This window comes from Chaetodon auriga, chromosome 19 (assembly GCF_051107435.1).
Source record: "Chaetodon auriga isolate fChaAug3 chromosome 19, fChaAug3.hap1, whole genome shotgun sequence".
Classification (NCBI taxonomy): Eukaryota; Metazoa; Chordata; class Actinopteri; order Chaetodontiformes; family Chaetodontidae; genus Chaetodon; species Chaetodon auriga.
Window position 1 is genome coordinate 14,119,246 of NC_135092.1, and position 281,093 is coordinate 14,400,338.

The 281,093-nt window shown below is 43.0% G+C and overlaps 21 protein-coding genes across 45 annotated transcripts; 6 read left to right on the forward strand and 15 right to left on the reverse strand.

Annotated features, from left to right (window-relative positions):
• Nucleotides 1-3,750: 3,750 nt before the first annotated feature.
• Nucleotides 3,751-13,558, reverse strand: LOC143337983 (uncharacterized). Of its 2 annotated transcripts, none has more exons than XM_076758045.1 (16): nt 13,230-13,558; nt 10,748-11,418; nt 10,341-10,422; nt 9,805-10,147; nt 8,627-9,667; nt 7,244-7,324; nt 7,015-7,127; nt 6,862-6,920; nt 6,659-6,748; nt 6,524-6,567; nt 6,271-6,443; nt 5,560-5,630; nt 5,287-5,432; nt 5,055-5,199; nt 4,773-4,919; nt 3,751-4,685 (listed from the first exon to the last, which is right to left on the reverse strand). In XM_076758045.1, exons 2-16 carry the CDS (start codon nt 11,270-11,272, stop codon nt 4,398-4,400), a joined length of 3,348 nt encoding a protein of 1,115 aa, XP_076614160.1. In that variant the 5' UTR covers nt 11,273-11,418; nt 13,230-13,558; the 3' UTR covers nt 3,751-4,397. The 2 variants fall into 2 exon arrangements, with proteins under 2 accessions (XP_076614160.1, XP_076614159.1); XM_076758044.1 differs by lacking the exon at nt 13,230-13,558 and adding an exon at nt 11,831-11,965.
• A 1,399-nt stretch (nt 13,559-14,957) lies between these two features.
• LOC143337984 (uncharacterized) lies at nt 14,958-18,785 on the forward strand. The gene is made up of 2 exons (XM_076758046.1): nt 14,958-15,262; nt 15,992-18,785. Exons 1-2 carry the CDS (start codon nt 15,064-15,066, stop codon nt 17,602-17,604), a joined length of 1,812 nt encoding a protein of 603 aa, XP_076614161.1. The 5' UTR covers nt 14,958-15,063; the 3' UTR covers nt 17,605-18,785.
• Nucleotides 18,786-20,203: 1,418 nt separating this feature from the next.
• On the reverse strand, nt 20,204-21,082 carry hcar2 (hydroxycarboxylic acid receptor 2-). Its single transcript, XM_076758735.1, has one exon. The coding sequence runs from the start codon at nt 21,080-21,082 to the stop codon at nt 20,204-20,206; it is 879 nt and encodes a 292-aa protein (XP_076614850.1).
• A 3,856-nt stretch (nt 21,083-24,938) lies between these two features.
• Nucleotides 24,939-35,864, reverse strand: sapcd2 (suppressor APC domain containing 2). 2 transcript variants are annotated; one of them, XM_076758544.1, is made up of 6 exons: nt 34,854-35,864; nt 31,788-31,921; nt 28,555-28,701; nt 27,392-27,493; nt 26,616-26,732; nt 24,939-26,507 (listed from the first exon to the last, which is right to left on the reverse strand). In XM_076758544.1, the coding sequence occupies exons 1-6, from the start codon at nt 35,626-35,628 to the stop codon at nt 26,379-26,381; spliced, it is 1,404 nt and encodes a 467-aa protein (XP_076614659.1). In that variant the 5' UTR covers nt 35,629-35,864; the 3' UTR covers nt 24,939-26,378. The 2 variants fall into 2 exon arrangements, with proteins under 2 accessions (XP_076614659.1, XP_076614658.1); XM_076758543.1 differs by having other exon boundaries at nt 26,616-26,735; nt 34,854-35,696.
• Nucleotides 35,865-38,219: 2,355 nt separating this feature from the next.
• On the reverse strand, nt 38,220-41,553 carry tmem141 (transmembrane protein 141). The gene is made up of 5 exons (XM_076757320.1): nt 41,381-41,553; nt 41,148-41,214; nt 40,261-40,344; nt 40,053-40,163; nt 38,220-39,868 (listed from the first exon to the last, which is right to left on the reverse strand). The coding sequence occupies exons 1-5, from the start codon at nt 41,432-41,434 to the stop codon at nt 39,807-39,809; spliced, it is 378 nt and encodes a 125-aa protein (XP_076613435.1). The 5' UTR covers nt 41,435-41,553; the 3' UTR covers nt 38,220-39,806.
• Nucleotides 41,554-43,555: 2,002 nt separating this feature from the next.
• zmynd19 (zinc finger, MYND-type containing 19) lies at nt 43,556-50,378 on the reverse strand. The gene is made up of 6 exons (XM_076758849.1): nt 50,021-50,378; nt 48,207-48,266; nt 48,012-48,118; nt 47,120-47,260; nt 46,321-46,501; nt 43,556-46,117 (listed from the first exon to the last, which is right to left on the reverse strand). Exons 1-6 carry the CDS (start codon nt 50,069-50,071, stop codon nt 45,974-45,976), a joined length of 684 nt encoding a protein of 227 aa, XP_076614964.1. The 5' UTR covers nt 50,072-50,378; the 3' UTR covers nt 43,556-45,973.
• A 3,932-nt stretch (nt 50,379-54,310) lies between these two features.
• bspry (B-box and SPRY domain containing) lies at nt 54,311-59,620 on the forward strand. The gene is made up of 6 exons (XM_076758607.1): nt 54,311-54,702; nt 55,173-55,271; nt 57,127-57,357; nt 57,498-57,523; nt 57,631-57,755; nt 58,990-59,620. The coding sequence occupies exons 1-6, from the start codon at nt 54,334-54,336 to the stop codon at nt 59,526-59,528; spliced, it is 1,389 nt and encodes a 462-aa protein (XP_076614722.1). The 5' UTR covers nt 54,311-54,333; the 3' UTR covers nt 59,529-59,620.
• Nucleotides 59,621-62,149: 2,529 nt separating this feature from the next.
• coq4 (coenzyme Q4 homolog (S. cerevisiae)) lies at nt 62,150-75,657 on the reverse strand. Of its 4 annotated transcripts, none has more exons than XM_076757687.1 (7): nt 75,570-75,657; nt 65,587-65,733; nt 64,533-64,629; nt 64,338-64,440; nt 64,042-64,171; nt 63,549-63,642; nt 62,150-62,707 (listed from the first exon to the last, which is right to left on the reverse strand). In XM_076757687.1, exons 3-7 carry the CDS (start codon nt 64,625-64,627, stop codon nt 62,524-62,526), a joined length of 606 nt encoding a protein of 201 aa, XP_076613802.1. In that variant the 5' UTR covers nt 64,628-64,629; nt 65,587-65,733; nt 75,570-75,657; the 3' UTR covers nt 62,150-62,523. The 4 variants fall into 4 exon arrangements, with proteins under 4 accessions (XP_076613802.1, XP_076613800.1, XP_076613799.1 ...); XM_076757685.1 differs by lacking the exon at nt 75,570-75,657 and adding an exon at nt 67,630-67,752; XM_076757684.1 differs by lacking the exon at nt 75,570-75,657 and adding an exon at nt 67,630-67,752 and having other exon boundaries at nt 65,587-65,736.
• On the forward strand, nt 67,835-80,527 carry traf2b (Tnf receptor-associated factor 2b). 3 transcript variants are annotated; one of them, XM_076757681.1, is made up of 11 exons: nt 67,835-67,973; nt 72,737-72,939; nt 73,893-73,971; nt 74,201-74,299; nt 76,434-76,595; nt 76,693-76,767; nt 77,180-77,254; nt 78,040-78,264; nt 78,358-78,661; nt 78,916-79,064; nt 79,160-80,527. In XM_076757681.1, exons 2-11 carry the CDS (start codon nt 72,764-72,766, stop codon nt 79,376-79,378), a joined length of 1,563 nt encoding a protein of 520 aa, XP_076613796.1. In that variant the 5' UTR covers nt 67,835-67,973; nt 72,737-72,763; the 3' UTR covers nt 79,379-80,527. The 3 variants fall into 3 exon arrangements, with proteins under 3 accessions (XP_076613796.1, XP_076613797.1, XP_076613798.1); XM_076757682.1 differs by lacking the exon at nt 67,835-67,973 and adding an exon at nt 68,375-68,399; XM_076757683.1 differs by lacking the exon at nt 67,835-67,973 and having other exon boundaries at nt 68,756-72,939.
• Nucleotides 80,528-83,173: 2,646 nt separating this feature from the next.
• fbxw5 (F-box and WD repeat domain containing 5) lies at nt 83,174-92,046 on the reverse strand. Its single transcript, XM_076757680.1, has 10 exons — nt 91,966-92,046; nt 90,121-90,316; nt 89,866-90,023; nt 88,250-88,433; nt 87,533-87,681; nt 87,101-87,427; nt 86,819-87,002; nt 86,560-86,707; nt 86,208-86,420; nt 83,174-85,554 (listed from the first exon to the last, which is right to left on the reverse strand). Exons 2-10 carry the CDS (start codon nt 90,305-90,307, stop codon nt 85,269-85,271), a joined length of 1,836 nt encoding a protein of 611 aa, XP_076613795.1. The 5' UTR covers nt 90,308-90,316; nt 91,966-92,046; the 3' UTR covers nt 83,174-85,268.
• Nucleotides 92,047-94,673: 2,627 nt separating this feature from the next.
• Nucleotides 94,674-98,714, reverse strand: prdm12a (PR domain containing 12a). The gene is made up of 5 exons (XM_076758727.1): nt 98,321-98,714; nt 96,652-96,842; nt 96,308-96,463; nt 95,906-96,020; nt 94,674-95,748 (listed from the first exon to the last, which is right to left on the reverse strand). Exons 1-5 carry the CDS (start codon nt 98,535-98,537, stop codon nt 95,318-95,320), a joined length of 1,110 nt encoding a protein of 369 aa, XP_076614842.1. The 5' UTR covers nt 98,538-98,714; the 3' UTR covers nt 94,674-95,317.
• Nucleotides 98,715-103,099: 4,385 nt separating this feature from the next.
• On the reverse strand, nt 103,100-124,896 carry fubp3 (far upstream element (FUSE) binding protein 3). Of its 2 annotated transcripts, XM_076758317.1 has the most exons (19): nt 124,780-124,896; nt 119,808-119,919; nt 116,939-116,972; nt 116,018-116,067; nt 115,793-115,864; nt 114,599-114,656; nt 114,206-114,368; nt 113,025-113,123; nt 112,698-112,802; nt 112,477-112,579; nt 111,539-111,639; nt 111,128-111,257; nt 107,179-107,339; nt 106,821-106,894; nt 106,584-106,660; nt 106,099-106,155; nt 105,790-105,840; nt 105,554-105,681; nt 103,100-104,790 (listed from the first exon to the last, which is right to left on the reverse strand). In XM_076758317.1, exons 1-19 carry the CDS (start codon nt 124,873-124,875, stop codon nt 104,782-104,784), a joined length of 1,680 nt encoding a protein of 559 aa, XP_076614432.1. In that variant the 5' UTR covers nt 124,876-124,896; the 3' UTR covers nt 103,100-104,781. The 2 variants fall into 2 exon arrangements, with proteins under 2 accessions (XP_076614432.1, XP_076614433.1); XM_076758318.1 differs by lacking the exon at nt 106,099-106,155 and having other exon boundaries at nt 103,334-104,790; nt 124,780-124,892.
• A 10,954-nt stretch (nt 124,897-135,850) lies between these two features.
• ass1 (argininosuccinate synthase 1) lies at nt 135,851-160,182 on the reverse strand. Its single transcript, XM_076758079.1, has 15 exons — nt 160,058-160,182; nt 158,543-158,677; nt 157,410-157,478; nt 156,736-156,924; nt 154,474-154,530; nt 154,290-154,364; nt 153,483-153,553; nt 153,351-153,381; nt 148,330-148,420; nt 144,810-144,894; nt 143,963-144,027; nt 141,045-141,176; nt 139,023-139,179; nt 136,397-136,462; nt 135,851-136,262 (listed from the first exon to the last, which is right to left on the reverse strand). The coding sequence occupies exons 2-15, from the start codon at nt 158,642-158,644 to the stop codon at nt 136,214-136,216; spliced, it is 1,239 nt and encodes a 412-aa protein (XP_076614194.1). The 5' UTR covers nt 158,645-158,677; nt 160,058-160,182; the 3' UTR covers nt 135,851-136,213.
• Nucleotides 160,183-161,915: 1,733 nt separating this feature from the next.
• Nucleotides 161,916-168,946, reverse strand: surf4 (surfeit 4). The gene is made up of 6 exons (XM_076758824.1): nt 168,571-168,946; nt 165,877-166,063; nt 165,369-165,445; nt 165,235-165,278; nt 164,421-164,607; nt 161,916-163,294 (listed from the first exon to the last, which is right to left on the reverse strand). The coding sequence occupies exons 1-6, from the start codon at nt 168,616-168,618 to the stop codon at nt 163,028-163,030; spliced, it is 810 nt and encodes a 269-aa protein (XP_076614939.1). The 5' UTR covers nt 168,619-168,946; the 3' UTR covers nt 161,916-163,027.
• Nucleotides 168,947-169,567: 621 nt separating this feature from the next.
• On the reverse strand, nt 169,568-173,495 carry surf2 (surfeit 2). Of its 2 annotated transcripts, none has more exons than XM_076758212.1 (6): nt 173,321-173,495; nt 172,932-173,083; nt 172,650-172,753; nt 171,771-171,956; nt 171,444-171,577; nt 169,568-171,302 (listed from the first exon to the last, which is right to left on the reverse strand). In XM_076758212.1, exons 1-6 carry the CDS (start codon nt 173,381-173,383, stop codon nt 171,213-171,215), a joined length of 729 nt encoding a protein of 242 aa, XP_076614327.1. In that variant the 5' UTR covers nt 173,384-173,495; the 3' UTR covers nt 169,568-171,212. The 2 variants fall into 2 exon arrangements, with proteins under 2 accessions (XP_076614327.1, XP_076614326.1); XM_076758211.1 differs by having other exon boundaries at nt 173,313-173,495.
• A 618-nt stretch (nt 173,496-174,113) lies between these two features.
• Nucleotides 174,114-175,841, forward strand: bbln (bublin coiled coil protein). The gene is made up of 2 exons (XM_076758280.1): nt 174,114-174,485; nt 175,020-175,841. The coding sequence occupies exons 1-2, from the start codon at nt 174,407-174,409 to the stop codon at nt 175,286-175,288; spliced, it is 348 nt and encodes a 115-aa protein (XP_076614395.1). The 5' UTR covers nt 174,114-174,406; the 3' UTR covers nt 175,289-175,841.
• A 166-nt stretch (nt 175,842-176,007) lies between these two features.
• On the reverse strand, nt 176,008-184,064 carry ciz1a (cdkn1a interacting zinc finger protein 1a). Of its 2 annotated transcripts, none has more exons than XM_076758278.1 (16): nt 183,924-184,064; nt 183,190-183,437; nt 181,841-181,968; nt 181,517-181,731; nt 180,961-181,078; nt 180,703-180,790; nt 180,421-180,524; nt 180,234-180,313; nt 179,846-180,046; nt 179,586-179,716; nt 179,350-179,443; nt 179,087-179,200; nt 178,857-179,006; nt 178,583-178,661; nt 178,351-178,472; nt 176,008-178,221 (listed from the first exon to the last, which is right to left on the reverse strand). In XM_076758278.1, exons 2-16 carry the CDS (start codon nt 183,354-183,356, stop codon nt 177,685-177,687), a joined length of 2,328 nt encoding a protein of 775 aa, XP_076614393.1. In that variant the 5' UTR covers nt 183,357-183,437; nt 183,924-184,064; the 3' UTR covers nt 176,008-177,684. The 2 variants fall into 2 exon arrangements, with proteins under 2 accessions (XP_076614393.1, XP_076614394.1); XM_076758279.1 differs by having other exon boundaries at nt 178,857-179,000; nt 183,924-184,045.
• Nucleotides 184,065-184,891: 827 nt separating this feature from the next.
• Nucleotides 184,892-234,555, forward strand: dnm1a (dynamin 1a). Of its 11 annotated transcripts, none has more exons than XM_076758652.1 (23): nt 184,892-185,327; nt 194,139-194,212; nt 195,666-195,815; nt 196,003-196,206; nt 196,519-196,617; nt 197,634-197,794; nt 197,876-198,018; nt 198,100-198,235; nt 200,383-200,450; nt 204,217-204,355; nt 207,320-207,406; nt 207,870-207,940; nt 208,061-208,112; nt 209,024-209,035; nt 211,131-211,244; nt 227,886-227,995; nt 228,213-228,324; nt 228,605-228,619; nt 229,047-229,217; nt 229,307-229,548; nt 229,736-229,939; nt 230,869-230,905; nt 232,011-234,555. In XM_076758652.1, exons 1-22 carry the CDS (start codon nt 185,167-185,169, stop codon nt 230,888-230,890), a joined length of 2,547 nt encoding a protein of 848 aa, XP_076614767.1. In that variant the 5' UTR covers nt 184,892-185,166; the 3' UTR covers nt 230,891-230,905; nt 232,011-234,555. The 11 variants fall into 11 exon arrangements, with proteins under 11 accessions (XP_076614767.1, XP_076614765.1, XP_076614769.1 ...); XM_076758651.1 differs by lacking the exon at nt 204,217-204,355 and adding an exon at nt 201,934-202,072 and having other exon boundaries at nt 184,899-185,327; XM_076758644.1 differs by lacking the exons at nt 204,217-204,355; nt 230,869-230,905 and adding exons at nt 201,934-202,072; nt 210,772-210,801 and having other exon boundaries at nt 184,900-185,327.
• A 3,694-nt stretch (nt 234,556-238,249) lies between these two features.
• golga2 (golgin A2) lies at nt 238,250-254,706 on the reverse strand. Of its 5 annotated transcripts, XM_076757855.1 has the most exons (28): nt 254,648-254,706; nt 253,124-253,279; nt 250,926-250,994; nt 249,766-249,918; nt 249,384-249,430; nt 248,992-249,055; nt 248,217-248,276; nt 247,000-247,080; nt 246,427-246,465; nt 246,267-246,329; nt 245,765-245,858; nt 245,560-245,666; nt 245,276-245,334; nt 244,929-245,070; nt 244,616-244,705; nt 244,159-244,266; nt 243,937-244,024; nt 243,234-243,376; nt 242,800-243,018; nt 242,380-242,493; nt 241,872-242,096; nt 241,507-241,606; nt 240,892-240,983; nt 240,547-240,784; nt 240,171-240,332; nt 239,939-240,045; nt 239,610-239,802; nt 238,250-238,935 (listed from the first exon to the last, which is right to left on the reverse strand). In XM_076757855.1, exons 1-28 carry the CDS (start codon nt 254,693-254,695, stop codon nt 238,673-238,675), a joined length of 3,324 nt encoding a protein of 1,107 aa, XP_076613970.1. In that variant the 5' UTR covers nt 254,696-254,706; the 3' UTR covers nt 238,250-238,672. The 5 variants fall into 5 exon arrangements, with proteins under 5 accessions (XP_076613970.1, XP_076613971.1, XP_076613973.1 ...); XM_076757856.1 differs by lacking the exon at nt 250,926-250,994; XM_076757858.1 differs by lacking the exon at nt 249,766-249,918.
• A 2,359-nt stretch (nt 254,707-257,065) lies between these two features.
• On the forward strand, nt 257,066-260,957 carry hspa5 (heat shock protein 5). Its single transcript, XM_076758065.1, has 9 exons — nt 257,066-257,207; nt 257,797-257,949; nt 258,079-258,310; nt 258,421-258,558; nt 258,647-258,759; nt 258,850-259,240; nt 259,350-259,587; nt 259,673-259,840; nt 259,942-260,957. The coding sequence occupies exons 2-9, from the start codon at nt 257,831-257,833 to the stop codon at nt 260,508-260,510; spliced, it is 1,968 nt and encodes a 655-aa protein (XP_076614180.1). The 5' UTR covers nt 257,066-257,207; nt 257,797-257,830; the 3' UTR covers nt 260,511-260,957.
• Nucleotides 260,881-264,254, reverse strand: rabepk (Rab9 effector protein with kelch motifs). The gene is made up of 8 exons (XM_076758066.1): nt 264,074-264,254; nt 263,580-263,646; nt 263,342-263,496; nt 263,051-263,206; nt 262,681-262,845; nt 261,804-261,953; nt 261,515-261,664; nt 260,881-261,415 (listed from the first exon to the last, which is right to left on the reverse strand). The coding sequence occupies exons 2-8, from the start codon at nt 263,630-263,632 to the stop codon at nt 261,189-261,191; spliced, it is 1,056 nt and encodes a 351-aa protein (XP_076614181.1). The 5' UTR covers nt 263,633-263,646; nt 264,074-264,254; the 3' UTR covers nt 260,881-261,188.
• Between the last annotated feature and the right edge of the window lie 16,839 nt (nt 264,255-281,093).

Here is a 281,093-nt window from a genome sequence, read left to right on the forward strand (position 1 = left end):
CAAAGTATCTTGCCCATTAGTATCTTGAGCAAGATACTGAACAACCCCAGGGTATGAATGTTTGTGTGAATGTCTGAATGCTGACTTGTGTTGTGAAGCTCTTTGAGTGGTCAGGAAGACTAGAAAAGCGCCACATAAATGAAGTCCATTCATCCTCAGGGGGTCATGAATATCTTCTCAACACAAGGTCCAATTTTCCAGCTTTCAGCCACATCTCATGACCTGCTGAAAATCTTGGAAAGCCACCAGATGTGGCTGAAAGCATCTGTAATAACTGGCTCCAAGGTAAAATGAGCCTCTCAGCTAAGCAACCCATAGCTGTCAAGACATTTCACAAACGCCAACCTGATGGTGGTACCAGAGGTAAAGTCAGTAGGATCCATCCTCTGGGAACCACGAACGACCAAACAAAATTCAGTGTCAATCAGACCAGTCAATGTTGAGATGAATTGGGTGAATTGAATGTCTGTACAAAACTTCATGTTGATCCATCAAACAGATGTTTCAGTCAGGACCAAAGCGGCAGACCGACCATCGGACTGACATTTTGGCCAGAAAAAAGGCCTCAGAACACCTGAGCGGACTTCAAATGGCAACGCCTTCCTCAAATTTCAAGAAGCTACCTAATCCCCTCCACCTTTAACCATAATGCACCTGGAACAAATGTGCCAGTCAAACAGAGCAAAGTGGTCAAACAGAGGGTGTCCCTGTGTGGGAGCAGGCGGAGGGAGGAAACACAGGTGCCCTGTGTCCGACCAGCCTATAAAACAACACACAGGCCCTGCAGGCAGGAAGCTCCTATTGACTGGAAGACATCAAGAAAAACGCACCCTTCAAAGCACACACACATTCAACACTACACACACACACACACACACACACACACCAAGGTGGATAAAATCTGCCAGGTATCAGGTACTGCCCCGAGGGAGAGGGCTGACCTGTGGAGGCCGGGGGAGTCAAACACACAGCTGACAAACAGGTCATTCAGCATCACACACACACATCTCCGTAATGCTGTTTTATCCTTGAGTTGCACCGTAGATTAAAGATCGTCAACCACAGAGGCAGCAGATGCAAAGACTGATCAGCAGTTTAGCTAAAACTGAGCTGGAAGATGAAGTGAGATAAGATGGAGGCGATCAGCTCACAAACATTCCTGCTCCGCTCGACACGACACACTGACCCACGGAGCGCCGACTTTCAGATCATGTTTGTCCTCGCATCTTAAAAGCCACCGAGTGTGTGCCCGAGGAGTGTTTTCAGAGTGTGTGTGGAAGAGGAGGGGGGCAAAGAGAGGTCATGCGTTGAAATGCCCTTAAGCAAGGCACTTGCTTTAACTCTCTCAATGAGAGAGCTGCTTTGCTGCAAAAAGCCAGGCTTTGTAAAAGGCTCGGCTGTGACGAAATCTGAGGAGTGATTCATGTTCGGACTGGGTCTGATTGGCAAATAAAATGAAAATGTCTGGCCACGAGACAAGCAACTCTAATGAGCGCAGTCTGTGGGGGGAAAAAGGCAGTGAAGAGGTTTTTCTTTCTTTCAAATCAAGCTGCAGCAATGAAAGAATATCACTTCCCACTGAAAATTACACTCATACAGAAACCAGATATACTGAATGTGTTTTGCAGTCAGCGCTGTAAAGTACAGGAGATCATGTCTGGTGCAAATGGACACTGGATAAGAGACGGTTATTACTTAATGTCTCAGCAAAAGAGGCGAATGGAGCCGGAGAGGAAAAACAAAAACCCCTGAAAGGACCACAGACAGACTTCGAGGGCCCTGGATGGTGAAAGCCGAGTCACAACGGCGGCACTCAAGAGGGAAGGAGCAGAGGAGGGGGAGGACACCAAGAGGGAGACAAAAAAAAAAAAGAAAGAAAGAAAAGAAAAGAAGTGTTTTTCCAACAGCCAGAGTGGGAAAAATCAAGTGTTAATGCGGGTAAGAGATAAAAAGTAACAAGTAGAGCGTGCGAGGCGTCAGCAGCAGATGGAGAATGTGCGTCAGGAGGAGCATTGAGGGCAGGAAAAAAATCCCAGGGATGAATGTGAGTGTTTACAGTACAGTTTATGTTTGTTGGCAGTGTTCGCAGGTGTTTGTGGCTCATATTTACTGAGCATTTCAGAGCCGCTGTGTGTTGAGCAATGTTCAAAGCGACACTGTGTGTGTGTGTGAGAGAGAGAGAGGAGAAAAAAAAAAGAGTGACCTTACGTGTTGGGGTCTTTTTTTTGCAGCCCATGCTGGCCAAGCCCCTAATGATCACAACTTGAGCTCTTGCCTTTTTAATTACCCACCCAGGCCTGACTGAGTCGCACAAAGCTCGAGAATGGAGTGGCGCAGATGGAACAAAAACAGGCCAACTCCTTGGGAAGGATGCCCTCTGATCCCAGCAGCTAAAGCAGCCCCTGCTGCTCCAGCCGGTCATTATTGTTGTTGGAGAGGAGGAGAGAGATGGCACTCCAAAACAAGGCCACCACCGCGGCTGAAGTCATGGTCCACAGGCCATGTGAGAAGAGCTTTTTGGTGGAGAGCTCCTGTGCGACGCCAGCGCACAAACCAGCACCTTTAGCACAGATTAAACATTTCAATTTGATCTGGAAAACAAGAGCCGCTAATGGCTGCCTCTCGCTGTAGCATTTCGTCACAGGCCCGAGAGCATGTAGGTTAGCCGGGATGGCGTCGCCTTTCAGCGCCATGGGCGTCCCGCCCCTCTCAAGGTGCTGGGATGGCCCCGGGGCCCCTGTCACTCATGTGGCCCATCAGTCAGCCTCATCTGCAGAATCTGACTTTATCTTAATGAGGTGTTGTTATTCCTGTGAATGAATGGAGACGGCTTCCATTCACGAGACAAGAAGCTGAGCATTATGACGTTAATTAAGCGCCACAGACGATGAGTCAGAGGCTCCTGAGGGTCACCTGACGTGAGGAGGGAAAGGTCTTTAAGAAATCCACAAGAACGACCAAACGTCCACTTGATCCAAATCCCAAATGTGTCAGTGTGTCGCTGTCTGTAGTGTCACATCACATTTGTGTGTGAGGAATGTGTGTGTTTTTGTGTGTGTTAGGGGTCGGGGGGGGGGACCGCCTCAGGTCGACTGCTGCTCAACATATCAGGCTGAAAGAGAACAAAATGTGGCCCGTGCCACCGAGAGCGATCACAAACACACACACACACATGAACACACACAGGTCTGCTCCACCTTAGATTTCTGTAGTTGATTGGTGATGTCAGGAGATTAATTCCTCATTTAGCTGAGCTGTATTTCAGAGAAGTGGCTGTAAAGTAATCCCGTCATTTGAACGCAGTGTTACAGAACACTGGATCTTCAGGTCGATAGTTAATCTATCAGTTTGATCAGTCTGCAACAGTCACTGTGGAGCTGTGATTAATGTTTTAAAAGCTTTCTTCAGTGGGAAACACTGAAAGTCATATACAAAAAAAGATAGATTTTAGATTAGGATGTTTATTTTCTCATCAAGCTTCAAGAAAAAAACACACTAACCTATTTGCTGTGTTGGATTGTTAATAATTAAGGAGATTTTTTGTTTTTTGGGGGGGAAATGTGACAATAACAAATTAAAAGAATGAACAAAAGACATTAAGGAAAAGTTGAAGATGTTGATGAAAAAAATGTTTAAATGTTCTTTCTTCTTTGTTGAATTATTAAGCTTCTGTAAACGTGAGCATTTTCTCCATATACAACAACTAAAACCAAAAGTGACAGCATCCATAAATAGAGACTCACTCTGAATGATAATCAGAAGCAACATTTTATTTTTCCCCAAAGAGAAAAACAGTACATAACATTTTAGACAAGAAAATCCTTCATTTGGAAAAAAAAAAATGTAACGGTGACACAAACTTCATGAATACTCACAGAAAACAAATCAACGGTTTACACACAATGTTAAAAACAATAAAAGTGCAATTAAAATTCTTCAAAAAATAAGTTTTAAAGTACCTGAAGGCCACCCTGTCCCCCTCCAGTCACTCTGAGATGTGCTGTGCTGCAGCACCCTCTAGTGGTTGACAGTTTAAAGGCACATTTCTGCCCAAAGTGAAATACATGACAGCATCGTTTCACTGACTTTGTGCTTCTTTTGGTACTATTACAGACCAAAGTTAACACTCAAAACTAAATAAATTAGGTCCAGACATTTTGAGTCACTCAACAAATGATTCAGGCGCCCCCCCCCCACCCCACCCTCTGAGGGTTAGGGAGTCCCTGAGGTTTACTTTTGTAAAAGTGCAAAAGATAAAACTGCAGAAAAACTGTAAAACAAAACAATAACTTGAGGCTGAGGCAGATTCCAGATATGTGCTTCCACAAACTAAAAGACTGAAGGTCCGTCACAAATGTATAATTTTAAAAGGGCGTTAACTGGTCGTATTATCTCTGTCAGGCCTCTTTATTCCATCGCGGAATGATGGTCTTGCGATAAGTCCGCCTCTCTGAGATGTTGCGTTTGACTTTGATCACCGTCGGAGGAGGCATCTCCAGCTCCAGAGAGGGGCTGGAGTGGGACTTTTTCAGCCCGTCTTCCTCCTCCTCCCCCCCACCAGCAGAGTCTGCACACATGCCTTTATCAAACAGGTTCAGGTTTGCGACGCTGAACTCGCCGTCGCCCGTCTTCTTCACCTTCTTCCAGGCCTCCAGCACCTGGATGTAGATCTCATATCGGTTCATCTGTGGTATTGGAATAAGAGACACAGATCACTTATGGCTCTTTTTACAATCGTGTACACACACATTCACTCACAACACTCTGGTCACCTCGTACTGCAGGTACTCTGCTCTGACGCGGTGCTCCTCCAGCTCTTTGGCTTTGGCTTTCTTGCCCTCTGGTAGGTTTTGCTGCAGGTACGACAGGTCCGCCTTGAAGGACTCCAGCATTCCTGAATGAGACTGCAGCTGACGCTCCTGCACAGGGAGCCAGACAGAGGAACAGATTTCATGCAAACATAAAGAAATACTGAAAAAGGCATTCATACATAAAAATGACTTGTGCTAATGAGGAAATGAATGTCAATAAGAAAGAGGCGTGGGAGTGTGTACCAGAGTGTGAGCAGACTGCGAGGCGGGGAGGATCGGCCTGAAGAACCTCCTCTGGGAGCCGACGGCGGCGGGGAACGGAGGCGAGGAGTGAAGGGCCGAAACCAGGTTGATGCGGCTGATCCATGAATTCATCTCCACTTTGGATCTGAGAGGAAAACAAAGCTCTGACACTGACTGCTGGACACGCACACACATAAACACACATAAACACACCGGCTGTGCTGTGACTCACGAGGCCTGAAAAAGGAAAACCCTCCAGTCGGCCGTCTGCAGACGGAAGACGTGTGGCTTCTTGGTGTAGTCGGCTGCCTGCTCGGCCAGAGAGTGATGCACACTCACCACCTCCTCGTTCGTCGGCTGATCCCTCCTGTAATCATCCTGACACACACACACACACACAGAGGGGAAATTACAGAAACATATCTATAATATTGTAATAAAAGACACTACATGTTGTTACACACTGCAGGCAAACACAGTTAATAATGACATTGAGTGCTCGTACCTTCTGTAAGTAAAGGACCATTCCCCTCAGCACTCCATTAAACGTCTTCCAGCTTCTCTTCCCCCAAGGAGCTGCAACCGAAACATTCAGCAGGTACAAGATTAGAGAGAGAGAGACATCTCAAAGGCCTTCATCATACAAACGAGAACGTAACAGCCATTAAATGATCAAAACGCAGAGTTCAATGCAGGCATTAATTAAATAAAACAAATATAAAAATCCAGCAATAATTATACAAAACATATCAAATATCAGTGTAAAACTATGTTCAAACAAAATGAAAAACATTTAGATGAGACATTAAATCTCACTTCATCACTGCCAAGAGGTCAGAGCTTTGTGATAAAAGGCCAAAAGCCGATGAAATATCTTTAAAACCCCAATATAATCTTACTTAGAAAAACAAAGTGTTTGCCTTTATAATGAAAACTCATGAGTGTTTCAGAATGACACATCCTTGATATTTTCTGTTGCCAGCTGCCCTTATTTTCACAGCTCTGTTGTGACACAAATCTTACTTTTCAGACAGCAAAGCAAAGCCAAACATCAGAAATCCTCACTTCACAGTCACGTTATGTTGCCCCTGACACAGGAGCTGACGTGGGTGTTGTTTTTTTAATGTCAAATTAACTAAATCACAGACTGAGCCTTTAAGTCCAGGCTCACCTCAAAAGCAAAATAAACCAGGCAATAAGTCGGTGTCTCACTCACTGCGTTTGCCGTCAATGTCGGCGAGGAGCTTCCTCTGGAGGAACCCCTCTTTGACCACGGAGGCCTTTTTGTCGTGAGGAACGTCCTGGAAGGGGTTGGCCTTGGAACGCAGCGGCGCGTCATCGGCGGCGTCTTCGTCCACCAACACGGAGCTCTTCAGTTCCTCCTCATCGCTGTAACATGCAAAGACTGTCAGATTACGTGTGTGAAGAACGTGCTCATGTTTTCTGAGTGTTTTTATCCATCCACTTACACGGCCCACTCCAGAGGCTCATTCTTTATGGAGTTGTAAAGACTCTGAAATGAAGATGGAGAGGAAAAGGTTGAAACGTTTTCAGAAACAAGGATTTGACTTTGCTCTCTCTCAAAAAAAAAAAAGTAGTATTACTTTTAAGAGATCCTTGCTGAAGTTTTCTTCTTCATTCATCCCATCCAGGTTGGACACAAACTTAGAAGAGGACATGGATTTCCCCACATTCTGTTAACACACACAAAACATACCACCGTGTCTGAAATGCCTCAGAGATGGTGTGGTTGCACGGTGTCGCATCATGTCAAAACAAAACTTTCACAGTCGTGAATGTTTCCCACCTGTCCGTGCAAGTCGGTGTTGAGAAGCATCAAAGCACATGTGAGAGCCAACACGGGCCCTGAGGGTATGAAAAAAGACGGAGAATGACACATGTCTTGTCACACGTGAGAAGAGAAGCGGAAAAGATGGAGTGAAGCGTGACGGAGGCTCACCTGAAGAGGAGAAGGCGTTGGGGTTGCACTCGTGGAAGCGGCAGGCGAAATGCTGCAGCACGCGCTCTCTCTCCTGGGTCTCTCCTATCAGCAGCACCACTTTCAAGAAAGACCTGAGCGAGAGCAGCCGAAAGGAAAATAAAAAAAGATTACGAGGCGTTTTACGAGCGCTGAGTGAAAGATGATGTCGGTGCGTGCGAGATCCAAGCTCCGCCTCGGGAAGGCTCACCTCAGGGAATGATCCAGAGTTTGCCCGGTGAAGTCAAAGAATTTCAGGTATTCCTCCCCGACAGCACGACTGAAGTCATGACTAAACAGAAACACAACACATAGATGAAGTCAGCATTTTGATTTGAATAATGGGACAATATTTGGGGGTCTGATTACTGGTGCTTTAATTTGGCATTTAATCTAAACTGGAGGCAAAGAAGGATAACATGGTCTGGATTTAAAAAAACAAGCATGTAGATGAGCTCAGGGTTCACGTCACTCAACTCAAACTGTCAAAAGAGTCGAGAAAATTGTATTGATTGAAATTAATGTGACCAGGAAATGACTTTATCTCAGCATTATGAAATCAATAACCACATGATACGACACTTCCCATAACACAACTTAACAGCATCTTTCATTACACTCTCCACATCTGCTAAATGTCCTTTAAGCTCTCCGCCCCCAGTTTGTAACACAGACTTTCTGTTATTAACTGGTTGCCAAGATACCCCTGATGACATCACCAGGGTTATTTTCCAAGACTTCTGAAAGCTCCTCTGAAGCCACAGAAGACGTTTACACAACTGTTTTCGCCAGCTGAGCAGCCCTAACTGTGACAAGTAATCTGATGTTAATCTGTCGAGTGCCCCTTTAATGTTACGAGGCAGAGGACAGAATAAATGCGAAGGAGTTTATGTGGAATGCATGACACGGTCGTCTGTGGGCTTCACTCGGTCTTTGAGGGGGTGGATGGGCTGTTGATTTACAGGAATGACTTGTGGTCTGATGTGATTCTATTAAAAGGCAAAATGTTTTGTCAAAGCGTTGATTAAAGACATACAGCTCATCAAACAAGAGTGTGGCACTCAATCACACGCCACATCTCTTTCATTCCCACGCCCAAGATCCTCAGTTGAGAACTGGTTCTTCCTCTGATTACTGAGGTTCACACTCAGGAGGAAAACAGATTGTGTGAGCGGTGACATTTGTGGACAGGCTGTTTCATTTTGATGTGTTTAAGTTTGCAAAATTTGCTTCAAAAGCCTGGAGAAGAAGTCATGGTGTGCTATCTCCACCTTAAGTACAAAATAGTAAATGTTTCCATCAAATATTCGTTGTAGACAATGAAGGTCTGAAGTTTGAATGTATGGTATCTTGTAAGTTGTATGAATGACGCACTAATAAAAATGCCATTCATCCATTGATGCTATAGAAATGCACAGTATCCATAACCACCTCTATGACTGCATCTTTTCCAGTGATGCCATGCTGATAAACCTTGTGCTGCTGCAGCTCCACTGACCGGCTGTGGGTTAAGCTGCAGTGCTAGAAACACCATCACTCTTCAGTGATAAAGAAAGGAGGATAAAAATCATAATAATATATAATACGTTCTTACTCTTTGTCTAAGTGCTTCACCACGTCCACACGCTGGATCTCATCCAACTTATACAGCCGCTCAGCGAGGCGGCGGGCCAGCTCTCTGTCCACCTCGCCTCCGTTCATAAGAGGCACTGCCGTCTCGGGGGGTTTGGGTTGTTCTCCGTTGGCTACGACAGTCTGCACAGATCCATCCTCACCGCCTCCGACTTCTTCAGCCTGGTGTGACGTCTCGGTCTGTTCGTCCACCTGACTGAACTCGGCCTCTGCTGTCTGCTGCTTGACCTCAGTCTCAGCAGACACCTGCTCTGTTATTTCCGACTCATTTGTCTCCTCTAGTCCTGCGAGCTGCTCAGAGAGCGCGGGCAGCGACGAGTCGGCCGTTTGCTCATTCTGCTCTGATGGCTCCGTCTGTTCTTGCTGCTCAGTCGCTCCGGGGTCTTCAGCTTCGACACAAACTGTCTGCTCTGACGGAGTAGATCCCTCTTGCAGGTCGGCTTTTTCAGGATGGGTTGACTCTTCTGTCAATTCCATCTGCGGTGAGGGCTCCAGATGTTGTGGCTGCTCTAACTGGTCTTCAGAGTGTCGTTCCTCTGCTTGATGCAACACCTCTGCTTGGATCTGCTCTGGCTCTTCGATCATCTCAAGCTGCTCAGACTCAGCGTGTTCGGGCTGCGGTGACAGCTCCTGCGAAGTTGTTTGGTCACAATCTTGATCCTGTAAAGAACTCGTCTCCTCCTGTGTATCAGTCAGCTCCAGTACCTCTTGTGAGTCCTCTATCCTCTCTGCATTATCTGCCTCCTGTATCAATGGTTCTTCATCATTGTGTGCAGCCTCTGACTGTTCAGGGTCCACGCTCTGATCGACATCTTTGCACATTTCTGGCTCTTCAGTTTGTCCTGTGGGATCTTCATGTAGCCGTTCTAGTATTTCTGAGTCCTCTTGGCTCGCTAAGTCTCGGCTTTCCTCCAAAAGCTCTGACTGTTGCAGATCAATTAGCTTATCTGGGTTTTCGGCTGTTCCAGTATCGTCACTTTGTAGTGGCTCTGCTGGAGCCTCACTGCAAAGTGTGAACAAAATACACAATGTAGTCAGTGTTAAAGTAGCACATAATACTGGGACATGATTCAAATAATGAATCCACTGTTAATACACACTTCCTGTTCCCCTTTCTTAAGTTAAGTCCATGATACTCACACATCAGCCAGACAACTGAGAGTTTTATCCTCTTCACTTTCTTCAGCAGGACAGGACACATCTGTCACACTCTGCTCCTCTTCTACCTCGCCTCCCTCCTCGGTCTCTTCCTCAGTCTGAACACCATTTGTCGAAGTGTGCTCTTCCTCTGACTCGCCCTGTCCAGTCAGCAGAACACTGGGCTCCTCCTGTTCCTCTTCTAGTTTTAAATCAACAAAACTGTCCGCCCCATCCTCTGAGCCATCAATCTCGTCAAGAATATCGATTATGTCCACAGTTTCAACAGGATCTGAGGTTGCTGAGTGTGTCTCCTCTTCTTCTGAGTCTGTCCTTAGCGGGATGTCTGGAAGATTTTTTAGAAGACAGTGAACACCAGTTTTTGTTAAACCAGAGTGCATTTCTAATAAAAAATGAGCGAGCCACAAGCATTACAGAAACTAAGAATCATTCATTTGTGTTCTCAAACTGAGTAATAAATAGGGAAAAAAATCATCATTTCACACCTAATTAAAAGTGTTTCTCAGAGTAACACGTACCGTTATTACTGTCTAACAGCTCATGAGTTGAATCTTCCTTTTCCTGTGCTGTTGGCTCTTGCACATCTGCATCATCACATGGCTGGAAATTGCAACACAGGCCATCATGAATGTGAGTTGTGCGAGAGAGATTGTGATTGACGGTGGGTTTGTGTCGAGGCACTCTGAGCCTCAGTGAACCAACATCATGTCCACGCCATTCCTCCCACCTCTGCTCAGCCTACTACAATAACCCACACATGTCTCTGAAGAGATAAGGACTGAGGTAGTGAGGAAAGTCAAGCCAACGCTCAGTGAAGGAAGGGTTAAGGACACAGGAAACTGTATCTACGCACAGAAGACGCACAGAAAAACTCAAAACTCAAAATAACAGCAGCCTGACATCACATCTCACATACAGTACGTACCTCAGAGTCGCTTCCTGTCCTCTCTAGATTTGAGTTCAGAAGTCCAGACTCAAACCCAGCATCTTCCTCTCTGACCTCCTCTTTGAAAAGCTCTGCATTAACATCTTGAGATTGGTGACGGGGAGTGGTGTCGAGGCTCATGACGCCACCCGAGTCCAGCTCATTGGCCACGCTGCTGTCAATCATGAGTGAAGACGTCTCTGGGGTGGGATCAGGCATGTCCCACTGCACTGTGGCAAAGGAAATCGGGGGACTGATACAGGTCATGGGGCGCAACGGCCATATTATTTGCTCCCACTGCTCTGCCTCCTCTGGAGTTTCTTGTCCTGTCTTTGAGAGACTCAGCTGATCTGTCCCATGTGTCTCATTTATTTGTACCTCTGTCTCGCCCCACACAATGGCCTGCTGCTCTCCGTCGATGTGCTGGTGGTCTATAGAGGTCCACGAGTCCTGCTGAGGCACCTGAAGGACTGAGTCTGCGATGTCTGGGACAGAGGAGCACACGTTTTCCTCCTCCATTAGCATGTATCTCAGTGAACGATGAGGTTTCTGTAAATGATGCCTTGCTACAAAATGTCCTCCACTGCAGCATGAATGATGATCATTTTGTGAGATCCCATAAATGTCACATCCTGAAGCATGTTACAACCTCCAGTGGTGCCATTCAAGATCTGTGACGAGAGAAGGAAAGAAAAAAAATCCATTAATGCTCAAAAATTGTTTGCCACTCGCCTATCTGTGCCTGACATCGTGTAACAACAAACGCAAAATTGTTCTGTTAAACTGACTCTTCATGCACTATTTGAATACAAACTTCATAAATACATTTTGAGGAACCTCCAGGAGGAGCATCTGATTAGCTGATAGACAAAAAATGTATTCATGAGACTCGTCTATCTTTGGCTGTAGTGTGATGATGATGTCTTCACAGTGGCTCTAGATTTTTTTCTATTCATCTGAGAAACAGCCCTTTTGTAACTGCTGAGGAAAGCATTATAAATTACACACAACACTGCAAGCAAAAACAAAACTGACTAACTGACATAAAGTCACTAACAGCCCACAAAAATACTCCACACTCACCACTTGTGAGTAAACATAATCCATCTTGAAGATCTTTGTCTGCTTTTTTAAGTCGTGCTGCTCCTTTGCCAATTATTTTTTTACTGCTTGGCGTGGCACTGCAGATGTGCAGTGCAATAGACTTTTTGTGAAATGTCACAAAAGCATGTTTCTACTTCCTGACCACAGACAGAGAAAGTCAGCCTAGCAAGTGAGCGAGGGAGAAAGAGAGACAGAGGTGTACGGTGCGGATTAAGAGAGAGGCAGAGGGTGGGGTTAACTCTGTTGAGCAGTCTGCGTCCTGTGCTTATCATTTTATCACCACGCTGCACTGTGACTCTGGGTGAAGGATAAAACCATGAAAGAGTCAAAACTCAAACTGTTCTCAACACAAACCAAGGGCATTTCTCAGCAACACCGAGGCCAGCGACAAAACATCTATATTAGGACAAGCAGTCATATCACGCCTCATATCTTATTTTTTTCGGCCAACTTTTTCCTCACCTTCATTTATTTCTTCCTCTCTGTACTTTTTCTGTCTATACTTCTCTGTCTATCTTCATATTCTATTCACATCATGCAACCAACATCCGGGACAGACCTTGACCACACTTCCTGTGTGGGTGCTCACTTCTCAGTTCCTGTCAGGGTGCAACAAGTGCTACAGTACATGTATGAATGCTGACAAAGATTGACAAAGAGATTCATCTGAATCATACTGTTTGAATGGAAAAATACGGAGCTACTAAATCCTTTTTCAATAAAAAAAAGCAGCATTGTCTCTTTATGTTCATAAGTGAGAATCTTATTTGAACCCTTCTAATATTACACAGTACTGATCAAAATCTCTGGCTGCTGTTTGATAAGATACTGAGTGTTCCACATGATAACACAGTTAATCCTCTGTGTGTGTTATCTTTGGCAGCACTGTTGATGATAAAGAAGGTAGAAGCAATGCTCAGTTGACAGAGAGAGACACACTCTCGTCCTCATCAAAGAAAAAACAAAAGTGTATCAGGATACTGTCTGTCAAATGTAGTATTACTCAAAGAAACAGCAGTCTGCCCTGAGTGGAGAGGATACCAGGAGGAGTTGCTTACAGTGCAGGGAAAGTATATACAGCACATCACAGCCTTGACAGAACGCTAAAGGAGAAGTACAAATATAAAACAAAAACCTACCAGAGAGGATAAAATAAAAACAGGAACACAGCCACACTGGGACTGGGTACAATGAAAGTTGTGAAACTATTTATAGATGTGGGCAATAATAGGATTTATGTAAAAAGGATAACCAATGCCTAGTCATTCATTACCACCAGTGAACATGGCTCAGACACAAATTTGAACATTTTGAAACATCAAAGAATCCAAAAAAATCCTACTGGGAGGAATCATTTCAACTGTGCAGCATGACTTACCCCCTCCAGGCTCGTGAAAGCAGCATCATATGATCAGCCGGCTTGTGAGGTTTTAAGTCAAGTCTTGTGGGAGGGAAAGACACGCCACTGTGTTGCACTGGGTTTTTAGCGCCGTGCCTTCGCAGACATATTCACTCGCACACACATGCACACAAGCATACAAATTACCCTCTGTTGATTAGGTCTGAACCTGCTGCACACAACAAATAAGCCTCACACTCGCTCTCTTTAAGTCGAGCAGGGTTTTAGTCTGTGGCGTCGCATAAAGATGCACGCAAGTCACAAGTCCTAGTCCGGACCAGGTCCTCCTCCTTCTTCTCCTTGCTTCCTATCCATTTTGGATCAGGATCAGACTCCCACAAGCCTCCGTCCTGTTCTTCTACCAGCAGATACGGCTGGGGGGGAAAAAAAGGGAAGAATTTGTAGCAAAGATAGAAGGGGAAAGCTGCTGAGTGACAACAAAGAGGAAGAAAACGCACATTGTGATTGGCAGATGACTCAAGAGCTCAGAGACACCTGAGAGGCCTCAACCCACGCCTACTGGCCTAAAGGCATGCAAGCAAACACATACTAGGTCAGACGAGGGAGTGGCTCAGCGTAGCTCCTGCAACTGACTTCAGGAATGATGTGGTAAAACCAGAAGGCATCCAGATTCAATATGCACAAGTTATTAGCGGCACTGGAATTAGCTGTGTCTCTTTCTATTGGTTGGCTTGGCAGCTGGCTGTGGGCAGAAAAGCCTGTTCAACACATACAAGAGAGGCTTTTATAGTGCCTTACCTGTAATGACATAAGCTACTTCTTTTAATGCACCTTGTCCTACTTTTTTAAAATTTCATTGCTTTCATAGTTCCCCGAGTAGCACGTTTGCATTTATTTAGATGATGTAACCAATTTAAAACATATATATAGTTTTATATAGTTTTGGCATTAATGGTCGTCTTTGCATAATGATTAGGAATCAACATTAACATGATTGGCATCAGCTACAAAATCAATATTCGGCGTATTAACTTAGTAATGTCATTAAGCATGAGTACCATCAACATTTTTAGCTAGTAATAGTTGTAAAGTTAGTTAGCATTTTCATTATAATTATTAGCACTAACTTTGTTGCAGTTAGCAAGGTTAGCTAAGTTATAGCACACTAACCACATTAGCTACAAGATGAAGTTTAGCTAGTCTAACTATATTTAACCTAGTTAGTAATATTATGTAACGTTCTTCTTCCTTATCAACGCTTTCTTATATATAAATATTGTTTGCATTATAAACATAAGCACTCTTAGCTGTACTCTCGAAGTAACGTAGGTAGCGTAAACATCTGAAGCAGTGTAATTAGCATGATTAGCATTAAGATTACCGTTGGTATTCAAATATTAGCATTACCTAGCATTTATGTGAGCATCCTTCCAGCTGTAGTGAGTTAGTTGTTAGCTAGTGGCCGTAGTAGCTGATTTGGTAGTACTGGCACTAGTAGTACTATTAGTAATGACCTAGAGGTACTGCTATAGTTTTGTAGTTCTTGTTATTTAAACACCATTTATCACCGTGGCAATTTATGTAACGTTTAGCAGTATCACAGTGTAACGTCTCCTCGGGGCCCTGCCAATGCAACTGTTCCACTCCACACCGGCAGGGGCGCTACAGACCTGTGAGCCGTTACCAAAACAAAACCAGCTTCTCCTAGCCGTCACTTTCATGCGACTATCTCTGCTTTGTTTGTTCCGCACACGGCAGCAGAGCCGCACACACCCACTTTTTCCCCCAGATACTTTCAATCGTGTACAAACCATCTGGTGAGTTGTATACAGGCGCGGCCGCTCGGTCTAACATGGCCAAGTCGAGTGATCTAAAGATCTTCCTGGAGTCCTCTCTGAATGAGATCTTTAAAGCGACAGTGAGCGACATCCTGGACTCAGTGGACCGGACCCTGTCCGAGTACCAGGGCACAATACAGAGGATAGAGTCCGAAAACGAGGGCCTGAAGCGGCTTCTTTTTGCACAGAAGAGCAAAGAATCTGCTGCCAGAGGTATGGTTGTCTACACCTGGTCGATCATGGAAGGTGTTGGTGTTTGTCGCGGCAGCGGACAGTGTAGCTTCATGCAGCAGCTCATCTTTTGTTCAAGCCTCACAAGCATTGTCAGCAAATTGTGTGACGTGTGTGTGTTTACCGAGACAAATAAATGGCAGGATGAGGAGCAGATGAGGACAAGCAGACAACAGGGCTCTGCAAACATATGAGGAGTGACGTGGCCGTACACTGTAGAGTAAAAGTGATAATACTGCCACAATATCCTGCACACTAATGATGGTGCCACAACAAAGGCAATTCTACAATACGCAGTAAATCATTAAACTGTGTGCCTGATGTTGTAATGATGAGGGAATCAGTAACACTTTGTTTTTATAACATGCATTCAGTATGTTTATTTCAGCCTTGAGAACACACATATCAGGTTTTGTGACAATGAAAACTCAGCAGGGTACCTTTAAGCATCCTCTGGTGATCATACAGTATCAATTATCATACAACCCTGCAGCCCCCTTCATCTCTGCGTTTGTCCTGTTGATCCCAAGTGTCCAAAAAATCAGTTAATGCAGCTTTAAGTTATAATGCACTAACACGTGAGTGGAGTCATTCATTTCCCCCCCAGTTTTATACCATGACTGTCAGCTAATTGAACATTTTAGCTGTAATGTGAGTGTGACTCACAGTCTGCACAAAGTTGATCATTATTTTGGCCTTGGATCTTGACAGATATTCATGAAGAAGATGCCTCTGCAGAGCTCTCGACTTCAGAATGGAGCAGCCGTCCCATCACCTCCACCCAGGCCACGTTCAAGATGTCCATATGTAGCAGTGACAAGAAGAGCATCAGGAGGAAGCATAAAGACAAGATGAGGGAGAGCGTAGCCTCTGCCTCCTTTTTACTGCAGACTGATCGTATGGTAGAACGTCCATGTGTGAACACATCAGAGGTAGCCGTCTCCACCCAAAACTTGATATCTGTAAAAGCAGAGCCCGACCTGGATGAAAGCGGTGCTATTGACCTCTCGCAGCCTTCATCCCTCCTCAATCTGACAATGAGGCCGATAAAAAACGAGAGCACGGAGGACAGTTTTGACAGTCATGACGCGTATGCACCTCTGCCGCCATCTGCAGGCCTCGAACAAGACTCCAGAGGCAGCGACAGTGAAGTTAAAGTCACCATTGTTTCTGACACTTACATGCACGATGGACAGTTCATTAAAACAGAGGAGGAGGAGCAGAATGGGGTGTTGCAGTATGGCGATGAGTTGAAGCATGCGTTGAGATATTACCCTGAATCAGAAATAGATCCTGAGGGCGCTAGTCGACAGGTAGAAGTCCTGACGCATGAGGAAATCAATTCACCAGCTGTCCCAGCCGATGAGTTTTTGGAGATTCACGACAACTTTTTGCGCTGTCCCATCTGTCCCAAAACATTTAGTCGAGCGACCTCGCTCAACGTCCACATCAAGACTCACAGTGGCGAGAAGGCGCACAGCTGCAGCTACTGCGGTAAACGCTTCGGCCGGGCCGATCTCCTCAAATCCCACAAGCGCACGCACACGGGAGAAAGACCCTATTGCTGCAACATCTGCAGTAAAACGTACGCCCATCCCAGTCAGCTCAGGATACACAAACGTGTCCACACTGGAGAGAAGCCTTATTCCTGCTCACACTGTGCGAAGCGCTTTAACGAGCACAACCAGCTCAAAGTTCACTTGCGGACTCACACCGGGGAGAGGCCTTACAGCTGCCAGGAGTGCGGCAAAACATTCAGCAACGCAGGCAACCTGCGGATACACGAGAGGATCCACACTGGTGAGAAGCCATACTGCTGCGCTCAGTGTGGGAAGAGGTTTAACGGCTTGGGCGACCTCAAGACACATTACAGGATTCACACTGGAGAGAGGCCCTACAGCTGTGAGCTGTGCAAGAAGACCTTCAGCCAGGCGGGCCACCTCACCATACACATGCGGATGCACACGGGAGAAAGACCGTACAGCTGCAATGAGTGCGGCAAGAAGTTCACGGTGGCCAGCAGCCTCAAGCTGCACCAGAGGACTCACACGGGGGAGAAGGAGTACAGCTGCTCGTACTGCAGCAAGAGCTTCAGCAGGTCTGGTCACCTGAAGAGACACGAACTGGTCCACACCAAAGAGAAGGTCTTTCTCTGCAGCCAGTGTGGAAAGACCTACACTGACCAGTCGTCCCTTAAAAAGCATCTGAAGATGCACGCAGCCAAGGAGCAGAAGGCTCAGGGCGAGGGATGCACCAACGAGGCTGAAACAAACGCAGCCCGACCGGCAGCTGCTGAGACACTTTCAGACACTGAGAGAAATTAGGACCAAGTTATAGGAGATGAGTAATATCAAAGCTGAGAATGAGTGCTGTGTGTGATTTTACACAATAATCTTGAAGCAAGATCCACTTACTATCTCTGTTAGTGCATTGAAACGCATCTCACAGCCTGTATCGGCAGAGTATTACAGAGTGTTGTGCAGATTTTTAGCGTCCGATAAGCCTTCAAGTGCTTTAATGTGCTACTCAAGCTGGACTTGCTGTTATCGGACCCTAGGATCGTGTGCTGTGGTTGAAAGCGCCAGAAAAGGCTTCGAAGTGGACCTTGAGTTCAGATTATTGTGTTTGACTACCGTTCCCAAGGTCGAAATCAAAGTTTCACACTCAAAACGTATGTGATGTTTGTGGTACGGTGCAATACGCTGTTGTCTAATCTTTGCTGTGATTTTAGTAGGTCCAAATATTTAGCAAAATCATATGATCGATTACTTTGTTTTCATCGATAAGCCCTAATATTCCCCTTGTGGTCTACAGACAGAAAGCGGGACCTTAAAAGAACAGCTGTTCTTTTAAACATGCTGTGTGTTACCACAGAGTCAGTGGTATGAAAGTCAAATTTCCCCAAAGGAGTCAGTAGAAAATAACAATATAATTGTTTAGAGTTAAGATGCTTCTACACACATTTATGCACCTCGTTGTAGCCGGAGGGTTAGAAATATGTGCTGATCCAGTGATTTACGGTCAAGGTCATTAATATATTGCTGTATATAGCTTTAACTATACAGTCAGCAGCCGGATCCATTTTACTGACAAGAATGTATTTATGTAATGATGTTACTGAAAATGATGTTACAGCAGATATTCAGTTATCGATCGTCCAGCTTTGAATAATAAATTCTGATAATCGTTACGTAAACCATGCTAATCTCAAAGAATGTCGAGCTTCTAGAGGATGTGTTTTAGGTTGTTCACTGTTCTAGGAAACGCGTCTCTTTTCATGAAGTATGTACAACTGACACACGCTGGAGTAAAATGTCATGTTTATGATGACAGGGCTGATGTTTGTTGTGGCAACTGGTTGATATACCTGCACAGCAATGTATATGAAACTTGAGTGTTTGCTACTAGGAACTTATTGTGACTTACTTTTGTGTGGTTTGTGTCTAAATTAAAGAGTTAACCGAAAGATCTTGTATGTCTTATTTTCATTTTATAGGTATATTTGAAATTTAAAAAAAAAAAAGACAAAGAGTACAACTTTAAGTGCGTTTTTTTGCATATTTAGTGCAACCAGAAAAGCAAATCCAACACTTATATAAAACCCCAATTCCCAAGAAAAAGTTGAGATGCTGGGTAAAATTTAAATAAAAACCAAATGCGAACATTTACAAATGTGCTTTGTTTACCGACAGCGGTTTAGCAAAGTGTTCCTGAGCTCATTCAGTAATCTCCTTCATACAATCATGTGCTCACAAAGTGGTGAACCTCACTCTATGCTTACTTGTGAAAGACTGATCCAGGATGCCTCTTTTATGCCCAGTCATGATACTGTCAGCTGTTACCAATCAACCTGATTACCTGTGGAATGATCCAAACAGGTGTCTCTGGAGCATTCATCTGTCTTTTGTTCCTCCTGTGTCAATTTGTTTGAAACATGTTGCTGCAACAAAGTCAGAATAAGCAGATATTTACAAAAATCAATGAAGCTGAGGAGGTAAAAGATAATTGAGCATTTGTCAAAAAGGATTAGGAAGTTATGACATTGTGTTTTACACAGTATCCAAACTTTTTTTTGGAAGTTTTTGTGCATGGTGCAGTGGTTCCCAGGATTTATTTATTTATTTATAAGACCAGTCGGCCTGATTGAGAGTGGAAGTGCTTGAGGATTGGATTCCAAGGACTCCTGCTGAAAGGCACTTTAAAAGGTCAGTTCATGCAAAATATCAAAAGAGCATTTTCTTCCATACCTCTGGTGGTGTCTAACAGGCCGTGCAGATAGATTTGGTTTTACATGCCCTACTTCTGAGATTTCCTCAGTTCAATGGAGGTGAATGGAATTTCATACATGGAGTTCAACACATTGAAAAATGACAGTCAACAAATGAATCATTGTGACTGTTCCCTCATTAGAAAGAGGTTTGGTGAGGTCAGTGGATTACTTCAAGTAACTACGACAATATTTGTGGAAAGACACGATCCCAGTTTTAAAATGCTTTAAGATACAAAATTCCATTCATCTCCATTTATATTCAGGTGGGAGAGCTTTGGTGTCTCTTGGGGCTGCAGCAGTTCTTTTCATTAGAAAAGAAAAAAAGAAAAATCCACATTACAGTTTCCGCAGTCTTTACAACAGTCCAAAACCAGCAGCAATATCACAAAGGTTAAAAAAAATGAATATTCTCTATATATATTCTGGGAGCAGCTCTTATTTTGGCTTTTTATCCAAAGAGATGACCTAAACGATGAACCATTGCTGATTCATTTTCATGGGTCAAATAATGATTCACTGACAAATCGTTTCATCTCGTGTCTCTGAGCTCACTGGATCGAGCAGCAACATAATTTACTCTCCCATGTTTCACAACAACAGCACATCTATATGAAAACCTTTGCAACACATAAATTGGATTCCGCCATGCAGCCTCAGCCGCTGCTCTGGCAGCAGTTGAAGCTGCATGGCGGCTTCTCCTTGGACAGATAGAGCATAGGCTGAATGCTGCTGCTGAAGTCCATCAGGCCAAACGCCACATAGTGAATGTAGCAGCGAAACACGTCCGGAGAGAAGTAGTGCTGGAAGGGGAACAGCGCGACCGGTGGGAAGTAGTTGAACACGATGATGGCCAGGATGATGAGGACCATCTTGAAGGCTCTCTTCTTCACGGGATGCATCTCGTCTTTGCCGGGGCCCGACTGCCTCAGCGCCCACAGGATCACGATGTTGCAGAACACCATGAAGGCGAACGCGGCGAGGATCATCGCCGTGAAGACCTTCTCGAAGTTGACAATGTTGCCCACGCATTTAGCAGCAGCGTAGGCCAGAGTGATCAGCCAGACGACGAGGGCCAGGACGGCTCGGTGCTGACGGTCCTTGAGCTTGGTGAAGGTGATGGGGTGGACCACGGCCATGTAGCGGTCCAGGCAGATGCAGGAGAGGAAGAGAGGCGAGGAGTCTTTCATGCCGTAGAAGAAGCGCAGGACGTACCAGGTGCTGCTGGTGGTGAGGAAGACTATGTTGGCCAGCTCAAGGGGCGGGATGAGACAGAAGAGTACGTCCAAAACTGCCAGATGAAGGATGAAGATGTCTGAGGTGGAGGAGTCACCCTTGTTCTTACGGATGAGCCACAGCACCATGAGGTTAGCCGGGATGCCCAGGAACATGTTGATGAACTGCAGGCCCAGGTACCAAATGAGGACAGCAGGCATGTCTTTGCAGCGCTCATACACCGTCTGCTCGCCGCCGGTGTGGTTGAGGGGTCGATGAGAGATGAAGAGCACAGAGGAGTTTGAGTATAAAACCTCCATGACGGCTCAGAGAGGGAGGTCGTCGAAGGACATCAGAGGAACAAAGATCTGTCGGATAAACGCAACAGACAGGTTCAGTGGTTAGAGACAACAGACAGCATATTCAAAATGGCCAAAAGGGACACTGAAAGGTGTCACTTAGCTATGAGATGAAGATTAGTAAAGACAATGCACATAATGGCCACCAGGGCCGTCCAGCATTTCCTGTTCAGCGTTTGTATTTTACTTAAACAACTTGTCTGTGGTTTACAACTACAAAACTGGGACAGCAGGAAACATATAAACTCCTGTGAGGGAGAAGGAAGTAAGGTTAACCAGAGCATGAATGAGCTTTAACATTTGAATACAACAGAAGTTATTCGACTGGTAACAGAGAATACAAATATATGAACAGGATTAGATCAATCTGAGGGGTCACAAGATGATTAGAAGAAAGACTCAAATGTTGTTTTTTTTTTTTTTTTATATGAAATACTGTATAAAGTCATTGAATATGTCACATATACTCTCTTGTTAAGGAAGTTCTGCATCGCAAATACTCTGAACTCTGGATCTTTTTTTGATTCACTGCGGTTATACAGTGGAAATTTGACTACCAGCGGTGGACTGGAAGGGAACTGTGACTTGCTAAACTCAGTCTTATCAGATATCACACTTTAATTTTAATGTAAGTTTACTTCCTCTAAATATCTTCTGTAAAAAGAAAAATAATTATAATAATGTTGCATGTTGCAAACCACAGTCACGCAATAAAACATCTGAGGGGTGCTCACCTGTAAAAAATAATTAAGAAAAAAACCTTTTTAACAGCTGATGCACTGAATCAAAACGAGACAACAGTCACACTGTGGTATTCACCTGCATTTCAGTCTGTCAGCAGCTTTATTTTCTGTCAGTTGTGATACAACCCCGATTCCAAAAAAGCTTGGAGGCTGAGTAAAACCTTAAATAAATAAAAACAGAATGCAATCATCTGCAAATAAACTGTTTACAGACAACAGTTTCACAAAGTGTTCCTGAGCCCACGCAGTAATATCCTTCATACAAAGCAGTGAACCTCACTTGTGAATTCCAGGATGCCCTGTTTCATACCCAATCATGACACTATCACCTGTTACCAATCAACCTGATTACCTCTGGAATATTCCAAACAGGTGTTTTTGGAGCATTCATCAGCCTTCTGAGTTCCCAGAAGTTGATCGGATAAAACACTAAATATATTGTCTTTGCACTGCTTTCAAGTGGGTGTGTGTCAAGAAGGATCTGTTTTAATTTTTTTAAACAGCAACACAACATTTGCAACATCGGGCTCGCTCACCACCACCTGAAAAACAAGCTAGCACACACCACACATTCCAATATTTTGAGATACATAATGATCAAGTGGTTGGAAAGATAAAGCGGTCTCATGCATATGCAAAATTTACTTTTTTTTCTATGCTGCTTTGTATGGTAAGCGAAGCCACTTACCTTTAACCGACAGTCGACTAATGAGCTGATCCCCTCTGCCTTCAACTGTCTCTGCATCACTGTCACACTGAAGTCCTCAGCCCATCACACATTCACTGACGTGTTACCCACACAGAGATATGGCAGTATGTTGAATGCGGCTTTATTAGAGGGCAGAATTGTTTGCATGTGCTCTTACATCTTTCCACCATATCAACAAGCAGCTCATTCCACTATCTCTGTATCTAAGGGTGGCATGTAAATGTGCAACCAGGTCATCGCCTTCAGAAGATAGTATCTAATAAAGTCATGAGTGGCAGAAGATTGCCACAGTGAAGGACACGGCTGCACGGCTGAAGAACTCTCCCAAGACACAAGACATGTGCATACGCCTTGAAGTGTTTCTATTTGAATTCAGAGGTCAGGAGTTACAGTTTTATGTCAAAATGACACTCACCTGCTCACCAGGACACCGCAGCGCCTTCCTAAAATGACTGGTCCCCGCTCTCCACCTAATCCTTGTGACTCCTGTGCACATCTGTCCCAGTGTGAGCAAATGCTGGAATGGAAATGAATGGAATGAATGAAAAACATCTTTTGGAAGATGACCCAACACTTCAGGGATCCTGCTCCAGCCCGACCATCCAATCACAGCGTTGAGACGAGGGCGCGGAAGCTGACGATCTCCCTCTGGATGCCACAGTGTCTTGTTTGGCCCCCTGTACATCCATCACACCTTTAAAATGAACAAATTAAATCATTATAAAACAAGGATGAGGGCGAATGACATGAAAGAGTGTGAAAGTGAGCACTGATTTATGAAACAGGCTTGTGTGTGTGTGTGTGTGTGTGTGTGTGTGTGTGTGTGTGGAGGACGTGTTGTGGCAAGCCATCATCCATTCACACCGATTGGCAATGATGCAACAAACCAATGGTGCCTGACGGAAAAAATCGTCAGTAAACAACTGATGCAACAGTCCAGAAAATCACCTCTGATTCAATTCAGTGTAAGGATGTGTAATGTGTTACGTGAGGCTGACGTGGTTCGAGGTGTGATGTCCGTCAGCGGGAGTCAGCTCGCACCAGCATTCACATTCTTTGTATCTACAGAGAGTGTCGTTTTTGAAGGTTATTGAATGACCTGTCCGGTGACCTTTGACCTTTTACTCCTATCTTATTGCATGTTAAACAGTGCTAACGTAGTCAACATATTATACTCTATAAACATGTTGAAATAAAAGGATGTTGACTGTTTTACCCTCCGTCCCGTCCTCATGACTGTTCTGCAGGGGATGTTTTATTTGCGGTGTTACAGCTGTTTGAACAGCTCGGTGAAACTTGACCCTGGTTTGTTTGCCTTCCTCTGTCTGTCTCTGAACTGCGTTGGTGTCAGGTTCACGGAAATGTGTCTCCCTCCAGTAAGGTAGATGATTCTCACAGCTTCGCTAAAGTCTGCATCAGAGCAGAAACAATGCGGCTTTTGTGCACAAAGGCCCATTTCAGAGCTCAATGGAGCTTCGTGAAGTTGTAATTTCACATCACTGAATGCATTAAATGAGCAAGATATTTGCAGATTAGTGTTTGCATAATGCGTATATTTAACAGATATTTATTCTTTTCATTATGGAGAACCTTTGTTAGCTCATATTCCTGCAAAAAGCACCAGCACCATGCGACTGGAGGCTTCCACATCACTCTTTACATTGCATATTGGGCTGCAGTTGACAAAATCATCTCATACGTGCACATCTCACACTCAGATTTAGGAAGAAACTTTCAGCAGATACAAAGTGAAAACAGCCTTCTAGTGTCAAACTCTCCTCATTAAAAACAAAGCTGAGCTAATCACATCTGAGGGTGAAGTGCAAATGTGGTGCATGAATTACATCAGATCATCCTCACTATCTAGGGACGCTGCTTAATTTATGACAGGGAATCATAACAGCACTGAGCAGGACAGACAGACCGTCCTGAAAATCCACCGACCCTTTCAGGAAAGGTCTTCTCTTTGAAACAGCTCTTTAAGTGAAATCCAAAGAGACATACTGTATTTAATGAAAGTGCGCATCAAAATGTGCAGGCAGAGGAGAAGTAAGACCACTGAGAGCTATGAGCTGCTCAGTTAAAGTTATGATCGACCTAAATTTTAAGAACGGAGAGATTTTTTGATTAAAACTGATGCATCATCTACCAAAAAAACTATAAAATACCCTGAAAAGGCTGTTCTATTTCAGTTAGAATACATTTTTTACACCCTTTTAAAATCTTAAAATGTACAAATTGAAAAATATAAGAAATAATTTGTCAGGTTTTATGGACTGATTTAGTTTAAAGGGATTAAAATCCCCCTTTTTTCTACTTAAATACAAGCCTTTAGATCATAGGAGAAAAACAGAGTCAGCGTTCGTTCGTTTGGTCGTATTTATTATTTTACACTTTATCTGAAGTTCGAGTACTCTCGATAGAAAGCAGAAGGAAAAGAGTTTCACTCACATAATGCAGTCGGAGCAGCAAGAAACAATACAATCAAACGAGTGGGAAACAGACATCAACAGTATGTTAAGTGCGGTCATCCCAGCAGTACCATACAGATCCATTATAAAACTACAAGGTTTTTTTTTTCTACCACCATCCACTCACTAAATGTGTCTCCTGTAAACTCGTGGATGGCTGTTTTTACAGTTTTAGTCTAGAGCCAACCTGGTAAAGACACTTACGAGGACAAAATGGGCTTTTCTTTACATCTGTGCTAACGTTTAATCTCCAAACTGAAATCTCTTCACAAGATAAATACTTTTGGCTGAAAAGACGAAGAATCCGCTGTAGAAGACATACAGGGGACGTCGCACCGGATCGCCAAAGTGATTTTTATTTGTTTGTTTGTTTCTGACGTGACATCAGAACGTCTCCCAACCCAGGAGCTCGAGCTCCGACACATTCGCCGTCTACCATGTTTTATCCTCCTCAGCTCTCTCCTACGTGCAAACTTCCAAACGTCTCTCACGCGTCTCAGCCTTCGCATCTCGATGGCTTGCGGGCTGTCCTCCATCTTTTTTTTTTTTTTCAACCTTAAAAAAAAAATCTTAAAACTCATGTAAGTTTTAACATTAAACATGCTACTACAATATAAAAACTGCTCTTTTCAGTACGTTCTGCCTCTCAGTCTTTGATATTTAACACTTTAAAACCCCAAAAGCCAAATATCAGGTAAACATTATTCGTTGACATTAAAATAAAGGAAATACTGAAAAACATGGGCAAAGTGTATCTTATCGTCATTTCGATCAAACTTAAAAGATCTAAACAAGAATGTAATTGATAGGTCACAGCAAGCAGATGCAGCTGATGATTTGATTTCATGTAAGAATATGGCGTTTTATTCCAACGGAAGGCCCCCCCGTACTGTCCTTTTTGGACCACTTAGTTGAAGTTTTTCCGTTGCCTGTGCAGTCTTTGGGGAGTGGGAGTGGGGATCTTGTAGGTGCTGTAATCCTGGAGTGATGGGATCTCATGAGACCTGACTGGTTCCTTCAAAGTGTTCCAGTCTTTGGAGCGTTCATGCAGGAAACGTGAAAGGCAGCAAGTTAACGAGTCTTTGAGCTCAGGGGTCGAGTCATTCGGGTCAGGTATTCCTCGGAGTGTTCACGTCTAGGTAGTGCACGAGGTTGGGGTGGAGTGGTCACATGCTGCTGCAGTCGTGTCATGGCTAAAAGGTGCGTCACTGCTACAGGTGAGGGTAAACAACAGTCAGCTTCAGGCTTAGAAATGTTTCGCTCCAGAGCAGCGCTGCGAGGATTGCGAGCAGAAACATGGCGATGGTATGGTGTCGGGTGGAGTGTAACTGCTGTCAGATGAAGGTGGAATCCATGGTGCTGGTGTCCTGCACGCTGCGGGCTCGAGCCTCAAAAAGCTGCTTTATCAAGGCTGACTTCTCCTGTTCCAGCTGGGCGATGCGCTCGCTCTTCTCTGTCACCTCCTTTGTGAAGAAGAAGAAAAATAAACGAGGTGAGTGACAGCCTTATACCCTTAACAACAGCACCGACTGCTAACTATTAGAGGCTTGTATCTGCAGTTTGTGTCAAACCTGTGTGAGAAGTCGGTTCTGGTCCTTCAGTCTCTGGATGGCTTGTGGAGGAGCTGGACCTGGAGGCTGGGGGTTAGTTGGGAGCGCTGCTGTCTGAACAGCGCTGGAAGGAAAAGACTGCTGGGAGACAAAGAGGCACCAGGGTTAAAGAGTTATCCAGTCAAGCTTTGTCATGAAGTGTCATATTTACATGTCTAATATACCAAAATTCATATATTCTGAAATCTAATTTGGGTTTCAAAAAAAAAAAAAAAAAAAAGCAAGAGTCAACAGCCATGTTAGCAGCTCTGAGGTCATACTTTGGCACAGCAGTCGTTTGAGCTAAATGCTAACATCAGAAAATTACAACTATGCGATTGACCAGCTGACTCTGCCCTCCCCAGAGTCACAGGACGGCCTAGAAATCATCAGTATAATCTAATCCTCCCGAATTAGAAAATTCTGAAAAGGCCATCTGATAAAACTGGGAGTCATGAGAATCACTTAACATCAAGACAATCACAGGATGCTGATGTGTATTTTAGGTGGCATTCGTGTGATGTCATATTTCTAAATGTGATGATGGCTTTTCTCACAGTATGTGTCAGAGCCTCGTGTGGAGCAGAAACTGATCCAGTCCAGTCACACTCTCAGATTTCGATGAGGGTGGAGTCATTCGCTGGCTCAATACTAGTCATTCATTTATATTTAGACTGCCTTTGTTTATTGCTAGAGAATGTGTTACTAGAAGCACATGAAAATGCAAATAGTCAGTGTAAAGGCACTGACACACTCACCATCCCAGTGCAGGAAATCAGGTCATTAAGGCAGCGGTTGACTTCTTGGAGTTTGGGTATTAGAACATTCATGCGACTCTGATTAGCTTCTGTGAAGAAATCCTGAGAGGAGAGAACGCAGCAGACGATTAGCACGAAGTCCAAGAAAATAGCAAAGGGTCTCAAAAATGTCACAAAGGGGGTCAACTTAAAACAGTGAATAAAGAGGTATTTGAGGCAAAAGTTAATATAGGCTTATTTTTTATCTCTTTGTTTTCCATCTATCAAACGGGCCAGTTCAAGTCTTTTCAGTCTCTCCATCTAAAACAAGTCATAATACTAATGAAAACTCAAGACTTAACATACTCTTCTGCAACCGCCAGTTAATAATGGAAGCAAAACCCAGACAGTTTACTGAGCGTACTGTGTCTCATCCTCCACCACAGGGTATTTTCCCTTATTTGACTGCTGGACGTGAATAAAAAAGTGAAAAAAAATGAGGCCATAAATTCTATTCTGAGCCACTGGCACCAAAATCTGATTGTAGATCTGCTGGATTTATTTCAGCTGATGCCGATAACGACTAATTACTGCTTCTCAAGGCTGATTTCATGTGTTTGTATTTTAAAAAGAAGTTCACATGAAAGGCTGAGATGTTGTGAGCAAAGATGGATGCAGATTAAAATCATGCTGTTGTAAAAAACCACCACACCGGGGACGACATGCTTGGCTCTCTGACCTAAACTGCCTGGCTCTGCACAGGTGCAGCAGTTTGACATCAGGAGCGCAACACCAGGGTGCTGTGCTGCTTCTTCTTCTCTGTGTGCAACATTAAAGAAGCATACCGCCACCTGTTGTATGGAAGTGTGTACATGCTGTGGTTGCTGAGTCAATAAAAGCTATTTGACTTTGTATTATCGGCTCTATTTATTGACTATAATATAATACATAATCTAAACTTCCCATCATCAGCTGATATTTATTGTACATCTCCAGTTTCTCCCCCAACAGATATTGCATTATTTATCATTTATGTTCAAATCGTTTTTGTTTGTTTGATTTGGAAATCTATAAATCTGTATTATATATGTGTATATTTTCACCAAAATACAGCAGATCGCACATCCAACACTTCCACTTAACACTGTGCTCTCTGACATTTTCAGCCCAGTGTCTGAACTGACCGTGCAGTGGGAGCTCTGGCCGACCTGCCGCTGTCTCTCGGTGACATTGTGGATCTGGCCCTGGTACCAGTCTCGGGCCCTCTCCACCACTTCCAGGCCCGCCAGCAGCGAGTCCTTCTCCTGCTCCAGCTCTTTCATTTGCTTCAGCTGCGAGAGTTGAAAGTCATAAAAGGAGGGTGTGTTATCGGAGGGTGAAAAGGGGGGACAGGAAAGGGGTGAAATTGTGGATGAGGAAAATGTGATTAAGAACAGACAAAAATCCCCCCCAACCCCTCCCCCAAACTGAAGTCACTTTCTGCACAGATCTCACATAAAGATCCCATGGAAGGCAAATGCCATCACTAAGAGAGCTTGTCGATCGCTGCCAAGATTAAATCTAATGATTGATTTTGGGCCGCCGGCAGCCTCCGCGGTAGACAAACTCCCATCTTTTCACATGGGCATCTGCAGCAAACTCTTTTGTGCTGGCGGAGACAATGGCGCCATACCAATTGTGGCGGACCCTCTCCCGTCCTGAACAATGTTTAGAGGAGCAATCAGCCCAGCGCCATGGCAACTGCGCAGCAACCTAAGAATGGGGTAAACAGCAGACCCACTTCAGCTATGGCCGCCCCAGTGTGTGCGTGAAAGAGAAAGAGGGAGAGATGTGTGTGTGTGTGTGTGTTTGTGTGTGTGTGTGTGTGTGCACCCCAGCAAGGCTGCATTGAGTTGTGCTGACCAGGCTGTCCATGCGGCACACAGCCACAGTCCAGGCCTCACTGCTGGCATTCAGCCACCTGGTGTGTCATCTTTCTATCCACCCATTGCTCCATCCCTCCATCCCCGAGCTCAGTACATTCCACTGATCATCGCTCATCAGCGCTGTTTAGAACACGGCCACAGCTCATACACGGGGAGACGTGTTTGAGACAGGGAGCCGACAGAGGTTTTGAGAGTCTAAAATCGAACCATGTTTCGCATATTTGTGCTGCCTGAGGGGAGAGGACACAAGGGAACAGAGGGGGGGGGGTTTAGGGGACGAGAAGGGGGTCGGAGGGTCCGTGTCTAGAATGAAGCATGACCCAGTGTCAGGCTGCGTGAATGAGTGCGAGTCCACAGGCAGGAAAACCCTCCGTTTACAAAGAAAGAAAAGGGAGCAAAGAGGAGGAAACACACACAGAGAAGGAGCAGAGCAGAACATGGCTTCATAGAAATGTCTGTGCATGAATGTTTGTGTGCTGATGAATGAGCATCAACAACAGCAAGAACAACACACTTACAAAAACATGACACCCGTTGGACAAACTGTTTAGCTAAAAACACAAAGAACAACACGACGGCCTTTCAAAGTGCATCTACAAAGCAGCGTCACACAGCGTGCTCTGAACCTCTACAGCACAACACACGACTGAAAGTCCCTGAAACAAGGATCGACAGCTATTTGCATCCATGAATCTGGCACTTTTCTGAGTCCAAGGTGATGTCTTGTTTTATCCAACCAGCAATGTAAAACCCAAAGACACTTAATTTAGCTTTATATTAAAGCAAGAAAAAGAGCAAGTCCACACATTCGAAAGAGCTAGAACCAGCGAATGTTTGGCTTTCTGCTTGTTCGATGACTTCAAATGTCAGTCAACTTATCACCTCCCTTCAGCCCAATCCAGAACCTGCAGCCCTACAATACCACAGCAGGTCAGAGCTAACAAAGAGCCAAAGTCCTAACAAGAAGAAAAGATTTATTTTCTCTGACTGATAGATGTGAATGTTAGGATGTTAGAAAACACCGAAAAATGCTCGTCAAGTTCTACAAATGTCTCGATTTGTCTAACAGGTCATAACCTGAAGACATTCAACCTACAATGACATAAAACAGAAAAAAGTTGTAAATCCTCATGTTTCATAAAGTGCTGCCAGCAAATAATTGTCATTTTGGCTCGATGAACAACTTGATATATTGTTGTCGTTAAGTTCTGGCAGTCTACTCAATGATTAATAGAGTCTCAAACTCTGAAGGCCGACAGTACCAAAGATGGTTAGAGCCAACAAACAAGCCCCAGAGTCCATAAAACTTGCACAAATTAATACTTTTTACCATCCTAACAGACACACTGAACATCCAGCTGCTGAACTTTACTTCTGTTCGTCTCAACTGTCACAAATATCAAAACAACCTGATGCACACTGATTAAAAAAAAACATCTCAAAGACAAACTTTGATTTCCTTCATCCTCCACAACCACCTCTCCCTTTCCTTCTCTCCCTCTCGTCCTACTCACCCAGAGGAAAAAGTGCAGGGCCTTGCTGCTGTAGAGACTACTGCTGAGGGGGATGAAGACGGTAGTGTAGGCAGCCCACACAGCCGTCCAGGCTGGGCCGGGCCGGCCGAACGTGTCCTCTACTTCTACCAGGCCCCTGGGCCCGACCCGGCTCACTACCATCAGGGCAGCAGTGGGCCAAGTCGGCCTGGGTGGGAGGGCCACGGGGAAGGGGGAGGAGGAGAGGGGCAGGGAGGGAGGGAGAAGGAGGGGAGTCGGTCAGTCAGCCTCTCCAGACACAGGAGGCCGAGGGGGAAAAGAGACGGAGACGGCGACACAAACAGGGAGAGAAAGAGGGAGAGGAGGCGAGCTAGAGAGAGTGAGAAATGGTGAGGCAGGGGGAGAGACGGAGAGTGAAGGGAGGCATGAGCTCCGGACTGGAGGGTGGGAGGGGCAGAGCGAGGGGCAGGCAGCAGGCAGAGGGATGGGAGGGGAATGCGGGGGCCAATAGAAAGTAAAATGGAGAAGAGCCTCTACTAAAAAACCTTTTGGGTTTGTTTTTTTTAATTTTCTGGAACTGGTTTATTCCAACAGACACATGATGTTAACTAGAGTCAACTAGAGATGTTTAGGTTTATTAAGTTTGCAGAGTTTGGTCCTTGGGAGACCAGAGGCTCTCAAAGCCTGAGGTGATATTTTAAAAGAAATGTCTAGAAACAGACAGAAGGGTGTGTTGCAGGTAAATGAATGGAAACCAGGTGGGTCCACAGCAGAACCATGCATCACTAACACTGACCCTTAACCTGGTTTGTTGATAAACCAGTTATGAATGGAAACTGTTTCACCACTGCCATTCAGAAAAGTCTGTCACTGGAACCCAGGAGTGGCACCTTTGGAAAAACCTCTAAGACACTGTGTAGAGACTGTGTGTGTGTGTGTGTGTGTGTGTGTGTGTGTGTGTGTGTGTGTGTGTGCGTGTGTGTGTGTGCGTGCACCAACCATTCCATAATCCACACCGTTGGATATGGTATGCCGCCTCTGCTCGTCCCGACTCCGCCCATGTCGCCTGGAGCCACCAGTGAATCCTGTCGCTGATTCGCTCTGAGATCTTGGTAAACCTGATTTCCCAACACCTATACAAATGTCAAACAGACAGACTGAATCAGTTCCAAGACAACACTGTAGTCTGGAATGCACTCTGTGCTTACTGCAGTTCTACTGGTTGCAGTATGAGTAAAAAATATACAGATTTGAAAATATTTAATAACGAAGAAGCAGAAGTGGTAAAGAAAGTCTTTTTACAGTAGGCGTGCATCACATGTCACACGTGGATCACATAGTCAGAGGGAAACACTAAAAGAAGTCAAATTGCATTATCTTAAAAAGGGTGTGTACCAAATTTGCATTCAAGGTATTTAGTCCAGGTGACTCTGCAATTCTTCTGGCTTAACAACATCACAGATTTACGGCACATGTGCAAAGTCAATCGGCAACAGTGATGCCGCATCTTCAGAGAAAAAGATTAAAATCTAAAAATAAGACATTGCATTGGACTCTTGCTAATTTCAAGTCACGCATTCTGAATCACTACCTGATCTAGAACTCTAGATCTCTTTAGTGCGCGAAACACATCCACATCTGTAGACAGACCAAAGCAACTACAGACCAGACATTAAATTTGATCCTGTAACACACTGGGGTTTCCAGTGGACACCACAGGAGGGAGCTGTACTCTGCAAATGTGTCTGCTGTCAACAAGGCAGATGACTTTCATTACACAGTGAACAGTGAACTCAACACAGACTGATAATAAATGCAGCAAAAAGATTTAGATTTAAAATAAGCTTCATTAAATGCCGATTGTTTAATGTGTAAATGATCTCAGTCCCTTGCTTGACTGACTGAGGTTGAGTTCAGTGGAGCAGAGAGAAATATGCGAAGCATCTGAGCTAAGAGACACTGCAGAGATAACAGCTCAGCCTCCTGGAATGACTTTGAGAAACTAAAGCCAGTCTTTGTACAATCGCTCTCGAGATTTTCAATACTGGGGTGAGATGGATGCACTGTGAATAAAAGTGTAATAAGCAAAGTGTGATCCCATGACAAACGAGCAAACCCCAATCTGCCAAAGATCATGTGATATGATGGGAAGCTCCAAAGCAGCTCCTACCTGAGGGTGAAACTGTTTAGTCAGCTGCTGACTCCAAGCTGTAGATAAACTCAACTGTAACACGGTCTTCCAAACACAACATATAAAGATGTCTCAGTCTGTGCTCTGCTGCTCTGTGTGCACAGTCTGGTATGTTTTCACCGTGTCCTCAGGGTTTCCTATCACAGCCGAAAGACGTGCAGGTCTGATGAAGTGGAGCCTCCACATCTCCAAATTGAGTGTGTTCATTTGGCAAAGCATCTCTGTGGTATTTTTCTGTGTTATCTCCCTCATGTCAGCAGAGGGATTGTATCATCATCAGATTTTTAAGTGCACACCACTGCTGTTTTCCCAAAACCAAGAAAAAGTGACAGAGAGCGAGAAAGGTCTGACTTAGTGGTGATCTCCAGGGTGTTGGGGAGGATTTCACCACTGCCGTGATTCAGTGAGCCCTCGCCTGTCTGCTGTAATCTGGCCTAATCCAGCAGGGTTTGGCTGCATGTGAGAGATTACAGCGCGGTCATTTGGTGGTCTGTCTGTCTACATTATATGCCCAAAAGTATACAGACACCCAAACAAAGTAAGATGACACACTATTATGTAAGTGTGATTTTTGGATGCATCATCTCAGTGCACAAAAGTTGAACCTTTGGCCATGTAATCGGCCCATGTATCCGTCTATCTGAACAAAATCTATGTACAAAGTGCAAGTGGTATATGCGATGAAAGCCCTGAGGGCTCGATAGAGAGAGTGTCACTCTTATAGCTCCAGACAGGCCTGGCTGTACAGAGATCAGCAAACTCGGACAGACCGAGCGGAATGTGTGTGTGTGTGTGTGTGTGTGTGTGTGTGTGAGAGCGAAAGAGAGGGCATGCAAAAAAAAGTCTTGTATGATTGTGACAGGAAGAAGAACGAGAGTGAGGCTGGATGAGAGCGAGAGCCTGTACATACAGTATGAACAAGATAATGAGCAGGCAAACTGGGAATTTCTCAGCAGCAGCTCCTGCAACCTACATCCAGCTCACCAGGGGAGAGAAACTGAACAACTGAACACGCATAAAACTGACCATCACCCATTCTCCAGTCAGAGGGGCCGTGGCTGTGCTCCCACCACGAGGCAAACCCTAAAGATAGACAAATTTCTGCAGGAATTTCTGACACAACCTCTGACCTGACCCGGGGTTAACAACAGCAATTATTCAGCAAGGCACCCTCCATTGCAGCAGTGGCCCTTAAACAGGGCCTGTTTAAGCTGTGACATAAAACTGATACCTGAGAAGTGCTTTGTCAAAGCCCAACAATGACTGTTGTTGACCCCCACTCAGATTCAGGCAAAGGCTCCACTTTTAAAGTCACCATCTCTACCTCTGTAAGCTCCCTCTGGACGACGAATACTGACATGCAAGCCCTCTCCACTTGTGTGTATGACATGGATCACTGCATTCAATTAAATTAGAATATGAGATCAAAGCTGGCAACAGCGCAGTGGACATATCAGCTCAGTTATGCATGCAATCAAAAGGCTTGCAGTCTCAAGTGCTCTGTGGTCTGGTAGGTAATCAGGGACGCAGCAGCTCTACCTCAAAATCCTCTTCATGCACATTCTTCTTCTTTGTCAGACAGTAGTGCTAAAATGCTAATAATCAATTAATCAATATCCCAAATGATCTGACAATTATTTCTCTCACTGAAGAGGTGCAGATTGTATGCTTCTTGCTTTAACTGTTGATTGAAAATGAGACCAGAGCTAATAATAAGCTGTGTGTGTTTGTATCAGTGTGTCTCTGTTTAATCTGGATTTTGACAGACAGGGTTTTAATTTATTAGTCCTCCATGGACTCACTGAACTGTCCCCAAACACACAGACATAATTCACAGCTGTTTATTTACATGTGGCTTTCATGGCACCACTTACTTTGTCCGTGGAGCTGTGGTGACTCCAGAGCGAGCGACTCAATGGACCTGACCCGGCTCTGCTGGGGCTGTGTCGGTTTGGTGGCATGGCCCGGCTCGGCCCGGTAACACCCGCCCCCCGGAGAGACGGAGCTCCGCTCCAAACTCCGCCCGGACCTGTCGAAGCCCGCGCTGTACGGAGCCGGTCCAGACACGGGGTACCCGGTCCCCTCCTCCTGCCGGGCCCGGCTCTGCAGGGAGGACGAGCGGTGCTGCTGGGTGTTGGTCACGTTGCTCGGCCCCAGCGGACGCACCTTGTTCTCCACCCGTGTCCCAACGCTGCATGTGGACAGCCCGGCGGGTTTCTGGGGCTGCTTAGGTGCCTGTTGAGGGTGCACGGCAGCCTGGGCCCTGAAGTGGGAGTTGTTCTCCGGGTTGAGCATGGAGTACCGCAGCCCCGCGACGAACCGCTCAAACGTGAGGCAGCCATGCGGTGGAGTGACCCTCCTGAGGCAGCACAGCACCCCGCCCGGCAGGTCCCGGGTATCAGCGCCCTGCCAGCGGCTCTCGATCTCCGAGATGTGAACATAGCCCCGTCCACCGTCATCCAAAATGTCAAACAGGGTCCTCAGGCTGTGCAGGAAAGCTTTGGGCAGGCCATCTGTTGAATACTCCGTCTCTTTAGGCTGCATCTTGGCAGTTTTGCCTTGAAACACCTCTTTTCTCGGTCCAACTCTGCCGTGAATGGCCGACGTCCCGTTCAGTTTGCAGCCCTGGTCAGTCGCTATCAAAGCCATGAATGTGCTGATAATCTCCACTGACTAATCAATCAAACACACACCAACATAAGTTGGCTAACTTTACATGAACCCGTAGGTGAACATACAGAATAACACAATTAATTCCAGCTTAGTGAAAAGCAAAAAACAATATTTCTAAGTATTTTTAGCTCGAAACATTACCGATAGTTTACCGTTCCGAGCGTCCACCTTCCCACCGAAACTCCTCTGCGCTGTGATCCATACTTTCCTTTTTCTGCCGAGGACCGCCCTTCAAACGGCTGTGCGCGAGCGTCCCGGGACCAGCCATTGGCCGCGGTGTGCACGAGCTCGGCGCCCATTGGTGCAGGCGTGAGGTAGGCTCCAGTTTGAGTTGTGCTTTTGTTATTACTAATGCTGAGACGTTATTCATAAAGCCTGGATATTGTCCCGCTGCACATAATCAGAAAAAGCTGCGTAAACTATCACTTTACAGCCCCCCACACAGTCAGAATGGGGAACAGAATCCTTTTGTTTCCACATCATCAAATCTTAAACCTTTTACTCCATGATTAAGTTGCAATGTAATTGAAATATGCAGTTTTAATAAGTAAAAATTCACTAATTTATGTTGTTTATATGTCTCAATGTGTACTATATGCCTGAATAAAACTGTATCATTGGCATTCTCTGGCAAAAAAAACAAAAAAAACAAAACAAAAAACAATAAATGTAGAAATCTGTTTAAGAGTTAATGTGCTATGTGGTACTGGATTATAAAAGTGTTGGTATTATTGTGTCCACTTCCTGTATTGCATATGATTGGTTCATTGCAACTATATTAAATATGCTGAGTCTCCTATCCAGTTGCCATTTTTATGGACTGAACAAAGTGTTAACTGTGTTTCTTCCTCCCTCAAAAGACCTTTTCATGATGCATCAGCTTTGATATTACATAATATGATGTATATCAAGGTTTTCTCTCAGTCAGGCTGAAAGCTGCATCGCCGCACACAACTTGAATCCAACTTTCACAGAGTCAACCATTTCTGGCACTTCAGGGACACTTCTTCTGTTTCTCCGTCTTTGGCGATGAGTCAGAGAATTTCTCAGTCCCTGCAGAGACCCATGGTTATCTCTTACCTGCCCAGACTTGACTTCTTGCCCTGCATGAAAGCTTAAGCAGTGATTAATGCTGAAGATACTGTCACGCTGTCACAAAGGATTTACTGAGTACCTGATGAATGCAGCTATTTTTCCTGTCAGACCAGATATTGACTCACACATTCCCCCTATTATGTTCATCAAATGCACTGTACATTTTTTTATGGGAAGAGAGGTCACACAATCAATAAATCCCCTCACAGCAAACATCTGTGACAGTCAATCACACACCAGTTGTTCTTGTTAACACATTAATTTGCAGGGATTGATTATGGCTCCAGGCTAGAGAGAAGGGCCAACCATGTGAGTTCAGATGCCAAATGTTAGCGTTTCAGAGCAGAGATTTGTATCAAAAGTGGTTTGTTTTTAGGTTAAAAAGCTGTGAATTGCTTTTCATTTGAGGCTTTTGTGAACCTGCATTTCTGGCTCGACTGTTATATAACTAAGGAAAGGCAGAAAGTGAAAGACAGAGGAGAAAGAGACACACTCTCACACACTCACACACACTGTCCAGTTGCAGCTCAGCTCGGTGTGGTCACTCGACTCACAGGGTCAGACAAATGAGCACTCACTCCTGCTCTGCTCATCTCTGTTTTCTCATGTTGTCACGCACATGTACCGCTGCCACTGCTGCACAAACTGGCCAAATACTTCCACACACACACACACACACACACACACACACACTTTAGGCTTTATAAACCATGCCAGTGGCTGCCAAGCGTGCCAAAAGGTCAGTCCATACCGCTGTTTGTTTTAGTTATTGGACGTGTACTGATCCTCAGCTCCACTGGCCAGTCAGGCCTCTCATGTAACACACTTACACACACGCACTCGTTTCCCTCATTATCTCCTGTTTGCTCTCTGTTTCTCTAAGTCTTTTCCTTCAGCAGCATCAGTGTGCATGTGACAAAGGATTTGAGAGCTTACTCGATTCGCGAAGCCTTTTTTTTTTTTTTTAAGATGGAGGGAGACACAGGAGGAGAATTCAAAACCGTCAAATCTTGGAGGTGTTAAATCAGATTTGAATTACAGTGGGAGGACGAGAGCGAGAGGAGGCAAGAGTGGGGGTGGATTCAGATTAAACCAAAGCCAAAATCTTCCCTTGTTCAGAGTGCCTTTACTGTGAGGATTTCCAATTCAGACGCTTTTCTCTTGCAAACACCATGAAGATATTTCCCTCTGCATCTTTGTGAGCTTGTGTTTTCAGATTGCAGAATTGGTGGACCTTCTTTGGCTTGCTCTCCACGGATCAAGGGCCTGGACTTTGATCGCTTCGTTCTCTCAAGGTGTTAAAGCAGGTTTGAAAGACTCCATTGTTTCACTGACCTGCACTGCATGGTGCAGAATTAATGTCACTAACACCTTATTGTACAGACTAGTTCAGCTATGCAAATAAAGTGGAGTTGCAGCGTGATTTAAAGCAGAATGTTTCCTCTTGTGGACATGCTGACCAACACAAAATGATTCGCTCATTTCATTTATTACAAATTTTAAAATGAAACATCTCATTTACATGCATTTCTCACATTGCCACTTCGTGTGTGTGTATGTGAGTGTGTGTGTATACTATTCTACCTCATGGTGGCCTTCTGTTGCTTGTTTTGTGATTTGGCTGCTTTTAGAGTGTAATTTCCCCTCCATCCATCCCTCTTCTATCTTTTATTAATGTTGTGTGTTTATTTGATTAGTCAAAACTAATGTAGCCATGGAAGGCATCTAATGTATTATCGTAAAGGTCATGCACTGTATACGTCCTTTTCAAGTAGTGACAACCCTAATTTAACCCAGTGCATCTTGCCCACATATGATTAGAATTTTGAGATTATTTCAGCATTTATGCTGGACACCTGCAGCTGCACAGTACCGCTTCTCTTTCTTGGTAAATTGTCCTCTTAGCGAGTTTATTCAAACTCGATAGGAATGAGAGATTGGATTGTTTGCTTTTTAATATTTACTTTTGAATAATAAAAAACAGGGTGGGTTCCCTCATGTCTTAAACCTTCATAAACAAACAAACCAATAAAAATCATTGAAAGGCTATTAGCTGGATTGAGGTAGACATACAATTCCCCACTGAGAACAGAGTTCATATAGAAACACGTCACTTTAAGTTCTCGCTAATTCTCTTTTCCTCTCAGTTCTTATGTTCGCTGTAATCCAGTGACAATTTCTTTCCAAAAACCACTCAAAAAACTGCAATGACTACATTTCCTCTCGTGCCTTTTCGTCTTCCTAACTGACTCCTCATGCTGTCATTAGAAATTAGCACGAAACCTCATGGAATTTATGTTTTTAGCACAGATGCCAAATTGATATAAATCCAAACTGGATTAATATTTAGTCATCCTGAGACATGGCAGGGTTCATTACAGCATCACTGAGCTGAAGACGGATGAATGAACATGCAGTGGCTTAAAGCAGCAACAGTAAATGATTTCATGTGGATTACACTGCTGCCCTGGGCACTTTATTAAACAGCTGAAAATGTTTATTTATTTAAAAGGATGAATTATTCTGCCATGATTTGCTCTCTGCAGTCTAAGACATACATGATTAAAATGATCAATGTGTAGTTTAGACCATACGCTTAAAAACGGGTCATGCACTGGTTTGGTTGGGCCACCAGTGACTACAGCATACAGCCGCAAATCCCAATGAGGTACACAGTGACAACTAGTGTCGGGTTTTGGCAATGCAGTGTTAATTCTGTTGCATGTCAAACAAACGCATCCAAATAATAATATTGAAGCACAAGCTTTACATCGGATTCCAAAAAAAATCCAAACTAATTCCTGACCTCTGATTCAGGAAACTATTCTGTTTATCCACACAGTAATGCTGTTATGAAATTCAGAAGCTTCATGAACTCTGAAAGTGGAAAAAATTACATTTCATTCATGTGATGTTTTGCAGAAATGAAGGGAGGAAAAAAACACACTAGGATGCAGTTAAATACAGCACACACTGTCACACAGCCAATATCCATCAGGGCACATTTTCTGAAAAGGTGTGGATTTATACAGTAGATATACAGGTTTACAACTATGTGTTTATTCCATAACGTCGCCATATTTTGTCTTCTCAGGTCCTTTTGATTCCTCTGGTTTAGACACTGAAAGACAAACACAGACCCAGTTAAACATACAGCATAAAAGTCTGCAAACTGTCTTCATTTGGTTCATCACGAAGAACCGAGCTGCCAAAGATATATCTGTCCTCTCCTATTTCAATGTGATCTAACATGACGGTTGGTACCACACAAACATGTCCACATTTCAGGCAGTCGCTGGGCTCACCCTGTGGTGGCAATCTCTCCGGGACCTTTCCTGTTTCCAGCAACAACCAAAGGTCTGAGCACTTCTGTGTTTCCCAGCGAGTCACTGCATAACTTCCTACAGATGATGCCACTGAGAGAGAAGAGGGAGGCGGGGTTAGAAACGCAGTGGTGAGAGAGGTAAGCTGAGAGAAAGGTGAAAGTCTTGAAGTCCATGTTTCATTTCTCACCTACTGAAATGAGTATGTTCCACTGAAGAGGGTAAGGGAGCTTCCTCTGGAGAGCCTTCTGAATGGCAAAAAGCCCAGCCACACCTGGAAAAGCAACACAGGACACATGTCAGTGGCACACATGTAACAGCCATCATTTTTTTGACCAATCAGGGAGGAGGAAAAACCCGCTTTTCACATGGAGGATCCAACTGCGATCAAAACATTGTCCGCTGTGGTTTGGAGTCAGTCTACAGGCTTTACTCTTTTTATCTGCGCTGAATCTCACTATCCTTGCACCCGGATGAGACGTGTGTGTACACTTCTTATTGGGGGGACACAATTATTTAGAATTTATGCACAAGTTGCAGCTTTCAGGAAAAAAAATGCAATGAAAAGGAGGATCACAACAGTGAGACCCACCACAGATCACTGTCAAGTTTATCAGACTTCTTTGCTATAGGATTCAAACAGAACCCTCATTTTCAGCTGGCAGTCTCATATAAAAACGCTTTGAAAATAATACATATCAAATCTTATTCTCATAAAACTATTATGATTATACAACTGCAACTCCTCTGTGTTGATTTCAGTGTGCACCTTGTGAAGACAGCCTGCTTCACTGACACCATTCAATGAATACAGCTCCCCCCTGGGATATACGTACGTCCAAATAATGTATTGTCTATAGTTTTATGGGTCTTCTTACAGAGTTTAACAGTAGAATGCTTTTTTTCACGTTCATCTACTGAAAATGGTAGGTTCAGGGACTGTCTGAGAAATGTGTAAAAACAGAAAACAATACAATATAATGTGTTGTTTAAGAATCAGATAATTCAGTGATGATTAGACAATAAAAAATGACAATACACTGTATTTACTAGTGTGGGAATTTGCACATCACTTACCAAGTATAAAGCTTCCAGTCCCTTTCATGAAGGCGTGAGACTGACAGGCAGCGTAACTACCTAAACCCTGAAAGTGAGAAAAACACACTATTAAAACATTTCTATGCAATTCATCTCCCAGGACATTACAAAGGATTCAATATGTGCAGCAGCGAGTTCATTTGACTGTCAGTGTCCTCCAGAAACCAACAGACTGCAGAGATGAGGAAGAAAAGGTAGAAATAAAAACCCACCGGGTGTTTGGCAGCCAGCGCATCGTCCACTCTGGTGAGACCGAGATTGACCATTTTGTTGACTGTTATGAGGCTGGAGGTCAAAGTCTTAGATGAAAAATAACATTAGCTCATGCTGACAGTGTATACATAACTCTACTGTGAGAACTTCCGTGCTGGAAACCAAGAAATACAGAAAAAGAGCGGAACAGCGGTTTGTATTTTAAAAAGACGGCGACACCTAATGGACAGGAGGTGGTACTGCAGATTCCAGCGGATTAAAAATTCAGTTAGGGAGTTAAAAAACTAAAAAATCTAATGAAAAAGCATTATATATTATGGAAAAATGTTCTCTCATAGATTGCTTTCTTCAGTAATTTGTAGAAGTAAATTTAAATTCATTCACAAGGAGAATTGCAAAATTGAGAAAACTGTAGAAATTAAGTTCATGTTGCGGAAATATGTTTTTCTTTTGTGTTACTCAGTCAGTAACCCTCAACTTTCATTAAATCTTCAGACCTTCAGAGTACACAAAGTATCACAAGTCTGAAACTCCTTCATCCAGCCATGAAAAATAAAGCTGTACACACCAAAACTACCCTTTATCTGTCACTACTGATCATTATTTGGTACCTTTTGGTAATAATCTGCTCATCCTTTTTGACACATACTCGATTGAAAACAGTACAAAGACAATATATTTAACGTTTGACCTCATCAATTTAATTGATTTTTGTAAATATATGCTTATTCTGAGTTTGTTTTGTGTGAAAAACACCTGTTTGGAACATTCCACAGGTAAACAGTACAAAGGATATCACTACATGGTCTTGGGAATACTTTGTAAAACCGCTGTCAGTAAACACAGCATTCTGTTTTTATCTACATTTTACACAGCGTCCCAACTTTTTTGGAATCAGGGTTGTATTATCTTGCTCATCTTTGGCCACTTATGGATGTTTATTTCTTGGTTACTATACTTGCAAATAAACACCTTCAGCACAGTTAAGTCCAGGGCCCAGTAAACAGAACACATGAAATTTGGTGCTTCAATAAAGTCATCATGGTATCCTGTCTTTGTGTGCTACATACCAGGCGTAACCTCAGGCCTGCCACGACAGCACAGCCTGCTGATCTCTAATCTGTGACCCCTGTGCTGAACTTTGACACCGCAGTAACCACAGTGAGGTGTAGGGTTCTGCAGAAAGACTGGAGCCATGCAGGAAGGAGCAGAAGAAGAGGCAGATGGAGAGGATCCAACTACCGCTGAGACAAAACAGACAAGACAGCAGAGCAGCTGAACATCTGGTATTTGTTACACAGGACAAAGAAGAAAGAATAGATACAGATACACATGATGAAGCCACAGAGTTAAAGAAAGGCTGAGTGTGTTTTAAAATGACACAAGTGACATTGCACACACACACACACCCACACCTACACACAATTTAGAGTCCATGCAGGAAGGTCCAGCCTTCTCTGGACTTTGTTATATTCCCCCGTCTTTCAGTCCAAACCTCATCTATGCAAAGAAACAACTGTTTAGGGACATAAAACCTAAAACTCTTTGGCTACAGCTAAGGATTATTTTAATTAGCTGTTTATCTCATGATAACATCTCTCACGTCACTGATAAAATACCAGACAGCTTAAAAAAGATGCACCAACGAAATCCAGATACTCGATTCACAGCTGCATAAAACAGAGATTCTTCCAATTTGAGAGGTTTGAACCAGAAAAATTTATGTACTCATCACTTCAGTAACGGGCCTAATATTTATGGGTAATTTTCTGACTTGTTGGACAAATCTTTAAAATATTCTAACTATAACATGTGGAAAGTCCAAGGATGGGCTTTTTAGCTTTTACGTTAACATTTAATTAATGCTTTATAACTCACTATAATGCTGTTGTTAACATATATGAGTTGGTGAATGTTTGTTAAGTCATAATTGTTGATGCTTCACAATAATAAACCCTTATAGTGTCTTTACAGCTGCTTACATTTACCTTACAGTTATAAACAACAAGTTATAAACTGGGGTGAAAGTGTTAATGTGCACCAGCTACAATGGCTTCCACTCCCCCATTCACACACAAAAGCATCCTTGAATTAAATCCAAAATAGTCAGAATCGCTCCCACATTCATCACTATCATTCACACTTCAGCAGCGCCACAAGCCAACTCCAGCAAATGAGGTTCATTTTATTTATTATCATTTTACATTGGAAAAGCAACTGTCAGTTATCCCCAACTGTACTTCCATTCACATATTGTAGCTCTTTATTTCTAGGTGATTAATGTTTATATTCTTACAAAACAAAAAAGATTTCAGACACAATCTGTACACTCCAAATCCAAATCACACCCCCTCCCCTCCAACCCATCGACAACAAGTACGCTAACATGGGAGCCAAATTTTAGTGCAGTGTTGAGAACCTGTTTCACGCACACATACAAAATAAACAATCAACAAGTCGCATGTACGTCTGTGAATTACATGCTTACTAAGTGTCTGGCCTCCTCACCTAAGACACAACAGGACACAATAAGCAGGTGTGCATTGTAGGTAATACAAGGAAGGCAGGCGATTGAGGATAAAGTTGACACAGAACAACTTCACTCGGACTGTTGTGTCTTAGAAAACGAAAGCAAGAAATGGTTTCGGTTCATAAAACCACTCTCTATCATAAAATTTACCAAAGGTGTGTAAAGGGGAGGGGCTTCAAGATTCAAGTTTAACACTCCCAGACATCTCTCACATGGAAGATTCTAGTGACAATGGTGGTGTGCAGTGTTTTCATGGAAAATCTGGGAAGAGCAACACCGAGGATGACTCACTCATTCGGGATCGGGAAAGGAGGAAAACAAAAATAAAAATCAAGTACTGGGGTTGAAGTGTTCAGTCCCCTTCCCTGCCCACGAGGATGTGACATCAAAGGTCCCATACTGTCCGCTTTTCACGACGTTCGCCTTCAAATATCACCAGGACAAAAACATGTTTCACAATCAAACGTTTTAAATAAATATAGCTCCATTGATAGAATTTCTTCAAAAAAATAACCCTTAGAGCAAACTCTCACGCAAGAAACTGAGCGCTACCCCGCCCCTCCCCGAGCCCAACGCACACACATACCATAACCCTGCAGATGCAAAAATACAGTTGAATAGACAGGTGTCTGTTAAAACCCAGCAAAACGACAACTGACTGGAGGGATTTAAAGCAGTTGATACAGGAGTGCCAAACTACAGGTCATAGCAGACTTTGGTCGAGATCATTTCTTACATTTTGTTTCCTTGTGATCGTCAGAAAGCTTTGACAGATGCTTTGTGTCTCCAGAACGTGAAATAATCGTTTTGTGATCACAGGAAAAGTAGTTTCTTTATTCCATGATCAGTGCAACAAGCTTTTTTTTTTTTTCAGTGGGGTGCTGAAAAAAAAAAAACCTGTCAGAGTACCAATAATACCAGGGACCGGCTTTTGAGACGGTAACTGGAGAATCTGAAAAGGCTGATGCTTGAAAATATAACCAGTTACTTCAGGTGATTAAAACCGTGTACCTTGTCTGAAACAACTTAACAAGAACTGATCAAACTGATAGAAAAAAAGAAACAAAATAATAATGCATGGGTGAAGAGAAGCCCTAGAAAAAAAAATTAAAGCCTTTATTTGGCAGCTACTTTATTAAAGAACAGTGAAAATATTTTTAACCCACCAATTTCCGATTATGAAATTTAAAACTGTGTAATATGGCCCCTTTAGGAAGAGAACGATACATTAACCCTGCCCATGTCAATGTCCTTCAGTACATATTGGCAGCACATAAACATACATACACAAGCATACACACACACATACACACTCCCACACTCAATACTGGTAGTGTGATTCAATCAGTGAAATCTGATGTGTGTGGTGGTTGGCTGCGTGGGGGGGGGGGGGGGGGGGTAAAACAGACAGGGAGGCGGCTAAGGTGTCGATGACCATGAAGACAGCAGCCATGTGCACCAGAGAGGTCAGAAAAGGGAGCGATACAGTGAAAAGGTCCATGTCCCATTGTACCAGCTGAGCGACGGGTACTGCAGCCCCTGGGTCCCCCGTTTGCACAGACGTCACCACACCCAGCGGCTGGGTGGAGGAACAGAAGTGGATGACGACAACATGTCCGTATTGTGGTCCAAAGAAGCTTGTCCAGTTCATCAACAAGACGACTTTCTCCCCCCCTCACATACAAAACCATAGCAGCAGGTAGAGCTCGAGGGTCTCCCTCCTCGAGAAAAATAAAGAAAAAAAAAAAAAAACTAAACAAAACAAAAACAAAAAAACAATACCTTTCCCCATCATCCACATGAAAAGCAAGCTATGGAGAATCACCAGTTCTGGGAAGTGGCAGATGTCTTTTTGCTTTATTCTCCGTCCCCTCCTCCATCTTCTCACCCCCCGAATCCATCAAACAATCAAGCAACCAACATTGTCCTCTGTCGTTAGTCTCTTGTCAGCAATTTGCCCTTCTTGCACTTCATCCCCGCTCCCCTCCCGCAAGTCTAACCCTGTCCCCCCGCCCCCTGCCCTGTTCTCCCTCCTCCTCTCCCAGGCGAGGATGAGGGCAGATCATCGTTCGGGCTCCGACTCCAGGGCCAGCACTCGCTTGCGCTCGCGACACTGCTTCTTGTGGGCGGGCCAGTCCCTCTGCTGGCACTGGGAGCCACAGTAGCGCGCCACCTGGCAGCGGCCGCAGATGTTGAACTCTCGGAGCTGTGGACAGACAAGGAACGAGATCAGCTTTGGCTCAACACCTGTTGGGCTAACGCTTTGGTAGTGTGATCACAGGTGACAGGGGGAAAAGACTTACAGTTTACATCCCCTGCTAATAAAACCAATGAAAGAACTGATTTCACTACACATTGAACTGACTAAAACCATCCAAATTTCACAGGAATGGCAATTACAGTACATACCCTCCTCTCAATGAGTGAACAAGGAGGATAATGACACTCATAGTAGGTGCAGGAGCACTCCTCTTCCTCCACCAGCTCCCCGTTAGCGTTGTAATAGCGTGTGCGGCTCAGCTCCAGATACTGCTCCTCCACAGGGTCAGCCGGTACCTGCTGGATGGCCAGCCAGTACAGAGACTGCTCTCTGGACAAGGAGGAGAATATACAAAGAAATATTAGACATGTGTCACATGTTTGACAATAAATATTTAACTATAAGCTGGAAGAAACACTGCATATTGGACTTTTACACAAGTCATAAAACACAATGATCCAAACTTTCGTTTCTCTTAACCAACACCATTCACATCACTCTGCTCATGTATTTTAAAGTGATGCTAGATTTGTCAGTTCTTAATGTTTATCCATTACTCTGTTAACAGGTCAGCTAAGCAAGAATACAAAATGACATTTTTTTTTTAAATAGCCACTAAATGTAAGCAGAGCCTATTGTGATGCTAACGCAATGCTAATTTTGCGTGATCGACTGTCAAAAAACCTCAGTGCGTTTGTTTCAAAATGTCAGGGCATGGGAAAAAAAAACACATCTCTTTCTAAGCAAATGCTCATCTCTCTCATGGTCTTTCTGAAAAAATGAAAAAAAAAAAAAAAAAAGTCTTAGTTGTCAGGCCCAGGCTAAGCTCAATGACTCAGACTGGTCTTGCCTACAGACAAACCATCCGACTCGTGCAGTAGTCTTATGTTCCTACAGAGCTACAGAATCACAGTTTAGCCTTTAGCGCTAGCACAGCTGTGCTCCCACCTCTGCTTGCTGGAAATCTCCTCTGGCTTGGGGCTCCAGCCCACTGGCACCAGCCGCAGGTTGTCTAGTCGGTTGTCTACTGTCACAGAGTTGATGTGGATGACTTGAAAACTGGGGGCAATGCCTCCTCTGTGCTTCTCCCTGGATCAAGACATATATTCAGATCGTAGGTCAGTTATTACAAAACAGCCCATTAAGATGAGGGTATTAGTCACTGATGGAGATGTGCAAGCCAGACTGCGAGGCCTGCAAGGTGGCTACTCCCTGTGTGTCAGTCTCATGGTGAAGGAGCATGAATTCTAAAGGTCACAAGCAGAGCTTTTTGACTTTCTCTGGCTAAAAAAGGTATTTGCTCACAACAATTGTCACAAATACCGTGTAGATAGAGGTACATGGACTAATTTACATACTGATGAACATGTGATACCAAACCACCAAATGACAGATCAACAACGCGGAACTGCTGACATAAAACTTGTGAGATACACAGTACTCAACTGACCTAACAGAGCTCCTCAACATACCAAACTCATATGAAGCTTTACTGATACCAGCAGGAAAAATGGTTTTTGGATGGCAGGACACAAGCCTGCGCTGGTAATGACACAATTTCTTTTCACAAGATAAAGACGTACTTTGAGAGATGTATATGCTGCATCCGTAGGTTCTCTGTTTCACTGACTACTGCAAAGTGGCCTGTACAACATTTATCAAGCATCTTTGACTATTCTTTTCCCAGACCACGCAAACATCCAGATGTCTAGTTCAGATTCTGAACTCTGATTATGATCAGAGGAGGTAAGATGCTCGTCAACACGAAGTCTTGACCACAGAAGCTCCAACAGAAGTTCAGTGTTTATTCCACACTTGATATGATGAACAAACTACTTACCAGAGCAGCTCATGTAACGGCCGTCCTGCCCAGCGGCCTTTACCGATGTCAAAAGCGTAGGCAAAGATCTTCGCTCCATTGCCATCCGCATCTACCTCCATGCGTGCCTGGAAATGCATAATGTAACTGTTCAGAAAAGTGGTAAATGTCATACTTGTCATAAACACGACTTGCAGTTGAGTTGTAGATGTTTACCTCAAACGCATAGTTTTCCACAAGCGGTATGTCCTGCTCATCGATCAGTGTGTATTTTGTCTGGAATGAGAGAATGTTTGTCACGTTAACACCGAAAACTGTAACAACCACAACAACTCTTACAGGAGCAGCTACAGTTTCATGGCCATGGCCTTTCGCAAAACAGCAACTCATTGAAAACACTTTAGGAGGAATCCAAAGGGGAAACAGCCAGTGTGACAGCAGGATCCTTTAAGGTCAAAACTGATCATGCCATCTTCAAGCATTCACAAACAACTGTTGGTGTAGACATTAAATACAAACAGAATATCATTACAGTTCAATTATTGATCAAAGTAGAGCCACCAGCTATCCAGATCTTTGAGTTAAGCTGTCAGGGAGCCTGGCAATTTACTAGCCACATCCCTGCTGAAAAGTTAACCAGGTTCAAATGTGGCGTTAGCGAATATATTTGTTCGAAGTTTAACAAGTTTGTGCAGACTTGAAAAGTCAAACAACGCTACTCATTAAAAGTGACATGTTCGCAGAGGCCACAACAGCCACATATGAGAAGCTGTTGGGGGTTATGTTCCAGCTCCTATTTGGGAAGCTGCCTGCCTGCACGTGTGCACGTGACAGCGTCAACACAGACATAAAAGGAGGGAATGTCTCTTTCTAGGCATCACAAATATCCACACTATCACACTCGTTGTTTCATCCAAAATGTATTGTGACACTGACCGCATGTGGGCTCGAGACGCGACATGTATATGTATATGTATATAAAAAGGAGCAACAGAGACTCGTGCTAGCCAGCTAAGAGCTACCTGAGCTCACGGTGAGTGATGGGACTTACAAATGCACGTGACAAGATACCAACACAGTGGCTCCACGCGACACTGAGCATGGGACAACACAGCACGGGTGGTGCTGTTCACATACCAAAAGGTCGAAACATGCAATGTGACACTTCGTCTCGACTGCCAGACTATTGTGTGGATATTAACAAGCATGACATCATGTAAATCAGTTTAATGACTGCTGACGGGAGCCCAGGAGCACCGGCTCTCACCAGGCGGGCAGCTGATTAGTCACAGCTCAAACAAAACGGTATGCACCGCGTCTCCTGAGTGTCAGTGTCTTGTGAGACGAGCAGCCCCTTCTCAACCAGCATTCAGCCATAGTTGAACGCCACATCTAGACATACTTATGTAACTTAAGCCAGAAAACGACGCAAGTTTGAAGGCACAGCTGTTGAGTTAGTGTGCTGTCCTGCCGGTGCTTTGTCACGTTGCACAAAAGAAGCAGTTGATGGAGCATGGCAATGGCTTCCTCATTAGCCGACACTTCACCATGTAATCCAAAAAACATAGCTAGCGTGGCACTGCTAACTGTACCGCCGATCAGTAAAATCACATGACCCACCGTCAAAAAAGAAAAACATCTGTCTTCGCATTCCCTACACTACCTGACACCGGTAACAACTAAATACAGACCACAGTGTTTACCTTTGTGGCACTATTCCACCGTTTAATATTAGCCAACGGCTAACGTAACCCGCTACATGCTAGTTAGCGTTAGCTTCATAGCGAGACTGTGGTGGCGGCGGAGACACAGAAAACCAGTCTGGCTCGGCACGGCCGGCTTCTCTAATCCGTTCAAATGCGGCTAAAATCGGTAAAGCTGAACTGCTCCCGCATCGGCAAAGGCTTGATAACCATTAAAGCGGCTGACAAGTGCCAACCAATCACCGCGAAACCTATTTTTCTATCGCCTTTTGTGGTCCCAGTGGGCCCTTCCCCGGCCGCACATGGCAGCCCTGGGATCCAGCTCACCTTCCCGGCCACACGGCCGAGCCGTACGATCCCGAGCTTGAAATCCGACATCAGGAGGACGGGCGGTGGTGACAGGGAGAGGCGTAGTATCCAACCTAAGCAGTATTCAGGTTTAAAACTCGCAGGGGCAGCCCCTCAGCCCCGCTGCGATGCCAGTTTGGGTGAACTGGTTGGATGTTTGCCCTGACTCCGGGTCTCTCCGGCGGCAGCCCAGCCTCGGTGTCACCGCTGCTGGCGCAGGAAAGCCGAGCGAGCTGCTGGGGGCGGGGCGACACGAGCCACTAAACACACCCTCCAATCAGACATTACGTTACGTTTTTTAATACGAGGCGTTCGATCATGCTGTCCAATAGAAAATGGCTATTTTTAACGACCGCCTGTTTTAGTTATTACGTCATTTAACTCTCGTGACCACTTCCAGCCATTTTCGCGCGAAATGTTCGACGGCTGGGTGGGATGATATGGAGCTACAACAGTGACTTTACAAAGAAAATTAAAATTTTGTACTGAAGACAAAACCTGAACTGAGAATATTTTGTCATTGAATCACTTATACTGGAAATAATTGTATTGGCACTGAAAAAATGGCAGAGGCTTACCACAGTCAAGCAATTTGGATTTTGACGCATGGCTTCTTATATACCAAATAAAAATACGTTATAGTAAACATATGTTATTAATAAGTCTTGTTGAATAACACAGGTTACAGGTAAAGTCATCTCAAAGGACATTGAAACACATCATCATATTTGAACTTGCATAAAAGCCTTGACATATGATCAGTACTAAAACAATGAATGAATCTGAACTGCAAATGCAAAACTCAGCCATGGCCACACACCTACAGAGATGGTGTTCAAGCATTGTCACACTGACTGGTAGCAGAGTCTATGATCTGGCAGAGAGGAAGTGGTATGGTTGGGTATTTGTAGAGGTCTTGATTATTGAGATGAGGTGCAGCTGGTGTGGCTCGGCTCCGATTCCCGCACACCTGTTTCCACTCACACAGATAAAGAGCCACTCAGGAGTGGCAGCAGGTTTGGGAGGCACCTCAGGTTAGGACTGTGACAAATTACATTGAACCCAGTCCAGTTTAATGTGAAAAAAACAGCATCACGTTTCTCATTAGTATGCAGATTAGACTGTAGATTACACGCTCTTTGCCCCCTGCCCTCCACACCAAAATAGTGACAGAAGGTTGAAACTGAAAAGCTCTGAAAAAAAAAACTGCTGCTGAAAAAAGATAGACATGAAGAAAAAAATCTGAAGATTGAAAAACACATCAATTTTTCTTCAGTGCTAACATTTGTTTGAATGCCAATACAGCTTTTCCAGTACAAGAGTTTCAATGCCAATGTTTCCTTTTTCAGTTGAGGTTTTGTTTTCAATGCCAAATTATATTTTCCATGCCAAAATTTTTAAAGTCACTATTCTGTCTCCATAGAATACATCCATGGCTTACTCATCTGTTTGATGTCATAGTGTATGACGTTTGCTATGAAAGTAGGTTTGATGCAGGGCCATTGAGTATGCATGTTATTTACTGTACATCAGTATGGCAATCCAGCACTTAGGCTACTGCAGAAAGTAATGTAATGATCATATTGGTAATGTTGAAGTTCTCTAAGTATGAGATGCAGAAGTCATTCCTTTGTTTGAGTGTGTATTTGGCTACTACCTTTGCTTGTTTTTTTTCTCGCTTTGACTGTTGTAAAGCCAGTTACAACTGTCCTGTTGAAAATAATTTTTATTTCTATTCATCCCATGAATCCAGCAGACCAAATACACAGAAACTGACAAATTCCCTTGTGCAATATTAGTGCATATTACTTATTATGTTGTTTACTTATTTATTTATTTAGCTTTTTTACTGATGCTTCCCACTATTAACCTATCCCCTTTGCTGATGTTACACTGCAAATTTCCTCAATAAAGGATTTTCTTATCTCAACTTATCTTATCTTGTTTAAAGGATGTACCACGCATGTATTCATCCCAACACACTCTGATGCTCATATGCTAACACAAGATAGGGGCTAAATGAAGAGTTATTTTTCTGCTTATGTTTTGCTGCAAGGCCTATAATTAATTTAAGTATAACAAAGTTCAAACACAGTCTGATAGCAATAAGAAATGTTAACAACAAAAAAAAAAAAACTGGATGAATCTCTGTCAAAGCAGTTCAGCACAGTCAGCACCTGGATACTGGGACACTGAAGAGTCGAGGCCTCATTGATGAAAAATGAGTAAATACATCCCCAGAAGGAAGAAACACAATGTGCCACTTTTGAATCCAATTAGCCGCAGTGGATGAAGTGGAAATGTCAGTCCAAAAAATCTCCAGGGCCTGACGCCGTTTCGTCTGGAACCACCAGACGCTGTGCTGTGAAGTGTTCACCAGCATCGTCAGCCCCATCCCAGCACATCTGTCCAGTGACAAGGATCAGTTTCAGTTCAGTTAGTAAAGTGAGTGAGCGCCCTCTAGAGATCAGGGCCTGAATTACAGAAGGACCATTCAGAACTGTCAAAACACCTTGACTCTCAAATGTAGAGATATCTTCAAATATGGCCTAAAATGCAGAGTTTCCATTGTGTGCTGAAGTTATTCCAGTTCCTAAGACTGTGAATGTGATGTTGCTTTCAGATGAAATCCCTCCAAACCTTCTATTTTCTGACTGGGTTTTCCCAACAAGTCTTATTTACGATAAATGACGCTGTCTCACCATTTACTTTAAATGAAGTAATGAAGTAATTTAAACAGTAAACAAACAAATATTTAATTTTTAGTAAAGATCTCTTGCCTCCTTTAATATTTTTATTCATTGTTGTTTCCCACTTTTTAGTGTATAATCAAGGATTTGGCTCTTTCTTCCACAACAAACATCACGGACAGGGAAACTTTGCTTGTTTCATGATGTAAACACCTGCATGTCTTGTGTTTACCAGTTTTTACCCATTACAAAACATCTTCTTATCTGAAAACAATGACCCACCTTGTCTGAGCCAGAGTGAAGCTGGGAGGAGTGGGAGGCGTCCCGCCTCTCATGCTGGTTTGAATTTCTCGTGATTTGATCTGTTTCCTCCAAAAAGGAGCTATAGCTTTAACAAAAAGTCTTTCATTTAAGCTCACGTTACAAACTGATGGGACAGAAAGGACTGTGAAGAGGAAACAGAGCATTTGTTTTAAACCTCTTGTCCCAGTTCTCCTCTTCAGGATGCTTAGAAAACTTTAAATAAAGACATCCACCAGTGAAAGCTGAGCACAAGGGTAGACAAAGGCACAAATATGCCAACAACTACAAAAAAATTATAGTTAAAACAATATATCACATGGTCCCGGCCAATTATCAGGGCAGACCATCTGTCATAATGTGGACTTCTATACATTTGGTTTATCTAGACTTCACTGAGGAGCTTTTCCAGACAGTGGGTGTTGCTCGTTATTGCTAAACAGAGCTGCCTCTGAGGTGTGGCTGCATCTCTAACTCCTCACATGATGAAACTGAGTATCACACCCAGCTGCTCTGGAAAGTTTAATTATACTCGTCTGCAGTTTTCTCACATTATTCAGTAAATAAAATGAAAATACTCAGATAGAATACTTTTGAATATGAGACTAGTTTCATTAAAACTACACGAGAAAAGGAGCAGTCTGCAGCACTCATTCAGAAAAATAGCCTCGATCACCTTTCAGTACAGTCGTGAGTTTTTGATGCATTAATGTGCAGGTTTATATGCAGCATGTTGACTTTATAACCTGATTGTGAAGTTAAAGCCAGACTAGCAGTTTGAAGTCTTTCCCTGCAAAGTAACCCCCGGATGGGCTAATAGTAGTAAGAGTAAAGAAATACCACTTCCCACTGAAATCAGGTAATCAGGGAACTACTTTAACTACAGTATTTGGTGTTACTTGAAGTCATAGCTGGAAATTTGAGAAGTTTTAAATGGCCAAAAAGATTTTAAAAAAAAAAAAAAAAAAAAGGAGATTGAGGCAGGAGAGTAAGGCAAGCTAAAGAGAAGGAAAAGACTCTGTAGTAAGTAACTTGATGTTTTAACCTGTTATAAGGCCTGAATATCATATTACACCTGCTTGTGATTAAAACGTAGTTATAACTTAAAAGGCAGTTATCAGCTGACGCCCAAATGAAACAGCTGAAACCGGCAGGGCAGAAACCTTTTTTTTTTCCCTCTCAGCTCTGACCTCTGATGTCCGCCTCACTTCCGTGTTCCGCTCACCTGTTACACCTGTATTACAGCGCTGTACTGTAGGTGCGCCTCCTGCTCCGCCGGTGCACCTGTTGCTTTATTGTGCCATGACCGAGGAGCTCACAACGTGCGATTTAACATGCCCGTCCTCTCCGGAGGGCCCACAAGAGGATTTAAACGCAGTAACCGCCGGGCAGATGGATGGTGAGCAGCCCATTTTCTCCGTGTTGAGCGGCGGTATGAAGCGGCAGCAGTCGGCGGGGGACACCGCGGTGGCGACCTCACCGGCCGCGACCACCGGCGACACCGAGTCCGGGATCTTCTCTGGTGAATGCGAGCTCTGTGTGGAGCACGAGTCTGAGCTGGACTTGTTCTGTGGGACCGAGCAGAAGCTCATCTGCTCGCACTGCGCCACCGTGGGCCCCTGCCGCGGACACACTGTGACCCCTCTGGCCACCAGAGTAACCGCAGTCAGGGTGAGTGTGTGGAGCAGTTCACAGACTCAAACAGCTGTTTTTTGTTTTTTTAATACTCTGACTGAGCTGGGGCATGACAGGGGCTGTTTTCCGTTTTGTAAATGTAGCTCCAAGGTAAATGTTGATAACTGATCTAAGCTATTATTTTACTTCTAAGTTTATTTTATGAGAAATATGTATTTTTTCCTGTTTCAACCAGTCAGTTTGTTGAGAATGGCAGCTGATTATGTGTGTTCATGCAGCTGATAGCGTATTATTTGTGCTTAATAACTCTTTGCTGGGTGTGCCACGTTTTGTACAGGTATTTCTCACTGATTCCCCTCCACAGTATTTGAAGGACAGGATTTTCTTGTTGCCTCTCCAGCTGATGATGTTCAGGTGTGCTCAATCAAAAACCACAATGTGTGTGTGTGTGTGTGTGTGTGTGTGTGTGTGTGTGTGTGTGTGTGTCCGTGTGTGTTTTCCACCAGAACCAACTGGTGGATGTGTGTGAGAAAATACAGCTGCAGGCACTGAGGATTGAGAGATTTGTCAACCAGACTCTGACAGCCAAAGAACAAAAGCTTCAGGTGAGAAAAACCACTGATCTCCACCCAGTCAGCCACACACTGATGATCACACACAGAACTGTGTTTTAACACCGACTGGCTGCCTTGATAAAAAGTCACGTGCTTTGCAGACATGTGTTGAGTTTGCGCATGTGGTTCCTGACCCCCATAAAAAGTCTCTTTGCGTAAGAGCCGCGACTAAACATTCTTTTCACCAATTAAACAATGCATCTGTCGCTTTGTTCCAAATCCCACACGTATTCACTTTACAATGAGTTTACAGACTGAGAAACGCTGAAAACTTACACATTTAAGAAGCTGGAGCCAGTGAATGATTGACAGTGGCAATAACTGGTTAATCAGGTATTGAACTAATCATCTCAGCACATCTTTGCTTGTAAAACAGGCAAGAAATCATACCTGTATCACTGTAACACACCTGTAACACTTTAAATATACAGTGAAAATATGTGATTTTGATTTGCGTTAATTCATAAACACTGTACCTTGAATTAGAGGCCGTGTTTGCTAATTCAGTCAATTTATCACCACCGCGCAACGAAGCAGAGGCTGCCTCTGTCAGTGAACCCATATTTATTAACCTTCCTGAACACGGCGGGTGTCTAAAGTGGTCGGAGGCATGGTCATGGGTGTCCACCGTCATGTTCAAATGTTCCCTAATGTTTGATTTCGAGGATACTTTGCTATACGCCTGCCTTCATAGATGAGGGGCCTTTCTTAAAGTTGTAATAACTGATTTTTGGTCCACTTTGGGGGCAGGATGTGAACACAGCATTGACACATCATCACCTGTTAAGCTGACATGGTGAACTTGTTAGCCAACAGTTACTTATTTACACATCCAGCAGTTAGTCAGTCAAGGTGTGCTTTCCATTTCTACCAGCTCTACCAGAGGAAAAATCTGGCTCTTTAGCTCCTCCATTATGTTCACCAGCTAGCTTTTTTATGACCGCTAAAGCAATAAACATTTTCCACAGCAGACACTTTGACTTGTCATACTACGAAAAGCACTGGTGTTACAAACGATACCCATGACTCAGTTTTATTGAAGCATCCCAGTAAGTTAAGACAGTGGGACAGTGAGTCAGCATGCATCACACCAGGACCCTGAGACTGAAGCAGCTACATTCAGTTCAGCCACCATTAATTGTACTGTTGACACTCTGAGATTTCCTGCTTTCTTCTGTTTGTATCATGGGAGGTTGAATAGCCGCTGGTTGTGTATTCCTGACTGGACAAAACAAATAATTTTAAGAATTTTAAGAAGTCCTTTATCAGTGATTTATTAGTGATATAGTCAAATTTGGGGAACATCAGTTGAGAAAGGGTTTAGGGGTAACATTAGAGTTGCAACAATTCATTGATTAATGGATTAGTTGTCAACTATTAAATTAATCACCAACTATTTTGACTATCAATGAATCAGTTTGGAGGAAAATGTCAAATTTCTCTGATTTCAGCTTCTTAAAAGTGAATGTTTTCACAAAACAAAACCTTTGAGGACGTCATCTTGGGCTTTGGGAAACACTGATCGACATTTTTCACTTTTTTCTGACATTTTATAGACCAAAGAACTAATTGATTAATCGAGAAACTAATCGTCAGATAAATCAACAATGAAAAGAATCTTTTGTTGCAGGTATCATAATCAAACAAGAACATTTTTCTGACTTTTTTTTATCAGTTCATCGTAAATTGAAAATATTTAATTCTTTTAAGTTTTTAGTGCATGATTTAAAGCATCTGATTGAAACCTTTGAGGGTTTGATGAAACTTAGAATTAACCTGTAACCCACGTAATTTCTCCTGTCAAGTCGTCTAATATTTCTTCTTCTGTAATCCTCTCCTGGTGTAGACGGCGGCGAGCAGGGCGAGGGAGCAGGTACTGGCTCAGGTCAGCGCAGCACGTGAAGCCCTGGAGGAGGAGGAGCAGCGTCTCTTGGAGGAGGTGCAGAGAGAGGAGGAGCGCGTGGAGCAGTGCCTCCTCACTCAGAGAGCCCACTGGAGGCAGGCTTTGGCCAGTCTGACGCAGACACGCTCCGGTCTGGTGCACACGCTGACGCACACTCCGGACGCACAGCTGGTGGTGAGAGGCAGTTTAGTCAGGAAGGGATGGGCAGGGATCAGTGTGGGAAGAGTTCTGAAGGGGAGAGGAACTTGAGTTCAAATAACCCGATAATGGTCATAAATCACTAAACTACACTTTGTCCCTCTCTCCTGTTTCAGATCGGTGTGCAGGAGATAGCTGAGAGGTAAGCTTTCGTCACATGACATGCCTGTGAATGGATTTTTTTCACTCAGGACAACGCAGAGAGGTAATATCTGTTCTGCTCTTGCTGCTCGTCTGTCTCTGTGTCAGGGTGGAGGAGGCAGAGGGGGTCGGGGAGCCCTGTGACACAGACCAGCTCAACCTGAACCCAGGCTGCAGTGACAGCAAGCTGCTCAGAGGCCTGTGGGCCACTGCAGTGCTGCTGGGGCCAAACGGTCAGTCGACTTTCATTCAGTCTCCATGCAAACATGACATGCACTGATAATGGTCATTAGTATGAAGCAGGGTGTCTGGAGAAGAACGTATTGTGTACAGTCTGAATATTCTTTGTGTATGTACAGAAAATAGAAAACTGAAACTGAAACTCTTTGTCTGTGATCTCCCTCCAGTGTTGCAAAAATCCTTGACTGAAGTCAATATTAAAATGTTAAAATGCTCTAGTACAAGCAAAGGTACTGCGCTCAAGTAAAGGTACTGAAGTATTATCAATAAAATGTACCTAATATGAAAGTAAAAGTACTCTTTTTGCAGAATGACTCCTTTCAGTGTGATAATATTGTATATATTATTATTATTATCATATAAGCAGCATGTTAATATTCAACTGGACCTAATTTTAGCTGTTTCAGGGAATAAAAACACATCATATGTTATAAGGAGATATATATGCTAATTATACACTAATGCTGTGCTGTAATGTTCTGTATGTAAAATGTATTAGAAAATCATCCAGTAATTACAAAATAGCTGTAACATGACTGTTGACTACATTTCCTTTTTAAAAGTAGTGGAGTGGAAACTTGGTGGATAACCCGTTAAATTCTGGAGCGGATCAGAATCACAGGGTGGATACTCAGATTATTTTTCATTGTTGTTGATGTTGCAGTGGAATAAATGCCATACATCATAAAATCCACTAGATGTCAGTCAAGTTCAGTAGTGAAGGAAGACGATGACTCCACGTCACAATCCACATTCACATGTACCAGTAATCCTCTGGGGTAGCTGCTCAAACTTCAAAAACAGAGCAGCTGTTATGGAGCACTCGGCGTTATGGAAGAACCGGTACAACTGCAACGATGCCACTATTATAACAATGCTTTTATTCTAGTCTGACGAAGGTGTGGCTATGGAAACATAAATACACTCATCATGCAACTAATTGTACCCTTAACTACATCCATATATACATATAGTGCTCAAACTCAAGGAGTTATTTGGATTCGGAGTAAAAACAGAGAAACAGGAGTCACTTTCTGTTCCTCTGATCCTGTGAAATTAAAGAATAGAGAGTCAGGCATTAACAGATACAGCTCCGTTAAAGATAAATCCTGGACCTCGCTAATGTCGACACCCTGTTTGCAGCCCTGTGGACAAGCTGTAAACCATGTCTGATTGTAATAACGCAGCAGTTTGTGACATTCATTCCAGCTTTTCTTCCTCCCACAGCTCATGGGTCATCTTGTTTAAAGTTTGACAAGCGCACAGTGAGCCCTCTCCTGTCCCTGTCTGAAGACCTCTACACTTTGACCTTCCTCCACAAGAAGGGTCGACAATCCCCAATGCCCTACGACCCGGCGCGATTCGACTTCTGGCCCAACGCGCTGGGTTCGCAGTCTTTGTCCTCCGGTACTCACAGCTGGGTGGTGGACGTAGGCCAGAGTGCTGCCTTTAAGGTCGGGGTCTGCTACTCCTCTCTGGAGCGTAAAGGCTCCGGGAACGAGGCCCGGCTGGGCTACAACAGTCAGTCTTGGGTGCTGTCCCACTACGACGGGGACTACTCCTTCTGCCACGCAGGGAAGAAGGTGCCCCTGCAGGTGGTGAGGAGACCCCAGAGGATCGGCCTGCTGCTGGACTGGCCCAGTCAGACGCTGATGTTTTACGAGCTGGACTCCAGTGCCGTGCTGTACTCTGTCACACAGCGCTTCAGCGCCCCGCTGCTGCCGGCGTGTGCCGTGACTGACCGCAGTATCACCATACTACACTGACGGCACACACTGCCATGAAAGAAATGCCCTCAAACATGTGAAGAAATGCCAGAGGGAGACGACTCTCCAACGCCAATATGATCAGCAGCTTAAGATCCTCCATTTGTTCAGCTATGAACTCAGTTTCTATTTATTGTTTGCTTCTCCATTAGCAGTTGTTGATTCTTCTTTTTTTTTTACTGTTTTTAAAGATTTAATAGATTTCTTTATCTGTTGATCATATTGTCCAAAGCAGTGTTTTTTTTTGACTGACGATGATTGTTTTTTATCAGTAGTTGTTGTGATCATCAGTCACTGGTTGATCCAGGACTGTTGTAAATGTTGTGTGGCTAAGAAACTCACTGCAGATAAGTTTGCATTGTTGTATGATCTGTAAACCAATTATTGCAGCTTGTTATCTTATTTAATACATTAGTAAAAGGGGGCAGTCTTAGGGTCAGAATGTGAGGCAGAGCAGATGTGAATTCTCTCTCTTCTCAGACGTTTTGGCAGAAAACCACTAGAGGGCAGCAAAGTAAAATCAAGCCTCCACTGCCAATATCACCAATACGAGTCCTGCAGCAGGAGAGGAGCTCTTGATGAGTCATATCAGTAAAGCAAGTGAAAATATTATTCCAGGACCGTGGACAGCTACAGGTTCCGACAACAATCAGACAAAACTTAAACTGAGCACATGTGGTACGTGACGAAGGAGTGACTGTGCATTTAGATCACGCCAAAGGGAATTAACATTTTGCTGTCACATGAGTAAAAGACAGAGATTCACTTGTGTTTCATGTTTGGGGAACTAACAAAGCAACAAGCCCACAGTAACAACAGTACGGTGTGACCTGGAACACTATGCTCCACTGATGCTGATCAGATGACACAACACGTGAGAGGGGGAAAGAGACACGGATCAGGAAAAGGGAAATAATTAGTGGTGACTTTGCTGACTCATAATGAGTGTTATTTTAGATCGAAATCAGAGCACTAATGACCATTGACCCTGAGGTATACTGTACTGTAGCCCTGTGGGAAAACAGCATCCTGGTTACTTTCCCCTTTGTAAATGAGCATTTTAAGACAAACAGTGTCGTAAGAAATGTCATGTCAGTACTAGAAGAGAATGGATTTGGACATGTTTAAACGGTGGGTATCCAAGGATGTGGTAATCCCAAGTACTTCTTGTTGTTTCAGTTTAATATGGTGTAACAGTGTAATGGCCCGTTCATGCCATACTATTTCAACAGAGACGCTGTCTTACTATAAAACATTTGAATTGTATTATCCTTGATTAAACATGTCTCCTTTCTTCTCGTATCAACTTAATTAGGGCCAGCTGACACATATGTAAAAAAAAATTTTTGCGTTGTGTCCAAAGCAAAACGTGGACTAAATGTGAGATGTGACAGCTGGCTGTAGCATTCGACGGAAAGGTTCAGCAAATAGCCTTGAAATGGTTTCTCACCGGGAAAATGCTTTAAAAAATGTGTTCACTGGCTTTCAGTTTTACAGATATATTCAGTGCAAAAAGGATGTCTCTATGTCTGATACAGAGCTTCATCACATGGTGCAACAAGAATGACCTGAAGCTCAATATCAGCAGAACCAATGAGCTTATGGTGAACTACAACGCCTCAAATATGGATGCTGCTGCAAAAAAAGCTACACATTGTAAAACATTGATGCTTGTCCAGTCAACACAGAGGATCTGTACAATACAATCAGCACAGTTTCAAGGTGGACATCCAAGATTAGTGCCACCAATTCAGTGTCTGACCAAACGTGAAATATGGTCACAATCTCCTCTTCTCTGCCTGAGTTATGACGTTGAATCATGGACAGAAAAGTGTTTTTGCAGAACATCATGATGTCACAGTGAAGTTGACCTTTGGGATATAAAATCATTTGACCCTGTGGGACGTCTGTGTGAAATTTTGTCATAATTAGTGAATTAATTCTTGAGCTATGGCCAAAAAACTGAATTGATGTGTTGTATCCAACAATGAAGATGTAGTATCTGCTCGTCTGCAGGAAACTCTTGCCTCCTGGGCTTGAGGAGTCTTTCCACTCGTATATAATGTAAACCTTTAACATAAACATTGAGAGGCCATGACCGTATTGGGCCCTCTCTTGTTTTGCAGTATATGTTCTGGCATAACCATATTAGGTCCTCTTCAACCCTTCTGTGTTAGTTGTATGAACACAACTCCCCTATATAATTCAAGTCTGGGATGTTGTATGTGTGTGTTGATTCTATTGGCTGAAACCACCCAGACATAGCACTGTAGGCCTGCAGGCTACTCCAGGAAAACGCTTTTAGCGAGAAAAACTAACGGTCGTCTTTATCTCACACTGTCGGAGTTCAGTCTGACTTCCTGTCGACGTCTTTGTTACAGGAAAAAGAAAGCCATATGTTTATTCAGAATATAGTCAGTGATAACTTTCAGCCAAAAGATAACAGAAGCAGCTGCCCTCATGTTTTTTTTAAAGCTTACCATCTGCTATTTTCCCACCCGCAAGTGTCAGTATCGAGCATCTGCAGTTGTGCCACTTCTCAGTAATTTAACAGCTGTATTAAATTAGAAAACCGGTCACAAAAATACCCATTTAACAAATGACAAAATACCACAGCGGCATACAGGTTTGCATTTACTAATAGACATAATTTTAAAAAGCAGTTTTGTCTGTGATACAAATACACACTTATCACATTCACAACAGCAGATGGCCACCGAGCGTGACGCGCAGCATCACAGACACGTTAAGACTTGAACATTTTGTCAGCTGAAATTACTTCACTCAATGATTCACATTTGAGAAAGACACGTAGAGGATGTACGGAGGGACAAGCCAAAGTTTGCCAAGTGTGACTTTCCCATTTCCTTAGTAAGCAATAACATCCTGCTCTCAGAAAAACTCCACAGCGTCACACTTCAAATATTTCTGGTTTGTCCGCTATTAAAAAAATCTACTGTCCCATGACCTCTGATTTATTCTTTTTCCGTCTTCCTCAGGCACTCCTCTTGTTGGTGGCATTCAGTATGACAGGAGGCGGCTCTATGTTGAGCTCTCGCCGGAGGTCTTCGATGCTCTGCTCCCATCGTCTCTCGTAGAAGACGCTGAGGACACAGCGGGAACGCCACCCGTTCTTCAGTGCCCAGGGACCCAGGGAAGTGAACAGTGACTGTAAACGGCTGGGAGAAGGCGACAGAAGGAAGGAACGTGTCAGCACAATCCAACAATGAAAAGATCATTTTAGATTTCTAATTAACAGGCCGCAGCCCAGTTCCCCAACCAACAGGGAATGTCAGTTACTGAATGAGGAAGGATTTATGATTTACTGGTAAAGACAGCCATCTGTTCCTTCAATGATATAGAGTCACCAGGGTGTTTCCTCCTATCCCTCTGTGGTACTACACAATAGAGGTGGACAAATCCCAGTGAATGATGACGAAATGTTAAGAATTTCTGTCTGATACATGATTTGGCAGACCACGTTGCTGTGATAATGTTCATTTATCATGTACAGATTAAAGGTAGAAACTTGTAGGCCCATGCAACGCAGAGCTGAACTGGTTAGCTGATTGATCAAGCTGGTTTTCTTAGTTGTCTGTGGTATTTAAACCAAATATTTGGTGATTCGGGACCGTTGCTCAGACAAAACAAGACATCTGGATCTGTCAGGTTGGGCTTTTTGGAAATTGAGATGGTCATTCTTTATAAGTTTCTGACATCTTTCTAAGAACAAGCGCTCAGTTCTGTTCGTTCCCTTGAGTGAACAGAAGCGAGTGAAAGTGATGCAAGTGCAATAAAATTTAATGAGTCACTCATTTCGATATGCTACAGATATTGCTAAAGCTACGCCTCCACCAAGCAGTCTGGTTCAGTCCAGTTCAGTTACAGTGTGTCAGATCTAGGTTTAGGTACATGCAGGTGTGGGTTTCCAGGTGTTTGGTAGAAACATGGCTTCAATGTCTTGGTGGTCCAGTGCTGTGTTGTAGTCTAAACCCCGGTAAAAAAGCACTGGTCTTGTACCGTGAATTCAGCCGAAGCGGCCCCAACACGGCTCCAAGAGCACACATGGGCAGCCCAGTCTGAGCGGCTTCGAAACATTTCACCGCTACCTCACCTGAAAGCAGCAGGAGGCACAGAGAGAGAGAGGAAGGGGGAAATATCCAGATTATTCAAGATGAAAGGAGAAGAGAAAACCAGAAGTGGGTCAATGTTCTGGTGTGTCAACATCAACGTCTGTCATGAAACCCCTATTGCCAAACATCCTTTCAGTTCATAGAGAGACAGAATCCACCCACTAGAATGTTATCAGCAAAAAAACAGCTTTGGAGAGGACAAGTCAAACGTCTCTGCTCCAGGTGATCCCTTCAGATGACCGAACCACATCATTAACGATTCATTGTACTATGAAAAACTGTTTGGTTATCAAACTCCTATAAATAATCCCATTTGATTTTGCAGCAACATGTGTGCAGGACGGTAATGGTCTGAAATGTAATGACTGATTTCGACTCACCCAGCATGTTGGTGGGCATCCCCAGCAAGGTGTGCATCAAATCGTGGACCTCTCGGTACCTCTGCATGATGTAAGCTAGCTCCTCGCTGTCCACAAACTTCACCTCTGTCCTTGAGTCGGGGGTCACGTCCTGACGCATAAGGAAAGTGAACACATGAGTGAAGATGAAAGAGAAACTTAAAAGGAGGGAGTTCTGGGGAAATGTGCTCCCCTTGACAAAATCAGGGTTGACAAATGTAAAACAAGTACAAAACTTTCTCTGTAAGGATTTTTACCAAACATTAGTGAACACTCACGTTATCCTCCAGAAAACGGAGGTATTCTCTCCCAAAAGACCCGTCGGGCAGGGACGCCATCTTGTCCAGATCAAGCGTGGACAGGCGGATCCTGGGCCTTTCTCTGCAAAAATGGGTCAGTAACAAGTGAGACAACATCAAATTTCAAGAACTAAATCTGAATATTAGTTACTGCAGAGGGTTACAGGGACTCACGTTAGGATAGCGAGGCCTTCAGGATCGTTTCTCATCCTGTTCCTCAGATTTATCAATGCTAAGTGTCCCGTCGTCTCCCCGAGCACCGCTACCATGTCTGCAGGGAGTTTCATGCAATTAAATGGTATTAAATGTACAACAGAACGATTTTTACACTGATAATGTGCATTTCATGGCTTCGATTTGTGCAGTTTGCCCTGAAACAGTGCATGTAATACAGCTTAGAGGTACAGATACTTGATTTAAAGGAGCACTTGATGCATTTTAGTCAAGTTAAATCATCACAGGGAGTATTACTCGGCCTGTGAAAACAGCTGCTCAGTGTCGTCTGTGGCTCAGAAGGAGATTTTTCAAGTCTGAGAAAACGTCTGAAAATGTCAAGTCTGGTGATGTCATTTGAGTTATCTCGGTTTGAGCTTGGAGACTAGAAATGTTTAACAGAAACTCTGCATTATAAGGGTATGGGTGTGGAGTTGAAATGAGCTGGGCAGAACAGTCAAATCTCATCAAATTACATCATTGTTGTATTGTTTTTATAAAGCATCCACCAAAACTTAGGAATCGCCCTTTAAAGACACCTGTGGTCTCAAAATCTAGATGTCACACGCCAGGTGTTAGTGCTCTCTTCCTCCATGAAAGTTTCAGGGTATGTGTTCTCATCTGTTTCCAACACCTTTTAAAACTTATACAGTAACAGAGGTCTCTAGAGAATAAAAGCCTGAGAATGGATACTTGAACAGTGCATGAGAACAGAACATCAGATACAGTCCCTACAGTCGGTTTCATTATACTGAAAAACAATAAACAGGATGACACATTTTCCAAGTGTAGGAGGCATGCCGAGGATACAGACCAGCTGACTGACTGTGGTACAATCACCATACAGAACATACTTGTCGAATGTCATAAGCAACAACGTGCCAAACACATTCCTCTCCTCTTTCTTAGCCTTACATAGCCTGTGCTGCTACGTGTGGAGGACAGAAAGAAAGACCAGCAGAAACAGTAAGAGTGAATGCAGCCTGAGCTCCATATTGATGCGTGTGAGTCTCACCATATCTGTAAGGATCCTGTAATGCGGCCACACCTGACCCGATGGCCAACAGGGATTTCTGGATAGGAGTGGTTTGAATGTGTCCAGGATACAGGCCATCATAGCAGCTGTCTGTAAACCCTCTGCTGTGCAGCTGGTGGACACACACTGCTGATCCAAAGGTGGAGCAACATTAGAAACTTTTACACAAATTGCAGTTGATATGTGTTTTACTGCGCTCATATAACCGTATCAATTCAACAGCTTATTGAGAATGATGTATATACTATACTATATATATGTATATAGTATCCTACAAGAATATTAGGACCACTCTTACAAAGTAAAAAGTCATAACAGGATAGGTTGCTTTGAGTCATATGTTATGCTTATGGGCTGATTAAGCATTTCCTGACAGTCCACAGGCACCTGTCACCTCCATTCACTCGAAAAACAACTTGTGTCTGGCCTGCAGTGACGCGTCTCCTCTGCATTCGCCTCATTTACAGGCCTTTTTGCTTTGTTTTCGTGTCTTCCTCCAAAAGGATGTTCCCCTCCCTTCCCCTTCCTTGACTTTCTGGCCCCACACTGTACTCCTACACTCACACTCCTTCATGACATTTCACCTTGATATTACTCATGTCTTTATTGCTCAATGTAGGCTACACTCGATTCAACTGCTCAAGCAAAATTATTATATCAACAAGGCCATTCTCTTGCATTTAGCACTTATTTGCTGTACTTCATGTTGTTATATTGAAGTCAGCTGTCCATTAATCTGTCTGCTGAAGTACAGACCAGTGACGACAGTTGCAATGAGAGCTGCAGGGAACATCTGAGATCAGTTTCACTTTGACATTTCTAACAGGAACTGATGGTGATACGCTCCCTCTTATCAGGTTACGTTCCTGATAAAGAGGAGAGTCACTCTTGATTTGTATATTACTTCTCATGCAAACATTGTCGGTGCTTCACACAATAATGTGTGTGTGCGAGTGTTAGCTAAAGAAATAAAAATGGATGGCATCTATATAGTTTTGTCACATTATGCCACATTGTGAATTGATTAAAAGTAAATATATACAGTAAGGTGTCATGAACACTGTTATGTTCATCTGACATAGATCATAAAATACAGCAGTGGATTATAATGATGATGATGATGCAGCTGTGCCACACGTCATATGTAACTGGTGTTGCTTTAAAATAATGGCCCCAAAGCAAGGATGTCTCGCTTTGCCTCGACTCATCCTTACCACCTCCTCTTGCATCTTGGGATCTGCTAGGACGTGAGGAGAGGAGGCGAGGAAAGGAAACGAGAATGCACAAACTGAGAAACGTTAAGAGGTGTTTGTCTCGTCCAGAGACCAGATTCCCAGGTGGTGTGAATGGGATACTGTTATATCAGCAGAGCATGGGGCATTAAGGTAATGCAGAGGAGACTACAGCACAGGTAGATTCTGGATGCCTTTCACATCATTTAAATCAAGCCCACTGAGCTGTAATCGCTTTCTGATGCCATGACTGTCTCAGCTGTCTGGAGAAAACCAGGTCCCTGCAGCTGCTGTCTCAAAACACATCTGATTATGCACTCATACATGTACAATACATGAACATACACGTGACTGCTTTCATTTTCTTTACTACTAAGGTAAGACGCTCATTGGTGCAACCTGTATACTTTATGTTAAAAAAAAAAACGTAGTTAATTTGAGTTACTGCCTACAAGACATTTAAAAGCTCATAATTTTAAGTGACTATGTGGCTTATTACTGATATAACATATATGATATACTGACATTACTGACATCTATCTAATTTCAGCTCACTAATTAGCCTTAGCAACAAACGATAGCTGAGGTGCAGGTCAGTGTAACGTTACTCTGTGCCTTCATCAGCTAAGTTATTCTGGGAGCTAGTCTTCGACATTGTTTAATTTCAACGTTATCAACGATAACTTACATCTAGCTGGAAATATTTTATAAAAAAGTAGTAGTAGTAGTGGTGGTAGCTTATAGCTTTTTCAAATAGCGCAGGACCCCCGTTTTTAAGCACGTAAATTACCTTTCGAGCTCAAAACGCACCGTCGCAAATTCAGCCGGTGGAAAGATCTACTTGAGTGCAGCCACATTGTTGACGCTAGTGCGCATGCGTAGTTCCGTAGTCACTAGCTTTAAAGTCAGAGGCAGCCCGGATGGAGGGGCGGGGTCTGTCAGGAAAACTAAACGCACTGCGGAGAGTAATGACAGTGTGACTCCGTTCTCGTCAGATGCCTTTTTTCGAAAAATGAAGGGCATATAGCAACGAAATTGTAAACACAGCTAAAGGTTGAGCTGCCCTTCTCAGGCGTAAACGGACAAACAGTTCCGTTTTCTGGCTGTCGGTAGTGGCAAAACCAGGACGCCAAGGTTAGTTGGCTGAGCTGGTGTTTCTTCTCGCCAAGTGGTTAGCTTAGCACTTAGCTAACTGAGCAATGAACTCGCTAAAGTCAGAGTAATAGGTCTGTCAAACACTGCCTAATATAGGATTTAACTAGCTGCCTAAAGTTGTGTAGCTAACAAGAAGTAAAGTGGTGACACCATTAGTTGTTTTAGCCGATGACTCAAATGACAAAAAAAAGTAAAAATGCATAAGTTATGCGTTGGCATAGAGGTAGATCGTAACTAAGCACGAGGTAACGTGTAAGCTGTTGACTCAGTGAAGAAGTGAGCTCCCATGAGGCTTTTTATACTCTGACTGCTGACGTGGGAGGGCGTGTAATGTAGCATTACTATGAAATACTGTGGTAGGTTTGGTTTGCGAGTATATCTTGAACTGGGACTTTTGCAAGTTCGGTGAGTAAAGAGTTTGCCTGGCACTCAGTAGATTGTAGCAGGGGGCTTCAGAGTCTGGAGAGAGAAATACTGACCGAGAACATGGCGATGGGATGGAGGCGAGCATTCAGGGAGCAGAGCGTCCTTGTCCTGACTTCACATAGCTGCTAGCTTTCTAAAGCAACCAGGGACAGTTTGAGACAAAACAAGTAGTGGCTGTGGAGACTGAAGGGATAGTTTGGTTGTACTTTATTTTTCAGGACTTTGTTTGGATTGAGAGTGCAGCTGTTGGTGGTGTGTTTCAGTCACAGACATGATTGTAAACTTTCCACAAGTGTATCCAGTCAGTCCAGATGATTGTGTGGATACAGTCCAAGATCCAAGTTGTTTTTTGTTTTTTTTTTTAACTTGACCTTTTTCATCACAGCTCAGTCCTCAAAGTTTGTGCTCAGTGTTTGTCTGCTTTTATTTGACTTCCCTTTTCTCCCATTTTCAGTACAAAGAGTCAGGTCTCTGTGTGGTGTGTTGTCACAGACAGCCAGCATATGCTTTCTGACTTGACACTGCCTGATTTAATAATTGTTTTCACTGGGTTTTGTAATTGCCACCCTCTCATGGTCTCCATGGATACATACAGTAAACAGCAGTTTGTGTGTATCCTTGTGTTTATCAGGTCTTGCCTCATTGTACATAGAAAGGCTGCTTTTTGTGTCATGCAGTGTTTTGTGACTTTATGTCCCAACTGGGCAGGTTTGAAACCTTTGAAGTGATTGTGAAAGAACAGAGTAAATCCACCACTGCGTGTTTCGTAAGAGCAAAAGTGACTGTGCTGATGTGTCAAACAAGCTTTCTGCGAATTATAGCAGGAAATTAGTGTGTGACATTTGATGATGTGATAAGCAGCATTGGGTTTTTTTAAGAAATGAAATATGAAACTCACCACCTTCATCAGGGTTCTGCCTGAGGTTGATATGATGATAATCTTGGGTGGAACATGGATGATTAGTTATCATTATTCAAGAACATTCACTTGAGGATAACCAAAACTCATGGCACTGAAGTTCAAGATTTGGAAACCTGTTAATTTAAAATGTGAAATTTTGACAAACTGGTGCAAAAATGATTTCTCACCATTATTTAGTGTTGTTGTAAAGGTGAACAAAATGTAAGTAATGGTTAAAAGTTTGCCAAAATAGGATTCAAATACAGCTAAAATGTCTGTAACGTCATGTTAAAAGTTGAAATTCAGCTGATAGCCTTATCTGGACACAACTGCTCTAAATGCTTGTTGAACGAACTAGAAAAGATGCCAGGGAGTGTGAATGTTACTGAAAAGATTAGAGTGTTTGTAGTTTATTCCTAACGGCTGTGAATGAATTACTGGTCATGTGTTCAGTTATGACAATTTAAGTCTCATGATGAGCTCCAGCTATTAGTCTTCTGATCATGAGGTTTTCACCATAACTCATTCTGTGAGGATCACTATGAAAATGAGATGGAAAGGTGCTCTTGTTTTTATAGGTTTCAGTTTCATACTGAAATGAATTTGTGTGGCAGACTGACCTTGGAATTTACTAGTTAATTGTTTTTTTTTTTTTTAAGTTTCAATTCAGCAGGCCACCTTTAATCTCACTTCCCTACCCAGAGTTCCTGTGTCTGAAATGTTTCTTAAATTAAGCCACGTCAACAAAAAGTCCACTTACCCCTCACAATCAGCAAAAGCTGATGTCAGTTTCAATACACTCTCCCAGTCAGCGTGTTTAGGATGAAGTGTGTTTTGTAACCACAATATACATTGACTGCTGTGGGTGTAAAGAATTTCCATAACCTTTATTTTTCACAATTGCATTGCTAGTAACAGTTTAGGTGTCCTGATCAAGGCTTTGAGAGTCTTGAAATCTTTGGTTTAGGTAGCTTGAAAGTGCATGAACTGCTTGAAAGCTGCATAATGCATTTTAATTAATGGGTGTAGCTGAGCTGTTCTCAGACATGCTTTGACTCAGGCAAATTACTAGGTGGAGACAACCCTGCTCAAAGCCTTTTACCTTTTGGACTGTAGAGAATTCAAACCAGATAAACTACCTCTGATAAGCCTTAAGCCAACTGCAGACAGATGTCAAAGATTATACCTTCATGACAAGCAAAGCTGCAATGTTCGTAGTCTTAATGCAGAGTTCCCTGAGACACTTCACATTAACTATGCAGTATATGTTGATGTGCTACACTTGCATGAACAAGCACAGCATGCCATTTTCTGCAGCTGTTTGTTAAACCAAACCCATTTAGAGTCATGCAACAAACAGCTGTGTGCATATTTACTGAAGGAGTACTTGCTGTGGGTGTGTTGTTAATGTCATTATTTGAGGACATCTCATATTGGAAAAACACTCCCCACTCATTTTCGCATCAGGGAAATTTTCAACAATAAATCATGCGCTACTAACAGATTAAGAATTCATAGAACAGGCATTTTGAAAAGAAGGATTTTTCGCGAAGGCGTCTAAGAAACAAGTGTATGTCAACCAAAACGTTGGTACTGCGCTCAATGCAGCAGACTGCGGGGGGTGACAATATGATACCTCCAGCTTAACCTGATGAACAGTACTGGCATTGTTTGCGAGTAGGAAGCAGCTGGCACATATCTTGCCTCCCCAGTCATTGTTTTTTGTTGTTGCTGATATGGAAATAAGTTTGACATGGAAGCGGAAAGTCCTGCTGCTCCTGCCACTTTGACTCATTGGTGCGGTCGACAAAGCAACAAACAACAAAGTGGACTTTTACACCATTTGTGGACCTTTCAGTCGTATTATACCCATAGAGGTCAGCGTAGCAATGCCTTTCTACCATAAAACGCACAAGAGTTCCTCCTGGCACTTTGCGTCATTGAGGCAGTGCGTTGTTTAATTGGAATGGATGAGCCTGTAGACTCTTGGGACCTTCTTGATTCCTCCACCAGATGGCACAGAAGGAAGGAATATTCGAAATCATAAACGTAGGAGCTTTAAATTGTTGCATCTTAACTTTTGCTTTATGTAAAGCACAGATGCCACACACATCAAGTTTATTGAAAAACGCTGTTGACCACATCCAACTTTTATCCATTGTGCATCGTGTTTCATCATGTCTATATGTTGTGGGTAGAGCATGCAGCGACCACTAGATGGCAGCACGAGGACGATTATTGGCCGTATGCAGCTGTTCTTTAATAAAGGCCATCTTTTGAGCAGTAAATGGAACACATATTTCAAACCTACATGAGTGCAAATGTAGCATGTAGCTTGAGACCATTTGCCTTTAGTGCCACAGTGGTATACCAGAATCCTCGAGCAACAACTTTTGGAAGATTGGAGGGTTTTTTTAAAATCTCCATCGTTGGTCAAGAGTAAACCTCAGAGATTGGACACGTGGTGTTGCTGGTACCATCAGTGTCATGTTTTGACCTGTATCTCCTGAACAGTAACAAGTGGTGGCCATGCTGATCTGTTGTGTTTCTTTTAGCTTCGCCAGATCACAGTTCTTTTTGATAGACTCGAAGTTAACAATTAATGAACCCGTTTCTGGATGGGTGGATTTTGGGAGTGTTCATAAGTTTTTAGGATAAAATATTGGATTGGTGAAAACTTCTTCCATTCCCTCTGAAGTGACACAGACATCGGGATAGCTCTCTGTCCATCAGTATACTTCTGCTGTACGTGCCATGTTTGCACTCTAAGTGCCATGTTTGCACTCTAAGACAAATCTGTCACTAGTATATCTGTTTTGTGATCGATCAGCATTTTCTTTCGTTGGTACAAGACAACTGAAAGGAATTTGCATGCAGCTCATACTGGCTTTGGAGATAAGGCGAGCTCTTTGGAAAGGCACGCCATTTGGCCATGTACCATTGTAGCCTCAAAGGTTTTACATCTTTTTGAATCCTATGCAAAACCATTTGGTGTTTGCATATATAGTATCACCACCATTGCAATTTATTTCAACATTTCTACGTCATTTGCCTGTGACACATAAAACATGTTTTGTGCTGCAGCAACCAAGCTCAGTAAGGTTAAGATGGCAGATCTCCAAAGTTTCACAGTGATGAGTCAACCTTACACTGTCACCGCAGAAGTATTTGCTTAAGGGCTTGGAAGGATGTTGCTTTTAATTGCGCTTTCAGGACAACTACTGCATTTCACATGGTGTGATGGTAACACTTCCAATAGGTGTAACTGACATGCTGGATGTTGGACTTGTACCCACTGGAAGTGCTCATAAAGTATCACAAGTAACGTCAGGGGAGGCACAAAACAACGTGTCTGATGTGCTGCACATGTCTTGTTTGGTTGTTAACTGCTGTCATGTGTGGCATTCATTCACAGGCTATTGCGCCAGGTTGATGGAGAAGAATGGCTCGCATTTCGTTGGTCTGTTCCAACTCTTTACCAGGGATCCCCCTCAGTGTGCTGTCAGTGCCCATGGAGAATAAATACAAATGTCAGCAGTGTCTCCAGGTCCTGAGGAAGCCTGTCCAGGCTCAGTGCGGCCACCGCTTCTGTGTACACTGCTTCAAACAGCTCACCAGGTAGACTAAAGGTCCTAAGACCACCCACAACCCTGTGAAATGCAAATTCCTTCCCCCCTAAGGCTTACCCTCCTATCGGACATGCTTCAGCACATCCTGTGTTCTTATCTCTGCTCGCCTCTGGGGATTTTTTTGCACCCGAGATCAGTTATGTTATGTAGACTCATCCTTCACAGACTGAAGTCAGTGAATCACAAGCATCTGACCATGCTGACTCATTCTAAAGGTGTCCATTGCTTTTTTCCCACTCCTTTTTCACTGACTCGCTGTTTGTTCATGAATTCATTACAAATACATTGATGGATAACCTTATGTACAGTGATACTGTGACAGTATCATTAAACATAAAGTAACAATACAGGAAATGCAGTCATTTTAACAACTATACAACTTGATCTCCCACCATTCACACAACAGCGAGAAGCAGTCGTGAAGTTTGTGCTTTCACATGGGACATGTGCGTGGTCTGAAAGCCACGTGTATGTGTGTCATGTGAATCTCATTGCACGCTCTTTCACATGTAGTTAACCTTTATACAAAACCACATGTGAAATTGATGTTTTGAAAGGTCATGTCACATGACCTGTTTGAAAACCACTACTGCCTGTATATTAGAATTCATCGTGCTCTACTGATAAGTTCATCATTACTATTTGTGTGTGTGTGTGTGTGTGTGTGTGTGTGTGTGTGTGTGAGTGTGTGAGATTCATCTGTTTGTCCTTAACCTCGTAAAAGCCAGTAAATCTCTGTCATGGTTTTCCCACACCTTAACAAGGTTGCAAACTGCAGCATTTGTACAGCACTACAAGCTTCTTTCACTTCTGCCGTATTGATTAATGATTCAGCTCCTTGAGCTGCATGTCCACACAGGTCAGCAGGAAATGGTTGCTGACTATTAGCACCAACCAGTATTTTTTTTTTACAGTGAAGTAAAAACCTGTTTTGTTTGGCAGTTCTGGGCCAAAGCCTTGTGAAGCCTGCCGCCAAGAGGAGATATATGAGGAACCTATTTCCATTCTAAATAGTAATGAGGTAAGTTTTAAAGTATGTAAATTTCAGCCAACATTGTTACTTCATGAGACACCTCCCTTGTAATCTACACCATTCCTCACTCCCACCATTCAAAGGAAAATGTATGACTACAGTCTGACGGGAGTTTCCTTCACCACAGACTCATACAATGTAACCTTTTATGTCTCATTGCTATTATAATTAGTGGCTTGATGAGTTCACTGAGCTGTGTTCTTTGCCCCCCTACCAGGCATTTCCAGACAATGCTGCAGGTCGAGAAATAGCAAGTCTGCCTGCCAGGTGTTTGAACCAGGGCTGTAATTGGACAGGCTCGATAAAGGAGTATGAGGTGAAGTATTAAATTTAACTGTTGGATATGCTTTGTACATGAGTGTTTGTCCCTGCATGTCTCTTGTTAACCCAAGTATCAGTTTACCACACCCAAACCAGTATTGTCAGTATGTTTTTAATCTTTCTAAGCCCAAGTACACACACAGAGTATACCAACCCGTACTCTGGGTCACATCTCGAGCCTTCATCTCACATTACAGCGGAACAATGTGGTTGAATGACATGTACCCGCGTAAAGCAGCAGCAGCAGCAGCAGCAGCAGAAGCAGAGAAACAGGAAGTGAAACTAAACATCCAGTCTGGAAAGTCCCTCCACTACCCACTCAGCTAACAACAGCAAACCAGTGGGAAAGTACCAGGACATAAAAGGCTATTTAACTCAAGATTAGGGTTAGCTGACCATTACATGATAAGGAAACAGCTTTTTTTTTTTTAGATGTAGGTTTCAGAGGTTCACAAGGGAACAGCTGAATTTAGACCGGCTGTTAGACATAAAACAGGAGCAGGTTTAGACAATGAACCGTGTCCCTCAGACAGACTGTGGTTAGTGTAGTCGCGTAAAAAGCCCCGCCAGAACCATAAAAGCTGTTTGTGTTCTTGTATTTGAATGAGTGTCATCTGTCTACTAGTTCGTCTGAGTTTTGTTTCTGCTGTAAATAACACCGTGTGGGGGCAAGTTTGTTTATTAAAGAGACTTCCTGGCGCTAATTCTTTGCAGAGGATGTTTGTAGTGCTTCTTTTCTGTTTGTGGTTTTACTTGACTAACGTCATGAAGCTCAGAGAGATACACAGGAAATGTTGAAGTCAAGTGAGGGCAGGAAGTGTTCTTAAATGAGGCGGCTCTGGAAATGGCTTTGCATGCTCTGCAAATGGGGTTCTGACTCGATAGCTCGCTGGTAAATCTTCCCTTTGGGAACATGCGCTTGCTCTATACAACCATGGGATAAAAGTGTGTTCCGGCTTCATTGCGGCGTTCCAGGAATGATTTTTCTGCTGTGTGATACACCCACATGTTTGTGTGAACAGTTGTGGGCTGCCGTCTTAGTCACTGTGGAAATATCCGCGCTGCCGTTAGCTAGCCACACACACCCAAAGCTAGGTCTTACGAAGCTGGAAAAACCGACTAAACACGGCGTCGGAGTGGCGTGGTAAGGACGGGGATTTGGCGGTTAAAGATGATTTATATTTAGTTTGGTCATTCGGTCCGAAGTCTGTCAGTGAAACATGTCTGAAAAGTGAGCAGTCAAAGCGAGAAACAGGCTAACCTACCTGCTGTTCCTGCTCTGTGGCTCCATGCGTGCTGTTGGTACCCACTGAGGAAAAGAATGACTTCCAGGTCAATAAGCTCCGCCTCGCAGTTGAGCCCCGCCCGTTTATTTCTTGCTATTTTTCAAAAAATAGATATTTTAGTTTTAGTTTAGTTTTTTTTTTTTTAAAGATTGCAGCTTTAAATCAGACACATTTTCCAGTAATATGTAGTTTTACTTCCATTTTTTATTTCTGTGCTTCTGTTTTTCGCTTTTTTTTTTCCTCAGACTTCCTTTTTGATCGAGGTTCTTTTTTTGTTTGTTTTAAGGTCAGATGTTCTCTCTCAAAGCTCCTTTCTTGTCTCACTTTTTTAGTATATTATTTATGTTTTCACGATCTTTTTCCCTGATTTGGTTGCAGGAAAAAAAACATCATAATCACATCGATAATTACTTCATCACATAACCCTGATTATTGAATATCACTTTCATAATAAGTGCACTGAGCCGTTACCTGTTGTTGTCACCTTGTCAGGTAATCAGATGAAGAGCAGCTTGTCTTTCCACATTTCAACTGTCGGCACACCTTGTACCGCACATGCTTACATGCACATGTGTGTACACGCTTTTGTTTTGAACATTTCTTTTCCAAATAAAAAAGGTGTGTCATCTCTACATAAAAGCTGCCAAAGAGTCAGAAGCGTTTGTATGACCTGTTTTGATCATCTGTCTGTTTGAATGGCACTGTGATCACACAAATATGATGTGAAAAGCACAGCTGTCTTTCTTTGATATTATCTTAAAAAAACACAATGAATACCAAACACACCTGCTCTGAATGTATGAATGGAGTAATAATAGTAAGTAATCTGTCCTCCATTGTTAGGCTCAGCATGAAGGTCACTGTGAATTCGAGCGGATACAGTGCGAGGCCTGCCAAACCTTAATCCTTCGTACGGAGAAGGACCGACATAATGAGAGGGAGTGTGAAGCGAGAACGCTCAACTGTAAATACTGCAAAATGACCTTCAACTTTAAAGACATCAAGGTGAGAGATAGAGATGATCGAGCACAAAGCAACTGCTGTCTGTCTGCATTCATGAAACCAAAATAATGTTCTTACACTCCTTCGTGTTGTGTTGTAGGCCCATGATGAGATCTGTCTGAAGTTTCCCTTACAATGCAAGGACTGCGGCAAGAAGAAGATCCTGAGAGAAAAGGTTCCTGCAAGTTTTCCTTTAATTTTCCATAGAAATATCGATGTGGATGTTTCACCCTGTCTTAAAATAAAGCTACAAAGGATGTAGTGAACCTAAGCAAAGGTGCAACATCTGTGCGTCCAAATATACAATTCTATACACAGTACTATTATGCAAAGTACATACAAGTTAAATGAATAAAATATCTAAAAAGTGTAACGTTAAATTAGACGCCTGTCAGTTCCAGTAATAGATTACTTGGACAGTGAAAGGCTTCTTTAGGTGCCTAAGAATTCCCTTTTTGACCGCTTAGGTTCTTTCTGACTGAGAGTCCCGCTCTTCACTTTCACTTCTCTGTTTCGGCTGATGAAATCTTTTGGAGCTTGTCCACTAACTCTTTTTCTTTCTTTTTTTTTGCTCTTTGTGTCTTCAGTTCAGTGACCACAGCAGGTCTTGTGCTAAGTCAAAGAGTGCCTGTCCATTCAGTGAAGTGGGCTGTAAATCTGTGGTATGTATGGTAATCTAATCAAATATAATGCTTTCACTGTGTCACTTTCTATTTAGCATAGAGAGAAGAGCAGCTAGCTCGAGAAGGTAACAAAGCAAATAAGTCTTACCATCAATTCTAAAACTAGAAACAGTGTTCCCCCAAATCCCCAGTAAAAACATTTTTACTTTTGGACAGAACCAGGCTAGCTGTTTCCTTCTGCTTCCAGTCATTATGCTAAGCTAAGCTACATGCCCTCTAGCATGATTTCTCACTGGCCTGTTTTTTTTTTCGTCTGAGCTTGTCTTGCTGGTTTGACATGGGCGAGGCTCAGTTACGAGAAAGGTTATGTTACACGCTTCCGTGTACCAATCAGGGCTTAGCATCTTTTGAATGTTTGAAATTTGATGATGGTTCAGCGGTTGTTTGCTCATGTTCCCAGGACACCCACACGGTCCTGATGGAGCAGATTAGATGGGTCTTTGTTAAACTGCTGTTGCTTATTTAGTGTTAAATATTTAGTGTCATAAATGTCAATATAATTGTTATGGTTTCAAACCAGGTTTTCAGGGGATCCTTATCAAAAATTTCAGTTTAAAACCAGCAATCGGTTGGTTGGTTCTATTGTTCTGGCTCTTCTTCACAATAAATAAATTATGAAAGCTTTTATCAATGCAACAGATGGACACAGTTTTACGACCCTCAAAGCTAACGCCACCAAGCATTGCAGCCGGTCAAGTGGGCCATTCATGCAGTTTGAAGGTTTTCCGTTCGACTGGCTAAATGAGCTCTGTTGTGTTTCCCAGATAGAGAACGGGAAGCTCAGCGACCATGAGCACAGCAGCACCATGGAGCACTTGCGTCTGCTGCTGCCCATGGTGCTGTCCATGGCTCGGACGCGTGCTGACGCTGCTGGTCCCGGGGAGTGGCAGGAGGACTCAGGTCTGGGCCTGTACAGGGCTCCTGAGGAGGGAGTCAATATGGGCGCTGGAGCTGCAGCCTCTGCGCAGTCCGTGGACTTGGAAAAAAAGGTGAGTCTCAAATAGACTGAAGGCGTTCTTCACCACTCATGTTGAAAGGTTTTGAACGAGGATCTAAATGCACGTGTTGCTGTTTCTGGACAGGTAATCGCTTTAGAAAACATCGTGTGCGTCCTGAACCGAGAGGTGGAGCGCAGTTCAGTTACGCTGGAGGCCTTCTCACATCAGCATCGTTTAGACCAGGAAAAAATCGAAAACCTCTCCAATAAAGTGCGACAGCTAGAGCGGACGGTCACAATGAGAGACTTGCAGCTGTCAGAAACTGAACAGATGGTGCGAGAGCTCCAGTTCTGCACCTACGATGGGATATTCGTGTGGAAAATCTCCGAATTCTCGCGTCGCAGACAGGATGCTGTGGCCGGTCGAACACCTGCAATGTTCTCTCCAGGTGAGATGAAAGACACAATCACCACCCATCATGCATTTCAAAGCTCCTCTCTTTCTAATGTGCTAAAAGGTTATTTTTGAATTGGAGCGAGCTGAGATCATGTGGTTTGTATGAGCTTAACTCTTGGCATGTGGCAGAGGGGAACTCCACTTGGCTGCACTCTTGTCCTTCAGGGAGAGCACGTCGCTCCTGCTCTCACATGACGGTTTTTAGGCTCTGTTTACATCCTGGGCTCCTCTTTCTCTTGCTCGCAGCGTTTTACTCCAGCAAATACGGATACAAAATGTGTCTGAGGCTGTATTTGAACGGCGACGGGACGGGGCGAGGAACGCACCTTTCGCTGTTCTTCGTCGTCATGAGGGGCAAGTGCGACGCGCTGCTCAAGTGGCCGTTCAGCCAGAAGGTAGGAAGACTTGTAAAGGATCCTCTCCTCCCATTTCAACCCTCAGCGAACAGCACAAAACAAACCGGTGTCCCCCTCTCCTCCTCCTCCCCCAGGTGACTCTGATGCTCTTGGATCAGAACAACAGGGAGCACATTATTGATGCTTTCCGCCCGGATGTCACCTCCACCTCCTTTCAGCAGCCCATCAGCGAGATGAACATCGCCAGCGGCTGCCCGCTCTTCTGTCCGCTGGCTAAATTGGCCGGCAAGAGCCCGTATCTGAGAGATGATACGATATTCATCAAAGCCATTGTCGACCTTACAGGCTTATAGGGTGTGGACTGTGGAAGTTACACCGAAGCAACAACCAGACAAACCAACAATGATTATATAATATATAAATATATATTAATACATATGATTATATCATATCTACCCTATAAGAAAGCCATCAAGATGTGTTGAGAGTGTCGCATTATGACTGATATACAAGGGTGTGTACAGTAACAATCGTGGTGGTGGCTCTGGAATGATTATGGAAATCCATATTTAGTGAATAAATGAATCTGACTTATAAGAGCCAGTGGATGGAGCCACTGCCATGTCACACCCACGCTTTATCTAAGCTTAGCTGTTTCTGTTACTTTGCTCGCGTCTTTTATATTCAAGACTTCTGGCAGCGCCGAGCTCACGTACGCAGAAATATAAAGCCGTCAGCTGCTGTTTGCACAGTAAGAGCTCTGGGTTTTAGTAACATTAAGAGCTGCTGAGTTCAAGATCTCCCGTCATTCTAATGTGACCCTCTTGGCATTCAGATGAAATGGTCTAACTTAAATATTACAACTATTTGTATCAAATACCTTCTTTATATATACAGTATATACATACCTTAATAATTCTAACACTCCAGACGCAGCAGTTCTAATAAAACAGGTCGATTAACACCAGTACTTTCATTCATTTCATTAGTTATCTATAACACAGAGCAGAGCAGCAAACGAATATTAACATGCAGCTGTAAACCTGTCAGCCCAAAACTAAGTCAAAGAGTGAGAGCGCCTCAAATAGACTGCCATTACAAGACTGGAGGTTAGTTTATAGCAAGTTACTAATGCAGAAAAACACCCTCATACTTCATGCTTAACTCAGTCCTAGTAATAACTTGAAAGCCCAGTAACTGATATTCACTCTATATTATATCCACATCCCTATATGAATTCTTTAGAGATTATTTATAGTAATACTTTCCTTTTGACTAATAACACTTTGGTGGATTTTTTGATTATACATGTATAACATGCTTCCTAAATTTTCTTTGGATGTTTATTATGTGTGAAACAGAAGTGAAGCCCTGTGTTTTAAGTTTGTGGTATTGGGCTATAGAATTATAAGTGCTTACTGGATATTATTGGGATACTTGGAATTTATATGTTCACAGCACCTTGATGATCACATTAAAATGTTAACACACATCAGTCCGTGAAGTCTATCCAAGAAGTCATTATTTATATGTTTTAATACTGCCTGTTTAAGGATATTATTATTATTATTTATTTATTTTTTTTACAAATGAGCTGCTATATGATATCTACACTACACACTGATTCTGTTATCCAGTGAGGATCAGCATCACAGGTGATATAAGGTGAAAAATGGGAACGTGTGAACGTGGCAACCTTTCCCTGTGGGCCACCGTAGGTGATTTTATACGGTTTAATGGTGTGTGATATTCTTTGGTGCTTTCTCCAACGCAGCAATGTGTTCATCAGTAACGACCCAGTTCACCAACTGGCTGCAGCAACTGTTTGCAACATCTGAAGGAAATAACAACCACACAGCCAGACTGATGAGTCACAAAAGAGTTTGTCTGGCTGTCGGTTAACTCGGTTTGTGGTGTTGCTGTTGACACAAATGTGGAAATAATGAACTGTTGCTTCCTTCGCTTTGTTTCAAAATGTGCCCCAAGACATCAGAGTTTAAAAAAAAACCCACCATCATGGGGAAATCCAACAAGAGTCTGCATTACAAACTGAGACATGGTCATGGAGTCTCAATATGTGTGCTCCTGCGCAATTGGTTGCATGATGGGTCAGTGTTTTTGGATTTTGACTCACTGTTGACTCTGTATCAGGCCTCTGTTGCACCTTGTTTTTTTAGTTACGTCTCTTGGGAAGTAGAATAGTAGGTTGTTGCAGTGAAGTGTCACGTTCTGCAGGCTGTTCAAAGCACTGCTGCTCAATATTCTACCTCAAGTTCACAGATGGCTTGAAAATATGTTATTAGTTTACACACATAATGGCACAAAAATGCCCACAAAACTTTGCAATACAGCCAGCTGTCAAAGCGACAAAGCCAGGCTGGATCTCTTCACACGCATATCGAGATAGCAGGTCACACACATGCCTCGTGGACTGCGTGACGCCTTATATTGTTTGAGGTCAAAGTCAAACACCCACACCCAACAAGCAATGCTGAGAAATGCAAAGTCACCAGAACAGTCAAACAGTTTGCTGTACTTAGAGGTCACTGAAGGTTCAGTTCACAGTATCACCAAACAAGGCGAAGAGTCTGCAGGCCCGCCAGCAGCTCTGTGAAGCTGTGAGCTAACATTAGCATGCTAGCATGTTCACCATCTTAGTTTAACATGTTAGCACGTTAGCATTTGCTAACTTTGTCTGTCTGTCTGTACACCACTTTAGTCCAGACTGAAGTATCTCAACAGTTATTGGAAACATTATACAAACATTCATGTTCCCCAGAGGATGAAGTTTCATCAGGTCACACTTTGAATTTGTCCAGTTACTTTGGTTTGGGCCAAATATCTGCAAAACTAATAACATTCCCATCAGCCTCAGCTGTGGCTTGTAAATGTTAGCATACTAACAAGCTAAACCAAGATGGTGAACAGGTTTAATTTCATACCTGCTAAACATTAGCATGTTAGCATTGTCACTGAGCATGTGGCCAGGCCAGTGTTAGCATTTGCAGCCTCACAGATCAGCTAGTGTGGCTCGTCTTTTAGTCCTTTTTGAATCACGTTAGTGCTTCTCAAACAGGAGCAAACTCAAAACCTGAGCAAATGAAACCAAAATAACCTGCATGGATTGATTGAAGTGGTAAGATTCAGATGAAGTGACCTTTTAAAAAGTGGAAACTGTTGACTTTAACCATTGCGTTCCAACCATTTTGACAGTTCAGCTTCAAATTATTTTTCACCACCCTTATCACCACATAGTTCATATTTCAAGTAAATGAAACTGGTGACGCCTCAATACGAAAGTAGCGCATTGAAGTGTTAGCCAAAACCACAACCCACTGCATTTCAGATCAGTTGTGGCTCCTACTGTGAAGCGCTACAGCCGACACGTCTTCATGTCTTGCTTTGACACGACAAACAGCCGGATGGAAAAACCCTCCTGGAGGGAGAGTAGCTGTCAGTTTCGTGACAGCTCAGTGTTCAAAAGCTCATTCTCTTGTGTTGCCAATGGACATTTTGTGGACTTTCACACAAGTGAATGATGAGCGTGTGACGTCAAATGAAAATGTCCCCCTAAAAGAGGTCCACTTACTACTTTCTTGAAAGCTTTCAGCTGAGTCTCATGCTGCTCCTCAGTGGAGGCGTTTTCTCATTTGTGTGGGACCTCTATGAAGCACTGAGAGATTGAGTACAGGGGGATCCTTACGCCTGTCTCTGTTTAAGGATGGTCTTTGGCTGAGGAAGACCATGAGATGCAGATGAAAGCTCCAGATAAGTGTGCTAGCAGCGTGGCTTTATGGATGAGACCGTCAGTCTGTTAACTCAATAACTAATGTTTTCATACAATTTAGTACGTCCATGGTCCCCAGAGGATGAATCCCACTGACTTTAATGATCCTCTGACTTTCCTCTCGAGCCGCCATGTAATACCTATGACGATCTCTCACATTTGCCTCTATCACCATCATCAGGTGTATCGTTAGTAACGTCAAATTGTCTAGTTTGGTTTAGAGCTGCAAAACCAAGTCGACTTGAAAAGTAACCCTCAGCTACCTTCACAACGGATGAATTGTTCGTTCCTCCTTCTCATTTTTGAGGAATATGCTGTTATTCTCTCTTTTATGTGATCGTAGACTGGATGTTTTTGGATTTTGGTCTGATGGTTGGACAGAATGTGGCGTTTGAAGACGTTTTCCTGCACTTTGGAAACTGATGGGTATTTTCACTCGATTTCTCAAGAAGATAATCTGCAGTAGAAAACAGTAAAAAGAATATTAATCTGACACTTTGGCAGACTTCTGGCCTTTCAGGGCATGCCTTTTATTTTAGGGGAGTATGAAAATAACGTTAGAGGACAGGACACACGATGGGACAAGGTGGAGCTGCGGTAAAAACAATCGTTGAGAACGTTGGGAGCTGAGGAGAAACTGATTACACAAACATCAAAACATGGAAAATACTGATCAATGGGTGGCGAGAGTCAGCCGATGAACCGACACATTCACACAGGTTTCTGTGGAAAAAAAACAACATGCAGGTACAGCCAGAGTTAGATAATGAGACAACCCACAATCAGACTGAACAGGGTTTTAAAATCAGTCACGTCCGTCCCCGGCAGGGAATCACCAAGGAAAGACAAACATCTACAGGTAAAGTACCTGACGCTTGTGCTGGTTTGACAGCAACTTTTTGAGACCGGTCCTTGAGCGATAACACTGAAGGATCTCGAGGGGGACTACAAGCATGATGGGAAGTAAAGGGGTAACCCGTGTACACACAAACATCTACAGACTGCTGGAGTCCAGAAGACAAAAACAAAGATGAGGCTTTTGAGCTGAGGCAGCAGGAGGTTTGCTCCACTTATGTTTTCTGATTTCATTCTGACTATATGAGCATTTCAGATGATTTTTCTCTCTTTGTTGTTCTTTTAAATGAATAAAATTTCAGCCAAGGTATTCCATGGCACTTCTAAGGTGGACTACACACACATATTATGTCTAAAGTAAAGTTAAATGGTCTTTCAGCCAGCGGTGCACAATCTGTTCTTTTAACAGACTTAAATAAAACCATCATTTTACAGCATGTACAATATTTATTGAACATTATATGTGATTCTTAGTGAACTTAGGCCATATTGAAATCATGATGACCTCCTCAGCACCACCACCTGCATAAAAACATGCAGTATGTATCCTGAAGGGCGTATAAAGTATATAAATATGACTCTGTTGGAGGACGGGTGGTGATTCTGTTTTGACAGACAAGACCAAATGGACAAGTGTCGCCTGGAGACTGGACAAACCTGTCACACGTAATAATTTAGATCTGAGATTCATCCTGATGTCAGAAAGTCGTGACAGAATTAAAGGGCGCAGCTTTGAGCCACACATGGATAAAGGTGTTTAAATACGTTTCTACATAGAACAACAGGCCAAATAACAATTAGCTACGCATACAACATTTTTTTTTGTTCACAGTCATGCTTCACGCTAACTGTTCCTCAACAACTCTTCTAGATTAAACAACTCTGTAATGCTACGTTGATTAGACTAGTGATCAATCATTTCTGGGGCGATGGGATGATTAAAAACCAAGGGAGACTGCAGTCAATGCAGCCAAATGCTGTCTTCCCTTCTCGTGTGAAATGGTTTTGTAATTGTCTGAAAACAGGTTTTATGAAGTGTTCATACTCAACACATCAATTGGATATATCCGTTAATAAGAAAAGACATTTTGTGAAATAATTCTCACTCACAGCACTTCTCTGACGGGCAGAACACGACAGCTGGGATCATAAGGTTTCAACTTTGCGGTACATTTACGCCTCAGGTCCAGGAGTCCTGAGTCTGACCTGTTCAGACGCAAAGTTACAGATAAAAACAGACCAAAAAAAAAAAAGAAAAAACATCTCTTGACAACGTGTTTGGACGTCTGTCTTGTGCATTTTTCTGACAACGTTTCATATCACTCCTGTCAGCAGCGAAACAGAGTCTGTGGTGATTTATGTCCTTTGCTGGTGCAACAGCGCACTCTGTCTAACCCTGAGTCACATCACATCCCGGCTCCTGCTTGCTGAAGACGCCGAGCACTGCTGCGTGTCACAACACCGTGAGCTCAAGCAAAACCACTGACTGTAACCACACTGAACATATACATGGAGTGTATATATAGATTCACATCACAGAGGAAAAAGATCAAGCTTTCCTCTCCCGGCTCCCTCCCGCTGTGACTGTTTCCCAACCTGACTCATGGCTTTCCATTGACACTGCCGGCAGATGTTGAGTTCTTGTTGCGGCTCAGCCAGGATGACAGGAAGCTGCGGGGCCTCGACGGCCGGGCGGGGGCCTGCGACAGGCGGACCATGCGCGGTGAGCGCCATACCTTAATGGTGGAGTCGTCGCTGGCCGACAGCAGCAGCTCCTGGTCGGCAGGGCTGAACGCCACCGAGTTCACCACGTCGTCGTGCGCCAGACGTGCCAGACAGATGTTGTAGTGACGGTCCCAGATGTAACCATGCTTGTCCTCTGCTCCACTGCAGGCAGGAGAGCAGAGAGTCAGTACACAAGAAGAGGACTGAGGATGCTTTACCCCATCACTCACACTGAAACCACAGCAGAAAGGGATTTTTTCATGGTCTTTAAATGTACACATGGACATGTGAGTATGTACAACAGCATGTAGAGCCAGAACATCTTCATAATCAAGACAGTTTTCGTGAGATTTATCCTGCTTCTCTCGAGTTTGATTAGCTCATTAAACTTCGTTGGGTAAAAGAGACAAACTCAGAAGTTGAAAGATTGTATTTTTCTGTTTAATAAGGGAAATAGGTGTAAGAATATTTCCTTTCTTGGCATTTTCTGAGTTTACTGAGCTAAGAGAGCTTCAGGAAGGTATCAAACGGTAATCTTAAATTTACCTTCAGGATAAATTTACCTTCAGGACCGTTGAGTAAGTAAATTACAGGAGCATTGAGATGCTTCTGTTCATACAATATGCCAGCATGGAGACAGATGTTACTCCAACATGAGCAGTCAAATTGCATTAACAAATTTTCCACCATTGCAGTATCACTTCCCTATTCATGCATGATCACTTCATGGCAAAATGCAGGCAAATTAATGGTGATAGCTTCAAGTGTGAAAGCTGCATCTATTCTTGGAGAAACAGACGGCCTCAGTCACGCACCTGGCGACGAAGTCCCTGCTGACGTCGAGGAAGATGAAGAAGCACTCATCGTTGGGCGTGAAGGCTCGGTGAGCGCGCAGACTCCTCCTCTCCTCCCTCAAACTCTTCAGATCGATCACGTGCAGGTCAATCTCCTCGGCAATGGGCGGAGGAGACATGGGGTCGGAGATCACACACCCGGCTGGCCAGGCCCGGCTATTCACGTAAAGGTACCTGATCAATGAAAGGAGTATGTTTAGAGTCATGATGGCATGTGTTGCATTGGCGCACACACACACACACACACACACACACACACACAAAGCTATCTTATTTTCTACATTAAAGCATAATGAATACATCATTTACTAACCTGTGGTCTGGAGAAAGGCCCATACCAATGATGTGTCCATGGATATCAATGACATGGTCCAGGGAATCAAAGAACTCGTCTGAACTCCGCTCTTCCCCCAGTACAGGACCACAAGTGGTCATCTGGTCCGGTTTGATCCGCTTAATACCTGGGCAGGGACAAAGATCCCCACATGAGAGGAGACGTCTGACAGCGCTGTGTGCAATTTTTACCTTTCATGCATTGTGTGTGGATCACACCTGCATCATCACCTGCTTACCTATCTGATGAGGGGAGTATGTAAGGCTGCCGGTGGTGAAGAGTAAGTAAGTTTTGTCCTCTACCTCACTGGGCTCAGAGGGCTCAATTAGGTTGGATTCAGGGGCCTTTGTGTGGGCTCTGCCCATCATCTGAGCCACCTGGGTCTCAATCTCCAGCTCCATGGGCCCCACATTTTTACAACTCTAACAGGCAGGAAGAAAAGCACAAAAAGAGGCAGAATGAACAACAACATTATTATTTCAAAACAGATAAAAACACCTGAGTTTTACACCTCACTCACCTGCAAAACATGGTCCAAGCCTGAGATGGTGGGCTGAGGAAGACGGACAGTGGGGAGGCCGTGACACCTCGCTTCCCTCTGGCGCTCCTCATCCTCCTCTTCTTCCTCACTGCCGGAGGTTCCCAGGTCAAAGAGGAGAGGCTGGTGATGGTGCTGCTGCTGCCCTTTCTGCCTTCGAGCCTGGGACTGAGCCTCGTAGTCCAGCAGCAAGTCCGGGTTGTCATGACGTCGGCAGTGGGCCACCATGACTGTCCGGATGGTGCTGGCATTGATGTTCTGGATCTTGAAAAGGCGCTTAACGACATTGACGTTCTCTGATTCGACATCCTGCGGAGGAATGACATTGTGGAGGACGTATTATTATTATGGATCACTGCCTCCTCCTCCATCTGCACAATGAAAAGATTCTTCCTGACGTGCACTCGGTCCCACCTGGAAGGCTTTATTGAGCCAGAGCACAGAGCAGGACGTCATGTTGCCTATCCAGTGCAGGTTCCCAGAGATCAGGTGAGTCTCATTCAGCCAGCAGCCAAACACATCGTACGGCTTGTTCCTGACGCGCGACAACAGCGTGTAATTCTCTACAGTGCGTTAAGACATGGGGACACACAATAATGAAAAAAGTGCAAACACAAACTCTTTAGTTGTGCATTTTGATTTTAAACATCTCACAGACTGAAAGAAATGCTGAATCAACACCTTCCACAACAGTTTCAATAAAATCTGAACATTATAATACTCATGAAGGAAGGATGTAGTGCAGGGCTGATGTATTAGACTGCATTAGTTACAGCTAGGTGTGCCTAATAATCTGGCAACTGAGTGTAAAGAGGCAGTTTTCAGCACAGAGACGAGTTAGGGGTTTGTTTGCCCTCATTGAAAGTGCCAAAGAAAGGTGATTTACAGAGACGATGAGTGGAATTTACTGCATAATCACAGATGCTTCATACATACATCACGCTTATCAACCCACAGCATCCTTCTTCACACATAGCTGTTGGAAATTGCACCTAAAACACCTTAGTTTGTGGGAGGGGAGACTCCCACGAAAGAATTATTGTGAAAACTAAATATGGCTCAAAGAAACATCAACAGGAAATGATGCCACATGACAGCTGAGGAATTTAATTTAATTTTTTTGGTTCCTACCCAGACTGATGACAGCGATTTCCCCAGACGAGGAGTGGTGCGGGCCCAGATAGACACCAGATACAAGCAGCAGGGTGTCATCAGCGTTGAACTGGGAGAACTGGGTGTAGCCCCAGTTAAACTGACGCATGCTGGAGCTGTGCACCAGCGAGATATTACCATCTGGCCGCTCTGTGTCCCATAGCTGCATACAAGAAGTCAGAAAACTCATTTGGAGGGAAGGTTTCCATGTTTCTCATCAAGTTTTTCTACCAGTATTAATAAAGGCTCAAAATGTCTCAGGATTTATTATAACTGCATCTACATTTTACAAGACATTGCTGTGCACAGTAAGACTGTTCATCCCGTTAAACTGAAAGTTGTTTTTGCAGTCTGAAGGTCAGGTCATTTTGTAGGGCTACTCCTGTTCCTCCTCACACAAAGAGCAGATACCGCAACAGCCCTGCTGCTGGGTTGATGCCCTTCTCTTAAGAATATTAGCAATAGTACTTTTCATTGCACTCCAATTTTTATGGCATTTAGTGTTTTTAGAATCTGCGTAGCAAATGTACATATATGTAGTTGTCTGACTATATACTTTATCTTGGACTTTTTATGCCACTGTTTGCTTTTTTAATACTTGCTGGTTGTAATGACTGAATTTTCCCAGTGTGAGATCAATAAAGCTCTCCTTGTGTAACAGTCGGTCTCATGGTGTCTCCTCCACGTACTTTAGACAGTGCTGGGAGACACAGAAAACCTTCTTGCGACCGCACACATAAATGTGCAATCCAGGAGGAGCTCGACTAACTGTGTCCTAATGCTACCAGTAGTGACAAGGAAATGAACAGAAGACAAAACCTGAGAAAAATCAGTCAGGAAAGACAAGGAGAGAGCAACTGTCCGTGGCCACCACATGCAGACCCATTTCCTTTGTGGGGGTTATATTGACTTTGCCTCTCCATTGCACCTGTTGTCACTTTCGTTTGCACCACAGCAGGTGTGACTGAGTCACAATCACTCTGCCTTAAATGGGCAGATTGATATCCCTGAAGTTTAACTTGGTGTTATACTGTGATGATTAAGTGTTCCCTTAATTTTTTTGAGCAGTGCATTTGATCAAAATTCACGACTTGCTTGCTTTCTATTCTACACTATGTATAGGTAACGCTTCAATATCAAAATTATACAGAACGAGCACAGAAAACAGGTTCCAACATTTAAGAACAAAAATATGATTGAAAAAAAGATCTAATATTCTGATAAAACCCCTAAAAAGTGCTTAGAACCTGTGAAGAAAAACATCAGTGTCTCTATTCACGTTTAATAAGAAAGTGTCAAAAAGATAATCATATCATGTGAGAGTTTCTTAATCAGTCATTTAAACACACGTGACTGCAGTATGAGTGCCACTGTGTTGAGCAGTCATGTTTTGACCTGTCTGAGTTCACCCGCCGGAGCTCGCTTTGGCCCTGAACTGTGGGCTATAGAGCAGGTCGACCAGCAAACCAGGGAAAAGAAAAGCCCTTCAGTTAGCTACGTAACCAAATGCTAAACACAGTCAACTATCACGCTGGCAGAAAGTAAGAAAATACAACCCAAGATGAAAGCAACCGCCATAATCTTTTAATCCCTACCTTAACAGTGCAGTCTTTGGAGCAGGAGGAGAACCGGTGACCCCTGTGAGAAAAAGCCAGGTGGAGGACTTGGTCACTGTGCTCTCTCAGCGTCTGAACCTCCACACAGGGGATACAGTCAAACAGACGTTTGAACTCCCTGTACCACGAAACCGCCGCTGCGCAAACGTAGATTAGGAGTTATTAAAGGCTGAAATCGCTCTAAACATCCATACACAAAGCTGGTATCAGTGTGATATGATTAGAATTGTTTACCTGGGTGTCGAGGTACAGAGCGTGGTATGCGGTAGTAGCTGTAGAACAGCTCCCTCCAAAGAAACTCATCTCTGGAGACAGCCAGCCACTGTCTGCAGGTCAGACCAGCTCTCAGCACGGCATCATGGGGCAGACGCAGGAAGATCTCCAACACCAGGCTGTCTGGCAGAACTGGGCCACACTCCATCCTAACATCCTGAGTAGCACACACACAGTATGAGGAACATGGCTGTGATGTTACGTGAAAACAGCTTCAACACTTTAACATACATTTTGTGTTTTTATGGCTGCAGTGGTTTGACAAAAATTAGCTGCACAGCTTGTATTTATAGTATCTGACCAACTGATGTGTCGCCATTTAGTAAAGGATCAAGGCGTTTTCACACTGCTTCTTCGACTGATAGTCAATAGAAAGATGATGTATACCAGCTCAGAAGATACATGACAATTAAGAAGAAAAGACCTGAAACTAGTCATTTTATTTTGCCCTGTGCACCCATAAATAACATGAGGCCCCACCATTACTGGGACTAATTTGAGCCTGACAGCTGTGAGCTGTTACACTGGTGTGTGCTACAATGCACAGACAGCACTGAGCTGTGTTCAGCCACACAAGTCTGCAGCTAACAGAGGAGCTCATTAACGTTATCATCATTACGTTTGACATGTCAGTGCATCCACATCCTCATGGACACTGGACTTAATGACTAGCCATTTGGTTAGCCATCAAAGGGCAGAGTGAAAAGAGGTATTTATGATGTATGCTGCTGGAGCAGAGCCATGTTAGCCTGGTACAGACATGTCATTCCCATTCAAGGTGGGCCGGCAAATGCTCCAGCATTTGGTTTTATTTTACTAGTATTATTTTTTTTTTTTACATCATCAATCCATTTTTGGACCAGTAAACATGAGGGTAATGGGACTGGGCAGGTAAGCAGCACATTAGCTCAGACATCTGCTATGTGATGTCTGCACACTCATCTGTTCTCTACATTCATTTGCATTGTGGATATAGTGTGTTTATTTGAATTTATGTCCCTTCAATTATTTTGGGTGAAGCCAAACAAAATTGAGCTCCTTTTCAAGAAAAGAGGCAGTAGCGTAGAAGCTGGTGCGGAAGTGAGTGAATAACCATAACAACACAAATAACTGGCATGACAATCTCTAAATAAACGTACAGTATTTGCCCTGATTCTAAGTGGGAGATGAACTAGCAAAACTGACTCAGTGAAGTTTTAAAATAATCCCCCCAGGACCCCCCTCTGAATACTGGCTTGAATGACACCCCTGGCGTGGTATTTCCTCAATTACACGCTAACACAATCTAACCGCTAACAACATCACATTGTCAATTTCATGTTAACTTAACGTGCTAGAAGCAAGTCAGTACCGTTATCTAACATCGCGGCTAACTGTGTCAGCTCTTCTTTGCAGAACCACCCGTCATGTGAAGATGACCTAACATGGACATTTTTGTCGCTGTGCGTAAAATCCACAACAAGTTGCTGTGGTCACAGTGAAAGCAGACTGTCGAGGACTCATTCTGACCTGTGCAATATTAACCTGCTAAAGATCTGACAACTAGCGGAAGTTTTTGTATGTTAGGTCGCGAAATGAATAAGAGCTTAGTTTACAGCTATGCTAGCAGTCTATGAAGCTAACGTTAAGCTAGCTAACTATTAACAAACCAGCTAGCCGTTAGCTGACGTTTGTTTTCAACTTTTAGCTACATCTGGCGACATTTATTTCTAACAATTAGCGGTTACTTTTATGAACAAAGGCTTTCATTGCATGAGTTAATCAGCTTGGCTCATTCCAAAATTGTTGACATAAACTGTGACCCACCTGCTGGATCAGAGTATGTTGGAGAGAAAATCAAGGGACTAGTTAGCTAGCGCTAATGGCTAGCCACTGAAAAATGACAACAATCCTCCAGTGGGGCTGAATCTTAAAGGCTCTACTAACAGATAACAACACAATCGCTCCAGCAAGGCAAAATCAATCGATTCTGATGTAATAGGGAGCAATATGTTTTTCTTCAAATTGTGACTGACTGATGTATTAGATCTTTTATTGTTAAAAAAGGCAAGTTTCTGATGAGGGACTCAAGGGAAACTAGATTTAGTGACGCGTTTATGAAATAGGAATAGAATAACTATCTTTTTTTTTTTTCTTCACACATATTATGATTATAGCAATGATGATGATGATGATTGAAAAGTAATTGTGATAACCTCTTTGCAGCAATTCCTCGCAAAAGCATTTACTTATTTGCCAAATTAAAATGTTTTGTTTATTGTTTTCTTTATTATTACAACATGATTTCAACTTCCAGGTTTATGCTAAGATGGTGAAAATTGCAGATTGAGAAGAACAAACTGATATTTTAAAATGTTCATAAAAAATAATACGATTGCTTTGTTACCATATTTCTCTACCTAAATAGTTCCTTACAAAAACTTACAAATGTACATCCAAGTCTGAGCATATATGATTATTTAGTTGAAAAATTCCCTTATCGTAGATTTATACAGTTCTTATCTTAATTATTGTCAGTGGCTATATCTCATGTTCGCCTTTTTCATGTCAATGAAGTAAACATGCAATGAAAAAAATATGTAAAAAAACAAAAAAAACAAAAACAAAAACACAACAGTAACATTATACTTCCTGTATCTGTGTGGGGGCTCTCTGTTCGCCACCGCCGCCATCAGTGAGCATCAGCCATTGGAGCACTGGAGTCTCTGATCTGGAAAACACTGTGTCACTGGCTTGCAGTGCCAGTGCACAAACATCACTACACTGACCACAAAGGATCAGATGAGCTGGACTTCAGCTTTAAAGAAAACATTAAAGTGGAACAATGCTGTGACTGCTGTTCTCTGGTAAGTAGTAAAACCTTCTGAGACGCATTTATAGCGAGTCTTTAATCAGACAGTGATGTCGCAAACAGGTTTTCATAGATAGAATTAATTCCACCCAGCCTTGTTCTTTCCACTGTGTTGAGAAACAAGTTCTAATGAAGACTTGAGACATGAAAAATCCATAGTACAGTAGGACTGTGTGTAGAATGGAGCATGTTAAACCTGATAGGGCTGGGATCAGGTTACCTAACACAACATTACCTCAGCAGAAAAGACTTGTGGCTGATGCTACAAACAGATAAAAGAATCCTCTGTGTTTCACATTGTCTTCCATGAGCCCTGCGCAATGCCGCTGAGTGGATAATGTCCTGCTGTGGCTCCTCAAAGAGGAACAGGACAGCAGCAGGATGTCTGAACCAGTGTAAAGGTGCTGCTCATCTGAGTGAAGCTGGACAATTTGAAATAATGATCTGCGTCACTCTGATGTCTGAATCATGTTGTTTTCCTCACTGTGCAGGGCAGAACGTGTGGACAGTCTGTGATGAAACAGCATCCAGTCCAAATCCCTAATTCCTCCCAGCAGAGTGGACAGAAGAGATGCCCACATTCCTCCAGCACCTTCTTCCTCTCTGACACATATTTGCTTGCAGCATATTGATCTGTGATTGCTCTGTGCTTGTGACAATGATGACTTGTCTGAAAAGTCCTTGATGGGAAGTTGGATAATGTCTGACAGATGACAAGTGCAGCAGTGGCTCAGAAGTGGCTTACAGACACCTGCATGTACGAAACATTTAAAGGTAGAAACGCAATGTGTTCAGCATGGCAAATGAATCCACTCAAGTAAACAGATGGTTGGAAAGTTCATGTCTGTGTCATCCAACTGTCCTAACGCAGTTCGTCCAGGAGACGGCCTACTTTTCTCTTACAAGACTTTCTTTTTCTGGGTACGTGGCGCCATCATGTGGAAGACAAAATCACTGCAGGCAACGATTACTTAATGACTTAGAGACAGACATTGGGTCACGAAGAGCAAACAATATAAAACAGTAAAATAGTCACAGCACAGAAGAGAATACTAGATAAAAGCACATTTTCAAAGATTGCACCTCACTGACGTGCTTTCTTTCTTCTTTTATGTACATGAAACTGTTTTAATGAAGGCAGAATAGGATAGAATACAACTTTATTGTCCAAAGAGGTGGAAAATTATCGTTGGCCTGTCTGTCAGTTCATTAAAACATCACAACATACAGCCACATTCACCACGTAAAGCACCTGTGTCTTACCTATGTTGTGTTCTACCCTGCCTGCCACTAATGTGTACTGGGAAAGTCTAAATCCCCTGTGATGCAGGAGTTTATAGAGTTATAACTTTCTTTATGGATTTCTCAGAAAAAATCATAACTGACCTGCTGATATGACCAACAAAAACAAGCCATTCAATTATTTGGCAAAGTGTGTGTTTCTTTTTCTTAATAAAAGTGTTTAAGTGATCAGCTCATAGGCAGGATTCCCATTTTTAATCAAAACTTGATGTTGCACCTTCAAGAAAAAATCCTCAGATCTTTGTTATGAGTAAACTATCAGAACAGGTCAGAGGTCAGACCTCTGCAATTCAAAATCACCACACTGAACAGCACAAAATGTGCTGGGAGCCTTTAAAGCAGCAACAGGTGTTCCAGTAGTCATGTGTAATATCATATCATATTTATTTTAATAGAAGAAAGCACAAATGTATTTACACTCACATGTACAGTAGCATACAATACAATTTTACAATTACACAATAGTATAGTATACAGTCTGTGCAAGGTTAAAGTGACATTATCAGTTTACAGTGTGGAACGATGCAGCTGAATCATTGTACACCGGTGTCCCTTAGTTTCGACTTACTGATTCAGATCTCTGACTATTGTTTGAAAGTACTTTTCATCCTGAGCTGGTGAGGCTGTGATGCAAAATAAACATAGTGTAGAAATGTAGGAAACAAAGTCTGACATTTGTAGTGATATATGACATTTAATCGTGTTCAAAGATTACACAGAGAAGCATTACTAACAAATTATTTGTAAAATTTGTTGTTTTTTCAGCCTCCAGAAATGCAGGCAATCATTTAAACATTACATCTCTCTGCTGGAATTTTCCTCAGATGATGACCAGAGAAACAAGCAATACAAATAAGGCAACAATGTCTTAATGAGATGTTTTACTAGCACATCGACTCGTTGATTTCCTTGATGAGGGCCTCTCTCATCAGGATCTTCTCTCTGTACAGCTATGAGCTAAAGTGCAATGTTGTTCTGCGCGACTGTCCCTCCGAGTGTCTGTCATCATAGCACCATGGTGGGAATGTGGTGCACCAGGGGCATCTGGTGCTGGTGGGGCATGGCCGTCATCTGTGGCGGAGGTGGGGACACTTGGGACTGCACGTCGGTGGCGTGCGTCACCGGTTTGTGCCGTGCGCTCTTCTGGTGCGCCCTCAGGCCCGCCAGCTGCGAGTAGGCGCTCTGACAGACGTGACACTTGTAGGGCCGCTCGCCGGTGTGCAGCCGGACGTGGTTCCGGAGCGTGGACGACTGGCTGAAGCGGCGGTTGCAGAAGCGGCAGACGAAGGGCTTGTCCAGAGTGTGGATGCGCATGTGGGAGCGCAGGTTGCTGCGGGAGTTGAAGCCGCGGTGGCAAATGACGCAGCGCATCCGGCCGGCCGTGATGGAGGCGGATGGAGAGCAAGAGGAAGAGCCGTCACAGGGATGAGACTCGTCTGGGAGAGGAAACGAAGAGGAGGGTGGTGAGTTCAAAGCCAAACAACTGCTGCTCAGAGGTTTACCTGCGCTTTCAGAAATCTACACTTTCAACCACGATGAAATACACTGGCAATGAAAACATTCGGTAACATGTTGATCCGTCAAACGACTCACCATTCCTGGTTTTCTTCTGCTGTTCTTCATCTGTGCCTGGAACTCCAGGAATCCCCAGGAATGTGTTGTGAGTGTTTCCATACCAGACTAGAAGCTCCTGGTCTGGTGGGATGGTCTGAGGAAGAAAGGGAAAAGGGCAAAGGTCAGCTAACCAGTACGTGATTTCAGTTTGCGGCTCTGTGACTCCTGCAACTTGATAATCAACCTAGCCGAATTAAAGGAATGTACTACACATAGTTGTCACCCCTTTGGCCAGCAGGTGGCGCTGTTCTGAGGGACGTTTACATTCTTGGTGGCCGTCTATAAAATCCCATAGAGCCACAGAAGGCCTAGTCCATGTATACACACCCACAGTATTACTTTTGCAGCTGCTGAACAGACAAACTTGGAGTTCATCCTCACCTCCACCGCTTTGTAGAAGATGCTGCTGCCGATCTGCACCACCTCCAAGTTTTGCTCCTGTTCATTCCGGGCGCACTTTATGTAAGTCATCCAGCTGCGCTGGTCCTCCTGGCTGGCGTCGATGAAGTAGCGCACCGTGCCGTCTTCGTTGAACACCTGAGTGCACACAGCAGCAAGGAAAACCAGGTCAATACTGCAACACGGCAAGGAAGTTCTATAACACTGACTGAGGGGTCGAGTCTCTGGATAACAGTGGCCACGTGGGCTGCACATCCTGACATAATCAGCAGCATCTTAAAGGTTTTTCCCCTCAGGCTGAATAAACGAAGTGGATGAAGTCTCACCTCCCACATGAGGTTGTTATTCTTGAGCAGGTCCACGTGCTCAGGGGACAGGACTCTCCCTGTGAAAGGGCCCATCTCGGTTCCTGCTTTGATCCAAGTCTTTGAGAAGATGCCCAGACCCTCTCCAGGGATTGAGCTCTGGGCGATGATCACTTCACTGGGCAGCACCAGGCTGGACAGCTTCTGCACCTCTGCAACCACAAAAGAAGAAGCGTGAGCATGAAAGATGGAAGCGAGAGGAGTGACAAGGCTTCGAGACCGTGCATCTGTGTCTTCAAGTAGATTTGTAAAAATGGTTGTAGAAGTGCACAAAAATCCAGCCTAATTCAGATAAAGTAGGAAAGTTGTGGTCAAAGAGTTGTTCCAAAGCGCCTCATGCAACAGGATTGTTGGAAAAGGCCTGAAAGCAGCAAATGGACTGGATCTTATTTTAGTCACGAAATATTAAGCTACACCTGATCCTCCGTTTAATTCGATTATCTGGTTGAATTGAAAGTTTTTGTTGTGCACAGAAACCCCCTTGGAAAGCATTTTCATCCGCATCAAAAAGAGAAAAAAAAGAAGAAAAAAATCTTGCGCTTCTTTAATGTCAAAATCAAAGATTTTTTTTTTTAATTTGAGGCTGTGAAAAAAAAGCCCGGCCGAATAGGGGTTAAATGGTCCTCTATTGCCCAGGGTCCAGCAATTTGTCATGCTTCAGATGTGATATTCATTAAAGTTTACTGGAAAAGAAACGGCTAATTCCAAATTCATTATCCTTTTAAGAACTTTGTAGCAATAAATTTGCGCTGAATGAAACGAGGACTTGTTTAAAAGACTCAGGAATTTCTGCAACAAAAAAATGGAAAGGCGATTAGATGGTTGACATGCAATGAATAGCATTAGATTTAGCCTTCACGGTGCATTATGCGAGGAACAGCAAATCTTTTAAGGAGAGAGAAAGAGAAAAGCTCCGGAGCCCCATAGCTGCCAAGAGAGGAAAAGAGACTGTCCGGAGATTGATGAATGCGGGATAAAAACCCGGGACATCTCAAAGAAAGGAAACCTTTCTCTCCTCGAGGTTTAAGTGGAAACTTTCCCAGGTCAAGCACAAAGTTAACCAAATGAATTTAATGCCCTGCGTCTTTCAATCAGCGGCACTTACACGCCTAACAAGCCTCCAAACGCGGGGTCTCAAAGCTCCGAAAGGGTTAACGTGTTAAATGGCTCGAAATAAAAGCAGCAAAAAGAGGGAAAATGCAGAAAAAAAGCAACAAGTTAGTCAGAAAAACTCTGGGAAATCCGAGTTTGAGAGTGACATTTCTTTTAGTGGATCTTGTGGAAATTATATGTGATGATATTATTGTGACAAAATGCCCAAATTCAGCTGTCAGTGGAAATAAAGGAATTTTCCTCCTGAATGTCAGTAATGCACCTTTGTAGAAAACTGCATTCAATCTAATCAGCACGTTCTTTATATAAAATATTTATTTTAATCAAAACTATCATGAAATCATGATTTTTATGCCCATAAAACCGCATTAGGCTGAAATAAAACCCCCAAAATCACAAAAAAAAAGGGTTGCAAACCCACAATTAAAAGCGTGCAAACATGCGCAACAATATGACAAAACAGTGATGATTAAACTGAAATAAAATAGTCCCTCAGTGACCCAGCGCGTCAGCCTACCTCCAGCGAAGGACTGAGCCAGCACCTCGGCGGTGAAGGCGGTCTTGGGGCTGCCGCTCTGCCGCTCCTCCGCCAGGTGTTCGCCCAGCACGTTCCTCCACCTGCCGTACAGGAAGCTGTGCAGGATGTCCGAGGTGATCACGTCTGACAGCGAGCGGCTCGGACACTTAAATCCAGACTTGAGAGCCAAAGCGTCGGCGGGTAGCACGGAGCCCATGATGCGACACGCCAACGGAGGAGCAAAAAAAAACAAGAGGAAAAAAAACTTGAAATGCGGCGCAGATGCGAGCGGAGCGGCAAATAAAGAAGAAGAAGAAGAAGAAGTGGACACCAAGAGCAGCTCCTCAGTCCGTCCTCCCGCTCCAGACTGTCTGTGCGTAAAGCTGCCCTGCCTGGCTGTGGGGGTCTCTTTATATAAGTGGCTGGTGTGACCCCTGTCTAATTACTTATTAATGACACACCCCTCACCGCGTGGACCTGCCTGCTGCACCGCCACCAGCCAGCAGAGAGAGAGGAAGAGTGGCCAAAACTTTATTTTAGTCATCATCTGCACTTAAAGCTCAACATTTAATCCGCGCAATGTCTGCGCACAGCTGCGCGTGCATCCTGAAAACGACTATAAATACATTAAAAAAAGGGGTTTTAAGATTTAAAACCTGCAAAAAAAAAAAAAAGCGCAAATAATTAAACGCTGCAGCCAGTAGCGCCTGTGTGAATTAAAACAATGCTCATGCTTGATTAAAAATAACGCACCCAGATGAAAACACAGAGAATAAAGCAAACACTTGCGCGCGGTGCAGCCTGAGTGTCCGCTGAAGTGGGTCAGTGAGTCTGGGAGTCGCTCGCACGTTTTTTTCTCAGGCATTTCGTATTCATGCGGTGGTGATATTAATTTTTTTTGTGTGCGCACTTTAGCGCGGGAATAACAAGAATGGAAACAAGCTCGACGTGGCTTTTTCTTCTTCTTCTTCTTCTGCTTCTTTTTTTTTTTTTTTTTACAGCATTGTTCGCATGCAAAAAATGCAAAGCTGCTTTGACGTGGTTCACTTTTTCAAGCCCTTGTTGAGGTAAGCGGTTTAATATTCATGGATGTTCGGAGCCCCCTCGGTATTGTGACAACGTTTAGATGAGTATATACGAGCCTTTTCTTCTCTATAGTCGCAGTCCTCTGTGGTTTTTCCTCTCTCGCCTATTTTTCGGGCTTGATGGACTGGGGCTAAATGGGCAGTTTTCCTTCTTTTCCAGCAGAGAGGACATCTTTATTCCATCCCCGGCTCACAGGTTTCCTATTCAGCTCCCCTCCAAGTAATGTCAGGGCCCTGAAAAGTGCTGCTAATCAATCTTTCATGGTGTTTTGAGGGCAATTTGACATCCATGCACTCCTCTTTTCACTCCAACAACTACAAGGGGATTGTCCGAAAAAAAAAAAAAAAAATAGCCAAGTGGTGCTCTCTCTCCCTCTCTCTCTCTGGAGGAATATGGCAATGTAATGGGAAAAGAAGATATGGCAACTAAATACAATAGTGGATTTCTTTTTTCTTTTTTCTTTTTTTTTTTTGTGTGTGTGAGCTGCAGAGATAGTGAAAAGGCAAGGTGAGTGACAGGGCACGAAAAAAGATTACTGTGAAACAGCTGCTTTTTATGAGCGGGCCCCTCCTACATTTGTCTCCCTTTTCCCAGATGAAATTTCTCTGCTCTTTCAATGGGATTCTTTCTCATCTAGATTGATTTACATTTATAGCATTCATCGCACAAATCCGAGGTAAATGGCGGGGACAGGGGGGCGGGGCCGCTTCTTTATTAAAGAGGAATTAAATGAATTGAACTGGGGTAACGCATGGATTTGATTTGCTTATTTATGCATTAACCTATGGCATTATGTGGAGCTGGTAAAGCCGCGGGCATGTCAGCAATAGCAAATCATCCTGCTTAGCTGTTCCATTGTAAAACAATTTAAGCTTTTATTCTGTCCATTTAAAGCTTATCAATTTAATGTGGATGATTGACAATTATTGCACAAAGAATGCGGTAATTGTTTTATTTCAAAGAGCTGCTGGGAAACCTATCAAAGAAAAGCGTTTGTTTGTGGATAAATAGCGGAGTTTACGCCTATCAGGAGAGAAACCAGCAGCCTGAAGGAAAAGTGGACAAAACAGAGCCGATCGTCTTAAAATAGTACATTTCAGCTTTAATGATCAGTTATGAGAGAGAATAAGAGCGTAAACTTTTGCTCGAAAAATCAGAATTTATCCCACAAAAAAAAAAAAAAAAAAAAAGGTGAGATATCCTGCTGAAAAAATAACTCCCATTAAAACACACGTTCACTGACTCAGATTTCAGGCCTGCTGCAGGGAAGACACACTCAAGCGCACACACACACACGCGCACACGCACACGCACACACACACACACACACACACACACACACACACACACACACACACGCTCCTGCAAACTGCTGCCGTCCAACCAGCTGGGAGAAAAGAGTGGAGGGTCTCTGGGGATCCTCCGCAGGGTCATTAAAAACAGATTAAGGTAGCTGCCACAGTGTGGAGGATACTGAAGATCGGCTCATCTGTTGCAAAGGTGAGAGAGGTGCAGTCCCTCCTCACCCCCCCAGTAAAGGAGCTTTTTTTTTTTTCTCCCCCCTCCTCTCTCGTTGGACCGGACAGGGGGAGTCAGGACACCTGCTTGATGTGGAGGAGCTGAAAGTGTGTGTGTGTGAGTTACTCAGTAAAGAAAACTTTGTCCACGCATGGCTGAAATATTAAATTAGACAAGTCGATTCACCTCAAATATTAGGAAATGAATAATGATCCAGTTTAATGGGAAACAACACACTCTGTCTGCTTTAGAGTCCTTGTAGTTTCTTTCTCTGCACCAGAGGAGGAAAGTAACTGAGTACATTTACTCCAGTACTTTGCTTAGGTACAATTCTGACTTAGTGTACTTGTATATTGCTGCTTTATACTTCACCACATTTATCTGACAACTTTAGTTACTGTGCCAATTCAAATTACCAATACAAAACATAATAAACTAATCAATGATGCATTTTACTAAACATTTAAATACTTCTCTTTTAAGTACAATCACAACAGATCAATAAAAACCATTCACTGCTATAAATAGGAGTTTTTCAAAGGGGATGCAGTGAAGGGGCCTTCACTGGCGAAGAAGTACTTTTCTGAAGAAAATGAGATATGACAATGTAAAATGTACCCATTACATTTAAAATTTTACTTTAGTGACAGTTCAGAAGTGCGATCACATGAATGTCTTTATGCATGTGAAGTGAGAGCAGGCTATTCACTGTGCAGGATGGCTCCTTTCATCGTGTTCTACTACTGTTTTATTGATTCTGCTGCCTTAAAACGCATCAGCAGTATTTTAATGTTGGTCGAGGCGAACCTCATTTTATCTGCATCCTGCTGTTGGTTTAATCTGTAACAGTGCATCATATTTCAGAAGCTGATCATATGTTTTGGAACCAACATTTTAACATTTCAAAAGTTCATTTCCAGACAGTCTGAATCTGAATATCATACATACAAAATAACAAAAATCAGATGAGTATTATTCGTCAGCGACAGCTTTTTCAAATGTATTGTGTTAATTTTTCTGGTGCAAGAAGAGTTTTTTGGCTCATTTGGTCATTTTTGAAGTCACAGACTGTGTTGACATTATATTTAATTGCATTATATTGAAAGGTTTAGCTAACATTCAAGGACATTTAGCACAAAATCACAACTTTGCCTCAAAGGGCTTCACAGTCTGTACAACACCAACTGTTCACGTCACATTCCCACGAAAGTGAGGGTTCAAATGTTGCAGCATTAAATAACCCCTAAAGGAGAAAAGTGTGTTCAAGAACGGCCTTTACTGATGACAATGTGCCTCTCAACCTCAGTCTGCGAGTGATCCGGGAACAACTAAATTATTAGACGGCCACAAAGGACCACCAGGTCAGAAGTGTCCTCGGGGACGGCGTGTTTAAAAAAAAGGAAGAGGATCAAAATCAAGGGCTGGATTTGGAAACAGCTGCACCGCATCAATGCAGGGGCCGTGCAGGGTCCACTGTGGCAGGAGTCCTCCTGCTGAGTGCAAAGATGTGCAGCGACAAAGCTGGAGGGGCTCTGGAGGGGGTGGAGAGGAACATCTCACTGGACAGGAGCCTGAGGGGCGACATGCTGCTGCTGGTGGACGCCTAACATGCGCGAGGAGGGAGAGGATGAAATGTCCCGAGGGACGTTCAGGGAGACATGGTCGCGTAGGAAGTCTGCGGAGATTGAGATTCGTCATGAAACAGTAAACGGAGAAATAATTATCACACCTGAAAGGCGTCTAGATATGGAAGCTGACAGCGGACAGATGGAAAAGTCTGACGTTAAAGACTCATTTACCAAAATCTCACAAACAGTCAGATATTAAATAAGGAGAACAGGTGACTTCAACATATTTTGCTCTTATAATTCACAACGAAAGCCAGATTTTAAACTTTTCTTCATCAGAATATTGCAAACAGCCGATCGATCTGTACCAAAACTTCACAAAATGAATCATGGAGTGAAGAACTTCTCTACAGATTTTAATCTGGAAACCAGCGACAGAGTTTAAATATGGCAGAGCGAGATAACACACAGACATTATTCCTAAGAGGATGAATTTACCAACACATTTATGTGTATTTAACAGTTACAGCTACGTTAAATCTGACCGGAGAGCAGCGCTGCAGTTAACATGAAGAACTCGTAGCGATAGTATAACTCAACCACAAGAGAGGCTCGCGGAAAATTTATTTGAGTTTGAGAACTGGCAATAGACTAGAAAATATAGATTTTCTGCTTAGAAAACAAGAAAACATACAGTTGGCCTACATATCCTCCATGTATCACCTGTTAGTATATACACAGTAATCCTCTCAGGTTCTTAGTATCAAAGTACAACAAAATACATCCAAATGCTTCTACTGACGTCAAACAGAAAATCAGCTTAACAAGTACACAATAAAGGTAGTCTGGATCTTTTTAATACATGGTTAACTGTACACTTAGGAAAAAAAACACCATAATTAGACATTTTGAAATTATATCCCTTTTCATTACGAAATGACGTTAATACCAGAATCATTTTTCCATAATGATGCATCATTTATACCTTTTATATTAGTTCACACAAAGAAATAAAAAATTAATTAAAAAGTTATTAGCATTGGACTGAGTCCAACTCCCCACTGAGTCCACAGCGAGGGCTCAGTGGGGCGTTAGTGAACTGGGAGGTACCAAATAAGACAAGTTTTTGATCATAATACTTAAAACATAAAAATACTACATTAATTATTACACAGGTAGAAGTACAGAGGCTTAGCAGTCTTGAATAGTTCAGGTACAGAACATACACAAAAATCTACCACTTCTTATTTTTCTTCATAACAAGATGCAACATCAAATTTCAAATCACACATTCACAATCTTTGAACATTTTCAGTATGAAAACAAAACAGAAAAAGAGGGACAATTTTCCTGCTTCACTGATCACAGGAAAAAAATAATTTTCATAGAAGTATATATATATATATGGAACATATATATTTTAAATTAACAGTCAAATATATGAGCATATATACATAGTTTTACAAGGTAGCAAAGGCAAAAAAGCTATTTGCAACATCCCCCTAAATCCTATCATCTCAGATAATTGTAATAAATTATCCATGACATTTTATTTGAAAAAAAGAAAAACACATCTTAAAACTACAAGTTAAAAGTCTGTCAAAATATTAGAGAACCCATCTTTGTTTCAAAAGTGAAATAAGATATTGCACCTTTTTTTTTCTTAAACCAGAGTACAATTAAAATGACAATGAAAAACAGCATACAATGCACAACAGGAATTAAATTAGACTATTGCCACTGGCTGACATTAATCCTCATTTTTAAGCCTTGTAACAAAAATACATTTCCTGTAACAAAACATCACAGTTTCATTTCACTGAATTATGTAAAAGGAAAACATTTTAACACACACTTTTAAACATCTTTTGACAAATGACAAGCGGTATTCAAGACTGCTAAGCACATAACCAAGGTTTCATTTCAACATAACTAGAAAAAAAAAATAGATCATATTGCCGTGTGAAATGTTACAACTTTTGGGTTCGTTTTGGCGGTACAATCTGAGTCAAAGACAGGAAAATATAGAAAAACGAAACAGCTCTCTCAAGTCCAAAAAGGGATCTCAGATACTGTCTATCCAAAATAACAGTGTACACAAGCATTTAGTAACAAATAAATGTTCCTGATTTTAGAAATATTACTTTTTATCATATAAGTCATTCTACAGCTAGTGTTTCTCACTAAGAAAAAAGTCTTCAAGGCGTTGCAAATCTAGAACCCCCCTCTCTTAAAAAAGGGTTGTTTTCATCCTCTCAGTGATTCAAGTCTTTCACCTGGGCGTCTTCTCTAATGATCCTGTGGGATGAAAGCAGCTCGTTAAACATTTCTCACAGTCATTTCACACTTCACGGCTGATCCCGGCGGTGCTTTTCATATCATTGAAGATAACGGACATTTGTTTAAGAGTCTGTATTTGCTTATATTGTCAAAAAATCCCATGAAAAGGCCAAAAACAGTTCAAAACACATCAGTGAGACGCATGTTTCATCACTGCCGTGAACGTGGATACTGTAGAGTGTGTATTAATGCACAGGAGAAAATAGTCCACAACAAACGCACGACGGCTGTTTTCATTGTCCGTTAATGTTCTGATTATTTTCTAGAATTGTTTTCTTCATCAAAAGTTTAAAAAAAGAATATCGAAAAACATCAAATACAATTTCCCAGAACTGAAAGTCGTTTTTGTTTTTTCCCCACCAACCAACCAAAACCCAAAGACGATTAATTTACTGTCATTTAAGACAAGGAGAGGCAGCAAATCGTCCCACTTTAGAACCTGGAACAGACATCTTTGCTTGGAAAAGGAGTCAAAATGCTTATTAATCATTTCAGCTCTCCACCTGTTTCAGTAACATTTGCTAATAGTTACAATACAAAGCTGTTTGAGGAGGTGACGGAGACTCGAGACCAAAGTCAGCGCACAGACGTCAGAAAGCATCGAGAAACCTACTAACGCAGAGCTGGATTTGGCCTTTTTTTTTTTTTTTTTTAAATGGGATTTGTCAATAATATAAACATAGATTAAAAACCAGCATCCTCATCCTCAGTTGCTTCTCACCTGAAGACCCGGGGCTTGTGTCTGCTGTGCGCCCTGGTTGAAGTAGGCCATCGGCTGTCTGTAGAAGTCAACCCAGGCGTTGTAGTCAGGATTAGAGGTCTGCTGAGATGCAGGACCAGCTGTCTGGCCTGAAGAGGAGGGGAAGGAAAAACAAGAGTGAGGAAGAGAACTTTGCAGGTTTGAGCTGAAACTCGCCGTTTAATCTGTGCTGCGCTCATAATAAAATCCGTATTCACCCCAAGCTTTGTTGTATTCAGGAGCGGTGCTCTGGGCTTGGCTTTGCTGACCTGGAAACAAACAAGAAAATGTGTAAATTAAAATGTTAAATGATCTAAAATGTACAAGCGTCCATTTGTTTTTAATATAAATCTAAAATAGAGCTTTTTGACTGAAGTCAGAAGCAGGATTGAAGCTCCTAATCTTTCCAACATGGTGAGTAAATGCATGATTTCCGCAGAGCAAAGTGTGCATAAGAAGACTTAAATTCATAACGTGGGCGTTGAGATGATTGTTGAAATACTCTTTTCTCTCTGAATGACACTTGCCTAGCTTTTTATAATACTGCTCCCAGTCCATCTGGCCCGTCTGGGATCCATTGTGACCTGAAACCAGACACAGATAACACCAGAGTTACTGAGAGTGGGCTTTGCTTTCTCCCCCTTTTCACCTTCTGCTCTCATCTGCAATTCCGTTTCCTAATGATTTCCATCGACGGCAAATTTAAAATATGTCCGTACAGGAAAGAGGCGGTTAGCCACAGGGAACGTAACCATCTCAGCCCGGCCTACAGAGGACTTTGAAAGCACAGCCAGGCTAGTTTTTATCACTGATTCACAGTCAAATTTATGGGCGACGGGATGAATTCAGAGGTGGAAACTTTATATATTCCTTTGTTCCCTCATTGAGTCCAGCACCGACTGCAATTATGCAGATGGGTAAGAATCAGATTTCTTGATTTGTTTTGTTTTTAGACTTAAATCTGGTCAGGTATCTTAAGCAGCATTCTGTCTTGAAGAGTGCTTTTACTTACTGTGCTCCTGTTGGCCTTGAGGCTGCCATATCTGAAAAGTTGTACCCCATCCTCCAGTCATGAACGTCTGAGGCCCACTTATAGAAAAAAAAAACCAGACAATTTATTGTGAGTAATTAACCTAACGATCAATTTCTGACTTAAGATGGTGTGCTGAGCTTCATCAGCATGCGTTTGACCAGTAATTATGAAAATCGGCTCAAAATGGGACAAGCTGAGGAGAGAATTGAACCATACTGTTGAGGAGGAGTGGTTGGTCCTTGGTTGTAGGGATTCATCCCGAAGCTGCTGTTGCCCCCCATTCCTGGGCCCTAGAGCGCAGAAAGAGAAGAGGAGGTGAGTGAGAGACCACACTTGTGTTTAAAGGGAGCCAACAGGCAAGGTCAGAGGGCAGGGCCGGCCGCTGATGCACTCCATTAAGTCCATTTGATGGATTCTTCATGTTTAACCTCTGGTGACATCCTGCTGGCCACCAGGACCACAGCAGCCTACCTCACCCGGCAGCTCTCTGCATTGACATGTGCGCTCATGAATATCAGGTCAGACAATAGCGTTTTTGGGGGAGTAGGGGGGGGGCCAGAGCCAGACCACCTACCCCAATTCTCTCATCGATCAGCTGGCGGGCCTTTTCCAACTGCTGAGGGGTGCCTCGGATGGAGAAGATGCGCACGTTGGGGTCGGTGTTGGGCGGCGGGTTTCTCTGTAGCTCCACGTGGGCACGAGACTGCTCTTTGATGTTCTTGATGGTTTCACCTCCTGGAAAAACATCAAGTGAAACATCTAAACCAGTGCTGCAGCTAAAACGTTGCTTCTGACTTGGATTCATCCGCCTCAAATTTGTCATTTTAAATCGACCAACTGTCCGAAACCTAAAAATATTTGTTTATCTCTCTCTCACACACACATACAGGTTTCCAGAGTCAGAATTTGGTGAGTCTGCTTTCTACAATTTTGGCAACTTTCCAAAACCAACAATCCGACAATCATTACGTAGAAGTGAGAGAGACGGAGCGCAGGGTTTTCTCTCTCAAGCTCTTTTTTCATGGAACACCATGGAAGCCTTCGAGGTGAGACCGGCTGAAAATGTGCACCACCATCCGCGTATTTAAAAGAAATCCTGCTCCTACTCCCTCTCTGTGACAGCCAGCTTCTCACTCCACCTTTTACGCTCCTTCTGAACAACTATTAACACTTCTGATTTCCACTTTGTTCGGACAACATCTCGCATGAACTACTTCTTTTCTGGCAAAACTTGACCCGAATACCTGTGCTTGAAACTTAACTTAAATTTCATGGATGTGGTGTTATATTGTCAGGGCACAGCATTTTGGATGCTACGTTTGTAATCATACGACCGTCTTAAGTCATTAATTTGGCAACCCTTCTCATCTCTCTCTGCCACAATCTCTCAACCCACTTGGCTTAAAGTGGTGCGATAGTGCTACCTTGTGAAGACGCTGGCATGTGTCTCACCACTTATCTACCATTCTGTGGTAACATCCATGCAAATCAGGAAACAAAAGGAGACATCTCCTGCACACCTCCCCCTCCTCGGCATCAGATGCCAGCTTTCCGACGTGTGGGGAAAGCAATTACACCAGCAGGGAGAAATGAAACATAGCTGGCAGGAGAAAAGGGACAAAATTGAAGCGTATCCTCCTTCTGGGATATCGTTTGTCTCTTTTACCCTTTTCATTCTTGACTCTGTGTTGTCCTCTGATGAGAGGAGGGAGTGAACGGGGGGCATATTGCTGTCCCCCCTCTTCACAATGCCCATCTGATCGAAAAAGGCTGAGGGTGCTTCCCGGGGGGACACCAGGGCTGTCCCAACATCAATTACACATTTGTTCACTTGTGGCTGACACTCTGATGACCCTGGCTGACCTCTGAATGAAAACGCTCATCAAAAACCTCTCCCCTCCCGTAGCCTATTCCTTGCTGCCAACAGACTGCACATGGGCCATTAACCCATTGTCAACCAAATGAAACTTCTGCCTTAATGAAGCCATTATGAGCTCTTCTAGTCAGACAGCAGAGAGCAATGAAGACCCTGACTATTCATTTCATGGACTGGGCTGTAGTGAGGGCAGATAATACGGGCCTTATTAATGAGACTGGTTTAGTGAGCTGCAGAAAAGGAGGGGATACAAAAGTGCAACTGGTGACAGCATTCAAGGCAAAGCCAAGGGACTGGTTAGCTGCTGGTGGGGGAAAAACTCTCAGGCCTCAAGGGAAAATAACATTACCAGAATGCGTAACACAGACAATTCAGATATAATAACAGCGGCTTTAAATCCAACTCGGGCTGGACGCAGTATGGATGAAATCAATACAATGAAAAGAATATTTCATAATATCAGTCAAGTCATGTTTAGTACCCTCCACCAAATTAAATCCGGTTCCCCAATAACGGACAGACTTAAAGGAAAAGTCTCCAGTGGCTGACTGGGCACAGTGTTTTGTTTTTGACTGTGATAAGTGAGTGCTCTCATAAGTTCGCCCTCGAGCTGAGATGATCAGCTGATTAATCAATTCGTTCAAACATTAATCGTCAATCTGTCCATCCATTAGTTATACCCTCTTATCCTTCAGGAGGGTCACGGGAGCCGATCCAAGCTGACACTGGGCGAGAGGCGGGGTGCACCCAGGACCGACTGCCAGTCAATCACTTGCAGAGAGGCAACCATCCACAATCAACCTCACAAGTCTCTCAGCCTAATGTGATGGTGAACTCAGCGTTTTGGGAGTTTTGGTACATTAAGAGCATTTAAGATGCCACAGTGAAAAACAAAAACAGTTATTAGTCTGTTGTTTTGTTACATAAAGTCAAGGTTATCCCAAGTATACTGACAGAGCTTCAAGAAAAAGTAAATACAGTACTTTCATCCACAGTGCTTTAAAATTTGCCTCTGACCCATACACATGCATGCACACACTGAGCTACTGCTGCAAATTATATATCAGGAAAATGTATGAAAATCTAAATTTCATCTGTGTTAACCAAAAAAAAAACCCTTTCAATTGCAATTCTAAACATTTTGGTGACTTAATTTTGTAAAAAATTGAAAAAGAATAATACTGATGAAGAAATTTGCAGTTTATTCTCTTTTTTGTTGATCACTGCAAGATCAGTTAGTCACTTTTATTTGAGGGAAAAACTGTATTTATGTAAAGAGTGTAGATTTATTAACCTGACACATGAGAAACAAAGTTATGCTGATGTCAGGGTTTATTTAGAGTCCATGTTAACAGCCACAACATGACATTTTGAATCATCACTGGATTAGTGTGAAAAGTTCATTCTTAAAGTGGTAAATCTAAGTGGACGTTAAGTTCAGATTTATTTATCAGAGCTTCCAAACAAGCAAATTTCAACTGATGTGACTGAAATCCCTGGAAAACCGAGCAGGTGGACGTTTGAGTTTAGATTTTAGGTCAAAAATCGTTAGAAATGTTGTGGCTTGTTATGACTCTTCCACTGAATTCACGCCTGCAATAATGTCTGAGCAGGTTGGTGGGTGGCTTGATTCATCAAGCTGTGAGTGTGTGTGAGTGAGTGTAGGGGGTCAAAACAGAGGGGCAATGGGCTGCATATGGCATCGTAAAGATATTAATCACAGCACCCTTTAAGGGACGGCTGACAGCACCCAGACCCACCGCCATCTCGACCATACTGGTCCACTTCATATGCTAATGCACAGAGAGGGGGACGCAACGCCCAGGTTTATTTGTTTCCCTCGCCCCACTACATGCACAAAAGCCACTTGACATTTCTATTGCCATGTTTTTATCTTAGGTAAAGAGGCCCCCTTCGACCCCGCCCACCGCTGCACGCGCACACACACACACACACACACACACACACACAGACACCAAGGCGACATACATGCACACACACACTACACACACTCACAGCTTCTTCCAATGCAATGGTCAATGACTTTTAAATAGCTGGCAATAGAGTGGGCATGAATAGCCAATAAGCTAATTCCTTCTATTCATTCCCTCGCTGCACTCTATTGGACTGAAAGACCCTCATTAGATGCCAGGCAGCCTTCCACATGATTGAGGGCTGTTATTATGCACCTTTAACAATTAATGTCACATTACACGCATTATCCCCGTCATTAAGCCCTTAGTGAAACCAATGAATGCCACTTGTGCTGTATACATGAGCCCTGGAGGGAGAATAGGAGGGTGGTCACTCACCCCCTTCTTCTCATCAGTTTCACGCAGTGGCAGAACACCAAACGGCTTTCAGTTATTAAAAGGGAAAAGGCAATCTGGTGAGTTGGATATATACTCTTATTAAGACCGTTCATATTGATGAACTCTATTATTTCTGAGACAGCAAGTTGTGGGAGACGACCTCACAGCGAGGAGTCAATTAAAACAGACACACACACACACACACACAAACTTTCATATGCAAGCTAGTAGCAACAAAGTCTCAGCTACACACATAAAGCTTGACCAAAGCAGTTCACTGGGGTGTTTACAGCAACAGCAGGTGTATAACCAACCAATACAAACTTGTTCCTCACCTTTGCCAATCACTAGTCCACACTTGTCTGCAGGTACTGCATATGTCACCTCCTGCAGACCTCCAGATCCTCCAATGCTGCAGTCACCTCGCCCTCGACGTCCCATTATGCCTCCAAAGCCATCTCGCTCCTGCAGGAAGCGAAGCAGGAGAAAAGAGTCAATCATAGAGGGAATTTGGACAAACAGTTCAACAAAGGCAGTGTTAAAATGTTTAAATTGCGCGTAAGGTGGCGTTAGCTCCCTAAATTTAAATTTAGAGTTTCTCATCTGACGGATATTTACCTTTGGCCTATTTCTGCGACAGTAATTTGGGTTGAACATAATGTGTTTTGGCAATACCTATCACAGCTTTCAAGCTGAAGACAAATTCACTGGATGTAAAAATAAGAGAAAAAGGCAGAAGCACATACCTGAGCAGTTTGAACGAGTTCATTGATGAGGTGGACCGCATGGTGGCAGTGGTCGGGCTGTCCCATCACCTGAGCAATTCGGTCAGGGCTGACTCCATCATCTGGACAGCAAAGACACAAGGCACAAAGGGTCTTTAACTGCTCTAAGACTGCATACATATTTACTTTGGAGTGCTTTCAATACAAGTCAGTGAGTAAAAGGAAGAAAAGCCTGGTGATACGTCTGAACCGTCGGTGCTTGCAGGTTTGGATTTCACAGCTGAAGCGAGTTGTGAATAAGCAGGAAAAAATGCTGAACTTTTGGATGATTGGACTGGAATAAATATCACTCTGTGCATGAATTCTGATGATCGTGAAGCTCTGCCTGGAGCTCAGTCGCTCTATATTTTCTATCAGCCATCAAGTACTTAGATTCCACCAAGACAGCCAGAGGAGAAAGTCGACGCCAAACTTGTTCCAATTCCCACATCAACGACACAATATCTATGTTATGCGCACAGAAACATGTTGAGCTTCAAGTGGGAAGTAGATGCAAGGTGTTAACGGGTATCCCGCGGTCCCCACAGTCCATGTTTTGATTATAGTTCTGCATCTGAATTTAATTTTCCACAGTGATTGTGTTTATGTTAATTCATTCATTCATTGAGTCTCTGTGAGCAGATGGTTTGCAGCAGAGATTTCTTAATTAGATGCGTGTCACTGAAAAGTCTGATTTCCTTCAACTTTCTTAATGTTGACTCAACAATTTCCGTTGGCTTCAGAAACCTGTTCGAGAAACAGGAGCAGCCAATCAGAGTTCTTGGCGTCCCTGCGTGGCACTGCTGTAGCCACCACAGTGTATCGTAGCCCCTAATTGCACAGCTACAAGACGAGCTTTAGAGATTACACATTTCTACTTTACTTGACTGCCAACATCAGGTCCTGCTTTATCTTCTTACCTTGTTTGAACTGGATCCTGACCCCAGCGTCGTTCTGAATCTTCTTGATCATCTCTCCGTTCCTGCCAATGATGATGCCGACAGCGAATCTGGGCACAACCACCTGGACGATGAAGACAGAGCGATTAATTCAGAAAAGATAACAAAACCTCTGATGTGAGTAAGTAAAATCACACTATCTTAGCTCTCCAGCATTTGAAAAGCAGAGAAAAAGCTCTTACATCCAGGCTGCTTCCCCCCATTTTGGATCCAAAGTCTGCCCTGCCAACCCTGAAGTCTCCTTGGTCCTTGTCACGGATGAGCTTCACCACAAGTTCACGGGCTTGCTATAAAAGACACACCAAAATCTTCATGAAAAAACAACAACAACAACGACATTTGAACAAATAATGTTGCATGGGAAGCACTCGAGAAGCCCGGCTGAAACTCCCTCAATGAAAACAAAGAGGTTTCCAAATGTTTGAGTGGAAGACTGAAGGCGTAAAATGTGTAAAATTGAGTGTAAACTACAAAGATAGCGGCGCACACTGAGCTCTTCTGAGACAGACCTGCACTTTGTGGGGATCCCCAGTGATTCTCAGGGGCTTGTCTGCTCCAGTGGGCATGGGGTCATCCTGAATCATTATCATCTGCACTCCTGTTCTCTCCTGCAGGGGTACAATCAGACAGGAGCAGGCACACATAACAGAGAGTTACCTGGGGCCCAAACGACTATTCGCTCTGCGAGGTGGAAATCCTGCCACATCTGAGAAGAGCAGGTTTTATGTTTTTATGTAATCTTGGCGACTTATACCAGCAGGAATGCCTATGGAAGAGGTGAAATGACATTTCTAATAATCTGAAATGTTTATCTTATCAATGTGTCATGAAAATACATTGGAAACACAATTTGAGCAGATTAAGCTGTCAAAAAGCCATTAACCCTCTGAACCGCACAGACTGCTGGCAGCCTGGAAAGGCATGTTTTCTAGTGAGCATATAGTGCATGATAAACAGGATAAAAAGGTCAAATTACACAATTTATTACAGCCAGAAACTGAAAAAACAGAAGTTATCATCAGATTTCCAAATGACCGAATGAATGCTTCCGTCAGAAAAAAAAAAAAAAAAACTAACCTTAAAACAGTGACATTTAACCAAGATCCCTTAATTCTACACCTCTTATTTAAAATGTTCCCAAAATCTAACTTTTGAATGACTATGCTAAGACCTACAGTCGCATGACAATTCAGTGCAAAGTCGACTGAATTACAGGAGAAGCAGCAGCAGCAGCAGCCAGGTGGAGAGGACAAGACAGATAATTTGTACAAGATGTAAAAATGTAAATATTTCACTATCTAAAGTATTTATGTATGTATTTATGATTCCTAGCATCTCAACGTTGAGCCGTGATTGTGCTGTTTCCATAGAGGTGCAGAAATATGTTGCAGTGAAAATTAGCCCACAGTGAAATCTAATGATTCATCCAGCATCTCAAGTATTCTTCAAGTATTGATAAAGAACCAGATTCCCAGTAATTCAGAGTCAGTTCCAATTCAGAATTAGGCTTTAAGAGCTCAACTTACAATTTACTTTGTGCTGCCAAAAACATGGGTTAAAGTGCACTTTATTAAACCTGCCGCTCAGCAGGCAGCTGGAGAGAGCGCTACGTGTCTACAATGATGAAGAGTAAAAAAGTTTAACAATTTTACTGTAACCGCTACACATTCAGTGCGGTCTGCTATCAGACCTGCAGCTGTTTGATGGTCTCTCCTCCTTTGCCAATGACCAGGCCGACTTTGTTGGCAGGGATGAGGATCTGTTGGATTGAGCTGTTGCCGTCCATGTCGCTGTGGAAGCCAGGCCCGTACCGACACTGCTCCACAATCTCACTCAACAGCCTCTTGGCCTGCCTGTGGGGGTGGAGTGAAGTCCCGGAAACACATTTGTTACAGACTCTTTACACAAAAACCTTTCGCTTTGTCAAACGTGAAAGAGGTGTTCAGGTGATTCAGTGACTGATTAAGAGGAGATGTGAAAAGGGATTTGAGTTCATGCCCTCTGTGTCCCAACAATGGGGCACACTTTCCAAATGCCCTGCGCGGTTTCAGTAAATCTGTCCAAGTTGAGAGGTGAGACTTACTCAATGTTCTCTGGGCTCCCAGTCAGCGTGCAGGGTCTGTCCAACATGCCTCCACTGTCTGTGAGGAGACAAAGCACAACAATTAAAGATACTACACATCTGATGCAAACTTTTCTGTCTTCTCATGATGCAAAATGCTCATTTAAACATAATTCTGTAAAGGCAAAAACCTTGATATTTCCAACAAGATGACTGGCTACAAACTAGTCCCCATGACAAAAAAAACTGTGCTTGTACATACACGTCTTAATTCAGATTTAAGGCGAACAGATGGATGTTACAACAGCCAGAGCGTCAAACTCTGCACGTGCATCATGCTGCATAGTGAAGGTCAAACATCCAAGTGAAGGAACAGTGGACTTAATATATTTTTGGAGGCATTTTAAACCTTTTTTAGAGAGATGTCAGAGTCCACCAAAAGAGTCCAAACCAAAAATACCCCTCAAACATCACTTAAACAAAAAAAGAGCACTGAAACTCCTTCAAAGTTCTTCAAAAACGCAATTTTGAATATTGTTTGCATTAAAAAATAATGTTGACACTTTCTCTGTTTCTCTCAACAATGCATTGATTTTTCAAAAGACCTTTCAACACACAACCTACAGGATGCATTTTACAGGAAACATTCAGCTGTTACCTAACTTGCCTACTTGTGTAATCTCAAAGCAAACAGTTACCAGACTGGTACCACACATTGTCTCTTGTACAAGACGGCACAGGTAAGAATGACACTCCTGTTAAAAGGGTACGCCTAGAAAACTTTTTTCAATTTCGCTTTTTCTGTGCCCTACCAATTTATTTTTGAAGAGCTGCAGATGCTGAAAACACTTGCAAAGTACACTCTGTCTGGCCCCAACAACCAGCTGCCATATTGAGGTTGTGACCTGGAGTGTTGCCAATATATGTGTAGTTGTTCTGAATATAAAATGTGGAAAGTCAAATCTTTCTATAAAATGTCATATTACTTTTGAAAGGGGAAACAGTAAAAAGTCATTGTGATATTTTCAAACACAACTGCACATAAGAAGAAACACCGACAATCAGATCCTACTGTCGCTGTCGTTATAATTCATGGCTCAGTCCTCTTGGTTGAAACTTGTTTCTGGCCTCTCAGGAGGCAACGGATATACTGTAAATTCACACTTAATTCAGCAGAAACAGGGGGATTAGAAAACAGGTTTAGTCTGAACTTACCTGACGCAATCTGGATCTTACAACCCGATTCAAGCTGAATTCTTGAGATCTGCTCTCCTCCTTTTCCAATGACTATGAAGGCGGGGGAGAGAAAGGGCCAGATTTGAGCTTGTTTGATTTTGGACAGGGGTCCCAAGCAGTGACCCAAAACTGAGTAGAATGCCAATACTGATGATTGCATGTCAGCCATTAATACTGACTATAATGAACTGAAGGGCTACTTACTGAATCCCACCATCTTATCAGGCACTTTGAAGTCTTCTGTCGCAAGAGCCCTGGGAGAGATTAGGACACGATCAATAACTCTGTCAGACCAAAGAAAATAAAATCAAAAGGCATCTGAAACACTAGACTCCCTTTTCTCTAAACCAACTCGTGCATGTAAAAAATACAGCTGAAATGATTCGGGCTGCAACTGGTGACTGTATTCATTATCTCATGATAAAATGGCAGAAAACATTGAAAAATGCCCAAAACAATAATAATATAGTGACTTATTCATATTGCTGCTTTTGTCTGACCAACATCCGAAGCCCAAAGACATTCAGTTTACTATCACAGAAGAGAGCCAGCCAGTATTCACCTTTGAGACGCTGATAACAGATACAGCAAATCAAGTTATTTTGCTGATTCAAACTTCTGAAATGTGAAGATTTGTTGCTTTTTGGTTTTCTATCATGGTGAAATTAATATCTTTAGATTTCCAACTGCTGGTGAATTGGTAAACTATAACCAACATTTATTAAACATGTCTTTCTGATATTTCACAGACCTATAAATTATGAGACTGATCAAGCAAATGGTTAATAAATGAAAAATTGTTGATAGCAGCCATATGTAAAAGCCTTCCAGCTAGATGAACCCACATCCACCAACAGTGAGAGCATACAGTTATTATATCTGACACCAAATCAACAAAATCAGGCAAATAAAAATCTGTTCTGAAATGCTCCAGATGGGCTACGAAGCAAAGGATGAAATTAAACAAAAGTGCATCGCAGCAAGCACGTGATTCAGCCGTGCCCGGTGGAGTCAAGCCATTAGGGATCTCAAGACTACTTAACTGAGTTACAGAGTAAATACTGGGAATGCATGCAAAGTGCTTTAAAATGTAGACAAACAGAAATGCGAGTACGCTCTGCTCACCTTTGATGTACCATTGCACCGAGGTGGTTCCCCACTGAGAGAAGTGAGAGGAAAGCAAAGCAATTAACACATGAGAAATAATCTGAGATCATGGTTAAAAATGAACACTTTTGATGGGCCACGTGATGGCTGACAAAGCAGCAGAGTGAAAAAGAGTGAGTCAGGGCTGGAGGGGACGGGAGCAGATGGATAATGTCCCGCCAGTCCTTCGTGTTCCGTGTCTGACCCACAGCGGGGGCCTTTCACCAGCATGGTAATCAGGTCTGTGTTTTGAGTGAGTGTTTCAATCAGAGCCGTTCAGAGAGAGAGAGGCAGCAGTCGGGTCAGCGGCTGCTGGTCATGAATTGAATTTTGACAGGTAGCACCGAGCAAGGGCCCTGCAGGGTCAGTGGAGGATGTGCTGCCATGGACGTGAACACCTGAGTTGATATCTAGCAGCTTCAATCAATTTTATGGCTGTTTGCTCCGATTTCACTTCTTCTGGAAATGCACCGGGGTTAACGCTTGAGAATGGAACAGCTATGAATATAAAACAGGAGGCGAATTCGTACGAGGACCGGACTGAAAGATAAAATGTGAATGCCTTGAGTCCATTTGGATACTTGTACAGTTGATAATTAAATGCAGAGAGCCGACTGCAGTGCTACACAGATACCATTTCTGATATCTGCCCCTTACTGTGGGACAACCTTGACTGAGAAAAACTCGGGACAAACAATAACAGTCCGTCAAACAAACCTAAACCAAAATTGCATACAATTTATCTATCCATGCATTCAGGGCTCAACTATCATACAAACAACTGTGACAAGATAAGAGGAGGACGGTATAAATGAATAGTGTTTCCACTTCATGCATATGAAATGGATCAAATCCATGAAATGTGTGTAAGACACAGCATGATAGAGTGACTCTATTTTCACTACACTGCAGTGTCCCACACTTCAACCACGACACAAACATGAAAACACAAATCCATGGCTCTGTGCTTTATGGTAAGTCGTGCAACAACTACACAGATCCTCAAATTTTTAATCAACTCACGAAGCTGCAAAACAGGCAAACGTGGAGAAATAGAGCAGTAGTAACAATACATATACACATACAAGTCAGACCTAGCCAACACTGCAGCTGGCAGTGACCACTCATATTATTCTGAGTTTAAAACTGTTTAAAGGAGACAAGAGTTTGGTCTTGGCCTGCAGATATCTTTTCAGTAACTCAGCTCTTTTGTTCAAGTAGTGCAACAGCGTCCACACAAGCTACGTTTCCCAAGCATTTCTGGAGCTCGAACACAGCGGAGCTTTCAGCCACATGTTTTGGTATGTCTCCCACACGGCTTGTGGAAAACTCCAAACCGGATTTCTTATGGTCGGCAACAGCTTCGTTCTCGCCACTCTCCCATAAAGGCCAGATTTGTGGAGTACACCACTAATGGTTGTCCTGTGGACAGATTCTCTGACCTGAGCTGTGGATCTTTCTCTGAACGCGCTCCTTGCCCGGTCAGTCAGTTTAGGCGGACAGCTTTCTCTTGGTAGATTTGCTGTTGTGGCACTTTTATGTGTATTTTATGTCACAAATTATGGACTATTACATGCAACCTCAATAAAATCCATTTTAATTTGCTTTGATAACATGACAAAATATGTAAAGTCCAAGGCGGGTGAAAAGGCATTTTTTCTGTTAATTATCCGTCCCTAAGATAATGTTAAGCTTAAATGGTACCTTGTGGACTTGTTGACCACTTGTAGTGGTAGGGATCAATGTTTTTATGAGTGGGCTGAGTGGTTGATTTTGCTCATGTGGACACACATGCATGTGACTGCGAACGTGCATGTAGGCAACAATGTTTCATACTTCTGCATTAACTGATCTACAAATAAAGGTAATGTGTCAACAGCACACCACCACAGCAACGTGTCAGCTACCAAGTAAACATGGATGTAAGTACACTTTCCCAATCTCTTACTTATGGTTATCATGCCATATCATTTTATGCTGTCATGGTTTATCAAATGTATGTGCATTAGTGAAATGTAAATAAAAACAGAGTGCAATCATTATTTAACAAAGTGTGCTTACTGACAACAGTTTCACAAAGTGCTCACAAAGCGATGAACCTCGCTCCATTCTTTCTTGTTAACGACTGAGCCTTTCAAAGACGCCCCTGTCATACCCAATCATGATACTATCACCTGTTACCAGTGAACCTGTTTACCTGTGGAATGTTCCAAACAGGTGTTTTTGGAGCATTCCACAACTTTCCCAGTCTTTAGTTGCCCCTGTCCCAACTTGTTTGAAACGCTCTGCTGCCATCAAATTCTGAGATTGACACAGCTTTACAGGCTGTATGTTGAGATACAGAAATGACTGTTAAACTGGCACATTTTTCGACCGGCATGAAAAACACTGAAAGGCAACTGCTAAAAGCAGCCACTGCTGCAGCTTTTGTCTCGACTGAAAATGACGGTGGTTATGTCACTCACTGCTGATTGGTTAGGGAAAAATAACAACCCTTCCCAAAAGGAAAAGGCAACATGTCACATTTCATAATGAAAAGAAATGAAATGGCAATTCAGTCTGATTTCCAGGCTCGATTTTATAAAATGGTTGCAGCCAAACTTGACATAAAAGAACACAAACACATAGTTTGAACAAGCAGAAGCCACTTAGAGCATTTCCTTTCAATAGTGAAGGGATAAACAGACTGAGAGCTCTTATATAGCAGGTCTGTGTTTTTATGAAGCTGTCTACATACCTGTGCAGCAGGATAAAAGATTCTGACAGTGTTCGTCAATGTATATCAATATATCAGAGCATTTTGCAGACCTAAGGTATGTGCACTATGTGTGTGTAACTGAAGGCTTACCTCCATTGTCTAGCGAACGTTTCTGGCCTCCGAAGCCATAGAGGGAGGGGTCTATAACCGCAGAGGAACTGTTCATGTTGGGCATCTGGTCTCCTCCCATCTTGGCTGCCATCTGGAGATACACAACAGCAGGACAGATGGAATAAAGGTGAAAAGCAGATACGGGATGAGATTCTCTTTGAATATACATTTCCTTTCCAACACAATCTCGGACAACCCGTCATGATGTCTGTGACACATTCGCTTTTCTTCTCGTCTTCTTAAAAGCACAAAGTTTGCCGTGAAGTTGGGCCTTGACAAAGCCATCTGTTGTGGGGAGTGTTATCTTTTTGACAGCAGCTGAAAACTGCACTTTGTACAATGCTACCGTAGCCTGAGGCGGCGTGCTACAGTTCGTGTTGAGACTACTGGTGCTGGTGTTTTCCTTGAAGCATCCGTCATGTGCCACCTCTCACTGACTAACCTAACTTTTTCACGCTTTCACAGACAAATGAAACAGACAGACTGGATTTGCCAGTAGATGAGTTGCCTGGAAGTTACAAGAAGCATGGCAGCTACCAAAAGCTTTACACAAAAAATACAATTCCAGCTCCTTATTGAAGCCGAACCAGGGTGGCCAAATCCCATATTTACCATCAGAACTACATCACAGTGATCCTAGCACTGTTCTAATTGCCTCATTGAATTGTTTAATCTGGAAAATGGATGAGTTTTGTTCAGAGTGCAATCAAGGAGGCCCTGATTACATTTTATGGTAACTGTACTAGTGGTAGTTTTGGCCCAAGGAACGATCAGTGTTCATTTCTGGCCAAACCAGCCAGAAGTCAATTTCTCCACATATTTCTCCTGTAGTGATGGAAAGCGTCCAACCCCTGCATTCAACTTCAAGAAGAGTGCACTTACTTGCATTACAGCTTACCTACAAAACCTAACTATGTCTATGACAACCTAAAGTAGATGCCAATGTTCTGTAGTGATGGACATGCAAATCTTCAGTTACGCTGCATGAGAGCAGCAACAGCACTTTCCACTCTCTGTTAATCTGCCACCTCTCCTTCCATACAAAAGTATAGCATTTCAGAAAATTACACTAAATTGACATCTGTGCCTGTCTGGAATTTTTTTTTCACGCTATGAAAATATAGTGACGGCAATTAGAGTCTTCCATCACCTTCAGGGATGATTATCTACTTCAGAGCCCACCCGCGGAAGAGAGAGGGGTGCAATGGAAATAAGGAGGCAGAAAAGGAAGAAGGTGTGGGGTAGCTGTTTTCCATAACATTGCTATAGCTACGTATGTCAAGCAGCCCGAAAATCATTTTACATGAAGCCAATACTCAAGAAAATGCTCAAACTTTGTGTGATATCAGTGTTTCTCTGTTTTGTTTCACTAATGTTGGGCAGATAGCTGAGAAGCATCTCACCAATCACCTGCCTGGTTTATCAGCTGTGTGCGTAACAGTATGGGTGTAGCACCTGAGCTTTCTGAAAACAATCTCCTCGGTGGAGAAATCTTAAAATGCCAGCTTTGTGTTTTTGGCAACTTTTCATTGAAAAAACATAAAAGTGATGATCAGATTTTTGTTGGGGTCTATACAAAACAAGCATGTTCCCTTGCGTCTGGAGAATATGATTTGTGGGCTGGGGCATCACTGTAGCACCACAATGCTTCATCTATAATGGTATGTTGTGACAAATTTTACTTTTACTTTAATTTGGATGTTGCACTTGGTCATACTACAACTTCGAAAACATTTCAATAAGTATTCAGCCCAACTGAAAACAGCGTCATAAGTCTGCCCAGTCACAGGCGGGGGGCTGTGTGGTGAGCACTGAACAGCTGTGTGTCACTGCCCTGTAGCTGTAGTGCTGATTAGTTAGACACTGCGATCGTAAAATTCTGATTTTATCAGCATCAAAGTGCAGCATCTTGGGAATGACTGCTGGTTAACATGAAGTATTTATGAGCTGTGATACAATCATAATGTCTTATTTATTCCCATGTCAGACAACATACTTTATATATTTCTGCACACTGAACTCAGTGGTGAATTTGATTGTTGCATTAAAAACAAGGTAAAGGTGATCACAGAGGGGATGAACAAAGGGTCAACAGGCTGAGACCAGCTGTTTTTGTGTTGAGATGTTTTACTGCGTCCAGAGGTCTCTATGAAAATGACCTGGAAATGCTAGAGTGAACACAAGTTGCTTTCATCATTTTAAATGGTTTAGTGTCAACATCGCAGGCCAAATGAATTACGGTTGTGTTGGGTCACTAAGCCTTAACAGAAATGTCTTTTTTTTTTTTTTTTCCAGAAAGCACAATGGCTATATATATAAACCAGCTCAAAGGATCAAATAACCTAAAATAACTAAGAAAACCCACATTTATTTTGTCTGAGTGCACTACATATAATCAAACATGCATGTGCATGCACATAGGTGTCCTGCAGGAGTCAGGTCGGGTTCACAGTCATGCAGTCTGCTGGACTTTGTGGCAAACTGTCTATCCTGCAGTAGAAACCCTTCGATGTCCACTGAGGCCTCTGGGTAAACACCACTGTGGACTGGCCTCCAAGCCTAACTCACTTCTTGAATGCAATCTTTGCTGAGCGAATATGTAGAAGGAAAAAAAAAGGACCTTTAACACGCAGTCAGGTTTCATACTTTAAGCCTTAAAATATGTACTTAAAAGTTGGATTTGTCTAAAAATAAGACAAATTAAATCATGTGACATGCAGTCACATGGGAATGAAAGTATGCATAGTTTATATTTAGGGTCCAAGAACAGCACGTCCATTGGGTGCTGTGGCACAACTGTTTCATCAGTGATCTACACTATTCATGACTCGCTAGCAGTGGTGTTTGTTTTATTGATGTACAAAGGGTTAACTTTCATGGCTATTTTTCGGATCAAAATTGTTATATTTAATACACTGAGAAACTGTCAATTTGAAAAAAATAACATACCAGAAGTGACAAGCAGAAGGAGGCAAAATGTAATGTATGTAATGTAATTGACAAATGGGATGTCTACTGCAAAGGTCATCATCTGCTGAGTTACACTAATGAGTTAATGGACCTCTACACAGTTGTGTGCTTCGAGTTTTGTTTGATCTAGTAACTGTTAGAAAAAAAACAAAAAACAGCAGTTAACATGAATTGCATTGCAGAGCATTTTTAGCCTTTGCAGCTTCCAGACTAAATGTCACTTTCACGGCTGCTCTGCGTACACAAAAGCAGGTGACTGCTGTAACTGCTGCATGTGAGAACTAACACCACACACAGTGTAAACAAGGCTTCAGACAAGGCCTCCACTTCCCATCTCTCAAACTTATACCACATCGATGTCATATGATAACAAGGGAGTAAAAAAATAAAAAAAAGCAGGATTACTTCCCTTTTCTATGAGGTACATACAGGCACTTGCATGCTAACTCAGTGGAAAACTCAAATCCACAATTAAACATCAGCCACAGACGAAATGTGGCCAACATAAGCAGCTTTTTATAAACGTTAATATGTGATTCATTCTGATGTTGATGCTGGTGACTATGAACATCGGTGTCTGTGGTCTCCTGATGATGAAAGGTCGACGCCTACAATCAAATCTCTTATGTCCTACTTGTTGTTACTGTTAAGAGGCCAATGTCAAACGTTCCTCTTCTGGTGGTAGTTTTCATTCTATCAAATCTGAGATACTGGGAGCAAACATGAAAAAGTAGAGGGCATCATAACTACAATTATGAACACGGACATGTCATGTTTTTATCAAGGTGTAATGAAAATTTGACTAAATTTACTGATAATGTGCATTAAACTCTATCTGTTGTGCAAGACCTTTTTACCATCAAACAAATTAAGGGATTAGCACATGCACACTACGTGTTTACACCTACGTTATAATCTACACAGGGGAAAGCTCAAAAGTAGCTGTATGACTAAAGTCCAATTTAGACAGTATTAACTGCAGTCAGTGGTAATCTTCTATAACAACATGAAGACAGCTCTACTTTTTGCTCATATGGTAGCCTACCACAGTGGCTATCTCTCCCACAGTCATATGTGAAACTAGGCAATATCATTTAAACAGGGCAGCAGTTAAAAGCAGGTTGTATTTTCATTAATTTTTTAGGTATTTTCCAGGCATGGAAAAATCCAAGTGTGCTCAACAGGAGGAGTGGAGGGGGGCTTATTTGAACAGATGACGTTACATTACATGGCCTTTCTCCAACGCTGCCTGTTAGGACACACAGTACCACACATGCTAGCTAGCACAGCACAACTAGCTAACTCGAATGTTTTATTGTGCGAAAGATACGCTAAGCTAACTACAAGCACAAGCTTCTCATAAAGTTAAAGAAGGGGAACAAGGGAGTTTATACGTTAGGACTGCATGTGTTTACTGACAGTGTGTTAAACTGGGGCAACAAGTTGTACTTGAGCTAAATGGGACTTCCAGAACTAGCAAGCTAACTTTCTGAAAGCGTGTCAGACAGCCCGGTTGTTCGGGCTTCATGTTTGAACTAAATAACGTTATTAGCTTTCGTCACGTTGTGGGTCAAGCTGCAGGGTATCAAACTTGTGATAGTAAGTTAGCAAGCTAAGCTAAAGGCAACTTCTGTGACTTGACAACAGGTTGCTGTGTGTCGGCTTAACTTACTAAAGTTATACAAACTTGGACATTATAGAAGGCCTTCGTGTTTTTTGTGAGACACGACTTGTCTGGTCGCTTGGACAGTTTTGACACTGTTATTTAACGCGTCTTCTGTCCCGTGTAAACTCTAATCTGTCCTCTCAACTACGCTGCCTCGGCTATTTAACGTTAGCTTGCTAGCTTGCTGGGTGCATGAGGAGTGTTTGTAGTAGGGGGTCCGGGGTGCCCCGACCGAAGTCCTGCCCTGCTCCACATGCAAACACACTGTTTGTCGTCCAAAAGCGCTACACCTGTGTTCGCTGAAGAGCATTTTACCTGTCGGACCCGGCGTATCGTGTCTGCGAAGTCATCTTTCGTTCCGGGCTGAGCCACCGAGGCCTGTCCCTGAACCAGCTCCGCCATCATCATCATCCGCCTCGGCAGCTGAGAGCCACACTTAAAAAAAAAAAAAGAAAAAAAAAAAAAAAAGCACACGTGCCAAGCCAAAGCTCCGCGAGCCAGATGATCTCGCGAGTTGATCGAAGACCACGTATGGTCAAGAAAAACATCATTACCACAACGACAGTGGATATTTTTCTAACATATCACATACAAAATAACATAAACATAATAAAAATAGCGATAATGATTTGTATTTTTTATCTGTTTGAAATGTATTTGATTTATATACAAAATACATCTATGCATACGTTTTTAATCATTCAGTAAAACTGTAGAAAATGCCTGTTAGTTTCCCAGAGCACAATCTTTAAATGTTTTATGGCCAAAACTTAAAGATATTCAGATTTCAGTGTTGTAAAGCAGAGATCAAGCAGCTAATCCTCACATTAGAGAAGCAACCCCCTCACACTAACCCTGAATCGAACATCACACCAATTGGCAATTCATCAATTTATGATATATGTAATTTATAAATGTTCTTCTTGGCATGTGGAGACACACTCGGCCAATTAAGAGGATTCTGATTCTGATATACTTCAGCCTATACTTCCCAGGCACAGAAATACAGTCACTGAAATACTGTTGAAACAAGATGTATAATAGAATACAAAACACTGGAAAACATCAGCAAACTTTAATTTCATCCAACATACATCTTACAGCTCGCTCTTCAGAGCCACACAGATGATTTAAACTGACTTTTGCTCTCTATCGATCCAAACATTGCAGTCAATCTTGACAGAATCCAAAAAAATTCCCATCTGACACAACAAAATGAACATTGAGGAATACTGGCTTTCTCCCTTGCTGCACATGTGGAAACATCTATTGTTGCACATCTGGAAAATGCCAGCAGCCAGACAGAAGAAAGTAAAATTGCTGCAAATTTCCAAACTGTTTATGCAAAATAGTTCCTGCGCCATAAATTGTATCCCAACCTCAATGAGCGAAGCCGACCAGGAAGGACTGAAATGACTGTGAGGTCCAGCAGAGTTAGAAACAGTTCAGATTTATTTAAGATTAAGATTTTCTTCAGTACAAATGCATCAGGATAATTGTCTTAATGATGGACAGTGGTGCCGAGACTCTAGTGATATTAAAGGCTCCGATCTGTCAGATCTCTTAGGTCCAAAAAATTTTAGGATGTGAAAGTAAACAACATAAGAGGAAATGTAGTCTTTGATAACACATGTGCTGTTTCTTAACACTTAAATGTTTCCCACTATGGTTACTTATATGCAACATGCCCATGCAGCTGCTCGAACAGGCAAGGTTGACCTCGAGCCTGAGACAAGCAGATCAGCTTGTTGCGTCTTACAGACATCCGTGCAGATATCAATTTCCCCGCCTTGTCAGCCCCTGGGCATGTTATCACCTCCAAAAAAGAAGCAGGGAAATTAAGTGGGAGCTGAAGGCTGTTCCCAGACCAGCACCTCTAAATGAAGACCTCCAATTTAGCATGACTGAAGTATGATCCCGGGCCTGGCCCTAACATATTGCTACCATGTGCTGTCCAATGTATTCAGGGTGGCTGGGAAATGATTTCAGGGCTCTGGTATCAAAGGGTAAGTCAGGTGGTGGTCGTCACATACAGCCAGATGATGCATACATGAGCGTGGACGCAAGAACACGCACACACATAGATAGTCTGGTCTGATAAAACAGCCTAGAATGTAAAGGCAGCTCAAGCAGGTGTGGGTCTCTGGCGTCCTGCCAGTCAAGCATTGGGAGCTGAGTTAGTGTGTGTTTGTGTGTGTGTGGAGCTGTGGTTATACCGCAGCAGACTGATCAAGTGTCACACACAAACACAGCTTCCTCTCTGTCATTGTCTTGCAGAGAATAGACTCTTGTTCCCAGGACTCATTGTCACAAAAACTGTAAGGCCGCTCGTCGACGAAATGCATGTGCGCTTGCACAGCGTTTGGTCTCTCAAGAATGAAAAGTTCAAGAAATCACCACCGAGGCTGAGTAATTGATCCATTTTTCCTTTCATTTTCATTTTAATGAAGTGAAAAACGTGATGTTTTTGTGGTCAGGCGAGTGGAATACATGCCCAGCTGGACAACGCAGGATTTAGAAAAAAGCAACATCAATATTGGCACACTTATTCTTTTTAACTACTGAGCTTTTACCTCCTCCTTTCTCTTCCTCAGTCTCAAAAGAACCGGCCATATGAAACTGTAATTGCTTTATAATTGCCACGGTTTTGCTTTGGCCGTAAATTTCTAAAGACAGGATCCAAGAAACGGATAGTGTTTCATCCAGGGACCTCTGAGGTATCCCAGCACAGCTTTCATTCAGCAGCATATTGTTCATGCAGGGGAAGGCAGTGAATAAAAGGTAGTAGCTCTGACATATTAATAACTCTCTTATTTGAAAAACATATTGGCCAAACCAAATTTGTGGCATCTTTTAAATCATTTCTTGATTTGTTCTGTGCTCTATTTTAAATTTGTTCTGATGCTTCCAATATTGTAGCATATTTTATACTTTACTTAATTTGATTTTCTTTTTTTTTTAAATTAGTGCTGCACTCCCTTTTATTCCACACGTTCTTCTTCCTTGTCAAAACCTGGTGCCTACATTACCCATAATGCAACATAAGCGCTGACAGTTTGGTCAAGATTTGGGTGTGTTATGCTAGTAGCGGCTAATGTAAGGCTTTATACAACTTTTTAACATGTGCACTTGTACTCCCCACGACTCCCCCAAAACACACACACACACACACACACACACACACACACACACACACACACACACACACACAAATGTCGTGTTTCCATGATGTTTGGGGATATTACATAGGCTTACATTCATTTCTTGGAGACTTACCCTAACCATAACCACTACTTTCCCGTCTACAACCCAACAAATTGGCTTCCTCTTTCAGCCCAGACATTTGGTCACATCTTCTGCACCAGTTCAGGAATATGCACATGAAATTTTTCTAACTCTGTTTGAATCTTTGTCTGTGGAATAAATTCTAAATATGTGACATATATAAGAAAAACAAACTGTACATTTGGAAGCAGAATATGTGAGGGAAAGACTGAAATAACAAAACGAAAGAGAGGGAAGATAAAAAAAAAAAAAAAAGTGTGAGTACTGCAAAAAATGAAATAAAAATTGGAGAGTGTGGGAACAAAGAGCACAGGAAGCACTGGTGTAATGGGGTGTTGACAGAGTAACATAAAGGACAAACAAACAAACAAAAATCTCTGACAGGTAACATCTTGTCTGGGAAGAGATGATTGACAGATGAACAGGATAAACAGACCAGCTTTGTCCAATAATGGGAGACGCGCACACTTCTACCTCCTTGTTTTTTTTTTTTTTTGTTTTTTTTTACCTCTCCTCCATTTTACTTTGCAGCCTACTCCTCCTCCTCCTCCAGCCACTTTGCTTTGATTCAGCTCTGTATCTGTATTTTAAATGACTCAATTACATGGGATCCCGCGGTGAAAATTACGGATGTTTTCCACTATTTCTCTCCACCGGGACACCATGACCCCTCCCTGGCTCCAGTCACCCCCCTTCCCTCCTCCATCCCTCTCTCCTGGCCCCTCTCTCTCCACCTGTCCTATTTTCCTCCTCTCCCACCGTCACCCATTTTTTCTGATAAACGTTTGCTTTGCTGTGCGTATCTGCGACTGAGAGGAAATAATAGCTAAATGGTCTTGTTTGTGAGCTCTCTGCACAGTGAGCTGACAAAGAGTGTTTTGCAGGTAATTCTTCTTCTGTGACCACACAACGAGCCACCTAAAAGACTTTCTTAAGGATGACATGAGGTGCTGTTCAAATCCAAACACCAGGCATGACAGAAATAAAAGCATATCAGCAGGCAGTGTTGCAGAGATGGACAGAACATTTTTTTTTTTATTCATCCAAAGCAAAGCGGTGTTGTGATTCTTTTCAGCACTTTAAACCCACAGCTTATGGGGGTCTGAGGCATTTTAAAAGTGGAATCTATCTTTGATGTACTCTGCTGCTGTTGAGTCTACTTTCAGGATAAAACCCTCACCTACTGCTGTGCCGCTCGTACTCACTGAGGTGCAAAGCGGCAAGTAATGCTCAACCAAAGTCAACGGCTGGTGGCAATACATCCACAGAGCCCAGGAAGCAAAACGTGTCTTCCTCATTTCATGCAAACAAAGGCTCACAGATCTTGGAGGGCTGTCCATCAGACACGAGGCAAGCTTTATTTATTGCTATGGATCGGAAACAGTCAGCGCGGCACATAAAGGCACTGCAATGAAAAATCCTTCAGTTTTTATTTTTGTCTAAGACAGGCTTTCTAAACTTATCGAGGCCATATTTAAAAACCAGAAAATGTTTTTTTGTGATGTGACACAAATTATTTCTTTTGAATGATGATTCTCTCTTATCAACTCAAAAACAACAACAAGTATTGCTTGACTGCTATGTGATGGAAATCTCCACTTTCCATCCAGGCTTCCATAGCTGTTACGGTGAATAATTGAAGGCTGAATCTTTTCTTTCCTCAATCCCACTCCTGAAAGGGGCTCACAGCTTCATTTCATTCATTAATTTATGTATTTGTTATGAAATTTCTACTTTTCTCTGTTATCTTCAGGGCATTTTTGTATTTTATTTTAAAGTTACTCTGCAGTGTGCAGTGTCGGGGGTGGCAGTGTAGATGTTGTACGGTAGTTAGGGCAGGAAAATTGAATGTATTGAAAAACACATATAATATGTATTGCTTGCTGCACCTAATTAGTATCTTTAAAGGATGTAGTAAGAGCAATAAAAAGGATCACAAAGAAGACAATCCTTTCGCTTTAAATATAATTCTACATCATATTTGCTATAGGCTCACTCATGAAGACCAGTTAAACACCCATCCCAACCAGCTTGCATACCCTGTGGTGTAATTCAGGCAGCATCAGAAAGAACCTACACTGCATTACCATCCATCATAACACACCATAACAACCACATAACCAGCGCTATTAAACATTTAGATCATCCAAGGGATTCGCTGAGAGTGGGGCAGACAATGCTACCAGGATAGCCACCTTCAATCTGATAGGCCCCTCATCCATTCGCCATCACGTAGACCAACAGATCGAAGAACATAAAAGAGTGTGTGCCAGCAAACAAACCCCACCAGTAGACCCCCGGGAGAGGAGGGGAAGGGGAGAGGCACTAGCCAAGTCCCTTTCAAATGAAGAAGATAAATCTATTGATTTGAGATCAGCGTGCTGCATTACTGCTGCTGCCTCAGGGGAAGTGGAGGAGGGTGTAATGGTGAAGGTGGTTCGTAGCCATGGCTCTGGCGATGGCCATGTCTGTCTGTTTGTTCGTTGGTTGGTCCAAAACTTTGATCCAGACATAAATATCTCAACAAACTATCAGATGGATAGTGATAAAGTTTTGCACAGACATTCTGACTCTGGTGTACCAGCCGGCAGACTGAGGCTGAGTGCAGGCTGCTTTTAGTGAGATGCCTTCATGACTGTTGGGTGTATTGCTAGCAAACTAAGATGGTGAACATGTTAAACATTATATCCACTTAACATTAGCATGTGGGCATTGGTATTGTGAGCTTGTTAGCATGCTCACATTAGCATTTAGCTCAAAGCACCAAGTCAATAAAACACATCAAAAATTTAACGTAATGGCAGAATAACAGCAGTATGAAAATTAAGAATATCTTTCAGTTGTGGGCCTGGTCTGGTTGTTATGACCCCTCCATCACTTTGTATTGTGGGACACAGTAGCCGAGATGGATGGTGTGATGCACACTACAGATTTTTGCAGAATCAGTAAGACATCTGGGTATTTTTGGTATACCACATTTTGATTTTGTGTGCATACTGCATACTATTTGCTACATTTTGGCCAAATCAATACCTACTGCTAGCATAGCAGGCTGTTTTGAATACAGCCACAGTCTTTTTGTAGGTTTATATGTATGAAGAAGGAACATGCAGTTCAAAGCTAACAGGCTCAACAGGTCTGAACAGCTGGCAAATGATCTCTCTGCAGACAAGTGGCAGACTGACACATCTGTTTATCCTGCCACACGGATCTGGATTACAGACAGCCAAATAATGTATAAGCTACTGGAGTGCACAGAGTTGCTGCTGACTAAGACCAAGTGAAAGCACTTTCATTACATTAGGGTCTGTATTATGTGGTGAGTCCAATAAAAGAGTTACCTTTCAGAAGAGTGTGTAGGAGTGCAAGAATGAGTAATTAAAAACATGGTGAACTAACAGTAAGCGTTTTGTGAGTCTCTGAGCTATGACGTGATGTAGAAACAAATACAGCTTCATGAAGGTATTTGCTTTAAAAGTACTTACTTTACAGTGAATAATCATAGATTTTTTCAACAAATGCACACTGCATTAGACTGGATTTTACATGCTGTAGTTAATTAATAATAATGATATCAAGCCGGATCCAGGCGTAATGTTAATTTGTGACTTTTATAGGTGCTGGAAGGCGACTTTGTTACCTCTGGACAGAGCCGGCCAGCTGTTTCCTCCTTTTTCAATCTTTGTGCTAAGCTAAGCTAACAGGCTGCAGGCTGTAGCTTCATATTTAACGTACAGACATGAGATTATCAATCTTCTCATCTGACTCTTAGCAAGAAAGCAAATGAGCATATTTCCCAAAATACCGCACTATTCTGTTAAGTGTTCCCATTAAAGATGGAAAATGACAAAAGGTTAGCAACCTACAACTCAACCTAACCACAAATTCAGCCACTAGAGCAATTATACCAGGGTAACTTAATCCTGCAGTGGAAAGGTTATCGATTCTTGTTAGCCCCATATAGCCTGCAGACAGACTAGTCAATGTTAGTGGGTAGTTGAGCGACATTTTGTTGTAACAGGAGACAGGGAAGTCCTCACACTCATTAACCCTTTTAGATGGGCAACATTGAGCAGCAGGCAAAATATTTCTATTTTTCCATCAATATTTCATCACCAACTCAGGCCAAACAAAGCCAGGGGCTTTGACCGTAATGGTCCCATCTGTCTATAGATCTTAAGGACATCAGTGTATGGGTGTCCTTTGACACCAGAAAATAGGCTTCGACATCAAGGAAAAACACTGCACTCACACTCAGGATCCATGGATGTTAGTGAGCCTGGAAGGCAAATGTATCCTGCTTTATTTTGATGGTTCCTCACAGATGGCCTCTTGATGTGGTAGAAGGAGATCAAGTTTCAGGAGTATGAATGAAGAGGACATTTCAGATATTAGGACAAATCAGCTCTGTTTGAGTACATAAGGGGCATTTATACCCAACAAGCTAACTGAGCCACAGTATTAATTAACAAATGAATACAACTATTCCCCTCTCAGCTGATACAAAGTCCCAAATCGCCTGTGTTTTCTCACAGTCTCTTTCGTAATCATGATTTAGTCAAACTCAGCCATCACATTAATAAAAGTTCATTCAGCCTCACATCTTTCACACAATATGAGCTGTTCATCCTCTGATTATTACTACGTATCCTACTTCATCTAATGCTGACCATGAATATGAAAAGTACAAATATAAATAATGTATCATATTAAGCCAACAGTATTGACATGTTATCCTGGTCTGAAAATTGCTCATTATTTCTTAGCAATAAGAGTGACCTCATCATCTTTGCCAGGCCCATTAGCTTTCTGCACAAACCTCAGGGGACCAGTCCATTAACCCCTCACCTGCTAAGTAAAGTAGGATTAAGTGAAATGTTCAGAAACAAGGAGCAATTGACAGTTTATTGAGATACCTCTGCACGTTCTTAACACATGCACAAATAAAATAAGATATGACAGCAGAAATAGCGAAAAGTAAGTCCAGTTATCTGAGGTACTTATGTGAAATGTAGAATATATCTAAAGTAGCAAATGTTCAGATAATTTTCTATGCACAAGTTGAATTAAATGTGGAAATCTGGAACGTGGAAAAGGACCAGAGACAGGGTGACTGACATTACAATAGAGCCTCGATACAGCTCACTGGGCTTGGGTTACACAAACCACAGTGGCGGAGAGCCACTTCGGCCTCTAACTGGTGGTAATTAACCCCCCACGGTCATTGTTCCTGTCTCATTGTGTTTTAAGAGGAGAGGTCAGCGAACATGGGAACCTTTTCCACACAGACAGGTGGATGAAGAGCACAGATTGAATGACCACAAAATATTCTGATGGGTAAAAGACATTCTGATGTGCTTTGTTCAGTTAATGCTTTCCTTTTGCCCCCTCAAATGAAGATCACTGTCGCTCGGTAAAACAAAAAATCCTGGCAGTCATAATGTTGGTGATTTTGGAGTTTGAACTAAGCGTGTTTAGAAAGCTCTAGTGTTATTATCCCTTGGCAGAATGCAAGATCATCGGGTTGTTTTTTTTTTCAGTTTCTGAAAAGATGATAATGCTAGCATGCCGATGTTTACCACCCTTGCTTAGCGTGTTTCCATGCGAGATACTTTGCACTAAATACAAAGTACAGTTGAGACTGTTGAGAATGTCATTAGTGTTGCAGGTACTAGTGTGGGACACGCAGACGTTTTAACTGATGATGGTGATAGATGTCAAGTCAGGAGCTTTTACAGCTCATCCTCTGGGAACCATAAACTTCTGTACTGTGCATCACAGCAGTCCATTCAAGAGATGTTGAGGTGTTCTGAATGAAAACAAAAAAAATCTGTGTTATAGTGTCATTAGAGGAAAAGCCAACAGATCATCAAATCATTAGGATTCATCATTAAGATTTTTCCACAGTCTGATGATCCAAAAGTTGTTCTTAACAACACCTTATAACTTATCAATAAACTTTTGGCAAGTCATTTATCAGTTTTAACTCAGAAACCGTTTATAAAAGGCTGCCTTATTAAAACGTGGCACCAATCAAACAGAAGAAAAATGGCACTTTCAGGGTCTGTACACTTTCCCGCTCTTCCAGACCTTCGATCATCCACTTCTAGCATGGCTACACGGCTCTCATCGCCAGCGGCCCTCTGCACTTCATCTCAAAAGGTCATAGACCCTGATCCTGAACAATACCCTCCTTTGTACGTGTGCTGTCGCAGAGTGACAAGGACTTGAAGGTTAGTCGACCTGGCCTCCCGAGGAGACACGGTTGCACAGGAGTGTCCATTAGGGCTCGGTCCTGTGACGCCGCCAACTTTCATGTTGCGCTATTGTTACACGGCTCTCCCCTGAGAGGTGGACACAGAGTGGGTAATGAGAGGTAATTGGTCCAGGGTCAAGGATGATTAATTCCCTTGGTCAGGTGTCAGCCAGTTTTCATACCTGGCTGGCTGGGTAGACAGGTAGGCGGGAGGGGAAGGTGGATGGAATATGAGACGCGGTAGACGAGCGGGGAAGTCGATGTGGATCCAGGCACGCACATACATGCACAGCCAGTTGATTAGAGAAGTTTGTGCTTATATAAAACTAAGACCAGAGTGGACCTCGCTTTAAAAACATCTGTCTATCCCAAAAACAAACGCACACATCGCTCAAGACAGCTATCACATCGGTAAAAATCTTTCCCGGGATCATATCTTTCCAGAAATAAATTTGAAAGGTCACTATGATCCTCCCCCTCCAACCACTGAAGCCAGATTGAGATTGATAGCTGTCCCCATCCCTCCTACCTCCCCTTCAGCTTGACTGACTAATCTGAATACCTCTCCATCCATCCCTTCATTCTAACCGAGCAATTTTGGACACTGATTATCTTGCAACCTGTGTGTGTGCGACAGTAAATGTAGGGGCTGGCTGGTAATTGACCAGGCAAAGGCTGAGACGCCTGCCGTGTAATTGAGCGGGGGCTGAGGGGCTCTTTAAGGACTGAAAGGGTCCGAGGATCCCTCATTGCCCATTAGACCTGGCAGGGGGTCTCCTGTGCCTGTGGACTCCACCTTGAGGCCCGCACGGTACCCAGCACTTGAATGTAGGACTGACATCTTTCAGTGGTGGTGATCGGGGAAGAGGTACGCACAGAAACAGCTGCTGTGTTCTACAGACTGAGGGGTGATGTTGTATGGAGCAAACTGAAGTGTCCAGAGGACAGGGAAATCAGCAATTCTGCAATGGGATTTAGACAAAAAAGCTTGAGGCGTTGCTTGAGGGATTAATCAGGGTTTTCAGGGGTCAAATCTGTTGCTCAGTAGTAGTGTAATGGTCAAGTTTGTCGATCTTCTGGTCTTACTGATGTGTTACGAGCTGTTTGCCCTGCCACATACAACAACATTGCAGCTTTGTGTGACTGATAAACATGCAGTTTGTGCATATAGTATCTCTGGAAATTTGCCCATTGTGTTGGTTACTTCAAACGCCAGAGGTGCTGATTGTCAGAGCCTAAAACATTCATCACTTGTCTGCGTAGCTGTCATGCGACTGTGATTTTGCAACTCTCAATTTGATGTTAGTGTGCATTAAATTCTACAGTGCATCATAATAGTCAAATATGTCCTCATACTGACAAATAATATGAATTCAGGGACAGGAAATTCATTCTAGGACAACAAACAAATGATACAATTACCTTTAAAATGCCTCTCCCTCTTTCCTCTGTTCTCTCATCCTGGAGACCCCATACGGTGCAGGGAAATATACATACGTGGCCAATTGGTTTTCCTTCCATCTGACTTGTGCCATTTGAGCTCAGAAATGGCCTCATTTCTTCTGCTCTAGTGGCTATCAGTGAGCCACCATGTTGACTTTCGCCTGTGCCAAACCCATGCACTGCCACCGCTTCATCTACATATTGTAAATATGATACGGTGTCCTCGCTGCCCTGCAGCCTTCACGGGGCAGTGACTGTACAGCCCGGAGAGTTAAACAGGCAGGCATTAATAAATAGGCTATCTGCCAAAGACATGAACTATTAATCATTAACACATTCAAACTGATGGGATGATTTGTATCACCATTGTGTTTGCATGTAAACTGATGAGGAAAAATAGAACACAATTCACTTGATTTTATTTCTGAAACTGAAACCTACTTTTAATATGTGTCTGGACACTGACTTACTGATGCCAAGGATGAGACAAATTCAGGAAAAAAACACATACTACTACAATGCTAATCCACAATATATTCTAAGAATGATCTTTACACCTGATTCAAACTGTCCTGATGTTACATTTCATGGATTTTTCTTCCTTCACTCTTCATCACTTAGAAAACACGGTTTTACAACCGTGTTTCTGCAATACAACCAACAGTAGACAATAAGGCAAAAGGTACACAATAGAGGCACAAAGTCTAAACCTACTACTGTTTAAGACACCCTGGAGAGAAGGAGCTGGTGACAGAACTGCAGCAGTTACTGCTTGGCACTGGAGAAACCCTGCAAACGATGGTGTTCTCTTAACCTGTGAAGGAGAAGAAGAAGGAAGAAGATTCAAAGTCGAGGTACGAAGGCTACACTTATGGATCAGGTTACTTTTAACCAATAATTTGAACTGTGTTGTACAGCCACTGGGTCAAAAGTATACTATATACTAACCTGACAGCATTAATCCTGATGAATCCTGAGGCATCACACGGGTCGTAGTCTCCCTGCACATCCATGCTGGAGGGAAAAGAAGCCAAGAAAGAGGCAGGTGAGACCAGTCTTCAGGTTTGAGCTTGGAGGAGAACATAGCTCAAGAGAAACGGGAGGAAAAGTTACAGGATATTCTGGTTGCAACATGATTGAAATGTCTGGTATCATTGCAGTAAACATAAGAGACATGGAGCCTCATCAACTACTGGGATAACTGGATCATTGATAATCTGCTTTTTGGAAATAATGTTCCGATCGATTTTCCTCTGAACGCTCCTCTTTAGCATTGTTTGTCCTGAATAATGGAGAATCAATAGCGCAGAATGAAAACACGCTTGTGTTTGCAAGCACACAAAAGGCGCACATAATCCATTTTAAAACAATCCCATCATATCAGCTCTGAGCTAAGTGTCGAGATGATTTTGTAATCTGGTGTTTTCTGTCTTCCAGTTCATCCACTACTTTTAAAAAGATGTGAATCTATAACTTGTGCCACTGCGTGTTCCGTGTTGCTCAGGATGCTAGTTATAAAGTCATCTCATCTTAGCGTGTGCGAGTGTCTCACAAAGAGTGTCCGTGTGCTGTGTAATTACAGCAGTTTCTACCTGCAGTGCTTAATACACTCCCTCACTGAGTCCTCTCCTCCCTTCGACACCCCCAACTCCCAGCGTACAGCTTGCACTCATTCTTCAAAAGCACTTAGCAAAAGAGGAAATTGCCAACAAATGATAGGATAAACACTATAAAAAGAAAGACAGACAACTAAATCATCAACTCTCAATACAAGGCTCCCTACCCGGCACCTGAACACCATTATGAGTGAGTGGCTTAAAAGAATATGGCACTGTGTACGTGTGTGTGTGTGTGCGCAAGCATATGATATTTTGTGTATTCCTTAAAGAAACCCTGCAGTCTAATTGAGAGTGGAGCCAGCGGACAGCGATGAGGGTGACATTTCTGTCTCAGATGGGTGCGGTGACGGGCTGTATTACCACTGTGTTAATGACGCCGTTTACTGTTGCCCGTGGAGAGCCAACAGGATGTCAGCGGGGGGGTTTCATGCATAATCTGGTCTGTGTGTGTATGTGTGTGATTGTGGCAGGTCGTCATGTAGTGGCAAATAAGTGTGTGGGTGTGTGAGGGAGACAGTCTGTAGCTTCCAGGTGTAGGCTGTCAGGTAGATGCAGAAGTTTTGATAATCCACTATAACCCCTTTATCAAAAATAAAAATATCAAACAGTGGATTATACCATGGCCACTCACCACCTACCAAATATGCACGATCTCTACATATTTTGTGACAGAACAATTACTGCAGCACTGCAACCTGACTGATACATCGACAAGGCTGATATTATCTGCCAATTTTGGCGTGTCAGATATATTGATATTGGCATATGCTGGCAGATACGAGGAGAAAATTGCAGTGCGGCAAACTACGGCAATAAATCTTACAAACCCTGCATTTTTATGCAGATTTGTTTTTTTAAGCATTTCTTGCCTTTATTAGAGGACACTTGTCAGGAAGAAGAAGAAGAAACTATAAGTAAACAATCAACAGACTGATAGAAAGCCATTTGCTCTGTTAGCATGACGTGGCGTTAGTTGTGTGCTACTGTGCATTTGAGACTGATTTGTGATGTGCTCCCTTATGAGGAACCGCTGCTCCCATCTGTCAGTGGCCTCGAGGTCTTTGTGAAGCTGCAACACAACACCTCCGTCACCCCAGCTTAGAAATGTGTCTCTGCAAGGTCGGATGTTGAACTCAGAACACAAGTCTTGAAAGATCGATGATTCGTAATGTATCCTAAGAGTGACTCAGCAGTTAGTCACCAAAACTGAGACAAAGTAACCAACTTATTCAACAAGTTAAAAGGTCTCAATACAGTATAATCTTTATTATGTCTCTCGCTCACACAGCACAAAATCCACTGTACACTCAGCGTATTGATTTTGTTTTCCTGGCTTTTTCGCTTGCCAAACCAGTTTAAGGAATTGAATGGCCGACTGTGTGAGACATGTTTCCTTGCCTCCCTCTTTCTGACCCGATTAACTCGCATGACACCCACGCACTATCCTCCTAAAAGCCCAGTGAAATCACCTCTCTCCTCTGGCTGAAAACGCCATTAGCTCTCTGACTCTAGGGTAAAACTGGAGTGTGTGTGACTGAAGTGGAGATGGAGAGGCATATGGAGGGGTTTTACTTTGGTCAGTGCTGAGCCTGCCCAGAGGGCATCAGGGGTGAGCCTCCTGAACAAACCCACTGTTACCACAGCTAAGAGGCCATGGGGGTGCAGGAGGAGGGGTTGGGGTCGTTGCCCTCCAGGAACCGAGCTTGACACTTCTCTGATGTCTTTGTGAGGCAGGGTCGGCTTAGTATGTTGATGCAGACGTCATAAGAGAACTTGGGCAAGCTGACCTAACGACAGGCTGGCTGGTGAACATGTGGAATAGCTGCACTGTGCCCGGAGCAGCCAAACACAGCTGTCAAGTCCCGCTCTGATTCACTGACACATGGCTGCTTTGATAAGCACACGCACACACATACACATGTACGTTCAAATGCTTTCATTCTGTCCACGCTTACCTGACCAACTCCTCATTGTAAAGGGACTTGGATGACTCTCGTCCCAGGATGTAGACCTGACCCTTGAAGACAGACAGCTGTACTTTGCCCTCCACGTTCTCCTGGGACTTGGTTATGCAGTGTCGCACAAAATCACACTCTGGACTGTACCAGAAACCTGAAGGGAGCAAGGAAACAGCAACATATTCATATTTACAACAAAAAGTATGGATGTAAAGGTTTGATTTGACTTAAAACACAGAGACAAAACCTCCTTAAATGCCCCAACTGATAAACATTTAATGCCACCTCATGTCACCCGCTGTACATTTGTACTTATATTTATTTACACTTATTATAAAAAAAAATAGATGGAGAAGTGGAGAAAGTGGCTCCTCCCTTGTAAATTCTCCATTAGCGGCAGGGTCTACAGGGGTGTGTGTGATGTCCACAGTTCCCTCTTTCATGAGCTAAAACTCTCTCTGTGCTTTGGCCTCATTTCTCTTCCAGGTGAAGTTCAAACACCCCTTTCTTTTGTCCCATTTCGCTGACCTGGCTCATCAGTCTCTGGGACAGATGGGCGAGGGATGTTTCTGTATATGTTCAGAGGTCAGGCACGCCCCACTCAGCAGGGGTCCTCCTCTCATCAGAGGCTGACCTCCACCTCATCGTCTGTCTGTGTTCAAAGACACAATCCTTTCCTGCTTTCATTGCCTTTGAATTGGCACGAGGTGTCGGACATGACAATTGCACACAGGCCCCAGTTCAGTTTAGAGTCAAAGAGAAATGTGTTCAGTCTTCATGTTAGTTCTGTCTGCATGTCACTGTGAATGTCTCTGCATGGTGGTGATTTGGGGAGATTTCAGACGTTACTTATTTTCATTATTGATTAATCATTTAGTCTATTTAACACCATAATCAATTAATTGACCACCAATACGAATGTAGCTGTTGTATACTTTGCACTTGTCAAATGTTCGCCGCTTTGTTGCTGCACTGCCCTTAATTGCTGCAAATTCTCTCGTGAAAAATAGTTTGGGTAAATAGTGACGTATTAATTCAAACAGATGCAGGACAGGTGGATTGTTAACATAAGCCCCACAGCCAGCCGTCTGCTATCTATCTGCAGAGTTATTAATGATTTAAACCCACAATGGGTTTAATCTCTGCCCAGCTTCTGAAGGTAGCACCTTTGTGTGTGTGTGTGTGTGTGTGTGTGTGTGTGCGTGTGTGTGTGTTTGTTTCCTGTCTCTGGAGGGTATAACTGAAGTGGCCTAGTAGTCAGTCTCTAATGGCACTGATCCTATTATGTGGATGAAGGTGCAGGGGACTGGCGACTGAGCAGAAGGGCTGATTAAGACACCTGAGCCAAGAAAAGCTCATACACACACACGCAAACACACTGAACACATAGGTACATATTTAGCATGTTCACTTCTCTCTTATAGAAACTCCAGAGGGACGTTAATCCTTCTGCCTATAGCCTGACAGATACTGGATTCTTGAGGCCCATAGTGATACTGATTATTGGGAGTTTTTAAAAAATGGCTAATAGCATTTTTTTAACATGACCACACAACATAAACAATATAGATACAGATTCTTGTGTTTCCCAAATACTGCATTCCTGTGCTGCAATCTGTCATCTATCTTTTGACCTACACATCTATGCAGATATATCTGCACTAATATCAGTCAATCTATAGGCCTGACTGATTTATCATTCTAGCTCTACTTCAGCTTCCAGTACAGCACCCTTAAAATTTTGTAAATGCTTGTATTTGAAATGGTGCAAAGGACAAAATGGCATAATTAAGAAAATCTGATGTTTTCATGGACAGTAACTCTGGAGATTCTCATGTGTAATGCCAAATCTTGGTGCTTCCAAGTTGCCTTACCTGTCCTGAAATCCTGATATAGCCTGACTGGCTTTAAAATATAACGATTATGCAATATACCTGGGAATAAAATCAAGTGAAAGACAATACATAAAGCAGAACAAGTGAAGCCATCTAATTAAAATGACCTATTTTGGGGACTTACCATTGTAGACCATTTCAGAGAACTTGATACCCAGCCCCTGTTTGATCCGGCGTACCTCTTTGTCCATGGTAAAGGTCTCGATGTCTAAATGGGCTTTTAACAGAAGCGTGCCGCCTGGGGTTTCATATATTCCTGACAAACACAGAAAAAAAAGAAAAATCAACAAAATTAATGAATATGAGCACAAAACACATCAGCAGTTTGAATTAACATATTAGTAAGGAGATGCATGCCCCTTTACCAGCCTGTATAATGTTAGCTCTATTCTATATAATCTACCACATTCTTGAGACCCAAATGATAGAATTACTGTTGCAAAAATACTGAGATTATATGCACAATTTCCTCCAATACATCCCTTAATTTCATCACAACCAGCAGCATTGCCACCATTATCATCATTATCATCACAGGCCCTTCATGGGAGCATAACCTACAAGCCCTGAACTACCTAGAAGCAAACAGCTCTGTTCGCCATCAGCTGACTGACAGCCAGGCCTTCATGGTGCTCACAAAACATGGATGAGTCTGTCCTGGGTAAATGACAGGGTAGGAGGTCCCTGCCAGCCTGGAGCCTGGACCAGGGCTCTGCCTACCCTGCAATTTACCCCCTCTGGACAGGGAGGGAGGGGTGAGAGGAGAAAAGATGAGGTAGATGACAGGAGAAATGAAGCTGTCACTCAAATGTCAGCTAAAACAAAAGGAGGGCTGGGAAAATGCGACAAGACAGACTTCACAACAGAAATAGGAGCTTTATCAATGACATCCACTTTTGTTAGGGCTGAAATTTTCAAAAACCGAGGGCTGTTTCCCTATCCAATAGATGGTTCCTTACATCATCTGTCAGTTTGAATGACAATCACCCTTTTTTTGATTCATGTTATGCTGCCAAGCTGCCAAACAGATACTTCACAATCGCCAACAACAGGCTGCCAAATTCCACAATTTGCACTTTGTTCTCCTGACTCCTAAACTCTTTTCTGAGATTTAACAGATGAACGCTATTTAATCTCTTCCAATCTGGTGAACAGCTCAAATCTGTACGACCCCAAATACTCCTGCGCCGACCCTGATCTGAAAATGGAGAAGCACTTACTTTGTGCTGGCGGCCAAAAACAGAGCTTAGCAGTGCTGCTAATTGTCTAAAGCCTCAAAAGATTGCCACCTGAGCTAGAACGGCTTGTGGCTTCTCGGTGATCCAGGGCCACTGAGGGCACGTAGGGACATTTCCGCTGGCTCTATCAGATAAATAAGTTAAAACTGCCCTCCAACACAACTTGGTTTAAGTGCTCCAAAAGAGAGCTAGCTTAGCAAACAATGAAATGTTATCTAGCTAAGCTCCAACAGTGGCAGTTTAGTTAAGCTTAGAGACAACACCCCCAGTGGTTTTAGAGGTTTTAATCTATACGGTTACTGCAGGTATGCTGACCATGTTGCAGGCCTGAAGGGGTTCAGGTCAGGAATTAATTCTTCCTGAGCTGATCCCCTCTGACTCTTTGGGCAAACAGTTAGTCCAGAATAAACAGGCAACACGAATAAATAAAAGCGGATAAATATCTTCAGATGGATAGAAAATCACACTATATATTTTAACCTGAAACAGTTTGCCAGTTATGTGTTTGAACATTTCTGTCTAAATAATTTCAATAAAAGGAAAACTGCTAAAGATAACCAAGTAAATACATTAAAAATGTTTTTGGAGCTTTTGACAATTACGTTTTTGAGTGCCGCTGTCTCAGACTGGACATGAAGCAGCCTGGTCATCATCAAAAGATACAGCCATTTCCCGCTGCTTCTGAAAGGTGCACCTCAGCTAACACCATCAGCGGTGCACAGGTCAGAGGCCTAACAGCACTGTGACAGGTGGGAAATGTTTGTCTGGCACACAGGCTGTTAGATGTTTTGTAGCACTGTGACAACATTCTTGACAAACCATTTCAATCCCCTCCGCCTTCCTGACCCCACACAAATAAATATGACCCAACACAAATAGGTATGACATGTCCCCATTCAATCCCTCCCATCATCTATTGTGCTAACACGGCTGCCATTCCACAAGAGACCAACATGTACACATCATGGTAGTTATTCAAGCACTTGGACACCTTGTGCTCCACCTCTTCCTATCGCTTCAGTGGAGGAAAAAGCTTTGATCTTTTGTTCAGCCGAGGGGAGAGAAAAGTGGGCTTCCCATTTTCCAATTTCTACCTGCCAAGTTGCGCCACAGCCACAGTCTGTTGGCCAGTCAATTTGCCAATCACAGCACATAGTGTCGTGGGGGAAAAAGGAGTGTGTGTCTGTGTGTGTGGCGTACAAGGCCAGGACAGCTCACTGCCCTCGTATATTAGCTACAGCAACACATGCAGAGACCTAACAAAGGAGCTTTTCCATTTGCCCCTTGATACCAAATATAAAGAAAACATCCCTGTACCACTGCATGTGCACATATGTGACAAACTGTGTATTTGTTTGTATCCAGTGAAGCATGTGCACCTTTATCTTGTTCACAGTGTGTGTGTGTGTGTTTTCTGTATGTGTGCGCAGGCATAAGTGAATGGAAGTAACTTCAGTGTCTATGATTCCTGCTGAACCAGAGTAAAACATTTTCTTTGAGGGGAGCGTGTTTGCCATCCAGCCCACTTTTATGGAAGTGGAATAGCAAGTGTGACACTTAAAGCATTCATGTAAAATAACTGAAAATTGCATGAAAGCCCTGGATACTGAAAGGAAAGCTTTTGGATGTAAAATTAAAATACTGAGACGTATTTCAGAGTAAGTGCAAATATGTCAGTCTCGCTGCGTTTACAGTGTATATCACTGTTGGAGTAAGGGAGGAAGCTTGTTAGACTAACTTGGCACAAATAGAAAAATGTCATAACCAAGACAGATGAAAATAAATGGAGTTTTAAATTCCTTACCTCTGGACTTCATTCCAATGAAACGGTTCTCTACAATGTCAATCCGACCCACGCCATGCTTTCCACTACGAGAAAGACGGGGACAGGCAGACACACGCTCGCACATTAACTTCATCTTAAATTAGATTAGCCCACAAGTCAAAAACACGATCATCATTTAATACACATTACTATACTAAAAGTTCCTGTTAATAAAGCAAACAACCCCAACATCTTACCTCAATTCACAACTTATTGAGAATATTTGTTACAATATTTCTCCTCATGTCTGCATTACTGGTAAAGTCAGTATTAGAAGTAGCTGTTGTCCTCTACAAGCACTACTTTTGAGTCATTGTCTCCTCTCTTTGAATTTATTTTTTAGAATAGCAAAGCTAAAAAATACATGGGAATAATACAAAAAAAATAAAAAAAATACAACGGAAATGAATTCAGTGCCATTAATTCAGAACTACAAATGTTTCAAACTAATGATGCAGGTTATGATGAAGCAGGACTAACTTAAACATAGTAGAGCTCCATAAAGCTCAAAGCGGCAGAGGAAACAGATTTTTCTTCGGCATCAGTCGACTCACCTCCAGTAATTTCATTTTTTTCCAACAGTTGGAAAGCAGTGAGGGAGACACAGGAGGGAAAACTCTGGTGGGATTCCATCCCAGGCCAGCAGCGACAGACACACATCACTCCAGAGGGCTGAACTTAACCACTGCTCTACCTCTGGAGAAACTTGTGTACTATTGATAGAAAGGCTTCCTTACGCTGGATATCTAACAAAGTATACAGGGTAAAACCGCTTTTCAGTAAACGCTGTATTAGACATTAGGATAAACTGGGGAATAATGCTTACCCAACCTCATTGAGGTATGAAAAGATATCCAGCGGTGAGTCCTTGGATTTGCCTTCCTTCGCATTGGTCACCTTGACAGGCACTCCTACAAGGAAAAAATGTTGATTTCTTCAGTGATATCACACCAATATAGAAATAACATAAAAATAAACATTACTGTGCAATAAGATTTCATCTTTACTTTATATGACTTACCTGTGACCAAGCTAGTATTTTCAAATAATGTTAAAATAAAGCAATGTCACAATCTACGATGCAAAAACTGACACGGCCAATTAATGTTTTCTTTGCAGGTTGATAAGAGAGATACATTTCGATTTTGAGGAAACTAATTTCCTGAACAGACTTGACGTAAATTTATCTCAGAATTTATTTTTGTTTTGATGTAAAAAGCTATTAAATTGCACCCTTCCTGCAGATTTAGTCAAACACAAACATACAACATTATATGCATAACTAAGGTGAAAATGACCTTTTTGATATGTAATATATTTCACTTGTGGATGTGGGCAAAAAACACCATCCAGAAGTATACCACATTTGTGCTGGTTGTACTTAAAGCCATGAACATTCTACTATTAAATATACCCACACAGCATTGAACACACCACAGGAAAAGCAACAAGTTTACTAGTTAAGAGCTGATGGAAGGATTCAGATTGGTACTTGTACTTCTCATTGAGATCAGAGAATCAACAGATTGACCACAAAGAAAAAAAAAAAGACCTCTCCACAGCTCAGTTAATCAAGAGGTTTGGAAGGTGCTTTTAAAAAACTAATGGAAAAATTAATTTCAGCGGACTAAATTGTCAAAATAGCAAGGAGTTGATAAAATCTGCTGACAAGTGCTCGTTATGTCAGTCACTGAAATCAATAGTAGTCAGCTAAAAGTGAAAACCATCACAAAAGGAGGTGGCGACAAGGGCTAATAAATTCAAAGGCCCTGCTCATTTGAAAGCTGTGAAATCGTGGGCAGGCCTTTATCTAATTCAATTACTCACGCAGCTTTGGTACCCGTACTCTCTTTAGCGGCGAGATATTTTGTGAGTGTTTGTGTGTTCACGCGCATGTGCAGGAGACAAAACCATTTGAAGAATCATCACCCGTCTTCCCATCGCTATGTTTCTAACACACACACACACACGCAAGAAAAGACACCCACATTCACTCCACACGCTTCCTCTCCAAAGCCACTTAAACCAAGCATGCATCAATCACTGTCATGGACCTGCTTATTCAAGGCCTTCAATGAGAAACACAGGCCAAAGGTGGAGGCGAGGAAACAAACATGACATATGGGTGTGTGTCCACATATGGGTGCGTGTCCATGTGTGTGCTGAGAAGAGACCATAACCATCTGAGGACTACACAAGGAGAGGAAATGAGAAACAATCTGCCGATATTCACCCTCCATCCGTCCAGCCTCATACATACTCCAGCGTGCTTGCAGTTGTCAAATAGCTTTGAAGAGAAGAGCAGCACTTCTGATCGCCTTTCAGCCGAGGTTACAAAGGCCTGACAGGAATGACACGTGAAGAACTTGACAAATTTTTTCAGACAAGGGCTTTGTTGATAGCCCATTCTCATATCGCGGGAATAGTGGTGGCTCCCATGGGAGAAGAAAAAGTACCTCCTGGTGCAGGAGAGGGCAGTATGGATGATGCATTACTGAAACTGCGCCCCCTCCCTGATTCCTAATAATTAGATTAAAAGTTCAAATAAATTAAGTGTCTGAACGTGGGAGTGTTGGGGCTGGCCTTTCGTCCCTGTGCTCTCTTTTTTCCTCGCTCTCTCCATCATGCGGGTTCTATCATTCACTGAGGGGTCTTTTTCTCTCCGTGATCCCTTTCTTCAGTTTTTCGCAGCCTAACAGTGCAGACAATGGGAGCGCAGACACAGTTGTAGGAAAAATTACTGCTTTACATTTTTCCTCTCTGTCTCTTTTTCCTCTCCACTTCTTTGGCATGAAAGGAGGGAGGGATGAATTTTTTTTCTCAAAAAAGGGAGAGGAATGGGGAATGGAGTGTTTGACGGGGGAAAAGGTTCCTGTCGTTAAATATTCTTTTTTAATCAGTGAGAAAACTTTGGTGAGAAAGGCAGGGATGAAAAGGTGGGAGGGGGAATGAAATGAAACATTCTTGTGCTGATCTTGTGCTCAGAGGGAGGAGTAGGCTTGGGCCTTTGTGTGGACAACTAAAACAGCTTTTGTCATAGTGCGCTCAATAAAGGAACAGGGAATATGTGTGAAAACAGAGCGCTGGCCTGCAAAGAACCCACGAACCCAGACTAGGCTTTACTACTGCATCAGTGTTTTACAAAAGCACGTCTCATCTTCAGGTGAATCGCCACCAACCTACTTGTTTTGTAGTTAAACATTTTCTTTGGGAAACTAGTTTAAGTGAGATCTGAACACCATTTCAGTGCAATTCATGACTACAGCTTCACTAATCACACATATTCCCACCAAATCCTGCCAACCTTTTGAACTTCCCTTAAATCATTATAGCTCATAAAGCTGCCCAACAAGTCCAAGTGATCAGAGGAGCTAGTGTCTCTCAGCCTATTGATGTCAGTGCTCTGCAGCCTCCACTAGTGACCAAGGATGAAGGGACATCTGTGGCATTTGCCCCAGGCTTGGATGTTTCTTGTCATTTTCTCTTTGCGCAAACATGTGACACTTTCCACTATGCAGCCCAGCCCTCGTGGCAATATATCTAGTGAGCGTTTCTCTGGCCCCTCGGGGCTTGGTGTATTAGCTGGACTTAATGCTTCCGGCCTGCGTGTGTGCCCCCAGGCCAAACATGGCAGCTTTAGACCAAGTAATGCTGTGAGGGGTTAAGGATAAGTCTGGGTGGTCAGGGATGGTGATAAAGTGCAACCGGGTCAGCATGAGAGCTGTAGCCCTGCGGCGATCGCCATCAATGTTAAGTAACATGAAGGGAGGCTGAGCGGAGAGGACACTGTCTCTTAATGACCCATTATAAGAGTTCAGAATGGATATCTTTCAATAACTGACACTTCTTTTCCAGTGTGTGTGCGTGATATACAACAAAAACCATCAAACTGGCAAGTCGTGACATTTTTCAAATGAATGTGCACATTTTGTTTGAATTTGATTTGCTCTAAAATCGGACATAATTTGAGCTCAAATGCAATAAAAAAAAAAAAAAAAAAAAGCAGGTTGCATTCAATAGACAAATACGAAATCCATGACAGCTAAGACCAATTATAAGCCAGATGTTTCTATTTGAATTAAAATTTATTCAGTGTATAACAGATTTTAATTGTGTTGTATGTCATGCACACACACATTTAAGGGACATGAAAAACGTGATTGAATTTTCACTAAATGAAATGAATAATTATTATTTGTTTGAATAATAAGCTCAAATAGTCTCAGTTCTGACATCATGACGTATATTTGACATTTTTGGCCAGTTATATGTTTCTCCATCTACATCAGAAGAAGAAGCAGACTGACAAGAGGAATCGACAGGTGACACATGTTGCAAGTACAAACCATTTCTGAATTCTATCTCCAGGACATCAGGGATGCTGGGAGAGTCTTCTGGGTTCTTGGTCATCAGGTACAGGTCAGCTGGAGCATGGGTCTGAAAAAAAGCACAAAAACACACACTCACTCTCTCTGTATCACACACTTTATTCCCCTTGATGAACACCCAGGACCTTCTGAGACCTCATCAAAGAACAGTACCTCGGATGCGGCGACTATTGTGTGAGCTGATAACGGACAACTCGAGACGCGGAGGGGAGAAGAAAAGAGAGGTTGATGCGTGAAAAAGGAGAAAGCTGAAAACACTATCAGGAGTTGAGTGAAGACAAAAAAAAAAAAAGAAAAATCAATGTTCCATTTTTCTCCTCTATTTGGTTTCATTTTCCCTGCATGGCCCTTCACCACAGGGGAAGGCGGGAAAAGTGGGATGCAGCAAAAAGGAGAGTGGGAAAGGCCAAAAGAAAGAAATGACTCGCATCCGCAGGAATAGAACACTTGACGAGTCAAAACTCACCTGATACTATGACAGAATCTATTTCAGCAACGCTGTGTCCACAGTAATATTCTGCCTTTCTGTAAAAACCTCAGATCTGCCAACTCTATCATGTGTCTGTGGTTCTCCCCTATACCTGTCTTCACCTCTAATCTTCCAGTTTTCCAGTTTTGATTTTCTGACTGACGTTTGCCTTCGATTTTATTTTCGAATGAAGAATTTCTCCAAATGGGCATCACACAACAAAGTCCACACCCTAAATCGTCAAAACTTGTCCCGGGTGACAGACGTTTGTCGTATTTGCAGTTGGTGGGAGCCGGGAGTGATTTCAGTAAGTCACGGTGGGGACCCAAAAGAGCGTGGCGGCCTGACGTGTCTGCCCAGCGATGTGGCCCTCCAACAATTACACAGCATTAGGACAAGACGATGGCCAATGTCTCCTGAGCTGAGGCAAATTGCAGGGGGACTATGCAAAATAACTACTGGGTGCATTTAAATGGAAAGCTTTACCAGACACTAAATCATCATACAATAACTAATCGGCATCTGCTCGTCGCCTGTCAGTGAGGAGAAAACGAGCAGCGCAATCACTTTCCTTCCTTTTAACTAAACACCAAAATTGACTGGGAAGGCGCCCGTCTTCCTCTCCTTTATTTTCTGCCTCAGCGCCCTGAAAGATGCCAAATGAGAGCGAACAGGAGAGGGGAGAAATGACTACCCTAAAAAGCCTTTTGATGCATATTCTTTGAGGGGGGAAAGATGGACTGAATTTTAAATACCGGAGAATGAGAAAGTCTATGGTTCCTGTGGTGTTATATGCTGGCTGTAAATGAAAGGTTGTCTTCTTCAACCTTCACATAAAATGCAGTATAGCACATAAGAACCACGAGCTGTAAGAGTATTTCCTGGTGGCGGGTTGCTAATTTTAGGGAAAACTAAGAACAGTGTTTATATATTACCTGTGTCTTTATTGCCTTAAACAAAAGAAAAAAAGAATTGAGGACATAAATGTACGATGGCTTTGAGAAAGTCCTCATATGAGAACAAATTCCAGCTGATCAATTAAAAACATGTTTTCAAAATTTCTACAAATTCATGCCTCCTGCTGAGTGATGTTTGAAAACTCATGCATGCTCCAGCAATGAGAGCTCAAACCTAATAGGCTATTGGATAGAGAGAGAAAAGGAAAAATAAAGGGAATAGGCTTGTTTCCAGTGAGCGAGAGATCAATGCATTTCAATTCAAACCCCCTGCAGGTGGACCTGTCCCAAAGCCATGGCCCTGAAAGAGAGGAAAAGGTAGAGACAGAGAAGGCGGGGGGCAGGGGGTATTGGTGGGAAATGGGGCATGAAGCGCACCATCATGTAGCACAGAGCAACTCCTTTGGCAGTCTTTGCTTCTGCCATATTGTTGTGCTAAACGTGGCCCATACAGCAAAGACGAAGGCTGACGCATGAACTTAAAGCAAGTAAATTTCTATCTTTCCACATATTAGTTGCCTCATTGGTTTTCAATCGAAGCCAACAGAGCCCAAAGAGGCAGAGGTGGCAGGAGGGAGAGGGGGAGGAAGGGGAGAGAGAGTTGAGAGGGAGATAGAAGAGGATGGTAAAAACATTTTTGGCGCAATGGGTTGGAAATGACGCTTAAATCACCACGTTTCAAGTCTGCCCTTCTCTTTAAAATGCAAACATGGCAAATTGAGACAAAAATAAAACAATATACGTATGATGTGTTGGTGAGATGTTTATATTCTTAACACCCAGGATGTTTTGGTTAATGTTAGGGCTCCGGCTGAATTTAATGAGGACAACAGGCACTTCTACATTGAGGCAGAGCTACAGTAATGCCGAGCTGGACACAGGGAGCACTTGCTAAGTACGACAGGCCAGACCAATCAGACCTGAGGGCAGCAAAGGCACATGACAAACGCTGCCCTCTTTGCTTCAAAGCACACATTCACATGCATACATACACCTACAAGCCCACTTCCTATCCCTACAGGCAGTCTTCTGTCCATCCATCTTTCCAGCCAGCCATGCGACCAGCAGAAAACAAGTTTTCATTTCCTCTAGGTGACCAGGGGCTTGCCGTTACGCTCCTTTACTCCTGGTCAACACGAGCAGTGGCCCATCAGCTCCCTGATCAAAGAGCGGAGTGGGCCCGGGGAAGCTCAATGACAGAGGCTATAATTAAGACTGAAGTGATGTTTTAATGACTCAGGACGAGTGTCAGGCTGCCTCAGGCTGGGCCCTGACCGTTCATGTGTGGAGGGGCAGAGGCAGAGGGAGGAGATGGTGAGGAATCTGCAGGGTATTGAGCCATCTAGCAATTGGAATATTGCTCATTCAATGCGATGAATACCACAACATAAGAAATGTAGAATACTAGACAGCAACACAAATCTGACCTGTTCATCCCAACTACAGGTGAGTGATATAGTTAAAATCTTCTACGACAGTTAATAAAATTTGAAATTACAATTCTGGAAATTGAAGTGAGCAACATTTATGGATAAAACAACCAGATGGAAATGTTTTTTATGGCTCATCCTGTGAATAAAATACCTGCCAAATCATCATCCTGCTTGCCTTTTTGCAACTTTGCCTACAATGGTCAGAGCATTTTGAATCTTTAATTTCTTTCAGTGAGAAGCTGACAGCGTTCACGGTCATATCGCCTGACCCTGATACCAGAAAATGAGAATCTAATGTGGGAGCATGAATTATTCAACTTAATGGCAACCACACAATGCAGTCATCAGGTTCATGCTAAGACTACTAAATAACATGATAAAAGACAGCTGAAGTTGCCCTGGGCACATGTCTTCACATAGATAAACGCAGATGGAGGTGAGTAAATAAAAAAGTCATTGTGCTACAGGCAGGATGGTTTAGGGTTATCAGGAAGGATACAGTGTTAATCATAGAGTAACCTGAACTCTGCTGACTCTTATCTACAGGAGAACATATGAGCGACCATTTGGACATTTCCTAATCTGACTGTGTTGAGCAGAGAGGGGTCTTTGTACCACAGGTGGGGGGCGTTGGGGAGGTTTGAATGGTTGAGGTCTGCCCTGAGCCTTTAGGGCTGTAACTGGAGGAGAGAGGGAGGCTGATACACAGAGGAGATACTTAGACCTCTTTCAGGTGACCTTCTAGGTCGATCAGAATCTGCCGTGTTGGGTGAGAAATTCACTTTGTTGTTGTTGTGTTGTGTTGTTATGCTGGTTGTTTTAAGAGTTCAGTTCATATTTGTATTAATTTCCTGCTCTAAATAGCATTCAAATTCATGTTTAACCTAGGAATTATTGTGATGATGCTGAGCCTGATCCTAATTAGCAAACATAGTTGGAAAAAGTCAAATTGCCAGAAGGGCCAGGGGTTGCGGCTGCTGGAAATTACTCAATTATTAAAGCTCGTTCAAAGTTCAAAATATCATTTTGTGGCCTGGTAATGTATTCAAATCCTTTTACCACTCTGGACCCCTGCACCATAAATATTTCATTCTATTTAATGGCATTAATCGATTCAGTATTGGAGTAAATGGTCCGACACAAAACCCCTGAATGAAATCAGTTGCACAATACTGTCATCGTGCATCGCTATGCTATTGAGCCGGTTAGTCTCATTCTTTTCAAAACATTTCTCCACAGGCCGACCACTTAAGAGGCAGCGGAGGGGTGGGAAAGGGACAGAGAAAGAGTGAGAGAGATAGAGGTCTGTGAGTTACAGTGGGCCTGCCCCTGCATCTCCACTCCACCAGCGCGGGACCCCCTCGCCTCCCTGTGACACCCCGTCCATTGGGGACTCATCTGTCTGGCGCGCTGTCTTTGTACTTTACTGTTACTGGTGACATTTTGGTGTCACGGTGTCACGATGAAATGGCTCCCCTCCCACGTTGCAGCCCGCGGCGGCGCAACTAGTGGAACAATGAGGTCCCGAGGAGTTGGGGCTGGAACTCAGGAGGCCCCAGCTGGGCGCAACGCCCTAACCCTTCCCCCTCCCCGGCTCCCATGAAATCGGGAATTAGTCGAAGCGTTGCTGACGACAAGTCAGTGTCTGTGTGTCCCAGGCTCTTCCCAGGGCCCGGCGAGGACCCGGGGTGAGGAGAGACAGAGACACAGACACAGCAACCAAGGGATGGGAGCTTTGGGGGTCACTGGGGGCAACCTGTATGTACTGCTTTGACCTCCGACCTCAGCAGAGATCAAACTCGGTCTCATCCATGGCACTGTGGGAGAGTGAGTCGTGGCCGTCTCTGGTGGGCTGGCATCGGTCAGCCTCGCTGTCATGTTATTTTTACAGTCACTCCAAATAGATGACGTACTTTAACTTCAACATTTTAAGCACAGGCAGTGATCAGAAGATGACATCAGCTGTTTTAGCTAAAACTCTTCAGTGCAGTGTGTATGCAAAGAAATGTCTTTAGTTGATGTAAATGTGTCAGCTTCACCAAGTAGTATATCAAACCAAGATCAGCTCTGCTACATTTTTAATATAAGCACATCACACTCCAAACTGGGAACTGGTTTTACCTTAGGGTTCTCCAGGATTCCAGACTCATAGCTGTATAGAAACAGAATTTAGAAAATTAAGGTCTATTTAATTCTGACTGAAAAAGGTTTAAACAGGAACTACATAAAGCATGCCGCACCAGTCTGACCCACCTTATGTGCATGAGGTTGGCGTCCATGCTCCAGGGTGCCCGAGGGGTGACAGGCACGGGGATGCCATGTTTCTACAGTTGGACAGACAAAGCCATGTTACAGAACGTTTGCCCGTAATCTAACTACATCTGACGGTTAGAGGACAGCCTATAAATCAGAGCTGCACTTGTATGTCCACAGAGTTCTGAACACAAAGCGCCAAACAAAGTATCCCCAGCTGCTGAGTTTTAGACGTGCTGTGTAACCAAAACGAATCTGTTTTCCCACAGTGCTTTTCACTTTAAGAGTTTGCAGTGAAAAGAACAAAAACAATCAACAAAGAAAGATATTTCTGGTGTGTTCAAAGGGAAAGTGAATAGTTAAAGATTGTGAGATTTTACAAATACTCCATAAGGCAGCATGAGTGATGTTGACCGAAACACCATGACCGCCCTCTAGTGGGGAAATCTGGTACACACCACCATCTAACGCAAACGGCCAATAAATGCTTGTAGCCTACATGATGTAGATCTTAGATTAGAATCTAAATTGAATACACAGGGTGAGGGGATTTCATTATTTGTTCAAAACCTGTTGAGCTGTTGTTAACACATATGATTAAGATAATTCTTTATTGATCCCAAGGTGGGAGTATGGGGGGATATTAGGGGTAACAGCAACACAAGAGACAGACCAGATACAGATACAGGTACAGATACAAAACGGATTAAAAACCAGGAGAGCTCCATCATAAAATTATAGTTATATGCAAATAATCTTTAGTTGGCAGCCAAACTTCTTTTTTTTTTAACAGGCTGATGGAGTTACCTGAGCATATTCCATCAGGTCTGTTCTTCCCCGGAAGCGGTTGTAGAACTCAGGGATCCTCCATGGTGCAATGATCTAGGCAGTGCAAACAGAGAGTCAGCTCTGCAGCAGCAGCATCATGTCAACAGATGCTGCGTCAAACAGTGCAAGTCATAACCTCCATACAGCGAGGCAGCAAAGTTACCTTAACCTCAGGGTAGAGGGCGTAGCATGTAAGCTCAAAACGTATCTGGTCATTGCCCTGAAAAACACAAACACAATGCTTCAGCAGTGTGTACCACATGTGAGGTGTGCTGATGTTCATCTGCATTTAGGTTATCAGTTAATTGCCTGACAATTCTCATTGGTTGAGCAGTGATGTTTCCCACATCTGTATTTTCTGGTGACATACACCATGATCAAAGCCTTCTCGAATTTTCATTCCTATATTTTCTTCTACAGTGCTTTGTCACTTTCATCATTACCAATTTCAAGGTAAACACAGAAATATACTATTTGTGGGGGGTGAGGGTCAGAGGAGCTGCAATGATCACAAATAGAAACAAACAACAAAGGATGGAAAACGTTATAAGGTATTACTTAAGGTTTCTATTGTCACTTTATGATGTGGTATCTGTCTCCATCTACAGGCAAAACATGGACACTGCATTTCAGCTGAAGGGACAATAATGCCTGCAGCTCCTTTTACACTCAAATTCAGCTCTTGCTATCTGTCAGTTGCGCCTCTTTCTATCAAAATTAGACAGTCAATGAAGTCTACACCCTGGCTTACAGATAAAACACATGCTCATTAGCAGGCCTGCAGGAAATTGGAACTGGAAGTACTGTACCTCGCAAGGCATGAGAGTTTCTCACGCTCTGTCTAGGGATGGGAATTAATAAGATTTTTATTAACACCAGTTCCTTTATTATATCTGCTCATCTGAGCAATTCTTTAGCAATCCCCCTACTGATTCCTGATCAGTTTTCTTAGTGGAGAAAAAAGCAGGCCAAGAAAGGTTTTCAGTGTCAGTGTAACTGTTTTATTATGTCTGAGTCTGAACTAATTATAACATTATGTTTACTGATGTTTAGCCTCAGTTAACAGACACTTAGCTGGGAAGGCACTCATATGTAGAGAGTCAAGTACATGGTATTCCTGCAATTTAAGGCCATGTTGCATGTGAGGATGTTTCAGCATATTGCTGCTGTGTTCACCCAGAAAACATGCCGGCACTGATGATAAGCTCAGAGGCATAAAGTCACAAAGGACGTAAGAATTTGGAACCGGTTCTCATTCTCGATTTTCATCCCTGCCTCTGCCTACTGCAAAAACAGCCTACTTATCTCACTTAATCAGTCACACAGCACACAGACTTTTGACGCTGTAGCTGAAGTTACTCAAAAGCAGCCATCTGACAGCTGCTCACCCTTTACAGCTCATGATTTCTTGGATTTTTTTGTGTTGTAAAATAGGTGAGACTTGATGCAAAATTACTGCCTCATTTCAAGCTTTCATTCATATGCTGAGTCCCACCTGGTGTTACACATTTTGAGACTCTTGAGGCACTCTTGAGACATTGTTTAACCTGGTTTTATCTTAAGAATTACCCATCTGTCTAGACCTCCATCCAGTTAAACATCTCTGGGCTCTACATGCTGCTAAATATTGATTTAATCACTTACAACTGGCACCGTCCGCACTAGCTTCAAATGGCTGCGGGTAAACTTTACTTAAGGATCCACACCTTGAGTCAGGATGAATACTTAACAACCAGTCTCTAACCGTCGATTCTTTTGAAAAGCATTGCAAAGAAATGTGCCTCAACAACTTTCTGCCAGCATAATTTAAAAGTCATTTTTTAACCTTTTCATAGCCTCCTCCAGTCATTCCATTGACACAGCACTTACTAAAGTGCTAAATGACATTTTGTTTACTATTGATTCAAACACCAGTGCGCTTCCAGGCTAATATTTAATATTTGTCAGTCACTGCTCACTCATACCAATCACAAAAACATCTGGCAGGCCTCCAATACACGAAAATATATTTGCATTTTCTTTTGAAATGCAGTGACTCATTTCATTTAGCTGAAGATTCAGAGGAAAAGTGCAGTGCAGAGGTGTTAATATTTGCTTCAAATTAGCAGCAGACACGGCTGTATGGAGGATAGATTTCTGACTTACTACTGCTGTTTGATTAAAACAAGTTAATGTTCAACCCTGCAAACGTGCCCTAGACCATTTACAGTGGGTGCCCTTGTGAATCAAGGACGTAGCATGTAATCACACCACCTTGGGTAAATACTAGTTGGTCTTTTCTGTTCCAGCTCCAGAATTAAGGCAAAAGAAAATGTAAATGATCTTTAACTGAATTTCATTTGAGCGCTGGGATTCAGTCATACTAGCAGTCTATTGGACATTCTCCTTCCTCAGAGTGTAGTCTTTTGTCCTGTGTCTGGCTTACCTTTCCTGTGGCACCATGGGAGACAAAATGGGCACCCTCCCTGCGTGCAATCTCCACCTGCCGGCGGGCGATGCAGGGCCGTGCGACCGCAGTGCCCATCAAGTATCGGTCCTCATAGATGGCATTGGCTTGAACTGCGGGCCAGATGAAATTCTCCACAAAGTCTGCACGCAGATCTTCAATGAAAACCTAAACGGGAATGGAGGCCAGGACACAGAACAGGGCTTTGTGTTAAGTCTTTGATTCCATTCATCTCTGGGACAGTTTCATGTGAGAAATATTTAATGAATTATTTATGATATTGTTCCCTTCTGGGAAAGTAAATAACTGATGGTTGTTTGCCACAAAAGAGCTTTGTCTCATACTGTAAGCATGTGATGTGAATATAGAAATTACAGCATGCTATGATGTTACGGCTGAAGAGGCCGGAAGCTCGCCTTTTGGTCAGACACTTTAAAAACACTTTCCTGGGCTCTGGTATCTGAGATTTGACAGTCAGCTGATGAAGAGCACTAGATGCATGCACATGAATATGCACACTCATGCACAGTGCACCATAGTATTATATGGAAAAAATATATAACAGCAAAATGTGAAACCATCTGCTGAAGGTTAAGAAAACAATCTGACAGGGACATGCAGTGAAATACATCACATCTCTTTCTATCTCTTACCTTCTTTGCGCCAAGGCTTTCTGCCTTTTGACGGGCAGCTTCAAAATCTTCATCTTGCCCAATGTTAGCCTAGAAAAACACACATGTAATTGCACACCACAGTGATGCAAATATACAAATTTTTCATTGATATTTGCAATTTATTAAAAAGTTATTTTAGTTTAGAGCTCCTGTAGAATAACATGCAAGCCCTCCATGTGTAAACATGCAGACTTGTGACTGTGCAAGTGTTGATTCTGATAATCCATTGTCTTGGAATTCAGATCACGTCTAAGGGAGAGCTATAACAACCTCCTGACAGCGAAGGCCAAGCATGACAACCAAAGACAAGGAAATGCTTTTCTGCAAAGACATGAAACTGATCTAGTACACAAAACAAAACCTGCTGCAAAAACACGTAAGCATGCTACAATTCAATACATATAACAAACCTGTCATTATGACATTGCAGGTGGATGTCAGCTCATTGCCATTATTGGGGAATTACACTTCCACACCATATGCACTATTATATGTTATTTAACATGCAGATAAACATCCACAGTTAAACACCTCAGTGCAACACACATTGTAGTGCAAGCCACAAGTAGTGATTTCTCTGTAATAATCCATTTCTGCCTACAACGTTGACATCATTTTTTTTGACAAGTTGACACAAGTGCTTAGTTTCATAAATTGTTCAGTAACATCGATGCCTGCTATTCTATTTCTGCTCCTCTACAGAGCCAAAGCCAAAAAGACTTAGGGGGAGCTGCACCTTGTGAGCAGCAGTAGTGAACTATTGACCATCACCCATCCCCCACACCAAACCATAAGAACGTGAAGTTAGACAATAAGAAAAACTGCCTGCTGTGCAGTTCTAAACTGCCACAGGGCAAAAAGTAAATCCAGTCAGCTTTGTGCCTGCATTATCAAGCCAAATCCAGTGGTTGGGAGTTAACCAGCACTGTAGCTCTGACAGGCCTTTTAGGGATAGCCAATGGAAAACCCCACTTGCCTGTCAGACAAACAGCCTCAGCTGTCTGAAAACAGCAAATTGTAAAACTTCAGAGGAACACAACATGCAAAAGCAGCTGGCTGGAAACACAAACTAAGACACCTGTTGCATACACACACTGGTCTCTAAATCTTACCAAGTATGTGATTACATCATAGCCCTGTTCCTTCAGCCAAACCAGAATGCAGGATGTGTCCAGTCCCCCGCTGTAGGCCAGAACCACTGTACCTTTAGACATGATGAGGGCCCCTCAATCCAACAGGTGGAGAAGCTGTGGAGTGGCAGCAGAGTTTGTATTCAGTTTTGCTGCTTCTACTTTAATGCAGACTGCTGGACGGACAAATTCGACAATGTGTCCTTTGGCTCTGGGAACTTGTGATGGGCATTTTTCATTATTCTCTGACATTTAGAGACTACAAGATTAGACAACTGGAAGACAGTTTAACCATGAAGTAAATAATCATTAGCTGTAGCCCTTGTCCTAGGACTGAGGTACTGCAAGGTGCTCTATCAGAATGATTTTGAAGTGCTTTACAGTGAAGTAGCACATAGTATCAGGTGAAAATATCTTGCAAAACAGACTAGCATTTTTACATTTGGCTTAAAAATCCTCTTTAAATGTTAGTTAGTGAATTTTGAGAACTTTTTCCAACCGAAAAAAACTCTGCCACAACACCTGACAGCACCATCTTGCCGTCAAACTATCCTAAAACTACATTTAACTGCCCATTTTAGTTGAATGGGCCACTTGACAGAATAAGATAGTTCTTGTATTCAAGCTGGAAATGAAAGTTTTGAGTAATTTACATTTACATTAATAGTAAAGTACGTTTTGTGCTACTTAAATTTCATTACTATAAAACGTATTTCTAATTTAGTACACTTTTAAAAAGTACACTTCACTCCACAATTCATAATACACTTAAAATAAAGTGCACTTTTTATGAGTGCTTTGAATCACCACTAAATCACCACTAAATAATGCAGAATGAGTATATTCATTTTTAATACATTTTAACGGAACATAATGACCTCTATTTAGAAGTACTCTTTATAAAAGCACATGTTAAACATACGTTGAAATCAGCACAAAAAGTAAATGTGTTCTCGTAATGCCTTTTCTATGCTTAAATAATATTTCTAACACATTAAAGTATACTTCCTTTTGATCTGGGGTAGCTGTGTATGACAGCCTTATGGCCAGACGGTGAAAGCTGAAGTGTGTCTAGAGCTGCAACGATTAGATTCCATCTAACAATGTTTTCTAGCTTCCTCGCTCGTCTATGACAGGAAACTTTAAACTATCAACAGCTCAAAGGCATGTGCCATCAGGGGTCATCTTAGTCCGTGTCTGTGCTTCCCCTAACAATTTGTCTGGCTGGCAGTGGGAACACGATGTACAAAAATTAGCGAGGTTAAGCACAAACACACTTATCTATTCTAAGACAGCTAGCTCCGATTTTTGTGGGATATATAGGTTTTTTTTTTTTGTTTTTTTTTTGCCACAGCAACTGTTATCACTCATGTCAACTGACAGCCCCGGCGACAAACGCTTGCTAATGAATTAAATACCCTCCGACGAATATCAAGGTGGTTGTTGTAATTTACAGATAAAATCTTAAATTAAAACATGGAGGTGGGTTGTACTTACGAAAGAGTGGGTTTTGTGAGATACACAAGCGTTATCCGAAGGCGCTGTTGCCGCCTGCCGGTCAGTGAGGAACGGAAGGAGGAGGGAGACTGACCGTCTGTGTGCTCTCGTGACTCGCCACCACCGAAAAAAAAAAAAACACCCCTTACTCTGATTGGTTCAGCCCCCGCTGCGTCATCCATAACGCTCACATCGCGCGCATGTACCGTCGTTTACATATTTCCATTCATTGTCAGAAAAAAAAACAAAAACAGAATTGATCAATCAATAGATTGATGGATTGGTTTTGTTTATGGATTATCAGACACAGAAAAAATACACTGTCGCTGGCGTTATGCCGATTGTAATGCAGCTTATGTTGCTGTACTGGCAGCAGCCTCTGAATTCATTGCCAACATAAGTAAGAGATAGCGATGAATGATGAAATATGTTCTTGAGTTGCATTATGGAAACTGCACGATGCAACGTGTCTCCAGCCTCTAAGCAGCGGTGGAAGAAGTATTCAGATGGTCAACTAAAGTAAAAGTCCTACATGCAATAGTAAAACTACAGAAGTATTAATTGAAACGTCAACAGTAAAAGTATTCATGCTGACAATGGCTTCTGTACCAAATATGCTCAAATACTTTCTCAAGTACGAATTTTGAGGTACTTGAGTATTTCCATTTTCTGCTACTGCAATGTACTTTTTACTCCACTGTATTTATTTGATAACTTTAGTTGTTTGCAGTTTCAAATTAATACAAAATAAAAACCAAATACATTATTATGTGTTGAAAGTTGAAATTAGCTCCACTTTTTCAAGCTGCATCATTAAAATGGTCATCCAAAATGGTGATGGTAACTGCAATGAAAATATGCAAACCTATCTAAATAATACATGGGAGTCACACATTTTGATAGCTGTCACAGCAGAAACTGGTGGAGAGTAGTGTACAGATCCATATTCAGAGCATTAACACATCATCTGTCAACATCAGGTTGGCCTTTGTCATACTTGAATCTCTCGTGTTACAGAATCTGACAGGACACAGACGTCAGTTCAACACCTTTTTCTCTTTGATAATTTGATAATAATAATTCATGAATGAAGTAGGGAAATGTATATACAGTATATGTAAACACATATGCACCCACAGACACATTTATATACACACATAGACATCATTTAACATTTCATTCATCTTTTTTTTCAGCTTGGTGTCTTCCTCCAGATCTGAAGCAGAATGTGTCCAGTTCTTCATCTGGCTCAGGTTTCTATGACACACCTCTCTTACAGTTCATGGTATGCTTTATGAAGGTCTGTGGCTGAGCAGATCTGTTTGTCAGGAAGTCTTTTCAGCATGCACGACCATAAACATCACACACAAATGTATTAATCATGGCAGCAATCACAAGCTCACGGCAACATGACACCAACAACCATCTTCAGGTGCTGTGTGTATATGGTCATCATCCTCTGCTCAGCTGAAAATGATAAAATGCTTCATTGCAGTTGACTTTTACCACAGTCGTCCATTAGAGGTCAGTATTTGCTCAGTCTTTGGTTTAACAACAAACTGCTGATTGAAAGACCTATGCAACACCTGTGTATAATGTACATAGGTGCTGTTTTTTTTCTCATGTAGGTTTCATTCAGTGTGGAAAACAATGTTTCTGAAGTCTTCATTACCATTTCCTGAGAAGCGATGATGTCCAACAGATCATCACAAAGCCTTTGTTACACTGCATGTTCGTACTCCGTTGCTTGCCTCACTGGTGGAGAATTGACATTAATCATCACACTAATCATCCATCCTCATGTCCTTCAACCTCTCGGAACATCACAAGAGCTAAAAACCTTGACTGAGACAGTGACTTCATATTTTGGATTTTTATTTCTTCGCCATGAACTTCCAAAATCAAAAAACAAATGATCAAAAATACAATATAAACTTCTGAAAATCAATACACTGAATCGTTTTTATAGTTTCTTACACAGGGCAAAAAACACTGAGCAAAGACAAGTCCAGGTGGCAAGTGACTCTGCTTAGTCCTCTTTGCTTTTCTAGATCGCAGAATATGGTGTTTCACAAACGCTGAGCCTCCCCCCGCTATTGTCCCCGATCATATACAGTTCACTAGTTAGGCATTTTCCAAAGACGTACAGTACAAAGTGCCCAATAACAAGTCCTGGAGCTAACAACTTGAAATTTTCAATCAAGCACGACTGCAATCCACCACTTTGTATACAATGTACACGTCCACCCCAGATTCGACTCCCCATGAACAAGAGTCAGTTGAGATCGAGGGTGTAGAGTTTTATCGAAAAGCTAAAGTGTCAGAGAAAAAAAAAAAAAAAGAGGGGAGATGGAACCGGGAGAGTCGAGACGAGTTGCTGTCAAATCAGTGCCCGAGTTCTCAGGATTGATATGGGGATTAAGTCTCAGACATGGCGAGATCCAACGGCAGGAAAAGATCAGCATCCACGGGGGGGGGGGGCCCAAACTGCTGCGCTAGATCCAATTTGCCGGTTTTACTCAGAAAACATGTTAATCTATTATAACTTATGGCATGACACCCATAAAATACAATAAATTCTTTTCATTCCTCCTGCACACAGAACAAATAAATCTCTTCTGCTTATTCACTAGCTGTTTACCTTGCACTTTGAAATACACTGGTGTTTTTTACTCCTGCTGTCATGGAAAAAGAGGACATACAAGAAGGGTTCAGAAAAAATCTGGCATTAAAGATGCTCAACAAAAAAACAGCAGTTTGGAGCAAAATAGAAAGAAAACCGTCCATTGGTGACTGAGGTGGTGTCTGTGGATGTGGCCAAATAAAAAATAAGCTAGAAAAAACTAAAACAAAAAAAACCAAAAAGGTGTACCCAGGTGGGGAAACCGGAGGGGAGGGAGGGTCTTTGAGTCCCGGTCTGTGGGGGAAGTTAGTGGTGCTGTGCAGTCCTCTTATCTTACCCCCCTTTGCCTACCACTCTTTCTTTTTCTCATCCATGGACACTCCACCAGGTCCCAGCGCCACCACCAGCAGCAGACCACCAATGACCGAGGTGGTCTGGAAGAAGTCGTACTTGAGGAAGTCGTGCATGGGCTTGTATGCGGGGATGGTCCAGAAAGCGTTGAAGTACACATTGATGGCCAGGAGCCACACGACGAGGGTCAATGCCGCTAGCTTGGTTTTGAAGCCGATGGCCACCAGGATGATGAGCGCCGTCCCGACCATGTTCTGCAGGATCTGTGGCGGAACGTAGATGTTTGAGTAGGAGGGTTAAGGTTTGAACTTTTCAGCATCTTATGGGGCCATCAACACAAACAATGTTTCAAATCTGCCTTTTGAGACTAATTTTAGGCAACTCAAATAAAACTGGCATTACATATTTGAGAAACGACTGTAGTGAATCTGAGAAAAGACAATCTTCAACAATATAGTTCAACATTTTGGGAAATTTGCTTTCTTGCCAAGAGTTAGATGAGAGAATTGCATCCACTGTCATTTCTGTCTGATAAATATGAAGCCACAACCAGCAGTTGGTTAGCTTAGCATAGCACAAAGACCGGAAACAGCTAGCCTGGCTCGGTCTGAGGGCATTTTCACACCTAGAGTTTGTTTGCTCTGGTCTGAATTAATTGATGAGTTTGCCAGGAGTTTCCGCCTTGGTTTGGTTTCTTTTCATAGAGAAAAATCCAAGCGAATCAAAACGCATCACTACAAACCATGTGACAATTTTCACGGCACTTACTGTGTCTGAGGTGGTAAAAAGCACAGGTGTTAAAACAGACTAGAGGTAACAAAATCCACGTAACTGCACACCCAACGCTCAGTAATTAACATGTCATATCTTGTCTGCTTTTAAAAACATGTAGCTGTGGTTTTATGCAAGGCTGTGTGCTGAACTATTTCCTTGGCAGGCACAGTGACTTCCTATCCTTCCTACCTGTGAGGATGCCAGGCATTTGTTTAATCAGTACAAAAACTATTGTTTAAAAATGCATTATAGTTTTACGGGAGAGCTGTGTGCCAAACTAGTCCTGGCCCGACTCTATGATGTTACCTCCTGCATGTAGCCCCCGTAAAAAAGATACAGTGTGTTAACTAGTGAGCTTTAAAGGTGTTAGTAAGATGGATTTTGTTTCCTTTGAGCAGAGGCAGGCTAGCTGTTTGCCCCCTGACTCCAGTCTTTAGGCTAAGATAACCTTCATACCTTCGGCAAGACAGTGAATAAGTCCATTTCCCAAAATGTTGACCTATTCCATTAAGTGTATAACTAACTTTTCAGTTCTTGTTCTTAAGCATGTGGTGGCGTAGCGCTGGTCTTAATGATGAAATATAACAGATGAGGGCTGTTGTTGTCAGTACTCACAGAAAAGAAGCTGGAGTCAAAGTGCAGCAGAGTCATGAACATGAGCACTAGCAGTACTCGGCCCCCCAGCTGCATGTACTGCTTTGGCGAACTCTCTCCCATGGAGGGGACTCCAGCAAACATGCTCTTTCCTTCTGAACGAGACTCGGCCAGCAGCAGGAGCAGACCACCTCCCAGTGCGAGGTTTCTGGGAGACCAGAGAGGATGGTTATTTTTGGACAGTGCCTGTCAGACCTGCACTCGTTCAAGCAGAATAACGTCTGGACTACAGAGTGCATGCACGACGGTCAGGTTTGGAGAGGCAGATTTCAATCACAACACTGCTTATTTTGTTTTAGGAATTTTAGATCTGGTACTCTGGTCTGTTATTTATCAGCAATCAAAACCGACATCCTTTACCTTTCTGTTCATCGACTCACTAATCACACAACTCCTTTCAGCACTACAGTTCACCCTGTCTGGCTTTATACTAACAACCACCTCACACACTGGACCGTATTTATAACAGATTTCTCTGATGGATGATGACTCATCTGGCCTGTCAGTGTTTAAATAAATCACAGGTCTTGGCCACAATAATTACAGCAATCATTGGTGTTTGCTTGACAACAGAGATGCTTTCTCATCTGCGACCACTACAAGCAAATCACAGTTATAATCACAACAGCAAAAAGCACTGCAAGCTGTGTAATTGGTTAAGATGATTCTAATCTATGATCACAGCAGTGAAATTCAATTCAATTCCAATAACAAATAGATTTGGTCTTAGTTTGTTTACTGAGGTTGTTGTTTTTTTACACTGAGTGACACTTACCTCATCAAGAATTTGAGGTCCCATAAAATGCTGTATGCAACCGTCTGGTAAGGAAAAAAAGACATTCCACATCACATACAAAGACATACTGCTTATGTGCATTAAGAATGTAGTTATGATGTAATTCTTCTCACCTGTAGCGCTATGATGCCAAACAGTCCAAAGCAAGCATACTGTACAAAATTTCTACTGAGGATGAGGACACAACCACCTGTGAGGACACACACAAGGCAAAGGTGATTTCCATTTCCTTATTTACAATATCTACAACATGCCATGTTATCTGAAACTGGTATGCAAAACATGTAGGTCGGGTTTTGGATTCATACTAATTATGTCAAATATTTTCAGCGGCCATGTCATGTTTTGGTGATTTCAGCATGTGGTCATTGTAGCTTCATGTTCTGGTTCTCACAATAATGGAACCCCACAACAACTGGACACATCTGTCTTCTGCTTAGTTTTAGGTGTTGCCTTCATCAGTGTGTAGTGTGTGAACATACAGCCCACCTGCTCCAAAGTTCAAGGAGCTCAGGAGTGCTGCTTTTCACATTCACTACAATAATTCACTGATTTGTGGGTAAGTGTCTCTTGGATTTTAGTCAGTTTAACCTGACCAGGAACTGCCTCCATTTCACTTACCCAGCTGTCCTATGAGGTTAAGCAGCACAAAGCATGTCGCCAGGAAGTAGCCGCAGCTCCAGGTAGCCTCGATGTAGTCTCTCTGCTCGTTCCACTGGAACCACATGCGGATGCCATCTTCCAGGAAGGTGCTGATGAGACACAACCGTGCCAGGTGGGGCAGGTACTGTTTGGTTACCCGCAGGAACTGAGCAACAGAGGGAAAGAAGATGACTTATGATTAACAAGAAAAAGAGTGACTTGAAGAGAAGAGTAAAAGGATGTGGTTCCTGAGGCGTTGCTGAACTTGCTTACAAAAGCAAAAGTGAGAGACAACGTAACTGCTTCACCAAGCTGTAACAGATATGACTGAATTTCAACAAAAATCCCCTAAAGACTCCTATTTAAAAACACATTTATATTTTAACCTGCTACAACTCAGACACATGAGCAGTGAAAGAAGTCAATCATTATTTACACTGTCAATTATAAGGGTGGGAATTAAGCCACTAGTCATTTGAACGCAATTGCCAAGCTTAGTGAATGTTGAAACAGTGGTCATTTAAAGCAGAATAGCTGCCTTGGACAGACCTTGTTTGAAAGATAATCCCAAAGAAGCCCTATTGCCAAATAGTGCAACTCCTGCTGTACAGTGGGAGAAAGAGCAAACCAGTGCCTGAAGCTGCGGCAGTTTTTTATTTGTTTAAGTATGTAAATGCAATGAATAATCTAAGTAGAAAATGTAGATGGGTTTGGCCTACTTTTTGACCCTTTTTCTGTTTATCTTTTAGTAAGGTAGTCTCTTATATAGCTGCCATTTAAACATCAATACTGATCATTTATATAGTACAACTACAATTGCTTTTCTCTACAAAATATCTAACAACCAAACTGTACATGGTATTGTTTCCCTCCTGATTACACATGCTGAAGAGAAACAAACTACCAAGCTATACATGTATAGTAACTGAACTGAGCAGAATAAATTATAATGGATTTCAGAAGTGTAATAAGGCAAAATGTATGCAGGATGGCAGTTCTATTGTGGTACATAAAGGACAATAACAGGGCAGTGCCTCCCCGTTACCACCTTGAATATCCTGTCATATTACATGGAGTTGAAAACACTGAGTGTTTACACAAAAAAAGAAGGAAACAAAGAAAGAAACTAGCCTACTTTCCCTGTTCAGACAGAATTCATGAAAAGATCCTCAGATACTACAGTGACAGAGTGGAGGAGCAGCGACCTGCCCCCCTTCCCCGCCCACTCAGCAGTCCACATCAGCACTGTCAGACTTCAGCAGCCTATCAGCGTCCACCAACTCCCACTACGACTGCAATGTGGGGCATGAATGGACAGACTGGGAGCCAATCCGGCAAGGCTGAGGTTGCCGCAACAGCCTAGAAATAGACCATTTTGTAGAGTAACATGTAAGTAACATGCTCGCTCAATACCCCTTAAGTGAGGGATGGGACCTTAAAATGTGTGTGGCAGTTTCTTGCAAAGCAAACAAAGCACTTCCAGACATTTCAGGTTCCCTTTTCCTGTTTTTTATTTTTCTTTTTACAACACACAACTCTCATGATAGGAGCGTATAAACCAATCAGCTGTAATTTGATTAGGGAAGTAGTGCAACTTTGGCATGTGGGGGTTGAATTTAGTCATCACAGCTGCCATAAACACACACCGGACTGACTCCATGACTGCATGTTTAAAACTGACAGTACTCCTCCAAGGAGACATCTAACATGAAAAGTCCTTGAATCCAGCATGCAACACTGCAGCACACGTGCCTCACTTGGGCCAGATTATACTAACATTTCAATGTACAGAAGGAAGAGGATATAAATCCCTAACCTCTGGGCCTTTTCCCTGGGTCTGCATGATAAAATGGGCCACAGCCTGACCTGAAATCTGATCTCCATATCTCAACTCACCTCTTACAGATCAGTGCATTGCCTGTAGTCACACCAGTACAATGAAAATCTCTCCAAAAGACTGAACTACATACACACAGTCAGCTGTGGCATGTGTAATAAAGTGACGGTTCACGTCCAGTTTTTGGCTGAGCTGTGTGGAGGGTTAGGGCTTGGAGTAAGTCTCCGACTCCTGTCTTGCAAGTCAGCTATAGTCTGTAAACCTAAGCCACTAGTCATGTCAAGCAATTAGGCTGCTTGGCAAACACAATGTTACCAACAAGTGTTAGCCAAGAACTTGGGGGCTAAGGTGAGTGATTTCACAATGCTGTTTAGCTTGGCTGCCTCTAACTCGCCTGTGATATCGTTAACTATACTGTTAATAAGCCAGGTGGCTACAGGCGACAAGCTAACTAGCTGGCGTAATAAGGCAACCATCCAAATGTATACCTGTTAACGTTAGCTATGCTGGTCGTTGCCAAGCAGATGTCAGTATGAATTGATAATGCTATTTAATCCACCGGGAGACACAGAAGCAGGAGCAGAAACAGGAGCAGAAACCTCAGCCATTTGTCATGCCAATTAAAACACGAGTAAATCAGCTACCTTGTTGAACCAAGGTCATGTTAATGCCGTCAACCAGCTACTGTGGACTAGCAGAAACAATATATAACGGCGTCAAGATGACGGACGAAAACACTCGAGTCCGCCGTTACTTCATTCTCAGAGAAACTAGTTAGCAGCTAACATGCTAACAGCGGCTAACGTTAACAACTGTCGTGCTAAAATTGAAGTTACCTGGTCTGCCACGTCTTCGGCCGTGTTCATGAGATCCTCCTGTCCCATATTGGTGTAATATTACGAGGTTTACTAATTAAGGCTAAGCGCAACACAGTTTGGATGTGTTGGATTTTTCGCAAGCTGCGCTCGTACTGTTCCTCCCCCCGTGAACGTTATTTACTTGAAGATTTCCCGATCGCCTGGACGCAGAGAAAGGCCGCCTCCGCCCCACAATGCCCCGCGATTTGACGAGCGAGACAGAGCCCCCCTACATGGTACTGCAACCGCTGTATGCCACGTATGCTGATCTGCGCCGGGGCTTTACGCAGCCACCCAGCGTTGTTTACAGCTTTTACACTTGTAAACAAGCACAAGTTTACACCCTTTGCCCCACATGAATTGACTTTTGCCACAAATTGTCAGCCATGTTCACATTTAACCCTCCACATGCTGCACACGCTCATGTTACCTATGCGGTTATTATAGAGTCAGACTGCTGCGACAGATGTGCACGTCTTCTTTAGCAACATGTCTTATTATTTGATCTGTTGATCTTTTATTAAAAAAAAAAAAAAACAAACCTAAAGGGCATTTAATGTATCATGATTTTGATGATTATAATTTGAATACACTTTGAGTTAAAAATTGAGTAAATAAATGTAGAAATAAATGGATGTAAAAAGCAAAGGCAGGGTTGTTCACACAATTAGGACTCAAACTGATCTGACAAATAAACACAGATACTTCTCATACAAAATGCAGCTTGCAGCATGGATGCAGTGCTGGGGTCTGTTGGCCGGGGGGGGGGGGCAAAGAGATAACAAGGCCTTCAAAAATATGGAACTGGCCCCTGAGAGTAATTCAGACAGCCATCTCTGAAATACACCCATGATCAATGAGAAAGTCCCGAGATTTAAAATGATGCCATTTGCTTTATACACTCTCAAAACTCAAGTTTACAGTCTTCTGAAATCAGACACACTGCGTTTCTTTCACATATTTTCATCAAAGCTTTTGGAAATGTTTGAAACATGTTTTATTTGTACTGTTTTTATTCCTATTTTTAGATCATTTCACTTCTGAATCTCGTAGTGAAACAAGATACATGAACTGCTTCAAAAAAACAGCATAAAATGTCTTTATAAGGTGTTGGGGCATTACAAGTCATTACAGGGTCATGAATCCTACAGAGTACTGAAACAAATCATATTCCCTAAAACCCCTGGAATCTGGTGAAAGTGAGGGCTGCAGCATATACCTCACATCATTTTCAAACTCATGAAACCAGCTATCATCATCCCATTAGACAGACATCTCCTTCATTTGTCACCCTTATGTCCACGGAAGTCAAATCACTTCATCCATTTCAACATTTCAACATGTTTCCTGGCTACTTGCCTTCAGCAAACTATTGATACTCGTTCTTATTTGCACATGCCTCTGGAGCTTAATTATGTGCTCCTGTGTTTATAAGAGCACACAAACAGCAGGTCAGCCACACCCTCACCTGACATGACATGACATGAAATGACATATGCAAGCTGAGGGGACACAGTGTAGCAATTCAACAATGTTTGTGGGAGCCGGCCATCACCACGACTCATTGTGGTGTTGGTGCTCAGATATGTGGCTGCTGGCTAGCTGAGATGATGGCAAACATAACTGCCATGAGAGGGCACAGCTGCATGAAAGCAAGTGGGATGGAGGTGTAAAAGGAGCTCACACATGGCTTGTTTACTCTCAAGAGCGTAGGTTTTGAAACGTGTCCACTTCCTGTTAGTTAAGCAGAGGAAAAAAAACACAAGCAGCGGTCCAGTTCACACCGCAGCAGCTGATGTTCTTTACATACAGTAAGTATTAAATGTTCAGCACAACAAGCCCTCAAAATTTACACTGATGAAGGGGAGGAGGAAGGTGATGCAGCTCGTACACAAGAACAATGTCGAGCATTTAGTTTCAGTTGCAAAAAGTAGTTCAGAAGTTTAAATGACGCATTGAATGAAAACAATAAATCAAAAAATAAGTTGCTGCAGTCGCTAGTTGGAATACTTGGCCACAAAGTCATGATAGCTGTTGACTTGCTAGTTTTTTGCAGACAAACTGAAAACATTTATCAAGGCACAGGAAGAGCCGTTATCTACAGCATAAATGCTTCTTGACAATCCTAAGAGAAAGTGTTTTCCTGCTACTGCTAAGTATGGTGGTTATTTTCATGCGGTACCTTCAACTACTCTCTTATATAGTCTTACAGTCCTCTGGTTGGTGTCTGTAAAGGTTTCTCCTCCTTTTGATCTCGTTTATGGACGATGATTAGTCTAAAGAAAAAACACAGACTATGGTTGCATATCCAAACTGAGTTGTATTTATAGTAGCGCTCTTGGTTGCAAACCAGAAAAAAAACAACTTATCCAGGGAAAATGATGTGTTTACTGCCACTAACACATTTTCCATGTCATGTAAACCTACCCTTGTTGGAACATCACAACTTGGAAACCAGACAATATTTCATATGCAGAAAATATGAAAGATCTGATGGATGTTCGCTCATACAAAGTTCAGGTTGGCTCAGACACAAGGATCCTACTCCAAACTGGAAGTGCAGCGTTTCTCCCTGACAAATTATCAGGTGCAAAAATACTATACATACATGGTGTTGTGTTTTACTTCCCACTTTGTACTTTTCCACGTTTTTTACGCCCTGATTTCCAGTGGTTATTTCTGAATTTCTTCTGAAAACCACCACCCTGGACCTGAAAGACATTAATATGAAGGCAATTAATGTCTGTCAAGGAAAAACTGATACATCATTTTAGTAGTACAAGCTATTAATAGTAAAAAATAGGATTCCACACACATATTCAGCTAAATTCAAATTTCTGATTTCTACAGACCTTCTTGCGTTTCTGCAGCACCTGTGCGTCCACCTCCATCTCCTCATCTTCATCTGTTTGGAAGTCATCTTCCTCTTCACCCCTGTCGCCCTCCACACTTTCTTCCGCCGTGTTTTTTAAAGTGAATAAAGAGGCTGCGGGAACATATGAAACAGATGTTACTGCAAAATAAAACTGCAATCCTACGAGTCACACTCCTGATAGACAGTGTGTTTGTTATCATGCAGACTGGAATGAAAACCTGCAGACTCATGCACCTCCATGACACACAGTTGAACCTAACAGCCATAATAAAAGCAGAGGAAGATGTCTGCAGTGTGTACTAACGAGGGTAGAGGTCACTCATGCTGTCGTCCGAGTCGCTGTGATCCTCGTCGCTGGATGTGGGTTCCCACAAGCTGTTCCTTTGTTTTGAGTCCCTGCCCCGGTTGACCTTCTCTCCGGTGTCTTTGGGCTTTTTCTGTTTGAGTCTGGCTGGAATGAATTCAATCCCTTGGCGCGCACACTCTTCATCTAGAGCAGAACCGAGACAGTCACATCAGTAATCAACTTAAACTGTCCAACGACTCATATCTACAGTGCATTACATGGACTCATATTAAACTTTTCTCAGCTCCCAAAGGAAGATGCTGTTTCATAATTTCAAAGAAGAGCACATGGCTAAATGTCAATACTGATAATACTAATAGAACATTGGAATGGTCTCTGATTTGGCTGAAGTCTGTACAAATCTGTGATGGATGTGATCTCTCTAATTCAATCGTGAATAAATTATTTGCATGTCAACAAACACCTCTATGGAGACAGACATGTTAAAAAATGAATATTAACAAAGAGTTTTAAAGGATCAAGGTCCAATGGTAATACTGATAAGAACTGAAGCAATATTACAGCATAATTTGATATAGATGCTGAAGTCCATCTGTATGAAATCAAAACTTTATTGGTTAATGTCTGTTTGTTTTCTTTTTGAGTAAAAATGGAATATAACGTTAATTCTGGCATCTCTAATCAACTGAATTCTGCACATTTGTGAACACCCCTCAGAACAAAATATGATTAAAAATGGTTGTCAAGCTGAGGATAAACCATCATGTTAGAAATACGTTTTCATGCACAGATGCATCATATGACATCCCCATTGATAAAAAACCATACTACATCCACCGGTTAATGACCATGCATGTAGATAAGCTATGCACTGACATTGGGAGAGGGCTTTCTTGAAGCGTTTCCCATTGACATGTCTGAGGACGTGATGCGGCTGCCGGTTCAGGTGTCTGAGGGTCAGCTTGCAGAAGAGCTGATTGCTGGAAAACACACAGGAGACATCAAACACGATGGTCAGCTTCATACATTCGGTCTCATCTGTGAGCAAGACGTTGTGGCAGTTGCTTGACAACTATTGCCACTGCTGCAGGTAACATAAGGAAGGTGTTGGTGCATTTTCTTGCAGAATGATGAAATGGCAAGCAAGAGTATCCTTACGGTTGCTTTGTGCTCGGCACAATGTGTGGCTCGAACTGGCTGTAGTTGAAGTCTGCTGCTGCGCTCAGTTTCTCGTACTTCTTCCCTTGAGTGAACTTCTGCAGCTCAGTCAGGTTGCAGGGAAACTCGTGGCCATTCAGAGTGCACTTGACCTGATAAAAACAACAAATTAGATGACAAGCGGGGTTCATTTAGCAGTGGACGCAATTTGGTTCGGTGTAGCAATAAAACTGATCATCACTGACATGTTTTTCAGTCTTGATCGTCACATCCAGTCATCACCACACACACCACACAGTGCATAACAGATATTAGCATTACGGCTAGCATCACATTGTATGGAGTGTATTCCGCGTCGTGCGGTGTAATCAGCTCGCTAACCTTTTTACCATCTGTGAGCTGAAGAAAAGGGTGCTTAAGAAGAAAGGATTTGATGTCCGCAGGTAAGTCATCCATAGCTTAAAACACTTCAAAACAGGTCTTTGAGTGTGTCACTTAGGCCACCCCCTTACAGGAAGTTACTACACGTGGGTTGACCGACTCTTGAAGCCACCTACTGGTCAACGTAAGGAAGGTCAGCTCAGACTAAAGGATGTAACTTCCAGTTCATCCTATCACCATGGTATTTATCAAACACGAACCTTTGATTAAATCAATATGGATAAACCGAGTAAATGTTCAAGTTTTCGGTGATACTAGCAGGAAATCTGACGCACGATTAACACTATGGAACTGTTTACAGTAAAGCTCTGAGGCAGACCTGTCAGTGTGTTTTTTTTTTTTATCTGTAACAAGTTCGAATATAAATTTCCTGCCACAGTACAAAAATAAACGATACTTATCCTAAGCCGTGCGGTCAGTCAGCTGACTGACAGCGTCAGACAGCTCGGAATCAGAGAACATAAGAAATGGTGATAACTCACTCTGTTCATATTTTCAGAAATCAGAAACAAAGAAGCTGCGGCGAGAGAGGAGAAACTTTAGATGAAAAAGTTGGACCTTGCTCGAAAGCGAGCACTAGTGATAGTTACGTAAAATCGTTTACAGATTTTCTGCGGTGTAAGATTGCGCATATTTTAATTCAACTATCCACAATGTTATCAGCTCAGAGGGAGCACTCTTTGTTTTTACTAAAGCGATCTTTGCTGGGAACCTGTAAACCCCGCCCACAATTCTCCCATCATGCATCAGTTCAGTACACAACTCTGACATCTGAAGGTGTAGCTGTCAAGCTAGCAAACTAATTTTCCCCGTCGGAGATTTCCTCCCGAATTAAGTTTCTAACCGTCTCAGAATATCGTTAAACAAGACATTTTATTGTGTAATTATTAATTCAGCTGACTTTGTCGCTCGTTAGTTCGCTTATACTGATTAGATGGCAGCCTAGTTAGCTTAACCGTATAAGAGTAACGGTAGCTAGCGAGACTATTTTTCAAATTAAGTAACTGATGAACGTGAAGAACGTTTCTTAAATAATGTCTGGACCAAACGGAGATCCAAACATCTCGACAGACGATGGTATTATCAACGACGAAGATGATTTCGACGACGATGGTAATGACCGAGCTAAATGTGTTCACTCGTTACAGGCGATGCTAGTAACGTTATTGCCACAGTGGGGAAAATCGTTATCTGTCATTGCAGTAAAATCAAATCCATAAACTCAAATAACTTTCTTCCGAAGAAGTAATGTTAATTAGAGCATTGATCCTTACCTGGATGTCAGGTGACACTGAGTTTGAATTACGGGATTTACATTCTAGCGAGTTTATTTTGATGTCTGACCCACATCTGCCCCAGTAATATCATTGTCTTATTGATTATCTAAGTGACTGTAGTTTTGTGGTTCGCTTTTTGTGGAACATATTCAAGATTTATCTCCAGACAGCATCAGTTGCTGTTCTTCTTCAAATCCTCACATGAAGTACATTTGTTCAGTACTGTAGAAATCAAATGAGAATCATCTTTAGAAACGCACTGATGTTCAGCAAGCTTCTGCTATATAGGCAATTTTGACAGCAATAATTCTGTCCAAACTATTTACCTTGCCTGACAGAAAAGACTAATCTCTCTACTGTGTATCCACAGAGTATGAAGCCATCAACTCCATGCTAGATCAGATCAACTCCTATCTTGATGACCTGGAAGAACGGAACGATTCACTCAATGGAAAACTGCACGAACTAATGGAGTCAAACCGGCAAGCCCGGCTGGAGTTCAGGGCCCAGCTGATCGGCCCTCAGACCCAGGAGGAGAATTGTCCTGCAGACGGGGACTCCTCCTCCTCCTCCTCCTCCTCCTCCTCCTCACCCAGCAAGGAGGACCTGAGCAAGGACAGTGGGACTGGCAATGAGTGACAGGAGGAAATTCAGAGGTAGAAGTATTTATGAGAACTGTCTCGACTCTCAACCTGCGTGATGGCCTAGTGACCCTTGATCTATATCGTCCATTCATGCTTGAATTTTCCCAGATTCTCGTCAAAAAAACCTAACGTGCTGATTATGGTGACCTGCCCTATGTTGTACATATTATTTCAGGCTCCCCCATGATCTTCAGAATTTGTCCTCCTGGCCAAATAGAGGTCACTGTCAAACGTCTGTGTGGTGTGTTGATCCATGTAGTGTTGATATTCAGCTTTGTATCAACTGTACAATATGTTACTGATTGTATTATCCCACAAATATGCAACATTCCTCATGTCTAATGGTGTATTGTAATGTTTGATCTGCAGCATGACTGTAAATCTACAAGGTGTTGTGTCCATTTTCATGAACCTGTTCGGGATAAACGTTGCTGCCTGGAAAGTGTCCGTCTGTGTTAAGTGCTCACCAAAAAAAGTCCAAAATGAAGTCGACAAGTGTGGGAACTGTCAGAGATTTTAATATAAATTAAAATGACCCCCCCCCCCCCCCCCCAAACAGAAAACAAACATCCAAAAATACATAAACTTGCAGCAGTTAGAAAACATCACCTGTGTGTTCGTCTCAGTTTGTCAGTAGCTGAATAAAAATACAATAAGAAACATACAGCTTTGTCTGAAATTATACTGTACATGTCCTTTCTCTCTGCCGCTGCCTTCTGTTTCAGATCGAAAGAGCGCAGTTTCGATCGCGTCTTGTTCCGTCATGTGACAGTCGCCACTTTGACTGCGAGAGTTGCTACATGTGTCAGTCTTCTGTGGCTTAAAATATACCTCTCTAATGTGGAGGATATGTTTCCAGAGCAGCACATCAGTCATGAAGAACAAAGTCATCCTTCCTTGTTTAAGCCTTGCGGCGGTTGAAATGCTGGAACCAAAGTTATACATTTGTATGATCTGTAACTGGGATAATCTGCTGTATGTCACTGGTGCGTAAAAGCTGAATTTGAAAGATAATTTGCTACATTAAATGCCTGCAGACACTTCATGGTTTTTCCTCCCTCCCTTATCTCAACCGTGATTCCATCTGTCCAGTGTTGTGTCTCTGTTATGCATTCAAACAAATGCTTTTATCTCTATGAGCTCAAAGGCTGATTTGTGGGACCTCTGATGACGTAATCTTCACAGCCGGCGAGCAGGAGAACAAGTTTACAGCTTTTTAAGCTTCAAGCAGCAATAACCTGCCTTGACTGACAAGCATTCAAATATTTAAAGAAGTAAAATACAGAAAGTGCAGCCTTTTGTGAACGACTCCCACTGGAGTAAGGGACAGCTAATAATTTGAATTCAGTGCCTGCTGCAGAAACACTTTTCTTTTGTTGCTCCTGACAGTGTTGATGAAGCTGTCGGCTGCTGCAGATTTTCATTTTAGAGCTCCTTTAACATTTTCAAGAATACTGGGGTTTTTAGACATTTTGTTGACAGGTGTTCACCACTACATTCATCTTCTTCATTGTACAAAACAACATGACAATGTGTACAGGACTGTTTCAGTGAGAAGGCCACAGCTGCTGTAAATTTTTTTTTTGCCCCAAACACGACATCAACTTGAACTCAACATGTCTTAAAAAAAAAAAAAAAAAAAGAGGATGATAAAATGCCCTGAACAAATCTATGATTGGTTTCAAGATTCAGCATTTCTCAACACTCAAGCCAAAGTACCATTTTAATACTTTTTGAAACAAAACTTGTCACCAACATTTAATTTGGTTACATTCTACATTTCAGGTCGCTAAAAGCGTGTGCTACGTGGTTAGCAATGTTGAAAATGTCTCCAACTTGTTATATTAACAATCATTCATCGCAGCGAGCGAGAGCATGAGCAACCTCCTGCTCCTTGCAGACAGCAGGGTGGGAAATTAACTTTTTAGACCAACAGATGGAAAATCTACCAGCCTGTCTGTCTTAAACTAGGCCACATTTAAATTTAGGGTTCAGATGCAATTACAGCCATTGTAACACCAGGGAATCGAAGGTGAAAAAAAAATCTAAATTTCGTTGCTTATGGTGTAGCCTAAAAAAATACATAATTTCCCATATTTCCTTTTTTTTCCTCCTGTTTTGAAAATTTGAAATACTAACATACTTGACCACCTGATTCAACGTGTATTTGATATCTTTCAGTGGTTAATTTCCCACCCTGGGAAACTATTCTCATGTTTCACCCCGATTTACCAACATTCAGTCTTCTTGTGTGTTGCTGTGTTTGACTCACACTTTCCAACATGGAGAGGCAGGGCTGCTCACTTCTTGGTCTGTTTCATGAAAGCACCTCTTCACATACTGACAAATCCTGTCCTTCGGTTTCCTCTCTTTCCACATCTTATCTGTGACTCAGCGTCTGTTTGTGGCCCTCACTGACCTGCGTTTGGGTGTGGTTTTTGCCTTCCCCGTGTCGCTCTTTTTCCCTGCGACAGCGGGAGCTTCCTTCTCCTCCCCCCCATCATTAGCAACCTCAGCAGCATCTGCTGACTCTGAGTCAGGCTCCTCTGTGCTGCCAGCAGGCTGCTCAGCAGGTCTCTCCTCAACTACGGAGGCCTGGGATGTGGTCTCTTCCTCCATGCTGTGGATTTCTTGGTCTGTGCTGCCGGTGCTGGTCGTTGAGGTGGTGGTGAAGTCATGTGAGGTTGGGTCAGGTTCTGCTCCTTCCTCCTGTTGCTGGTTTTCTGTTGGCATGTTCAGTCGGGTGAGTGTAATGATAGGTTGCTTGGGGTTTGCGTTTGTCACTAAACCAGTGTCATCGCGGTGGGAATGTTCATCCGAACAGTCTGTGATGGTTTCTGGTACGGGCCCGGGGCTGTCTGATCTTTGGAGAGATTCTCTGGAAGATGCAGCAGCTTCATCCTTTTGACTCAGCAACTCTCTGCACCTCTGAGAGGAGAAAACATAAAAATACTGAAAATACTACAAATGTGTAAATTGCCATCAAGAGCTGACACATACTTGGAGTGAGGCCGCGGTTATACAATCAATGAAAGAAAAACATAATAATAAACCAACCTTGAGGTTCTCGAAGTGCTTCAGTGATTTGCAGTGGGTGTGAAGAGCAGAAGATTCAAAGTGGTAAAACTTGTTGCAGAGTCTGCAGATAAAACCTGCGACTGGAACAAAAAAACTGGACCCTGCAGCAAAAGAAGTGAAAAAATAAGTCTAACCTGCTAGTATTTCTGCTGCCATTAACAAAATGAATGATGCAGCAACCAGTAACGAATCAGGAGTTAGCGTCACTCACCGTAGACTGTGTCGGGGTCATACTGCTCATCACTGGCTATGTCCTTCAGAGTCACTTCTTTAAAGGAGGACCAGCCATCCTGTACAGGGTCACCAGAGACACAGTGAACATCCAGTGTTACAGATGCAGCATCTATGATGGACTAAATAGTGTTCTTTAGGAGCTCAGCTCAAAGCGATGCTGGACTCTGGTTAAACCACGTGGCTAACGCTTATTGGCCATTTAACTGCAAATCCTGTCAATTACATAAAAGCAGAAATTATATGCTGATCACCTGTTTCTCTGAGTCATCTTGCTCTCCTTCACTCCTCTGTCTTTCCTCTCCCTCCTCCACCTCACTCCCCTCCACCTCTTCCAAAGAAAAGCCGTCAGTGTCCATGGCAGTCAGCTTGCCCAAGGCCTCGCAGCCCTCCTTCTCCTGGAGCTAGCAAACAGTGGAAATGTCACGTCAAAATGCTTGCTTGTTGTTTGATGGTCCCAAATCAGATAAACAAACACGGATACCTTCTCCACTTTCTGTCTGTGCTCCTGGGACTGCAAGTGCTCCACAAAAATCTGGGAGGTCCTGAAGTGTTTCTTGCAGACTGTGCAGGAGGAGATGGCTGTTCTACTGGCAAGCTGAGGAGAGATGGAGGGGACACCGGATCACTACTGATTATTCTCACTTAAAGCAACAACAAAAGCAGTTTCGAAACATTTCCAACATATTCAATATTCAAGAACTCAGCATTTAAACATGCTTATCTACAAAGTGAATAGCTAATTACTCTGTGCTCCTCGGTGCGACGGTGGTCCGTGATGCTGCTGGTGAAGTGGGTGTGACAGGTGGTGCACCAATGCTTTGTTTCTTCTTTCTTCTCTCTGCAGAGAACACAGACGAACATTATCCAAGCCTCATGAGGATCATTTTCTCTTTTTTAAAAACGGTCTCCTATATTAACCTCACACTGACTGAAAAGACCTGCTTGAGGTTCAAATAAAAAGTCAAATGTTTTAAACTGACCCGTCTCTGTTTGCTCCCTGGAGAGACTCCTGCACCCGTGGCAGCAGGGTGACCAGGCACGCGTTGCTCATGTGCTGGATCTCCATCATCCTCTGCTGGTGGGAAACACTGTTCATATGACTCCTGAAGTTCTGCAAAAAAAAACAAAAACAACCCAAAGAGTACAGACGATGAAAGAGATATAAACGAATAGTTGAATAAAATCCTCATACTTTCCACTGTGGCCTCTGCATGATGACGCGTGTGTGCGTTCAACTTACTTGCTGGTTGTGGCAGGTAATGCTGCAGAGGTAGCAGTAGAACTTGTTGGTGCCCTCCACTACACCCTCCTCCCCTTCCTCCTGGTTGCCCAGGGAGGGAGCATCTTTGCCCTCTGGCGTCTCCTCCATGGCTAAATCAACCTGCTGGTCATCTTCACTCAGCCTGCCAGACGGGGACGGGGCTGACGAACAGCTGTGGCCCTGCAGAGAGGCCGCAAACCAGAGCTAAACCCAGTGTCGGCCATTTGTTCATGATGTACTGCACACAGGAGGTTGGCAAATACTGATAAGCAGCACTCAGCCTGGTTTTAGTTACTTCAAAATTATGTATTAGTGTTCACATTATTTTGTCTATAAGATGATCATTCCAAATGAAGGCTTCTCTCACCTCAGCAGCTCTGCTCTCCTCCAACGCCTCAACAACATCCGATCCCCCCGTGGAGCCTCCTTCCTCCAGAATGATGCAGTCTGGGTAAAGATTGGAGGACAAAAGGAACACAATAAGTTTTCATCTCAATAGACCCGAATGACTCTACTGTTTGAAACCATGCACTGTAGATTTCTGCTGGTTTTACCTCCAGTCTGGCTGTCCTCTGTGTTGCTGTTACACTCTGAAGGAAGAATGTCCCCATATGTATCTGCAATGGTCTCAACAATAGGTTCTTTGGGCTCCTCTGACCTGAGAGATAATGAACAAGAGTCAAAGAAGGAAAAAGACCAAATGTTGAGGGTTAGCAATCAAGTAGGAGGCATTTTTTTTTTTTTTAGAAAGGTTGTTACTCTTCCACACTCCTGAGGATGTGATGTCAGGTCAAAGTTTAACTGCACTCACAGCAGTAAAAAAATGTTTTGCCTACCCCTCTGTCCTCTGCTTCTTAACTACAGGTTCTTCAAGTTGCTCCTCAGTGGCCTGCGTGGCTCCATCCACTCCTCCCATGGCACCATCTGTAGGGAGAAAACAAGCAAACTCAAAGTTGGAGACAAAGAAAAAAAAACCCATTATCTGCAGAAAATGTTCAACACTGATCTTCGAGTACTCTTAATTACTTTTCTGCACAAGCTGAAAGTTGCATATGACAGTCAACACGCTGGACTGTATAGTCCATCACCTCTACCTGTTTCACTCCTGTCAGTAGCTTCATTGGTACTGCTAGCTGCTGGTTGGTCGCCTGCGCTCCCCGCTGCCATCTGCTCGCTGTCTCTCTTCCTGTCTGGCTGGCGAGCTGCAGCATCCTACACAGAGAACAGGATATCATGTAGACTGTGTATAAAGAGGCCTGGCTTGTTTATTTAAGTTAGCATTAGAATCAGACTGAACTGTACTTCCAACTCTGAGATAAAGCTGCAAGTAAGAGATACTGACAGACGCACGATTCAGAGATTTTGTTGGAACTGGATATAATTGATTTTGTCTGTTCATCTCAAAGTATAAGGATAAAAGCATAAAATAAGGATAAAATCACTTTCATCAAGCATAAGAGAGTCGTGCAGTCAAGCACAGCTGGAAACCCTGATTTTCTTTGGGAGGATACACTAAAGTGATCGTCCATCATGTCTGATTGAGTCAATACTTTGTGCATCGGTCACTCATGGGACCACAGTGTGGTAAATTAGCTGAACTGAAACCCTTCACAGTGGTTACAGTCATTATAATGGTGCTGCTGTAATTACTGTGGTAGTGATGGAGGAGGAGGAAGAGGCTGCGGTGGTGGCAGTGTTGTTGTAGTAGCGAGCATGTGGGTGAAATGGTCGAGCAGCTGGGAAACCCATGATGTGGGACTTGATGGCCATCCCCATGGGAACCGGTCCAAGCAGAGACGACCTGGTCCCTGCTGTGAAGAACTGACGGAACTGCTGTCCACCCATCCCAAAGCCCCGCATGTTACCTGGATGAAAGCAAAGCATGATGGGTATGGAAACACACACACTACTGCTCTTTCTAATTGAGGCTTTTGAGTTCTTGCTGCTGTCTTTATGCTATAATCCAGACTGTACCCTGCATCTGCTGCATCAGTAGGGCCCCCTGCAGCATGGGATTGGGGGCAATGATGGTAGTCTGGGTCGCCTGGCACAGGTTGACCATCCTGGGAGGAGTGGGCGTCTGCGGAGGAACGGGAATGGCTCTGGGCAACAAACAAACAAGAGAAAATAAACATGCAAAACTGTTTCAAAAGTTAATAACCTCAAGCTAAAAAGCAGCTTTTCAGTGATGATCTGTCAACCAGTCAGACTACTTACAAACCTGGAAATTGACTGCATACACATCTGTGATGTGTGGAAATTAGCTGATATCCTGATGTAGCGACTTCACATCGACGCCTGCACGCAATTTCCAAATGAAAACACAAGCTGTCCCTGACTTGTCTTTGCCTTTATTAAAAGTCAACTCCCTATCAGCAGTGTCATTACTCAGTGGGCTTCTTTACATAAGTGTTTAAAAACACAAGCATAATCCAATATAATATGATGCTAAAGCATATTAATAGCAACACTACAATTGTAAATGTTTATCCAGCAACAGTAAATACAACAGGCAATGACCAAAGATCAGGGTGGCAGCATGGAACGACAGCATGGGCACAGGTCAAAGAAAACGAACCAGTCTGAGCTGCTTTTGCTCATCTGTAAAATAAACAAGAGACCTGAGTTTTTATGAGGATTTAAGATTAAGCAACAAAAGCAGGGATAACACAGACCCATACAGTACTTCATGGTTTACTATAAGTGGTAAAGTTATGATTAAACTCTGGATTGGTGACCGGTGCCAGAAGGACAGATCAGAGGTGATACTGTCATACTTTTTGGGAAAGAGCCAGTAATCTTGTGAAATGACTTTATACAATCCGCAGTTTATCAACACTACCTTTGGGCAGGCCAGATAACAGAGGATGGCAATAATCCAACTTTCAATACACTCAAAACACTGTTTGACAACTGAGTAAGCATCTGATCCAGACAGATAGCGTAGGTTTGGTTGGATTTCTCTTAAGTCACAAATACAAACAACCCATTTGTAGGGTGTTGTAGGGCGGTCAGATTGGGACAGACAGAAATATCAGTGTATATCTACAGGATCTAGGTCATTGGTTTACTTCTGACCAAACCATAACAAATCAGAGCCTGGGCAGGATGTCTCTTCACAAACGGACTAACGCACATCAAAGCTGTCCTACTATTCCTTTTAAATCAAAATAAAAAATAAAAAAAATACTGCAAACCTACACATTTTGTCCCACCTACCGCAGAATCGTACAGTCTGACATGTATTGTTTCTCAGCTACGGCGAGCCACGCGTATATTCGGAGGCCCTTGCGTAATCCCCGGTCTCGAGTTAATGTGCTTACCGCGGTGTCTGGTGGTGGTGATGGGCGACATGATGCCCCGGAGGCGGCTGCGGCGGAGGAGGAGGCGGAGGCTGCTGCTGGAAAAGTTGTTGTAGCTGCCGCAGGTGCTGGTGAAACTGCTGTTGTTGCTGCTGTTGCTGCTGCTGATGGATGTGTGGGTTGAACATGACGGGCTTTAATTTCCCCCGTTAGTTGACAGACCGGCAGCTGAAGTGCCAGTGTTTTGTCAGCCCTTAAAACAAAAATATCTGTGGATCGGAGCAGGAAAAAGCTTGTGTGATTAAGTGCCCCGGCTGTCCGAATAAACCGTCTTATTGTGAAGACACATTCAATTACAGTGCGCATCTCCTGAGACAACAGGTCGCTCTCATATTTCATGATGACAACTAGCTAGCATTAGCAAGTAAGCTAACTATAATTTACTTTTGGGTTTACTTGGTTTATTTTAAAGTCTTTACCCTCTTAGCCAAATGTATTAGGAGAACAGCATGTTAAGCGTTTGTTTTTAGAAGAGAGCGGCACGTTATTTAGAAACTAACACAAAGCAGAGATCTTGAGTCAATAAATGAACAAGCTACATCTGCCATGAAATGAACGAAGCTAGCCACCTAGCCACTGAAGCCAACAAGTTAGCTTAGCATAGCACTGAAGTGGCTAGCTAACTGACAGATAAACCTGCTGCGCCTCCTCCCGTACTTCTTGCATTTCACCTTCCCACAGCTGTAAAGACTTACCTCTCTAAGAGGAAAGCAGCGATGACTGTTGATTATCCAACTAAAGTCATAGCACACGGTTAAAGACTTGCTTCAGACCCGGTGCAACTTGCATAAAGCAGAAACCCAAAACAGCCCCTTGTAGAAAAATGAGTGCACTCTGTCGCCCTCTGGTGGTTGTCTGGAGAACGGAAACGCTTCAGGTCTGCATAATTAAAAGGATCTTTAGATAATATTGTACCTTTGAATTAAACCTGGCAGTGTTTCGTTCTCAAACGGTTGCATTCTAGACATGTAACACCAGTAAGTATGAATAATTAATAAGTTTAAGTCATTGTAACACTAACCTACAGTGAATATTAGATACTCAAATAGAAATTCAAACATAACAATGCGACTTCATTGCACATTTGTACATCATATGCAGCATATGTTATATATTTCATTTACATATTATGTGTCAATATATTACTATTTTATAGTTTATCCATTGTACATGTTGCACCTGCACCAAACACCATTACTATATGTATTTTCAATGTATGTTGTATTTAAATTTATGTTGATCTTTTAGTGGTAAGCTGTTGAGGACAGAAGTGTTGGACAACTGGAAGCTGACCTGAATTAGAAGTCACACAAATCAAATTTATTGACAGATTTATCCAGTATCTTTCAGCAAATGTCACTCAGTGGATAAAAACATATTTACAAATACACCAAAGGTTGCAGAGTGCCCCCTGGCCTTTGTCCATGGTGCAAACAGATTCAGCACCATGGACAGATCTGTACATCACACAAAATTATGTGTTTTTGGCCTTACATTTAAAAACTGGATGCAAAATTTCCTTCACACACTTTTCTAAATGCACTCAAACAAGATTATACTAGAAAAACAAGACATCCGTGGATCACAAACAGCTCAATTTTGACAGTCAACACAGTGAAAGCGCACTAGTGTCGCCACCCAGCGGTGTGTGTGGTGAACTGCAGGGATCCCTCCTGAGGAAATACAAGAGATCATCCTCATCCTCCCCCTCCTGCGGTGCTTGTTGGAGAGAACCGTACACGCTCGGCTGTGGAGCCACTGAAGAGGTCTGACACACCGAGGAGACGCACTCAATGAGGGAGCAAACCGAAAAGTGAGCCGGTGTGTGCGCGCAGTCCAAAACGCCCTCTAAACGCGAGGGTGGCGAGGAGAAACAAACGAGAAATACATCCCTCCCTGCGCTGACAAGGAAGACAGACTGCCCAGTGCATCGCAAAGATGGGGAACCGGGGAATGGAGGATCTGATTCCTCTGGTGAACCGCATGCAGGATGCCTTCTCCGCCATCGGGCAAAACGCGAACCTGGACCTGCCGCAGATCGCCGTGGTGGGCGGACAGAGCGCGGGGAAGAGCTCGGTGCTGGAGAACTTCGTCGGGAAGTAAGTAGCTTTTCCAGGCTGCAGTGTGTCGGCGCGGCCCGGTGCATCACATCATATCCATTTTACACTTTCCACAGCCCAGTCCCCATCCCCCTTCTCATGCAGGTTTAAAGCCACCACACAGGCTTCACTGAGACCTTCTGGGAGTCCCTGAACGGTCCAAATCGTTTCACCAGTTTTCATCCCCCTCTCTTCTCCCACGGACACGGCTTCAAGGCGAGGAGATTATTTTGTTAGGCCTTTATAAATCCCCAGTGAAGTTTATCTGTCAACTGCTGCATGGTGCATTCACTGAACCACAAATTCCTGTTAAATATCCAGGTATTTCATAGGATAAACCACCTCTAATTAGGGAGTGCTTTAAAGGAGGTTCAGTAAGTTTCTAAAGTCCTTAATTCTGGGTGCCAAAGGGAAACAAAATTGAATATTTATCACTGTGAATCCTATGACATCTGACACAGAGGCAGGGTCAGTGTGGATGCTGGCTTCCAGTCCAGCAGATACAGTTCCAGGCAGCTTGGTGGATGTGTTGTTGTTGTTGTTCTTGTGGCAGTGGTACCATTTTGTTGTCCTCAGGCTGTTTAATCCTGACCAGGCAAAGGGTGTGCAGTGTTGCTTGCTGCGTGCCTGTAGTGAGGTTTCAGTCTTGCTAACATGCACAGTTTTATTTCTGCCAGAGCTGATGATGATACAAGGGGAACAAATCTGATCTGTTATGCTGCAGTATGACCTTGCAGAGAGAGGGAGAGAGAGTGGGGGAGAGGGAGTCCACCTGAGCTTTGAGCCCTTCCAGCTCAGCTCATCCATCTGTCTGCCAGTGCTTATGCTGTAGTAAGTGAAGCTTACTGCATGCAGGCGACAGCATGGGTGTCACTCGCTAACTGTTGGTCGGCCCTGCTTGCTTGTATTTCACCTGATCTGGGATTTTTTGTGGTTTTGTAGACTTGAGAGACAGAGTGTGTGATTCAGCAGTCTTTTCCGCCTCAGCAAGGTCAGATTGTGTGGCTCAAAGCCAGCTCACCCCAACTCTGAACAAAGCCTGGGTATTCCACGACAGAGGGATCCATCTGGGCCGTAACCGACTGGAGATCTGAAATTGATTCATCGCTGTGTGGTAGATCTAATTACACGTGAACACATCTACCATTGTTATCTCTTTTTCCTGACACTTTCGAGCTCCTTACATCTGTTTGGCAGGAGAGTCAAATAGTTCACCACATGGCCAGAGTGCAAATCCCCGTCTTAACAGGCAGTAGGTGAGGCACGCCGACTGTTTACACGTTGGGGCAATCCACACATGGTGCTGCTTGTGGAAGGTATATCAGGTTTTTTAGTAAAGTGGTGAATGATGCAGCCAAAGTGTCATTTAGGGTTTAAGTTCTCTACACTACCCACAATGCAACTCAAACCGGTGACAGCTCAGTTGGAGATTCGGTTGTGTTATGCTAGTAGTGGCTAACGTAGCCTCAAGGAGCGGGCTTCAGAGGTGTGGTCACCTCTCTTCTGTCCAATTACCTGGATATTTTTCTTTTTTCAAACTTAGTAGTTTTCAGCTCCAACTGATGCCTCAAGTGACATCACTCGAGGCAACTCAGCAGGCATTGCAAAGGCTGTAACTTAGTAACACGACTCCCTAAAAACAGTGTTTTGACAGCATGTTTTGTCACAGGCTTTTTTTTCCCTTTTTGTTGAGTAATTACTGCCATTAAAACAATCTCTTAACACTCATTATGAGGGCCGGCCTTTGCTGTAGTCACCCCGCGGTTGTCATAGAAACAGCTTGCGCCTAATTACGCCGTCTCCCCCGAGGGACCGGCGGTTTAGATGATCACGACGGGAGGTAGACGAGGAAGGAAATCAAATGTAAGCTCACAATGAAGCCAACCTCTGTGTGTCAGGAAGCACGTGTCGGCAAGAGCTGCAGCCTCTGACGTCTCCAGACAGTCAACAGATTGCAGAGTGGCACCCTGTCATGCAGCGTTTGTGTGTGTGTGTGTGTGTGTATGTGTGTGTGTGTGTGTGTGTGTGTGTCAATGTATGCACTCTCCTAGTACAGCTGCAGTGATGTCGCTCGAGTCCTCCTGCTCCTCCAGTCCTCTGGCCCCCCTGTGGCCCCATTGTGCTTGTGTTATCTGCCTGAACCAACACACACTTACAGCAGTGCTGTGTGTTTACACGCTACAGCACTTCTTTTCTTCACCTTTTCTTCCTCTTATTCACAAATGCACCTGTATTTGAATCCTTTTTGCAGATTTTGGCAGTAACGCAGGAGTGATTATTTTGCTCACACAGCTCTGGACCTGACTTTGCTCTTCCTCTGTTGGCTGTTGATGCTTACGGTTAGCACAGACAATCAATACCAAAGTATAGGGGACTTATAAATAGCAGAGAGACATTTACATCAATTATTTCTCAAGGCATATTAGCTGTTTAAAGCAGGAAAGAGGGTGTTCTCTCTTGAGATTTGTAATAATCATCAAAACAGAACCATATTATGATGTGTTGACTGGAGTTGATGCAGAATAATTAGTGACTGCAGGAGTGAACTTTACAGTACAGTTAGACACTGATTGTTCACCATCACCCCTTTCGTCGCAGGTGGATTAGATTTTTGATGCATGCCTGGCAGGTGTGACTCAGGGACGAGGACTGTGGAGACATGCGGCTCTAATGTCACGAGAGAACATCTGAGGACGCTAATCAAGTTTATCTATTCCCCTTTATCATCTGTCCTTCAGTGTTCTCTGATCCTGCTTTCAGAGTTTGTCCTTGTGGAGAGTCCACTGACGTCTCCCTCCTTTCCATTGCTCACTTCTCCGTTTGCCACCTCAGTTCGACCCACCGTTCCCAGGCCTCTCTGCCTCATTCAGTTTCAGTTCTGCTCAAAGGTGCTTTGCTGCCGTCAAATATAAAAGCACTCAACTCCAAAGCAAAGGCAGCAAAGGTAGAAGAGAATTACAGGGAACCACTGAAGGTAATATTATAAAAGATTCAAGCTGAGACGTATTTGGCTGCATTTGAGGACTCTTTTTCCTTTTCTTTTTCAATTAGTAAACAAAATGCCCAATGTGATCTCTTCAGAACATTCGAAACCATCCAAAGCTGCAAACAGTTTCTCTATTAACCAACTAACTGTGTCTGGATGATATCACTCTACGTTAGCCCTGCATCTTCTGGTCATGTCCCATCGGTCTGTGTGTGATTTGACAGTGAAAAAGACATCTCACAAATCTGAATCTGAGAACAACCCGTGTTTCCTCCCTGCATCTGTCTCCCAGCCTGTATTTCAGTCTCCCAAGAGTCTAATTAGCAAAGACAAAGCAGGGAGCTTTACCTTACTGGTCTCCAGTGCCCCACACATGCAGCACCAGCTGGGTGAAACCTGCTTGTGTGTGTCGTTCCGGTGGAGGTGGGGATGTTTGGTTGCGTGCTGTCATTTGACGAAAGTCATTGGGACATTTTATCTGAAAAGGAGGCAAAAAAAAAAGAAGTTGATGCATCAGATTAAAAGGGAAAAAAAAGGAGGAAACCACTCAGGAATTCAGTGTGAGTTGATGAGTTTCAGTAAAGAATGGCTTCAGTTTGCTTGACTTATCATGCAGCGTGCTGATCATCCGCAGTGCTTACCACAGCACGCAGCGCAGGTAGTCTGGACGATGTTTCTGAAAGCTCTTTGTCCAGGACCCACTTTCAGCACCACGGACAGCTCTGTTAAAAACAGCTGAAACTAAATCAGCACCACAGCTGCTTCTTCCTAAAACACAACACATAACTGATGATCGCTTTCCGGTGAGAACAGCCTTTCATGTATAATACTCATATCACCGTCATAGATTAAAGGCTGCCTCCGCTTCAGGAATGTGTTAAATGTATTCCAGCTTTTTGTTGCTGTGACTCTTAATAGCAAAGTAATTCATGGTTGTCCAGTTCCCTCCCCAGTGAGGCGTCTTATTTTCAGGGATGTAGGGTCAATTCTCTGTCTGATGGTAGCACACAAGGGGAGAAATTAGCCCAAACTGCTCCACACTGTGTGAGGTTTTCCTGGGGTGTTCTTGAACCCAGGAGGCTGCTGCTCCGGTGTGCAGCTCAGCCGACTGAAGCACTTTGTTATCAGTGAAAGGTGCTGGCTCGGGCTCAACGCAGGAACATAAAACTACCACACAGACGTTTTTTTTCTCTGCCTGCTGCCATCACTGTTCCAGCCCCCACACAGAGATTAATTTGATGATATATAGCTGGTTTCATCGCGTATTACATAACACAGAGAAGGCTGAAGGCATTATGACGAGCAGCGGCAGCTTCACTCGTGTGAAAGACAAGGACAGAGAGGCGCTCCGTTAAAGCCTTTATTCTTTTCAAATGGAAACCCGTGCAGGAGGGAGTGCAATAGAAACACAGAGAGGAAGAGTCCTTTAATGACAGGATGATGCTACGATTAGAAAAATCACTGAGCATACAATTTAAATGCTGATTTCCTGCTTCCATTGTTGAGCGTAATTAGGTTTCTGAAGGTTTTTTTTCTTTTAAAGTATCTGGTGAAATCAGTCTATTGTGGTAATATTTTATTTTCCTGCGTCTTTCCTTCAAATAAATAAATTAGTCATAAACAAGTAAATGACTGTAAATGGTCTCCGAACATCGTGTTTATTTTTCCTGTGATTAGTCCTGTGGCTGCAGCCAGCAATTGTTTTCGTGATCGATTTGTTGATTATTTTCTCCATTGATTGTTGCATTTTTTTAGTCTATAAAATGTCCAAAAAAAATTCAGTTTAAGAGCACGTAAGTCAAATTAAAATGGTGGATTCTCACAACTGAGAAGCTGGAAGGAGGTAGACACAAATAAACAAACTGAAAACAGCTACAAATAATTGTTTGTCGATCGACTAATGAATGAATTGATTCATTGTTTCAGCTCTAGTTTGTACCAAATCACAAAGTTCTTTCCAGGAGACTTCTCAGGAAATTACCAGGAAACTATTGAAGTAACCGCTCTTTAATAATGAAATCTGCCTCAAAGAGCGATGTCAACTATTTAACCAGTACGGATGGACTCAGGGTGAGAGAGCAGTCAGTGAGAGCCTGAGGAGGAGAGAGGACCATTTGTCCTGACACTGCTGCAGAGGATTACCGCTAATCTCTGTTTGGACCACAGTTTACCTGCAGTACACTCTCCCATTGGCTCTGATCTAATCTGGAAGTCCACCATCCAGCAAGAGGCCGTTTCATTGGCTCCATCGACCCCCGTGGCTGACGGCAAAACGTGTGTGCAAAACTCATCACCAAAAAGCGGCCTCGTCTTTGTGAGACCCAAACACTGCTGCGCTGGGAAATTGCCTGGTTGTGCTGGTTTACGGCTGTCAGGGCTGTTACTGCTGCAGGCATTAGAGCGGGATTAGATGAGGCTCAGTGTCTGACGCCGTGTGGGAATCGGAAGTGATGTGACGCACATGGAGACCAACAGAGCAGCGGGTTGAGTTACTGCAGTGTCTTAGAGGAAGCATGTATGCACACCTGTACAGTAACGAACAGCCACTGAGAGAAGAGATTTCCACATGAAAACACACTTTAAATTCTGTTTTCAATGAGACTTTCAACAGTTTACATCCCACTGTTTTTCTTTTAAAGCAGTCCCAACCAAAAAACACAACAAGAATAGACGTGATACAATACATTCATTTAAAATTCGACTATAGAAATATTGCAGGTCATTGTTCAGCAGTTCTACAGTAATTTGAAAAACAAATTATTTTTCTCACAAAGAGCACAAAGCTTATAAATAAGCTCTAAAATGTTTTATATGTGAAGCTTTTGTACTGATGAAAGTCCTGTGAAGTCTACTTGTGAATAGTTCGTCTGTGTGTGTGTGTGTGTGTGTGTGTGTGTGTGTGTGTCCTTGCATTGGCGTGTATTGTTTGTACACCCTTGAATGTGTACAGTCTGTAACAAAGACGCAATGACTCACTACTCCACAGCAGCTGGCGGCCACTGGACGTGTGTGTGTGTGTGTGTGTGTGTGTGTGTGTGTGTGTGTGTGTGTGTGTGTGTGCACTGCAGCCAGAGAGTGAATGAATGATTCAGCGGATGAGAGTTTATTCTGTAAAATCATGTTGTTTGAAAGACAAAGAGAGAGAAATGAATCAAATAGATGAATCTGACTCAGCTGTCACTCTCCAACAGTGACGCTCAGTGTGTGTGTGTGTGACCTCCCCTGACCCACCCACACACACACACACACACACACACACCTCTGATTATCGATTGCTTGTGGTTCTTCTTGGGTATCACTGTACATCCACTACATCTCAGAAACTCAATAGAGAAACTGAAGCTGCAGACTGAAACTGTGTCTCTGCTGTGCTGGCAACTGTCTCAGTGCTTTGGCAGTCATATGAGTGTAAGAGGGGATGAAAACACGGGACGGTGTGGGTGCCGGGACTCTCACCCTCTCAGCAGGATTAAGTAAATGATGAGTGAACGAAGAGACAGAGAGAGCAGAGTCACACTTGAGCCACGTCTTCCTCCCTGTGGTCAAACATGACAGCCTTACGTGTGCGTTTGTGTGTGAAAGGCTGATTCTGTATGTGGCTTCTCTCCTTTGGAGGAACCTGGTAGTGGCAGTTGGGGGGGGGGGGGCAGAGTGAGAGGAAGACCTGCAGTTAAAGCCATCTGTCATCTCCAAAAGGCGTCCAAGGAGTACACGCTGGCTGGCAGGTAGGCCGGCAGATGGACGGCTCTCAGAGAGCAGGGTTTCCTTTGTTGTAAAAGGCTGCAGTCGAACAGCAAACACTGAAACAATACTCAGGAATGATGCTGTGCTCCTATTGGTGCTGTATGCAGAGTAGCATGTGTGGACGATGAGCAAACATGAGCTGTGGTGTCCTTTCAGGCCTGTTTCAACAATCACACCGTTAAAGCTTGTTTGTCATTTTGTCCCTCGTGCGTGAAGGGACAGACCTCAGCAACCTGCAGATTCATGAGTTGATTTCTCGATTTGATCACGACTGATATTCTAAGATTACGTGCTAGTTTAGGTTAGCTCTGGGTCTTATTGAAAGATGTTTATATGTTAATACCAATGTTAAGGCTCATAGAGATGTGGTGTACTGGGACTGTACAACAGAAGGTACCTCATGCCCAAATATTTGATGCTTTAAACATGAACCTGCAGATATGAAGTTTTAGCTTTTGATTAAACTTAAAGAATATTTCAGAAAAGACCAATACAGCTCTCATGTCTGACCATAAATAAAAGACTACTGCCAGCTACTGTTAGTTTAGCTTAGCATGAAGACTGGAAACAGGGGGAAACAGCTAGCCTGCCTCTGTCCAGCGGTAAAATAATCCACCTGACAGCACCTGAAGCTCACCATCCATGCAAACAGTCAAGTGTAAAAACAAGTTATGGTGGTGTGTGAGTATTTCTTGACTGGACCTGTTGCCAGGCAACTAGCAAAGACTTCCTGAAGTAGTGTGGCATGCAGACGGGAGAATAACATCGATCCTCTCGTCCAACTCGAGGCGAGAAAGCAAATATTTCCCAAAAAATGTTGAATTGTTCCTTTAAAGCTGGAGCAGAGCGTACCTGATGTGACTCCCAGACCTTCCCCTTAGACAGAAAGACTGAAGAAATAAAATGAGCTTATAGAGACGCAGTTAAACACGGTCCACATGTTGAACATCTAATTGCTGAATTTGCAGTTTCATGGCTGAAAAGCACTTCAGCTCTGATCAACTCTCAGCTCACGACTCGTGCATCCAAACGGCCGCAGGCTTCGCTTCGGGTTCAGACAGAGGCCTCATCTATTTCTTATTCATGTCGTTCAGCTGATTGTACTGAAGTGCTGCATGATTTGAATCCATTTTTCAGCCTTTAGATGACACTTTACTGTATCATTGAAAACAGATTTTTTTTTTCCCAACCAAGAACAAGACAAGCTACCAAACTGAAAACAACAGCATGCATCTCCAACAGCGCCTTGTTATTCTTATAAACACGCACACACACACACACCATGCACCACTGAATGATAACTGTCCAGTCAGCTGGTTGAGGAGCGCACAGTGCCAGTGGCGAGTTGACGCTGGTGTTGCATAAGCAGCTGAACTCCCCCCCAAAGAAAACAGTGTGTTGTGCATAAAAGAACATGTTGGCAGGCGGTCGTCTGTGTGGACGCATGCTCCCGTGCGTTCACAAACACACCTCACACACACCGGGACGGTGGCTTTGACAGAGTGTTTCTACACTGTGGTGTCACTATTTTCACTTAGAAAATCCACAGTGTTCATCCGTTTATGGCGTTTCAGAAAATTTCAGAAAACTTCTTCTTTGTTTCCATAATTCTTTTTTCTTTCCCACAATGATGGATCCTGTAGCCAAAGTGCTGCAGTAAATCAAATGGATATTCAGCCTCGTGGGACCGCAGCTGTTGTGTGAGGATTAGTTGTGATTCAGCATTCAGCAAACACACACACACACACACACACACACACACACACACACACACACACACACTTTTGCACTTGTACATGTTGTCTGTACTTTTCTCTGATGTCCAGAGGGAATAATGCTTTTCTTTACCCCAGTCCTCCCAAAGCCTCAGATTGCTGATTCATGACCAGTGATTCATGTTGTTTTTGTCTTTTTGTCATGTGGTGATTCATGTTGTTCATATGGTTTGAGTTTCTGATTTCTTGAATGAGTTTGTTTTTGCGGTGTCGTTATGCAGGATTTTAGAGACTGACAGCTCTTTCTGAACAGATTTTCTCTAAATGACCATCTTCCTCGCTGTCTGTCTGTCTGCTCTGCTGCAGGGATTTCCTTCCCCGCGGTTCTGGCATCGTGACTCGTCGTCCTTTGGTTCTGCAGCTGATGAACTGTCCCACAGGTAAGGACATCTGAACATCAACATCCATGGAGGTTCCTCTCATTATCTGTGGTTGACCTGCATATGCTGTCCATGAGTTGATAGTGAGAGCAATTTCAAAGCCTGTAGTTTGGAAAAATGTATTTTAAGAGAGGAGTTTCTTCACTTCTCTCCCCTGCTGGGTTTGGTTGATGCCAGCCTCTAGTGGCCGTTAAATGAACTGCATCTCAGAGCAGTTCAGCACTGATTTCAACATCGACCCCCCCCCTCCGCTCCCACTGTTTTACTTGAAGATGTGAATGGCATCATTCCTTTAAATAATTTCCTTTGATTCGTCCTAAAGGGGGACAGCTGCTAAGACATGGACGCAGCTTTTTACCTCCTCCCTCTGGAGACTAAAAACTCCTCTTCCACACTCCTCGAGGGAAAACGTCCTTTCCTCTCCGTTCATCTCTACAGACCTCGAGATGATGACAACATCCGCATGTGACCATGGTCACACTTCATTAGGCTGCTGCTAGCAAGCGCAGCTTACTCACGATGAATCAGACATTAACTAAACCTAATTTCATTTTGATTCACAGTCACACCTGCTGGATTACCTGATGGCAGAGGTTTTCACAGAGGCAGTGAAGGCACTTTAAAATCCTTAGAGCCCATCTGCTGCTTGTTTTCTTCGTGACTTTTGCTCCTTTGCTGCTCTCTTTTCCTCTTTTGCACTTCCTCTGATCTCTTTCCATTCTTCTAAAATTTCCCTTTCGTTAATCTCATTAATTCTATTTTTTCCCCTTTTGCTGGAAGGAAAAAATTAATTCGGGCGATGCTTCTATCAGCAGTTGATTATGGTGATATTCTATATATGCATGCAAATTCTTCTTCGAAAATGGTCTCAGTGACTCAGTGTCCTGCGTTGCGATTTGTCTGTGGTTCGGTTTTTCCGCACACATCATGGCAGTTTGTCTGAGAAAGCTGGTTTGTCTTCCTTATGCAACCACAGAACGGAGCATTGGTACATTTTTCTTCATAAAGCCATATCACATGACCTTATTTATGTTCTCTACTGACTCCTAAAACTATCAGCAGCTGCACCTTCGGTCACGCAGACAAATTATGTGAGTCATTCCTCAAGCTTGCGGGGTCTTTGGTGAAAGAGTTTTAAAGTTTTTGCACCGTCCACATGGTGTGAGCTACCGAGCCACCTTAAACTACAGCATTGTCTAAGCATGTATGATTACAAAAACAGGATTCAGGTCTATTTGACCACTGGATGCACATGTCCTGTTGCTGAACATTGCTACTTCAGCGTTTCAGGTACTGTAATTTGCCGTTTGTTTAAAGTCTGTTAATGCTTCTTTAATGCTGCTGTCTTGGCCAGGGCTGCCTTGCAAAAGAGTTTTTGAATCTCACTCAGAATATTCCTGGTAAACTAAATTAAATTAAAATTAAATCTGTCTCTTTTCACCGTCTCTTTCAGAATATGCAGAGTTTCTCCACTGTAAGGGCAAGAAGTTCATCGATTTCGACGAGGTCCGACAGGAGATCGAGGCCGAGACTGATCGCATCACTGGGGCCAACAAGGGCATCTCCCCTGTGCCCATCAACCTGCGTGTCTACTCTCCTCATGGTGAGGCGGTTTTGTGGTGACTTGCATGCTGTTTCACAGTAGTCTGAATATAGGGTTAAATCATTGCATGTCTGACATCAATAAATCATCTACCACAAAGCTTTTCTTTGGCAACAATACATCTGAAGAAGCTCTCTTAGCTCGCTTAGCTGTCTCTTAGCTCTCCTGCTCCCTTTGCTTATCACAGTGCTCAACCTGACCCTGGTGGATCTGCCGGGGATGACCAAGGTGCCCGTGGGAGACCAACCTGCAGACATCGAGGCCCAGATTCGAGATATGCTGATGCAGTTTGTCACCAAGGAGAACTGCCTGATGCTGGCCGTCTCCCCGGCCAACTCTGATCTGGCCAACTCTGACGCTTTAAAGATTGCCAAAGAGGTCGACCCTCAGGGTGAGCGTACGCACACACACACACACTCACACACACATTCACATGCACACATACAGAAACCAGGGGAGAAAAGTAACTAAATATATTGAGTGTACTGTCTTTCTGTGCCATGACACTGTGAAATTTGTCTTTGTTTTGTCCCAATAAAGCACTTTTAATGTTTCTTTGCTCCTTTTACTGTGATGTACCTTTAAGAACTTCGCCTCACATGTGTGCATCATGTATTTACAGCATGAGAAGTTATTTACAATTTAGCTTTCAGTTCCATTTTTCAGGAATCACTGTGCTCTGTGTGCGTCTGTGTGTGTGTAGGTATGAGGACCATTGGTGTGATCACCAAGCTGGACCTGATGGACGAGGGGACAGATGCGAAGGACATCCTGGAGAATAAACTGCTTCCACTCCGGAGGGGTGAGCACACACACTCACACGAGCACTACTAACTGCAGGGCCCCTGCAGTGACACACTGTTTCCCTCTTGTGGTAAAAAGGCAGCTGTACGCAAAGATGGTCAACGCTACCAACCGCTGAAAAAACAGAAAAGGGATGGATGGATGGATGGAGGGGAGGAGGAGGGTGTAATAAAACAGCTCTGAGTAAGAAAGACAGACAGGAACCAGAAAGGAGAAGCAGGGAAGGGGACAGAGAGAAAAACACTGTCTTGGAAAAGAGCTCACATGTATCTTGTGAGCTGCCCTTTATTGCAATGTGCTGATGTGGTGATTTTCTTTTCCATTTGCACTTGGTTAGAACCCAGGCATGTGCTTTTGAATATTTTCCATGTCCTTTGTTTTTTCTATGTTTTTCCCTCCCCTTCTTTTTCTCCCCGTCGCTCCCCCTCTCCCTCTCTGTCAAATGCTGTGGATGCTCACATTTACAAGGCTGCTGGCTCACAGTTGCATTAGTTATAGAGCATGAAACAGCCTTTAGCCGAGTGATGCATGAGAAAACTTAACTGGAGGTGAAATGGGATCCGCGTGACCTGAACTCTCCTGCTTGCTTTTCTTTTTCTCTTTCTGTCTTAAAAACTTGGATTCACGTAATTCCTCCTTCCTTCCTTCCTCTCCTCTATTCATCCTTCGTCTATATTCTTTTCTTTAACCCCAGTGTCTCCTAAAATGTGGTTTTCCTCAGCTAAACATTATTAAACACAGTTCTAAGCGGTTTGGTCCCGGAGGGCCTGTTCGTTTTGGGTTTGGCTGTTCAAACGTGGCTCATGTGTAGAAAATAAGAGCCCAGCACAATCCCAGATTGCTCCAATGCAAGACTGTATTATCTTCCATTCAAATTACCAGTCAGGCCGCAAGTGCTGAATCTGTTCCAGTCTGCTCTCACAAATTCCAGAGAGTGATAAAAAGAGTTGGATCTGGTTTTCCGCAAATCTCACAGCGTTTTCAGACTGCATCGTAAATGTCCGTTGTATCCAGGTTATATCGGTGTGGTGAACAGGAGCCAGAAGGACATAGATGGCAAGAAGGACATCAATGCTGCTATGGCTGCTGAGAGGAAGTTCTTCCTCTCCCACCCTGCATATAGACACTTGGCCGACCGTATGGGCACCCCCTACCTCCAGAAAATCCTCAATCAGGTGAGTCAAAGTGTGGCACGTCCACTCGTGGGTCCTGCAGGTCTAATTCCAGGATGTAACTCTGACCTCTGACCCGCACAGCAACTGACCAACCACATCCGGGACACCCTGCCGGGCCTGCGGGCCAAGCTGCAGAGCCAGCTTCTCTCCATAGAGAAGGAGGTGGAGGAGTACAAGAACTTCAGACCCGACGATCCGTCTCGCAAGACCAAGGCTCTTCTCCAGTGAGTAGAAACAGTGGAGGGGAAACAGATGAGCGAGATGCAGACTAAAAGATTCGCTGACATCTCTCTGCCTCCCTGCAGGATGGTGCAGCAGTTCTCTGTGGACTTCGACAAGTGTATAGAGGGCTCTGGGGACCAGATTGACACGGCTGAGTTGTCAGGTGGCGCCAGGATCAATCGTATCTTCCACGAGCGCTTCCCCTTTGAACTGGTCAAGGTGTGTGTGTTGTTTTATTTAGAGACTGTATAAAAATCATCAGGGCGGGGAGGGGGGCCCAAGCTTAAATTTCTCTTTGTGATAAAGTGAGAGTCTTCGTAGCTTTATCAGTATTTTAAATGGAGTCTTCTCTTGGCTGAAAGAATATAAGATAGCGTAATCTAATTTAAAACTTAATATATTAATGGATGACTGTTTTTATGATATCAACTAATGCACACATTGGAAATGTCCAGATTTAAATAAAGAGACACTAAATAAACAACTAAACTTTAGTTATGATAAAGCCCAACCTGACTATCAGTCATATGTAACTTCTTTTCCACTTTGAAGACACAGGCCAAAGTGAAGACGGAAATTACTTTTAGGAATAACAAAAAATAAGTGATTGTTGCAGGGTAAATTTCTTTCTTTATTATGTACAAGAGATTCTGAAGATCCCAAAGTCTTTGGATCATTTATTAGACTTGAGTGAGTGTGTGAAACTGTCTCATGCAGAGGGTTAAATAAAATGGGAAATGCTTGAAAATCGGGAAAAGAAATAAGTAAAAGTTTTCATGTTGGAGTTTATAGAAATAATTAAGAAAAATGTCCCACATGCAGCGGTGAAATGTAGCAAAGTACATTTTCCGCAAAGTACTGCACTTCAGTACATTTCTGATGTACTTGCACAACTTGAGTATCTCCATTTAATGCTGCTTTATACTTCTGATGATGGTCATTGATGAACTACAACATTAAAATATTCTTACACGTATAATTGAACTCTACTTTCACTTGTAATGGAGTATTTTTTAGACTGTGGTATTTCCACTGTAAAGGATGTGAGTACTTCTTGCACCACTGGCTACATGAAAGCATATCTTTATGACAAACATCTCTCTGTGTCTCTAAATATCATGATGTCTCCTCCTGCTGGGGATGGTTTCCCAGCCTCAGAGGGACAGAAGGTCTCTCTCAGGAGTCCGACTCTGGGTTTTTCTCACCCAAATGTTCCCTCTCAGTTGAGCGGCCCATTCTCTCCCATTCTCTCCTCTCACTTCCCCCACCTCACCGTCTTCCTTCTGTTCCTCTCACTCTGTCATCATATCATCCACATTTGATCCCTCCCCCACATCCTCTCTGCTCACCGTCTTTACCCCGAGCACGTCCTCCCGTCATCCACCTCCCCCAAACGCTGTCTCTCTAAGCCTTTTACCTCACCCGCACATTTACATGTTTTTTCACTTTCTCTCTCGGCCCTTCCCTTCCTTCATCCCTCTCCTCCGTCCTCTCTTGCCCTCCCTCTGAGGACATAAAACTTACAGTCTGTGACTGAGGCCTTACAAAAATGTCGGTTTCCCGCTGAGAGGACAGAGCAGGTTGCTTCCTAACCAGAAGTTTGAGCGATAACACAGAAAAAAAATGTTCTCCGAGTTTATAATACATGCTTTGAAGAAACCTTGCCGAGGAAAGAGGGAAAGAATGATTCATTGCAGTAAATAAAAGTGAGGTTCTTTAAATTAAAAACAGATTGTGCAGGAATATAGTAGATCAGCTTATATAACCCACTTCCAGGATGTCAAGCAGGATGTATGAGTCAAACCTGTCGGGGAAAAGTCTGTTTAAGGGTTGCAAAACGAAAGCAGCAGAGACATTTAGGAAACAGTGAAAAATATTTTGTGCTAACCTCCAACATTTGTAGCTTCTGACCTCTTAAAATAAAAGTTAATATCATTTTAAGAAAGACGCTTATTTGCTTTCTTGCTGAAAATCATGACGACGTTGCTGGGTCAAGGAGGCAGTTAGCTTAGCTTAGCATAGAGACTAGACAGCGAGTTAAGTGGTCAGATTTCCTTAAATAGTCTCACAGTCCTTCAGATTATGTTGTTATCGACCTGGAAATCCTCACCTCCACATTGGGAAATTCTGGTCTAAACAACAAATAATGTATGCAAAATGTGGATCATGCTGGCATTAACGATTTGACCGAGGACATGTACGTTGAGACGTGTGTTCTAAAAAACACCATCTTAAGGTTTTTTAACAGCTGACATGGTTTAATTCAGCAGAGAAAATCAAGAAAGGAGGAACAAAAGAGAGAGAAAAGTAGAATCTGCGAGTGTTTATACTTAATCCTTCCTGTCGTCTCTGCTTTTCTTTTGCAGATGGAGTTTGATGAGAAAGAACTCCGCAAGGAGATCAGCTACGCCATCAAGAACATTCACGGAATCAGGCACGTCCGCCCTCCAACTCACCCCTCCATCCCTGCTTCCCTCCCTCCTTACTTCACCTCCCTCTCTCTGTCTCTCCCCACCTCAGTCACCTCTGCAGACCAGGCTGCATCTGACTACTCGCCAAGACCTTTATACTAGATTGAGTGCTCTGTAGAATATTAATGGCATCAGCACACTTAGACAGAGAAGGCGTGGGATCAGACGGGTGACTACTAGTTGTACAATACTTGTTTTTGTGGCTTTTTTATGTGTTCTTTAGTTAATTTTTCCAGAAATACTGGTGTGTGGCATGCTTGTCACTCGTTTGTCTGGTTGGCGAACTCCTGCATCATGTACTGTATCATCTAATGAGGCCAAAAAAAACATCCAAAATGTCTTTAAAATAGCATTTGGTCTGTCCAAGTCAGATAAAAACAGGATATGGCGAGAGGCAGGAGATGTGGGATTTATGGGCTGCCTCGGGGTAACAGCTATGTGTGGGATGTACAAAGAAATGGTATTTAATGTATTTCCATGATGGACAGAATCTCGCTGGTTTCTCAGTATCAGAGCTGATTGCTAAAATGCATGGCCGGCGCCAGGATTTTTTCCTCTCCCGGTGCTCGGGGGGAGCTTAACCAATACGTGGCGGACTTAGAAAGTAGTCAGTTTTCATGACTTCAGAGTTATTGTACAAGGAAGTTCTTTTTTTTTGCAGTGAAAACACCTCCGCCAGACATCACATTCAATATAAATGCAGTTCTTGATCGAATTTAGCCGTTACAAATTCAACAAAATTCAACAAGTGACCACATGGTAATGATGATAACGTATTTCATGTGCAACGGCCATGCAGCCACAATAACAGTAACAACACAATACAACCGTAATGTGACAACAAAAAGAAGTGTATTTATTCCATGTGCATAATCAGACGACTGCGCGCACACACACACATGCACACACAGTCGTGTTTCCATCGCTTTTGGGAACATTACATAGACGTGCATTCATTTCTGGGTGCCTTACTCTAACCATAACCCAAGTCTTCACCCTGAAATTGAATGATGTGCATTATGGGGATTTGTCCCCGTAAGTCAGGTGAGTGATTAACATGCATGAGGGGGCTTAACTGAGGCTACGCAGGTTTGTGACTTGGCCATAGCCCCCCATAGCCCCGGTGTAGTGCCATGCATGCTAAGACGTTACTACTGTAGGTTGTAGCTAGATAAATATTAATTCACTGATTGCTTGAAATGAATTCACATTACTTAACATTTCCTTGAAAATGCTGCTTTCTAACTGTTTTATAGCACCACTCTTTTCCCCTCTCTCTGTCTAACTTGTGTCTCTTTATGTTTGGGGAAAGCTCAGAAATGGAGGGCAATTCTTCACAATTAACACTCTTCTCTTTTACCCAACCCTCCTCCCTCCTTCTGTCTTTCTCTCCTCCATCCTTCTCTTTTTTTTGGCCCTGTGGCTGGTTCTCTCTCTGCCGGGCAGAACTGGCCTCTTCACCCCGGACATGGCCTTTGAGACCATTGTGAAAAGGCAGATTGGGAAGATTAAAGAGCCTTGCACCAAATGTGTGGACATGGTCATTTCTGAGCTAGTCAATACGGTTAGGCAGTGTACCAAGAAGGTAAAAAAATACAAGTAAACGGTGGCGAGCACTTTGTTTTATTTTCAACCCTCATCTGCAAAGTCCCTCTGCTGTTCACTCCCTTTAACTGTAGTCACCTGGCTCTCTCCAGCCCTCGCTGTTTTCTGGACAGCGAGGGGACACCTGGAGCGGGCTGGACAAGCTGTGCAGAAGAAAACCAGTGTGGAGGCTGAGCTGTCATCAAAATATTGTTGCCTGTAAAAGATTCAGTTGGAAAGTAGCTTTCTTTTGCTTGAGCTGAGTATCGTTTTCACGCTCGCGTTCTTCTTTCCTTTCATTTTAAAGTTAAATTATATATTGACTTACTATAAGCACATTTGAGACGACTGTTTGTGCTGGATCCAAATTCTACACCATGTACAAACAGTATGTGTTTTACATTACACTAACAGTCACTGTACACTGTTTTTGCAGTCAGTAAACAAGAAGCTAGTGTTTTTTACTGTTTTGTACTCAGGAAATTAAGCAATATGTGGGTACAAACAGCTTATACAGCACTTTTGAATCTCTCTCTTTGCAGTGACCAAAACCCCGAAAGATGTTCTTTATCTTATTTTCCTCTTTGCGCAAGATATTATCTTGTTTGCACAAATTACAGTCTAGTTTGCACAAGACCTCATCTCATTCTTATATGTATCTTGTTCGGAAACGTTTTCTCCTATTTGTACAAGATATGATCTTGTTGACACAAGTTATATAGCTGACACAAGATGTTATCTTGTTATCTTATTATAACACATATCCCGTCCAGACCAAGTAATTATCTTTTTTGCAGTTACGACCTCATTTGCACTCGATATCATCCTGTGATCATCTTATTATTACCTGTATCTTAGTTGCACAGGATATTATATGATCTTCTTAATTCGTGCATCTTGTTCACACAAGATATGATCTTATTTGCACAAGTTTTTACCTTGTTTGCGTATGTAAGTTTTGATATGTCGTGAGCACAGCTGAGAGTTGGTATTTGGTGGAACTGGGACACAGTTTTAAGATTTCTCTGAACCTCTTGTCCGTCTTGGAGCAGTCTCTGAGGCAAAGTTCGTTATAAAGGGAAGATTATCATCACTTCTGATGGTTTTGGAGTTGGTTTTGTACGTTCACTTGAGTATTTCTTACCTCAAGTCTTAGTTTCCTCTCAAGAACTTTGAGTAAGATACTCTCTCCTCCTCTGTTTGCTTACACATGTCAGAGAATCATTTGTCATTTAAAATACCTGGCAGCCATATTGGATGACCTCAGCGTCCAGACTTCCTTGTGTGCGAGACTGAAGCTGTGCACCTGCAGCAGACAGGAGCCATGATGATTATGTTTAACTGCTCTTCAAGTGTCCTCGGGGGCTCAGCTACAGAGGCTTGTGAGTGCGGTCAAAAGAAAGATCAGAAGTCTGTATCCAAATTGATCCACTGTGACCAAACAATTTGAGCAGCGGTTGGACTGCAACAACCTGGAGGCCTTGGGATAGTAAATGTTATGATTATGCTCTCTCTGGAAGTCAGAGGAGGAGGAGGAGGAGGAGGAGGGATGGGTGGAGAAGGGGTCAACGCCAGGAGGGATCAGGGGGTTTGGGCTGAACGGGGTGCACAGCTGCGGTCTCGCGATGCGTCGCTTGGAGTTTTTGGCTGGTGGAGCTCTACATGCTGGGATCTCTCTTTATTTCTTCCTCTTTCTCTCGTCTTTTGTCTCCGTTCTGTCTCTCTGTTCTTTGCTGCTCTTTGTCGATAGAGAGAGACTCCAGCACTGTCCTGTTTCAGAATGGCTTCAGGGGAAACCAAATGTCTCACTCTCATTTTCTTCCTTCTGTGCTGTTTATCCCCCCTCAACCTCCACACCTCTCCTCTTTTTTTTTTTTATCTTCAATCTGTTTCTGTTGTTCCATCTGCAATTTTTACCTTCCTCGTCTGTGTATTGTCCTTTTCCCTCGCCATCTGTTTTCACTCCTTTTGTTTTTGTTTGCCTCACGTCCCCACTTTCTCACTTTTCTCTGTCTGTTCCTTTACGTCTTCATTTGGTGCTCTCACTTCTCCTCTCTGTCCTCCTTCTTTCTTTCTTCCTTTTTTTTTTTTTTTTTTTACATTTTTATTACTCCTCTCTCCCGTGCCACCTGCTTATCCCTACAGGACGGGGCTGTTCACCCCTGACCTGGCCTTTGAGGCCATAGTGAAAAAGCAGATCCAAAAGCTGAAGGAGCCCACACTGAAGTGTGTAGATATGGTAGTGAGCGAACTCACCTTCACCATACAAAAGTGTAGTCACAAGGTAAAATGCCAAAGAGAACCAAGCCACTTTCATTAACTCTGTTAATCGCACAGGTAGGGGTAGACCGATGGCTGGCCATTTTTCTCCTAAAGTATTGATATCAGGAGATGCATGAGAGAAAAAACAGGCCTGCTTCCTCAAACTGTTTTTGTGATATTTCAAAAAGAACCATTTACAGACTAAAGAGTGACTGAGATTTAAATAGATATACATCTCTAAAAAATGTCTTTATGTGCTCTGTTTAATATCTTAAGTAAACGTTCATCAAGGCATCAGTATAAACCAATGTTGACTTAGATTTCTGTTATTTTTGAACACATAATGTAGTCAGGGCTTTTTGTCCCCTTTTATTTTTCCCTCATAGACACTAAAACAACAAGCGAGTGGCTCTGTTAGGCTGTCGGCCTGCTTAGGTACAGCTCACCATGATATTTATCAAGCATAATTACCATGTTCACAAGCTTATTTTAGTGTGTTAGCATGCTGACATTTCATAATTAGCGCTGAACAGAGAGTACAGCCGAAGCTGGTGGAAATGTCATTGGTTTTTCAGGTATTTGGTCATAAAACATGGACAAATTACATGAAGGGTATTGAAAGGATATGAATATCTCTCAAGACATTTCTCTCAAAACCACAAATGTTAACCTCATGGTGAGGCTAATGGAAAGTCAAGGGATCGCTAAAGTAAATATCCTGTGGGAAACATAAATGCCTATAATTGATAGATTGGATATTTCAGTCTGGACTGAAGCATTGGGCCAATCAACCAACATCACAATCCCCTGTAGCCACAAGCTGCTAGTGTGGGTAGAAAGCATCAGGCTGCCAGCGTTCAGTGTGATGCAAATGTAAAGTGACTCAGAATAAATACCCACCTTAAATATCTGTGGAGAAACATCGTCATTAGAAACTGCTGCAGGTTACATGTGTATCCAGAGCAGGTCTGACTTTTACAGGTAACAGCAAATACTATATATTATATCATTTCTGTCCTCAAATATGTGTTACATGAGCCAGCAGATATCGGTCTACCCTTACTCTAGATCTTAGATTTGCATTCGAATTAAACTTTTCTTTCACTTGTCTTCTGTCAATTATTGGCCTAATATCGACAATTTAACAAATTGTTGCCTCTCAACCTGCATGTTAGATAATTTTCTTTCATATTTGACCTCATGGTGTCTAAAAATCCTTTGATTTGAAGTCTTTTTTTTCTGTCTTTGTCGGTATGGTGACTGACTGTGTAGTTCCACTCGCTGACTAATTGACGTACTTCGATCATCTCTTTATTTCTCGTTTTATTTCTCTTTCGTCCTCTCCATCCCGTCGTTCTCTAACCCTTTGAACCGGCTGCTTCCTCGCAAAGCAAATGACCAAAAAGAAAAAGCGCGACCTCCTTTGGATTTCTCTTCTCTGTCACTTCTTTTTTATCTTGATTTCACTTTCAGAGACAAACTGTATTTAAAGATACTGTATTATAACATACAGTGTTTGGGAAAATCCACAAAGGGGTCAGTTTGAAGTCTTCCTCCATCACCCTCTCTCCTGTCCCTCCCGCCCCGTTCCTTTGCATTGCATGTCAGTCTGAATCAGTTTGAGTGCCTCTGCCTGCTGCCTTGTCTGTAATGAAAAAAAAAAAAAAAAAAAAAAATCAAAAATCTGATTTCTGTGTCACTTTTTAAGACACTGAACACCTCATCAGATTTTGACAGCCTTATCCATCTTCAAGTTACAATGCGCCTTTCCGCAAGCAAAAAATATGTATAAACTGATTATTTCCCACTGATTGATACAAACTCTGATATAATGTTAAGATGCAACTGTCTTGAATGGTGATTTGTCTCACTTGTAATCCAACAAAATAACGTAATTAGCCAATGAAAGACTCCTTGGCTTTGAAAGTAATGGTAGGTTATTACCGAAGGTGGTTAGCCTTGTATGCTAACGTTTGCAGCCTGCGTTCCAGCAGACAAACCCACTGTTTAAACCCTTCCTTCAACTTTTGCTCCTTTGTTTTTTTTTTTTAGTTTCAGGAAAGATTCAAAAGACTCTTACTACAGCTCCATGCACAGTGTTTCAACACCTGCTGTGCCTGGTTATGGCTGCTAAGCTTCGATTGGACAGCTGTTGATCAATTCTGTTTCAATTTGCAATATTTTTCAGCACAGAACAATGTGAAACCCTCACACACTGACACTACAAGTCCTACTGCTAGCAATTAGACTGACATTAATCTTAACAGGGAGTCCCATTATTATAAAGCATCTATGCTTTATGGATGTTCTCTGCTTTGTAATTTGGACCAAACCCAGGAAGCTGTAAATCGACTCGGGGCGCAGAGAGAGGTCTATTGATATCCACTCGCTCACCAAACCGTCTGACAGGCATGAAAGATGCATTGTAACTTGCAAGCAAACAGCGTATTTTTTTCTTTCTCGCGCTGTGATTTTGGTTTTTTGATTCTTCTTCTTTCCTCACACTTCTCCAAATGTGTTTGTGTCACATTGGAGGCCCACCAATGTCTGCGTTCGTGGGTTTGCAATGAGCTCATGGAAAAAGACCCACAGTGTGCTGGGAAAAAGACGCTTCACTGCCAGGAACATTGTTTATTCTGTGTTTGTGTGGTAATATCACAGACTTTGCACTATTCTTCTGCATTTGTTCCATATTGGCAACAAATTGACATTTTGCACATAAAATCCAGTCAAATCCACCCACTGGTCAGCAGACTAGAGCAGAGTCTGGGGTAAAAACATAAACTGTTTTTCTGTGATGTATTTTGTATCGGTGGAACTGTGTGTTGTGGTTCAGTGAGATGAGTAATGTAGTGGTTTACTGAAGCTAGTATGCAGATTTTCAGTGAGTGTGTGTGTGTGTGTGTGTGTGTGTGTGTGTGTGTGTGTGTGTGTGATTTTTTTTTTGTTGTTCTTGCTCCCTACCTACTGTGTTTTATGCTCACAGCTTGCCCAGTATCCCATGTTGAGAGAGGAGATGGAGAGAATCGTCACCCAGCACATCAGGGACAGAGAGAACCGCACCAAGGACCAGGTAACACACACACACACACACACACACACACACACACACACACATGCACACACACACACACTGTGAGAAAATTAGGTAGTTTATGGTGGTGCGTGGGTGTGTTGGTTTATATAGAATAATGATGAACTTAATGTTTTATTCATGTCTGCATATGTGTGTTTTCCTGTGTATATTGTTGTGAATGTTATATTTATTGATCTATGATCCACTAACCATGAAGAAGTGCACGCTGCTACATTTTCTGCAAACTTACAGACGCCAGAATAGTTTGAAAGTTGAATGAAGTGTGCAGAATCAAAATTTTGCACACAGTGGTGTAGAAATGCTGAAAATAAATTGCTAAACTGACATAATATGTAGGTTTGAATAGAAGCTTAGTGCACCCAATGAATCTAATACCAAAAAAGACATTTCTGGGAAATCTATGGATTAACTATTATCAATAAACGATCTCTCTGTTCAGGTGTTGCTCTTGATAGACATTGAGTTGTCCTACATGAACACCAACCATGAGGACTTCATTGGTTTTGCCAAGTGAGTTCCTGTTTATTTCCCTCCATCATACAGTTTATACAGTGGATTTAGTCTCACTGCAGAGTTTGCTGCTTATAGATTTGATTCCCAGTTTAAGGCCTGATGTCTCTTTTTATGCAGCGCTCAGCAGAGGATCAACCAAATGAACAAGAAGAAGGCAGCTGGCAACCAGGTACTCTGACCACGCTGAGCGTACTCTCATGTCCAGTGCGCACTTTTATCTGGCAGGTTATGCTACCCACATTTCACAGGCTGTCGTCCACATACTCTCTCTCTTTAAGCGGCAGGAACACGATTCCAGACTGAAATCATCCAGCGCGTTTCATCTCCTGGCCAGCAACATGACATGTGAACCTCAGACAGCCTTTCCCCAAGGCTTTATTCTGTTAGCACTCAGCTCTCTGTTTTGCCCATGCTAAATGTAGCACGGCTATACAGTATCTTGTTACGCTGGGCAACAGTCCATACCCTACACAGTGCAGCCCTGTACAGTACGCGTTACACGCTAATGGACAACAGTTGTTGAACCTTGAAGCAGCTTTTGGTGAGAGTCACGGAGCACAATCAAAGGTCTGTTACAAAATCTCAGACCTTAGTTTTATCAAGATGGAGGAGCATCCCCGCTTTAACAACAGTGATAATAATATTAATGCAGATAGAAAGCACCTGAATGCCTCGACCAGGGTTGCACAATCCTCAAAATCAAAAAGCAGGATTCACACCTTGATGTGGAATAAAAACAAATCACCTACTTTTTCATGACTCTCCACCAAACTTCCCTTTAAATTTGACTCATTTTTAGGTGTGCACACAGATAAACAAAACCCACAGTAATTGGCTAAGATAGATACACCACAGATCAATGACTTTGCATGATTTATATTCTACTTTTGCCCTCTGAAAGCATCCTCTTCTATCTTTCCCACATTTAAATCTTACTCTTGAATCTTCCTCTCTTCAGCTTTTGCATTTTGGTGTCTGTCTCTTGGTTTCCCTCTCGTTTCCTCGGAGTGATTTCTCTTTCTGCTGTGTCTCGTTTCTCCTCTTGTTGTGTTCTCCTCCTCTGTGGCTTTTCTGCTTCAGGATGAGATCATGGTGAGTAGCGTGTGCGTGCGTATGCGTGTGTTTGAAGTGTGAGTGTACGTGTGCATGTCTGCAGGTGGCCTTACACGCGTATGTGCTCATGTTATTACGCTTTGCATATGTCAGGATACGTGTATCTATGTGTGTTTGAACTCGTATGTCTTTCATGTGTGCTGGATTGTAGTTGATAGCGAACTCCTGAGCGTGTATATGAATGTGTGTGTGTGAAATGAGCTTCATACTAACTACCAGTGGATGGGCAGGTGGCTGTCATAGGGAATGCTTGGCTGCTTCCCTTTCCTCTCTTTTTCAGCTGTGTCCTCCCTGCAGGCACACACACACACACTTACACTCACACACACTGACAGCACAGGACGACCAGAGATCACAGAGTTCAATCGACACTGGCGTTCCTCTTATATAATCTTTTGTCGCAGGCATCTTTCACTCTTGTTGAAAGGCTCAGTTTGGACACATTGAAGCCAGTTTGCTTTGCCACTGAAGGGACGCCCCCCCAGCAGTAATTTGAACCAGATAAAGTGAAAGTCACTCATGTGTTCTTGAATTGCACCGCACAGAGAGGGAGACAGTGAGAGTGAGGAAAGACATTTTCTTTTCTCGAGGACAGTTGTCAAACATTTTGAGCTACACGTCACTAGGCTTATTCCCTCCGTCTCGCTCTTCGACTCCCTGCCTCTTCCCAGTTCACCCACAGTAGCAGAAGGCCCCGGGGGAATGAAGACCTGCAGTGTGCCAGACATATGTAGCCTCCATAGTTGTCAGTTGTAGTAACAGCCACCCAGGTTGGGGTCAGAGGTTAGAGGCACATTGTAAACAAAGTGGTGATCTTCACTTCCTGTTTATAGATGGATGTAGTTGGCCCCACAGCTTCTGGTCTCCTGATGAAACAACCCCCTGACCCCCTACACATACTGGAAACTGTAGGACCCCCTTAAAACCCAAATTTATGGATTTATCATCAGCTATGCTGATGGAGACATACATTCATACATTCGTATTAAATTTACCAAATCCTGCTGGATCAGTCGGTCAGTGATAGTCAGCCATGTTTTGTTCAAATCCACAGAAGTTTATTTTAATTTCTAGTCCAGATCTGAGACTCTCTTAAGACACAAGAGACACACAAGGAACATGTGAAAAGGATGCACACCTGCAGAATTTTTTCATTTATTTAATGTAATATGTAAATATAATATCGTCAAATATCAGGTCCTGATAATCCAAATGTTTTTTATTCAAATAAATCAACACTTTGGATTCAATGTAATGGCGCACCCTTATGAAAACTGTGTATTTCATTTTCGCTCAGTTTAAGTCAAATCTTGAATGAAACGTCAGGTTAAGACAGGGATGTGTGTCATACGATGTAGAAAAAAAAATCATACTTCAGAGTATGTGTCACATGTGTGATGCTTCTTCAATCAAGAGAACAGCAGTTGGAATTTAAAGGAAACTGGACTTTGGTCGCTCCACCACTTCTCTTCAGGAAGCACATACAGTATAAAGCAGTCAGGCTCCTGCATTTCACTGCATGGCCTCGAAAAGGTTTGACATGGGCCACTCTTGTTGTAGCCTCCTTACTTCCCTTGCCCCCCACCCGCTTGCTGTCCCCTTGCTGCCGTCCCAGCTGTAATGTGCTGGTACCTGACCAACCTTGTGTATTTGGCCTTTACTAAATGCCCTGCGTTGGCGTAGCTGTGTAACGTTCTCTCCACATTCTCATTCAGCCGGAGAGAGGAGTTAACGATCGGTTTAAGGTAAATAACACTACGTACTGTGCGTGTGTGTGCGTGTGTGTGTGTAGTTTTTGTATGGTGGAGAGAATGACTTATAAAGAGAGAAGAAGAGAAACCCAGAGTGTGAGGAATGTGTTTAGTCATGTAAGTGAGCGTCTCCTTGCTGTTGTTTGTGGCAGTCGCTTCTTATCTCCACTAGAAGCAGCGACATTAATGTGGTGCCGCATACATGTTAGCGTAGGTACGTGTGTGTGTTTCATACACAGGCTGACATGTGCAGTGTTAGGAAATGGTGATTTCCTGCTGTGTGTTATTTTTAATCACCTTTTGTGCGTCTGTCTGTGTGTCAGGTGATCAGGAAGGGCTGGCTGACCATCAACAACATCGGCATCATGAAGGGGGGAGCCAAGGAGTACTGGTTTGTCCTGACTGCCGAGTCCCTGTCCTGGTACAAAGACGACGAGGTGAGACGCTGCTCACACACGGCCACGCTAAGAGAGCTTTTTGATTAGATTCCCATCGCAGCTTCGGGCTTGATGTGGTGAATCTGATGATGCTGCAAGTCAAGTCTTCAATGCGTGACAGCTGGCATTTGTTTATCTGCTCTGTAGCGTACTCCAAAGAAGAAATTGGTAAAATAGTATGACAGCACACTAATTAATTAATACAAAAAGAAAGAAAAGAGTATGTTTGAAAAATAGATCCCAAATGATTTCACATTCGTCCCCGCAGCCCAGTGATTTTCAATGAAATGTCAATAACTGACTGTTCTGTAACATGATCAGGCTAAAACTGTGTTCTACACGCGGACACTCCTTTTCGTTCCCCCGTGTTTGAACCACCTAAAAACTATGCATCTCAGCATTTTTATAATATTTTCCACCAAATGACAGTTCCAGGAGAAGGATTTCAGTTGAACCTGGGTGTTTACTCTCCACGAGCTTCCACCAGACATTCAGTGTTTCTTTTCCACTTTCTGGTCCAAAATTCGTTCCAGCTCATCCCACTGGCAGAAATGAGTGTTGGTCCTCTGCGCGCTGACACGGCTTGACCCGGCATGCTTTGTTACTGGACCGACTGGTCAAAGCGGTGTCCCATGATGCTTTGCAGAACTATTAGGAGCTAGCCACAGTCTTGCTGTCTCCAGGCCTTAGCCACAGCCGCTCTGCTCGCTGACACAAGTGTGTGTGTGTGTGTGTGTGTGTGTGTGTGTGTGTGTGTGTGTGTGTGTACGTGTGTGTGCAGCATTGAGAAGGTCCTTTACAAAGACCCCCCAGTATGTCAGACACCAAAGCTGGCACACACATGTGCATACCAGAGCCCCCTGCCCTACCCTGTTCCCAATTACACACACACACACACACACACACACACACACACACACACACACACACAAGCTGCTTCTAATAAACCTACTTCATTTCAAAGAAGGGGCACAGAGAAAGAGAGGGACTGGATTGCAGGGGAGGAGGCAGGAGTGTCTCTTGTTAGCCGGTTAGCAGCAGGAGTAACAAGGACCATGTGAAGGGAGAGAAAGTGAGGAGGAGAGGTGGGGGTCAGGGCATATATAGGGGAGCCAGGGTGGAGGAGAACGGGGAGAAAGTTTTGCTGGGGTTTTGCTTCTATATCCTCTCTTCCTACCTTTTTCCTCCCCTCATTTCCCATCGCTCTGTTATACATCCTCGAAGGTTTATCCCCAAACCAGAGGAAACTCGTCTTCGCTGTCCCCTCCCCTCACCCATCTCTCCATTCTCTTATTGTCTCACTCCTTCCTTGTCACTCTCCCCGCTCTCTCTCTCCCCTCCCTCCGTCTTTCCCTCGCTTCTTGTACTGTGTATTTATTTGAACACGGAGCTGTAAGGCTGCGGGGAGACCCAAAACCAACACACAGTGCTGGTATTAAAGCTCAGCGCAGAGGCCGAAGGGCACTGCAGCACTGCAAATAATTTAAAAAAAATGAGAGGAAAGAGAAAGAAAAGAGAGAAACTTTCCATTTTGTTTTCTATCCAAGCTGAACATTTTTACATAGTCCAGTCACACAAACACACACGCGCTGGAGGTTAGTGTACTCATGAGGGCTTACACTCACATGTGCACCTGGGTGGACACTTGCCAAAATACACACAGTTGAGAAAAAGTTGGAAACAGTTTTATGTTTAGATTTATAAAAAAAAAAAAAAAAGAAAAGAAAATCGCTGCATGCAAAAAGAAAAACTGCATCTTCTTGTGCAGTTTTTTGTATTTACATACAGACAAATTCATGTTACTTTACAGCGCAGCAGCGTTTTATTGACTGCCTCTCGTCATGGGGAAAACCCTTGCCGCAGCCTGGTAACACACACACACATACTGACAGAAACACACATGCACACACCACCCCCAGACACTAATAATAACTTTCAACTCAACTCGTGGTGCCAGGATGTTTTGGTTAGTGTGCATGTGTGCGTAAATGTGTGTGTGTGTGTGTGTGTGCCTAGAAACCTTCTGGTCTGTATTACCACAGGACATGCCAATTCTTTGAATCAGGCTGCTCTGTAGCTTAAAGCTTCCCAAAGCAGAGAGGGAGGGAGGGAGGGAGGGAGGGAGGGTTAGAGAGAGATGTGAATGGAGAAAAAATGGCTGAAAACAGAAGTGTACATAAAAAGACCCACATGTGTGTGATTTTATAGACTGCCAGCACATATGATGTTCATATATTCTGAATAATCAAATTGTATTTACCTATAGACATTTTCACTTTGTCACACACAGACACACACACAGATAAGATCCTTCAGTGGCTGGAGGATGTATTTTCTTTGGGTGCCCCTTTTGGCTCTTTATGTGTGTGTGTGTGTGTGTGTGTGTGTGTGTGTGTGCGCACGCGTCTGCCCGGGTTTCCCTGCTCCTGCTGTAAAGCTGCCAGAAAACCAGACTCGCCTGGTGATCCCAGCTGTAAACATCCTGGGGGGAAACAGCAGACTGATGCTTTCAACCCCCTCACCAGAAACATGTCTGCCATACTGTGTGTGTGTGTGTGTGTGTGTGTGTGTGTGCATGCGTGCGTGTGTGCGCACTTATGTGTGCTCGTGCCCATGTTCCTCAGGCTGCGACATGGTGGCAGGGCTCTAAATGGAAACAGGTTGGTTTGCGGTTTTCATTCCTGCAGACGATGCTCTGTGATGGGACACCGTGTGAATGTTTCTGCCCTCTACTTTGCTTTTGTGTAGTCGAGAGGGAGTTCAAAATGGCACGCTGCGGCTTCGCTTTATCAAAGACAGGCAGGCTGGAGGACAAACTGCGGCCCCGGCGAAGGTAGAAAAGAAAACATAATGGAAAATGAGTCAGGGGGTCTAGCTAAACTTGTAACGTTTCACATGACGTCACCTACAAACACTGAAGCCACAAGCAATTTTCTGTCTTTTTTTGGGAGAGCTATACAAAGACTCGTAAAAATGGCGAATAGACAATGACAGAGTGGCTGCTCTTTCAACATTTTTGTATGGTGGCTTCCTGCCTCTCTGCACATTACATGGTCATTTGAGGTAAAGCAGCCGCAAGTTGATGCAGGGAAGGCAGAGACGTAATTGTACATTTTGGTCAAGAGCGTAGCGCGATGCTGGGGGTTGACTGTGTGTTTTAGTTATCTTTCTGGGTAAGTGTTCTTTTTTTTTTCTGTGCGGTTGAACTTTTTCTGGCTTCAGCTCTCAGTCACATCTCCTCGGTTTTGTAGAAAAAATAAACAACATGTTGAGAATGTCATGCAACCGTCAGTTATATTTATTTGAGAGCGATTCTGTGCGTCAACATGGGATTTCCCATTTTTTGGATCAGTACTTGTTTAGTTTCCGCGACGGCTGAATCTCTGTGTAACTTGCTTGAGAAAAGAAAAATGGAAGCAGCGTCAAATAGATGTGCAATCGTCTTTATTTCCACTATTGTGACAATCTAATCTCCGTCAGATTTCACTCTTGGTTCAGTGACAAATAAATGCAAAAAACTGTATACAGCAAGATCAACTCAGACACTTTGGGACTCATGTATCTGTCACTCATAAATCCAGCATAGGCGAGGGCCAGGCCTCTGTGGTGGAGCCTTTGGGTGCTTTATTTAGGCTTGTGCCTGGGCTTGTCCAGATGGTTGAGGGGTGGTGCTGCATGCTTCTTCAGCCTGATGTGCTTGTGCCTGCTGGGTGCCGCTCTGGATCGCTGTCACCCTCTCTCGGACGCCGCGAGTCGTCCTGTGCTTCCCCGGCCAGCCTAACCAATGTGCAGACTACTGTACAACCACTACTTCCTGAACAGGTAGTCTGAACACTGGGCAGGCGGGCTGGGCGGCTGGAGGATGCTGTGGAGAAGATTTTTGCTGATGCCACCGCAGATAAGCCCAGTAGAGAGATGCTGTCAGATTCACTCACACGCACTCTTTTAACTCTACTCACTGCGATTCCAGTGTCAGACTCTGGAGTCCAGCTCTCTCTGCTCTCATAGTTTGACTGCAACAAAGTGCTGATCAGGCTGATTGTGCGCGCTGGAGGAGAAACAGCATGTGAGGGATGGATGAAGGGGCCGGCAGGGAGGTGAAGGAGGAGGAGGGGGAGGAGGAGGAGGAGGAGGAGGAGAGGTTAGACAGATGTGATAGCCACCGATTGGCAGATTCAGCGACATTCCCGCTGTGAGAGGCAGCATTCCAGAGCGAGCTCCGGAGGAAAAACACCAGAAGCAGAAATTAATATTCCTCAGTGACATGTTGAAGCCTGATAAATCCAGTTGATAAATCCAGTGATTTATTCTGAGAGTTCTTTGTATTGTTTGGGAAATTATTGGTCAAATTTTCAATTATTCATTCATTTTTTTTTACAACCTGAAATTTATCTTGGGAAAAACACATAAAAAAGTCCTTTCTAGGTCTGTTTGCTGAAAATGGATTAAAGCACACAGATGGAGAAAGACCAGCACAACTGTATAAACACACATAAAAGGTCAGACCCCGTAAAGCGCAAATTAGTACAATCTAAACTTGGTTTGCCCCCGTTGACCCCCAGGCCAAGAATAAATAAACAAAAACCAGGATATTTCACACCGTGTCAAAATGTGTGGAAAAACTGTTAAGATGAAGCCGTCGTCTTAAGATAGAAACAGCCAAAAGCCAGATCTTTGCTCCCCAAGGGCTCTTAATCTCTCTTGGTTAGAGACTATCACTGAATAGTTGTGGTCAGCTGAGCTCATACTAAGTCCGACCCAACGCCTCCCACTAAAACACAGGAATACGTGACCTTTCGCCTCCTTGACACATGCCGAACTGAAAGGAAAGTTCTCCTTGCGGAGGGAATACCTGCGACTCGGCGGCCTCAGTGATATCTCGTCTTCTCGGCTGATGTTTGCTTTGTCTCCTTCTCGACTGGTCGGCCCCCCCATTCGCCGCCCGACGTCCTTTGGTTCAACGCTGCCGCACTGTTGAGGCAAAACCGGTGGCGTTCAAAATTCTGTGTCGTTTGGAGCTAAAAAGCCGCTCCGGCAGCGAGCAAGGTGGACCGGCTGGAGGCTCGACGTGGCAAAGGACTGGCCATCAAGTTTCCCCTCCAAGAGACAGAAGGAGAAAAGGGAAGGAGAGAGAGAGAGGAGATATGGAGAGAGAAGGAGGAGGAGCTCGCCGGCCCCCCATTTTTCCTCTCCTCTCTTCCTCCTCTCTCCCCCTCCCTCTGTCTGGCTCCCCCCCATCCACCACCCCCCCCCCCTTTCTTTCTTCTCTGGCTTTTTGGGGAGAAAGTGGAAGGTCAAAGGTGAACAGGAAGTGAGATTCATTTGGCGTGTGCGTTGTAAAGTTTGGAAAGGGAGTGAAGGATTGGCTGCAGAGGGAGGGAACTTTTTAGTGGAAGCGTATGTGGGCAGATGGGAGGACGTCTGCGTTTGTGCGCTCACGTGGAGGCATATGTGTGTTCTGCATGTTCTCCCCGTCCATTGTACAGTATGTGCACATCTCTACTTATGGTACATGTGAGTGTATATGTGGCTTTTGAGTGATGGGTGTGTGTGTAGGAGTGGGGCTGGATGAGAGTAGAGGCTCCATGGTCTTTGTAGCGAGGGCAGGAATGTCGGCGTTTTCTTGGCAAGCAGGAGGAAGCCTTGTAATAACTCCAGATGTGCAGCCCTGTGGTCTCCATCTCTCTCTTGCTCCCTCTGTTTTTACTTCTAAAGCTGATTTCCTCTCCCTGTCCGACTCGAATAAAGAGCCCTTTATGCAGCTCTGCAGCCTTCCCAACACACACACACACACACACACACACACAGAGGGGGGGAGCGCTGGTGAAGGGTGACATAGTACTGGTAAATCAGAACCAGAGCGAAAGAGGTTGTGTGTGTGTGAACAAGGAGTAGAAGTCTGTGTGATTCACAGTTGAGACATACAGTCAAAGTTTGCCTCCTTCACCTTCTTCATTTCACACACCCACACACACACACACACACACACACACACACACACTGGCATTTAAGTTTCTTACCTCTGGCAGACAGGCGCAATCAATGCTAGCATTTCCAGGTGTATATATGTGTGTGTGTGTGTGTGTGTGTGTGTGTGCGCGTGCGTGCAGAGGTGGCCAAGGCCGTATGTTTATTTTAGCTATGGTTTCTGAGCTCCGACCTGAGCTCCAAATCAAAGCAGGCACAATCCCAGGAGAGACGAGTCAGCAGTACTGGGAGAGATGGAGGGAAAGTGAGAGGAAAATGGAGATGAAAGCAGGAGGCGACTCAAAAATGCGGGGTGAAAAAGAGGCGAAACGATGCCCGGCGAGCTTCAACACAAATAAAAAACGTAGCCGAGAAGCAAGCCAGAGAGGAGAATGACGGAAATCAGTCGTCATTATTGTCGCAGCTCAGTTTTGGGTGAAGGGATTGGAAGGAGTGAATTTTAATGGGCGGGTGGGGGGGAGCGCTGCGGTCACACCAACATTGTTTCCACTGTTTGGATGACCAGGCAGGCAGCTTCCTTTTCAAACTCTTAGTCAGTAAAGCCTGAAATATTGAGAAAGTATGCACACACACACACACACAAACACACACACACATGATTGCATGTTATTCTGTCTTGTCATGAAATAGTGCCGGTTAATATTGTCATGAAAAATCTCAAGTTTCTCGCTTTGTTTTTCCTCTTCGTATCCTGGTATTGCCTAAAGCGGACAGCTCCATCACTTTATGTGGGCGTAATTGTATCTTTCGAGTGTTTGCATCGGTGCGGCGAGGCCGAGCGTGTGAACGCCGTGCTGTAGATTTATTTGAGAGTGTGCGTAACACGCCAGCCAAACCCATGAAAGCAGCCCCAGAATGCGATCCCCTGTATTTCATGCGAGTGTCAGTCAGCTGAGTCACAGTGAAAGCTTTTCAGACTGGAGATAGAGCGTCAAATCACCGTTCCCCCTGTTGGCTAACGTGAACATCAACCACATAATAGCTTGCTTTTATTTTCTTTCTCTCTCATGGTATCATATTGTTATTATTTCTTATTATTTGTCGATGTGAAAAACCAAGAAACTGTCAAACAGAAAACATTTCAAAAAGTATTATCAGCAAAGTGTACTGACGGTATCAAAGGTAAAAGTACTGATTCATTAGTGTGTAAGCAGCATTGTACTATACAACTGGTAACTACAGCTGTGAGATAAATGTAGTGTAAAAAGGTAGAACCTTTCACTTTGGAGTGGAAGTATAAAGGAGCATAACATGGGAAAAACTCAAGCCAAGCTTCCTTTTTATGAGTTTCAATGGTTCAAACATAGGCACAGTTAACTGTCTCACACACAGACAGGTGATAAGACACTCGTAAAGATAGCCAGACATGCTCGAGTTGGCTTCTCTATCTTTGCTGCCTTTTACATGTAAAGAAAATCGGGCTCGGAGATAAGAGACGTAACATACAGGAAGGTAGAGAGAGAAGCTAAATGGTATGAAAATCTACTGAAGTTAATGAAAGTGAGCAAAAGAGAGAGGATGTAACTGAAACATGTAATGATGGAAAAATGGTAACAATGGTACCAAAACCAGTAATGAACAAATTACTGTGTCTCATTGTGAAAGAAAACATTAGAAAAGTTGGTTAGAGGTTGTAAAAGAGAGACAAGAGATGAGTGACGACCGCAGCCTGTCAGAGGAGCCGAGGAGGTACACAGGGCGGTTTGTGGATAATTCAAAGTTTATCCTGCCGGCCTGATGAGATAAATGAGTAATGTATGTTTTTCTTTCTGTAAATTATCATTTTTTCCCCTCTTGATTGTACCCCACATGTCCAGAGCATAATGTCAGTACAAAAAAACAGCAGAGAAACAAAAGCTGGGATTAGAGCAAACAGATAGAGGACAGATTAACAGAAACCACACTGCTGTGCACTTAATGTCTTTTGGCATGTTGTATACATCCTGTGTGTGTGTGTGTGTGTGTGTGTGTGTGTGTGTGTGTGTGTGTGTGTGTGTGTGTGCGTGGTTTGTAATTTTGTCATGTGTAAGAGAGACTCTGCAGGCCTCCTTTGAAGGAGGATTGACAGAAATTTAAAGATTACTGCATCTGTTTAATAACACACGACCTGAACTTTTTATTTCTGGGGTTTTGCTGCTTTTAAACTACATGTTTTATGTATAGATTGTATTTATATATTTATACGCTGTATTCATGGCTATTTCATACTTTATCTTATGTATTAGTTATCCCATTATCTCCTGTGCTTACATGATGCAACGTTTCATGCAATGGCAGACGTGGCCAAAATTGTGCTAGTGCTAACCTCGCTAACAGCACTGTTTGCATGTTTACACATAAACGCACAGTTACTCTTCCTTCTATTGAGGAGGCAGAGCCGAGAGGTCACTGCTACATAATCCCCGCTGCCAACATCACTGGTTTTGGGTGACACCCGGTTGAACTTCTACTTGCAGGTAGCCTACCAGTAAGAGCTTTTTCAGGCTTCTGATTGGTCAGCACGGTGTTGGTCTGACGTGCTCCTGACAACACTTCAACCGTGCTTTTATGTTTTCGTATTTCATTCCATGAATGAGATACAATTGAATCTTTAACTTTCACATGTGACAGATTTTTATGGTCATAAATATCTTTTTTTTTTTTTTTACAACACTAGATTTACTGTAAATGTGTAAAGTCAAAAAAAAAAAAACCTCTCCACCCTTGGACCGGCCCACCATTGGCACAATCATGACATATAAATATACTCAGTCCAAACACACCCTCTGCGTAGGATGCAGGACAGGTTTGATTTAGAAGTGCAAATTTTACATTCTGGCACCGTGTTTTATGATAAAAAGTATTCTAGCAGTTCATTTTGATCTCGCTGCATTTGGATGGTGCACGTTAGGACTCTGTATAGCTCACAGTTACCGTTGAGAAACCCTGTGTGGGTCTTCATCTTGGCTTGCACGTGTGAACATTTTACCTCAGTGTGTTCTGACGTTACATGTGTACCTCAGATGTGAACGTTTCAGTTCGTCTGTGCTCTTTTTTTTTTTTTTTTGCACCCGTTATTACATCCTATCATATTTGTTTCACATGTGAGAACTAAGAGACTGTTTATATCTGTCATTTGTCATTTTGACAAGGTTTTCACACACGCACACACACACACACACACGAATATATAAAATCACAGTGGTGTGTTCACATGACCTTTTTTTTTGTAAGGGAACTTAACTGACAGACACTAAACACACAGGTTGACCAGAGCCTTAGCCGTGTATCAGACAGCAGTCGCTAGACGTGTGGGGATTTTCACGTGTTTATGTGGTTAGCGGGCTGCGGTGCCCCCTCCCTCCTTCTTTAACTCTTTGGTGGTCAGCAGTGATTGATCACATGTCCCCGGCTAGGTTGTTACACTGACCCTCTGCAGAGGTAAGTGGAGAGCAGGTCATTAACTGCTTGGCAATTAGCCGCTAAACAGGAAGGTATCAGTGGCGTGCCAGCCTGTGCTCAAACGGGCCGCCGACCGAACGTGTCACTGTCATGTGGACACCACGTTTCCTTTCTCCGCCGAGACGTTTATTTGCGTTCGCGCTCGTTCCCACAGGAAGAGCTGAGCAGAGCACAAAGGCTGTCACTTTTTCAGAGTCAGCAAAGTCAGCTGAGATTAAACATTTGGGGAAGAAAAAAAAAAGTTCCACCCGCCAAACCAAACGTGTCAAACATTAGTCACATTTTTCAAAATAAGAAACGGTGAGAATTTATGTTTTTAGCCCGGAGAAACGGGACACTTCAGATTAGATAGAAACATTTCTCTGTATCTGACAGGCGGGCTTGCACCGTTATCAAGTAGCACTTTCCATGATATATAAAGCATTAAGGGTGCAGACACTGGTGGGCCGCCCGAGGTGATTTGTTATGAGCCTTATTGCACAACCTTGTAGCTCGATGCGTCATCAGCAGCTGTGTGTTTTTACACACTGTCCCAGAATAGCTCCAATCTAGCTCTTCCCAGTTGTAACTGTTTGCTGTCCTGATTTAGATTTTTGGCAACATGTGGCATTACTTTAAATAAATTCCAAACTGCATTAAGTCAAATGAAGTTTCTTCAGATGTTTCTCAGAGACATATTACTCACAGACCAAACACGGATTTTGCTTCCATTAGTGGGATTTCTGATTATATGTAGAATCAGTAATATATAAACATATATATATATAGGAAAAAATGTTCATCTGCTAAAAGTCTGCTATAGTCACAATAATGATTTTATATGAGCTGATCTGTAGCAAACTTATTTCTCTAAAACTCTTTATGAATTAATTTAACTGGACTTCTTCTAATTTGAGTGTAGTCGCGAGTCCGTCCTTTTTATGTTTCCCCACCGGGTAAGACTCACAGAAATGTGCTCTGTGTTTAATTTTTTTTTTTTTTTTTTTTTTTTCAAAGACAGAACTCAATAGGGGAATGGTAGAAGAATGGAGGGAAAGAAAAGCGGAGGGAGGTGAGGAGGAGGGTTGTGAAAATTGCCGTTGGCTGCCACCCAGGGCCCAGTCTTTGTGGTAATGAAGGGTTAGGAGCAGCGTTATTGCTCCCAGATGCCGTGCGGCTTCTCCGCAGCCCTTTGATGCAAGGCCCAAGTCACCAGGACTTTTCTATCAGGCTCCCATCAACATACACACTACCACACACACACACACTCACACACACTCACACACTAAGACGTGCCGCCTCTTAAAACAACATGGACGCCGTAAACGACTATCTTCTTGGTTTTGCCCACCAAACTACTCAGATTTGTTTCAGAGTGTTAATTGGATACGGTTTGTGTAAGGTCCCCACTTGTGTGTGTTTTTGGTGTTTATACATTCTGTAGTATTTCTGTGTGTGCGTGTATGTGTGTGTGTGTGTGTGTGTGTGAGAGAGAGGCCATATTTCATCCACATTTTGAAATAGCGTTTGAGTCTTCGAGATGTTTCTTGGATGGTGTGCAGTGGTGAAGTGCCTTTATGAATCAAGAAGTGAACTTCCTTTGGCTTTTCATAATGAGCCTGCTATTACTCACTAGCAAAACAAAACCATGGAAAGTACTTTGCTCACACACTGCTCCAAACATCACAGGTTAAATACCAAGTGCGGTGCCTGGGCCGCTACGTGTGTGTGTGACTAAAAAAAAAAAATGTTGCATGTGTAGAAGTTCAGACAAAAACAAGGCACGTCGCACATGTGGTTCAGGTGTAAACAGACATGTTGGGATGGAGATGAAAATCAGTAAAATCAGGAATGGAGGCAGGTGAAAGGATGAATGAAGGATAGCGTGACTCTGGATGTGTTCAGAAAATTGGGAGAAAAAAATGTGGATGACCCCCAGAGCTCACTGTCAGTGGTTTCTTTGGTTGAAAGTGCTTTTAATGAACTGTTCCCAGCGAGGTCTGTGGATGGTCCTGAGTAATGAACAATCCACAGAATAACAGCACGAACCCGCACATTAACCTCCCCGCGCATGTGGCTGTTGTAAATACACAAAACACATTCACCAAGCATGAATTCATAAAGCTTCCTTACTAATGGTGCGTTCACGTTTGAGGCCGACACAGTGCCTCATAATAAGTAAGTGGGCTTGGCTGGTGGTGGGTACACTGTGACCTCAACTACAGCCACACCCAGAGCATCTTCTGCTACTGTGTTTGTGTGTGTGTTCAACTCATGCTAATGCGACATGAGCAGAGAAACACTGACATGCACGCAGTTGCCGGGCCTGTCCTGCAGTCCTGCGATAAATCTCATGAAGGTTATAATGTTCAGTTCTTTTGCTGAAGCTCTTTCAGAGAGGTGTCGCTTCGACTGTGTGATCATTGTGATGGATGTCGTTTGCGGTGCTGTTGAATTGTATTGCCATATACAGACAATACGGTACAGCGCCGCAAACTGCAGCCTCCAGGATGATTATACAGCTGAATGAACACCTCTGTGCAACACTTCCTATAAAAACTGAACATTGATGGTGAGATTTATTGCAACAATAGAAATCAGTTGACTCTAGAAATGCTGAAACTCGGACACAGAGGCAGGGGTGTGTAAAAAGGCAATAGTTTCAATGAAATATACAAGAATGTGCAACAAACAGGTCTTGGAGATCATTGACAGAGAGTGGACAGGCAGCTCCAGACTACTCATGATACAGACTGACAGGGTGTAGACCTGAGCACAGAGAACAGGGGTCACGAAGGCAAAAAATAGCAAACAGGTACTAGGAAAACTTCAGGAACCGCAGTTGTTACCACTGGGATGAACAGACAATTCAGCGAATCCTGGGTGGAAGGCCGGTGCTTTTATACTGTGGCAGCTGGTGAGTCTTGATTGGGTGATTGGTGTCAGGTGTGCTCAGGAGAGGAGGAGGCCGGACCAGACCTGCCAGCCACGCCCTACAGGTGAACACACACACACACATGACAGACAGGTGAGAGGCAGACAGAGGGGAAAGGAAACACAAGGGTACAATATGGCAAAAAATAAAATAATGAGGCCATGCATGCTCATGTCATGGAGGAAGCATGTAAAGTGGTTGACCTGACTGCCAGAGACGCAGGTAATCAGAGGACCTCTAAATACAAGAGGGACCAGATAACCTCGATGGAGGATGGATGGATTCAGGAAGCGTTTAAGGTCGCTGAGAGCATTGCCAGAGACTCAAAGTCCAGCTCTCAGGAGAGTCTCAGCAGAGTGGAGGTTCAAAGTCCTGCTGAGGAATCTATCCGTCTGCCATCTTTGATCTCATCTCCTCATCCTCCTCCTACCACAGCCAAACCATCTCAAGGTGGGACAGTCGTCTCCAAAGATTGATGAAGACAAGAAGCGACTGTGGCTGATGATTGGGAAAAAAATATGTCATGGCTTAACATCCGTTCAAGGAACCATCCAGAGGTACTGAAGGCCTCACTTCATAAGGTCTGTGCGGGTGTCCTAGATGAGGTTAAACATCTGTGCTCTGTGGTGTCCTGCACTGCTATGTCCACCCTGGGTGAGATGTATGTTCACCTCCAGAGGGTTGTGGTGGAGGAAACAGGCTGCGCCCTGATCCCGAAAGTGTGTATGTCCAACACCTTCATCCAGCAGCATGTCACACTGGACGCAATGGTTCAGAGCTGCAGCCCCGGTTGTTCAATGAGCGTCCTGCTGAATGCAGGGCTGAGTCACCGCCGTGCGGACACTTACAGGTGACAGGAACGCCTCCAAACGCTTCCTTACTGCTGTGAGCAAAATATTTGTGAATGCTGCAGCGGACGTGAGGCGCCACGGACATGACATCGTCCAAAACATTTCCACCCACAGCGCCTTCCAGAAGCAGTGGAAAGAGGCCGTTCCAGACGAGGACAGACGCTCGCTGGAAGAAGCTGGAAACGGCAAAAAAAAAAAAAGGGACCTCCATCTTGAGTGTGTGACACTATGTCATATTTTCACTAAATCAGATTATGTGTGCTGAATCCCCTCTTATTTTCAACATAATCTTACTAACAGACACACATTTTTTTAACGTCATGGTTTAGCCATTATATGAAAATCATGTAAAGACAGTTACATGCATGCATTTGGGACTTTCTCATCACATCCACCGGCTTTTTTCGCCTCTACACCCATATTTTTCAGGTTTACAATGAATATAATAAGATTCACATATAATCATCAGTGGAAAATGGGTCTTGATGGATGCCCGTGTTCTAAACTCTTGAGGCCCTGGGTGGAAAACCTGAGATTACACAACATGGCTCAAACACTTTGCCATTACATCTTGGCATCTGAGACATTTTAAAAATACTTTTAAGTTACTCTTTCAATAGTCTAGAAAGCTGACGGTTACATTCCCGCTACTGACGAGCCCTTGAGGCCCGAGGTTCACTGTGCAGCAGTTAGTCTTCATACCTTCATTGCTGCATTTCAGTTAATATGGTTACGTTCACGAAGAAATGTTTGTTACATCAAAAATACCACAAACTAACTGACATACCAGGAACAGCTAGTATTTCAGCACAGGAACAATTTGCTCCTTACATGCTGTCAAAATCCTGTTCCGCATTTACAAATCTGCTCCCCCCAGTCTCCTCACGACCGTGCACACGCAGTAGACACAAATCCATCCCTCACTGTTTGTGTGTGTGTGTGTCTCTCTGCATCGTGGAAGCTGATTCACAGAAGTTGGCTCGCACGCGAGCGAAACGCTTCAAAGGTCGATGAGTGTGTGCGTCCTCCACACGCATGTATCTCATAGAGCTCATGCATGTGTGCGTCTGTATGTGCGTTCGCTTGTTTTCTCATGCGTCCCTCTGTGTGTGCTTCACGTCTGAAATCTGTACGTTCGCCCGTTATTGCTGGCTGGCTTTTATGGGAGCATGTGGGAAAGCACTCAAGTCCCGACTCCCCTCAGCACAACTACGCACACACGCACATAAAAGCACACACATGCGAGCTGAGTTGGGCTGATTGACAGAGAGAAACCCTGCAGAAGTGCACAATCTGTGTGCGAGACTGCAAGAAAACTCGCACGTGTGGCGCCTTTTTATTTGTTGTTTGTCTTTTCTGATAGTTCTTGTTCGTAGGTTAATTCTCACGCACGTCCTTACTAACTTTTTTCTGGTATAAACCAACAACAGAGGGTGTCATTGCCTTAATAGCACCGTCATTACACTAACTTGCCTTTCTGTCACTGCTTTAGTTCAGTTTTTCTGTACTTTCCCCACATCATGCACTCATACACTAGTCACCCCCCCCCCCCCCCCCCCCCCGCCCCCTTTCCAACTCTCCTGACTGGATTTACTGGCCAGAGGAGAGGAAAATGTATGAATCAGTCCAAGGTTGCTCACTCCCAGGGAGAGGGAAAGCCAGAGAGCGAGGGAACAAGGGGAAAGAGGGAAAAAAAAAAAATGAAGAGAGCGAGAAAGAGAAGGAAGCCAAGACGAAGAAATACAGAGCAAACTAGAGACGGAGGACGGGGACCTCTTTGCCCTCACCGCCACAATAAATGATGATGTCAGCATCCAGCAGTCTGGGGCGACTGCTTGTTTAGGTTTTTTTTTTTTTGGACAGCACCTGGGTAACCTGCCAAATGTGTGTGTGTGTGTGGACGTGTATTACTCATGTTATGGGGACATAAATCTGTTTACACAGTCATGTTGTGGGGACTCGTCTTCCTTATGGGGACAAAATGCAAGTTCCCATGAATCATTACATTTTTGGGTGAAGACTTGGGTTAAGGTTAGGGTTTGGTAAGTAGGGGTTATGGTTAGTGTCAGTACTCCAGGAAATGAATGTAAGTCAATGTATTGTCCTCAAAAGTGATGGAAACACAACTCTGTGTGTGTGTGTGTGTGTGTGTGTGTGTGTGTGTTTTTATATGCATTTAGGGGATATGACCATTTGGCTGCACAGGTCATAAATCCTTTGATGAAGGAGTTTGGTCACACACACACAACCCCCTGTCTCTCTCTCTCTCTCTCTCTCTCTCTCTCTCTCTCTCTCTCTCTCTCACACACACACACACACACACACACACTTGGTTGGGCAGGGCAGGCCGTGGTTAGCGATCCAGATGGTTTTAAGGTTAGTTAGAGACTACGCTCAAAGGTGCTGTTTGCAACCAAAGTGGCGTGTGTGTATTTCTGTGCACGCATGTGTGTGTGTGTGTGTGTGTGTGTGTGTGTGTGTGTTTATAGAAACTCACTCACCCTGTGCTATATTTGGCTTCTCTTTTTTTTTTTAAATACTAATTTTACTGTCGATAGTAAAACGTTCACACACACACACACATGCAAATGCAGAAACTTCATTTTGTAACAATAGACTTTGAGAGGTTTGACCACAAAATGTGTGTGTGTGTGTGTGTGAGAGAGAGAGAGAGAGTGTGTGAGGGAGTGAGAGACACTGAGATAGAGAGGGAGAGAGAGTGCTGGCATGTGTCAGACTGAGCTGACTAACTTTGAGGTTTCCTGATTCATAAATAGTTGGATGTCTGGATATCATATGTTGTGTGCAGATTAACAACTACAAGAGATTTCTATGCTGGAATGCGGTTTCTGTGTGTGTGTGTGTGTGTGTGTGTGTGTGTGTGTGTGTGTGTTTCTCATTTGTTGCTCGCCCTTTTTCTTTCTTTCTTTCTTTTTTTTTTTTTAACTCTGCACAACTGTAATCAAAACCACAGACTCGGGGGCTGTGTACGACTTTCCCATTCGTCTCTGTTGCCTTTTCCTTCTCTCTCTCTCTCTCTCTCTCTCTCTCTTTTTCGTCTGCTGTTAAATTTAATATGTGAGCGTTTACTCCTGATTTCCCCGGAGTTCTTTCATCTGCTTTCTCTTTGTCCCTTTTGATTTCATCTGTTATTGTTTCTCTACAATTGATCCTTAAGATGATTCTGCAAAAATCTGAAAATATTAAATACATAAAATAGGAAACTGACAAACCCACACTGATCATGATGCAGCATTGACTTCTACAGTGGCTCCTCTCTTTTTTTCCATTTTGGTCTAATACACAACGTGGTGCAAATCCTTTGATACGGAAATCCCTACAACCATTTTCACTCTTTAGCCAAATTCCTCACCACTGGAGCAAAGTCAGTCTTTCTCTCTCCCCCTCACTTGAACCATGAGTGTGTTTCTGTGTCGCCCCCTGCAGGAGAAGGAGAAGAAGTACATGCTGCAGGTGGACAACCTGAAGCTGCGCGATGTGGAGAAAGGCTTCATGTCCAGCAAGCACATCTTCGCCCTCTTCAACACAGAGCAGAGGTGTTATTATGCACACATACACACCAGCATACACACACACAAAGCAGATAGTTAATCAGTACTTGCAGCAAAACTTACTTCAAGTAAGACATGTAAAAGTGCGAATGATGCAGAATGGCTCCTGTTTTTGGTCACTTTTTGGGTAAAAAAGAATGACAGATAAAAACATGGAGGACATTGTGCTGTATTTAGTTTTGATCTCATTGTGTGTCCACAGGAATGTGTATAAGGACTACCGTCAGCTGGAGCTGGCCTGTGAGAGTCAGGAAGATGTTGACGCTTGGAAGGCCTCCTTCCTCAGAGCCGGAGTTTACCCTGAACGCGTCACGGTAGGATTTTCTTCAAAGTATTTCGCACACACACACACACACACGCAAAAGCTAACTCATAAGTTGATTTCTCTGTTCATGATTGGCTTGATTGCAAGTGATATCCAGTATGAAACCGTTTGTAAAATGCAACACAACAAAAGTAAAGCTGGTTTTTGCTGTTTGTTTCACATGACTGTGATGTTTATCTGGAGTCTATTTTAATGTCGTCAAGTCTCTCGTGTGACGCTGTCTGTCCTCTTTCAATGTCTGTTGTCTCCATCGCTGTTTGACCTGATAGGAGAAGGACGGAAAGGTATGTCGTCTGCATCCTGTATTTCCATCATTTTTGCATCTTTTATACAACGTTTCACCCGATAACAAGTCTTTGGGAGACTTTATTTGACATTAGGTCTGCTGATTTATGTGTTTAACCTCTTATAATACAGACTGACAGTAATTGGTCAGTAGTTCTTCAGAGTTACCAGCAGATCAAGGAATTTCAGTTTTCTATTTCTTAATAAAATTGGTGCTTTATGCTTGTAATAGTATTAAATGGTCAAATTTGAAAAATAATTACATTTAGAAAAGGTCACTTTGCTGTATATTTCCAGTGTTATGGTGCCTTGCTTTTATCTTCCATGTTGCACCTACAGGCTCAGATTCTCCAGCTGTCTTGCTCTTCTCTAAACTGAAGCTAAACGTCACGTCCTCTGTCCACCCTCCCTCATTCGTCTCCACAGAGCGACGGCGGTGATGAAAACGGCTCTGACAACTTAATGCACAGCATGGATCCTCAGCTGGAGCGGCAGGTGGAGACCATTCGTAACCTGGTCGACTCCTACATGGCCATCGTCAACAAGACCGTCCGCGACTTGATGCCCAAGACCATCATGCACCTCATGATTAACAATGTGAGCCATCGACTGCCAGCTCTGTCAGATGTATGTATGTTCCACACGCAGAAACGTTCATCGCAAAACATCTCCCTCGTTTTGTCCAGACGAAGGACTTCATCAACGCAGAGCTGCTGGCTCAGCTGTACTCGTGTGGCGACCAGAACACGCTGATGGAGGAGTCTCAGGAGCAGGCCCAGCACCGTGACGAGATGTTGCGGATGTACCACGCCCTGCGGGAGGCCCTCAGCATCATTGGTGACATCAGCACATCCACTGTGTCCACCTCCATGCCTCCTCCTGTGGATGACTCCTGGCTGCAGGTGCAGCGCGGCAGCTCCGGAGGAAGGTAAGGCCCAATGAGAACAGACACGCTTCACTGAATTTAGATCAGATTTGTTGCATTTTTCTTAAATAGCACGCAAAAGTGGAGTTGACTGGTCAGAAACCTCCACAAATCATCTACTGTTGCTGCTCCTGATGTGTTTCAGACCTCACTAAAAGTTCTCTGTTCCTCTCCATCCTCCTTCATCCAGGTCTCCAGCCACCAGTCCAACACCAAACCGCAGGGCTCCACCGGGACCTCCTGCCCGCCCAGGCTCCCGTGGGCCTCCACCTGGTCCTCCTCCTGCTGGCGGACCCCCTGTCCCGTCTCGCCCGGGTGCCTCTCCGGACCCTTACAGCGGGCCGCCGCCCACCGTGCCCTCCCGGCCTAACCGCGCACCCCCGAGCGTGCCCAGGTGAGTGAATACAGGAGAGGTCCCTCAGACGAACAGCCCCTCTTCACAGTATGTTTCAGTAGGTTTTACACGGACTTTAACACCAAAACGCACAGCTTATGACATTATGACAAGCTAGCCAACCTGAAGTGTGGATACTCTCTGTTACTAAGGGGGATGTGAAGACACCTGGCTGAGGGGATAAAGGAGGTAAATGACAGTGAGCGACATCTGGTTGTGATAGAGGATAGATGAATAGACGAATAGATCCCTAAATAGACGGATAGACGGATGATCAATGGACTGTTTTCCTCTTTTTCTCTCGGTTTTTTGATTTGACCACCTCCTTTCACCTACACTTGTTGTTACTTTCCTGCCACCACTTTGAACTTTCAACACGCTGTCGAGCATCACCAATGATAGCAACCAATGATAGCTGACACTCCACTGACACTCATCGCTCACACCCACCTCACAGCTGTCCTCATCTGACGAATCGAGATATGTGTGCTTTAAAGTCGGTTTGAAAGTGTGGGTTTTCTCTTCTGTTCTCATTAACTCTATGTGCCTTTGCGCCTGTAAAAACTGCCTTGTGCTTGCCTGTGTTCGTGAGCTAGCTAACGTTTTTTTTGTTTTTTTTTTATCCTGGATCTGTTCGTTGTCAGAGTAGCAGCTTGCCTCTTTTACCGTAGGAGACACTAACGTTGCTGAGCAAAGCTCTCACTGGCAGATGCTGCCTCAAAATCAGACGGAGGACGACCTCAAAAGCCTCGCTCGAAATCCTAAATCGCAAACTTTTACCATCCCGTCCTAAGTGAGAGCTGAGCACATGTGACATTGGTCATTTCCTGCACTGTAACTGTTTGCACTCCTTTTCTCTCTTCCTCCTCTTCATCCCTCTTTTCCTCACCACACCTCTGTCCCACACATGACTTTGGTTCCCTCTGCAGAATCACTATCACTGACCAATGAGGACTAGCGTTTCTGGTACGTTGGGTACTGTCTGCCATCGTCATCATCACTCTCCTTCCTCCTCTTCCTCTCAGAAGGCATCCTTTCACTGCATGCCATTTTCTTTTTCTCACTTTTCTTTTCTCTTCTCAGAGCGCTGCATGGGCAAACACACACACCCGGGTCAGACGGTGCGTGTGTGTTTGCGTCAGTGTTTGAGCCTTTTAGAGCTGATGCTAATCTATCGAAGGGGGTATCAGTATGTCAGAATGTGTCGACGTGTCTTGCTAAGGAGGAATTACAGCAGCAGTGGGTTGCACAAGATTCAACTCAAATGTCCAAAACGTAAAGATTATTGTTGTTTTGGTGTCGGTGTTGTATGTGATGTATGTCGGCCATGACATCCCACTCATCCTCAATGTTGTGTCTGAGTCATGGTATCATGTTCAGTACAGACCTTAGCCAGGGTGCTAAGCTAGCACTGCTGGTGATTCTTAAGCTTTTTCTAGAGAAATGCAACATAGTTTTACCTTTTCAGGCCTTTAAAACAAGTGAAATGAAACACTCTTTGTTGCACTGCTCACAACTTACAGAATTATAGATTTGATGTAGGACTCTTAGGCTGGGAGCTGCTGTTTTGGAGGGTATTTTAATTTTGCCCTCTGAATCTGCAGCAATAGCCTGTTTTCACACTTTTATGCCTTTCAAGGTTTTCGCAGCCATGTAGCAACACCACATGAGTATTTATAGAGACTGCATTGACAGAGCTTAATAAAAAACCTGTTTAAGTGCATGCTCCTGTACTTAGACGACACTCGGTATGGAGTGATACTGCCTGCATTTGGCAAACATCTGCAAACATCACCTGCATTGTGGCCATGTTAACTGAGCCTGTTATCTCTGTGATGTTGGTCGTGCAGTCGGGTTTCCTTCCATGTGTTATCTCATGATATAGGTGGTTGTCTGTGTGAGTGAATTTGCTGTATTTCTGTGCATGAATTTACACATGGGGGGGGGGGCTGAAATAAAAACATGTAAGTATGAGCCGCTGAAGCTTCAACGGACTGCGAACACCTAGAAAACACTAATCCAACCAGTCCTCTCTTCTCTCTATCTGCTCCTGTTTGTGTGTCCATGGCAGCCGGAGACCCCCACCTTCTCCAACCCACTAGACCTCTGAGCTCCCCCCTCCCTCCTCCATCCGTCCGCCCCACCTCTGGATGAGATGCCATGGACTACGATGCCACCTTCCTGTCGTTTTCTGCCACACCCGACCTGAGCCGGCTCCCCTCTCCTGCTCCCACGTCTCTCTTCCTCTCCCAAACTCACCCGCCTCCCCCACACACACATACACACACACGCACACACACACACAGCCCTCTGTTCCACACAGAGATGCAGAATACTTGAAACACACTTGCATGACTGACATATGAACATGTGTGCCCTCAGAAATGAAATAAACTATATACAGAATATGAGAGACAAAGTTGTGTGTATGCGCACATGTGCATGCACACCTGCCTACATAAATACCCACACACACACATATATAGATATATACATATATATATATCTATATAGTATACAAGCAAATACATATGGAATATTCCTGCTGTTAAACCTAAGGTGGCAGACATCTGCAGATTTAGCATGACACTTTGCCTGAGTATTACTTTATATTCCAGCCTCTCTCATGGGTATTCTGGCTGCTGACTGACTTCTCTTTTCTTGTGTTAACATTTGTTTTATCTTTTTTTTGTTTGTTTTGCTTATTTCTTTTTTATAAAAGATTGTTTCACCAAAAAAAAAAAAAAACATGCTTATTTTCCTCTCAGCATTTCAGGCCATGAGTGGATATATTTGTGGATTCATTCCCTGGGGTCTCCTCATCTTTATGATTTCTCTTTTCATCTTCCGCTTGAGCATCCTGCCATGTAAGGTCTTCTTTTGTTTTCTCCCTTTTTCATCGAACAGCCGGCCAAACAGGGGCGAGCCCTCTCGTCCTGAGAGCCCCCTGCCGCCATTCGACTCTTAGAAGAAACTCCCCCCATCCTCTCTTTTTCCTCCTCTTCTAAAACTCATCCTGGTTTTTCATCAACTATGAAACAGACTGCAACATCCGTCACTCCCTCAGCTCGCGCGTGGGAGGAGGGCTTGATCGAAACAAGGCGGAGAAGGATCCCTCACAGCCTCCTCACCCTCAGATACCTGGACAGGCAGGGGCGGCTGCTCTTCATCCTTTCTTTCCCACCTCTTCCTCCTCTTTCTCCTCTTGCAGTAGGCCTGGAGGAGCCACCGTTTGAGGGACCTTCTGGATTTTTATACCTGTTGTAGGCTCCAGAAGGCCCCGCTGTCACCTGTGACATAACTTACTTGTGTAACAGATAGTTCACATAACTGTAATCTCACACTCTGCTGTGTCACAACCACCTCAGAAACGCTGTTGTCTGTGCTTCCACAGAACCTATGCAACAAAGAAAATCATTCTCCAGTCTTTTTTTGGCTTAAAGAGGCGCCTCCCATGGCACTTTCCTCTCCTCTTCACAAAAGCGTTGTTACTGTGTTATCTTATTGAGGCGGGATCTAAATAGAAAGTGCAATATATATTGTAGAACGTCTTTCTGCTGCTCGTGACACCAGTTGCACCAGAATGGCATTTTTAACCGAGAGGAAGGGAATCTGTCGCCTGGGTTGCACCCTGAGACTGTTAGATAGCTCCTTATACGTCCCTTTTATTCAGAAGGAATGAGGTCCCTCATGGGAAGGGTTTGAAATATTTGGAGTGTGTCTCTAAGTCAGCCTCACTCACATTATGCATCTATGAATCTTCTGATATACACCGACAGGAAAACTTACAGCATTTTTATCCAAGATCTGCCATTCATCTTCTCTTTTTCCCCTCCTTTTGTTTCCTTTTCTTTCTTCTCTCAGTGGTCACGGGGGTGAGTGAGAACATGAAAACAGCCACAGTCTATGCACAAATCTATCAAACTCCTGTTTCACCCTCACATCGCTGTCTTGAGAGCCTGTGAGTTCAGCCCACCCTTTCACAACCTGTACTCTGCTGTCAGCGTGACGTGTTGTATTTTGACCCCAAACAAAAACAACCAGCCCACCAGCCACGAAAACCCACCTATGTACCTCAATTGATGTTATTCTAGCCATTTAAAACCCATCTGAAACACTTGAGTGACCCCTTGTGCATCTTAGTACCCAACGCAAACACAACAGAGCATATTGTACTTATTATTTAACAGTAAATAGTTTATTATAGACATATTTTAATGTGTTATGATGTATATGTGTGGTGCATCTTATGGTACTTGTACTTCCCCTGTCTAGAGATTTTAGGCTGCGATTTCTGAATATTTAAATTATTACGAATAAATGAGTATGTGTATAAGGAAATAATATTTGAAAAACATATAAAAAATGTGTAATGCAGTGATGTATATGGACGCTGGCAGGTTGTTTGATACTTTAGCTTGTAGCAGCGGGGGTTTTTGTTTCGTTTTTCTCGTCTCTCTCTCTGTGTAGACGAGCAGGGAGGGACGGTGTGAATGTGTGAACTCCTGCAGCAGCCGGGTCCTGCGCCTTGTTCAGACTGCTGCGGGTGGAGCGATGACTTTAACCTGCAGGACTGCCGTGCTTTGTCAACACATTAAAAACCTCAGTGTACTGAATGAAGCTTCCTCTTGGTCTTTGTCTTTTTATGGTGGGAAACAACATGAGCAGGGCTGCTTCACAGGGCCTGGTGAGGGTCTACAGCCATGCTAGCAGCTCTGTGAGGCAACTTGAGCAATTTACAAAGAAACTGATGATCAAACAACCTCATCTCTATGACCATTTAGTAGCTGCTCTGGAGCTTTTGAACTTATCACATAGGTACTTTAACTGCATGCAGCCCAGGTTAACAGTATCAGATTTCTGACCTGCTAAAAGTATCTCCGCCGCTTCAACAGAATTAGTCTGCTTTTTCCTGTCTTATTTGTAAGTTAAAAAAGATTAGCTGTCATTTCTGTGCATGTGTGTGTGCACAATCTATGCAGTAATTGTTACAGTCCAGGGGGGGTCAGTATCATAGTTTGAGCATCTTGGGTTCAGTGGTGACTGAGAAAAGCTACTAAATGGACCTTGAGGTGAGGGAGTCATGAAGTGACACCAGTGAAAAATGTTCCTGTTCTTCGTGTGAACCTGTGACATTAGGAAAACAATCCATGTAATGGAGGTTTGTTCTAAATGGTGAAATGCAAAAGACAGAACCACAACTTTTCTGGCAGAGATGAGAGTTTGAATCGACCAAACTCAGCAGAAAAAGGATGTTTAACATTGGAGAGGGTTTAAAAACAATACAGTCAAAACGTGAGCTGAACTCTGAGCACTTATTTAATGATCATGAAGGTCTGTCCAATGAAAGAGTTCGACCTGTTAGAGTAGAAAAAGCACAGGTGTAAATAATAATGAACAATGGCTGAATTCCATTTAGCTGCTCGTTACTGTGCACGCTGCCTCACCTTCGTGTGGAGCCGTGTTATTAGCAACACACGTGGACAAGTGATAAAGAAATCAAGACGCAATGAGTTTAAGTTGCTCAATCAGTTTTATTCAGGATAAGGGGAGAAAATATTACTCAAGGAAAAAAAAAAAAAAAAAAAAAATCAGTAAGCTTCTGTCAGAAGCAGCCCTCGAACAAATCACTTCTCTGAATGATCCTTCATTTCCATCAACACTCACGTCTATTTTACATTAAAACTGATTAGTTGAGATGCTAACTTATTCCAAATAAATAGAATATTTTCTTTTTAGTCAATCTTTGTATTAAATCACAGCCAGTCAGTAACCGCCGACGCCCGACTCTGCACGAACATACACACCGTCCAAACTGCCAGTAAAGGTGGCAGAGCAGCTCCCCCCCACACACCAGGCATAATGAATATACAATATGTTACACAGTTACAGTATATACACCACCTCTTTTACAGTAAAGACAATAAATGCTTTCTCGTCGCTATTTGTTTCAATCACGCATAACATATTTAACAGTGAATTAGAAAGCGTGGGAAGTCTTTTTATCCACATTGTTTTATTCGTTATTTTACAAGCCCCGAAACAACACTATAAGGATTTTATTGTATATTTACCTCTTGTTTTGCCCGCTCCCAGAAATAAAATGAAGGAACAAAGGAAATCATACTTTGTGGCGTGTTTCAAAGGAAACCAAAAGAAAGACAGAATGCTGTGAAGCGAGGAATTAAAACTCAAGGAAGAGAGAAATCACAGCGTTTACTGACAAAGTGCTGCGGCTCAGGGAGGACGCTGTGCTGTTTACGTTCCCTGGAAAAAGAAAACTACATACATGGCCTCCACATAGCTAATATTTTAATTACATGTTGCTTCCTATCATAGGCTTAAAATACCACAATTACAGTTTCTGTCCTGTTGTTTTTAGTGATAAATACCAAGTGTGAAATTCAATAATAATAGGATCTTAAAATTCAAACACATCCAAATAAGATGGTATAAATACCCCCATAAGTAGTCAGTGGGGGGTTCTGTATGATTTACAGCAAGAACCTCACCTTCCAGATTAAAATCATGAAAAGACTCTCACAAAACAGAGGCCTCTGCCATGAGTTCATCTGAAATGGAAAAACTGAGCTGTGTCAGCACTGCTCTTGGTTATTAGTTGTAAAGGGAAAGAGCTCTGCACTGAAGACATCAATCAATTCCTCCTCCAATCTACATTTGGGAATATGAGCATCTCTCTCTTAAAGCCTGACACCTGTGAAGTCTTAAAGAAAAAGGATGAAGTCAGTCCAGTCCTGCCTAACTTCTTTGATTTAATGCCCAAAGCAGATTTACTAATTCAAGTGTTGCTAACCAGTACAAGAGTTACAAAATATGAGCGAGACTAATTTGACTTGTTCTCTGGTTTTCAAAAGAGCTGTTCATTTTCTCAGATGCTGATTGGTCCCGCTATTCTGGGTATAACGTCACGGCTTCTTCAAGTGAGCAATCTCATTCATTCCCCCTTCTACTCCTATTTACACACCTTCCTCCTTCATCCTCTGAGTGCAACACTGCACGCATACACACACAAACACACCTTCAGTTTAATTTGCTTCCACTGGAACCCTCAGCTTAAGCGAGTGGCTTCATAGGATTCCCCTTTTTCTCCACAGAAACGAGTAAGCCCACTTATGAGGCTCTACGGTAGAAACGTCCTCTGTCCAACCAGCCAGAGAGGACAGAGCTGAATGAGATGCTTTGTACAGTTTTAGTGCAATCATACTTATATACTCTGATAGAACTCTAGAAAAACAGACAAACAGATGCAACTTCAGCCAAAGAGGATACGGTCTGGACTTCACAGACACTCACACGGTCCATTCACAAAGGATGTGCATTAATTCACCTTTGATATGTGGAGCTACAAGCAAACGTAACAGAACAGGCTCTTACTGACAGTGTCAGAAAATCAAAGACCCCATGAAACAGAAGTTAGAGCTGAGATACGGATGAGATGAGATGAGCCAAATGCCCCTGACGATGAGAGATGAATTATGAGAGCAGAGAGATTTTAACGCCATACTTCCTGTGACCGCGCCTTGGTATCCATCACGCTAATGGCAAAGATGAAGCAGAACAGCTGGCAGAAAACAATAATGTGGAAAGCAGCCCCCTGTACCGCACCCTAAGCTGTTTTATTTATCTGAATCAGACGGTGCCCTTCTCCACTGTTTCAGCAGCTAATGAGAAGATAATGCCTTTAATAACAGAGCTCAATAACTGAAGGTGTTTCTTCATGGGGTCTTTAAATTGCATCTACCCCTCCAACGACTTCGACGCCACCTTTTCTTAACCGTGGCGTCTCCTCTCAGTCTAACAGGATGTTCGACATCACGACACAAACGTTTCACATATACTGACATTTCGCACTGTACAAGCATACGACGTATTTTCAGTGATTGGAGGAAAAAGACGATGTGGAGCAAAGGTCGTTTTAGGAACAGTACCGATCCGCCACACCTGCCTCCACCTTCCAGCACCTGATCATGTAACTAGCGAGCTCTTGATTCAGCGCCTACGGTTCAAAAGCTATTATGTGCACTGAGTTTCTTTACCGACTGTAACTCACACCTCACTCTTCACCTCTTCTCCCTTTCGCCATCATCGGCTCTCCTCACATTTCTTCATTACACAAACATACGGGTAAATACTCGGGTTATTACATTCAAACGTGATGCTCTTTTTTTGGCATTTGTACAGTGAACTGTATAAAACTGAGATCTGCACTAAAATAAAGTTGCACACAAACAGGCTGCTAATTTCTGACAGCTCTTTAAGTACTTTTTCAGCGAGGGGGCAGAAAACACGGCCCCTTTATTGCACTTATGTGTAAGATGGGAGACGAGAGGGAGGATGGGAATTAAAAACTGCGGTAAGGAGAATAATCAGATTGCATTAAGGAATACCAATTATCTCTTCTCTGCGAAGGGCATCATAGACACAAAAAAACGAAAACAATAACAACAAACACATAAAAACAACAAATGGAAGCTATTCCTTTTAACCACAGACGCATTAGTGCCCACAAAGGAACAGGGAGGGGGCTTTTTAACCTAACTGGGTCAAAGAGATTCACGGATCTATGACCAGTTTTGCAAGTGTTTGTGAATCTGATAAATAAGGTACAAATATGGTAAACTGTGGTGATAAATATTCCCCAGACCTCAAGACATGTCCAATATCTCACACACATACACACACAAATACACCAGCCTCTGTCACACCCACACCTCACACCACCAGGATCTTGACTTCGTCCTGTTCGTCAGGTCGGTAGAAGAAGGGGATGCAGGGGTTCTCCCCGAGGAAGGGGGGTGATCTTAGTGCTCCTTGGGGGTTCTGGATCTCCTGGAGCAGCTGCATGATCTGCTGGGCTGTGCCATCCTCTTTGGGCACCAGGGGCTTGGAGTCGGCCTGGGCTGAGCCGAGGGTCTGGGATGAGGAGGCTTCCAGGCCTGTGGTGGGCTCTGACAGAGGGATGACCTCCATGGCTTCTGCAGCAGAGACAGAGAGGGAGAAATTTCATTAAATATAAAAAGAGCGTTTACTTCTAAAACAACGAGAGGAGAGAGTACTTGTATTCTTAATAGAGGGAGAAGTACAGACATCATTTACATGGACTGCACTTCCAATGACACCTCTGTGACAGAAACATGTCTTAACAGAGATTATTCTTAAGGTGCAGTCGTATTTCTCTCCCCATTCACGTCTCTGAAGAACAGGGTGAGACAATATTCACCTCTGTTGGTGAATTGATACGCCTTGTCGGCTTTGCACAGAGTTTAATCTGATTGAACTTTGACACTCATAACGGCATCGCTATATAATACAAGCTGCAAAGAAGACGGGATGCTGATTGGCTGCAGCGAGTGCAAGGACAGTGTCAGAGATTAATGACAGGTAAGTATTTGATAAGAAGCTGTATAATTAACAGCTTTGTAGAGTCCTGTTGCTAGCCCGTTAGCCTTTCTAGCTTCTGGCTACCCCTGCCATTTCCTGTCTCGTCTGCTTTTGGCCAAAACAAGTGAGGACAGCTCAACCTGTTGAGTACATGCAGCTTGAGACAGGACCCACTTAACCCCTGACCATCCTCTGGACACAAGGTGTAATTGATTTTGCTGGTTTTGATTTATGATGCAGCAGGAGCAGTACTACTATTTGTGCCTACCTGCTCCACTGGCAGCATTTAGCTCAGTGTGTGTGTGTGCTTGGTGCTCTGGGTGTGTGTGATCCTCCCCAGCAGGAAGCAGGTCGGGGTTCACTGTGCCCGTGCCGGCCACAGCTCCGCTGTAGCGGCTGTACCAGTCGTTCCTCTCGGCCACCAGCCTCATCACCAGATCCTGCAGCTCAGCCAGCTTCGCCTGATGGACAGTGGAGACGCAAGGCATGCAGAAAAAAAGGTTAGATGGGAGCAGGAGATGAAACTGCTGTAGTAGCATTCATTCAACAGGCTCTAAATGTTGGTAAGAAAACTGAGAAAACAGTTAATTCAAATACCTTCATCTCCTCCTTGTCCTGGGCCAGCATGCTGATGTACTGCTCCTTCTCGTGGTGTTTCTGCTTCATGATGGCCCGCTGACTCTGGTACAGGGCTATGTACTCCCCTGGAGAGAGAGAACACAGGAACAGACGGTGATAAAGAGTACTTCTCTCCTGCTTACAAAGCACTGAGCCATTACACTCAACCAAAACAGTATCATAAAAAAAAAAACAAAACCCTCTGTCTCACCTATAGTGTCTGTCTCTCCAGACAGCTGGATGCAGCGGTGCTCCAGCTCCTCCACCCTCTCCTTCAGGTCAGCTTTCTCTTGCATGAGGGAGGTGAAACGCTGCTGGAGCTTCTCCATGGCAGCTTGCAGGGCCTGATGTACTTCCACCGGAACTCCTCCTTCTGGAAAGAGGACAGCAAAATATACAGCTGGTTTACAAAATGCTCCCCATCTACTGTTTTATCTATGTAATCTGAATTCATTACAGAACATTATTCAGGATTAACTGTATTCAAACACACACACACTGTCCTATTCTAGAGGTGTAGTCTTGGTCTAGTGATTGTTGAAACATTTGCACGCTCGCACCCCAACAAACTATTTAGTGTTCCTCACCCGAGTGCTCGTGACTGTGTTCACAGTGACTATGTTGGCCCTGAGAGTGATCGTGCTCATGATGCTCGTGATGGTGGTCATGAACTTGTTTGTTGCTGTGGTGCTGGTGTTCAAGGCTGAGGGCCACGGCGGTCTGGTGCCGGGCCGCCATGTGGAGCCTGTGCTCTTCCTCCAATTGCCTTCTAGCTTCGTCCCTCTCGGCCTCCAACTGAGCCAAAGCTCCTCGGATAAACTCCTCCTGCAGACGAGGAGCAGAAAGTGTGTGTGGATGAAAAGGGTCAAAGCAAAGCGAAGGAAAGTGAGCTAAGGCAGTTTTTGGGTGAGATTATTCATCACCCTTCTCACCATCTCCTTCTGGCTCTCAAAGTCTTCAGGGATAACTATGGAGGAGGACATCTTTGGACTCTCTTGCAGGGACTGGCTTTCCACTCCATCACCTAAGTGACATAATGACAAATTAATACTGTTTTATAATAAGTTTATACAGATATTTTCTTCAATTTCTGAAATGAATTATCCGAGAATGTGACACTCATTTCTCACAAGCGGTGCAAGTGTCAAAATTGCTGCTGCTCTTATTTTCCTTGCCTGTAGGTGGCACAGGTTAGACGGGAACTGCAGCTCTGAAACTGCTGGTGCTGCAGCTCTGCTATTAGAAGGTGTCAGATGCTTTGCATCAATAACACTGTGTCCTTGTTTCGTGTGAAAGAGGACAGTTTTCAGTTTCCATGTTGATTTCTATCAAAATAAACAATCTGGAAAAAGACAGCCATTATGCTGTTCAACATGTGGGTCATGACCACATGAATGTGTATGAAGGCAACTTGAGTACATTTTTTGGCACTGAATTTCAAAGGGAGAAGGGCACACCAAGAAATATAATACGAAGAAGCTTTTTGAACCTTTATATAAAACAAAGCGGCAAAAAGTAGAAATGTGCCAATAATAGATATCGCTTACCTTGGTCTCTGGATGATGGGGCAAGAGCTGAGCTACTGAGAAGCTCCCTCACCTCGGTCTTCAGCTGCTCATTGTCTCTCATTAACAGGTCCAAATGCTCCTGTAGGGGGAGACAGAGAGTCATTCAAAACAACAGTGGAAAAATAATTTGTGTGTGGTGGAAGAAGGGACAATTACAGAAGGTAATGTCACACAGCATACTATAAATAAAGTGTATAAAGACCTGACTCCAGACCCTTTAAAGCAGTCTCAACATATTTGTAAATGTATGATGTTCTATTAAAATATCCCAACAGACTGGACTGCAATATTCTGATGTATCATCAATGGTCAAGGAAAAAAGGCCTTATCCCTGAAATCCGCACCTGTGCTTGTTTGAGCTGATTGTGACTGATCTCCAGTTGCACGCGGCCGTGGGTTTCATCGTGCTGCAGCCGATCCATGAGCTGGACCTGTTGCAGATACTGGTGGTGGAGCTGCTCCCTTTCTGAGGCCAGAGCCTGGTAGCCAGCACAATACTGCTGCAGGTGGGCCACTACCTGGTCGCGCTGCTCGATTACACCCTGCGTCTCCTTACTTTTCAGTTCCAGCTGGAGCCGAGGAAACAGAGGAAAATGAATACCGAGAGGGGGCAGAAAATGAACGTGCTGGCAAAAAAAACAATTTATTTAATCTCTTTTCAGATACTGTTATCATATATCACTCTGTTGTGTTAATACACCCGTATGTGTATGGCAGACAACAAGTATAGAAAAACAAGTCCCACAACATGAAAATCCATCAGCAGACCTTCACTTGTTTTTCATAGAGTGTGTGTTTGTGTGTGTGTGTGTGTGTGTGTGTGTGTGTGTGTGTGTGTGTGTGAGACCATACCTGCTCCTTGACGTTGTGCAGTGCCTCTTGCAGTTCGCCCATTCTGCGAGCCAGCTCCTTTTTCACATGTTGCTCTGACTGGATGGCAGTGGTCAGCTCCATGTTCTCATTAGTCTGTACAAATGAGGGAATTCTGGCATAAAGACAGCAGTCTTCCACCCTCTGAGGTAATGCTTGCTATGAATGTACTTTCCTATTGAATGTAGCCTGAATAAAACCTTTGCACAATAACCAAATAACAAAGACAAGAAAAAGAAACAAAAGATAAATTCAGACACAAAATGCATGGATGGATACCATGCCTGCAAAATGATACTAGGTACAGACAGAAACCAAAGAAATATCAAGAATATAAATAACAGCACTTTCAAAATGTGTCACTTAAAAGGGACAGATGGACAGCGAAGTTTTCAGCCTCACCAGTTTCACAAAGCCGTTCTGTAGCTCAGCCAGCTGGTCCTTCAGTGTGCGGTTCTGGGTGAGAGCACGGCTAATAGTGGCCTTGTCTGACTGAACATCCTCCAACATGCGCCGGCGGTCCTCCTCCTCCTGGACATGGCTCTCCACCTGCCGCTCCAGCTCCTCTCGACGCGTCTCCTGCTCTGCGCACAGGCGGCTCAGCTGCTCGTTATCTCGCAGCTGGGGGAAACATGACAGGGACTAATTATAGAAACCACAAACCTAAGAGTACTAATGGTCTCTGAAGTATTATGTAAAGAGCAGATCAATTGGTGTAACTTTCAACCGTTATGGGTGAATGACCATTGTAATATTCTGCATGATATAAAATTCCACTATAATTCGTGATTAGTTAAAACAGGCCTGTTAAAGCATGTGTCAGTGGTAATGCATACCTGTGCCTGGTACTGTGCTGTAACAGCATCTTTCTCCTGTAGCACAGTGTTGAGGGCCTCCTGCAGAGCAATCTCACCCTCTGATGGGCCTGAAGACTGAGGCTCTGCATTATCCCGAGCCTCTTTCTCCTGGGACAGTAACGCTGGAGGAGAAGGAGGATAACAGTTTTTCACACTAATTTTGCTGCAGAGAAACACAGGAGACTACATACAGTCAGCTTTTAATATTAGGCTGACCACCTGGATTTCCCCTCTTGGAGATCAATAAAAAAATCATCTTATCTCTTACATGAACTAAATATTACCACAAACAAAAAAATTATGTGTTTTCAAACTTTTAAACTGAAAACTTGACACTAAAAGTAAAATCTTACACTGCTGATATATCTGTGATATATACACAGATGGTTATACAGCCTTTAAGAGACAAATATTTGGGGATCTTGACACTAGTAAACAATAGTGTCACAATGCTCAATCAGTAGGCTCCAGTCTTCTTTCCCCCTGAGGTTTACTTTCCTTGATCCCAGAAGCAGCTTAATGAATATTGTCGGAAGCTAAGTGGAGCCCATCCCGTTAGTCCTGCTATGATCAGGAAGTCGGACATCTTATTTACCAGAGGATTTCATCACATTGAGGAAGTGACTGCAGAAAAGCCAGGAAAAAGAAGCAGTACTAGATGAGGGAAGTGTGCACCTCTTACCTGCAGCATTTTTCAGCTCTGTGATGCTCGCCTCCAGTTCTTGGACTCGGTTGATGTTTCTGTCCCTCTCCTCTGCAACCAAAGACACCTGCACAGACGCAAATTTGACACGGATCAATTAGTCATTTATTTGGCGCAGACGCACACATGCATAACAAACAAACCACTCTATTTATTTCAAGTCAATCATTATGTCTATGCTGGTGTTACTGCATAGCTTACCTGTGTTAGCAGCTGTTCAGTTTTGTCCTTCCATACACGGCCCTCCTCCTGGATCTGCTCTGCATAGCAGTCCCTCTCCTTCTGCAGCTGGGAAATCGACTCCAACAGCTAAAATGTCAAAAAACTCTTATGCATCAAATAATCAAATGCGGAGCGGAAGAGGAAAAATAGGAAAGGCAGATGAAATCTCATAGGTCACTCGATGCAAATACTAACAGGGCAGTTGCAAGGACTGTGGCTGAGGCATATGTATCTATAAATGAATGGATGCAGGGACACTAGTGTGTAGTTAATTGACAAGGAATTGTTTTAATTGTTCACAGTTTATGTGCTAAAATGCCATAAGCTGTAGAATAAATATCAAAACACAGCGCACCCACTTAAAACTCTTTAAATTAACATCCAAATATCAAAACAAACGCAAATAACTGTAAGAGAAAAGTCCTTGTACACAGACCTGGTGACTGTGTGCCTCGAGCTGCTGCTTCTCTTCCAGCAGTAACTGGACCTGCTGGTTGGCACTGTTGGGATCTGACTGACTGGAGCACTGGAGAGACATATAAAGAACAGACACTGGTGTGAAATGGAGAGAATATATGAAAACATGACATGAGGCTGCATTATTAGCAAACAAAACGAAACAAATGCCAAACATTGCCTTTCACTGCAGCCTGGCTTTAGAGTTGATTCACCACTTCCAATTACTGGTCAGAAAAGGATTAGTTTAAGAGTGCACGTACTGTACTGTAAAATGTTGTGTCTTAACGCACCTGTTGCAACATGAGGTCAGCTATCTCAAGCCTCTTGCGAAGATCTTCCACCTCCAGCCTCATTGCTGCATTCTCTTGTGTACTCAGCTTTAGCTGCTCTGACAGCTCTGAGTTCTGCTGTTTTGACTCTTCACTCAAATTGCTGTGAACACACACACACACACGCAGAGATTGATTATCATTTCTAACCTGCGAGAGTCTAATAGGACTGGGGAGACTTTCTCAGGCCATCTGTTGCGTTTCACACAATTCGACAGACTCTAAATATCATTATTAACGTCAACTCGTCTGCTGTGGAAATGTTGTGAAATACATCTCCTTGTGTATACGAGATTAAAACGACTTACTTCACTCTGAACATCTCTAGCCTCAGGTTGTCTCTCTCCTTTTCAAGCTCTTTGTTGTGCTGGAGACAAAAAAACAAACATTTATTAAAAATAACAACGGCACTTGCTAGCATGACAAAAACATCGAATGAAGAATGAAGGCATATACTTTTATGTGTGGCTGCCTATCTGTACTACATGCACGCAGCTCATCGTCATATATTATGTGCTGTGTATTGCACCTCCATTACTCATTTCTCAGTGACTTCTGTTTCTGGGACAGTGATTACTGCAATGTTTCTTACCTTTTCAAACTGCTTCTGTTGTGTTGAGACAGATGAGAGAGTTCTCTCCAGCTCTGACACTCTTTGCTTTGTTGCCTGCAGACGGCTATTCAACTCCTCTGTCTCAGCTACACACAGACACAAAGAGAGAGACACACACCTACTGTTAACTAAGTGTTGTAGGGGGTAAGGTCTTGCCATGAGGAAAATTATGAAAGGCACACACCTGTTTTCTGCCGTGCAGCCTGTTGTGTGTATTGTAGTGCAGTTTGTAGCTCTGATTTCTCAGATACCAGTATACCAATGGTCTGGATGTGAACCTTGGGAGAGGACAAAAAGAGAGCACGGCTTTTCATGAGACTACTGTAAAGCCAACTGACTTACATCAAGTCACTCATTACATCACAACATGAACTAAATACAAGTCTTTACAGAGTAATTGTGCTGTAGCCTTCCTACACAGACGAAACAATTTGTTCTTGTCAGGGTGAGCGATCGGGGGACGGGAGGGTTGGAATGGGGTGTGGGTGTGTTGTCGGATCACATTTCTATCCAGTTGATTCCACAGTGGCACCATGGACTCTATACTCATTATACACTCATACTTAATATGGCAATACAATGATGCTTTTTCTACTATTTTTTTCTGCTACGACACATGGTTTCAGAAATTCTGAAAGCACGCCACCAGACAAACTCAGCTCATGTGTTTGGGAAAGAGAAGTTACCTGTAATTGCTCCCGCATGGCTCCCTGCTCTTTTGAAAATCTCTGTTCAAATTCTTTTCGCTCCTGAAGGAAGAAAAATACCAAAGTCCATGAATGACCAGGAAGGAAGCAACAATTCAACAGACTGACAGTCCAGCAGATAGCAGAGAAAAAAAATTACCTTTTGCAGCTGTTCTGAGAGCCCCTGAGATTGTTGTGCCTGCCAGAGCAACAGGATATAAATTTTAATTTAGGGAGGATCAACATTTCTTTTATCACCCCAGCAGTGTTACACAATTGTACTTGTGTAACATAAGCAAAACTCTGGCACAAAAGACCTCATCTGCATGCCAGACAGGAAATGGATGGCGCAAAATACTGAAATAATTAACCTGCTTTCTCTGTTGTGTTAACCTTTTGTGTTAACTTGAAGCTTTGAGTTGATTGCTGTTAGTCTGCTAAACTGGAGAGAAAATGCTTTACAACTAGGCATCTACCACCAGGTTATGACAGCTCTGACCAAAGTGTGCACCCAAACGCTCTTAATGCAGAGGTTATACTTTGCAGAAATACACTTTAGTCAACCTAAGTGAAAGAAAACCATGCATGACTTGTGTACGTGTTACAAAAGATGACATACAGAATGGATACAGTACATGCACTAATGTGGTAATTGTGGAATGGCTGGAAAGGGATTTCTCCAATCACACACAAACGTGCACACACAGATATGCATACACACACAGCTTCTTACCAGCTGGTCTAGCTTGGTATTGAGCTGAGAGTTTGTTAGGTTGCTGGACTCCAGGGCAGCTGCCAGCTCCTGGTTCCGACTCTATCACGTGCACACATGCATCCGGGAAAGGGGAAATAAAAAAAAAAAGAAGAGAGGGATAAGGTGCAGTGGGAAAAAGTCAAATAAAGAACACATGGGAGGAGAAAAATTCAAATGTGAATTATTAACATGGAGGTAAACAATGGCACCTTCACAGGTGGTGCAAAATGTGTTTTCAATAATGAGATGAAAAGCAAATAATTAAAATAAACGAGGGTTATTAAACTGATTAATGGAGCCAGCTAAAAGGTAGTGGCACCTTCATTGCAATCTATTTAAGTATCATTTGCAAGATGTGGACAGGTTCCACATGACCTTAATTTCTCTGTCTTTTCTGTCATATGAAGTGCCAAGTTTGTTTCCAAGTTGCACTTAATGGATCAAAGTGTCCTCTCAAATGGTGGTCACTGAAATGACATTACATGGTCCCAAGGTGCACAATAGAAATTCTAGGTGACAGTATGTTTCTGTACTTTTGTCTATACATAGAGTCTATTTAAACTGTTACATAAAGGACAACATTCATTTACAAAGTGCAGTTATTCTTGGGAATCTCATTTCATTTTAACTGTTTGTTGCTTTGTGATATCTACTTCTATCCTGCCATACATTAAAATATGATCCATCCATCCAGCTAGACATTCATGTCTATTACAAAATGTTAGCAGTAACTGAGACTTCATTTGTAATGAAGCAGCTTTTGCTGTAACTAACCACCAACGACCAGTGATGTTGTAGAATGCAATAAAAATACACTTTGACAACACCTCCACTGGTAGCTTGCACTGTCGTAACATGTTATGATAAGTTTAAGCTCAATGCTCACTTGGGGAGTAGATGTAATGTACTTTGTGTGGTTAATTAAATTATGCAATGCCAGAAAGGTCACCCTCACACAAAGAGTCAGCAATTTTTGGGTAGATTACTCTGCCAGAGCTGCAAACATGAGGCTTACCACTTCAGACAGCTATCCTGTAACAATGAATAAAATACTGCCAGAGAGAATCCAGCCTGGGGACAGTATGTTGACAGTGAATTGAGATTCACTTCATGTGGAGGCACTGTGTCTCTAACTTAAGTTTCAAATTTCAACATCAAATTTTCAGTTCTAAGAAAATATTAGATTTCTATCTTACCTCTAGTTCTCTCTCACTGCCACAAGATGCACTGTCCCCGTTCACGTACGCAGCAGATGACTGAAGTGACACAGACAAGCACATTAATGCACTTCATTGTGCTTCAAGTCAAGTTTACATGCACAATCCATGGGAAGTGAATGCCCTAAATGATACCACATTTTTTTATTTACAACCTGATTCCAAAAAAGTTGGGACGTGAATTAAGAATGTCCTGTCTCTATGCCCTTAAAGCTGAAATGTACTGGATGCACTGCAAATGGGCAATTTGTTCACTCAGCAGTGTAACACCTGCATTTTACCACCATGTGAAGCAACCATGTCACCCACTACAGATTAGCAAAATACTCGTCTACACTCATCTTATTAATCCTTTTGATCAGCAGATAAAATGTTAACTGTGTCTCAGAAAAGTGACAAAAAGCATCCTAAGTGATTTTCTGCTGACTGTGCAAAACCAAACCAAGTTCAGACAAAATGCATCAAGCCGGTTCGGTGTATCATTGGATGCTGTGAGTGAGCTTGAGGCCACTGGGAACAACTGGCAAATTTTGAAAATGCTTCCAGTGCATTCCTGCCAAGAATAGATGCAACACACCCCAGTTGAAAGTGCACATCAGTGGTGGTGTGTTATTGTTAAAAGCCTTACACTGTATGACAAAGAAGGGTGTGTGAGTGAGAGACAGAGAGAGAGAGAGAGAGAGAGAGAAAGAAAGAGAGAGAGAGAGAGAGAGAGAGAGAGAGAGAGGGTAAAATTGGTGTTGCTCATTTGTACCTCAGAAACCAGGCCGTTCAGTTGCTGTGAGAGCTGTCGGAGGCTCTCTGTGGAAGACAGTGGCCTGCAGGATTGCAAAAATAAAGAATGAATCACGTTAGCTCTGTACCAATTTACTGTGCTTCATCAGTAATCAATGACTAGAGCAGCAGGACATATTGGAGCCACAGTAGTATTGCTTATTATACCCAATTTATGATCTTTAACTACAAAAACCAAACAAAACAAAACAAAACGTCTTGTCATAACATTGCAAAACCTTCACAGGCATGACATGACGAAAATGCTCCTACCCAGTCCACACATTCATATGCAAACTCTGTTCTGCGTGTGGTGTGTTTCCATAAAAACATGCAAGTGTGACACAGGCGGCGACAAATCAGACAACCCACCTCTTTTCCTCCGTTAAACTCTCATTGCCATTGGTATCAGGATAGTCCTGCAAAAAGAGAGTAAGGTTGAAAGAGGAAGAGACAGTGACAGACAGAGAAGGAACACAGAAAACACTTTTGAGAAAAAGAAATGTGTGATGACAGTGCACATTATCACACACAAACAAAGCAGGAGATCTGTTGTTCTCATCACACGCATAAATTAATAAAAATGCAGCAACTGGCAACAGACTTATAATAGTAGCCGAACAGTCTTTATGCTAAGTCAAATAATCTTACATGTGACAGACATACAGGAGTTACAATGACAAGAGACAAGATACTGATAGATTTGAGAGACCGGGAAGAAAAAAGAGAAAATGACAGAAAGAGAGAGACACACCTGCAGGTCAGTGTTGTGACTGACAGACTCAGGGTTAGTAGTAGTGTTAGCACTAGCAGGGTTAGACACAGGTGAGCCTCGACCAGACTCGGCCTTTTGGTCCTCCAGCAGCTGGGGAACTGAGAGCCCCATGGCCTCAACGTCAGCAAAGGTCTGAGGTGATACACACACAGAAAAATGCACACACTGGTTTAATGCCAAGAGAAAAAGCAGTTATGGAGAAAAAGCAGTTATGATGAAAGAGCAACACAAAGAGCACAACGATGTCTCAAACTTTACATGTGTTGAGCAGAGATGACTTGATGACTGCACTGACTCGGATAAAGGTTATAGCTCAGTTAACTCGATTATGTTATTATGTCAAGATGAATGCATGTTAGCCATAGACTAAGAGGAAATATAATAAGAAAATGAAGGGACTCCGTTAATCATTTTTGTGGTAAAAAGCTTAAAGAGCACCTTAATGCAAGCTTGGTTGTTTATGAAGATAACTGTCGCAGGAAAGCTATTCGCTGTTGCACCAATTTTTCCTCATTACTGGTACACATGACACTGAACATTTGCAGCATGAAAGCACTGAAAGAACTCAGACCATGCTGCATAAATGCCAACAGCAATGTGAATGACTGAAAAATAACCCATCAGCAAACACACAAAAGCAGCAATGAGAGCATACTTGAAAAGTGAACGTGCATACATGTCTTGTTTTCCCAGATGCATGCCTGCATGATGCACCCAGGTGCAGGTATAACAGCCATGCAACTACTGAGACTCATTCCACTCATTGTGCATACCCTGCCCATACACACTGAACTTCCACATAAGATGGCGAACTCTTGAAGCTCACCAACAACACCGAGATGATGTCAGGGAAATAACTTTGCACCCTTCACATTTCTTATTCATTAATGCACTCAGTTGACACGGATTTAAAAAGCACAGCACTAATTCAATTGCACTCAAGTTCGTCCCATGCTTTCTGATCTATGTGACAAAAAAGAATATGTGCGCTTGACATAAGACGGAGGTAATAATGGAATGGAAGCTAGGCGCAATGTTAAATACCACATGAGGACCAGCTATTTACAGCAGAGGGATGCAGAGGCTGGAAAACAGACAGGGTAGAAACAAAGAAAGGAAAGAGAGAGACAGAGGCTCACCTGACTGTTGCCATAAGTAGGTAGGACTACTCCATTGCTTTGACTAAGTGCTTTCAGAATACTGTCAAACTACAGGAAAAAGGAAACAAGGGTGGAGGACGAAAGAGGTGTGAAAGGTGAGAGAACGATTTAGAAAGTGAGAAACATACAGGAACAGGCACAGAGAAGCAGCTACTACAAGAAGTCTTAGAAAGATGTCTAAAAGTGAGTGGGGTGTGTAATGAGGAGAAACTGAGGCTAGTGCACTGGTCCAAGTGGTCATCAAATATTGCCTGCAATTTTACAGAGCCTTTTATACCACCGATGATCAGTGTAACCCAATCAGGATAAAAATGACTCATGTTAAGAAGATTTGAAGCCGAATAAGGGTGCTGTATTTCTCCAAATGTTGCCTTTGTAGAGTGGCATAATCCCTGACCACAAATCCCCTGCTGCTTCAGCTTCTTCTACAATCAGATCTATAAAATAACACACACAATAAACTTGCTCACATTTCCCCTTGCTAGCATAATCTGTGTCGGGTCAATAATTATTTGCTAACTTACTCACCTCTGAATATAAAGTCAATTAGAAAATGGGCAAAGAACTCTGTCTGGGTAACAATCAATGACAGTTTTCATGTCCTGAATTATCTTCATGCAAAGCCATTATTGTAAAATGTCTCCTCTACTCTGACCCACAAAACTGAATCCATTGTGGTTACTGACAGCACCACGCTCAGATTTTCTGTCTTATCCTGCTTAAGACTGCCATCTATCCAGTCTTGGCCAACCAAAGTCAAATATGTTTGGAGAATAAATTGCATCAGAACAAACAATGAGACTCAGCAGCAAGCTGTGACAAACCCAGATTCCAAGCAGGCTTAAAAAACTCGAGACCGGAAAGTCAGCCACTATGCATGAAAGCTGTGTGCTGGAGTCACGTGATTAACCGTGTTTCGTCAATGGCCAATGGCATTCACTTCCCATAGATTGTGCATATAGACTTGACTTGAAACACAATGAATTTTCTTGATATTTAAATGTAACAGTACTGGCAAGCAGCAAATAAGCCAATTAAGAGTGTCAATGGGCTCAAAAAGATGTGAAAATGTCAAGGTGACTCTTTTTTTGTTTTCCAAAATCACCAGATGAAAAATACCATAGCCAGATTAGACTAAGGTAAAACACATTTGCCAAGTATAATTTCTAGTTCAGACAAATTTCAATTTCAATTTTGACATGTGAAAAACAAGTGAATGATTCAATGCTTCCATGATTGTGATTATTTAATTATTATTAATCAGATACAGACATTGCTGTTTTGATTTGGCTCAGTCCCTGTGCATCTGTCCACCTTCTGTCCCTTGATTCAGAGCAACACACAGGACAAAACAAGAAGCTATTCATAGACAGAGAGAAGGGACTACTATTCATGATGGCAACACTTTAAAGCATTTAAAATGTACATAATGTGAATGTGTTTTCTCACATATCTTTTGCACCCTATGAAATAAGCTGGATATGACACAAACCAATATGCAGAACTGACTGTCAGATGACAAAGATAACAATTTCTCAAAATGAACATTACCATGACAAATACGTTACAGCTAAGACAAAAATCTAGCATGTGCAGGCAGACTTTGCTGCACATGGTTCAACAAATATCTATGTGTGCTTCAAATTCTCTCTTACTGTCATGAGCTAAAACCATCTGCTTCTTGTCCAGTTACATTCTCTTTCTTGGTTAATCATTTTCACCCTGTCACCTGGCTGGCAGAAAGGTGTCACGGCTGCCACTCCGTTGTTTGCACTCTGTGTTTGATTGCAAAGCATTTCCCAGCTTGATAGTAATTCAGCCATATCATTTCACAGGCGGCAAAACATTTTCTGATCAATGGCCAAGCAGGCCATTACAAATCATTCCACTTGGAGAAAGCTAAAAGGAAAAGACTTTATCTACAAGCATGTGGATCATTTTTATCAGGTATCTAATGCTCTGTCAGCCCAGTTACTATAAAACTGTTGTCACTGAGATGTTGCAGATCGTATCTGCTGTGCATAGGCTCTCAAAAGCTATACCAGAGGCCCAAATACAAACAGACAAACCAGACAGATAAAGAATACAGACTGTCAAGAACAAAGACAGGTTGTTATTTGACCAACAAGGACAGGATGATGAGCAGGCACACAATGGAAAGACTTAGATTATCTTACATTGTCTGGGGAGTTTCTGTCTGCTGAAGGTGCATCATGTTGGCTCAGCCCCTTCACCTTCCTCTTCTTCTTAGCCCCTGCTCCACCTCCTCCTCCTCCTCCACCCTTTTCTCCTCCCACACTAGCAGGGGAGCTCTTCTGCTGAAACTCCTTCAGCTGAGCAGCACATAAAAAAAGGAAACAATAGATTTGTGAGAGGCACAGCAAACAAAACTTAACTGCCAGAAAGACTGCCCGTTTCACAAAATTAGATTTTATCTTATTACTTCCAGCAGTAGGCCTCTGGAATCGTTCCAAACTTTCAACCAACTAGATGCATTGCTCAGAACAGGTCAGTCTTAACCACTGGAGGTTCAAGCTAACTGAATTAGGAGACGAAAATCTGGTCTGAGGTGAAGCACGGTGGACTGCTCCCATTCTCTGACTATTAACCAGCTACTCCAAGACTGGAAATGCATAGCCACTGCCAACATATTTTAGAATGTCACTCTCACTTGCTTGTTCAATGACTTACAGTTCTAAACCAAACAAGGTGAATTTGCTAACTTGCCGCAAAACATGATCATCCATGTGTAAATAATCCATGTGGACGTTAAAACACACTTCCCCGTGTGTACGTGTGTTCTGGGGATTGGGCCCGTGACAGCTGTCGTAGGGTACCAGAGGGAATCGTAGGGGAACTACAAGAGCTGCCATTTCTAAAATATTTGGCTTGAATCGAGGTGTCAAATGTTATCACTACGACCACTCATTCACGAAGACTGTAGGGCAGCAAAAAATATGCTGACGAGGCTTTTTCTGAAGCTAACATTTCTCAGCTGATAAGGCCAGCTTTCAGACTAGCCTAACACACCTCGCTAAGGCACACAGCAGGACAGGGAAGAAGGGTGTCAGCTGTCAAAACAGTCCCCGTCATTCTATCAACCTAACTTAACTTCGCTACAATGCTAACGCGGTGTTTGATGTAAAACTGCTTTTGGTTGGCCGTTTTCTTAAGATAACTGATCCATCCTGAAGAAAAGGCAGAAAGCTGCCCGGCTACAGGGTGTCATTCTTTGCACTCACCCATAGCCAACTGTTCATTAGGTAGCCTGCTTGCTAACGTTAACTTGCCTTAGTTAGCACGTTAAGGTTTGCCACATTTAACGTTGGCTACAAAACACACGAAACCGTCGGGCAGAGAGAGTAGGTGAAGTTAATAGCTGACTAACTACACGGCGAGGCATGTTGTAAATGCATCTAAGAACTAAAAATAGTATACATAATCTGAAAAAGTTAATGCTATCAACAGAGGCCCGGGCGAAGCACCAGTCTTTCCTACGCCTTAAAGCCTCGAGAGAAGCGGGAGAGGTGGGACAAGCGATAGCGCAGAGGTCGGACGACGTGTAATGACAACACCCCTGCTCCACACAGAAATTTAGAACAAAACGAAAAAAAAAAAACACCGGCAACAGAAACCCGCCGAGGAAAAACTGGACTGGTGCTTACTGTATATGAAGCCAGCTCTACCGTGAAATACTTTACCTTTTTCTTAGCTGCAGCGAGTTTTATTTGCCTGCTCTGGTCGGCCATACTGCTGCTCTGGTCAACGGACCGAACCACGTCATCAGTTTGGTGTCTGGTGGCGTCTTTACCGGTAGGGGGCGCAGCGCTATGAATGCACCTCACGTAAAACTATCTCCAGACACACACCTGACCTGTTTATTGTTTTATGGCAGTTTTTACTGACAAATCCTGATTGAGTTAAATACTTTAAGCAGTAAATGTAAATTGTCCGATACTGTAAGCAATGTTTACAACAGTATTTACCTCAACTGACTTGATTGTCTTCTCTCTGTCTCCACTATGACTTGTGACTTTTCTGCCTTGTCTGATCTGTCACACTATAGTTTGTGTTCTTATGGCCTTATTTGCTTGTTCAACTGCAAGAAACAGGAAAAAGTAAACAACAACAACAACAACAACAACAACAACAACAACAACACGTGGATCTATCTTAATTTGGTTCACACTGATTTATTTTCTTTTCGTTTAGCTTGTAAATATTTATTTGTGCAGTTCCGAGCACAGTGCATATTTTGACAGAGAAACACTGGCATTCACACGTGGTGATTTTTGTCTCTTATCAACCGACATGCAATTTTATCATCATGTCATTGGGGAGTGACGTCTGCAAATCACCTGGGTGAAATCTGACACAGGGAAGAGCATGCAAACTCAAAGAAAAATGGTCCAGGTCCAAGATTAAAATGCTTATAATAAAACAATACCATTTGTGTAAAAACAAATGACAACAACATGACAACAATAATGAAATCATTGAATTATTGGAATTTGCAAGAATACACGGACAGTTCCTGAGCTAAAATGAACTACAGGTCAATGAACGACATTTAATAAAGTGAGCATTTTTAGTTCCAAACATTCACACAATCACAGTTATCAGCTGGCAATTAGGTATCCAACATTTATATTCTAGTTTCGGAACCAAATGGAAGAGATTGACAGTCCAAGTCTTTGTCTTTATACAAAAAAAAAAAACATGTTTAATTTATGACTTTCTGAGTATCTTTCTTGCATTCTGGTATTGGTATCTGATCTGTTTCACTACATCCAGCATTCAGGCAACACTGTCATTGTTCTTCCATCTAGTGTACGAAAAAAAATGTGCTACTCCCACAAACAATCCCATATAAATTAATAATGAATAGTATTCACAGATGTTCTGTTTCTTTCTTGGACTTTCTAGAATTTTCCTGAAATTGAAATGCATCTTTGTCAGAAATGTTCTAGAAATTATTGTGTGTTCATATGTCGAGTTAAGACAGAACGGCTGTCATAATATCTATAAAATTATCCTTGATTCTAGGAAATTCTTCAAACAAGCTGATTTGTATTGGAAACACGTATTAATCTCACTCAATGGCAGATTTTTTTTTTTTTTATGTAAAAGTAAGGTATTTTTCAGTGTTCGTCATATTAGGCCTGACATACCACATGCAAGTAATAACATGACTAAGTCTGCAACTCCAACAGAAGAGGGCTGTGTGTTAAAAATACACAGAACAGGTGAACTTTATAATGAGCAAAACCTGAAGTAGAACCAGACTCTATATTTAGTTACAGTACTTTCTTAAATTTCCCATTTACAGTCATACTTTGGCTGCTGTAAGTATACAGGGTTCATGTAGACTAAAGAGTGCCTTTGACAGCCAGTTACCTAACCTTGACCTATTTAGACTTTGATCATAGGAGACTGTATAAGAGAATGCCCTTTTGTTTGATGTGCTGTAACCTGTTTGTTCAAAATAATCAAGTACATCTATGATCAATATGTGATCATTGGGCTGGAGTGTCCATGTTAAAACTTGTTTTTCCAATTATTGCAGATTGCTTGCATTTCAAGGTGGAAGTCTTGACCCATAATTGCAAGTGTGTACATTGAGTGATGAAACGTCCTGACACTCCAGTTCATCTGATGTAATAACATTTGCTTTTTGACTGTTTAGTGACACACATATTACAGGGTTTGTACATTCCTGACTCACTGTGGTGAGTCATCATTACTTCTCATGATGCCAACACAGTATCCACATAGTCACACTTCCTAAAACTATGGGAACATGAGAATTATATATAATAATATCTGGGCCTTATAAAAACAGCAGCAATAACTTCGAATGTACAAAATGTGAAAATGCACCCTTTCCCCAGTCTTTGGAGTGGCATGTCGCTGCTCCAACAGTGTACATGAATCCGCTTGACAGACAGCCAATCAGCATTCGGCACAGTAGGCACAAAGTCGGACGTCACTCGAGTCGATGTGTGCAAATCAGCGGCGGCCAGCGTGCCTGCTGGAACCAATCAGTGCGTTCCAACGAGCAGCTGCTCAGCCAATCGCGGGCCTCCACGACAGGGAAGAAGCAACGGCTTATATATGCAGAGAGCACAATCCATTGAACATCATTTCACAGAGGAAAGAGTACAAAACAGTTAAGTTAGATCGACACAGTTTGCAGGAAAACGCTGGTAGCAGCTGAGGCAACGTCAAGGCCGTTAACACACCGATAATACTGCGATTAAGGTATGTTTAAACATTGTTGTGAATATGATAATGAATATGATAATATTTAGTGTTTTCTTCAACGTTGGACGTCATTTCAAGACATTTTCATTTTGATGAAACCAGCTAAGCTAACTTGACATTTGACCATAGTGGTGCATTTACCCGAAGTTTACTATAGCCTTTTAAATCAAGATGAGGAAGATAGCTGCTGTGATGGCAGCATGCCATGCTAAAAGAACTTATTTTTATCTGCTCGGTGTAGCAAGGTAACGTTTTTCCTTCGCATGTCTGCCATACGCGGTAACGTGGTTAGCTAGCTACCGGCGGATAGGGAAAAAATGTAGACAGCGGGGTTCACATAAGGAAGAGGCAGTGGTGCTCCACCCAGTTTACCAATATTCTTCCATCGCTTATAATTTTCACATTATTGGGGGTTTCTTGGTAAATGCCACGCTTCCCATTTATCATGGGTCTAAATCCTGGTAAATTACATCAAGCGTTACCATTAGCTGGTAGCTACGTGAACTAATTGGGAGGCAGAAACCACGTCATGAACGCAAGGCCTCGTTTTTTTCCCCCTCAACATTATTGTGTTTCTTCTCCGCAGATTTCATTGTAGATCTGAGCTCATCCAAGCAAACATGAAGCTGTTGTGGGTTGTAATGCTGGTGACCGGCACCGTGTTTGCCGCCGAAGATGATGACAAGAGAGAGAGTGTGGGGACTGTGGTTGGAATCGACCTGGGGACCACCTACTCATGGTAATAAAAAAAAAAAAAAAGAAAGAAAGTGATTTTTGGCTTAATTGTTCAGAAGACACTGTAATGAATATTAAATAACACTCTCATTGTTGCCGTTTGAGTAATCATTTCCAAAATATTTTCTTGTAGTGTTGGAGTGTTCAAGAATGGTCGTGTTGAGATCATCGCCAACGACCAGGGTAACCGCATCACCCCATCATATGTGGCCTTCACCAGTGAAGGTGAGCGTCTGATTGGTGATGCGGCCAAGAACCAGTTGACCTCTAACCCTGAGAACACCGTCTTTGATGCCAAAAGATTGATTGGGCGCACCTGGGGTGACTCCTCTGTGCAGCAGGACATCAAGTACTTCCCCTTCAAGGTTAGTCTGTACTCTTGATGTGAAAGTTATGGTTGTATGGTTTAAAGGTCATCAGGTGATGTTTGAGTAACATACTTGGTATATTAATATTGATCCATGTTCCTCTTAAGGTCACTGAGAAGAAGAGCAAGCCTCATATTCAGGTTGACATTGGTGGTGGCCAAATGAAGACATTTGCTCCAGAGGAGATTTCTGCCATGGTGCTGACTAAGATGAAGGAGACTGCTGAAGCTTATCTGGGCAAGAAGGTACAAAGAAGTCAGAATGTACATCAAAGAATATGTCACTCCGAAACAAATGTATAATTGTATCTAACCTTGCCATCTTTTCCCTCAGGTCACACATGCTGTGGTCACTGTTCCTGCCTACTTCAATGATGCTCAGCGCCAAGCCACTAAGGATGCTGGGACCATCGCTGGTCTGAACGTTATGAGAATCATCAATGAGCCGTAAGCATCTAATGAAAATAGTTTATTAATCTGACATTTCCAAACAGTTCCTCCTTTCCTGTGTAATAATCTCATAATTTTATTCTTTAGAACTGCTGCTGCTATTGCTTATGGTCTGGACAAGAGGGATGGCGAGAAGAACATTCTCGTGTTCGATCTTGGTGGTGGAACCTTCGATGTCTCCCTTCTGACCATTGACAATGGTGTGTTTGAAGTAGTGGCCACCAACGGTGACACTCATCTGGGAGGTGAAGACTTTGACCAGCGCGTCATGGAGCACTTCATCAAGCTGTACAAGAAGAAGACTGGCAAAGATGTGCGCAAAGACAACCGTGCGGTGCAGAAGCTGCGTCGTGAGGTTGAGAAGGCAAAGAGAGCTCTGTCTGCCCAGCACCAGGCCCGCATTGAGATTGAGTCCTTCTTTGAGGGAGAAGATTTCTCTGAAACCCTGACCCGTGCCAAATTTGAAGAGCTCAACATGGTGAGTTATACAACCAATCAGTGTATATATGTATATGCAATAACTCAAGCACAACTGAAGCAAAAATTACGTTTGACAAGCCTTTTAATTTTGTATTTTACTTTGACAGGACCTGTTCCGTTCCACCATGAAGCCTGTGCAGAAGGTGCTGGAAGATGCTGACCTGAAGAAGACTGACATTGATGAGATTGTCCTGGTTGGAGGCTCTACCCGTATCCCCAAAATCCAGCAGCTGGTGAAGGAGTTCTTCAATGGCAAAGAGCCTTCCAGGGGCATCAACCCTGATGAGGCTGTGGCATACGGAGCAGCTGTGCAGGCTGGAGTGCTCTCTGGAGAGGAGGACACTGGTAAGCCATCTTGTTTGTACATAGCAGTTTCTGTTCCACTTAACTGAATTTTGATCTATTTACTAAACATGTTCCTGTCTTGCAGGTGATGTGGTTCTTCTGGATGTGTGCCCCCTGACCCTTGGTATTGAGACCGTTGGAGGAGTAATGACCAAGCTGATCCCCAGGAACACCGTGGTGCCCACTAAGAAATCCCAGATCTTCTCTACAGCCTCTGATAACCAGCCCACTGTCACCATTAAGGTTTATGAAGGTAAGAGTTGGACATGGTTTCAAACATTTATCATTTGCATTGTCCTTGTGTGCAGACAGATCTTTTTATTGCACAAGCTTAATTACTGATTCTGTCTTTAGGTGAGCGTCCTCTGACCAAAGACAACCATCTGTTGGGCACCTTTGACCTGACTGGCATCCCTCCTGCCCCCCGTGGTGTGCCACAGATTGAGGTCACCTTTGAGATTGATGTCAACGGTATTCTGCGTGTCACCGCTGAGGACAAAGGCACAGGCAACAAGAACAAAATCACAATCACAAACGACCAGAACCGTCTGACGCCTGAGGATATTGAGCGCATGGTGAACGACGCTGAGCGCTTTGCTGATGAGGACAAGAAGCTGAAAGAGAGGATCGATGCCCGCAATGAGTTGGAGAGCTACGCCTATTCCCTGAAGAACCAGATCGGAGACAAGGAGAAGCTCGGCGGCAAGCTGTCAGATGAAGACAAGGAAACCATTGAGAAGGCAGTGGAGGAGAAGATTGAATGGATGGAGTCACATCAGGATGCTGAGCTGGAAGACTTCCAGGCCAAGAAGAAGGAGCTGGAGGAGGTGGTTCAGCCCATTATCAGCAAGCTCTATGGTAGTGCGGGAGGACCCCCACCCGAGGGAGCCGACAGTGAACAGGAAGAGAAGGATGAGTTGTAGGCAGGTTCGAAGTCAGCTCCCCTGTCGCCCCTTGCCTCTCTGGTAGTGGCATCTAGATGTACATATTGGACTGATGGGACTCAAATAGTGAGAGGAATGGTTGGGAAGGGGTGGCGATAACAAGCAACCATACTGAATCTTCTGAAAGACTTTAAAATGAGTTTCAGTGTGTGAGAGGTGTTCTCTTCGCTGGAAGGCGGAGATATTCGTCAGCCCGGATATGAGGCTTGCTGCTGCTGTTCTCAGGCAGTCCTGATGGGGTTCTGTAGTGAAGTGGGTGGGTGGGGTGGGGTGGGGTGGGTGGGGTAGGTGTTTTATGGGTCCATTGAGTAAGATGTCTGTGGGATTAAGGGCTCATATGTTCACAGGCAATGCTAAAAGTTATTTATTGAATCTGGTCATCGTACTTCTGGAAAGACATTGAAATAAATGTTTGATACAAAATGGTACTTGTCTCTTACTACATTCATTTACTGACTCAAATGATGAACATTGCAGCCTTCTCTTACCTCAAGTTTATGCTTCACAACTCGAGTGAATTTGTAAAATGGTGTTCATTTCAGTATCAACAGTACAGAATTAACCTTCACCTGTTTTCAGGTTTCCAATAAGAAGTGCAATACTTGACAAATATTTTATTATAAATTTGGTAAATTAATATTACAATATGAAGGCACATCATGTCACCACAGTCACAATGCAGTCATTATAAATGACACCCTGGGTGTCCATCCCTCCAAACACAAAGGCCAGATGTATTGTCTCTGAGGCCGCTTGGCTGCTGGCTTGCTCCTCTCCTCCATTCCCGTCACCACGCACCTTCCATGGCAACAAACACATGGAGTGGTCCAGGCGGTTTGGTGGCATGTCTCCTTCAAACTTCATGAACACCCACCGACATTTGTCTGCAAACAGGAGGTATACCATTAATGTAAGAACTAAACTGCCCCATAGAATTTTTAGATGTAGAAATACAGCGTGTACAAATACTCATAACTGTGTACCAGTGTTGAATCTGTACATGGAGTTGCTGGCTCCATCTGCAGTCATCCCCCCAAAAATGTAGATGTTCTTGCCCAGCGCCACAGCCGAGTGGGCTGCTACTCCTGATGGTATGTCTCCTTTGGTCTGCACTTTTTCCCACTTCATGCTCCCTGTAAACACGTACATGGTTTTATCCTTTTTAATAAAAAGTTTCCAAATTCTGAGGCTCTACATTTTCATTATACATGATCATCTGAGATAAGACAAGCTTTGTTCCTTGTATTATGACGCAGGAGAGTTCCGGCTTACTTGTGTCAAGCGAGTACATATCGTTGTGGAATTTGTCTCCAGCCATGCCTCCGTGAATATAGATCTTTGAACCCATTGCTACGATAATGTGGCCATGTCTGGCGGATGGGTGTCTGCCTTGTGTTTCCGGTTGAAACCAGGTGGAAGACGCTGGGAACACCAAAAGATAAAAGCCGTCACATATTTGCTTATTGTTGTTATCACGACATATAAAAACAAGGAGCAGTGTAATGTGTCTTATTTTAAATTTTGGTTGACTTTTTAGGGCACATGAACAAGTTTTAGAATTTGGTAACACTGAATCAGGTAGCATTTGACGCTAAAGCTCACATTCACTACTTTCTTTATAAACAACTGTATGGATGTTTTCATTGGGTAAGGACTTAAGTAAAAATATTTTAACTATAGCAGGAAAAGCCTAAGCATCCAACTGTACTGCAGCCATAATTAATTAAGGTTATTAATTAACACCTGTGTGTTTCCTGGTATGACAGGTCAAAATGTCCACTGTGAAAACACCTGGAATGATTTCTCTTACCTGATATGTATTTTAATTAAGCAAGATAAAAAAAATGATGGCACTTTCTCATACCAAATTCTTGTGCTATCAGTCTCTGCCAAAACACAAAATGCTTAGTTTGAAATTTTTGCTATCTCCTTCTGTATACATTTACGTGTATGTTTAGATTTGCCACACAACCTCCTAAAAAGTCACAATTAGTGGCTTATTAAATTCAACACGGCACGGTAATTATGACTATATGGAATGTTCAAGTTGAAACTTTAAGTCCTCTGACTGATCATAGTCAAAGGTAATCGCACTGTAAAGTACCATCTCATGCAATTATGCTAAGCAGCTGGTTAATCCTAAACAAACCTGTATCAAAGACGTGAAGTTTGGGGTCTGAGACAGGTGCAGCTCCTGCCTCCCCACCAGAGAAGACATACAGTCTGTCCCCCAGGCAGGCTGAGTTGGTGTGGTAAGTCCTCGGACTGGGGGGTGTGCCATTTACCACTACGTTCTTCCAGCGAGACCCGCTCTCTGGACAGACAAGAACAGGACGGATCACACTCAGTGTACAGATATCCCAGCAATAGCACTGGTTATAATGCAGTTAAAAACCATGTGGTGTTGGTAACTCTATGGATTGTTCATCTACATCTGATTCATGACAAACATGTGTGACAGAGGGCAGTCTGTGAAATCACCTGAGCGCTATGCTACTAATGAGGGGAGTTTGATTTACCTGTTAGCTGTAAATTCTGGATACAACTGCGATTGCCGCTCTGCTGTGCCCCTCCGAACACCCACAGGCTCTGGGGGCAGCTCTCCGGCACAAAGCTGCAGTGTTCATACCGTGAGTCCAAACCCTCCCAGTCTGGGATATCCCACTCATGATTATCTGATGGAGTCAAAAAGGACAAAAATGCGAACAAGTAGATTATATACGATATATTTATAGTGACTAGTGGCTTATAAAACACAGTTAAGCACATGTATCCCTGGACAGATTCTTTGCAGATTGATCTCTATTTACCTAAATTTATGGTATCCGAATGTGAGAAGCTGCCGCTGGGGTTGGCTCCTCCAACAATAAGGATTCTGCCTTTTCCTCCATCTCCAGATGGACTAAACGTGCAGGTGTGACCCACACTAACACCTGGAGCACTTCCCCCTGGAATCAACGCGTACCTGTGGACGGAAAAACACTTTCAGCAAGATAAAAAGTTACCTCATTGACTCACAAGGGCATTAACTGATTTGAATTTACTTACCATATTCCCTCTTTGGGTTTATCTAGAGGGTCAAGCACTGGGAGAAACTCCATCGCTGTTAAGGATACTGTGTATGAATGAAGCTGGTGTTATTGTTTTTTCATACTTCTCTTGCCAAGGATCAATTTGTTGCATTTTGCGATCGCACAACAGCTGATATAGGACAAGCCATAGTCAAATTATTATTGATGACTGATGTTTCCCTTATGACAGTAACAAGTTTCTATCAGCTGATGATATCCACAGAAGCCCTTACGTTAAAACTAGCTAACATTACAATCGAAGCAACTCAAATATGTAGGCGTTTTTATAGATCTCCTTGTAAAAGTTTGAAGGGTCGCTTGTAAAACACAGTCGTAAACACTATTTGTGAATACAGCGTAATTCAGCGACAGGGTCGCTGAGCTGGGGATATAGTGATTGCCTTGAAGCCGCTAATGCTAACACTACTTGCTAACTCAAACGGGCACGTGAAGAGCTTCCTGTCCACTGACCTGTTCTTCCGGGTGGAAAGAGGGAAGACAACGAATGATCCGTGTTCTTTAACTTTAGTCGTTATTCCCTGGCACTACTTTCTGACGTTCACACAGTAACCGCGGTTAATATGGCCAAATGAAACTGTGAAGTTAGACTAAATGCTCCACTCCTAACATAGCACAGCTCTACATTAAAACTGACCGCAAATAATGACGTTGACAACGCTGGTTGATAGACGTCCCAAACGTAGTTGCCATGGTTGCCTGGAACGCATGCGCAGTTCACTTGTTTTAATTAATCCCGGTGATGAATGCAGCAATGAGCAAAAACAAATTTCCTATTTTATCAAGAATAAAGCATTCATGTGAATTCCTCACGGGGTTAGCAAAGAAATCTTAAGACACTTAAAACAGCGTCTTGAGTTCATCTTCGACCTAAAAACTTCAAGTAAAAAGGTAGGCTGTGGGTGACAGCAGCGCCACGCTTTCATGCGTTGATAATTCGAGTTACAGAGCTAATTTAACGGTAGCCAAATAAGCTTTTTTATTTAAATATGTCAGAATTTAAATAACCCAGCACTTGATAAACAGTTGGTGTATATAAGGTGTTTTCAGGATACCAATAACTCTTAGCTACAACAGAAATAGCCCCTTCCACTGGCTGCATAGTTAAGATTTTAAGTTACTGTAAATTAACGTTAGTTTAGCCAAACAAAGATGGCGGCTGAAAGTAACGTTTCGTCATATTAATCTTGTTTTCCGTCATTTTATATTTTTAACATTTATTACAATAAAGAATTTGTGTTTTTCTTGCCTCAGACGAAGTGAAACTCTTTTCCAGCTGCCATCTGTCTTGACTGTGCAGGAGAGATGCATTTCTTTCATTCCAGATGAGTACAAGCAACTTTGAAGCGGGATTCAAAAGTCCAAGAGTTGCAGTTTGGAAATTGAGAAAAAAAAATAATCTTATTCTGTGCAGCAGATCATTTTCATACACTTGTCCACCCAAACTAGCAATATCATTATGATACAACCCATCCCTCACATTAGCAGTAAAGCCTCTGCTCAGTAGTACTGTATGGAATTGACTGTTAGTTGCAGAGTGGAGTTGCGACACCTTGTGGTTACATGTAGGACCTGCAAGATTCAGCTTCAGAAAAACTTCAGTGATCCCTGCAGAGAAGTAGCTTGAAAGTATTTTCCAGAAAAGCACACCTAGGGGGATAAAGTAAGAAACCTGTGATACATTTTTAGCAGTTCTATAACGAATTTAAATATAAGATCCATATTTATACAGTACATGAGAAATACATTTGCATGCATCTTTTGCATTTAAAATGCATGCATTGGATGCGTTTTAAAGCATTCCTTTTCTCTCTCCATCTGGGACTACTATTAGGAGTTATATTTATCCAAGCAGGCACGGTATGATCATTTACTGTGCATTGTACTGACAGTATACACTAAAAAACTGCATTTCACAACGTGTCCAGTAGGTTGTGCCATTGCCTTTGTTGTTAAAACCTCAATTTCTGTACTAAGTGTTGCTTGGACTTCCTGGTAGTGTTTCTATGATATTAAGCTGTATTTTTCAGTGGGATAACAATCATGAACATATTTTACAAACTTGACAACAACAGCTTGCAGCATATAAACATGTTGTCACACGCACACACAATTAGGAAATAATAGTCTTTAGAGTGAAGAGCTGTTGTTTTATTAGCATAAATACAAAGGTAGTCTCTAAACACTACACAAATGTATTTCATTTGCTCTCAATAAGGTTTCCTTCGATTGCTGCATCAAAAGGAAAATATTGGGGTAGGAAAACAGGGCAACGTTGAATACAGTGATGTACCCAGAGTCAAATACACAAAATGGAACATGGGATGATTAAGACTTTATCTCTTATAGACAAACATAAAGTCACACACTGATGTAAATGCAAAGCTCCCTGCAGTGCTGCTGATAAAGTGGGAGCTGAGTGAACAAATCTGGATCAATGAAGTCCACCGTATCTTACCTCTTTAACGAATGAATGAATGAATGAGCAGAAGAATGAGTGAGAGTTACTTTAGGTCTATATGGGATGTTTCATTGCCCACAATAGCAAAATACATACGTCTTTCAGGGTGATTTGTCCCTTGGACCGTTCGTATCGACTGCAATAATACTCATCTTTGCTTGTGGACAGATTTGTGCCGAATTGGCGTGTTATTCTGCACTTAATGGAAAATGGTTTAGTGCAGCTGAAAAGGATAAAATACAGATAAAAAATAAGGAAAAAACTTGCTAGGCAGAAAATAGCTTCCACGTCTCAGCAAGGATAAGTATTCAAAACGCCCTCTTTTTTTTATACTGAAGGCGCAGGACAAAGCTCTTCTAAAAGGACTGCTGCTGGCAGCTGTAGGCACGGAATAGGAGAAAGATGATTTGTCCTTTTGAGTTTGTTAATGCTTCAAAACTATTTGTACTTGCTCTTTGTACTTACTGAGGCACTTTTTGTTGATGGCTGTGGTCACAAGCACAAAAAAACCTTGTGTTTCTGAGGTGAAGCCTGTCTCTCAGAAGCTGGCATTTCTTTTGAATAACAAGCAAGAAGCAGCAGCAGGGCTTTGAAGGAGTGCTGTTTAATAATGTCTGCATCTCACATTAATTGATCTGTTTCCCTTAATCTCTGTCATAATGCCATAGATTTTTCATTTTAATGTGCATAATGTGTTTCCATTTATTTGAGGTGAATTTAGTCTGCTATATATATACCATGCCCTCAGTGGTGGATCCAGACTTCTTCCTCAAGTAAAAGTAGTTATTCCATATTATAAACTCCATTAGAAGTAGAAGCCTGCATTCAAAATGCTGGCTTCTGTTACTGTCATATGATTATATTACTGATGTTTTAACTGTAAGCAGCATTTTAATTTTGTGGCAGGCAGAGGGTGACTAAACGTTATCTACTTAATATACTGTGTGATATGGAGCAAAGTGTCATATTTTATAAAGTCATCAGTTTTTGTCCAGAAAATCCTAATCTTCAACGTAACCTGTGACTATGGCAGTCAACAAAAGAAAAAGTTAAAAGTACAATATTTTTAAAGGGGTTTATGGATTGTTAAATTTCACTCTCAGTTAATCAGCTGAACATTTCAGCAGCAGAGCTTTGTACCTTTCTTCACAGCACTCACCAAACCGTTCCTGGGTCATCTGTTACTTCAATACTTATTTCAAAGTCTGTTTAATCTGCAACCTGATAATTGCCATTATTCTTATTTAATGTATAATTAGGCAGTCTCTCTGCACATACTCTGTCTGAGCGTCACAGCCTGATCATTTTTGATGGTTCCTCGTTGTGTATTTAGCAGACTTAAACAGCGTGTCACTCACTTCATTGATGAAGCAGCCATGCGGTCCGGTCTGCTACCACCAGGTGCTCAGCTGTCCCCTGTGCAATCGGGACATCTCTGCAGACAGCTTTCTCTCTTCTCCTTATACAATTCACCTCAAGTCAAAACTTCAGTCATCCCCAATCTTCCAGCGCAAATTGAAAATTCATCTCTTGGAGGAACATGTCCCGCTCTCTTCTACTTATCTCCACTATCTTAATTAAGTCTCCCTCGCCTCTGCCTTCCTCTCACGGTAGCACCTGATATTTCCCCTTCCTCACACAAACTGTACATCTTTACATTGCACTTCCTTATCATGCCTTACCTTATGGGGATGTAAGAGTGTGTGCTATATCTTCAGGGCGCTGTGGTTTTGACCGACAACTTGTTGCTTGTGATGTTAGCCATCGACGGGCTACAGCTGCCTGTGCTGGGCTTTTGAGCCGTATCTGGCCATCCAGCAAAAATATGTGGAAATTTTGTGTATATGGTTCACATAAAACCTTTTATTGGATTTGATAAATCAACTGATAATATAAATACAGTGTTCATGTAAATCCCAGCGAATATGACCCTGTAACATCTAATAATCAGTGATGAAAGAGGTATGCAAAAGGTGGAAGCTGTGCCTCAATTTGCACCGGGTTTTTTGAAACTTACAGGATAAATAGCACAGATTGTGTGGATAACTTATCAATTAAACCTCAAGTCTTGTTGTCAAGCATTGATGCCGACCCCGTTAACTTCTACCTGCTGCATTTGTTGTGCAGTAAGGATAGATTGTATAGGATATCCAAGTGCATTTCTTTCTTTCTTTACCTGGAAATGTTGTTGTCCTGGAAAGTACTGACCGGTAAAAAATATACCTCTACTCTTAATTAAGAGATAAAGGTGGTACTGGAAACATTGTGATTGTGAGAAGGCACATAAAACGAAGTGCAGACCAGTGTGAGCTTCAGTTCGGGTCCATTAAAATGAAACAAGTCACCCAGCTCTTCTCCAATAAGCTGTGCTTTATTATCCAGCTGAGTGAAGGCAAGACAGTTGAAAACACTGGGGAATATTGAATGGTATGTTGGAGAGGAGTTGTGAGGTTTGGCTGATACAAGGCAAATTGGAGAGTTTGCATTCCCTAGTATGTTGAAAATGTCCGAAGAAAGTGTGTGTTGTGTGTCTCTGCTTGGGGGACTGACACGTGGAGGTCCAGTTGTGTCCCGTAACACAGACCATGCCATGTCGCAGTAACATTATCTGCCCAGCTTCCCCTTCAGGGAAGCAGAGTATGAGTTTCAGAGAGCTCCTTTGTTTTCCCTTCACTGTTACTGATAAGGACCAAATGAATCAGGGGCTTTTTGTGGAGGGACAGAATGAGAGGAAAAAGGAAAATGATTATGACTTTTCAAAGTCCTGAGGAAGGCACACGAAGCAGGAGAGAGATATTTGAGGCCCAGAATAGTTTCTCCGAGTGCATGCTTTTGTTGTGAGCGTGCTGTGTGTACAGTACTTGCTGACTTGAATGTGGAACACTGTGTGTGGTAAGCAGTAGGCAACTCAACAACCAGATTTTTTTCATCTCCCTCAAATGCAGCTTGATTAGGTGCCATCTTGGCGGGGAGGCGGTGTGGTAATCAGGATTAGCAGAGAAGTTCATCTCTGGGTTACTGGTACACTGCCACTGGGCAAGATGTCAAAATAATGAACTCATGCTCTGCAGGCTATCGCTATTGTGTCACATTTCACCCAGAGGTGTGTTAAATCATGCTGTAAAGTAATCTGGATTATTGCCACACAACCACTACGCTGGCTTGCTTCCATCTATTCTGCAGCTCGCAGTCACTGATGATTTAATCTGTGTATTAAAGACACACAGATGTCTTTGTCGTTCGCCCCAGAAGCAGCTGGAACTCTATGTTTTTTGTTCTTTGTTGTCTTAAATTAACATATCATATCACCTGCCTTTGCAGTCTAATATTTTTGAATTTTCTGTTTGATAAAAATATATTGCACATTTAATAAAAAAATGTTACATGTTAATTTCTGAATAACCGTCAATGTAAATTGTGAAATGCTTTATTTTCCTCTGGGAAACACCAGATCAGCTCTCACAGGCTGAGTGGGCATTGTTCAGTTAACGTTGGGCTCTTACATGTTATTAATATACTTGTCTGTGTACATTTGTCAAATGACTGTAAATCCATCTGACAGCTGCCAGGTAGAGTTGTAAACAGCACAGTGAGTGCAGGCCACATTGTCTTTGGCCGCCTCCAAATGGTACCAACCCAACCAGCCCGTAGAAAACAAGGAAGCGTCTGCATTGTAACAGAAAACAGGTCTTTTCTGTAACAAAATCATTTGACCTCAAATTCAAAGCCATCTTTTACCAGTAGGTGGCTCATTAGTTACAGTAAACAACAGGCGGATTAAACAGAATTAATCAGAATATTCCTGCAAAACAGGCTTTTACGGGTATGTGGTGCTTTTTGCAGATTCATTTAATGATGATTTTCTGCTCAATTGATAGATGGCTTATATAACATAACTAAACTGCGTAACGCTGACATCACTGTATGTCCCTAACAAGCTGCATTTGGTCCATTTTATGGGCAGATAATTATGAAATCCTGGCTTGAGGCTGCACCACTTCGGTAAATTAGGAAGCTGTAGACAGTCTGGGTGATACAGTGTATAGAAACAAAGCACTTTTGTGCATGTTGCGCACATGCACTTGTAATTTAATTATTGTATTGTTCAGTTTGAAAAGTATTGTATGCAGATAAAGATTAATTACGGTGATCTGACCTTGGCTGCTGGATTTGAACAGGATGCCCTGTATTTGCCAGCCATGGTGACAGGTCACATCCTACTGCCAGCCCAAGTGCAACTGTGAAAAGACTGTAAAGAAATGTCTCAACAATTTTAACATGTTTGAATCTCTTTTCTCTCTGTGCTTCCTCTCTCTGCCTTTAACTGTACACATACACACACAAACACACACACACATGCAAACACAGACAAGCATCAAGTTTCTTCTCTATAGTTGCTGAAACCATCTTGTCCACAGCGGCAGTGAGCATGCTCTCGCTGAGATGACCTGCCTCAGAGTCTACCTGCGGAAGCCCACTAATAACCCCCCTGAGACATCGTCCTTCCTCCTCAGGACCCACGGTGAGGTTAAATCCTTTTCACTTTTTGTTGAGGAAAATAGACAGTATTTTTAGACTGCAGCATGTAATCGTTTATTAAGAGGTTTTTAGCATCCGTCCATAACAGCATTAACTGGAAAGGTACAAAATATCGCCTGTTTGTCTGTCAGTTAATGCATCTACAGTACAGGAACATGCCCATGTTATATAAAGCGTTGTGTCATAGCGGTCTGCCAGCACAGACACGCGATCCTGCCGTGTGTCTGACATGAGAAGCATATTACTCGCAGCAACAAGTGGGCTCAGATGTAGCAACAAGTCCTTTGGCATGGTGGTGAGGCTGCCCCTGCTTATCTGGTGACACCCTGAATCATTTATGGAGGGTGTTAGCCAGCCTGGAGGAGGGTGCACCTGCACGCTTTAGAGTAAGACTAAAGGCTCATCCATTATCCAGTATTTACCTGTCCACACAAATGAATATGGATATGTTATTACAGGGGAGGGGGTGGGTGTGTCAGGAGGATCGGAGGATCAAATCAAGCTCTCCCATCTTGTTTCTTATGATAACTTCATCTTGATGATTACTTAGCTTCTCAACACATCCCATCACTTAGTGGGAGCAGAAAACAGGGGTTGTCACTGTAGCCATCTTGGGAACTGTTGCTATGTTGGCAACACTCAGATCTCTTGGGTTCATCCCCAGATTTTGGACACCCTTCTTCCTCCCGGCTGACTTCTCCAGTCTTCAAATGTCATATTTAAAACTTGTCAAAATGAGAGATCACAAACTTCCCTCTGTGCGCTCTTCTGAATGATTTATGTGTGTAGTCCATGTTTATCAAGCCTTGCTCGACATGCCCGGAATCTGGCATTCCATCTAAAACAATGATTTTAATACGTTCAGAAATCTGTTATGTTATGCACGATCTTCCCACTTGGGGACTCACTGAGCTCGTTCTGAGAATGTGCCCTTTCAGAACTGGGTCAAACTTCGCCATGAGCTTGACTTATTCCAGAAAGCTTCCATTGTTTGGTAGAGTGTGTCTGTGGTCACCCTCAGGGAAAGATGTTTCATGACCAAACAGTGAATGGTAGCCACTAACCTGGTGTGGACTTAATGTTTTCTCTTTCCCCTTTGGGCAGTTGCAGCGTATCTACAGTAAAGTTTTCCCTCCTACGAATCGAACCTGCAGTTCTTTGCATGATAGTATGCATGTGCTGTCAATTGTTCATGTGTTTCGTATTTGACTACAGTTTTGTTATGATTTCCTTCGCTGGTGATTTTATACACATGTTGCAGCAGAGGAAATGTGCAACTTCTGCCACCCTTTCCCACCCATCATTCTGGCAACACTCTGTAACACACAAAGAAAAAAACAAGATTTCTAAACAACTTTACAGCCACACACACGCACGCACCGAGGCTCGCAGCAACTAGGACGAGAATGCCTAATAGTAACAGAAAATGGCCCAGTTTGCTGCTGGGAAATTTCAAGTGACTTGACAAGTTTATATGTGTAGCTCCTGACTCAAGTGGTTTGAGCTAAGTTTCCTCTGTTCAGCTTTTGTGTCTTTTGCAACCTTTTGTTTGACAGTCACAGTCGCACTGTAGAGCTGATTGCTGCACAACTAACTGGGGTTTGAGGCAATGCCTGAGTCAGGCAGAGGAGGGAAGAGGCAGAAAAGCTCTGGGTGACGGATGGAAGGGGAGAGAGGAGAGGAACGAGAGAAAAGGCCCTGGAGAATGGATACAGAATGAAGAGGTTTTGTCAAACAAGAGCAACTTTAAAGCTTTAAAGGGATTTTGATTAGAGGCCAACCTTGTTTAAGGATTTATTTTACTTTATTCATACATTTCTTTCCAGTCACTATTTAAGAGGAATAACAGAAGAGCAAAGATCATTTGGTTTCAGTGTCAAACAACGCGTGGATCTGAAAACCTGTTCTCCATTTAATGGCTTCAGATTTAATTGAATTTATTTAAGAGGAGATTTTAATTTGAATGTTTTTCGAACTAAATGTGGGGAACTGAAAAAAATGCTGAATGTTCAGTTTTCAAGTGGGCGCTGTTGTTTTCAAATGAATGGTTTGTTTGTCTTCAAGATGGAAGCTTGTGCTCTTTTACGCGCTCGTTATTTGACAGAGATGGATGTTCTTTAGACTATCTGAAGAAATGACTCATATTTTTCTGCTGGTTGACTCAGCCTCAGTTAACCTGTCAGGTACTTTATGTATCGGCATTTCACCAAGAAAATAGCTTTTGTTTTTTGTGGTCATCACCTTATTTGTATTGTCGATCCATGTTTTTCCCCGTGCACGGAGCATTTATCTTTCTTTCCCTTCTCAGAATGGAAAAGCCTGCCAATGATTATGTGTAATTGATGGAAGGCTTTTCCTTGTCATCATGATTAAAGTGCACAGAGCATTTCAGGTGATTAAAAATTAAATACAGGCCAAGGCCTTTTTAGAAATATGAAAGGTGTAGTCTTCCAGAGACTGAATTCCCTCAGACCCTCCTCTCTGAAGCTATCAAGTAATGCTCCACTGTTCTTTCTGTCAAGGCACATTGGCATCTGACATATAGGTGTCCCCTCTACGAATTCAATGGACACAGTAAATTTGATCTACTCCTCCTATTAAAGCCTATCTCACTGCTTTTGGCAGCTAACATGAAAGAAGATGAGTTTTTGGGAAGTTATATAACAAGGCCGTTAAAAGAAATCCAGGAAGGAAACGAGAGGACACCTTGTGTGGCTCTCATCAAATCTGCTCTTTGTTCCCTTTGGATCAAATAGGATGAATTGGCGCTCGCCCCAGATGAAAACTTTGAATCCTATACACAGCAGTTTCCCAACTTTTCAAAACCGTCCCGTTCTCACAGAAAATGTTACAGAACACGGATTAATCCTGCCTCTTTTCTTGTTCCTTTCCACTGATAATGGCTACTTTAACTGTCACATAAAGACCAACATTGTCCCCTGGCTCGGCCTTATTGGGTGCTGGTGGGGCACAGGTTTTCAAATGTAAATGTGACAAATAAGCAGCAAAGCCTATTAAGGTAGAGAGAGAGAGAGAGAGAGAGAGAGTGGGGGAGTGTGAGGTACAGGATAACGAAGACACACACGCAGATATATCAGATGACCTTCTCAGCAGCTAGACTATGGCCTTTTGTCGCATCTTTTTCTAATTTAATTGAAGATATATTTTGGGGTTACATTTTGTGCCTTTGAGAAAATATTTTTCACTCCACTCCTGACTTGAGTGAATCTTGAATTGAATCTTTGAGACCAGCAAAGACCTGATCTGGGTGTCCTCTTCTTTAGCTGTTGTCAACATTGAATCAGCCTCAGAGGAACATGGCAGTGTGGCGTTGTGTTGAGTGACAGCATCAGTCACAGGGCCACTGCTGCAATGACAAAGTAGGACAATATTTCAAACAAGTTATTGTCTGACAGAATGTTAAAATAGATCCTGCTGTTTATTTTATATCCGGGCGTGGAAAACCAATAATAGATCATCCTTGGTATCTGACACACGTCTGGATGACATGTTTGATTTTCCTTTGGCGGTGCAAAGGGAGACAAAATATATAGTATCTGTGTTGTCAATAATGTATGTTTGAATGTAGTTTGTGTCTGTGCTGGTTTGTGTGTTCTTAAGTTTGCATACAAAATCCTATTAGTCAGTGGCTTTGACAGGGGTAGGGGATGTTATCCGACCCTATACTAAATTCATCGTGCTGACTCGGGTGTACCCATGTCCTGTTGCTGGACAGGCAGCAGCACTTTGTGGCCTAATCGAGCTGGCACATGAACAAGGACAGGCTGAGCAGAGGGAAGTCCGACAGGGAGTGACCCGCTGTCAATATGTTAGTGTCTTGTTCCTCCTTTTGTGGCTCCCTAACCCTTTTTTTTTTTTTTTAAATCTCCCCCTTTCTCCACACCTTACTAATTAAATATGCCTTATGGTATTTTGGCAGTCTGGTGTAATGCTGTGCATAACATTTGTCTCTGTGTTAATGGCCGGTGATTTCACTGTCAGTGAAATTACATCCGAGGTAAACAGACTACTTTGAGAAACAGTATCCAAAACCAAACGGAAGAGGAAAACTGCTCAGACATTCAAACAAGGAGCAACAAAAGTAAGACACCTCGTCACCTTACTTTTAAGAATTCACAGCTTTGTCCCAGAGTGGGAGGCAGGTAATGTTTGTAAATTGATAGTGTGGGCCAGTGACTGTGTTTTATAGTATAAGAGGAAGTGGAGCAAATAATTAAAGTTACACAAGGATTCAAGGAAAGTTATCTTTTAATTTTCATGTCCATGAAAGGTGTTTGCAGCTTCGTGAAGAGCTGGGTCTTTGCAGCGCTGTGACGTTAAAAGCAAACACTAGAAAATTAACTTGAGTCTCTTTGTCTTTGTTTCTTCAGCACAAGTTGAGTTTATCCTTTTTATTTTTTCCTGTAAATTTTTTTTTTCTAGTATAACCTGTTCTCCAAAGTGTTGAACACTTTCATTGTTGCGGGGACTCATTATTTTTTACAGCTGCCATAAAAAGTCTCAATCGAGACCTTTTATGACGCTGCCTTATTTTAATTACAGACTCTCTCTCTGTAAATGTTGTAAGGTTGGCAGCTCCCTAACACTGAAGGCTTGTTTCGCCTTGACCTTACTTCACCTGGATAAGCTTGGCATTTTAAATTCTGTCCTGCTCTGAGTTCTGCCAGGCACATCAGCACATCAGCTCCGTGGCTGAGGATGGCATCTCTGCCACCTGAGGGTGTGTTCAGTGCATTTCTGAGGAGGCAAAGCAGCGGCTGAAGGACGTTGAGGTGTACATTTGTTTAAGATTTTCAATCAATTGGCAGCAACGTATCCAAGTCAGTTTAATTTCCACAGCCCAGAATCACAGATGGCCTTAGAAGGCATCGGGATTTGTTAAAATCCAGCAACTTCTTGAAGTTCTTGCGGCAGCTGAACTTTACTTCCTAATGGAAATGTCTGTGATTAGAGTAGGTTGGGTAGCCATGCATAAATGCTACTAATTTATTCAAAGGTGGAGCATTTCAGAATCAGGACACAGTCTCTGAAGGTATTTCTCTCAGTAACACAAATGAGTGAATTAATTGCTGCACCTCATGTTGCATACAGCTTAAAGTATGTGTATTCATGTGTATGCAAAATGCAGCTGCTTAGATCTGCATTGGTTTGACATGTCACCTATGAGTGATGTTGCACTAATATGTATTAGTATCAGTCTTTGGAATAATAGTTGCTGACATTAGTCTGTAGCTCAAAGCACCACTGTGCCTCAGTACAGCCTCGCAGAGCTGCTAGCATGGCTGTAGACTCTTAGTCTTGTTAAATAATTAAGGTCAAAGCCATCTTTTCCTCTACCTGTGTTTAATCCAAAGTCATAGAATACAATATATTTGTACATGAAGATAATTGGTTGGAGACAGGGTCAGTTTGATGGGTGCACAGTAGCCTATATCTATACTGTAGCTGTGCTGGATTGTATTTGCGTCGTGTGTTTTCATTTGACCCACAGTGCTGCCTCGTCTGTCATGCCCTATTAATTCACTCCTACTCTCTCAGGCTGTAACCTCTGCTTCCGCAATGTTGTTGTTCCACTCTTACAGGCCATCTGCTTTGGAAAAGGACAGCTCTCTTCTTCTTCGTGCCTCCTTATTCTTCTCTCCTTCCTCCCTTGTCTTTGAAAACCTTTTGCATGTTCGTCTTCCATCATTAACAGTGACTGATATTTACGCTGTTATGATATAGTTTTTCTTTCTTTGTGTGGGCTGAGGTTACAAATAAGGCTAATGCATTCTATCTTTTGGAGCAATGTGTTAACTGTACATTCAGTGTTTCATGGTATCACTTGGAGTGTTTAAGAAAGAAGGAAAATCCCATTATAGGATCAATGCAAGTCCTGCTCCTGCTGCCTGTTTACTACAAACATGACCTTTTAGCCATTGAAACAGCACTGTAAGCATGTTGTGTCCACTTAAATAGGATGAATTTCCCTGCAGTGCAGGACAAGAAGCAGGAAGGGATTTTGCTTAATTCAACCCTTCAGTTAAGTCCTGTTAAACAATGATCTGGACCTTCTTTTTGCTTTACGTGCTGTGTAAGAAAGGAAGTGCCTCTTGCAGTATGTTCCTGCATTGTCATCCTGTTGGTCCTGGGGAGCAGCAATGATGTTTATGAAAATTAACAGCTATTTCCAAATTGCAAAACCAGAAAAAGTAATGACATTATGTGTTGAAATCTGCTTTTATGGACCTGTCTTCTGCACAAAATTATTTTCTTGCCTTGGACCTCCAATAGTCAGTATTCACTGTCTTTATAGCTGTCCTTACATTGTTTTGCAAGTCTGCATTTACCATTATCCATTTGGTTTGTTTTATACATGCAGTGTGTTCCAGATTTTTTTTCTTTGAGACTGCTTCATAACTACCTTCAGGTTCAGATGTACCAGGGAGATATTTCAAACAGTGTTTTCACTTTGTTCTTCCACTGCGGCCAGCAGCACAAAACCATGCCAAGTTCAGTGTGGGAACGACAAACATCCCTTGTACCCAAGCCCTGAAGTGCCAGCAGCGTTATCACACAACGAGGCTCCCACATTTTAGCTTCAGACTGCGCTCTTATGAGCAGGATTAATTTAGAATAGCACAAAGCCAATGTTAGCAGTGGCCATGTCAACATGGCTAACAAGTCTCCTGGAGCTGTTAGCAGTGCTAGGAGACTTACAGGAGAGACCAAGAGAAAGAGGCAGACAGAGAGTGTCAGTGAGGGAGAGGAAATGTGACAGATGATAGACAGTGGACAAGAAAACACACACAGACACACACCAACACACACACATAGACACACACACTCTTTAACTTCAATAACAAGTGAGTAAAAGCTCATATAAATGATTAAACCTATGGTGAGAGGCTCTTTGGTCCTCAGATGGGAGATGACGCAATGTTACAGTGTGAACACATTTCCGCAACCACAACGTGCTGCACGCATGCATGCATAAAGGCTACTGGCCCCTGGAGGCTATTTGACCTTTTTTGGTTTGCATGTGGGCTGCACTTTTAAAGCTGTCTGCTCGTGTTCCCTCCTCTGCGTGCTCTCTCATACTGTCAAGTTCAACATCGTTTAAGGATCCGCTTGGTATTTTGTTGTTTTGATTTTTGAAAATGAAATCAAGTGCATTAATGCCAAATGATGCCCTGCTATCCAACGTGAAAAGAGGAAAAATTTGACATTTTAGGAGAAGTTATTATTTGCTTTTTTATTGAGTGTTGGATGAGATGATTGATACAGTACCACTCTTATATCTGTCCATTAAATATGGAGCTACAGTCAGTGGATGGTTAATTTAGCTTAGCATAAAGACTGGTAGCAGAGGGAATGGCTAGCATGGTTGTTTTACAGGGGCTATGTGATGGACTATTTCTTGTCCAGGCACAATAACTACTTGGTCTTGTGTGGGTGCCATGCAGCCAGTGGAGACTCCAGGCAGTCACTGTGGCCAGGAAATAGTCCATCACAACCAGTCTTTACGCTAATCTAAACCAATCACCTCTTGGCTATAGCTTCATTTTTATCAGACACATGTGGGAATGTATCGGTCTTAGCAAGAAAGCCAATATGTGGTTTTTCCAAAATGTTAAATCATTCCTTAATATAAACCACTATGCTCAACAATGATACCTGTCACCACGTCATAACCCCCCTTCTGTTGTCTTCAATCAGGTCAGCTGAAGCTGTCAATCATCCAAGACCATGAAGTACTTGTTGTTAGTGGTAAGTCCCATTAAAGGCTGTTCCTCCAGAGACACTGCTGTGGAGAGACATTTTGTTCCTTTTTTATTTTAATGAAAGTGCTACACCATGTGTTTGAGACTGCTGACATATTGCGAAAATAATATGTAAAATTTTAAATATTATATGGCAAGGCAACTTTTCTTGTTTAGCACCTGTGAATTGCAGCACATGAAGGAAAATTTTAGATGTCACTCAACAACATGTGACCAATAAAGAGAAAAGGCGTGGGTCGGTGGGAAGGTAGCGGAGTACATTAATCCAACAAAAGTGGTTGCTTATTTTGGTCTCCCAGCAACCACAGCCACGCATCGTCCTGCTTTAGTTTGTGATGCACCATCTCCCCTCTCAGCGTCTTTTGTCCCTGTCATTTCTCTGAGTGAATGGCCATTTACTCATCAGATTCCAGATGAGATTTTTTTTTCCTTCCTATTTGTTCTTGTCCACTCCTGCATGACACATTTGATGAAATATCTAAGTATCTAATTTTTTCCACTCCAATTTACATACATGAGGGGACCAGAATATTAAAAACGCCTCTCAGGATAATGCAGTTCAGTACAACACCATCACTATGTCCTCAGAAATTACTGTCGAGTTTAATCAACACATTATACTGGATACTACTGGGAAATAGTATGTTTAGTGCAGGCACAGTGGCTGTTAGTCGCTCATGTATAAATCAGCATATCAAACCAACAGCAGATGCACTGTTTTTGCTTCAACCCTGCTTTGTCTGCATGGAAAATAAAGCTTGGAATCGAAGTGTACTTTGGCTTTCGATGTGTATTGCATGTAGTTTATGTTACCAAGTGTTATGGAAGAAAAATCTGAGGTCGTCAGAAATGAGCTACAGCCAAAAGCTACCCTGCAGATTGGCAACCTTATGGTGTACAGATTCCCTGAATTATTATGTATTATTGTGTTTAAGTTTATAACACAAAGCCCAGTGTACAAGTCTGTTTGTCCAGTTTTTAATTTGAAAGCCCAACCTGTTCACTATACTTTCAGCTGTATCTGCATGTTCTGTCGTCTCACACCACGACACAAATCATTATATGTCGTCTAATCAATCCATCCAGTTTGTAAATGCGGTGACAATATTTCTGCTGCAGTTAGCAGTCGAGTTCGAGCCCTGAATGAGCCACATATTAGCAAGATGTGCAGGCGACTGTGGTGATTTTATCTGCATTAAGTTGACATTGTGCTCTTGTATCTTATCTTGTAATATCTCGAGAAAGGACTAGAAAGCAAACTGTGGGACTTGCTGTAGCTTCCTTTCTCAGTGTTCATGTGGGTTTGAGCCCTGCAGAAGCCCTGTCAGTTATTCTTATTTTCTTGAAGCAAACACTAGTAGAATAGAATTTCATTCGATTGCTGTGCTTTGGCACAGGATAAAGTACCCACAATAAATGGCTTTGTTGGCAGTGAGAAAAAGTGCATCAAATGTTTACTTACTCTCACAACTTGTTTCTAGAAAGTATGCAGGTTTCCTTTTCTGGTTCTCAGTCATTGGAAATGCTTGATGGCATCTTGCAAATCATTTTCACAACTTGTTATTTCAGCAGTCAGACATCCTCTTGTTCTTCCTCCACATACTTCAACAAGAAACAAAAAAAGTGAGTTAATGGGAAGCAGGCAAGCTGTATAAAACGTGGCAGTCCTTTTTTTCCCCCAGCCAAAGCAGCCTGCCCAGTGTATATGCCAAATATGCTTCTACATTTTGTGTTCTCTGGACTCGTAACACATGCACACATGGTCTACATGAGCAACCTGATCCACTTTTGTGTTGCAACAGTATGTTCATTCAGAAAGATGGTACACTGTACAGGATCAGAGCCAGACTAAGATTTACAGTGGAGCTCAGCATTTGTGGGTTTTTGTTGGTGACATTTTGACCCGGCATTAAAAATAAGACGTGCATATACTTATTAATGCGACTTTCAAGTCATATTTCATTCAGTCCTATTTGTATATATTCACAGTTTTGGAGGCGAGGGCCATGGCGGCAGAGTGCCAGGGGCCATGTGACTCTTATGTTAAGGTATGTACCACTGTAGAGAATGAGGCAAAAAAAGCCCTTGTGGGAACTGTAAGACAATGGTGGAGACCGGATTTTATGTACTTTTGCTCTGCTGTCCTCCTCAGGTTGGCATGTTCCCAGACAGTGATCCCAGAGACAGACAAAAGACTTGCATGGTTCCTCACTGCAGGAATCCCGTCTTCTTGCAAACCTTTTCCTTGTAAGCATTCAGTCAGTTTCCTCCCCAATCCACCAGCTTCACTTGACATTATGTACGGGAAAGATACACCAACAGGATGTGACGGATATGCAAATAATAGCTGTAGATTATACACAGACAAATTTTGACTCTCAGTTGTGAACTTTTCATGTAACATTATGATTCATCTAGTTAATCAGAAATATGCTTATTTTCCTTCCTTTGTTTTCAGTGTTGTCAGTGAGGGGGACCTTCATAAGAGACTGCTCTTCACAATGTGGAACTCTGACTCCACAACAAGGTACCACCTGGGAAGGTTGATGATGTTTTTTTCCTTTAAACCCATATTTAAAATGTTTGTTTTCAAGGACCTGTCACACAGGAGCGCACCACATGTGCACAGGAACAAAGCTTCCCACAAGGGCAGTAAAATACCATTTTATAATTGATGCCGCTGCATTCT

Bases quoted from the DNA above. Each gene is read 5' to 3' on its own strand.
- prdm12a (XM_076758727.1), bottom strand. From the start codon at position 98,537: ATGGGCTCCGTGCTACCCGCCGACGCTTTGGCTCTCAAGTCTGGATTT. The intron at 96,843-98,320 runs GTAGGCTGACGC...TTGTGGTTGCAG, and splicing joins GGCTCAGTCCTTCGCTGGAG to AGGTGCAGAAGCTGTCCAGC. The intron at 96,464-96,651 runs GTGAGACTTCAT...GTGTGCACTCAG, and splicing joins ATAACAACCTCATGTGGGAG to GTGTTCAACGAAGACGGCAC.
- fbxw5 (XM_076757680.1), bottom strand. From the start codon at position 90,307: ATGGAGTGTGGCCCAGTTCTGCCAGACAGCCTGGTGTTGGAGATCTTC. The intron at 87,682-88,249 runs GTAGGAACCAAA...AACGCACTGTAG, and splicing joins AATCGCTGTCATCAGTCTGG to AGAATTACACGCTGTTGTCG. The intron at 86,708-86,818 runs GTAAGCAGGTGA...GTCCCTGCCCAG, and splicing joins ATACTCCCCTCATCAGATAG to GTATTAAGCGGATCAAACCG.
- coq4 (XM_076757684.1), bottom strand. From the start codon at position 67,696: ATGTGGCTGCACTCAAGTAGATCTTTCCACCGGCTGAATTTGCGACGG. The intron at 63,643-64,041 runs GTGAGTCGAAAT...TGCTGCTTTCAG, and splicing joins GATGCCCACCAACATGCTGG to GTGAGGTAGCGGTGAAATGT. The intron at 62,708-63,548 runs GTACAAGACCAG...GCCTTCTCCCAG, and splicing joins CCGCTTCGGCTGAATTCACG to CCGTTTACAGTCACTGTTCA.
- fubp3 (XM_076758317.1), bottom strand. From the start codon at position 124,875: ATGATGATGATGGCGGAGCTGGTTCAGGGACAGGCCTCGGTGGCTCAG. The intron at 111,258-111,538 runs GTATGTGCTTCT...CGCTTCCTGCAG, and splicing joins AACTCGTTCAAACTGCTCAG to GAGCGAGATGGCTTTGGAGG. The intron at 106,895-107,178 runs GTAGGTGGTCTG...TCTGCGCTCTAG, and splicing joins TGATCGATGAGAGAATTGGG to GGCCCAGGAATGGGGGGCAA.
- hcar2 (XM_076758735.1), bottom strand. From the start codon at position 21,082: ATGGAGGTTTTATACTCAAACTCCTCTGTGCTCTTCATCTCTCATCGA.
- bbln (XM_076758280.1), top strand. From the start codon at position 174,407: ATGTCTGGACCAAACGGAGATCCAAACATCTCGACAGACGATGGTATT. The intron at 174,486-175,019 runs GTAATGACCGAG...GTGTATCCACAG, and splicing joins AGATGATTTCGACGACGATG to AGTATGAAGCCATCAACTCC.
- golga2 (XM_076757855.1), bottom strand. From the start codon at position 254,695: ATGGCCGACCAGAGCAGGCAAATAAAACTCGCTGCAGCTAAGAAAAAG. The intron at 249,056-249,383 runs GTGGGTTGTCTG...GCAATCCTGCAG, and splicing joins AGTTTAACGGAGGAAAAGAG to GCCACTGTCTTCCACAGAGA. The intron at 244,025-244,158 runs GTAAGCTATGCA...GCGTCTGTGCAG, and splicing joins CTGAACAGCTGCTAACACAG to GTGTCTTTGGTTGCAGAGGA.
- LOC143337984 (XM_076758046.1), top strand. From the start codon at position 15,064: ATGGCCAAGTCGAGTGATCTAAAGATCTTCCTGGAGTCCTCTCTGAAT. The intron at 15,263-15,991 runs GTATGGTTGTCT...GGATCTTGACAG, and splicing joins CAAAGAATCTGCTGCCAGAG to ATATTCATGAAGAAGATGCC.
- ciz1a (XM_076758278.1), bottom strand. From the start codon at position 183,356: ATGTTCAACCCACACATCCATCAGCAGCAGCAACAGCAGCAACAACAG. The intron at 179,444-179,585 runs GTCAGTTTAAAA...TGTTCTCTGCAG, and splicing joins CAGGGAGCAAACAGAGACGG to AGAGAAGAAAGAAGAAACAA. The intron at 179,007-179,086 runs GTATCCGTGTTT...ACTGTTTGCTAG, and splicing joins ACAGACAGAAAGTGGAGAAG to CTCCAGGAGAAGGAGGGCTG.
- dnm1a (XM_076758645.1), top strand. From the start codon at position 185,167: ATGGGGAACCGGGGAATGGAGGATCTGATTCCTCTGGTGAACCGCATG. The intron at 200,451-204,216 runs GCACGTCCGCCC...TTATCCCTACAG, and splicing joins AAGAACATTCACGGAATCAG to GACGGGGCTGTTCACCCCTG. The intron at 229,218-229,306 runs GTGAGCCATCGA...CGTTTTGTCCAG, and splicing joins TGCACCTCATGATTAACAAT to ACGAAGGACTTCATCAACGC.
- bspry (XM_076758607.1), top strand. From the start codon at position 54,334: ATGACCGAGGAGCTCACAACGTGCGATTTAACATGCCCGTCCTCTCCG. The intron at 55,272-57,126 runs GTGAGAAAAACC...CTCCTGGTGTAG, and splicing joins CCAAAGAACAAAAGCTTCAG to ACGGCGGCGAGCAGGGCGAG. The intron at 57,358-57,497 runs GTGAGAGGCAGT...CTCCTGTTTCAG, and splicing joins CTCCGGACGCACAGCTGGTG to ATCGGTGTGCAGGAGATAGC.
- hspa5 (XM_076758065.1), top strand. From the start codon at position 257,831: ATGAAGCTGTTGTGGGTTGTAATGCTGGTGACCGGCACCGTGTTTGCC. The intron at 258,311-258,420 runs GTTAGTCTGTAC...GTTCCTCTTAAG, and splicing joins TCAAGTACTTCCCCTTCAAG to GTCACTGAGAAGAAGAGCAA. The intron at 258,760-258,849 runs GTAAGCATCTAA...TTTATTCTTTAG, and splicing joins ATGAGAATCATCAATGAGCC to AACTGCTGCTGCTATTGCTT.
- tmem141 (XM_076757320.1), bottom strand. From the start codon at position 41,434: ATGGTCAATCTCGGTCTCACCAGAGTGGACGATGCGCTGGCTGCCAAA. The intron at 40,164-40,260 runs GTGAGAAATGAA...CTTCTCTCTCAG, and splicing joins GAACATACTCATTTCAGTAG to TGGCATCATCTGTAGGAAGT. The intron at 39,869-40,052 runs GTGAGCCCAGCG...TTTGTCTTTCAG, and splicing joins GGAGAGATTGCCACCACAGG to TGTCTAAACCAGAGGAATCA.
- zmynd19 (XM_076758849.1), bottom strand. From the start codon at position 50,071: ATGTCGGATTTCAAGCTCGGGATCGTACGGCTCGGCCGTGTGGCCGGG. The intron at 48,267-50,020 runs GTGAGCTGGATC...CTCTCATTCCAG, and splicing joins TCGGCCGTGTGGCCGGGAAG to ACAAAATACACACTGATCGA. The intron at 46,118-46,320 runs GTATGTACTGTA...GTCTGTCCACAG, and splicing joins GTTCACTCATTGAGAGGAGG to CTCCGAGAGTTCAACATCTG.
- rabepk (XM_076758066.1), bottom strand. From the start codon at position 263,632: ATGGAGTTTCTCCCAGTGCTTGACCCTCTAGATAAACCCAAAGAGGGA. The intron at 261,954-262,680 runs GTTTGTTTAGGA...TGGTGTTCCCAG, and splicing joins ACTTCACGTCTTTGATACAG to CGTCTTCCACCTGGTTTCAA. The intron at 261,416-261,514 runs GTACACAGTTAT...TCCTGTTTGCAG, and splicing joins CATGTACAGATTCAACACTG to ACAAATGTCGGTGGGTGTTC.
- ass1 (XM_076758079.1), bottom strand. From the start codon at position 158,644: ATGTCTAAAGGTACAGTGGTTCTGGCCTACAGCGGGGGACTGGACACA. The intron at 153,554-154,289 runs GTAACTCCATCA...GTCCAACTGTAG, and splicing joins ACCTGATGGAATATGCTCAG to AAACATGGCATCCCCGTGCC. The intron at 141,177-143,962 runs GTAAGGAATTTA...TGTGTTTGTCAG, and splicing joins CATTGGAATGAAGTCCAGAG to GAATATATGAAACCCCAGGC.
- surf4 (XM_076758824.1), bottom strand. From the start codon at position 168,618: ATGGGACAGGAGGATCTCATGAACACGGCCGAAGACGTGGCAGACCAG. The intron at 166,064-168,570 runs GTAACTTCAATT...TCTGTTGCTCAG, and splicing joins CCGAAGACGTGGCAGACCAG to TTCCTGCGGGTAACCAAACA. The intron at 165,446-165,876 runs GTAAGTGAAATG...GTGTCCTCACAG, and splicing joins TAACCTCATAGGACAGCTGG to GTGGTTGTGTCCTCATCCTC.
- sapcd2 (XM_076758543.1), bottom strand. From the start codon at position 35,628: ATGGCTTTGATAGCGACTGACCAGGGCTGCAAACTGAACGGGACGTCG. The intron at 28,702-31,787 runs GTTGGTGCACGC...CAACTCTCGCAG, and splicing joins ACGGTGTGGATTATGGAATG to CTGAAGCAAATGAAAGAGCT. The intron at 26,736-27,391 runs GTGAGTGTGTCA...TTTGTCTCCCAG, and splicing joins TGATTTCCTGCACTGGGATG to CAGTCTTTTCCTTCCAGCGC.
- surf2 (XM_076758211.1), bottom strand. From the start codon at position 173,387: ATGGATGACTTACCTGCGGACATCAAATCCTTTCTTCTTAAGCACCCT. The intron at 172,754-172,931 runs GTAAGGATACTC...TGTGTTTTCCAG, and splicing joins GTGCCGAGCACAAAGCAACC to CAATCAGCTCTTCTGCAAGC. The intron at 171,957-172,649 runs GTCAGTGCATAG...GTTCTGCTCTAG, and splicing joins CAAGAAAGCCCTCTCCCAAT to ATGAAGAGTGTGCGCGCCAA.
- LOC143337983 (XM_076758045.1), bottom strand. From the start codon at position 11,272: ATGCTAATGGAGGAGGAAAACGTGTGCTCCTCTGTCCCAGACATCGCA. The intron at 6,568-6,658 runs GTAATACTACTT...TCTTCATTTCAG, and splicing joins TCAGCAAGGATCTCTTAAAA to AGTCTTTACAACTCCATAAA. The intron at 4,686-4,772 runs GTGACCAGAGTG...CCAATACCACAG, and splicing joins CAGAGTACCTGCAGTACGAG to ATGAACCGATATGAGATCTA.
- traf2b (XM_076757681.1), top strand. From the start codon at position 72,764: ATGGCTCGCATTTCGTTGGTCTGTTCCAACTCTTTACCAGGGATCCCC. The intron at 78,265-78,357 runs GTGAGTCTCAAA...GTTTCTGGACAG, and splicing joins CCGTGGACTTGGAAAAAAAG to GTAATCGCTTTAGAAAACAT. The intron at 79,065-79,159 runs GTAGGAAGACTT...CTCCTCCCCCAG, and splicing joins AGTGGCCGTTCAGCCAGAAG to GTGACTCTGATGCTCTTGGA.